General features: G+C 41.8%; 10 protein-coding genes, 1 long non-coding RNA gene and 3 pseudogenes across 14 annotated transcripts; 5 read left to right on the top strand and 9 right to left on the bottom strand.

Moving 5' to 3' along the window:
- Window positions 1-3,991: 3,991 nt before the first annotated feature.
- Window positions 3,992-9,329, top strand: LOC110990985 (insulin-like peptide 02). 3 transcript variants are annotated; one of them, XM_087142188.1, is made up of 4 exons: window positions 3,993-4,186; window positions 6,074-6,126; window positions 7,219-7,303; window positions 7,922-9,329. In XM_087142188.1, exons 1-4 carry the CDS (start codon window positions 4,144-4,146, stop codon window positions 8,041-8,043), a joined length of 303 nt encoding a protein of 100 aa, XP_086998314.1. In that variant the 5' UTR covers window positions 3,993-4,143; the 3' UTR covers window positions 8,044-9,329. The 3 variants fall into 3 exon arrangements, 2 of the variants coding, with proteins under 2 accessions (XP_086998315.1, XP_086998314.1); XR_015426681.1 differs by having other exon boundaries at window positions 4,007-4,186; window positions 6,074-6,125; window positions 7,139-7,303; XM_087142189.1 differs by lacking the exon at window positions 7,219-7,303 and having other exon boundaries at window positions 3,992-4,186; window positions 6,074-6,125.
- Window positions 9,330-18,299: 8,970 nt separating this feature from the next.
- On the bottom strand, window positions 18,300-20,223 carry LOC147797761 (uncharacterized). Its single transcript, XR_015426690.1, has 2 exons — window positions 19,462-20,223; window positions 18,300-18,860 (listed from the first exon to the last, which is right to left on the bottom strand). It is a non-coding gene; the product is annotated as an uncharacterized LOC147797761 (long non-coding RNA).
- Window positions 20,224-24,625: 4,402 nt separating this feature from the next.
- On the bottom strand, window positions 24,626-26,075 carry LOC147797760 (paraneoplastic antigen Ma2 homolog; annotated as a pseudogene).
- A 257-nt stretch (window positions 26,076-26,332) lies between these two features.
- Window positions 26,333-129,405, bottom strand: LOC147797757 (uncharacterized). 2 transcript variants are annotated; one of them, XR_015426679.1, is made up of 8 exons: window positions 129,086-129,405; window positions 128,207-128,482; window positions 30,828-31,132; window positions 30,233-30,556; window positions 28,870-29,134; window positions 28,446-28,466; window positions 27,496-28,209; window positions 26,333-26,894 (listed from the first exon to the last, which is right to left on the bottom strand). XR_015426679.1 is itself a non-coding variant. In XM_087142179.1 (7 exons), the coding sequence occupies exons 4-7, from the start codon at window positions 30,450-30,452 to the stop codon at window positions 28,002-28,004; spliced, it is 714 nt and encodes a 237-aa protein (XP_086998305.1). In that variant the 5' UTR covers window positions 30,453-30,556; window positions 30,828-31,132; window positions 128,207-128,482; window positions 129,086-129,405; the 3' UTR covers window positions 26,915-28,001. The 2 variants fall into 2 exon arrangements, 1 of the variants encoding a protein (XP_086998305.1); XM_087142179.1 differs by lacking the exon at window positions 26,333-26,894 and having other exon boundaries at window positions 26,915-28,209.
- Window positions 78,239-99,499, top strand: LOC147797758 (uncharacterized). The gene is made up of 2 exons (XM_087142181.1): window positions 78,239-78,973; window positions 99,330-99,499. The coding sequence occupies exon 1, from the start codon at window positions 78,279-78,281 to the stop codon at window positions 78,810-78,812; it is 534 nt and encodes a 177-aa protein (XP_086998307.1). The 5' UTR covers window positions 78,239-78,278; the 3' UTR covers window positions 78,813-78,973; window positions 99,330-99,499.
- Window positions 80,809-82,526, bottom strand: LOC147797759 (uncharacterized). Its single transcript, XM_087142487.1, has 3 exons — window positions 82,520-82,526; window positions 81,146-82,180; window positions 80,809-80,813 (listed from the first exon to the last, which is right to left on the bottom strand). The coding sequence occupies exons 1-3, from the start codon at window positions 82,524-82,526 to the stop codon at window positions 80,809-80,811; spliced, it is 1,047 nt and encodes a 348-aa protein (XP_086998613.1).
- LOC147797756 (uncharacterized) lies at window positions 129,346-132,342 on the bottom strand. Its single transcript, XM_087142486.1, has one exon. It carries the CDS (start codon window positions 132,340-132,342, stop codon window positions 129,346-129,348), a length of 2,997 nt encoding a protein of 998 aa, XP_086998612.1.
- A 5,717-nt stretch (window positions 132,343-138,059) lies between these two features.
- LOC147797755 (uncharacterized) lies at window positions 138,060-141,281 on the bottom strand (annotated as a pseudogene).
- Window positions 141,282-145,382: 4,101 nt separating this feature from the next.
- LOC147797754 (uncharacterized) lies at window positions 145,383-150,624 on the bottom strand. Its single transcript, XM_087142485.1, has 3 exons — window positions 147,319-150,624; window positions 145,862-146,989; window positions 145,383-145,406 (listed from the first exon to the last, which is right to left on the bottom strand). The coding sequence occupies exons 1-3, from the start codon at window positions 150,622-150,624 to the stop codon at window positions 145,383-145,385; spliced, it is 4,458 nt and encodes a 1,485-aa protein (XP_086998611.1).
- Window positions 150,625-152,250: 1,626 nt separating this feature from the next.
- Window positions 152,251-153,351, top strand: LOC110990338 (uncharacterized; annotated as a pseudogene).
- A 4,148-nt stretch (window positions 153,352-157,499) lies between these two features.
- On the top strand, window positions 157,500-180,735 carry LOC110990823 (insulin-like peptide 02). Its single transcript, XM_087142621.1, has 6 exons — window positions 157,500-157,936; window positions 173,303-173,377; window positions 175,544-175,615; window positions 177,699-177,750; window positions 179,134-179,219; window positions 179,868-180,735. The coding sequence occupies exons 3-6, from the start codon at window positions 175,573-175,575 to the stop codon at window positions 179,987-179,989; spliced, it is 303 nt and encodes a 100-aa protein (XP_086998747.1). The 5' UTR covers window positions 157,500-157,936; window positions 173,303-173,377; window positions 175,544-175,572; the 3' UTR covers window positions 179,990-180,735.
- Window positions 158,555-168,294, bottom strand: LOC147797753 (uncharacterized). The gene is made up of 8 exons (XM_087142484.1): window positions 168,185-168,294; window positions 164,947-165,069; window positions 163,877-164,122; window positions 162,791-162,887; window positions 161,794-162,192; window positions 161,080-161,257; window positions 160,687-160,763; window positions 158,555-160,361 (listed from the first exon to the last, which is right to left on the bottom strand). The coding sequence occupies exons 1-8, from the start codon at window positions 168,292-168,294 to the stop codon at window positions 160,053-160,055; spliced, it is 1,539 nt and encodes a 512-aa protein (XP_086998610.1). The 3' UTR covers window positions 158,555-160,052.
- Window positions 180,736-189,697: 8,962 nt separating the features above from the next.
- Window positions 189,698-194,633, top strand: LOC110991242 (insulin-like peptide 01). Its single transcript, XM_022256539.2, has 4 exons — window positions 189,698-189,869; window positions 191,368-191,419; window positions 192,498-192,583; window positions 193,212-194,633. The coding sequence occupies exons 1-4, from the start codon at window positions 189,827-189,829 to the stop codon at window positions 193,331-193,333; spliced, it is 303 nt and encodes a 100-aa protein (XP_022112231.1). The 5' UTR covers window positions 189,698-189,826; the 3' UTR covers window positions 193,334-194,633.
- A 3,545-nt stretch (window positions 194,634-198,178) lies between these two features.
- LOC110989279 (tyrosine-protein phosphatase Lar-like) lies at window positions 198,179-207,250 on the bottom strand. The gene is made up of 10 exons (XM_022253553.2): window positions 207,146-207,250; window positions 205,061-205,366; window positions 204,465-204,788; window positions 203,079-203,366; window positions 202,649-202,669; window positions 201,709-201,960; window positions 200,529-200,705; window positions 200,007-200,040; window positions 199,542-199,600; window positions 198,179-199,168 (listed from the first exon to the last, which is right to left on the bottom strand). The coding sequence occupies exons 1-10, from the start codon at window positions 207,201-207,203 to the stop codon at window positions 199,062-199,064; spliced, it is 1,626 nt and encodes a 541-aa protein (XP_022109245.1). The 5' UTR covers window positions 207,204-207,250; the 3' UTR covers window positions 198,179-199,061.
- Between the last annotated feature and the right edge of the window lie 6,883 nt (window positions 207,251-214,133).

The raw sequence follows: 214,133 nt of genomic DNA, 5'->3' as shown, positions 1-214,133 counted from the left end.
AAGAAAACTTGTTGCGTATGTACTGCGTCCTGACCCACTCTTGTGTCTTTCAACCTACGGTCATGGGTGCAAGCACTTCTGCTCCCCGTGGGTTCGTGCTCCGGAACTCATTGCCTATACCCACACCATAATATATTCACAGTACAGATTGGCCACGAACATAAATACCTATCAGATCCGCATGTTAAATTAGCAAGCACCTAATAATGATTGATGCATTATTCTTAGAATGGATTTACAAAATTTACAGAATTAGAGCAGGAAAAGCTAAAATATTGTTGTGGCTGACTTAACTGTTATTTATTTCCTGGAGACAACGCTCTTTCTAATTACATTTGATATAAAAATCCCAAACAACAAAAAAAAAGCCTTTTCTTCAACAACTCACTCGTCACGAAAACACAATATAAGGAAGGATGCATGAAAAGAACGATACATTTTTAATGCCTGCTCCCTGTAGCATGTACTATGCAAGCACAACGGATGGAAATAAAAGAAATAGTATAGGCGCCCTCTCTAAACACTATGAAGCAAAGCACGACAGCACACGACGCGTTGTCGCGTTGTGGGTTGTGTCGTGCGTCGCGTTGTGCTTCATGCGACGTAATACCCAACGCAACGCAAGATGTACTGGATCACATAACTACCTCCTCGTTTAGGTTTTTGCACGAACAGATGGAAGAACGCGTGGGGTTTCAAGAGTGGCTGTGTTTGGTATTAAGCAGAATGGCCGGTTTGAAGGAATCTGCGGGCAGTGCGGTTGCCGACAAGGGGTAGGTTAAGGCTTTTAAATCGCTCGACCAAGTCGACAAATCGGCTTGCTTGCCATTTGTAGCATGCAAGGGTTGCGCTGCTAGTTGCTCAGCTCAAATGTCGGACATGAAAACAGGGTCTCGCTTGTGACAAATAAAACATCTGAGGAATACTGTGGCGAGGCAACTGACATCTGTTGTGGCGGACCCAGTAGACCGGCCTGATCGGAGATGGAATTGACCTGGCCTGACCCCAAAAATATATTTCTTAATATAACCGCCTGCTTTCCAAGAGTCGCGTGCAGTAAAATAGTAAGTAGCGCCCTCTAGCGATAAAAAGCTCACCCTGCCGTTCACTGCTTATTAATGTTGGTTATCGCTGAAAGTTGTGTTCAAGTTTAATCCTCAGACATCGTGTCAAAAAATATTTTTGCTCCAAGCATCGACGGATAGGTGTTTAAAATAAAATCCGTTTGTGCTGCTCAGCATACTGTTGGCTCTCAGGTTTGTGATCATCATGTTGTTTAGGAGGGATTAAGTTCATGACTTTTCATGCTGCATAAACTCTAGTACTTTTAGTCTACTCTAGTACAGTTGAGACGCAAGTGTATTACATGATCTTGATTGCCAACATTGATTAGAAAAATATGCAGAGTAACAGTCTTAACATCAGTACCTTTTTTATTATATGTCATTTTGCCTTTAAACAAAGGATATAAACCTCATTGATTTATGCTTCACACGATTAATGCTTCAACGTTTGATATAACCAGAGTGAGTTAGAGTTAGTTCACCTTTGTATGCACGTTGGTGCACACATGCACATGTGTAGTAGGTAAACGGGAATAATGAGATATGCTGCTTACCAAAATGCCGGTACATACGATTAAAGTGATTGGGTGTTAGTTAAAAAGAAGTTAAAATGCTAAAGATGTACTACATGTGTTTAAAGAATGTGATGCATGGATAATGCAATTCAAACTGTACTTGTTAATACATATTCCCGTGGATGAATATTGGCATGCTGGACAAGTTGACCTTGTGGGAGTTTTCAGCCCAGTCTGCAGTAGAGAGGTGGAGATCCAGACAAGATCTCAGTCTCCAAAGACTGTCTGAATATAGATTGTTTTGCTTTGCCGGCCGGCCATGTTGTTTGCGCAAACTGAAATAAGGCCCTATTGTGGTGTATTCCTTGACTGACCAGCTGGATCATATCCTTTTAAATTTTAAACTGTGACTGTAGACTAATTGAATTGTTTGGCCAAACAAAATTATTGTTAAACAATAAAAGCTGATCAACAACAACAACAATTATTTATTTATATTTCTCTGTGTCCTGCTCTAGACGGTTACATTAACCTTTTGCAAGGATGAGCGGTTACCCTGACACAAGTGGTGATATCAGCTAACGAACGGCAGGCTAAGCCTAGGAGCAGTTCGTTTGGTGGTAAATTCCCAGCAAAATTTCAAGTCCCCATGCTTAAAAGCACCCTTTTAAATTCTGTGGTTGTCATTTCCGACCTAAACTATTTTTTTGGTTTTTTTTTCTACTGACCTTGATGACAGGACCTTAGCTATAAAAATAGCAGATTGTGTTGACCCGTACAAAGCAGCTCTGAAAATTTGCATGTGCGATATGATTTTGCCCAAACACAATGCAACGGCAGTCGAAATCCTCGGTACAGCATTGCTATCAGACCGAGAAGTGCTCGTGTCGTTCCCTGTGTACAATATGTACGGAGCGCTATAGGAAAAAAACCGAGATGTTTTATACCCTTGTATGTACAGTGCATACACGAACAACGTACGGTGTCTTGACAGTGACTCCAACGAAGTTTTGTGTTGTATACCAACAAAATATTCTTTGTACTCAGCAAGAAAGTAAAACACTGATGATACTCAATCAATCTAAAAACAAGCGACAAGTACCCAAGTGCACTTTGCCTGGTTTATTCAGTCATTATGGCAGCAGCATGGATTTTTTTAAAGGAAGTTTATTTATGTTTTGTTTTGACTGACCGACCCTCCCCTCAAATCAGAAAAGATCTGAGAACAACAGAATGTAAAAATGTGCCCTAAATAGGGTCCAAGAAATAAATCGTCACTGAGACGTGCAGACTTCAAATTCGAATCTCCTAAAGTATCCACGAGTCACAATAATTCGCGCTCTATAAACTTTCATGCGTGTATATATCCAATTGGGTTAAAACCTTGCATGTAGCTAGAGAGGCACGTGTTATAGTCACACATTGACAAGATGTCGTGATGACGTCAACAAGTGACAAGTTAAGTGGCATTAAAGGTGCATTCATATCTTCTGAAGTACATGTCCGACTGGGTGGAAACCTTGCAAGTAGCTGGAGAGGGAAATGTTATAGACAAAAAAATTGTAATCGTGTGATTGTCACCTCATCCACTCACAAGGCATGTGACCTTAAAAGTTACCGTTCAAAGCTCTATCTCAAATTGAGTTGAAACCCAAGCATCTAGCAACTGAAAGTTATATAAACGAAAACCGCCATGATGTGACAGATGACGTCTTCAGGTGACAAGTCATGCAACTTTATACACCCACACTTCAAAGCAACTTCATGTACATGTCTGATCGGGTTGAAATCTTGCAGATCCCCTGAAAGGGAACTGTCAGAGGAACATTTACACATGATGATGGAGTAATTAAAAGACAAAGCAGCATAACAACAAAAGTCTCCCCTTTAAAGCACTAGTGTCGTCATCATGACCTATTCATGTAATTTATGAATTCTTAATGGATACATCGTTTTTCGTCTGGCATTTCCATTCTCATGGATTTTTCAACCCCCAAACCAGTTACTGTAAACACAAAATGCAATTAAATGGCAAAAGTTCCCAACTTCAATGCTGAAGTATAATTATTTTGAACGAATTCAATGACATAGAAACCTAATCATGTGTAATGAATTCCTTTTCTAGGGGGTGAGACATTTTGTTCTGCTGGTAGTTTTACCTAGGTAAACACAGTCTAGACTTGCCATGATTAAAATTAAAAAGCGGTCAAGGCCTTAATTACTTTTTGACATAGTGGTAATTGGAAGCCTGAAATTAAATGAGAAAAAAGCTTTAGCATCTTTTGTTATACAAAACTGTGTTAAGATCTTTCCAATTAATATAGAGTTCAGGTTTCCCAATACTGTTACCCAGTTGGACAATAAATGTCGCAAGACTATCCCTTTGAAATGGGGCAAAGATTTTTCCTGGTACATTTATTTCGACCTAGATAACTTGGGAATGGGCCCAAATTGCTTATAAAGACACGATCTTTAATACTGAGGCTTGGTGTTTACTTCTGCTTCTAGTGCCACCTTTGTTGTTAATACCCTTAGTTCAAAAGCTTGCAAGAACCACCATCATCATGAATCGATTCATCGTTTCGCTGCTGCTTTGCGCCATTGCAGGTGAGTTAATTATTCAAGTAGGCCTGTTGGTGTCGTCTCATGATTTTGCGTCCATAAATCGTATCTCGGTTCTATATTACCGTCTGACGTATGGTGTCCTTGCTCACAGCTGCCTAACTGGTCCCTGAGCGCACGGACGACGACAAAAACCTTTCCTCCCATGTTCGCCTGCCGACACGACATAGCTCATGCACCTTACAGGTTACCTGCCATTCCAACCCTCATGGGTACTCTCCCGTGAACAAGACTAACAAATTACGTGTCTGTAAGACATTTAGAGAATGCATACCAACAAATCTGAGACTTCAATGCCGCGTCGAGCTGGTCACGGGACGAGAGCTTGCGCACATCGGGTACATCTAGAAAGCGGTTAATGAATTTTATTTATTTTTTTGGATGTGTGTTTTTATGAATGTGTACCTAAGCACGTAACAGCAAGATGAGAGTCAATACTCAGGACATGCTAGGGCCAACCTGAATGACTGTGACTTAAGATTTCGCTTGTTATATAGTGCATTTATCAGCCCTGTGCTCTCCAGTTATTGAAATAACCGTGAGTTTTAATACTACAGGCCATTAATATTTTAAAATTTTTCAATTTCGATTTTTTTTTTCGTTTTGGAAGACCCTTATATTTCGTTCAGTGCTACAAATCACGCTCTGACATCCATGCCATGGCGGGACATTTTAAATATCGCACCATGATTGTACGCGGCAGTAAATTCCCATTACAACATTCCCTCATCTCCCTGGCTGATATCACCCTGATGAAGCTAAGGATAATTTTCCTTTAAGCGTTTTCTGTTGCATTATTTTTTTGATACAAGTTCAAAATACCAATCCCCAGCCACATTGCTGTGAAAAATTCGAAAGCAGAGTTTGCAAATTATTAGTTGACCTTAACTCCCTAGGATGTGAGTGAAATTATATTTAAATCGGAGGATTTCGGACTGTTAGGTCTATGACGGCCGTTTGACTTGACTTCAGCCAGTCTTACTTACATAAGTATCTATGGTACAAATTCATACACTTTTAAATGACGTGTGATTATGTCTTTTAAAAAAATGTTGTGTAAAGACTCAGAAAATACTATGCCTATCCGCTGTCCACGCCTGGCATCCACGTTCACTGAAAAAGTTCCGTTGTTGGTTCACAAATCCATAATGTACAGGTTATACTGCTTGTACGTAAAGGGGACCAAACTGCTGAAAAAAAGACCGCACATTGGAGCGCCAGCGCAGTGCGTGGCTCAGACAAGCCAAAATATCGTTTTCTTTTGTTTTGGGTGTATTTGTTAATTTTAATGAAAGCCGATTTTTGATACAATAATTTAGCTGGAACCAAAAACCAATGCATCCACCTATCAACCCAGCCACCAACCCAACCACCCACTTACCCATTCTGGTTTTTATGTATATTTTTTATTGCATTTATTCATATTTTTTGCTGTATACTATTCAGGTTAGGGGTGTTAGTAATCAAACAAATGAAATGTTGGCCCAGTACAATTGTTTGGGACTTTCACCTCAGTTTTTTTTTTACTATCACTTATTCTTTATAACTTTTTCAAGATTTTTTTTTTTTTTTTGCGTTGGGGAGATGTTAATTATAAAGAACGGGTTTGCCCTTACCCAACGTATATTAATAAACACTGTGTGCTCAGTGCTTGTCCGAGAGCTTGCAAAAAAAACCTCACAAGCTTACTCGGGTGGAACTCGAACCCACGACCTCCTGCTTACTAGTGCAGACGTCTTACCCCAAAACAAAAGAAAACGATATTTTGGCTTGTCTGAGCCACGCACTGCGCTGGCGCTCCAATGTGCAATTTTTTTTTTCCCCCAAAAAAATACATCTTAAAAATCACTTATTCTGCTGCTTTCTTCACAGTACAACAAATCAATGGCCTCCTGGACCTGCACGCTAAAGAGGGAGGGATATTGTGAGTAAAGTTACCTTGTAGTCTGCTTGAAAAGAAAAATTTAAAAATCCACTTTTGCGACGCCATTGTACATTAACAAGGAAAAGTACACAACTCTGTTTTATTAAAGACCGTAGGGGCTTTGGAATCTGATGAGGACCCTAGAATATAGCACTTGGCAATTAGAGCGTCATTCTTACAAGATTCATGAATGTATGAAATACTGCTTTAAAAATCGTCCTAAGTATTTGCATATAAGGTTCACTGCCTCACTATTTCATATGTCATATATTTTATATGTTCACGGGGCAATATCCCTGTCGACTGCCATTCTGACTAAAATGGCCTTATTGTCGTTGGTTACCAGCAAGAAAAATGGAAAACACCTCACATGCGTTCACTCGTCAATATTTTTTTTCAATAATAACAAAAGCAACAGTTCTACAAGAATATGCAACCGAATCGTTTCTGACTATTTTGAAATTGATCAGTGAGTGACTTCGATATTTTGGGTAATTTGTCAGCCAGGAGGTATACACGGAAGAGCTTGCTCACACCCTTGACATCAACTTTGCTAATCTTGTCAAGAAATTTATCGTCACTGCTCCTTTTGGCAGTTTCATACTTTAAAAATGGTTTCTAACAAAATGATTTTCATACCCAAGCTTTCTCTGGAACATTTTGCTTCTATAATTAATTCAAAGAAGACACCTTTGACAATTGTGAGAGACGCAAGAATAGATTGGAAAAATCAGTCGATATTTAATAAACAGATTCAGGTTTTTTTGTGGCGTAAAATGAAATTCACTTCAACAGCTTAAAATGTAACAGTTCTCTGAACTGATTTTTCCATTAGCTTCACAACCCAACCACATTTGAAATATTAGCTTTTTTTATCTGAATGCATTTCGAAATTACCACGGCTCCTCATGAACCTATTGGGGTTTGCCTTATAAGACTTTGACGTGTTAGTTTCATGGCTGGTACTGCCTATTGCTATTTTGTCAACCGCATAATTCATTTTCTCTCAACAGTGCATAACGATCATGGTAAACACAACCTTTGATAATATAGAAGGTGACATAATGGCTATCTTGGACGTATTTCATGCTGGGTTCGCTATCCCCACTACTGCAATCCAATTCTTCAAATAAAATACAATCAGCTGTGCCATCCGCAACCCGACGTCTCCGACCAAGGTAGTAAAATCAAAGTCAAATTGAACTTCTGTTTCCAACCAGTGGTGTAGTGAAGAGAGGCAAGAGTCAACTGCTCCCTTCGGCAACGCTTGCTTCTGTCTTTCCTCTCTCAGAAGAACCCGGCTACTGTTTCTCACGAACTTTTTGTTGAGCAAAAGAAACAGAAGACGAATCGAATTTGCGCCCCTCCCTTTTTACACAAATGCTTTTCCGAAAGAAAAATAATTAATTATCTGAGAACGTGCAAACAAAGCACTACTTGTCCCAATATTGCCATAAAAACATATTCTTTCCAAAGATTGCAGAAACTGAAAACTGAAATCAAGAAAATTTGTGTTTTTCTTCCCGATTCATTTGTTCCCCTCTATTATTTGCGTATTTACTTCCTTTAATTTTTCAGGGAAGAGGGTAGGCCCCACCCTTCCATATATGTATGTCTCCGTCAACAATCAGTTAACGAGAGGCTAGAAGGGCCCTCTCGATTTCCCAGGCTCATTTGATAAGCGAAAGAGTAGATTGTGTTTTTCAAAGTGGGGCTGATGGTAAAACACAAAAGACCAAGTTATCTGCAAACAGCATCGACGTGCCATTTTTGTTTTCTCCCCACCTTTGCTGCAGATTTTCTGGATTCAAAGGAAGCCAACACATTCTTGTTCAAACAAGGAATCGGAAAGATATGCCTTATCGAAGAATGCTGCTTTGAGGGATGCACCAAGGAGGAAATTTATGAAGTCTGCTAAATTAATGAGACACCAATGCGGATTAAGCTGACTTCTTACCGTCGGCATATTCAACCTTACAAAATATATTGGTTCCCTCGTATATCGAGATATAATAAAAATAACAAGAAATTTTTATTTAAATGGCGCTTTCCATATAAAGAGTTATATCAAAGCGCTTTACAGAACGAAATACTATTACTACAAGAAGAACCCCCCCCCAAAAAAAGAAAAAGAAACTTAACCAAAAAGAAGAAATCTCCTGCTGGAATTCTCTCCAAACAAATTACTCATTGTAGAAAAACATATAAACAAACCAAACTAGAAAAATTCAAGACATTTTTTTCAAGAAAGTTAGCTTTCAAATGTTTTTGAAAGGTATCAAAAAAGGGTTCAGAACGCAAAGAGACTGGATGACAATTCCATAAGTGAGGAGCACTACTAGAAAAGGTTTTGTCACCATAAGCCTTCGTTTTGCTTCTCTTAACTTGCAGAACGTTTTGAGAGGTGGAGCTAAGGAATCTGGTTGGTACATAAGGAGAAATAAGGTCAGACAAGTATATACAAGATATAATTAGTGGTGGTTTTCGTCTTTGAAATAAATATCAAGTATTATGCCATTTGCTTCCTATTTAGATTCGTGAACATTCGAAATGGAGCTCCTAGTTTTTATCTATTTTTAGTTCCTATTGTTTTTGGAAGGGACTCAGTACCGAAGCCTCTAATGTATCAAAACAATCTGGATCTTGATTCGCACAACAAAAATACATCTGCAAAGTTTTGGTCCAACCAAATGAATCCAGCCCCCCCCCTGCGGGGACCGAAATAGAACCTCAGTGCTTAGAACATTCCTGTTGGGTACTTGAAGGTTGAAAGAGATTACTGCAAGACACAACAGCTTACCTTTCAAACTAATACAACTTTCCTATTAAAACAACTCTGTTTGCTTGATTGCTTATACGTTGACGGCTGCTCTGTAATTTGAGGGAAAGTGTTATGTAAGACTAAACATTTCAAAAACAAGAATGACCTCTCCCTGTAATGCAAAGATGTGAATTCTTGAACATGTGACAAAGCAGCAAACAATAGAAAAATACGTTTCCGTGCTACAACCGTGTTTATACATTATTCGCAGCTCTTCTTTTGAGAGAAATGCCTTAATTAAAATTAGCCAGACCAATAACAAAAGATCTATTTTAAAATTACCCCACCCTTTCGTTAATTCTTCATTTTCTCTCTATTTTATCTTTCCTAAGAAAAACTGTGATTTGAATCTGTATGAAAGATTAAAGTTCACTTGCAAACCAGTCAGTTTGTGAACTGTGATGTGGTGATTTTCAGAGACATTTAGTTTGGACAATGCTGGACTTCAAATTGATATGTAAGATTGTCTCTCCGCGACAAAGTTTAATTGCTTTGCTGAAGACTAGACAATCTATAGCCAAAGTTGTCAAAGCGTAATGATAAAAAGTAAAAAAGTCTCCTACAGTTTGTTATTGGTCTAGTTAATAATAGGCTCACACATCTGGTTTTGAAATTGCAGCATATTGCCCTGAATCTTCACTCTTTGCAATGCCCGTGTCTTACAAAGAATAAAATACCTCCAAGACAAGACAAATGCACGACTTCAGTTCCTAACGTAAACCCCAACTTTCCCTTTGTGTCATATCGAGGCTCTGGATGTCTTTGACGGCAAAGCTTGCGTATAACAAACTTTAAACACAAATCACTGAGTGTAGGTTCTTCAAGCTGTCAGTGTTGACTTGTGAAAACATTTTCTCAAGGCCGTTCATACTTCACAATCCACTGAGTCTACTGTTGTCGTATAACTTTCTACACACACCTGATAGTTAGGCATACCATGGAAAAATACTTCTGGGTCAGCACCGTGCTTGGGAATAGGTCTCTCAGTTCGCCAACATGGGTTCAACCGCTTCTGCTCCATCGTGGGTTCGTACTCCCGCCCTCTGCCGGTACTGACACCATCATTGGCATGACTTCAGACTAGACAAGGAGTTAACATGGGCGATTCACAATGCACTGTACTACCAAGAGCTCTTCTTTGCAGTGCAAAACGGAATTGATCGACAAAAATCTCTTCCCAAACTGGTAGTTACATAATACCAATACGAAAACATCAAATGACGCAAATGTATGTTATAAAATAGATTGGATTCATTCATTTCCCTCCTGAACTTACAAAATATTAACAGAATCGGTTTACCGCCTGGCCCGCAGCACACCACTTGCAGCAGTTTCAGCCCCGACGAATGGGGACAGTAACAACGGGGCAGATACAGTTCATACGAGGCCACACTTCTTTATTCACAAAATAAAAAAAATTCCAGAGACTGTGAATAACTGATTAATTCAAGATTCGAAATGAACAATCATAAAAACTTACTAATGTTCAGTGCGACAATGTGATTAGCGATCAGTAAGGTGATTCATATCTCGATTATTTACATTACTAAGCCAAACTCACACTTGAGTAGAGTGCGTCTTCCCACCTGGTGGTTAACCTTAGCAGACAAGTATTCCTGACAAAATGGTTGTGTGTAAGCGTTATTGACTCCGAAGGAAGTGAAACACAGAAACAGAGTTGCCAGTCCACTCGGTTGGCCACCACCATGCCGAGTTTTATTTCCAATCCTTTCCTCAACAAGCACAACATTTTAATGCCTTAATAAGCAGAAACAGTGAACAAGGTCAACTAACTGCATGCAGTTTGGTTGTAACTCAATAACCCAATGCACATATAATAAGCATCAAACTGTTACAACTCTTAACAAGGTTAAAGGTCATTTTGATCATTAGAATAAGTGATTAAGTGTAAATCAATGCCTACAGGCCCAATCCTGGGGTATCCTAGTGGCAGGAATGCCACCAGCCCGAGCGGGACCGCAAGGGCCCTTTCCCCGTTAGGAGGTTAAAGGTCACTACCAATATCAATTAAGTAATCACAGGTAAATCAATGCCAAAAGACCCCTCCTGGAGTTTCCTAGTGGCAGGAGTGCCACCAGCCCGAGTGGGACCGCAAGGGCCCTTTCCCCGTTAAAAGGTTAAAGGTCACTGCCCTACTCAAATAAGTAATCACAGGTAAATCAATGCCAACAAAACCCGTCCTGGGGTTTTCAAGTGGCAGGAGTGCCACCAGCCCGAGCGGGACCGCAAGGGCCCTTTCCCCCTGATCATTTTCCAGTCCTGGGAGGTGTCCCAAGGCCATAATTTCTTCCTTTTATTTACTATTTGGAATTTTTCCACCAAACAAGTTCCTATTTCAGGAACTTGCCCCACCCCACACCCCCCTTTTTCCTCATCGATTATTTGTTTCATATGAGTGTGCGCGGCACTATGGATTCTCAAGGCTTTGAGGGATAAAGGAGGGCCTCGCCAAACAGCACAAAAAAGGCTATGGCATTGAACACGTTCTCTTGGAAAAGCAAGTTGCCCGCCGACGACAGATGAATGCCGTCACGGTAGTACAGAGTGTGCTGAGACGGCTTAATGTTGTGTGAATGGACAATTGCATGAGCGTTACCTATATTTTTGCATACTTTGTGACCATGCTTGCTTAGATTCTTCACACACTTTTTTCCCCTGCCCCACTTTTGTTCCCCATAATAGAACAATCTAGGTAGGATGTCCGACCAGATGATTGTCGCGTTAGGCAACAGACTGCGGGTTTTCTGGAGGCCCTCCTCAATTTTTTCCCGGATTTCGTTTATTGGTGAGGAGAACAGATCATTTGTGCCTAGATGAATGACGAGGGCGTGAGGTGCAGGCCCAGATTTTAATAACCTATTGAGAGTGGGGATTAACTCTGCCAAACGAGCTCCTCGGATGCCGAACCATTGGATGTGGTGTGATGGAGAGCCCCTGGACACGGCCTTCCCTGCCCAGTACACTATGCTGTCACCTATCACCCAAGTCCTTACCACCCCTGTATTGGATAAATAAAAGAAACACAACCAGCAACCAGTATGGTAGTTGTAATTAATAGGGAGAGCCCTACTTTTGGCATATCACGGATATGGATCAAACTTTATCTGGCCGAATGTAACTATTTACTGCTGCTGCTCTCCACCGGCCCGCAGATTGGATGTCAGGAATTGACATGCCCTCTAAGGCTGCCGAAGTGGCAGCCCCAATGCGGAAACTGTGGCCACTAAAACCACAAGTGGGCACTCCCAAGATTTCCAGACACTTTTTGAGCATGTGGCGAAATTGGTATGCCGTTAAGGGGGTGCCGTCTGCATGCACAAACAGGCAGTGGCCCAAGGGCGGGCGCAATGTTAAGTAGTGAGTTACCGAGCGCACTGGACAAATTTGCACGTTTGTGTGGGGGCAAAATTTTAATGTCACCGAGCTACCTTGTTGGTCAGTTTTCGAATACCTGAGTCTGACCAGCATCACCGGCTGGTCATGCCCCACAAACCACACATCGCCCGCTCCCAAGATCTGTGAGCAATCTGTCTGCATGCTAGCCGCAGTCAGTTCCCCCACTCGGAAAACCCAAAAAAGGCCAGCACAAATGCTGCGCGAAACAGGGAAGCCTCCAAATTCGATTTCGCAATTGACCCTGTGACATGACACATTTTTTCTAACAAATCTAGAGTGATGGGGCGTCTAGTGTCAGACTGTTGATTCCGCCTGCGGCAACCTTCTCTGAGTTTCTGTACTATAAAATTTTGGGAGGGATCTGCCCATCCCTTCAACTTGTGAACAAATGCCACTGCCGAAATATAAGAAGTAATTGTGGGTGGTGCCATTCCTTTTCAGGAAAGAAACGCAATGAAAGCAGCCACATGCTCACTTGGAGCAGGTCATGATGGTTGTAACCCAACTTCAAGGCAAAAGTGCTGAAACATGGTCACCCGTATATCGTAGCTCACCCAGGTGCTCCTAGATAGAGATGCCCCTAGGAGTTGCTCGGCCTCAGCATTCAAAGCTGCCAGAGAAAACTGGGTATTTCCAACCCTGCGTGAGCCGCAGAAGGGACCAGCTGTCTGAACCTTGCCATCTGTGAACGGGACAGTGCATCTGCGATGTTATTCTGAACGCCAGGAATGTGCTTAGCTTTGATGGTGACATTGTTCCACAGGCATACGAGAACAAAGTAGCGCAACAATTTCATTATTAAGGGGCATTTTGATGTTTGCTTATTGATTATGTCTACGACTGCCCTGTTGTCGGATCGAATCCAAATGCGCCTACCGGACAAGGACTTGCCCCAGAGAGTGATCGCTACCACTACCGGGAAGAATTCGAGCCACGCTATGGACCGTGCATTGCGGAGAATAGACTGGTGCCACTTATCCTGGAACCACTGACCAGCAAAATAGCCCCCAAAGCCAATACTTGCGCTTGCATCCGTGAATAGTTGTAAGTCCGAGTCCAATACCCAAAACTGATCTGGGATAATTGTTTTCCCATTGAAGCTTTCCAGGAATACCATCCACATGTTCAGGTCAGCCCTTGCTCCCTTCGCAAGCCAAATTTCGTGCCATGGTTTCTGAATACCTTTCGTTAAGCCGATCAGGCGGCGTAGAAATGCACGACCGGGGGTCACCGCTCGACAAATGAATGACAGTGAGCCTATGAGAGATTGAAGCGTTTTCAAAGTGACTTTTTCCCCATGGAGTACACTAGTGATCTTCCCAGAGATGGCTATAATTTTGTCATTTGGGACTGATACGGTTTGAGTAATTGAATTTATCTCCAGCTCAAGGAATGTCAAACATGTGGTTGGCCCAATTGTTTTCTCTTCTGCAAGTGGGACACCCAAATTCTTACACACTGCTCTGAAACAATCCAGGACTTTTTTACATGACCCACCGACTGAATTAGCCCCCCCCCCACAAACAGAAAATCATCTGCATAATGGCAAATGTTATCAGAGCCTGTTTTCGCACCGCCCATTCCAAAAAGGTGGAGAAATTCTCAAACATTGCAGGCGCACATGCCGTCTGCATTTGCAGGGCCTTGTCCACGTAATAATGGTCATCCATCTGAATACCCAAAAGACAAAAATCATCCGGATGTATGGGGAGTAGGCGGAAGGCTGATTTTATATCCGTCTTGGCCAGCAACGCCTCTTTTCCCGCACTGACTACGAGGCGGACAGCCTCATCAAAGTTAGTATAATGAACTCTGCATGCCTCTCTGTCAATACCATCATTTATGGAATTCTGCTCAGGGTATGACAAATTGTGAATCAGTCTGAATGTGCCTGGCACTGATTTGGGGATCAAACCTATTGGGGAAACTCTTAGGTTCGCAATTGGTAGCCTAGTAAATGGACCTGCCATCCTACCAAGTTCAACCTCTTCGGTTAGTTTCTTTAGTGCAATGTCCCGATTTTGCTTAACAGACTTTGGTTTGGGGGCTGAAGACCGTGCCCTGACTCCAGAGTAATTTAACTTGAAACCTTGAGTGAACCCGACCCGCAATATTTGTGCCTTATCTCCTGCTGGATATTGGTCAAGAAGGGGCAACAAAACCTGCACGTTTATCGGGGAGTGTGCAAGACAGCAAAGACATTGATTTCCCTTGGGGCATGGCTTCTTTGAACCGGAGGATTGACTAGCGGCGTTGCCCACCGGGCTTGTGTGGTCCTTTGCAAGCAGCTGCCCCGTGATCATTGGAGTAGCACCCTGCACATTTGTGTATGAATCTGCACTGAGCGTTCGAACATCCCTGCGTTCGGTTGAATGCAAAGCACAGACCGCTGGTACGATTGATGTTGAACATGTGGGAGTGGGCACTTTGTATGGATGTATGGAATTTTCCCCCCTTTTTTACTCCCGAGGCTGTGCTGAGACGCTCCAGCAATTGAGAGGTACATTGCCCACAATTCCCCATCAATTAGAGCCCAAGATCTATGGGGATGAAGGTGCTGACGTAGACGGAACTGCCTGTCATATTTCAGCCAACCCCGCCCGGGCATACGTGCTGCCGCCATTCTAATGTTGTGCATGTACTTGAGTAGTTCCAATGCCCTCCCCGGATGAGCACTAACAAAGATGGAGGAGTACACTAGAAATGCGTCTGTCCAGCCTAATATGGAAGTGATTTGTGGCCTTTTCTTCCCATCTTGTAACCACAAATGCCCCGAGTTATCCAGGCTTAGAGTGTAACTGGATAGGGAAGGGGGGATATGACGCTCCAGCAATAGATCTAATTCAATGAACTCACTTTTGACTATTTTTTCTCTGATGTTGGAAGGCACTGTGGCTCCCAGGGGATCGCAAAAAGAAACCAGAGGGCCCTCACATGCCCCAGACCCTAGTGAGACATTGGGGCTACCCAAGCACATCCCTACTAGGCTGTTGTTATCTGTGCTGCCCGACCTTCCGCTGCCCTCTGCCTGTGTTCCGTAGACCCCGCTGCCTGGGTTGCAAAGCCACTCGGCTGGCATGGCAGCGAGCTGACATCGGGTGCGGCTGGGCCAGGGACTGTAGCCGTCGCTGGCACGGTCGAGGGGACACACACAACTGGGGGCGAAGTGTCAAGACCGCCCGTATTAGCGCTCGCGATACCGCCCGCCGTGGAGGATGCTGGCATCGGATTCAAAGGTCCAACTGTTGCAGTATCTGTCAAACTCGCCGTCAAAGTCGATCCAGTCGAAGGTTGCAGTTGCTGAACGCAAGCGTTTCCAGAGCATGAGACCGGCGGCTGTTGTCTCACCGAAGGAGGGCGCTATGCAACCCCGCTGCTGTCCGCAAGAACTTGAGGGCCGAGAAGTGTCTGAATTGCACGCGCCTGAGCGCGAGTGTGTCGCGGAGCTGCCGAGCTACCAGCCCCACACATGACGGAAATTTACGTCGTTGACGGTCTCCTGGAGGCCTCTGGCGCTCTCCGCTTCTTCCCTCTCCCTCGCGGCATCCTAAGAAACGACTAGCCGTCACTAGGCTCAGGAACAGCAGATTTATTACGACTTTCCAGCGAGTAACCGTAAGCTCTTTTTTCTACGTGCGGCAATGGTGGTGCACCCGAAGGAAAGGTGACATTTTTGCGCGCAAACTGGCCTGCGCAGGAAACATTCATGTGCATAATGCAACCCTTGATTGGTTAATTGTGCGTGCAGCGCGCCGGTCTGATTCATTCACCATACTCACTCCCCCTATATTACAGGGACTGCTAGGCTAAACCAGTACATTGGAATAATTAAAAAACCCTGACATAGCTAGTAGCAGGGAACCAACGATGATAAACTTAAAAACCGAAAAACTGGTATAGATGCTGCATTTGCGTAATACAATACTTTAGGGTTTGAGTGGTACTGTTTTTACAAACCAACGGTATATCTTGGAAAAAATTGTTTGAAGTTTTCTGGAAATATTTTTTTATAACTTATGAATTGCGATATTAGTTGACTGAGAATAAATCTGCAGTTTAATACACTTCAACGTTATAATATTGTTCATGTGTTGAGTTACTAAGTATATAAGAAACTGAGTTTTTAACTTAAAAACTTAACCATAATACTTGGAACAATTATTATATAAACCCGAAAAACAGGTAACCCCAAGTTGCTCTGAACAGAATATCTGTGCCCTTTAATCATAGAATTTAGTAAAATTTACCCGATCACTTTTACTGGGTTATGAGGTAAAGTTACGTACCTGTTTTGGAAGTAAAATTTTACCACATTTTTCTGAACAAACTTACCCAACACCTGTTTTGTACTAAAGTTACTTTACTATTGGCAGATCCGTATGGCACATTGTAGTTGTGTAAAATTTCATACAACCTGTGTATTGTTATGCGTCTGTGAGCCAATCGGATTTACAGTCTCTATGTTATCTGGGTGTATGATGAAATGAAGGGCCTGTAGATTTCTTTGGAGTAAGAGATCAGACTTTTTTAACTGCCCATCACAAATATTGTGACGTCACGCCCCTTCGGCGGCGATGAGGGCACCCTCCTCATCAGAGCGTGGATGAGACGGCACGCACCGGAGGGTTCCTGATTGGCTAGAGACGAGATGACTCGGATGAAAATATAGCGTCCCCAAGAAAGTTCAATGGTCCCTGGTCTTTGTTGTGAAAAACACCCAACCTGACTGGCTCAACGCTATGAGATAACACGGACAATAATGACTTCGAAATAAAGGACCTCTGATACCTGTAATCTGTTTACAACTCGAAATTGGTTTCCTTTACACTTCTCAAGCCGAAAATGAAAGAGGGCGCTAATTATTAGTAACTTATGACAGGAGGACTTAGTGAGGTGACCAGTTTAGTTCACGCAAACTAACTTATAACGTGGACCGAATGATGGATCGTGGGAGGCGGTAAGGACCGCCACCCATTCAGGGAGCAGGGCCACTTTCGATCGCACGCAGCACAGCTCAAAACTCTGGACCCGTAGCCGCGGCGAAACAACGTCCAAGAAAGGGGCAGTGCGGTAAGTGGCACCACGTGCAAGCTCCTACATACAGAACTCTGAAACCAACTTGGTACAAACCACCAGTGGCCCCTAGCACCAACTTACAAGGTTTATGAAGCCTTACCACACGCCCATTCAGTTACTTACTCTGCCTTAACCACAGCTCTGGGTTTGTTATAACAGGAGCTGTCGCAACTACACCTGCGCGCACACTTCTTGTGACTAAGCAGTGACAAACATTCCCAAATAGCCTGCGAGCAAGGCGGAGCCTAAGCGCCGCGCCCACTTGACACTAGTCCTGGGCCAAGACGGCAGAACGCGATCGAGTACAGTATATTCCGCGGGTGCCGATTTCTATTGCGCCCTCTCTTGACTTCATTTCACCCATCGACAGCTCGCTCTACAGTCTTGAAAATCTTCTACAACCGAGGCCTGGCCTTCGTAAGAAAAATAGTTGTTTGATATAAATATTCACAATTGACCCTAGGATACCAAATTGGATATAAGACAGACCGTGGGAGCGTTGGAGCGGGTTCGCATCAATAACGTCAGCTAGTAATTTTTTCAGTTTTGTTGAAGGAAGTCTTTTACAGGCTTACGTCTTCGCTCCTTGTTCCGCGGCAATTATCAACGGTGACAGTACTGGTACTTGAACTTCAGTAGTACGTTTAGCGTCCCGTTATAGTGCTTGTACATGTACACATTATATCGCGTAATAGGCCGTGTGATCCATGTTCATCACATGCAGGTTCAACTGGAATTTCCTGGCCGATGATTGGTTCCTCCGAAAATCCGGAGGAAAACTGAAAAAAAAAGTTTAACAGTTTGTAGGAGATTTCCAAGACGACATGTAGCCCACACAATCCAAACAACCAGGACAAGTATTTCTCAGATTAAACTTCACACTTTAATTCAACCTTGATTTCCTCTGGCAACAGTAAATCACTTATAATTATGCAGATTTGGAATTAACACTTGTAAATGTATAACAATACAAAGCAAAGGTCAAACAGTAGTAAAACCGATGACAATGATAACAATGACAACAAGATAACAATGAGCGCTCGATACACACACACAAGATATAGAATATGTAGATCTACACAGTTTTCACCAAGATCTTGGATTTCAACCACAAATGGTCAGTTCTCTTAAATTTCAAAAGGATCCTGGCTGGTCCAACACCAGCACTGCAACTGTTCAGTTCCCTGATCAGGTAGGGCCAGTATGCAGAGCACAGATGTCTGAAGCCTACGTTCAGAGTTGAAGATGCAATAGACGTCTTTGGAGGAAGAAGTCCACACTGGGCTGATCACGGAACTCTCCAATCAGGTCAAAAACTCCCGAGTGCACAATCCCACGGTACTGTCTGGCACACCTGGGCTCAGGAAGAGGAGCTGAATGTGGGAGTTGTCCAATACTTCTCTCGGGTCAGCGCACTGGGCCTGAGAGTAAACAAATTTGAACCTAATATACATGTAACATTTATACATGTAACATTTTCTGGTGGCTCAATTACATATCCTGTCACATGCAACATGTGAAGCTTGTTCACAAACACTAGACACTTCTAGATTCCACTGGTAATCATATTTACTTTAATAGTAAATCAGCTTGGGAATTATTACCTCTTGGCATTTTCCACAAATTTCCAAAGAGATATGTTCCTCACAACATTCTTAATTTGAGAAACAAGTATTACGTTATGCAAATTATAGATCTTGCCGGTATGGTATCCCTTTAATGCACAATATTCACCCATGAGTTACGTATGTCCCCATGTATATGCAAAATATCCCCCACAAACATTATTGGTTTTCTCATCCAGATAGTTAAGTCCCATAAGTAGGCTTACAAATATTAAATTCCCCCCTGTTACAGACCTATATTGTTCGCAAATATGATGGTTTTACTTTCAGATTTCAATTACAGGCTTATTGACAAAATCCCCCTAGGTTGAGTAATGTATGCATAGCACTGAACTGTTATGGTACAAGCACATGGCTCCCAAACGACTATTTTTCTATCATCAAAGTTTGGCCTTACCTGAGAGCCAGTAGCTACTCGCAGTATCCCTGGAAGCAATGATTATTAAACTCAGGAATGCGTAATATAGGAAGTGATTTTGGCCATTAAATTACAATTTTAGGCCCCTTTTGTTTTCCTGCCGGTCGCTTTCCGAAGGAAAAAGATGGCTGCATCCATGAGCTTTTTCTGCCTCTCTCTCAGTGGTCGCTTGAGGGCGCTATGTATATTTTGGGCTGGGCTACACCCTCCCCTTCTAGACATGCTGGATCGTCCCGATCCTGTCCCTTCTCCCAGTTCCAAAAATAGTGTCATAAAGTGTTGGGACTAGATTCCCAAAGGTAGAAGATGTCACTACATAAGTTCGGGTAGGTTGACCCAGTGTATCATATGTGAACCTCTGTGGTGGTTTTCGCTCTCTAGATGGACGTGCACTTTCCATATTCTCACGACTCAAAGGATGTGTATCTGTGTTAGGGCTAGGCCCTGATACAACAGGCATATTGCCAACATCATTTTCGGTTGAGCCACTCTCTGTGTTTGAGCAAAGAGAGCCATCCGCATTAGAGGCCACACCAGAGCCAACCACAGGTCTGAGAGAACAAAGATCATGCTCAGCAGGTTGAGCTGAGGCATCTGGTTTTGCACTACCATCGTCTGAGATGTCATCTTTGTTAGACAAGCTTTCCTCTACCACAGGACCTAACTGTTCTGACTCCTGACGTTGACCATCAGATGACAGCTCATTCTCCTGTGTAGCCTCCTTGTGGACTTCATCACAAGGGTTTTTGTTCAGGGTTTTGACATAGGACTCGTTCCAGGGAACGTGTCTGAAGGAACAACATTAACACATGGTTTGTCTCCACTCTCCTGGTCACGGGAATCCCCAGACTGCTCGACAAACTCTTGGTCAGATTCACCCTGCTGTTCACTTGGCTCTGCCTCAGACTCCGAGGACTCTCTCACTAGCGGAGCACTACAGGGTTGATCATCTGGTGATGGCAAGGCAGATCCCATCAAGTCACATGCATTCTCATTAAGGTCCAAAGAAAAGGTTTGAGGAACAAACTCCTCAGCATACGGACTCAGAGCTGAATCAGAAGTAGTCTCCTGGGTGCCTTGCTCTCTGGGTGTGTCTGGTTCAAAACCTATCAGATCTTCTCCCAAGTTGGTAAGTGGCTGAGGCTGGTGAACAATTGTGGTTGCCTCATCCTCCTTTGGCCAAACAGTAATTACTTCAGGCTCGTCAGACTCAGAGTCAGACGGGTCGGCCTCCTTGGAAGAAATCAGAGATGGCTCATTCATTCCCAACTGCCGTGTGCGTGGCCGGTCTGCCTTCCTTGGAACAGGGGTGGGACTCATCTCTCCCGTAAGCAGGCCAATAGGAAGAATCATGTTTCTGTGGATTGTCTTGATTGGTCCAGAACCAATCTCTGGTTTAAGCTGATAGACTGGGATACTGTCATTGTGACGACCAACAACAACATAAACCTGCTTACCCCATTTGTCAGCAAGCTTGTGAGTGCCCTTAAGGCCAACATTCCGTATGAGAGCTCTATCTCCCTTGTGGAGCTCATTACCTCTCACTTTTGCATCATATCGACGCTTGTTGGCTGCTGCTGTCTTAGCAGACTCCTCGGATACTAGTCTATAGGCACTCTCCAAATTTTGTCGCAACTGTTGTACATACTTGGAGTGATCGCTATTAGCAACACCATCAGGGGATGTGCCAAAACAAAGGTCTATGGGGAGGCGAGCCTCCCTGCCAAACATAATGTAGTACGGGGAAAATCCTGTACTATCATTGCGGGTACAGTTATAGGCATGTACCAGAGAGCTTACATACCTACTCCAGTTTGGCTTGTCCTCAGTTGGCAGAGTACCCAACATGCTAAGTAAGGTACGGTTAAATCTTTCTGGCTGGGGGTCCCCTTGCGGGTGGTAAGGTGTCGTTCTTGATTTCTGCACACCAAGGAGGCTTGTGAGCTCTTTAATGAGTCTATTATCGAACTCACGTCCCTGGTCTGAATGAAGTCGTGTTGGCAGGCCATAATGTAGGAAGTACTTCTCCCACAGCAATTTTGCCACAGTTCGGGAAGACTTATCCCGAGTTGGGAATGCTTGCGCATAGCGCGAAAAGTGGTCAGTTATGACCAGGATGTATTCAGCTCCACTGCGATCCTTCTCAAGCTTGAGGAAATCCAAACACACCAACTCTAACGGGTAAGTAGTTGAGATATTCACAAGAGGAGCTGAAACCTTGGGAGCAGTTTTGTGCGCTACACACCTGGCACAACACCGAATCCACTCCTCTATGTGGGATGCCATCCTGGGCCAATAGAATCTGGGTCTTGCCAGAGCAACTGCTCTCTCCATCCCCAAGTGACCTACATCATTGTGGACCCCTCTCATAGCCTGTTCTCGGAATTTCTGCGGCACCACTAACTGAAACAATCTAGATCCAGATGGGCCAACACAGCTTCGGTACAATACACCATCTTTCAGCACAAACCTGCTGAACTGTCCACACATGGCTTTCAACTCTTTGGAAAAGTTGGTTGACACCTTGGGTTTGGATTTCTGCTTGACAAACTGGATGACTTGACTAATGTCCTCATCAGCTGTTTGTGCTTCTCTCCAGTCAACGGATTCCAACCCACACACTTTCAAGTCAGCGCCCGGGCTGGAATAGTCATTTGGGACTGCATCTGCACTCATTGCCATGCAATACACCAAAGACTCACCATCGGTAGGGTCAGAGATAGAAGACCGCTGTCTGGCCTCTGAGTTAGTCAGATGTTGGGCTGAAATGGCATTGATTTCCTCACGATTGCAGGTCTGATCAATGTCCTTGCTTTCTCCTCGCAGGCGTGCTTCAAGATCCCGAATTTTCTCCTGCTGATCAAATTCTTTGGTCCCACCACCACCTACAGCTGGTCTTCGAGACAAAGCATCAGCATCTTGGTTCGCACGTCCGGGTCTGTAGTGTATGGTGAAATCAAAGGTAGTAAGGGCAGCTAACCACCTGTGACCTGTTGCGTCAAGTTTTGCTGAGGTCAATATGTATGTCAATGGGTTGTTATCTGTGAACACTTGGGTACCCTTTGCCGCATATAAATAGTCTCGGAATTTTTCCGTTATAGACCACTTCAGGGCAAGGTACTCCAGCTTATGAGCTGGGTAGTTTTTCTCAGCCCGGCTCAGGCTCCGACTCGCATAAGCGATGGGACGAAGTCTTCCATCAGCCTCTTGGCAGAGCACGGCCCCCAGTCCTTCACGGCATGCGTCAACATGAAGAACAAAAGGGCGAGACATGTCGGCAAAGGCTAACACTGGAGCTGTGCAGAGTCTTACTTTCAATGTCTGAAATGCCTTTTCACAATCAGGCGTCCATCTGGTCTCAAAGGGGGTTCTGTGATCAACAAACCCATCGCCCTTCCCAGCCACTGCTGTTTTCTTTCGAGCACCTCCAGTCAGTTGGAACAGTGGTTTGGCTATGGCAGAAAACCCTTCAATAAATCTGCGATAATAGCTTGAAAATCCTAAAAAGGATCGAAGCTGACTGACGTTTTCGGGGCGGGGCCAAGTTTTCAGTGCCTCCAACTTGGCAGGGTCTGTCTGAACTCCCTCCTTCGAGACAATATGGCCAAGGTATTTTACGGATGTACAACAAAGTTGGCACTTCTCCGGGGATACCTTTAGGCCGTACTGGGCAAGACGGTCAAAAACTTTGCCAAGTCGTTCTTCCATCTGGACCAAACTTGAGGAGAACACAATTATGTCGTCCATATAGACCAACACTTCCGCCATGTTGAGGCCAGCCATGCACCGCTCCATTAATCTCTGGAACGTCGCTGGTGCACCTTTTACACCCTGTGGCATCCTCTCGAATTGGTAAAAACCGACTGGGCAAGTGAAAGCCGTCTTGTCCTTGTCACTGGGATGCATGGGTATTTGATAGTATCCCGACTTAAGATCTATTACGGAAAACCAGCTGCATCCATGTAAGGAGTCAAGAGCCTCCTGTACCAACGGCACAGTATACTGGTCAGGTATGGTTCTGGCATTTAACGTGCGGTAGTCAATACAGAGTCTTATCTGGCCGTTCTTCTTTCTTACTATCACAATTGGTGAAGCGTATTTGCTCTTGGACTCTGTGATTACTCCGATGTCCATCAAGTGCTGAAGGTGTTCCCGTAGATCCCTCAGATCCCAGGGGCAACTCGACGTGATCTTTCACGAAATGGCTCATCGTTTGTCAGGCGGATCTCATGGTAGATCTCTTTCGTAGAGCCAATGTCCCATTCATGCAGAGGAAAAGATTTCTGATTCTCTGGTAGGCAATTTTGAGGACTCGCTCTTTCTCTTCTGCGCTGACTGGGCCCCAAACAAATGGCAATTTGTAAATTCCTTCTCTGAAAGTGAAGGTCTCTGGTCTCCCCTCACCTCAGTGGGGCTTGTCGCTGCAACCCTTAGGAACTCAGCGGAGGTGCAAGGTTTGTCTTCCACTTTGCCAGTCCTTCCAGCCACCCATGAGGTAAGGTAGGCCCCTGCCAGAACGCATTTCTTGGGCAGGAATATGTCACGGTCAGTTTGATTCAAAAGACACACTTTGACCTTCCCAAAGCCTTGAGCGATGTTGATAAGGGTACATGAAACTGTTAACCCTCCTGGCAGTCGACTGGGGACAGTGGAGGTCCAGTAACCCGTTCACGGCTCTTCCAAGCCTGTTCCTTATCTGCCCAACAACATACTGTGTAGATCCTGCTGGGACAATCATGCGTGCAGCAGCTCTGGATTTCACATAGCCTATCAACCCCTCCGATCCAATTCTCTGCAGACCACGGATTTCTTTATAAATACCTTCGCAGACTCTGTCTATTGGTACCCTTTGCGGCCCACCCTGAAGGGAGGAATAGCACTCGCGAAATACTCCACTGTTTGTCCCCACAATCAACTTGTAGTTGGCTGTATTCTTGCTATTTGGGACAACCAAGGCCAAGGTAGGGAAGGCCCGGTCCGTCCCACAAAAAGTGGCATCAAATCCAAGGTTAATCTCTGTCCACCCAAGATAGGGCATTTTTCCATCACCACCATGCAGCAACACAAGATCCTGCAGTGGACGGAGTGGCAGACCAAGACTTTCAAAGAAGTCTCGATATATGAGGGTCACCTGTGAAACCACTATCCAGTAGTGCCTCGGTCCTCATGCCATCCACGTAGCAGGGTCTTGTATGGAGATCCCCCACCAACCCCTCTGGAATGTCTGTGTTGGGTTGATAGATGACGGGTCGACTGTTAGGTGGCCTCAATTTTTGGGCGCCGAATCGGCCTTCTTCTGACGCCCCCGTTCGTTTCCCTGCAGGTAGAAGCTAACAACCGCTCGTTCACTTTCTCTGGGTCAGGTGGTTATCACATCTGGTGCGATAGTGACCGTCCTGGCCACACTTAAGCAGAAATTTGGGCGTTGGGTGCGTTGATTCTTTGGTGTTTGTTCTTTTCGACTCTCCCTGACTCAGTTTTCCATGCTTGGCCGTCTTGATAGGCTGAGGGCACCGGCTTAGGCTCTCGCCGGGACACCTTTTCTGCCTGCTCAGCCTCCTCTCGTCGGACCATCTTGAGTAGTGCCAGGTAAGTAGGTGGAGTCCTCATCTTGTCTTTCAGCTGAAGATTAACCAAGAGCATCTCGTTGTACAGTGTCCCCTTCATGAACTGGGTAAGTAGCATTTTATTTGTCTTGTCAGCCGGGGCACCACCTTTTCGTGTAAGTTTCCGAAGGATGCCCTGCAAACGTGTCAGAAACTCGGAGGGTTTCTCTCCCTGCTTCTGATGGAGAGAATGGAACTTGATACCTCAACTCATCTGCAGTATGAGTGTCTCCAAATGCTAGCTCAAGTGCCTGGAGATAATCCTCTGATGTGGCTTGGGGATTTTCACGCCTCAGGTCTGTGATGATGTTGGCCGCAGGGGCCCGGAGGGCCTCCCGGATACGCCTCTTCTTCTCAGCCTCCTCATCCTCTTCATCCAATTGTCCCTGTGCCACTTCCACCCAAGCATCAAAGGTTTCCCTGTAGCAACACCTGAAAATGGAGCAAGTCTCCTTGAACTAGCTATCTTGCACTTGGAGAGAGCTGCTTGTAATGCCACAGTGGGTCCTTCCACTCCTGCAGGCTGTGCACTCTCATCCTTATCAGTAGACGACAGCAAACCCCTGGCCTTGAGGTCTGCTACTGTGACTTTGTCACTTCGAACTCTGGTAAGTCGATGAACAGCAAACACAACTTCTCGCCCAGACAATGTCACCTTCAATTCACCACTTGGCGGAAGAACCACATCTGACGTATTTTGGTCAAACTCAAGAAGAAGGAGAGTCTTACCCGATTCTTCGCGTCGGGAGACACCAGTTAGATGTTGGATGACATCACAGAGTGCAACCAATATGGAGTCAGTTGAGATAGCGATGGGATTTGAAACTAGCAGAAGGGAATGGGAGGGACGTACATCGTCTTTCTTGCACCATGCAAGTCCGATCGGTTGAAACTCGCTGCCGGCCGCCATCGCTGAACGCTTGTCCAAAGTTAATGAAAGTCGCGCTACCAACTATCTCAAATATCACATGGGAGAGGAAAATTTAGTACATGTTGGTAGTGTGGATACGGCAATTACATAACTACTGGCTCTCAAGAAAAACTTTACGATGAATGACAAAAAGCAACTTCACTCCAAATTACATGGATCCAATTTGGAGGAATCTGATGTGTGGAAATTGTGGGAAGAATCAAAGTCAAGTTCAATCTGCTAGTCTGAATTTGGAAATGTGGTTTGGTTTAATAGGTCCTGGGCAAGGTCGCCAAAAATGTAGCCCACACAATCCAAACAACCAGGACAAGTATTTCTCAGATTAAACTTCACACTTTAATTCAACCTTGATTTCCTCTGGCAACAGTAAATCACTTATAATTATGCAGATTTGGAATTAACACTTGTAAATGTATAACAATACAAAGCAAAGGTCAAACAGTAGTAAAACCGATGACAATGATAACAATGACAACAAGATAACAATGAGCGCTCGATACACACACACAAGATATAGAATATGTAGATCTACACAGTTTTTCACCAAGATCTTGGATTTCAACCACAAATGGTCAGTTCTCTTAAATTTCAAAAGGATCCTGGCTGGTCCAACACCAGCACTGCAACTGTTCAGTTCCCTGATCAGGTAGGGCCAGTATGCAGAGCACAGATGTCTGAAGCCTACGTTCAGAGTTGAAGATGCAATAGACGTCTTTGGAGGAAGAAGTCCACACTGGGCTGATCACGGAACTCTCCAATCAGGTCAAAAACTCCCGAGTGCACAATCCCACGGTACTGTCTGGCACACCTAGGCTCAGGAAGAGGAGCTGAATGTGGGAGTTGTCCAATACTTCTCTCGGGTCAGCGCACTGGGCCTGAGAGTAAACAAATTTGAACCTAATATACATGTACCATTTATACATGTAACATTTTCTGGTGGCTCAATTACATATCCTGTCACATGCAACATGTGAAGCTTGTTCACAAACACTAGACACTTCTAGATTCCACTGGTAATCATATTTACTTTAATAGTAAATCAGCTTGGGAATTATTACCTCTTGGCATTTTCCACAAATTTCCAAAGAGATATGTTCCTCACAACATTCTTAATTTGAGAAACAAGTATTACGTTATGCAAATTATAGATCTTGCCGGTATGGTATCCCTTTAATGCACAATATTCACCTATGAGTTACGTATGTCCCCATGTATATGCAAAATATCCCCCACAAACATTATTGGTTTTCTCATCCAGATAGTTAAGTCCCATAAGTAGGCTTACAAATATTAAATTCCCCCCTGTTACAGACCTATATTGTTCGCAAATATGATGGTTTTACTTTCAGATTTCAATTACAGGCTTATTGACAAAATCCCCCTAGGTTGAGTAATGTATGCATAGCACTGAACTGTTATGGTACAAGCACATGGCTCCCAAACGACTATTTTTCTATCATCAAAGTTTGGCCTTACCTGAGAGCCAGTAGCTACTCGCAGTATCCCTGGAAGCAATGATTATTAAACTCAGGAATGCGTAATATAGGAAGTGATTTTGGCCATTAAATTACAATTTTAGGCCCCTTTTGTTTTCCTGCCGGTCGCTTTCCGAAGGAAAAAGATGGCTGCATCCATGAGCTTTTTCTGCCTCTCTCTCAGTGGTCGCTTGAGGGCGCTATGTATATTTTGGGCTGGGCTACAGACAGAATGAGCCGTCGATTGGTGAAATGAAGTTGGGAGAGGGCGCAATGGAATTAAGCCCGCGCGGCATCTTTTTATGCCCGATCGAGTCCGCTATCGAGTTCTGCCGTCTTGGCCCAAGACAAGCTTGACATGTGCCTATGCATGCACGCACTTCTTTCTTGTTGCTACGCAGAGCGCCATCGCCAACGTTGTCTTTCGCCCAGCACCCTCTGTCGCGTCACAATATCAAACATATAGGCTAGCCTTGAGGACCGCAATGTGCGTTTTCAATGTACTTCCTAACACCGGGCACAGAGAGTAGAGACTCCCTCCAAATTGCAGAGTGTAACCAAGGATGTGTAACCAAGGACAAACTTGAACACTTTATCCACAGAGGGGTTGGCTAAGTAGAGTTGACGCTCTAACTCCGTAGCTTTATCTTCTGTCATTTCCAAACTCTTCATCATGCCCATCTTCATCTGACTGAGCACTTTCTTCAGGGACTCTCTGATCAGAAAAAATGACGGTTAAGGCCTTTGTACATGAAGTTTGGGGAAAAATCCTGACCTCGTTGCTTTTATTTGCTGGTGTTGTTTTCTTATGGTTTTCGTGCTAATATTACTTTCTTTCCTACTCGCCTATGGAGTATTCTTTCTGAACAAAATATGTTAAGGGGGCATGTTGCCCCCTGCCAACCCCCCCCCCCCGCTGAATACACCTCTGATTAAAGTAGGCCTACTTACCCAGCAATAACGGTGAATTGGCTGAAACGCCACCAAAATGGAAAAGAAAAGAAGCGCAGAAAACTGTTAGACTGTTTATTATCAATTCGAAAATTTTCACTGGTTTTTTGGTTGTTTGTTAGGTTTCTCTACATTGCTTATAGGTGGCTGATATTTCTAAAATGGATTCAAAGAACAATATAGAAAATACACGTTTGTCTAAATTCAAAACATAAACGTGAATACTATTTGGTAACTTTGGTTTGTTTAGCTCTCACGGGTTGCCCTATAGATCGTGTACGGACTTGGAGGCAGTGTCTTGCAGTCGTTTAGCACGCAGTATTAGAAATAGGCAAAATATGCAACCGATAATGTATCTCGGTTAGCGGACGATTTGCACAGTCACATACCAATAGCACAAATTAGAGTGACAGACGACACTTACGTTTCGTGTGTTTGTCCACCGTTGCGCAAGGACCTGAACCATGTCTGTTTTGGGCATACACGGCTACCTGATAGGGCGTGACCACGGGGCCAGTCTGGGTTGAGTTCATTCCAGCCCAGAGGGTCGAAATCTCGGGGAATGACGCGAATGTTGATGTAATAGAACTCCACAGTCTCGCCACCGTCGTAACCTGGTGCCCAAACCACCCGCATATCATTCTCTGTAACGTAATATGCTCGAAGATTTTTCGGTGCATCAGGCTTTCCTGAAAAGAAATTTTAAAAAATTACATATGTAGAAACCAAACGAGTAGAATATGTATGAACCGTAACGCTACAGATAAAAAGAGGTACCTGAGTTTACCTAAACATAATGAAAACATGTAATACTTAGTAAGTTTTAGGAGTGCCCTCATGCACCTCAACCTGCTATTTGAAACGTGCCTAGTAGGGTTATAAGGACTGCATTCGTGAAACATACGTCGCAGGTTCCCGGTCCGTTCTGAAGACCAATTCGCATTCGTTGCCAAACAGTCCTTTGTGATTGAGACATCACTGGTATCCAAGTAAAGAAATATCTTAGCTGCATTCAATGGCGTGATGCGTCCGTCGATGTGAGCCATACCCGCATAACTTCGCTGCTAAATCTTTGAGACAGGTGAGATTTGCAGAGTACCAAGATCGCCCACCTTGGAGGTGTTACGTATGGGGCGCATGCACAAATCAAGATGGCGAATAATAATTTGAGGGCATTGCGGAATTTACCGAGCGCTGAAAAAGACTGAAGCTACGCGCTGACACATGAATGATTGAAATGAGCGGAGGGAGCCAGTCCCATTTACTTTGTCACTCCATAATTCAAAAGTGTTTCGATGAACCCCCCCGACTTTTTGGACAGGGGTGGGGGACTGTCTTACAGTGTAAAAAAAGTTGGTCAAAAAAGTGTTGGGCATTGTTATTTGCCCCACCTTTGTTAAAGCTACCACATTGTTGATCAATTTTCCGTCAACGTTGGTCAACATTGACCAAATAATGGGAAGAATTCACCCAAAGGTTGCCAAGTTGATATTTTTACTAACATTTGGCAAACTATCAATCCAAAATCGACCAACCCTTTTACAGTGTATTATTGGGTGAGGCTTAATGGATGTACTTATGGATGACTGATGCCTGATGATCTATCAACTGGCCCTCCCACTTTGAAAATCATTGAAAATCATGTTAAGCCTAACATGGAGCGCAGTGACTTCTATATACTTCTACCTACCTATGGCCCAGTCCAGTTTTGTTTACATGGAGATCATTGCATTACATATGAGCGTCATAACAACAGAGAGGGAAACAAAGCCATGTACTAAATTTACCTGTTTTATTCAAATGTATTTCATGTTCATCATACAAACTGATGTTGTTGGCAGCTCTACATCTGTATATTCCGTAGTCGGTGCTCCGCACTGTGAAGATGGTCAAGTGACTCTCGATTAAAAATCCCGTAATTTCATCTCCAGATATGGTATCTTCCAGGTAAACTCGACCAGGATCGGTGTCGTTAGTTATTGCAGTACCTTTGGCACTGTACCACATGACCGTAGGAAGGGGATTACCCACGATGACGCACTCTAAAGTAGCTGGGTGGTTCTCATCAGCGCCAATTCACGTCCTGTCTTTATTCGTAATTTCAGGGCGATCTAGCGTCGGAGACAAATAGGAATGAATTTGTTCTGTGAACCTTGCGAAGTCTTCAGAACCGCTTTGGATCCCATAAATAATGTGGATTGGGGGGGATTTCTTTCGTTTTAAAAATTTGCGGCTGTGATGACGGACGCATATCATAAACAGCTGAGATTTAATAACAACTTTGCTTCATTAAGCATGCTATAGGCCAACTGATTTGGAAACTGCGAGTAAAAAGGTTTTGTATGCGTTGCTTTCACTTTGTTGGAAGCTAAATCTACTTACAAAAGATCTTAACAGCCGTCCACTTCGAGAATGCTCTTGGCTTCCAATTAGACGAAGGCATTAATCTGCTCCCAGCGCATCGGTACCAGCCAGACTGGTTTCTGTGCACCTCACCTAGAGTCAAATTCGTGTAGATTACTTGGTACGTCGGTTCAGTGAGATCAGTTGAGGATATCCGATCAAGGTTGAACTGCCACTGAATCCACCGCCAGAGTGGATCGCTGCTCGATGATGCAGGTGCTTAAGACATCAGTGCCCTTGACAACAGGGCCCCGTGGAGACCGTGGTCATGGCAAGGTCCCAATCTGTCCGGGTAACCAAACGGAAACAAAACCCAAGTTGTCGAAATGTGCGTGTAAGCTGAATGCACGCCAAGCCCCCTACCCTCAATCCTATAAGGGCAAGGGGCATAACATCTAGACATTTTGCTTAGAAATAATCGCGACGCACTCTGTAATACATTGCCCGAAAGTAAAGGTCAACCAGGAAGCTTCCAGAACCCTAGCTAAGGGGATTTTACATGTTCGGGGCCGTCCTATAACATTTGATAAGTTCTGGAAAAATTATTCCTGCCTGACTTCACCCTGAAACACTCATGTTGGAATTTTGCTTTGTGTTCTTCCACCAATATTGTTGAAAAGTCAACTTGAGATTAGTAAAAACAAATTACATCAACGGCGTTTCATTTCCGTCAATCTTGTTCTTAAGTCTCCTTGTTCACTGACGTTTGTTTTTGAGGTTGTATAACGTTACAAATATTTATGTACCTACAGTTTGGAGTTCACGCAGACGCTGTTTCCATAGGTCAAGAATGACAGAAACAATGGAAAGGAACCCAAAGAAAAAGGCAACCATTCACATGAAAATAACTGAGACGATTTGTCACTGGCTACGTACGCCGAATGATATGCAACCAACAGCTGTATGTGAGCGTCGATCGGAATTCACACAAAATAGTTGAACACAGTGTGTGTGGCTGTATTTCGCGTGCACATTGTTAAAACCCTTCTATAAACCACCGAAATAAAAGACGCCTACCTGTCGCCTCATTTTTAAAATAACTTTTGTTGTTTGTTTTTTGTGGAATTAAGCTGAAGATTTTTGTAATTCTCGACCTACAAATGTCCTTTAAGACTGCCAAGTCCTTTCAACCCAGCTGAAACCGTTGTAGAGTACGGCCTGATGAAAGACCAGTATTCCTTAGGCTTCCCACCCATAGGATCTCTCGCAGTAAGTGGGTCTCTCTGTTGACGGACATGTGCCGACAGGTTACGGCTGTTTGGGTTGTGACTGGTATTTATTGTACTTTCGCAGCACTAAATGGATTGCAGACAGAGAGGGGAGCTCGTGGGTGTATTAGCAGCCACAAAACTGTCGTACATGTTCATCGGGGTACCGAGCTACAGCCATAACCGGGAAATGACCTGGATATTTTTTTATCCACGTCGCTACCCCCATGTAATTTTGTGGGCGTGGCTACTCGCGGGGAAAGCAGTTGACTACATAGTGGTGTAACCGCGGGCCCGAACATGTCCAGTAATGATGACACGTTGCCACATTTTACACATCATACATCAAACATTTCTGATGACTCCTGAAATGCACATTATTCAAGTGAAAACTGTAATCTTTGGCATACAAGAATCGTGGACGGGGGGGTTCACAAATGATCAGAGAGAGGCTATTTCAATCCATAAACGCGTAAAAAGCCCTCACATTTTGCCTTAACCTAACTATAAACATACGTTTCTTTTATTAAATAAAAAAGTGTTTTTAGCATATAAATATGTTGTATGTGTTAATTTATCAACGTGTCAAAATGTTTAAAAAGTGTTACAGATTTGCGTTTCATTTGTGCTTAGAAGACGCTAGGGTTTAACGGTGAGAGAATGCGTCTTCGTGACAGCATAGGGGCAAGCAGTACGTTGCTTTCACGTTCTTGGATTATGAAATCTCTTCTTTTGGAAAAGCCTTGGTGAAAAAGTGGAATTTCGATTACACCTATCCACCTTTTTTTGCTCGCCAAAAGGTTAGTGAGACACAGTGGCGTAGCCCGTAGCCAGGCGCTTCTAAGAGAGGGCAAGAGGGGAAGCAACCGTTCCTACAGGGCCCAGTTGGCCCTTGCCCATCCTTGCTTTGCCACTGGTGGGAGAATTTGATTTCGACTTCACTTACCTTCGTTGAAGACTCCACGGAACGCATTGCAAATCTCACAATATTTTTCTTGAAGACTATTGGTTGTTTCAATAACTGGAGAGCACATGCTTGTCACGTGGTACTTAGCAAGCAAAATCTCAACTAACACGCGGTACATGATTTCAGGTTTGCCTTAGTATGTCCTGGTATAGAGAGTAGTTAGGAGAATCTGTCGTGCTGCGTCAGCGTTTCGTAGGCTCTCCCATGGAGACTTAATCTTAGGTTAACACCCCCAACAGAGATGGTGGTCTTCAGTGCTGTTTGTGTGTCCTTCCCCTTGTATGGCTGCAAGGCCTGGACTCCTTATGGATCGCATATTCACACCCTGACGACTACAACGGTTGCTTGCGCTAATACTGGAGTTGCAATGGTGGCAACGGGTCACAAAAACCGAAGTACAACAACGTCTAGCCGTGCCCCCACTAGAAGTCCTGTTACTCCGCCATCTGCGATGTCTGAATATTATTACCTTTACTTTATTACTTTAATCCTGCAAATGGTCGACTTTTTATGGTAAAAAGTACCACATTGCGGTGACTTTTTAAAAAGGGCGACTTTTTGCTGTCACCCTATTATTTGAAGTAATTTTTTCCTCTACAGGAAAGAAATTCGATCTTGATAATGCACCTAATGCATACCCTGACACCTAAACATTGTTAATTATGCTTACTGGGTGCATTTGAGACGTTATGCATATTAATATGACAATTTGAAAAAAACAAAGGTTATGTCAGGAGTGGTTAAAATTGCAGTATCGGGGCGACAATGGTGTTTTTGTGAAAATTGTAATAAATTCAAATGCTGTTTCCGTAAAATTTTCAGGAGTAAATGGTAGATACATTAATGGGACATTGATTTTGTCCAATCTAGATTTAACGTTAGACAAAAAATAAGTAATTTTGAGAATCTGTGCACAAGGGAATAGACAACATTAAAATGCAATAACGCCCTCACTAGATGAAATCGGGTGAACTAATTACATCATGCTTAACACGCTAATCATTTATTTTTGCTTTAAAAGCCATTCAGAGGCAAATTTCAGCACTGTTTAACAGTTAGCGTAAAAGCTGTGCTGACTACAGCAGACAATCATCCTGGGGGGGGGGGCAACAGAAAACAGACTGCGTGGGTTTACCCAGTTTACCCACCATGTCGATCCGAAACACCTGGGACTGTGCTTCTACATAAATGAAAATTTCCCTATCCCCAGAGCCACGTTTTCCTATTTTCCTGCCGATTTCCTTATAGTAATAGCACAGTTTCGTATTAGCCAAAATATTTACTGAAAAAATAGATTCCCGGAAATGAGACTGGGCGCCGCCATTTTGAAAGTTTCGGACAAATCAAACTTCGGTGCAGCGGCGCAATGTACATTAGCGCCGTACATGGCCCAATTTCATAGCTCTGCTCAACTGCCGATTTTTCGCTTAACCTCGATAGAGGAAGCAGCCTCATTTGGCAAGTCCGTTGGAGCTAATTAACATTTTTTTAAGTCCAAATTCCACGACTACTTATCATATCCTACCCCTGAACATGCTGAAAAACCTGGTTTAGTCATTTTACAGCCAGGGCCTCCCCTAGCCAGAAAAAATGCAAAAATCCAGACGGCCTTGAGCCAGCCTCCAGGCAATTCCCATAGGACTGTGCGCTAAGTGGTCCCTTGTGCACAATCTAATGGGTTGTTAACAAAACGGTGCCTGGGGCAGGCAGTGGAATGTTCTTTATCAGTGACAGCTGTCTAGAACTTGTCAGAGGCCTCTTTCGGCTGTCTTTAAAGTGTTATTTTTGTTGGGGGTGTTGTGGTGGTGGTGGTATGGCTTGGCTGGCGCGTGGCGAGGCCCCCCCCCCGTCAAATCCGGATAGCCTGGGAAAATAGCCCCCCACGGTACTGTGATGTAATTTTGGTGGGTTTTGGTGGTTTGTAAGATCTGTAGAGGCTAGGGGACAACCACTGAAGCATTAATGTCCCTTTAGGACGGACTCAGGGCTCTGCAAACCTGAAAAAATAAACGGACTCAACGGAATAGTCCGCTCCCGGAACCGTGTGAGTTTAAATTCGGAACGCGTCCCATGGTTGCTTGTGAAGGTGAGTTTGCGCATGCGCCAAAAATTTTGAAAATGGCGCCCCTCATTATTGCTTATGAATTTTAATTTTTAATCCCTCGGGAGCTAAACTTGAGACGTCTCTCCAATTACATCCCCTCTTTCCAGTGACGACATCGTATCTGGCGGTTTGTAGTCACCCCAGTTGCTTAGATGGATTCATCAAAATTATAAATATTTTTTAGATGATACAAAATATTCCATTCCAAAGTAAAATTATGCGAGGTCAAATTTTCGACATATTTTTGAATAAAATCATACATTTTTGAGTATTTGTCAGAAAAAGTAAGGATATTTTTAAAACCGCATTTTTTACAGAAATCTACCTCCTTCAATTTGGTGAACGGGGGTCCAGTGTTCATTATTTTCACTGCAGGAAGACAGCTAAAATTTATTTTAGTCATGAAAACTCACCCTTGAATATCATATTTTGGTGACATTTCGATTTGAAATTGCTCGTGATTCACTGTGTACCATGTCGTGAAAAGTTGGAGAATTCTCTAGTTTGGAGTTAATGCTGCATGTTTCGTGAAAATGTGAAATTATGGGCTTGTTTGTTTCTGTCGGAGATCAGAAACGTCTGAATCACTCCATGGCTACCACGCTTGGCAAGCCATCTAGCATGCCTGGAAGCTAACACCCGTGGGAAGAAAGCTGACACGGGCCCCAGTCGCGAAACCGCGGCCGGCCGCCTTGTGGTTGGCTGCCGTTGAGCCGAGCTTGGGGCCCGCACCCACTGCAGTGACTGACTGATTCCTACATGTCGTGACCGTAGAAGCCCCACTTTCACAGCTCTGTATATGCTGAAGACCACATTTTATTACCTTGGCAGTCGTGGCACTACTTCAGTACTTGGTCCAGGATGATATCGTGTCGCATTGTGCTAGGCAAATGATGTTTGGAAATATTTAAAGGTGGGCCTAGGCTTAAACCAAAAGTTTTTTTGTCAATCTCGGTTGGCTGAAAAATAAGACCCTGCGAAAAATGGACATGACGGATCATTTTTGTATGTGTGTGGTGAACTTTATACCGGCAAACATCTGTAATTTATTTGCATGGCCTGGCTTGTCTCGGGGTCAACAGGTGATTGTTAGTTACATTTTTTGGCAGGAATTTGTTGCAGTTGATAAAGGCAGCATTTACACTTTACGTTAAACACAACAACAATCATAAGAAACATCTTTTCTTATTTAATTTGAATCGAAGTGATTCTGACACAAGATGAGGAATGCCATTGGAAATCTATAAATATGGAGAAAACTGCCAATCATTATTTTTACAACCATTTCATAGTACATGTATGTTCACATTATTTTTTTTTCCAGTTGGAGCAATTACACAGATACCGTGATGCCTGAGCTGATGATTTGGAATTTCAAGCATTTCAAGGATGACTCTGATGACTGCAAGGAAAGAATTAAAAATTAGTCAAAAGAAGTTGAAGCGTACAATGATGAATGACATTTTATTAAGCGGGAAATATTTATTGAAAATTGTCAAATTATTTGATATAAAGTGTAAGACTAGAAAATAGTATTTTGGATGGAAATCTTCAAAGCATATATGCTGTCCAAGACTCCATGTAGGTATTGTGCATGTATCTGCGTTGCTGAAGTGAATATACAGAAAACTGTGAAAAAAATAGGTGTTTCAAAAAGATTTTTTTGGCAGAAAGGAATTGTTTTGAACTCAGAATGTACCCCCGAGGTTTTGTTCATGTAATAGAACTCACAGTAAAGTTTCATTTTTATGTACACATTTTTTACCCTCATTAAATGCGGTTGAGCAACAAAGCCATTACACAATTTCATAATTCAGGCGTTCTATCCATACAATTGTTGTTGAGGTCTTTGAAAATTACTACAAACGCAGGAAATCTGGACCGTTTAAAGAGGTAAAGGCAGCTTAAAGAAAGAATGAGATGTGTAAAGTTTCTGTACTGATTTGTGATTGACATTTTCAATAAACCAACAAAACACTGAATTTTGCTTGCAGTCTAAGCTCCCTTGTTTCCTTGTAAATTAATATCTAGTGGTTTTGTATTGTCATCATTGACAGTTTAAGACATTATTAATTTATTCTCTTATCTAAGTGTACTTATTTCCAAGACTTTTAAGACTTTCAAAACTTAATGTTCACTGGTAACTGCTGTCTAGAAACAATCTGTCATTGGTCTTAAGAGATTGGCAAAGCTGAAGCTACCCAAGCGACATATGCGAAGTTGCAGTTGGAGTTGCAAAAAAGGAGAAAAAATAGAGGTGCGAAACAAGTGAAACACCTTTAAACAATTGGAAAGTCTTTTTGGAATGTTTTGAGTGCAGACGGGTTGATCTATTTGAGTGATGCATTATTTTAAAGTCTCCCAACAAACTGAAATATTTGCTTTATCACGAAACCGGTAAAGCGTACGTGAATGTGGTTATTCTTCCACGCACCAGTAAGTTCCTATCCAATTACACCAAAACTTGATCTTCTAAATCCGAAATAGGCGGACGAGATCGGGCAATCTTTCTCACCAAAAGATTTTAGCTTGATAGTGACAATATTGAAAAATTACATCAACTCTTGAACTACAGCAAGAAACCAACAAAGTCTCCGTAAAAAATGCGGTTTGTAAATGCGAAAATTGTACTTTGAAGTTCGTTTTTTTACGCGCGGAAATGTCTACGTGCATTAACATAGTGAAGTCACAGTTGCGGACGAATCATATCTTCTCGCGTGGTTTCAGGTTACAAAAACCTAATTACAAGTACGCATATTCAAACCGGATTGTCACGCGCGCCATTAATCACTATCGTTTGTATATAGCCTGTAGTAGTCCGATTATGTTACTGTATAAGTTGTTGGCCGCCCTCTGTAGTTGAAGTAAAAACACGCCGGAGAGTGCCCCTTGTAAAATGGCCGCCATTGTAGTGTGACTCTTTGCCTTGTAAGATGTACCTACTCCAGAAAGATATGACAAATTCTGGCGACGAGGATGAGATATCCTAACCTGTGGGTAGCCGAGTCAAAACTTAGTTACTACCAACAATGTTGTAGACTCCATCTGGAAGGTAGGATGGCAGCAATAATCGGAAAAGTGGACGAGTTCGATGAAGGAAAGGAGACCTTCAGGCTTCACGTTTTACTTAGAGCGGGTGGAACAGTTCTTCATCGCTAATGACATCAGAGACGCAAACGCAGTGAGTGTTTTTCTGACCATTATTGGACCGAAATCATACTCGTTTTTGAAGTCCATGGTGTCACCAGACAAAGTGAGTGATAAATCACTGGATGAACTGAAAAACTTGCTGAAAGATCTCTACTCACCACAACCGCTGACAATTGCAGAGCACTTCAAATTCCACAAGAGACACCAGAAACCAGGGGAATCTGTGAATCAGTATGTAGTCGAACTGAAACACCTGGCAACTACTTGTAAGTTTGGGAATTTCCCGAAAGATGTCCTTCGCGATAGATCAGTGTGTGGGCTAATCAACACTACCAAAAGAAGCTACTGACGGAGAAAGAACTGTCTTTTGAAAAGGCACTGCAACTTGCGATTGCATTTGAAATGGCAAACAAGCAAGCCCAGGAGCTGCAACCCAAAGCCAATATAGAAGTAAAAAAGGTGACTACTTCAAATCCCAAACCGAGCTTCAGTCATCAGAAGAAGCCGGCAACCACTGGAAGTCATGCAAGTGGTGGTTCAAAATTAGTGCAGAACCAGGATAGTGGGAACTGCTACCGATGCTTGGGTCAACACTCCCCAAGAGAATGCCCCTTCAAGCAGGCAACTTGTTACTGCTGCAACAAAGTGAGTCATATCTCAAAGGCATACAGAAAAAACAGTATCAGAATCCGTCTTCTAAGGAGGGTAAAACCACCAAACCTTTGAAGCACCTAGCCACTCACCTCCAACAAGCTCTCTTTGACACGGTCAATCTGGCGAGGCAATTTGCATCCCTTTCTCAGCCCACTTGCATCCCCTTTTTCATCGGCAACAATGTTTCAACACAATTAAACGGAAAATGTGACTTTAAAACTGTCCACACTTAAACGAAGCCTTTATTTTCGTAAATTGGGGACTTGGTCAACTGAGTCCTATTTCAAATATATAATTCGGAATATTGTTTTGCAAGAAAAATCCCATATAGATTCCATAAATAAGGTCTTTGGAATAAATGGAAACCGAATATCAGGTGTTGTACAATATGGAAAACCATGCGATGAATGAGAGCTTGAGATGTCAAAATGTAACAAATTTGACTGCCAGTTTTAGTCCAAGTCCTTTGCAATTACGGTCTTCAATCGTCATAGCAAGATCCTAATGGAATGATTTTTTTGTAGGTCTGTGAATAAAATAAGTCCCTCTTAATTCAGAGCACTTTTAAATTGAAGCTTACTTGATAAAATTTTGGACCCTTCATTAAAACCTTTGACTATATAAATACATAGTTGGGGGACAAATAACTGAGGCCCAGACAGGTTTATAGAATTTATATCCCCAGCGGATTTCAAATATTTGGGTATGGCAGAAACAGACCCTCTATAGACGGCCTTTTGCGGCTTTTGGATAATTGATACAAGAAAAATTCCACTTATATTCCAATCCACGAGACATGTGGGTTTGATTCTCTTTGTGCAATGTACCGGTAGATAGAAGGTTATTTAAAAGTCTGTTTCCTGGCGAATTTTACTTTCTTTGTTTGTTTAAACTAATTTCTTTCTTTGCGTAGTAATTTTGTGATAACAATGTATCACATGTACAACCCACCAACACAAGAAACGTGTTTTGTAATTAATGAACAAAATTAATGCCAGTCACAATTGTATCATCGTCCAGTCATCCAAGGCTAATTAGTTAATCTGTTCTTGTATCATTATGATTGTTGATGTTTGGTATTAAACGGCTGCCAAAGACAAAAGGGAAATCAGTGTATACAGGAAAAGTGACCATGTCTTGAAAAGATTATATATTATAAATCAATGCCACACCATGTACTATGTTCATGATAAACATTGTACATAAAATCGTCAAACTCAAATTGCATATTAAAATCATTTTACAAATCAATTTTTTTGCTTATCACAAAAAATCCCCCTCAGGATTGGTGTAAATGAGAAAAATAAATTATCGGCAACAGTACTTTCCAACATTACTTTAGTCTAAGGCCCGTCAATAAGTATGCGTCAACACTATGGAGGTGACTTTACAACATTCAGTGTTGACCGGTCACTGCTGCTATACCCATTTCACTTCGTCAACCAATCAACTGTGGCGATTACCTGACCGCAAATAACGTGGGCTACTACCCGTGACAGCCTGCAATCCAACCCCCAGCTCTCGTTTCTTATGACAAAACCGCAAAACCCATTATAAAGAGTAAGATAGTGCAGGATTAAGATACCAACTTTTACGACAGCGTGCTGGTAATGTTAGGCCAGAGGCTGGGGCACACTTCACTGGGGGAGCATGCTTCATTTAAGCTCGTATTATCATCCACCAAGGATTTTGTTTTAAGGTGAAATTGTTCATTCACAGTCATTGTTCTAAGTATCCAGCTAAGGCATGTTACTAAGACTTTCCTTTCTTGAGTTATGTGACTTTAACTACATCCTGTTTCTAACCGTATATAAGTCCTGCATCATTGTACAGCTCCTCAGTATCCGTTATTCAGTATCCATTATCCCGTATTCAATATCCAGTATACAGTATCCAGTATGCTATATTAGTCTGCTTTTCAATTCTCCAATTCAGTCAACAGTTAGCTTACAATTCTATCGCAACATTCTTGGTCGTTCTTGCGAATAAAGACTTTAAAGTTGGTAACAACGCTGAATCAATACTGACTCTCATCACGACCCTGTAGATTCATTGTACTGTGCGTTATTTTTTTGTCACACAATAAGTTTGGAAAATTGCAGTTAGGCACTGTATGCTGCAATAATTCCTTTTACCCAATTCAGGGGTAAAACGTCTTGTATACTCAGTGAGCGTTTTTTGCATGGCCCGATGCCATATCCTCTGTAGTGCATTTGGCGATTTAGAGATTGCTATCAAACGCTGCTGGCGAGTGAAGTAAGTCATCTGGTCAACGAACCCTTGCATGGTTGATTTATGGGCCAGGGCAATTTTGATGCCGTATAAAGGTTAATTGTGTATAGGTGAAAGTTCAGGAGCATGCAAGTGGGTTAGCAGAATGCTTAGCCATGCAAATTCTCTGCGTGAGTATCATGATGCTGGGCGCTCGGCAGGTGGTACTCGCATTTTGTCACAGCCATTCAGAGCGTGTACTGGCCAAACATTTTGTTCTCCGATTTTCAGTTGTTTTTCCGTTGTTCCACTGGAAATATTATCATTTCTTTCCACAGTCACCAGTCGTTTGGTCGAGTGTCATTTTGTTGGACTGGGAATTAGTTTGCCAACTTCCAGTGATCGTTGCCTCATGACTCAGGACGGCTTCGATCGGCCTATTCGGTCACCGCCCGTGGCCGTGGAGCGTCCAACCCCAGCCGAACACCCATTCTTTCCCCTTCTGTCATGTCTGCCTGCTCATCGTCGGCCCACGACGTTCTTTCGCAGGAGTGTTCTCGGCTGCCTGGAACCCCCATGGACAACATCGTGTCTATCTGTCGTCATCATAAGACTAGGCCTAACCCCCGCGTTTGGAGTTTGGATTGGTTGGGATTCATCATACGTAGGCCTTGGGCCTACCATGGAGGAAGGAGGTCTAACGTTACATCAGGTGCGGCCACTGTCATAGTGTCACTGCCAGTTGATGGCAAACGGAAACGCACGCCAGCGCAATAGCCTGCCCTCCCCCCACCACCACCACCAGGCTGACCATGGCCTGCGCCGAGCTTGGGATGTGCTTGTGAACTCCGGACTACCCTACAGGATTGTCAACGCCTTTGCATGAACCAGGCCATCAAGGAATGACATGATCAACATAAAACTATTCCGGGTGAGAGGTTTCTAGTTATACTGTAAGTCGTTTGGGGGCTAGTTTCGGAGTTGGCTTGCAAGCCGTAGGATGGTAGGAGTTTTAAGTTTTGGTTTAGTTGATTCATCTAACGTGAGACATTAGTCTTGGTTCCAGGACCATTGGCGCCCGCACGCCAATAGAGCCTGAAAGTTGACCCCTCGTTGCGCGCTTCCAGAACCCTCGAATAGGAGAAATCAACTTTCCGAACATTTTCAATTAAATTGTACAATTGAGAGCTCAAGCAATTAAAGTGACTGAAATAACCTCCTGTAAATAGCCTTCAAATTTTCAATTTATCAAAATAATAAATCATTCAAGTGGGAAGGAGTAATATCGTTAAAATGTTTGACATTTCACTTCCGCCATGTCTAAACAACATGCAGTAGAAGATTCACGCGTTGAGCGTTGCGTGTTTGACATTCCACAAACGTGGGTCTTGTTGCAGAAGTGGCTGCACGACGGTTCATCATTAACGTACCTGCTAAAAGGTGAAACGACGCAGCCGGGTTCATCGTTCTCACGTGAGCTGGCAACACATAAAGAATAGGGCAAGCCTGGGAACGAGTATAAGGTCACGAGAGAAAGACACTTTCCCACCGTTTTCGCAGTATTTTTCCACAATGTTACTTTATAAATAACAAGATTAAATTCTGAGGTTTTTATTTTATGGAGTCTGGACGTTTGTGTCAACGTCTGTGAAAATTAATAGACAGTGGATTGTCAAGCCTGTGTAAAATCCCCACAGGCTCGCTGCGCGAGGGTTCCGGAAGCGAGCTGCGTGACCTTTTACTTGCACGCTCTATCGATCCACTGACGTCGTGTGTTTTCCAAATCCCGGCTTTGATTCCGTTCATCATGCGCGCATATACAAAATGCTACTGGTCCCCCCATTTGCGCCGGAACCGGTGTTTTACAAACGTGCAGAATTTTTAATCGCCACAAGCCTAGGGGTCGTCCATAAAGTACATACGCACGAAATTAGGGGTGTGCATTTGCGGGTATTTTTAGAACCGGGTACCCGTTTTTTGTTAACAACGGGTACCCGGAAAAGAGATCGCCTAATAACAAATGGCATTGCGCGCGACCCGATGGATCATGTATCCGAAACACGGTTCTTTTTGGTACATAGGAAGCAAGCAGAACATTGTTCTAAACGTCGGAGTTAATCTCTCCTACCTTTTTATCAAACCAAATTGTTACCTTCAGTTTGCAAATTTTTTGTGGGTGTATGAAACAGAAAAACAAATCTTCACGGGGAACGTCAGAAAAGAAACAGAGCTGCAAACCACCTACGTGAAACACGCACATGCAAACGCTCAAAGGAAATGTCCCGGATGCTGCTTGACCACGTACACGCGGAACGCACGTGGCGTGCACAAATGGTGAGCGCTGGTCGTGTCACGTGCGGACCAGATCAGTGCTATGTACGTCACGGGTTAAAAGGCTTAAAGTTTTATGTACAAAAATACCACCGTAACTCAAACAATGCCCACACCATTATATCCACTTATTTTGAAGTTTCTGATTCAAAAAACCGCCACCAAAATGCTTCAAACGGCGTTAAAGGTATAGGAAGTCTATATAGGGTTAGGAGTCATCCCAAGTTCATCTCTTTTCTGACGAGGACCAGCACGTTGCATAATTATAAATCAACGTAGCTGCAACTGTGTAATCCTGGCTTTCAAGACGCTGAAACTAACCTGATTACAACGCGGGCCCAATTGTAGTGCCCTTCAGGCAGTCATATCGCTGACACTGCAGCGGCCATGTGACCGTAAAAAGAAAGGTCATGTGACCACACATAGGGAGGCCCAAGTGAAAAAAATAGCAGCGCTTCACGTTGTTAAATGACTAAGCGCTACGAAAGTTTTGCCACACGAAGGTACGTACCACGATGAAGTGGTTTTGTTAAATAAATATTTTTTCAGGATAACTCCATTACCCTGAGGTTCAGTTGTCGAGATTTTAATGTATAAGTAAAAGTCACTTCGACAAGTGACACTTGATTGGCCGACTGTATTATGACTTGCACCTCTCAACATTTCCTTTTTTTCGAGTGGAAAAAAAATACTTGGATTTGAAATGCTTTAGTACATGTACATACAAAAAACATCATTCCTGCTCTTTTGGTCAATTCCTCATCTATAGTTTCGCTGAATCACTGATAAAATTCAAGTTGCTTTAATTTAAAAATGATTTGGAAACAGAATATTTCTTGGTATAAAACTTAACTAAACTGGTTCTCTGACTTTTTGGGTTTGTAGCGCACATTTAATGCTTTAATTATCAAAAGAGGCCGATCAATCGCACAATTTGTGCGTGATCACTACTTACCGCACGCCATGTGGAGTCCCAGTACCGCTGGAATATAACACAGTCCGCTCTCGCTTCATCATCAATCCCGACATAAAGTAATTTTCATTCATATTGTTTTATTTGACAAAAATACTCTTAATTCAAACAGTAAGCACTACTTGCACCTCTCAACATTTCCTTTTTTTCGAGTGGAAAAAAATACTTGGATTTGAAATGCTTTAGTACATGTACATACAGAAAACATCATTCCTGCTCTTTTGGTCAATTCCTCATCTATAGTTTCGCTGAATCACTGATGAAATTCAAGTTGCTTTAATTTAAAAATGATTTGGAAACAGAATATTTCTTGGTATAAAACTTAACTAAACTGGTTCTCTGACTCTTTGGGTTTGTAGCGCACATTTAATGCTTTAATTATCAAAAGAGGCCGATCAATCGCACAAGTTGTGCGTGATCACTACTTACCGCACGCCATGTGGAGTCCCAGTACCGCTGGAATATAACACAGTCCGCTCTCGCTTCATCATCAATCCCGACATAAAGTAATTCTCATTCATATTGTTTTATTTGACAAAAATACTCTTAATTCAAACAGTAAGCACTACTTATTCCGCACAAAAGTCATTTAGGTCGACAGTGTTTGATAGTTACAAATACAGTCATGCAAGTGTACATCAACAGCGCTACCCCCTCATAAGACAAAACTCCTTCGGTCTCTTGTTTATATGGGTTTGGTACGGTCATTTTCCGAGTTCCGGATTGCGAAAATTATTCACTAAGACTGCAGCTAAAAATCCTCAAATTCGATTGAAATATGGTCAAAAGTCAACATTGTGTTTTGGATATACTTCTTTTTTTTTAAATCTAAGCTTTTATATTTGGACTCACAGGATCGATCGACGAAAGTGACGATGATACCTTTCCTAGTTCTGGATCGGTTTTGGATCGAGATAAAAACGTCTTCCCAAAAAAAAAATAACCGTACGAAAAATCCATTTTCAGGCAAAACCATTGTAAAAAATTGTTCTCTAATAGAGAATCTTTTAGTTTTGAAAAAAATAGATGAAAAATAAGAAATCCAATGAATTAAAAAGGTAGAAACTGCGTAAGGTTTGACTCGACTATTCAACTGTACAGTGAGCTATCAACGTTACCCTTCCCGCGCCGCACAGTTGACGAACACATTACGTCACGTACATTTCTGCTGCGCCCGTGTAGTTGAGTTCGCAACGACTTTGCGTGGTAACGCCGCGCGATCCGAGAGTAGGGGAAAAGCTTGCAGTTTTCGGTAAATTACAAAAACGGAAACTCTAAAAAAGTCATTTTGATTAAGCAGACATTAGATGCAAAGGTTTATATGACTATTCAATTTAAAGAAATATTTAAAATCACACGTAGCGAGTGACCTATTGCCCGTGAATTTTAGTGGTTTTTTCGCTCTTGTGAACTAGGAAATTCCGGAACTAGGAAAACGACTTGCGGTACAATGGGCGGAGTGGGTAACAAAATTAGCTGTCGATCTCCGAATTCAAGTTTCATGTATGACCGCGGGACCGGGTTTTCATCGGCACGGTGGTTTTTCATGAAGTCTGTCCTTCAGTAAGAAATTTCACAGACATTTTACGCATGAATGTTTGTTCCTAATTTATTTACTTTTTTACGGGTACCCGGAAGGAAAAATGGAACCGGGTTTTGAAATCGACGGGCGGGTACCCGGCACAGGCCTACAAAAAAAGCCGTTTGTTGTGTCTACCGTTTCACAGTACGACTTCAGAACGTTCACGGAGTAGTTAATCAACTGTTTTGTCCTTTGCGAGTCCTTGCCAAGAATTTTCTCTTCAATTTCTTCCCCAGTTAGAAGGGTAAATCGAGGGTAATTCGTTTCATTATTTTCCGATACGTCCGTTGCCATGTTGAGCCAGCTGGGTAAATGATAATGGCAACCGCTAGAGGGCAAACTGGTACTATCAATCCATTTTGACGTTGTCCAGGGATCACTGCACTGTTTGACGTCCTCTCGGGCTATAGCCCATGTTAGTGACTCCCGTTACAGTGTTTTAGCCAATCGGAACAAAGAACAAGCAAGAGGTGTGTTTTAAAGTAATATGTTGTTTCATGTGTTGGAAAAAAGGCCTCTCTTTCCAGAATATGGTCTTGATCTGCTGCCGGAACTGCTATTTAAAAAGTGCTAAGAAAAAATTGGGTACCTGGGTACCCGGTGTTGTCATGGAAAGGTTACTCGGTTCCTAAAAATCCTCAAAAAAATGTAAATCCTATCCCTAATATATATATGTAGGGCAGTGTTGTTTCATGTGCACTGTGTTTTTGCCATTTTTTTCTTTTCACTGGCGGAAGCATTTCTGAAAAATTGTAAATCATTCATATTGTTTGTTGCACTTTCAGGAAAAAAGAGAAAACCAAAGAGACCATGTGTTTTCTGTGGGATTTTTCAATCCAGACTGAATCGCCATATATTGTGCTGCCATAAAGAGGAAGATGACGTCAAACGACTAAAGAGGTTTCCTCAGAGAGAGAGAGAGAGAGACAGGGCCATCAAAAAGATGAGATTACAAGGAATATTCGAATTCAATAGAGAACAATTAATGAAAACTGATGATTGCCGACAAGAGTGATAATTCAAAGGTCCCAGAAAAATAAGACGGACATAGTGCTGTGTGAAAACTGTAATGGCTTCTTCAGTAGGCACTATTTTTGGAGCCACAAAATGCACTGTTCCAAGGAGTCAGCCATTTCTCCAACAGCACTACCAACTAATATCCTCAGACCATATTCTTTTGCAGTTGCTGAGGATTTCAAGCAGAACATTCTGTCGAGATTTCATGGTGACACTGTCGGAAAAATATGCCAGAGTGATTCTGCAATCGTTCTTGTAGGTCAACGGCTGTACGAGAAACTAGAAAGGAAAAAGGATAAAGAGGTGGAAGTCAAAAAGTCTGTGATGGCGGACATGAGACGTCTTGGAGGACTTTACTTGGTCTTCCAATCAACTGACTACAGCAACTCCGACACAAAATCAGCTGCTGATATGATCGACAGGGCAAATTTTTTATCACTGCAAGAGGCCACCAGTATTTTTACTGCAAAAAGTCAAGACACAATCAAAGCAGGGCTAAAGTGTGCAATGTTCTATCTCCTGAAGAACATGGCAAAGATCCTGCAAGGCACCTACCTGATTCAAGGAGAAGATAATAAAGCATCAGAGGTCCAGAAATTCGTTGAAGTCTTAAACTTGAATCATGATTTCGTATTTGGAGATGCTACCTACTTCTTGAACAGAAATCGACGAACAAAGCTCAGCAAGCGAGACAACTTACCCCTTGAGAACGGTGTGAAAAAGCTGAGGGACTTCATTATTCAAGAAATTGACCAGCAGCAGAATTTCCTCAGTTCAGGAATATGTTAAACTGCGGAATTTGACGGCGAGTAGGATAACCTTGTTTAACGGAAGAAGGGGAGGTGAGTCTGCAAGACTGCTACTGATAGAGTGGGAAGATGTGGTAAATGATGCTTGGCTCAACACAGAATATCAAGAGGAGACACTCAGTGAAGCAGAGAGGAGGGTTTTTGTTGATAACAAACTAACTTTCCAGTCGGGTAAAGGTAATAATCACCTTGTACCTGTAATAGTACCCAAAGACAGCATCAGAGCAATGAAGGTACTGACAGACCAGAAATCAAGAAAAGTAGCCACTGTCAAAGAAGACAATCCCTGTGTCTTCCCTTGCACGCAAAACAGTGACAGTCACATAAATGGCTGGTATGCCATACAGAATATTTGCTCCTTGTTGGACCAACTAGAGGCTCCAGAACAGTTGACGGCAACTAAAATGAGACATCGAGAAAGTGCACTCTATGGATATACCAGAGGGGGAACGACATTTGTTTTACAAACATTTGGGACACTCCAGCCTGGTTAATTCTAACATTTACCAGGCACCTCTTGCAGAGCAAGAAATGACAAAAATCGGGGAACGACTGCATCAAATGGACAAAGGTACGTTAATATAATTCAGCTGAATAACCTTCATTTACAAACTAGATATTTATATTGTTTGTCTGCATTAGTACCGGTAATCTCCATTCTCCTCTCCCCAAATCAATCACCGGATCTATCTTGTAGAGCTTTGGTATATGTAGTTATGCTTGACTGAGCACCTTGAATAGCAATTCTATGGTTACTAACATTTCATTCTTTACGTATTTAAAAAACAAATTTCATTCCTGAATACCCAAGACAGTTTGTCAGTTTCTATTAATCAAGGGCCCATCATGTAGGGAGTTTTAAAATAACTTTAAAGCTGGCCCTTATTCCCTTGACCCCTTTACCTTAGTGTGATTACTTAAGAATTATACCCTAATGCTGGTGAGTATGCTAAAAACTGTCTGTTCAGTTTGATTGTCCAGTACCAATTTAAACAGATTCCAATCAAACGTACCATTGGGTTTTGATGGGCTTAGTGCCGTTACAGTTTGAAACTGTCCTAATTAACTGTTTTCCCTTGACAGGCACGAAATGTTCTTTATTTTTCAATTTTAAATTTTTTTTCACAGGACCATTATAAATACAAAGTGCTGGATTTAGTCTGAAACAGAAAGTAATCCAAGCTTTTAAAAAAGGCTTTGGGTTGCATCCATGTTCTTCATGCTTCAGACCACTCCAGCTCTTTGTATTTGTGATGGTCCTGTGGTAAACAAAACAAAAACAACTGAAGTTGAAAAAAAACCTGAAAATTCTCATACCTGCTTACATCAGAGACAGTAAATACAGTACATGTAGTTAATAGAGGCTGTCCATAATGTACGTATGCATGGAGGAAGGGGAGTTGGGGACCTTGCGTACGTTATGCGTACACGGGGTGTTCAAGCCAATGCGTACCGTAAGCAAACCCAAAATGTGCTTGTAATAATTTTGCCATAAAATCCACACATTTTCTCAAAATTGATAGCTATTGAGTCCAGCTTTTACGGATTAGAAACCTTCAATATGTTCTCTTCGGAGATAGGAAAAGTCTTTAGAGTGTATTACCGTCTTTCCTCAATCGCTTTAATGCTGTAACTGCATGTACAAGAAAATTTACGGTAATCAGTATTGAGTGTAATTCACATCTCTGCGGGCCTTGTGCGGAAATTAAAGTATTTCTGTTGTTACATTTGAACAGATTTCATTGCTCTAGCAAATTGTTGCATATCATTAAACGTTGGCACTGTGAATTCCACACAGTTTTCATATCAATGCATTGTTCTCTCACCTAATGCATACTGTGTTCAAATTGAAAGAAACCACCGGTCTACTGAAATCATTCTCGTCACTGGGTGAGTTATTACTGATAGATGACAGCATCATCGGGAAACAGCAAGGAATTTGAGACCAGGTTATTGGATCACTGATGAAGATGTTGAAGAGTAGAGGTCCAAGAACACTAGCTGCCCTGGGAAACTATGGAAGTGACAGGGGCCCAGTCGGAAAATGAACCCATATACAAAACTCGCTGCTTCCTGTTCAGAAGAAATGACTTCAACCAGGTCTGTCCAGGTCTGTCCAGGAATATTACACAGACGAGCCAGTTTATCAAGGAGGATGTGATGATTAGGCATTACATTAAACGCCTTGCTGAAATCCAAAAAGATTACATCAATGCGGGGCGGATATGATGCATCCAAAATGCTTGCCCAGTTGTGAATGGCGTTTGTCAATTGCGTGACACAGGATTCACGCGAAGTCAAGCCAAGCTGGTTTGGGTTACTAAGACAGAGGGATGACATTTTTTCATTGATGTTACCAACCACGGCCCTTTCCCAAACTTTACAAATGATGGATGTTAGGGCCACTGGATGATAATTTGTAATGTTGCAGCGTTTCCCGGACTTGAACACAGGAGTAATCTGGGAAAGCTTCTAGTCTGTTGATAGGCACGGTTAGCGAGAGACCAATTCATCACTCGTAGAAGGGGCAGAGCCAATGAGCAAGCTGTAGCACGAAGTGATGTCGGTGAGATGCCATCTGGGCCAGGGGGCCTTCTGAGTTAGGGTCAGCAAGGTTTTCTGGAGCCATCCAAGACTGATTTGAACTTGGGGAAGTTCTGGGATTGGGTATTGGCAAGGGGGTAGGGTTTCTGGGGGCAAAGCTGGTGGAGAATGGACTGAGATGAAGTGTTCATTGAATGCTTGGCAGATGTCTGCATGTTTATGGAGGAATGTTTGATCTTTCTGGAACGATGCTGGGCACTGAGATTTTTTCTGTTCTCGAACAAAGCGCCAGAAACTTTGCTTGCTGTCGGGTGTAGTGAAAAGTTTACTGACATATTTCCAGTAGGCCAATTTCGAAGCGTTTTTCATTTATTGCGTACATGTTTGAACTCTTGCCACGGTTCACTGGAACTGGATGACTTGACCTTGGAAAAGAGAAAATGTTTGCGACGAGTGAGCCGTTTCAACTCATCGGTGATGCAGGGGGACTTTAGTCGACGGCTTTGCTTTCTTGTTATGCAGTCCCGAATTGTCGCATCTAAAATGTCCAAGAAACCTTCCCATGATGCCTCAGGGTTACTTACAACTAGAAATGCTGACCAAGGAGTGAGGTGTAATAAAGTCTCCATATGCTTGAAATCGGCAATTTTGCATCTGAGGTAAGCTTGGATGTTGTTAGGTTGTGGTGGAGATTTAATGCCAGATGTGGAGAAGTGCACTGCATGATGGTCTCTGCTCAAAGGATTTGCTATGTCTTCAACAGAGTGGCTTACGAGCGAAACAGCGTGAGAGTGAAGGAGCAGCACTACCGATACGTTCAAGTGAGTCCATTGACACATAGATAAATATACACGACCCGATTTCCTGTTACATTTGTATCTCTTTTTCGATTCGGAGTATACTGGATCTGAATACATGAGCGGAAATAGTCAAATAAATCTACGTAGATGAAGCTGGTTTCAGCCTCACCAAGGGACAACAACGAGGCCGTAATGTCGGACAGCGGGGCATCGTAAATGTACCTGGTCAACATGGGGGAAATATCACCATGTGTGCGGCAATTTCTAGAAATGGCGTCATCGCCCATAATGGTGCACTAGGTCTATACAACTCAAAAAGACTGATCGCCCTCTTGGACAGCTTGCAAGATACTCTGATACTGCTAGAAGAGAGAGGTCTTGACAATCAAGGGCCTCCGTTTGCCATTGTGTGGGACAATGTCAGATTCCACCTTGTGGCCATTGTGTTTGAATGGTTTGAAACTCATGCCCGATTCACCATGATTTTTCTGCCACTGTATACTCCTTTCCTTAACCCAGTCGAGGAGTTTTTTCCACCTGGCACTGAAAGGTATATGATTGCAGCCCATATGTGAGAGTCGCTCTTCTCCAAGCTATGGAGGAAGCATGCAAAGACGTGGACAAAGAGGCATGTCAGTCCTGGATCCACCATGCGGGATGCTTTTTCAACAAGTGCCTAGCCAGAGAAAACATTATCTTTGACGTTGATGAACTGTTGTGGCCCGATAGAAATCACCACATGGATGCTCCATAAGTAGTTGTGAAAACTACTTTTCTATTTTCAAACCCTTGTCCCTCAGAAATAAAATTGGGTTGAGAGTGTTTGACTATTTTTGTGTTTTTGTTGTTGGAATGAAATTGAATACAAGAGAAGATGCGTGAAACATGTACGTTGTCATATTTTCTTCCGTTTCTTATTATTGGTCATTGGGAGTTAGTGATTTGTTGAAAGCGTGTATTATTAAAAGGTAGTGAATGCGTTTGCACAATATTTCCTTCTGGCATGAATATTTGGTTATAGGAATCGGTCAATTTATTTGATATATAGATATAAGGTCGCCGTAATCGTGTTAAAACGATTAAGAAAAACTGTAAACTGCATGGCCGCAATGACAAAATGGTTCCATTGTGACAATGGACACACGCATGTGTTTGGGGTGAATAAAGAATAAATGATAAAGGGAGACTTCAATTTAACTCTCATGACAACTTTATCTGAAAGTTTCTAGAGTGGCTAGATTTTTCAACACGTCCTAGGGTTCTTTTTTCCTTCCAAACAACTTTCGTATTCAAGATGACGATCGATATTTTATTTGCCGCGTGTGATTTTCTTGCTGTTTAACAGTTCATGCGATCATAGAAATCATTATGCGTTGCCAGTGCGTCGCTGTGATCATACTTGTTGCTTGTTATTATTTACCGCAAATTTATATTCCGAAATGTTGCGAACTAGTTCGTATACACAATCGCCCATAACACATAATAAAATTCTGCTTAAAAAAATATACATATTATATGTGCAATGCTTCATTCTATTCTTAATATTCTAACGTACAATTTAACATGATACATGTACAGGTACGTACAGGCCTATTGTGCATGTATAGCATGTACAATACATAATTTGTATATACATTGTATCTGAGTGCGTATGCGTATAAGGGGGGGGACTTAGCCCATGCATATGCAGTACATACAAAGGGTTGGGGCGGGATCTAAAAAGTTGGTATTTCCTGCTTACGTACTTTATGGATGGCCCCATAATATCAAAGCTAATGAAGCTTTTTACATTATTAGGGAGAATGGATGTGTCATTATAAATGAACTAATCAGATTTTAGTAAATAGGAACAGCAACAACGCACATTTTTCAGAGCTTTTTACTTATGACATTTTGTTGCATATCTACAGGAAAGTTTGGGATTTGGCTTATCGAACTTTGAAGAGATTCATACAATTTTATGAACTGTACAGAATTGTGGGTAAAGGATATCCTTCAAGGGTATGGATTTTTACAACAGTGTGATGTGAGAGCAGACATTCCCTTACATGGGATGCACTACAGGTACATGGCATGGGAAATGTCAAAAATCAAACAAAGAGTACAAAGAGGGGAGTAATTTCTTACAGCAGTAAAATCAGTACTCTTACAGATCAATGAAAGCCTTGAATCGAGTCTAGGGGTGAGATTTCTCCAGATTTCCGGATTTTTAAAAAATGCTGAGTTGGTTGGCGAAAAGTACATAAACGTGTGTTACTACCTCACTGCAACCCTAAAAAACAACGGGCATACATTGGAAGTAGTAGTATTGAAAGTAATGGCAGAATGGGAAGTATTAAGTATTTGTACCCATGAACGGGAATGCGTGCAACAGTCCAGAATGTATGTATGAAAGAAAAAACCAACACTGACACGCGCACGTGTTCATGCTGTCGCTTGTGTCAAGTTGGGGTCGATTCGTAAGACGTTAGGCAGTACGTTACTCTTAATAATTTGGCATAATTAACAGATAATTGACTAAGATGGGGATCTTTTGATTGATGAGGTGCCAAATATCTGTGGAGATTTTCATGGCTAGAAAACCCAAAAAGTGGAAACGGAGATCGTAAAGTGATCATTTTCCAGGTAACAGTTAGTCCTACGCTGCGGCCGCACCGTCGCTAGTCCAGATCGGGAGGAATTTTTTTCGTTGAGTCTGGTGATATCGATGATTATTGATGATAAAAAGTATTTTTCTTCATTCCATTATGGATTAAATGGGGGAGCTAATGTAAAAGGGAGAGCTGCAAGAAACTAATACTCCATGTGGTTAATCTGGCTATTTGTATACACAACCACCCGTAAAACATCCAAGCTGACTTTTTCATAGTTGGCCATATATAAAGAATTTTCAAAAAAGTTATGCACTGCTACAATATGTATTCTACTGTATAAAGTAACACAAACAAATGCCGAAAGTCACTCTTTCAAATGGAAACATGAGCACTCATTTTTGCAGTGCTATTGAGTTGGTGCTTAAACACAGTTTTTTTCTTTTTAACCAATACTTCCTCCAACAGTCTTTGGAGTTTTCCTTGGCCAATGTAAGTTCCCCCCCCCAAAAAAATGAAAGCAAGAATTTCAAGCTGTTGTTTATTTTCTTTTTTTTTGGATACTGGTAGGTACATTTTGGTTCAGTGCCTGAAAAATGCTGGAAACTCAAACAATATCTAGCACAGCTAGAAAACTTATTTACAAATGGTACAACAAGGCACTACAAGTCCAGGACCTACGAGATCAGGAACCAAGAGTTCATGATAAAGTCAGTCATGAGGACACAGTTTGACTTGGTCCATGTGTGCGATGATCTCTGTTGATGGGTTGATTAGGTCCAAAAGCTTGAGGTTAACTGGTGTAGGAGTGTCTGTCACTGCATAAGGTCCAGTCCAGCGGGGAGCCAACTTCGCACACAAATGGCTCTGGGCATCCGAGATCGGCCGCGATCTGATCGTCACATGGTCACTGACTTGGATGTTAGGCTGGCGACGTCTCCTATTGTACTGTTTCTCATTCCTTGCGAGCAGCTTCCATCTGCTCAGTCACCTTGCGATGGATTGATCATTGTCTTTGGCAGCTAGGTCCAGGATTTACGTGTCCCATTTGTTTGAGAGTGGTGACTTCAAGGCACGTCCCATTATTAGTCGAGAGGGGGCTACTCCAGTAGTCTCGTGCTCTGCGGTGTTCAGGGCAAAGGCAAATTTGCTCACATGGATGTCCCATGTGCAATGGTCATATGTCGTGTGTGCCTGAAGCATGCTCTTAATGTTTCTATTGACACGTTCGACCCAGTTGGTCTGTGGATGGTATGGTGTAATGAAGGACTGTGAAACACCCCATTCAGCACAAACTACGGCAAGAGATCTGCTGATTAACTGTGGACTGTTATCCGACAGCAAGCATCGAGGCACGCCATATCGACTAAATAGTTGTCGTACAAGGATGTAGGCAACATTCTTTCCAGTCACCTTCTTCATGGGGAAGATTTCGACCCACTTGCTATAGTAATCGACTGCCACCAACAAATACTCATGTCCTGCGTGGCTCTTTGGAAGAGGTCCTATCACATCCACTCCTAGGACTTCCCAGGGTTCTGAGGAACTTGTTGATAGCATGAAACTGGCTGGTTTACGGAAGACTGGCTTAGTCATTTGGCACTGTCTGCAACTGCGAATGAAGCTACGGACGTCCTTCAACATTCCTCTCTACCAAAGATGGATGTCTCTCAACCGACGCAGTGTCTTTGTCCGTAACTGGTGGCCAGCTGCTGGTTTTAAGTGACACTCTAACAGAACGTCACGACATAAAGATTTTGGCACTACGATGCACCACTAGTTGTCGGTGTAGTGCAACAAGTTGCCATTTGTGTCCAGTCGGAACTCTGACGACAGCTGCTGGACTGTTTTTTGCTGTTTCCTGTCATTTGGCAGTGTGCCATCTTGTAAGTAAGACGCCAGCATGACACAATCTGAATCAAGATGTTGGGCATCATACAAACTCTGTCTTGTGAATGCAGTTTGGGGAGATCTCTCTGGGACTGTTTTGGTTTGCCACTGAACATCCTTCTGGTTTTCTCTACGCTTCTTTCGACAAGTTGGGCATGAATATCGTTGGATTTGTTGTGCATGTTTCTTGCTTATGTATTCGCACTTCTGATGGTACCATTGGGTACAATCGTCACACTACACCCAATCTGTAATGTTGTCAGTAGGACAGAAACAAGACTGGGTAGCACAGGGGGTCTCCTCAGGGGGTGGTGGGGTGTCATGTGCAGTTTGGCATAGAGTATCAACAACTCCGACGACATGGAGGACCCCAGGTATCCTCGACAGTGCATCGGGAACTTTATGTTGTGTGCCAGGGCGATACACTACATCGAATGCAAAATCTTGCAAGCGAAGGACCCAACGTGCCAAGCATCCTGTCAATTTTGACTTTCGGAACAGCCAGCACAGTGCCTGGTGGTCCGTCACCACACAGAATTTCCTTCCTTCAAGGTGGGGTCACCACTTCTCCTGTGCCCACATGACTGCCAGACACTCTTTTTCAGTGGCACTGTAGTTCTCTGCCTCATTGAGAGAACGACTGATATAGGCAATTACATTCTTTACCGAGCCACAGGATTGAAGGAGCATGGCACCTAGACCCACATCACTAGCATCAGTATGTACCACGAATGGCTGATCTCTGGTTGGGTAGGCAAGGATCGGTCGGCTGGTTAGCAGGTGTTTTAGGCAGTCAAACAAAGTCTGGCATTCCTCTGTCCAGTGCCAAGTTTGCTTCTTTCTGCGGAGCTTATGAAGAGTCTCGGCAACTGTTGCATGATTGGGGAACTTGTGAAACCACTAAATCATTCCTAAGAAGCGTTCTAGCTGCTTAACTGTGGTAGGCACTGGGTAGGCTAGAATCGCGGACACCTTCTCTGGGTTCGGTCTCACACCATCTGGGCTAATGATGTGTCCTAGGTAGGGTATCTCCTGAACTGCAAAACTTCACTTCTCTTCGTTTACAGTTGGACCAGCATCTCGGAGCATGGTCAACACTTCACAGAGGTCGGCTAGGTGCTGCACTACTTCAGGGGAATATAAAACAATGTCGTCCAGGTACACATAACACATGCGTCCAATCAGGGGTCCAAGGACTCTGTACATAAGCCGTTGGAAACTGGCAGGTCCATTCACTACTCCAAAAGGGAGTACTCCGAATTGGTAGGGACCCTCGTCACAAACGAAGGTAGTCTTTTCAACATCTGCTGGAGCCACACTCATCTGCCAATATCCTGATCTGAGATCGAGGGAGCTAAACACTTGGGCTCCATGTAGCGATTCCAAGATGGAGTCGATGGTCAGTATGAGGTATACATCAAGCTTAGTAACCGAGTTCAGACTCGATGATAGTCGATGCACAGACGATAACTTCTAGGTTTTTAGGCACTATCACAACCGGGGCAGCCCAGGCAGAAGAGGATGGCTCAATCTTCCCTGTTACCAGCAAGTTGTCAAGCTCTTTGCTTAGAGCTTGCTGACGATCCGCAGACAATTTGTAAGGACGCAATCTAACAGGAGTCGCATCTCCAGTGTCAATGCGATGTTGTTCTAGATCAGTGTGACCAGGGTTGTTAGACATCACATCAGGGAACAAACTGAGTAGGTTGTCTATCTGGGTCCTCTCTGGGTCTGTCAAGGTTGCAGTTGTTCCACGTGACGGTGTCAGGTTAACACATGCCTCATCATCAGTTTCTGCAGGCGAGGGTTCAGGCTGAGGCATTCCCAGGATAGGGAACTCTATATGAGGGCCTGGTCCATCAGCCCAGAAGCAGTTTTGTCCAAAGTCGAGAGTTAAGTTGGCATCTTGAATAAAGTCCATGCCAAGGAGAATGGCGGAGGGGAGTTGACGAACGCAGTGAAACACGACATATCGCTTAACTCCACCAACCTCAACAGGCAACGTTACTTGCCCAGGGTGGCCACTGTTGTGCCATCAAGCATCATCAATGGGCTTGAGTTATGCACTTGAGGTGGGGATGCTAAGATTTTACTGCAGAGTTCGTCAGTCATCAATGACAGGGTAGACCCTGTATCTACCAAGGCCATGACCTGCTTATCACCATCCAAAGCTCCAACAATGGGCCTTTGGTGGGTCTCACCGGGCTGGATTGGCTGAAATTCACCTGGTTTGATTTAACTTCCTTCGTCTGGACCTGCAGGGGGTTTCGGAGACTGCCGGGTGTAGTCTAGCTTTTGGGGGGCAGGCTGGGTACACTCGGACTCCTTATGTCCCAGTTGACGGCACCGGTAACACACTACATTAAAGGTGCTACGGCATGGCTGTTCTTGTGGCTTCTTCGTACTAGTCCGCACGTTTCAGTCTGAATGAGTGGTACATGTAGTCAGAAGTGTGGGTGAGGGCCTAACAGGTGATAACAGGCTTATCAGGTCAGAAACTGGGTTTGGTAACTGCCGGTATCTGATTTGAGCGGCAATGAAGGACAAATTCATCTGCAGCCTTGGCAGCCGCCTTAATAAGCAACCCAAACTTTTTCTCTCATAACTTCAACCTGATCTGATTGTCTCCGACTCCAGAAAGGAATTGTTCCATCACTACGAGGTTAAATGCTCACTTAGTGTCCTCATCCTTAAACTTGTCATCAGGAATCTGGATCCACTTGAAGAAATTCCACTCCAACCAGTGTGTGAATTCCTCCAAACTTTTGTCAGTTTTCTTGGAGTCAGTTTTATACTTCTGCCGGTTGGCTACGGGGGTCAGAAAATAACGTTGGTGGATAACTTTGACCACCAGGCCGTAGTTCTGCTTGTCAGTGTCATTGAGGGAGTGGAAAGCCTTTTGGGCACGGCCAGTCAAGTAGGGCTCAAGCAGTCTTGGCCAGTCCTCTTCAGGTTTCTTCGCAGCGGTGGCGAGACGCTCGAATGTATTGAGGTATTGTCGTCGTCAGATCCTAACTTGTGAAAGTCAGAGAGTTTGGGCCCAACATTAACCCTAACACTCCTCAATCCTCCAACAGGTGAAGGATCGAGGAGGGTTAGGGTTAACTATCGGGGGAGTCTTGGCAGACTCAGCTACTGTTCGACAAGGTTTCTCTGTCTCTTTGCGTCGGCTTGCCTCTAGCTCCTGCACAAGATTTAGTAGGTCAATGGCCTCAACGTTTGGTTTTGACGAAGGTGGCGTCTCTCTCACTAGGTTACGAAGATCAGAAAGGCATGTGACACGCTCTTGTTTAGTTTTTATGGCTGTGGCATCAATGTGGTTCAACTCACAAATCCTAGTGATATGTTCAGCGGTAAACCGGTTTAGGTACGTGGCTCGATCCATTGTCAAAAGTCAATTGTCAGGCATCTATAAAAACGGGAGTCAAGGATAGCATTAGCAATGTAAATCTACATTACACAACAGTACTGGCTAATGCAGACAATTTTCCTTTTCAGGCACAGAAAAAACAGAACAATGTAGACTCACTAAATGACGAATACAAGCAACGATTGTCGCCAATCTAAAGTTTTCAATACAATCACACCACCAGTTATGTGAATCTACTTTCGGTATTCCGACCTCGATATCCTGTCGACTACGCCAAATTGTAACGGGCTGGTTATCCCAGGTTACGATTAGATCCCGAGACAACGGAAATACTAAAAAGATTGACGAGATTGGGGCAGATTATAATGGAAACGATGTGACCTGTTTTCGTGCGTCTCCTCGACGTTCAGCCATTGTCACAGAGTGATATTAAATCGGAATTACTTTTAAATTAATAATACCGTATAATTTTGGCCCTGATTGTTGAAAAGATAAACGTGGTATTTAGTGGTAAAACAAAATTTTATTTTCCTGAGCCGCCACACCCAAACATTCCTGAAGTCAGTCAACCTTACCAGAATGATGGGCTGAGTGCCAGTTGAGTTATTATTGGTAGATGTAGCCACTCATGCATTAATTTGAATAATAAATATTTATGAAGGGTACTGTACACAAAACATTTTGAGTTCTTTGGAATAAGGCGTGGTAGTGCTAGAATTTTTCTTTCGGGTTTAAAAGAAAAGATATGGGGGTGATGTGATCAGTTCATTGCTGAATTCCGAGGAGAGGGCAGCGGCCAGCCTCGATGACTTTTAGTCGTGAGTCGAGTTAGTCTGGAGATGAATAATTTCTACTTATGGAAGTAGAATAAACTACATTTAGACTGTTCTGAGAAACGGAAAGCCAGGAAACGACCAGTTCCTGTAAGTTAGCCATGTATGAATATGATATATTGGATATTTATTTCATACATTTACTCCTTGCAAAACCAGACCTTGAGCCAGTGAAAATGAGATTTGCCGAGATATTGCATAAAATCCTTATTGATTTAAGTAATTTAAGTTGAGGTTGTTGCGGCACTGAAACAGTTATCTTGAAAGTTGACACACATTCATTAATGAATATTTTGCGTTAAATGTAACTTGGCCAGACAAACCAGAAACATGGGAATATGGTGGTAATTTTCAGGGTTTTTACGTTGAGAGGAAGGAGGCGGTTGACCGGTGGTGACAGAAGGGTTGGACCGCGGCGGCGGGACGCAGAATCTTTCCGAGTCAGCCACAGGCCTCAGAAGCCGACTACACCGCAAGAAACAGAAGCAACATGGTGGCGGGACATTGAGGTGCTCATCACCACATTTAAATTGTAATCAATAACAATGTTAATGTAAGGAACAATCTTCATTTTGTGTTCTTTTATAAATAAATGTAAATATTGTACAGGCAAAACAAATTTCCAGCAACAGGTGTGTATATATTCGTGTCTCAGTTATCAAAGGTCTGTCCCTAAGAGTAGGACAACTCGAGGGGTGTGACAGCCATCTTGGAAAAAAACATAAACATAATATGACCTCTAGCCTTTCCTAGCATTCTATGGAAACATGTACGTGCAAGCTACTACAGTGCTCCTAAAGTGCCGTCTGGGGTATGACCGTCCGCTACAGGATGTACAAAGCCGACACCGCATGATCCACTACGCGGCGCAGACATGTAGGCCCAGTCTGTTGAAGCCCCTTTTGGACTCAATACGCCAGTCATTTTCTGATTTTTGGGGGCATATGCCAGTTGCATCTATGATTTATTAATCAGCATCTACATGTAGTATCTGTTTTGTAGTCAGTTTGTATGTATGTGTTCATAAACAGTCTAATACATGTAGGCCTAGGCCTAATTTGAATTTCTTGACTCCTTACTTGTGCATGGTGGGCATGTACACATGCATCGAGTATAAGATACATAAAACTTTCATTGTATGCGATGGTACATGCACACCTACACATACATATGCCTGTATTACATACATATATACATGCTATATACATTTATACATGTATGTACTATACGTGAGCATGTCTTAATGCGGCGAAACGTGATTACCATAAATGTGCTTACACATGCGGGCCAACCAAGGCTCGTGGATTTTTGTTATGGTCCGGTCTTACCCCTCATGGGTGTTGTTCTGAACCGAACCGTGAAATACTCACATTATGCAGGATTACATTGATTTCATTGCAGAAAAGGAAGAGAAAATTGAGCTCATAGAAAGTAACCAACCCGATGAAAGAGAGAAGGGGGTACAGGGAAAATCTCAGATATAGATATGCTAAAGACAGGCATGCAACGTTTTTTTGGATCAGCTGATTTCCTTTTTTTCTACTTGTGCCATTGAAAATTGAAAAAAAAACACTGTACAAAGTCTTGTAAAGATTGGATTTTACAATCATGGCTGTATGCCTGTTAAAAAGAGATACTGGACTCAAAAGCACATCTGATTTCAAGATTTGAATGCAGAACTTACCAGTGTGGTGATATCATATTCATGATTAGGTTCGCACGAAATAGTAGTGGTAGTAGTGCATTATGAATTCCCTGTCAATGTTTGGCGTCTTGTCAACTTCACCATGAACTCACCACAAAGTAAATTGCATTGTTTCACTTTTCCTGAATGTTGCTATCTTTGACAGCCAGTTTTCTTTTAATTGTTACCTGAATAGGGTCAGGATACAGTGACATGCCACCAGATGATGCTACCTCCAGCTTGATGCCTCAAGGTAATGTAACCAATTTTCTGCTTAATTCTCAAATGCTTTGTACAGAGATTAGCTTTGTTCAACGTTGTCGACTTGTTCCGGGCCGGCCGCAATCAGTGCAATAACAGCCAGTTTACAAATACAGTGGCCACAGCAATGGAGGCCGTCGACAGCCTTGTTCCCTCCGTAGCAGGCCTTGTTTTTAGCCAATTACAGTATTACGAATGAGGCAACAGGAAGCATTCTCTCATTGGTGAATCGTACAGTGCACATTGCGTACACAATGTACATGTACGTGGGCCATGGTCCAACCTCCAAATGGAGGTTGATGATTGGTTACTTCATAGAATACTCAGTTTATGAATATTTATACACGCTTTTACATAAAAATCGTCGCTGCAAATCCAGCGACAGTGTAAAGAAAAACAAAACATCAGTCAGCTACGGAGAGAAAAAGGCTGTCAGGCTGGTGGAATCCGTAGGCAAGTTACTGTAAGCCGCGTGGTTGTCGCTGTTCCCATAGGTTCTGTGAACATGTGTTTTTACACTTGCTGCACAGCCCAACCAGTCGACACTGTTGGACAAGGCAATACAGAGATACAGGGTGTACCGTAGACTTAATCCTGTGGGAAGCCACCATTTTGGATTTACACTGATGGACCACCATAATATTTTCCATTGTCACTTTTATTGTGCGTAACCCCATGCTTTTCACCCAAACACCAGCTGGTGTTTTTCAGGATGTCAAAGCCATGAAAGGCATGATTGATTGCAGTAAAACCTAGACATCTTGGGTCCGTGGAGCAGATAGCAATAAACGTTTTCAAAGTGGTCTGTGCCAATTAGCCAGTCTTAAAACCCTCGCTGTCAGACGATCTCTAAATTAGACCATTGCAATAGCAGGGTTTAATTGGTAAGACAGTCTTAACTTAGTTAGCCTGCCTATGTTGAGCTGGATTAAACAGTCTATAGTTGGTCTTTAAGTGCCTCACCTTTCGTATCAGTCTGTCGTTCATAATATCAACATCTTTTTAATTTTGAATTTCAAACTTGGGCCTACAGCAACACCGAAGAATGGAATTTAAAGTTAAGTTAATTTTAATTAATAATTTTATGGTTGAAACCTATATTAAGAAAAACACGAGAGGAATTTTAGCACAGCCTGTGGATATTCAATTTTTGCCGAAAAATTGAAGAGTTGAACGAGACTTACCTTGGAAGTCGATCTTTAACTGTTATTCTACACTGCTCTCTGGCCAGCTCAAAGGAATTACATGGGATACGATCGCGCATGCGCAAAACCAGACTTTAAAGACAACTACATGGGACAGTTCCAGCTAAAACTGCCTCTAGACCAATAGTGGCAAATACTACGCTACATAAAAAAACTGTGATAGTGAAGGGTGGGAGGGAGAGGATGTAATTCCCTTGATCCGGCCAGAGAGTGGTATAGAATCACAGTTAAACATCGACTTCCAAGGTAAGTCTCGTTCAACTCTTCCATTCTATACCGCCCTCTGTCAGATCAGGAATTCCATGGGACTTTAAAGTAACTGGTACTGACCCATGCTACCCTCCCATTAATAAAAATAAAATGACAAAGCAATACATTATGTACATGCAACAACCCTGAAACTTGGTTTATTGCCTTCACATGGTAACCTTAAAGGACAAACTGTTGCATACTCAAGCAACCATCTGGATAACACCTCCATAATATATGTGTACGGTTAATCTGAGAATAGATTGAAACAGTGCCAATGGATATTAAGCAGCACAGTCTGTGAGATAATTTGAACCATGTAGCATTATTGCCCTTTGAAAAATCATCCATTAGATTTACTCTGGGAGAATGTAGCCGTCATGTTTAACACTTAAGACAAAGACTACATATGTCTTGATGAAGCAGCAGTTACCACTCGCTCGCCCATGGTTTCCTGGGGTTTAATGGCCTCATTGTAGTATTTGGCAAATGTCTTGGCACTGCTTTGACCTGCTGTTTTGAGGATCTGCTCAAGATATGCCCCAGATGACAATGCCTTTGATGTGGATGCTGATCGAACACTGAGGGGTTTGTATCTGGAAATATCGATCCCCGCCTTGGAAATAGAGGTTTTGATCCAATTGCTGATTGTTGCTGTTACTTTTTTGTGAGGCTTCATGTAGCTGACAAAAACAATTTTGACTCCTCTTTCCTAAGAGTGTGGGTTCTTTCAATGTACTCTGAGAGTGCAGTGTAGATACAAAGGCCTTGATCAACTGGGCATGCTTTGAACTCAAGGACAGGATGGGTATATCCTTGCCTACTTTGCTTAAGATCTGACATACTCACCAGAAAGGTGAATTTGGATGCTTCTTTGTCATGTTTGTCAGATCAAGTACATTGAGGGTTTGAGCCCTAGCCGCTACTAAAAGCGATGCTAATGTCACTGTTTTCAGAGTTAACATTTTTAATGTTAATTTCGCTAATGGCGATAGCAATCTCAAATACTTGAGGAGGACGGATGCATCCCAGGTATCATGATGACGAGGCACAGGAGGCCTGAGGTTGTACACCTCTCTAATAAACTTGATCACCCATGGATGAGATCCAGTAGTAACACCCCCTTTGCATATTACAAACTGTGAAAGTGCACTGCGAGCCGTATTAATGGCACTATACCTAAGACCTTCAAACAATTGGGTTAAGAAATCAATTACTTCATTGACAGATGTTGAAATACTATCGCTTTGCCCTTGCAAACAAAACGCATTCCATATCTGGATGTAAAGTGAGTATTGTTTGTGAGTTCCACATTTCCAGGCATTGAGGATGATTGGGGTAGCTCGCTCTGAAAATGCTGACTCTCTTGAGGCTTTCCTGATATGCGACCTGCTATCAGAATCAACTTCTTTCTCAGTGGATGAAGACTGCTGCTGAATTTGAGAGTCAGTAGCTTGTCCATTGGGGTTAACAGTGAAAGTTGCTCTGTCAGCATCTTCAGAAAGACAGGGAACCACGGTTGGGTGGGCCAACATGGTACAATCATCAGAGCCATCCCTTGGTCTGTTCTTGGCTTCTGCAGCACTCGCTCAATTAGGCTGAAAGGAGGCAAAATATGTGCATAAAAGTCACACCAGTACTTTGAGAAAGCGTCAATAAACAGTGCTTCGGGGTCCTGCCATGCAACATAATGACTGCATTTTGCATTGAACCTTGAAGTTAATGCGAAAAGGTCATGCTCTGGACTACCAAAAAATAATACTAGTCTGTTGAAAACCTCGTCATGCAGTGACCTCTCACACCCATCGCTGAAATTGCCTGCTCTCGAAATCAGCCTGGTCATTCTTTGTTCCAGGCAAACGGGAGGCAGAAAGACAAATACCTTTGGACAAGCACCACTCCCATATCTTTCTGGCCAGATTATTGAGTTCGGGTTTCCTACCACCCATGTGATTTAAGTAAGCAATGGCTGTTGTGTCCAGCAACAACGACACAGCTTTTCCACTGATGTTATGTGTACAAGTCTTCAGAACAAAGAAGGCCCCAACAATTCAAGGTAATTTATGTGCGATAGTTTCTCTGCATCATTCCATCTGTCCCCAAAGTGCTCATCCCCACATGTACCACCCCATCCTTCCAATGAGGCGTCTGAGGCGTAAGCGTTATATCGGCATTGCATCTTACGATAGGACTTGCTTGACAAGGTAAATTATCTGCCCACCAATGTAATTCTGCTTTAATGGCTTCAGAGACAGTCATTTGAGAGTCAAAATCCCCTGCACTCAGTCTCAATGCTTCATCTTTGGCTTGTTCCAAATCTCTGTATTTAAGTGGGCCCACCTGCACAGCAGGAAAGGAGGCAACAAGGCTACCTATTACTTTAGCCACACTCCTAAAAGAATCCTTCTGTTTGTCGGCCAAGTCCTTGCATAGGGTGACTACATGTTTAAGTTTGTCAGTGGGCAATGTAACATTCATTGAATCTGAGTTGATTACAAATCCCAGCTGGGTTATTTGTTTGCATGGCCTCATGACTGATTTGTCCCAGTTTATCACAAAGTCCAGTTCCAGTAGGGTTCTCAAAACAAATGTTACAGAGGAAAGCAAGTCTGCTTCAGTGCCTGCTACTATTAGCATGTCATCAAGAAAACCTGTGACACTATGTCCCATTTGTAAGAAGGCATACACTGGTTTCATCAATTTTGTATACTTTCGAGGCGCACAAAAAAGTCCATTAAGTAGGCAAGTAAACTGGAGCAGGGAGTCTCTCCAGACAAATTTAAGGAATTTCCTGAAATGTCTCTGCGCTGGAACACCATAGTATGCATCTTTCAAGTGAATCGATGCCATATAGCATCCTTTAAAGATCAACTTTAGAGCAATATCAAATGTCTCCATCTTAAAATGGTGATACTCAACATTGGTGTTGAACTGCTTCAAATCCAGAAAAGGCCTATGCGTGCCATTTTTCTTGGGCACTAGAAAAATGCTGGATAAAAATTCACCATTTTCATGGACAGACTTTTCCAGGACACCTTTGTTAATTTGGTTCTGGATTTCTTCATCTACAATCTGACTTTGCTGCTGATTAAAGTTAGAAATTGGCGCAGTATCCTGAATCGGCAGATATCCATCTGTAAATTCAATTGTGCAGCCTGAAACAGTCTGCAAAATGTCACTATCCAAAGTAATATTACTCCATTTGTGAATGAACTGGCCAAATCTACCAGCACGAAATGGAATAGATTTGTGCTCAGATTTAATTGATGCATGCCACATTATCTGGCAAAGGAGAAGCAACATTTGGGCGGGGCTTGAGATGCAGTGAAAGCTGGACGTGCACCTTTAGATTGCCCACCTCCAGATTGTCTACCACCACTGGCAACGCTACTTGTAGGATATGATGGGTTTGGAGTGTATGGCCGACCACCTCTACTCCTACGGATAGGACCAGGGCCATAGTGCCTGCGAGGAAAAAATCCTCCCCTGTAGTAGTGGGGGGTAGCGATAGGCTCCTCAGGTATATGTATAGGAAGATTTGCCTGGCCGCAGCTGGCTAACTGTCTTGTGGGATTCCCCAATGTCCTTTATCTGCTTTTCCATATTCTGGTTTCCACCATATAAGTAGGCATTGTGCTCTACATCAGATGAGAACAGATTATCATAACACCAAGACAGTTCTGGTTTCTGCAGCTCCCTGTGGCGCCGCGTAGGCAAATGTTGTGGAAACTGTGACCCAACATGGAGGGTCTTGTTATGCCAATTGCGGTTAACTCATTGACGATGCTGGCACTTAGAACTGCACTGCTGTCCTCCTTTTTTATATCGACATGTTTTTCAGGCAGCAGTCAGCTTTGGACACCGAAGTTTGGATAATTTCATCCTTTCGTCGAATCTTTTGGTTTGGTGTTTCAGCAACTTGTGCACAAGATCACCAGTTTCAACCTGGCACACGGTACAATTCTCAGGGCGCTTGATTTCCACTGATTTCTTGTGAAAAAGCTCGAAGTCCAAACCTTTCTGAAACATCTTGTTCACGCCCTTGGCTAATGACGCAGATACAGCTTCACACGTCTCTTCCTTTGGAGTCACAAACTCCGCCAGATATTCATCAAATTTGCTTACAACCGGATCCAAGTCGGGGGCAGTGCCAGAGCCACGATCTGTTGTGTCAGTGACACTGTGATCGTTGTCAGCCATGTTGTTTACGGCGCTAGTGCTCGTGTCCTTTGACCCTCCGTCATGGTCACCCGATCGCAGTGCCTCCACCGCGTATTCCTCCACTGGATAAACAGCACCGCCATATTCCCATTCCATGTCGTGGGGCGGATAAAAATAGTCCGGATGAGGTAACGCAGAATGAGGGAGATCATGCTCATTTTCCAATTCCTGTTGAGTTTGTTTAATGGGACACACCTCAACTTTCAGGTCCAGCATGGTTTTGGCCAGCTGGCTCAATGCTTTGACGAGTTCTGTGTTGCCCGGACCAGATTTGGATGACTGGTGGCTGGTTGCCGCCAATTGTTTACGTGTGGACGAGTGCGTCATCTTTCTGCTGGTCATATTCTCTTTCGACCCGGGATTAACCTTGTCTTCCCCCACTTTCGTCGAATCTTGTTTTTGTGCGTCATTGGCAGCACTGTGGTCACTATTGTTCTTCACCATACGTGAAGCAGGATTAATTCCAATCCCTGCAGAAAAACGGTAAGTTTTCGGTACTTTTGTGGAGCAATGTATTTTGCTGCTGTCTGGTTCTGCGAGTGTACGTTTGCTACTGGTTTGCGCATGCGCGATCGTATCCCATGGGATTTCTGATCTGACAGAGGGCGGTATAGAATGACATGGTGCCCACCTAATTTGTCGTAGCTCTGCCACGCACTTGCGCTAGAGCAAATAATTTGTCACCCGTGGGGCACACACGCGTAAATCCTATGTAAATCCTTTTTTGTGTTTCCCAGGCTGTAAATGCCATTGTGAGACAATGGTTCCCGACGGTCAAGCAGTAGCTCATCTCTAGCAATAAAAAATGATCTTTTATTGTGGAATTCTGTCTGAATATAGATAATCGGATAAAATTTGTTACTAGCCGCATGTTTGAAGTGGGATAACTCTGCTTTGGTTAAGCATAATACACTTTAACAAACTGGAGTACAGAGGTTATCATCATATTGACATACCTGGTCCATTGTTGCCATATTAACATCTTCAAGAAAAGGCGTTTGAAAGTCACGAGTTGTGTCTGTGTGAAGCCACCGTAGAAGTGGATTTGGGCAGTTTTCTCCAGTTTGTGAACTTAGACTGCATTGCTATAGTAACATATTGGTCTAAGAGAGCATTTCTACACTTGTGGGTGACATCCATCACAGATGCAGTCCATCAATCTATGTCTACGGTGGCCTCACAAAGACACCAGCTGTATACAAAACCTGGACTGCATGATCGTTTGATTTTTCGGTGTATGGCCCGCGCCTGCGACGTCACATCAGTTTTTTTCACGAGCATTTTAATCTGCCTAAAATTATTTATTTCTCCCGTCTCTGAATTATTTTTTATCAAAAACCCTGGACCACGTTGTTATACGGTTGGCCGGACAGTGTCGGACTATTAGTTTTTACTTGTGTCCGACCCTCCCAAAAATATTTATTATTTTAATTATGTAAATTAATTATATAAAATTATTATTACAAATTATTATTAAAAAAAAAATTATTTCTAGTGGGGACCTCGGGGAGCTAAATTCAAAACCTTGACCGCATGATCGTTGGATCTTTATTTATTTTTCTTTGGCCCGCCCATACCGTCATATTTTTTTTCCACGAGCATTTAACCCGCCAAATACATTTTTTCTCACATTTCCGCATTTGTTTATCCAAAAGCTTGACCACGTTGTTATTAATTTTGCCTGGCAGCGTCGGACTATTTATTTTTCAATGCAGCAATTGTCATTTGACGTCACCTCAGTCAAACAATAATTGTGCAACAATCCGGAACCGTACCAAGATGTAATTGGTATCAAAATGAAGCTGATGCTCTGACAAATCTAGCAATAACTAATTTTATATGGTGTGATATTAGGTTCCTCCACAAACAGGATTTTACTAACTGTTGCGTTTTTTTCTTGGACACCCTGTAGTAATAGACCGATCCATTAAGCCACACATACTATAGCAACGGCCAGGTGACACGCGTGCAATCGATGTCTCACGCACATGCTTGGCATTTTTGCTCTGTGCTCAGTGGGGGTAGTACAGTGTCCAGTGTAAAATACAGTGCTGTTCACGATACGCACTGTATACATTTTCACACAACGCAGGTTTCAAAACGAAGATGCATGGCGAAAAGTGACAACATTCATGCCTAGATAGCCTAACTGCAAGTCTTTAATGGAAGTCAAAATAACTATTAAAGGCGGCAAAGGAGATGGGGTAGGCCCATTTGTTTTCCGTTTGTTTTTGTGAACACACGTTGCTTTGCAACAGCCGCACGCCGGCAGCCACCGGAAACACTTTTCCCTGTCCGTCTTTGGCTTAGAAAGTTTTTCCCAAACCACCTTTCCTCTTTTCTCAGGACATCGGGAACCCGATATGCAATTAGCATACGAACACCGCTTGACCGAGACTGTGGTGAAAACTTGGGGCATTTTTCATCACAGTGTACAAGCAAAGCAAGTGTAAAATCAACAAAAAGTGTGCGGTAAAGTATAGGAAATTGAAGAGAGTTTGTCGGACAAAATGGCGACTAAATGTCGGACCTCAAATTACGTGCTGTGATTGGTCAATGTGTCAGGGGGTGTGGCTTACTAGATCGGTCTATTTAATATACATGTAGCTCTATGATGTGCCTTTAGACAAGGCACTTTTTCACACATTGTCTTTCTCCACCCAGGTGTAAATGGGCACCTGTGAGGGCTATGATGGTTACTGTGATTGAATTAGCCCCTTTGCGCCTATTAGGCAGCATGGAGCTGTATAAATGGTACATGTATTTGGAATGTTTCATTGGGCCCACTGAGCAGGGATAATAACAGTAAGCATCATGAGCATCTACCCATGATGGATACCGGTGCAATATAAATGTCCATTATTGTTATTATTATTAGCCAAGGCGACATTTAAGAATAAATTCAGTTGTCTAGTTGACTAGCAGCACATACTGAGTGTCTCCCATCCCACACAGGTACCCAGTACCCCTGAAACATTTTACTAGCATTTCTAATGTTTGGGAATTAAAACACCAAATCTCAGCATCAGCATTTTTTGATTGAGAATACAAAAAGTGGAGCGTAATTGATTGAAATAAAGAAATCTAAAATGTGTCCGGCTCTGCAAAAATGGGTATTGAGTCAGAAAAAAATCAAAATTGCATGATGCATATAGATAGAAAGGCTGTATCGTAAGCTTCAATTTAGTGTATGTTGGAGCTCTATACCACCTTGCATTCCAAAGATAATCACAGTTTGCATACATATCATTTACATGAAAATGTCTTACGGAGAAACTGCTGCTTAAACTTTTGGGCAGCAATGGACACACATGAAAACAATAGACACAAAAACATGTTTCTGTAATCTTTATTAGTCAAAACCATCATTCCTGATGACGATTTTTGAGAGTGGAGATATCAATGGTATGTAAAACATACCAAAACAATCCACATAAAATAACCCATTAGATGAAACAAAAAATTCCAACTTCATACCCTTTCTTGCAGAGCCGGTCACAAATGGAAGTTTTTGGCGTTTTTCTTTGAATAATTGTCTGTTTGACAGACATGCATGAGTCGCCCCTTTAAAATGCACTGTCACCATGGATATACAGTTGTCTCTTAACACCACGTCGGTATACTTAAGACCTTCGTCATTACTTTTCCAATACCCATACTCTAAGTCTGGTGGTAATCAGTTGCAGTGAATCAACCATCAGCAGTCCCTGTAAAATGTACTGTCGGCATGGATATTCAGTTGCCTAGCAACATCATGTCGTGGAAAGTATGCAGGCCTACGTACTCATTGTCCTTGCCGTACCAGTACAGTAAGTGTACTCAAAGCCCCGTGGTAATCTGATGCCTTGAATCCATCCATTGGTCGTCCTTTAAAATGCAATGTCGCCTTGGATATTCAATTGCCTAGCAACATCATGTCAGTGGAAAGTTTTTAGGCCTGCCTCGTTGCCCTTGCAATACCATACTGTACATGTACTCAAAGCCCTGTGGTAATCTGATGCCTTGAAGCGTAGCACATACACATTTACATTTTACCCTTGTAACAAATGTGTCATCCTGGAAAATCGGAAAAGCCTTGAGTTCTGTTCAAACAGATGCAAACCGCTAGTTTCATTTGTTTTTTATTTACTCGGATGAAACTTGACAGTAGTGATGATCAGTGTTGGAGTCCCCGATTGCCGGCCTCGGCCTCAAGGCCGGCCTCGAGGTAGATTTTCATGGCCTTGGCCTTAGCCTCGGAGGGCAAAGCCTTGGCCTTGGAGACCTCCTAATTTGTCGAGGCTGGCTTGTGGTTGCCCAATTTTTCCTACAATTCAACATGCTTTTTCAATCAAAAGTGTGTTTTTTTAATCATTTTTACAGTTACCAACCTTCATTAAGATGATACATTAACATAAAAGCAGTGTCTAGTTGCAGCATTCTTTTCTTGGGTTCCTTGAGTGTTTTCATTCCTCCTCGGTGAAATAAAATATCATAATAAAATATCACAATAAAATATCACACGTCAAAGTTGATTTTTAAAACCTTTGCTTTCGCTTTGCCTCCTACATGTACATGTACTTCTGAGTTCTGAGCCACTGAGAGGCAAGCTATAAACGGCAATATTCCAACTTGTGTCTTCATATCATCAACAGGATTAAATTTTATTAAAGCAAAAAGTAGGCACCAAAACATAGCTGGGAATGGAATTGGGACGTATAGGTTGATAGGCATTGCAGTGTTGCACATAACTCAGTCTGCAATGCACATTGGGCATCTTGTTCGAGAACCAGTTTAACTCCCACCATAGCCTGGTTTCTGTCATGTGAACGACATGAGCTACACGTTGAATAAAGAAAAGGGCTCCAAGATGGCAGCCCGCTAGTCACAGTTTGACAGTTATACACGCGGTGAGTTCGTTCCATTATTTCTATGGTTTACGCTACCTAAGATATAACATGGTGGCAGCGCGGGATTTCCGATATACCCGCGGATATTTTGGGCACATTTTTCTATAGTCACTCGATATTTTTAGCCACGTAGAGCGGGCTTTTCTGTCGTAAAATTCACCGCACGAGCGACGCTCTCGCACAATGTCACATTCTCCACAACAGCAGGGGGCGCAGTCTCGCGCACCGCTGATCGGTCGCCTTGATCGCTACGATGAGGTGGAAGATATTCGCAACTAAATTGAGCGACTTAACTTGTATTTCCTGGCTAATGACATTGCTGAACAGAAAAAGGCTCCAGTGCTGCTGAGTTCAGTAGGCCCTACAGTTTATAAAACTGCCAAAAGTCTGGCAGAACCTACACCACTTACTGAGAAAACCTACTCATAACTATGTGAACTGTTGATTGCCCACTATGGACCGAAACGTCTAGTTGTGTCAGAGAGATTCCGCTTCTATAAAAAGGATCAACAGCCAACAGAGACCATTGCACAGTAGGCCATGACACTTCAGAATTTGGCCAGTACATGTAATTTTGGCCAGTTTCTCGATGAGGCTCTGCAAGACAGGTTTGTGTGCGGTCTGAGCAGCAATAACATCCAGAAACATCTTTTGACAAAGGATGGACTTACCTTCAAAGCCGCAGTAGACATGGCCAAAACCCTTGAGACAGCTGTTAAGGACTTGCGTGATTTTAAGAGCCCTTCTGCTGACACAGCATCAGTTCACGCATTAAACAGGAATGCCCAGCAGTCATACAGAAAGCCAGCTGTAACGCCACGCTCCAAACCTCCACCTCACAAAGGAGGGAAGAGATGCAGTAGATGTGGCAGAGATTCAAGCCACCAGTCCTGCCCAGCTAATGGCCAAAAATGTAACTACTGCCCAAAACTTGGTCACTTCTCAGTTGTGTGTCGGGCTAAACCGAAGAGGTTACATGCAGTACACCATGACCCAAGTGACACTGAAGAGGGGGACAATGACACCAATGATTTCTTTGTTGGAGCACTACATCATGCCCGTCATGACACGTTAAATAGTGACGCGTGGAAGCAGGATATCAAAGTGCAGGGCCAGATCATACAGTTCCTGCTAGACACAGGCTCAGAAGTCAACATTCTACCTGCTGATGTATACAACTCGCTGAAGCTCAGTGACAGAGCATTGCAACCAACGACACTTCGGTTGCATGGCTATTTTGGTGGCAAGGTCAAATCCCTTGGACAGAAGAAATTGTCTTGTGAAGTGAAGGATCGTCAGTATTTACTGATGTTCCATATTCTTGCCAGTGGTGAGCCTGTTATTTGCAAGACAGCATGCGAAGCATTGGGCCTGATACAGCGGGTGTACACCATGATGAACAGAGATGTGTTTGAAGGCACTGGGTGTCTTGAAAGCCAGCCAGTTAACATAAAGTTGGCTGAATCGGCAACACCACACTGCGTCACCACTCCTCGCAGAATCCCCTTGCCCCTACTTCCCCAGTTGAAGCAAGAGCTGGAAAGAATGGAAAGCCAAGGCATCGTGAAGCGCATCAATGAGCCAACAGAGTGGTGTGCTCCCATTGTGATAGCACCCAAGAAAAACAGATTCGACTCTGTGTGGATCTGCGCCAACTGAATAAAGCTGTACAGAGAGAGCATTTCACTATTCCCAGCTTGGAGGAGGTTCTGGGAAAGATTGCAGGTGCACAAGTTTTCTCCCTGCTTGATGCAAAGCACGGATTTTGGCAGATACCCCTAGCCAGCGATAGTCAGGAAGTGACAACATTCATAAATCCATTCGGGCGTTTCTGTTTTACACGCCTCCCTTTCGGCATTACATCAGCACCAGAGTTGTATCAACGTATTATGTGCGACCGTCTTGTGAATCTTGATGGAGTTGTTGTGTACATGGATGACATCCTCATTACCGGCCAAACACAGGCAGAGCACGATCTACGAGTGCGTCATGTCATCCAAATCCTGCAGAAAGCTGGCCTGCGATTGAATAAGGAGAAATCAAAGATTTTCCAAGAAAGAGTCACCTTCCTTGGTCTTCAGCTTGACAAGAATGGTGTACATGCTGATCCTACAAAAATCACAGCAATCGTTGACATGCCCCCACAAGCATGAAGGATGAAGTTAAGAGGCTTATGGGCATGGTCAATTGGTTGTCCCGCTTCATCCCAAATGCAGCATCGGTCGCAGCCCCGATCACTGACCTTCTAAAAGATAACGTTGTGTTGATGTGGGGGGCACAACAAAAGACTGCATTTCGGCAACTGAAGACACTCCTCACCAGATCGCCAACACTGGCCTTCTATGATCCCACTAAAACCACCATGGTCAGTGCGGATGCCAGTAAATACGGGCTCGGGTGGATGCTTGCTGCAGCAGCAAGAAGATGAGACGTGGAAACCAGTGGCGTACTGTTCTCGTACCCTAAATCCTGCTGAAAGGAAATATGCCCAAATCGAGAAAGAGTTGTTAGCTAGCGTTTGGGCCTGTGAAAGATTCTACGTCTACATCAGAGGGCTTCATGTGACACTACAAACCGATCACAAACCCATTATTTCTATGGTTTACGCTACCTAAGATATAACAGTTTCCTGTCTGCCAAAGTTAGCCATGAATGAGTCACAAGGAACTAAAGCACACACGTGTGGCGCCATACGTGCGTTTTTTTCTTGATGTTGCCTTACGAAATGAGTCTCGTATGTTTAGGCACAATAAAAACAAACCAGGTTAAGCAAAGGAAGGAGGAGGCCTTTTTTAACGGGTTGGCCTATTTTTTAAGATGGCTGCCAGCTTACTTTTTTTAAATGGACCCCAGTTGGACTCAGGATTTGACATCAGCTTTTTAAAGGTTGAAATGCCATCTTTTCCTACCGATTTTGGAAAAGGATCGGGTTTTTTTTCTTTGGTTTTTAACTTTTTTTAAAATTCTTTAAAAAGGATATAGCCTCCAAAAAGGAAGCGGCGGGCAGGGACGCTAATGCATGTATTTTTTTTTACTTTGCCTTACATTGGTTTCAGTTCCTTGCTCTTTCTATGCTCTAAGTACATGTACTTCCGTGTAGTTTATGTCATCAAATTTGCAAAAATGTCTGCGAATTCTCCTCGGGGCTGTGGCCTCTGGCCTTGGCTTCGGAGGTTGTCGCCTTGACTACAACACTTGGCTGATGATGATAACATGTACTATCCTTCATCGGAATGTGTTGACGAGTGCATGCTTATGTTACTAAATCGTTTCCTGCAAAAACTCATGAAGTGCCAAGATGATTGTGCAAGAAAAGTATTTTTTCAGGTAAACAGGTAGTTTGTGGCCTTCCACTGGGCCCTGCGTGAAAGAATAATAAAATTAAAGTAAAACTATAGTAAAACTAGTAAAAACAAGGTAAAAAACTCATACTTTCTAAGATACGATATAAATTCTGGTGCATTATAATAAAAGGACCAAAAGTAGAAAAATAAGTAATACTAATAATTAAAATTAATTAAATTCAGTTAATTAAGAGTAAAACTAAAATTAATAATGAATGATATAAACAAAATAAATCAAATGAAAATGACATTAAAAGCTAGATTACTAAACATGCTAAAAAGATGTTAAAAGACTTTCTTTCTCTCTTTTTAAAATGCTGGAGCAAAGGCGAAGTTCTAGTAAATGAGCTTATGTTATTCCAGATAGTAACAACTGATACAAGAGGGCTGTGTTTGTAGCAGTCAGTTTTGTATTTAGGTACAACTACATGTAAGTGTTCAAATGCTTACAGTTTAGTACCATACCTACGTGTATGCATCTCTTCAACTGTGACACAATATTCAGTAAGATACGTTGGAGCAATGTTGTGAGTACATTTGCACAGGAACACTGCTGTCAAATATAGAAATCGCTATGATAATGGAAGCACGTTATTTTTCTTCAAATAATTTGCTTGGTTGTGGTCATACCCTTTATTTAGAATTATCCTGGCAGCATATTTCTGAAGTTTGTATTAAGTTCTCCGTATGTGAAGACAATATTTCCAACCAAATTTGAGAGCAGTATTAAAAATGCGGCAGAATAAATGCATTAAAAAGCAACTTGAGGGAGTTGACAGGTAAATATGGTTTAACCCGCCTAAGCATCCCTTGCCTTTACTGTACCCATGATTTTGTCAAAGTGGACTCAATTTCATTCTCGATCAACAACTACTCTGAGACAGTTAATTTTTATTAACATCTTTAAGTACATGACCATTTACTTCCACCTTAAAGTTTTGGATACTGTTCAACTGATGTCTGATGCTATAATCATTACATTTATTTTCTCGTAATTCAACACTAGATGATGTTCATATAGCCAATTAGTTTGTTCTTGAAGTGCAGAAGAAATTTCCTTTCAATATAAACACTCGTTTTATCATTAACCGTAAGTATTGTTTTGACTGCATACATGTATATCCACAATAACATCTTTAATAGAGTTCGTCATTAAATTAACATATACAGAAAACAACAGCAGCCCCAAAATGGACCCCTGTGGGCTGTGGCATTCGACTAGCAATACAAAGTGGGTTGGAAAATTCCTTATTAACACAAAATCATCTCCGCTTAGATAAGTAACTCGTAAACCAATTAAGTGCAATTTCAGAACATCCAAGTGACTTCAATTTATAAAGTAAAATGTATTATGAGTTAAATGCGTGCAAATTACCATCCAGGTGAAAAGAATAAACAATATTACTGCAAGTAAGTGACCACTACTACTTAATGGATGTGGGCAAATCTGTAATGTCCGTAACACTACAAATGTAATGTCTGTCACAATCATGGCTCCGGAGGGTGTATGTTTGTAAACTTACAGTCATTTCAATGAATGTAAAGGCATGCAAAAAGTGGTGTCCCAAACTGTAATGTCTGTAACAGCTAACATAAGATGCAGTAAAAAGCTTTTACACGGTTTTTACTTTAGGGTCACTTGTTTATGATTCCATTTTAGGAGTTGGGAATAAAACAGCTGTGCTATCCTAATGACCTTTCGAAGTTGCAAAATTTTCTGAAATATAATAGGACACTCTCCTGGTTACTCACAGGCCCAAGGGGCACATAGTCGTTTACTAATGACTAAATTATGCCAGTCCCTATGTGTTTAGTAGCACACCTCTGTCCAAAAATAGAGAAATTAAACTTTTCAGTGTAGTTAATTGTGAATCTTTCCCAAGAACTATTTTCCCGATTTCTTCCTCGGTAACAAGGGTAAATCGAGATTTTCGTGGCAGCAGTATCATGATCCGCGTTAGACGCCATTACTTTAAGTTGGATAATGAGATATTTACAATCTGGTAAGATGGTGTCATTACCAGTTAAAATTGTTTGAACATTACGCTTGTGCTGTCTTGACACGCATTCCAATTGGAATCTATACTTGGAACATTACGCGTGGGCGCTGTCTTGACGCACAAATTACTTTTATTACATGAGATACCCCCATCTCTACCCTTTCAAATGTTGGGGGTTGTGAATGGATGTGAACACATGTAACTGCCCCTTTTTGAAATATCAGTTTGTTCTGAATAGAAACAACTGGACAGCTGGTCTCAGAATTTTGTAGGGGAAGGGCATAAACAAATCTAAATATAACCTCCCCTTTGAGAATTTAAAGGCAGTTGAATAAAAAAGGTGACATATCCCTCCCTTTTTCAAGAGGGTTGTGAAAAGATCCAAATACAGGGGGACCCCATTTCTGCATTTTAGGAGTAGTGAGTGGATCTAAATACATGTGAACCTCCCCTTTCTGAATTTTAGATGGTTATGAGCAGCAGCTGAGGAAGTCAAAGCCGGCAAGGCAGCCAAAGCAGGTAAGAAAGTCGGAGCAGACAAGGATGTCTGAGCAGACAAGGGGCTTGCAGCAGCCGAGGAAGTCAAAGTGGGCAAGGGAGCTGGAGCAGGCAAGTGCGTCAGAGCAGGAGATGGAGTTGGGACACTCGAGGGGGTCACCGCAGCATGCAAGAGGGTCACAGCAGCTGAGGAAGTTGAGGGAGTCAAAGCCAGCTAGGGAGTCAAAACGGGCGAGGAAGTCTGAGCAGGCGAGTGAGTTGGAGCAGGAAAGGGAGTTGGAGAAGGCAAGTGCGTCAGAGCAGGAGATGGAGTTGGGACAGGCGAGGGGGTCACTGCAGCATGCAAGGGGGTCACAGCAGCTGAGGAAGTTAAGGCAGGCAAGGGAGTCAAAGCCAGCAAGGGAGTCAAAACGGGCAAGGAAGTCTGAGCAGGCAAGTGAGTCGGAGCAGGAAATGGAGTTGGAGCAGGCGAAGGGGCCACAGCAGCTGAGGAAGTCAAAGCAGGCGAGGAAGTTTAATGCATCAAGGGAGTCAAAACAGGCAAGGAAGTCTGAGCAGGCGAAGGAGTTGAAGCGTTAAGCAGGCGAATGGGTTGGAGCAGGAGATGGAGTTTGAGGAGACAAGTGGGCCGGAGCAGGCGAGAGGGTCGCAGCAGCTGAGGAAGTCAAAGCAAGCGTTACATGTAGAGCAAGCAAAGCACTCAAAGCTGCCAAGGAACACCAGCGATCTCAGAAAACATGGTAAGTCCCAGTTACCCCTTCAGTGTCAGGGCTTGTGACAAACGATAATAGAACAAAGAAAAAAGAACGGAACTAAAGATGTGTTTTTTCATTAGACAAACATGCTGTTTCAAAACATCATTTATTGCAGATGTACATGTAGGTAACACTATATGAACTTTAACCCCTTCGGTTTGGGAGGGATTTTCCATGACCATGATGACCTGCCACTTTCACGGTATTAAGTACCAGACGATTCACACACAGAGAGCACCCATGCGACATGGCAGAGTAGATTGCGAGTGCATACTGAACTCTGATATGCATATACATGTACACACAATATATGTTAGTACACGTACGTACATTTATACATACAGTACTCGCCACAGTAAATAGTTCCCGGTATACTATAAAACCATGGTTACCTATAATCTGCCTGATACTTATCGACACTCAATATTATGCAGACTCCATAAAGACTAATGAAAGCCATGTTTGATTCAATATTTCGTTCTTTATTCAGAACATCTTCAGGAATGAGATAAACCATGCAGTTGTAACCTTATAACATGTCTCAGAGGGGGAGTGATTGGCCAATCAGAGAGTCTAAACAGTAAACAAAAAATTGAATGGCTCACAGACAGCATCATCTTGTAAACCAGTGGTAACAAGGTGTTAGGAGGCCAGCAGTAAGGTACATGTAACAAAGGAGAAGTGAGGTGAATCATCCCATAAATGGAAATAAACAGAATTAGCCAAACAAAGCAAGCTCTTTGGAGGCCCTTAATCCAGTGTTTAGAGATGGCTTGTAGCGACTGATGGCTAAAGCTTCCTTAAATAACAATTCCAGCCAATGTGTAGAATAACCAATAACGATAGTGTTGCTAAGTATCAATGACTGGTAGGTGGAAAATTGAAAATTGTCTTGTTTGCCCGTATCCAGAAGAATAGGAAGATTAAGTATCCCCAGGATGTGGTGAAAGCCTTCACATGATGATATATGGTCAAAAATTACACTGTTGGGCCCGGTTGAGTCTTCCTTGATTCTGTTGGTTAGACATCTGTCAGTTTTACCAATGTAATCGTTGTTGCAACCTGGACATTTAAAGTGATATACAACAGAACTACGGTACTCTTTAGGAGTCAAGTCCTTAGTTGGCAGCATATTCATCACTTTCTTAGATTTCCAAATAATAATGATTTTGACATTCTTAGTGAGGTGTCGATTAATCTTGTTGATGTATCTATGGACTATGTTTTGGCCTACCTTTCCAGTGAAAGGTAGCCATAACCAGACTTTGGCTATGTCCGCATCCTCATTTATTCGGGGTGAATCGGCTTTAGACAGGTTTTGGTGTAGCTTCTTAAAGATGCGGTTGACTGTATGCATCGGAAACCCATTCCAGGACATGTATCGTTTAAGTGTATTCAGTTCATGTTGAAGACGAGGTCCAGGAGTGCAGATCTTATGGGCTCTAGAAAATAAACTACGTATCCAGGAGATTTTTTGCTTCCAGGGGGTGAAGCTATCAAAGTGAACATACTGCCCAGTGTGTGTTTTCCTACGATAAATGCCCATTTCACAGGAGTTAAATTCAAGATCAAGGAAATGAACAGTGCTAGTTCCTTCAAATGATTCAAATGTAAATTGTAAATTCCGATGAAATGAATTCAGTGCTTTCAGGATTCTGTCAAAGTTTACAGGCTTAGCAAGGATAAGTGTGTCATCAACAAAGCGTGTGTAAAACTTGATAATACCTTCATCTTCAAGCTTAGGGATAATTGTTTCCTCTAGTTCGGTCATAAATATATTGGCTAAGACTGGTCCTAGTGGTGATCCCATGGAAACGCCATCAGTCTGTTGGTACAATTCATTAATACAGGAGAATACGGTTTTGGTGCAAGTGTCCCTCAGTAGCTTGCGAAGGGTGTTCTTCTTTAAATCAGTGGATATCAGGTTTTTGTCATAGACTCGATGAAGGATTATGTCTATAGCCTTAGTGATAGGTACATTTGTGAACAATGAAACAACATCAAAGGAAACAAATTTAAATCCATCAGTATGCAAGTGAGAAGGGATGTTCCTAATACGCTGAGCAGCATCGAAGGAATCTTTCAACACATAATCATTGGTAGTGAGTGGATTAAGAAGGTTGGCTAGAAATTTGGCAACAGAATAATATGCAGTACCATTAGTGTCCATAATTGGTCTTAGTGGTGGGATGTCATCAAAGTCTTTGTGGGTTTTAGGAAGTCCGTGGGCTCGTGCTGGCATGGTTGAGACGGGTCGAAGGGCTTTGTATTCCTCATCGCTGATTTCTTTCCTGTTGTGAAGAGTTCGTAGGTATGACTGTAGAGTCTGAAGCTGGGTAGTTATTGAACCGTTATACTTCTTGAACTTCCTAGGGTCCGAGAATAAATGGCACAGAGCATCAATGTAGTCACTGGATTTCATTAGGACAACACTACATCCTTTGTCAGGTTTTAAAATAGCAAATCTTTTTCTCAGTTCCTTAAGAATGCGGACACGCTTAGCATCGGTAGCAAGCTGGCGGCTGTCAAAGTCCAAAATATTGCAGGGCATCGCTCGGATAGCGTTCTTGATCTTTTGGCGCTTGATGAAGGACGGTGGTAAAACATTCTTGCTCATGAGTAGTTCCCACATGCATTCGGCCTGAACAATGACATCAGATTCCTTCGGCGAAGTTGCCAACCCGTGTTTAAGTCCAAAAAGCAGGATAGATTCCTCCTCCTTTGACAGCTTTTCACCGGTGAGATTTGTGATGACTTGGTTGGGATTGGTGGTAGAACCAGTGATGATGGCATAATCTCTCAGTAGGCATTTCATTTTCTTGTTGTGGCGAATGCTGACCTTAGAAATCTCCTTCTCAACTGTGTTCTTGACATGGAGTTTAATGACGGTTGCACGGATCCAAGTGGTAGATTTCATAAGGTCTTGTTCAAGCACCTGGATATTTTGCTCAGTGGTCTTGAGACTTGCCAGTTTTTGCCTGATTTCATCACGGAGAATCGTGCGGTGGTACTTGTTACGTAGTCGAGGCCGAGTAGATTTGAGATTCTTCCAGCGGACGAATTTTGGGTAGACATTGTTCTCCCTGCAGTTGGTAAGGAATCGTATGTCCAGCTGGGTTTTCCGTAGTTTCTTGTAGCACTTCTGGTATGTGGTCGTCACTGCATGGACATCAGGCTCAGTGGTACGGAGCTCTTTCCAAAAACCAGTAGGTGATCCACTGATAATATTCAGACAACTTCAATATTATGCAGACTCCATAAAGACTAATGAAAGCCATGTTTGATTCAATATTTCGTTCTTTATTCAGAACATCTTCATCTTCTTATCGACACGTTGAAACGAAAAACGTAAGCTTCTTATCTGAATAGTAAACAGTCTGCGGTCAGGCTTTGGTCATAAACTCCTTCCTTTCGTTCACCGTAGTCATAGAAAACGACAAACAAGGTGTCTGATCTAACCGACCCCAAATTTTGTCTTTCAGTGTCCCACTACCCAGGCTTGTAGGTCGTAAATTCCCAGTCATCGATTACCTGCCATTGTGTATGCAACAATAATGAGCATGGCCTGTGTATTCACGCGCCAATACCCCAAGGAGTCAGCAAAGTCGGATATAAAATCGGCAAGAATGATGCATGGTCGAAAACATTGTTTTGGGGGTTTTTTTAAGGAAAGAAGGTCCAAGAGCTTCATCGGTTTAGATCGAATTCTGTGTTATATATAGCCTTGGTTCCAAGACTTTATTGGCGTTATTTGCGCAACACGCTCCCGGTCTGTGACTTTCAGCACTCCAGAGGGCGCTATTTGACACCCTACCAGCTGCTAGCTAGACCGGTGCCAAAAGTCTTGGCGATTCTGGCAGGCGGTGTTTAACTTTTTCTTTGCATTTCGGCAAAATCTCTCCCGGCTTTCCTGGGGAACCAATCACCGAGCTCATTTCATATTCGCAATGACGTAATCGTGCGTGCAGCACGTTAGAAGCTAGCCATTAGCATTAGCCTTTTCACCGTGCGTAGGTCACGTTCTGTGAGACAGCGGCAACGCAACTGTGTTTCAGTAGCACTTCAGTAGGCGACAGTAGCGGCGATAGGCATGGGGTTGACGGGTCGCGCTGTATACGGCCGGTGTGGACAGCCTCATCGAGCTGCTTGACTACTTCGCTTTTGGCAGGGCGTCAGCTTTTGCGAGCGGTCCTGCTTTGGCAACATGTTAATAACGTGCAAACCAGCTTAGGAAATTTCAATTTTTTTAAGTATTATTGGCCTACGACTTTATACCGAGATAGATAAAAACGAATTATGCGACATCTGTCACCGTCAAGTACAAATTTACAGTCACTGTCAGCTACAAATGAGCTACAACAAGAAATCAACTCAACAAGAAATATTTGGAACGAACATGTTACCACGCCACGGTCAGCTCACTGACAGCCAGTATATCAGACCAAACTCGGCTGCGTGATGGCTAGATTGACCGGCTATGTATTTGCATACTGTACCGGCATTCTTTGCTTATGCGAACGATCAGTACGCGATTACCATATTTCTGCTACGCCCCCGCTTGTCAAATTAGCAAGGACGTTACTTCTAGGTTCATCTGTTCTACAAACGGCCTAGCACCAGCACCCTCTGTTGATTAAAGAAAGTGTATACTATACCAGTACACAAACGCAAATTGTAGTAACGTCTTGGAACAAAGACTATGTTGTATAATGTTCCGATTTTTCCTACATGTACAGTAGTTACGATCACTTCAAACACCAAGTAAGAGCAAATTTTCTGAATTGGTCTTTTCTCTCCATGCTTTCCCGAATGAAGTGTATATTGGAGACTTTCTTTTGCGAAATAGGCATCATGTTTAAATTCCTTTTACCATTATTTAGCTTGGTCGATTCAGTGTCATTTGTTTTGCTCAGGTTAATAAATACCTCTGCTATGATTTTCAGGCAGTTCTCCCAAAGAATTAAAGATTGAATAAATAAAACAAATTGTCGTCTGAACAACCCTTTTGCGTAAAATTGCTTGTATTTTTTGCTACCTACAAACTTACTTTCGCTATTTTTGTACATTTAATAATTTGCAGAACTTGATCTCTGTAGTCTGTGTATGTATATGTGCTTTTTTCAGGTATGTAAATTTTACTTAAACGTAAAAACGAGGTCTATGACTTTATTTTTATCCCAAACCTAGACCACGTGGCTACTATTTTTGACTGACTTCGTTGGACCATTTGGTTTCCCCCCCCAGCGTCTGACCCTCCAAAATATGAACTTCTCTTGTCTCTGCATATGCTCATTTCATTATCCCAAACATGGAGCAAGTGGTTAAGGTTAATATTTCGCAATGGATTTTTTTAGTGGGACTTTGGGTGAATTTTATTCAAAACTTGGACCGTGTGATCGTTTAATTTTGTTCTTTGTGTGTTGGGGGGGGCCGCGATGGCACATTTTATTCTCAAGCAGTTAACCTTCCGAAAATATTTTATTCCACCCGTCTCCGCAATTTTTTTTTATCCCAAACATGGACCACGTGCAAGGTTATTAATTCTGCCGGACAGCGTTGGACTATTACTTTTTTTTATCTGCGCCCTACCCTCCAAAACCATTTATTCCCCTGTCTCCGCATTTCTTTATCCAAATGCTGGACCACGTGGCTATACTATTTTTGCCCGACATCGTCAGTGTTTATTTTTGCAAATATTTTGCTAACAGAATTAAGGTGTACTAAATTTAGAAAATCTTCATTGCCAACAAATTATTTCTACTGATTTCCTTAGAATGAAAGATATTTCTTGTTTAGGTAAATCGTGTTACATGGCTGAAGTGCCTAACTCTTTGTGTGATGATGAAATTTTTTGGAAGGTGGTGTCAAAATTTCCTCTTGGGAGATTGAAGTAAACCCAATTTGCTTCTCTAAACAGATTGAAAAAAGTGCTAGGCATATTTTCACCATTTAAGAAATTTAAATTCAAATTTAGTTAAGCATGTATTTTAGCAGTTTTGATGAATACAAAAAGTCTCAGTAGTTTTTTAGCTGTATTTTGCAAAATATTCCAACAATTGATGTAATTCTTCTACTTCCTTTAACTTCAGCGTATGGGTAAAACATAATTACTAACATTGTTGCAGTGTGATGAATGTGGAGATCTGGGGCATAGTATATTAACATAATTTATGAAGGCGACGTCATCGTGGCCTACGTGCCGAAACGCGCACGCGGAGTAAGTCTTTTTGCATTCTGAAGATCATGGCTGTCGCTTCCGCCAAGCAGTCGACGTGGAAACAAACCAAGTTTTGATGCTAAAACCCCGGAAAACCTAGAGTTTCCAGTTTGGGTGGGAACCCATATTTCAATAGATTATCCCTGAACAGTCAAGGTGGGTTTCATAAAGGATTTAGTGATAACTTTTCAGAAAACTTTATATACGATATGTCAAACACTTGAACCTGCATGAATAACGTTAATGTATGTACATGTACTTAAGGACAATAGCCTTTACATGATTAAAGACGTCCGTTATTCTTTCAATTGTACAGGGTTTCTTTTATACTTGTAACCTTTCGTCACTTGGGATTTTCGACTGGGGCTTAACCTGTCCTTTCCACTACTACTTTGGGACTGGTCAGCTGGTGTGATCACTGTGATGGAATAAATAGATGCACCAATACTTGTAAAGACGAGAAGTGTCAGGTCGAGTTATTTCAGCATGTTCAATCTCCCTTCATCATCCTCCCTCACCGGTGGACGAATCACCCCCTGATAGTTTAAGGCAGGGCTGGACCACTACAGAGAAATAATGGCGTCGTAGACAGGATGAAGGGGCTTTCTACGTGACTGACTGAAGGGACCTGAAATAATTGATTATGTAAAACCTTTACTGTATTCTTTATTGTTACATTTAGGCATATGTACATCAAACTAGTCTATGACATGTAACTATTATTTTATGCGCCTCCTCTTCTGAAGTGTGTAGGGCTTTTAAAGTTGGTTCCCAAACACTCTCTTCGTGTGCTTACACGTTTGCTGGGAATTTTTGGACTATTTACATACATGTACATCCCCAAGTGGGGTGTTGCAGCTTTATTCCTGGGGGGCCACGTGTAACAGCTTTGCCCGCCATGGTGAATTGTAGTTAGCACGTATGCTTTTGAATAGTGCTTGAGTATGTGACTGTTTCTGCGTCAGTGCCTTTTGTATGCACACACTTTTGGGCTTGCACATATGTATGCAACAAGTGATTAGTCCTTAGTTATATGTGGCAGTGCTTAGTGCTTATTAAGCAGGGAACTTTCGTGTATTTGTTCTGCTGTGCCTGATCTTTTTCTCCCTTCGCCCCCGCCGACGCTGTTGAGTTAAAGCCTTGCCTGAAGGGGTTGCAAAGGCAATCCTACAGTCCAACCAAGCTCTTTCAAATACACTAGCTGGAGCTTTCCAAAACTTGAAGTATCAGCGAGTGACTACTGTGAGACTGTCTAAGTTCTATGGCCATCCTAAGAAGTCGGGTGACCAAACCTTAGGTGAATAGTTGGCTGATTTAGATACCTACGCTAGACAAGTGGGGCTCAGTGATGCAGAAAGATTGAGCAAAGCACTCGACTTTTTTGGGTGGCTCTGCTAAGGAAGATGTGCTTTGTACACTGGCTAATGACCGAGATGATTTCCTTAAGCTTAAAACCCTGTTGGCAAAAAGATTTGGACCCCCTGAAACTGTCCAATCATTGACACGAGCTCTGTATTCCCGTAACCAGTTACCTGGTGAAAGTTCGTCGGATTTCAGTCGATCACTAATTAGGCTTCATGATCTCATTGAGGCGGCCGCTGCAGATGTGCAGGGGAGAAACGCCTTGGCACAGCTGGCCTTAGAGTTGTTCCCGGATAATGAGCAAAGTGAAACTGAGCACAGTGCCCCTGAACTGGAATCAGCCACAGCATATAAAGTAACAGCTAAGGCAAATCCGAATAACCAGATTTCTTAGTTACTTGAAGGTCAAAGAAAATTGATAGACTCTGTGCAGAAACTGGTCGTACAACAAGCTGAAATGTGCACAAAGATGACTGCCATGTCTGAGAGCATGGAAAACCTACTGACAGAGCAGCGCTCTGGTAGAAGAGATAGGAGTGCACTTAAGTGTTCTTTCTGCAAAAAGTCAGGGCACTTGGTGGAAAACTGTTTCAAACGCCAGACATTGGAATCCAAAAAGACTGAGGGAGAGACTGAGAAAAGTCATGATCAGTCAAATCGGGAAATGTGTGACCTCCGTCACAGAGGGCAATGTGACGGGGGAGGAGTCTGTAGAATTGCGCAGTGTTCAAATACCTGTGAATGCTAGTACTATGGAGTGTCATGCCTTAAGGGATGGGTCGTCTTTAGGTGACAGACACCTCTCTCCAAATGAGATACGCCGGAAACTTGTTGCTAAGTGCCCAACTACGAAGGTTGTAGTGAATGGGAATCCTGTTAGATGCTTACTGGACACGGGCTGAAGCGTCTTTGCTCTCTGCCAAATTCTACCGTGAGCATATAAAGGGAGCGAAAGAACAACTTAAACCGGTGGGTAAACTTCTCAAGTTAATGGGGGCAAATGACCTTGAGATCCCTATATAGGGCTATATAGATACCACATTAGAGGTGTTTGGCAGAGAGTTCAGGGCAGGTTTTCTCGTGTCAAAAGAGACTCCTCAGTCCAAGTTGTTCTGCTCAATCAGATTATTGTCCAGTAATATTGGGTTGCAACATTTAGCGGCAAATAGCACACAGTGTAAGTGGTGCTCGTTCTGTATGTGTTGACCCTGATTGGGAATTGGCCCTTCAGTGGGTGCGAAACTCTCATGCCGTATCTGGTGATGCCAATCCAGATTGATGTGCAAACCCAATTTGTGTGGACATTTTCGTGAGGGGGCGTAGTGTAGTTCCCCCAATACTGTTTCTAGGATACATTGTGAGTTGGGAAGTGTTATTAATTCGTTGGAGGAGACAGACTTCTTGGTTCAGTCAGTTCCACTTCGCTTGGCAAATACTGGAAGCATCAAGGAAATTGAGGCTGGTGTACAAGAGGATTCAAATGTCATGTTCCATGTGCTAGAGGGCATGGGTGAAGTAGGTGGTGCTTTTACTGACATATATGTGTCAAACACTAGTCAGGAACTCGTAGTTATTCCTCCAGGTACTCAGATAGCAAACTTGCTAGCTGTTGCTCCTAAAGAGCACATATTTCTTGAGCAAAATGAGGATGGGTATGATGTTTTTGTGCACCGTGTAGTTGCTGAAGAAGCAACTGTGATTACCAGGCCTAATAGTACTGAGAGCGAGCCTCTCCAGAATGCCAGTGACTCAAGGGAAGTTTTGGAGGAGTAGGACTCGAGTCATGAGTCATTCACATGCCCAGATGGGTCAGTTTTCTCATTGCCCCCTGGTTTGACACTTAAACACCTGAGTGGTGATGAGGCAGTAGCAGCCGCTGAATTAGTCAAAAAGCATGTAAACGTGTTTCCTAGTGGCTCGTATGACCTAGGGTTTTGTGACCTTATTCCCCATGAGATTAGGTTGAGCGATGACGCTCCTGTTAATCTTCCCTATCGCCGTGTAATTCCAACTCAGGTAGATGAGGTCAAGCAGTTGCTTCAGGATCTTCTTGATCGTGGCATTATTCACCGCTCATGTAGTCCATATGCTAGCCCCATTGTTTTGGTGCGAAAGAAAAATGGCCAATTGAGACTCTGCATCGATTAAAGGTGCCTTAATGCGAAGACCACAATGGACTCATTTCCTTCGCCAAGGATTGAGGAGACACTTGAAGCTCTTGGTGGTGCAAGATTGTTTTCCTCATTAGATATGGCCCATGGCTACTTTCAAGTTGCCATGCATAGTGACTCTATTGAAAAGACAGCATTTAGGGTTCCCGGGGTCTTTATGAGTTTCTTAGGCTACCGCAGGGCTTAATCAATAGCCCTAGCACCTTCCAACGCCTCATGGAGTTAATCTTTGGGGATCTCAATCTATCTGAGTTGATGTTATACCTTGATGATTTGTTGGTCTATTCTGCAGACTTCGATGGTCATCTCCAAAGGCTTGACAAGGTATTTAGTCGCCTTAGGCAGCATGGTCTCAAGTTGAATGGGACGAAGTGCCAGTTGTTTAGGTCTTCTGTGACATATTTAGGGCATGAAGTCAGCCACGAGGGAGTGACCGTCGATCCTGGGAAGACAGACCGAGTGTGCTCTTGGCCCATTCCTACTAGTGCTGGTCAGTTACGATCCTTTTTAGGATTAGCGTCTTATTATAGACGTTTTATTCGCAACTTTGCCAAAATTGCAGAGCCTCTGCATACTCTGGTTGCTAAGGCACAAGCAAACGCAGGGAAGGTGAACTGCCCATTCACTTGGTCCCCTGCTGCAGATCAGGCATTTAATGCATTGAAGAAAGCTCTGTGCGAGGCTCCAGTGTTAGCCTACCCCTGCTTTGATCACGATTTTGTCCTTGAAACTGATGCATCTGCAAAGGGTCTGGGGGCCTGTCGTAGCCAAAGTGATGATTCTGGCAAGCTCCACCCTGTAGCTTATGCTAGTCGGGGTTTGTGTGGTGCGGAAAGGAATTACACTAAAATGTCTAGCTTTAAGCTTGAGCTGTAAGCCCTTAAATGGGCAGTCTCTGGAAAATTCGGGAATACTTGTTGGGTCACCATACAATCATTTGGACAGATCATAATCCATTAGCTCACCTACAAACCGCCAAGCTCGGGGCAACAGAGCAACGTTGGATGGCACAGCTTGCACCATTTGACCTGGAGATCGGGTACCGGTCAGGCAAATCAAACAAATATGCCGATGCCCTGAGCAGGCATCCCGGGAATACTGAAATCTCTGAGACACAGGATGTGGATTTGGGTGAGCCAGAGCCTATTGTAGTGGGTGCTGAGGTTCCCGTGGTACTTCGGGGTATACACAATGAAGGGGCCTTTTCAAGCAAAGGTAAAGGTGAGTTACCTGATGACTCTAAATGTTCTTCCCCTGCCATTTTTCCGTCCTTCTCCCACGCCGAGTTGGCATTACTTCAGCAAGAGGACGAGGAGTTGAAAGTGGTTTGGAAGTATTGGCTGCAGAGATGGACACCTGGTCAGCCGGTGTCAGATTCTGACTCTTGTGCAGAAGTCCGGAGTTGGATGAACGAGTGGTCACGACTCACTGAGCGTAATGGCGTCCTCTATCGCACATAACAGATCCTGGGGTTGCTGATGTCCTCCAACTCCTGACACCCAAGAAACTGCGCTAAATGATTTTTGAAGCTGCACACGATCAGTGGGGCCACCAGGGAGTCAATCGCACTCTGTTGTTTCTGAGGAAACGTTGCTTTTGGCCAGGCATAGCAAGCACAGTTCGTGCTCACATTAATGACTGCTTTCATTGTGTTGTTTCTAAAGCTCCAACCCCTACTGTCCGTCCGCCCATGCGTCACTTGTTGGCATTTCAGCCTCTAGAGCGCCTTGCCATTGATTTTCTGAAGTTAGATATTGGGAACGGTAAGGTAGAAGACATGTTGTTAATGACGGATTCATTCACCAAGTTCTCTATTGCGGTTCCTTGCAGAGACCAGACTGTGCCCACTGTGGCACGGGTCCTTAGGGATCATTGGTTTTGCTGCTATGGCATTCCTGCAGAAATTCACTCAGATCGTGGCCAAAACTTTGAGAGTCGACTTGTTATAGAGCTTTGTAGGCTGTATGGTATTAAGAAAGCCAAAACCACAGCTTACTACCCACAGGGCAATGGCCAATCAGAGAGATTCAATCGAACTCTTTGTGGCCTGATAAAGTCTCTGGATGGTAAAAGCCGGCACCTTCGGCCAGACATGCTTCCACATTTGGTGTACATCTACAATAACACTCCTCATACAGTAACAGGTTACACCCCATACACTCTCATGTTTGGGCATGATCCGGCAGTTGCATTAGACCATCTTCTGCACAACACAACCAGTAATTGGAGTGAACAAGCTGTTGAGAAACAGGCCCAAATCATGAGACAGACTCATCAGATGGTAAAAGATAGACTGAGTAGGGCTGCAGCGGTGAATAAACGGAATTATGATAAGCGCTCCAGAGCAAGTCCCATTTGCGTTGGTGATCGTGTACTGGTCAAACAGACGGCACACAAAGGTAGGCACAAGCTGGCTAACATATTCCAGGAGCGGCCGTATGTAGTCACTCAGACCAATCAAGCACAGGATCTATTCCTCGTTAGACCTGTTGGGGGTGGTGATGCCAAGTGGCTGAACCGTAGGATGCTAGTGATTGACCCTCGCAAAGAGCCCATTCTGCAAGATTCTGGGGATCCTCTTTGTGGTTTGCCAGAAGTCAATGACAACTTGGACTCAATGATCCCAGAAACTTTGTTTGAAAATGATGCAGACTGGGTCATCACATGTAATCTCACGGAAAGCTGTAAGAATCCTCAAATGCCAAGCACAAAAATATCAGGCAGGTCAGGTAGAGATGCACTTCCGGAAACTGGCACTCAGGGTGTTTACCTGGAGGAAGGCTCTAACCCTGAACAGAAAGAGTCTGGGTTGCGGAAATCCAAGCGCCTTCAGGAAAAGCCAGCAGAAGGGTGGCTTAACCCTATCACTTAGCAAACTATAGTCCAGTATTTTCTACCAAAGAGTTTTCTGCAAGTGTATGTAGGAAGCATTTAAGTCATAGACAACCTTGTTATTCATTGAGAAGTATATTGATTCTTTTGGTATTTCCTCATGTTTATTCTTTTGTTTATTGACCAGTTAAGGAGAGCAGAGAGCCGCACCTAATGATAGGTCTACCCATTGTGTTGGCGAATCACTGAAAACACGCTGTTTGGAAAAGTCGCCTTGGTGTTAGCGATGCCTTTGCTGCAAGCTCCCTGAGCTCCGTGTGTATATTCACTATTAAGGTGAGGCTGCCTGCTTTGCAGGATCTGGCATAAGCCGCCTCAATCCCGTTCACAATTACATTTACAAGTAGTTTTGTACTTGCTCTTCTCTCTTTTAACGTTTCATTCATTTCATTTGGACATGTCCGAGCGACCACTTTTGTTTGTGTTTGGACATTCCTTCCCAGCCAGATTATTGAGGAAGGCACGTCGAAACCACCAGTCCCCAGCAGAATATATTGGAGTGGGTGATGAATGTGATGTGTATATAGAGGGCCTTCCAGGCCTAACATATGAGAGACTTCTCTCAAATATGGGGCACTACACTCATAAAATGAAGTGTAAGACCATTGATACACTTTGTTTAGACATGGGAACTAATGACCTGTGTAGTTTGGAGGTCACGCCTCAGAGACTAGTTGATCAGACAGTTCAGTTTTTGGATTCTTTGGGTGCCCGTGCATTTCACCGAGGTGTATTGTGCTCTTTTCAGTTATTCGGAAGTCAAGTATTACGCGACCAAATCAAGTGCCTCTTTCTACATTTAACCACAGAGTAAAACGTTACAATGCACTCATTGCTCGCCGGATGCAAGAGTGTCCTAAGGTGCGTATGTATCCTCAAAAACGTGTGAATTATTCGAAGTATCTCGCTGATGGTTGTCATCTTACCCCCGATGGCATGACCAAGTACTGCAAGGGCATAAGGGATGCATTCTTAGGTAGTAAAGCACGTTGATTGGTAACATTCCTATTCCTTTGCTAATTTTGCTACAGATCCTTGAAAAAGTAAAGGATCGAGTCTAAATGCTTTTGTTAATTCTACATGTAACAGGGATCTTATCTTAATTTTTTTTGTATCTAGTGTCCTCTGATTTGTGTCACTGAAGCTATCTTTTTAATGGTGTTGCGATAGCCAGAGTCTTTGTGGGCTCTATCTGCAAGCCTTGAAGATTTACTGGTGTTTCTCCCTGCGCGTGCGTATGTAGTAGTATTTAGATCTTTTCAAGTATTAACAAAAAACAATTTTCCTATTAGTAATCATAAGCCATCATTTTATGTGATCATTTAAATGGCATATATGGTATAAAGGCTATAAATGGTGCTGCTGGCTAAAATCTATTTGAATATCGTATTTTACATTATTGTTGTGACTTTTCATGTTTTCAGGTGTGCCAGCGAAATTTTGTAAAAAAAAAAGTAATTTTTATAACTGCGTAAGTTTGTGTGTTGGTGAGGACTCTTTGGGGTTCTCTTTTATACAAAGTTTTGTATCTTGTGGTACATTGTTGTACTGTTTCCAGATTCAGTTATACGGGGAGTGGCTGGAGGCATTTGCTCACTTGTGAGTCCGGGTCCGCCCTTGCCATTGCACCATTCTTTGTTGGCTGAATGGGAATACCATGTTGTATATTCTATATATACATGTCAGTTTGCTTACTTATTGTGGATTCTTGTGGATAACCCTAGTGTCCCCAATCTTTTTTTGGACTTAAGGAAAGTAAAAAAGTAACCATTTTCGTCTCCTGTTTTGGATTGTGAAGTGATTTATTGTTTGATTTTTATTGTAATCACCATTCGGGACACATGGTGTCCAAGCAGGGAACTTGTGGAGATCTGGGGCATAGTATATTAACATAATTTATGAAGGCGACGTCATCGTGGCCTACGTGCCGAAACGCGCACGCGGAGTAAGTCTTTTTGCATTCTGAAGATCATGGCTGTCGCTTCCGCCGAGCAGTCGACGTGGAAACTAACCAAGTTTTGATGCTAAAACCCCGGAAAACCTAGAGTTTCCAGTTTGGGTGGGAACCCATATTTCAATAGATTATCCCTGAACAGTCAAGGTGGGTTTCATAAAGGATTTAGTGATAACTTTTCAGAAAACTTTATATACGATATGTCAAACACTTGAACCTGCATGAATAACGTTACATGTATGTACATGTACTTAAGGACAATAGCCTTTACATGACTAAAGACGTCCGTTATTCTTTCAATTGTACAGGGTTTCTTTTATACTTCTAACCTTTCGTCACTTGGGATTTTCGACTGGGGCTTAACCTGTCCTTTCCACTACTACTTTGGGACTGGTCAGCTGGTGTGATCACTGTGATGGAATAAATAGATGCACCAATACTTGTAAAGACGAGAAGTTTCGGGTCGAGTTATTTCAGCATGTTCAATCTCCCTTCATCATCCTCCCTCACCGGTGGACAAATCACCCCCTGATAGTTTAAGGCAGGGCTGGACCACTACATGAACTTGAAATTTTACTGTCATGTCTACCTTGCCATGGAATTGCTCTTCTACAGTTTTCTGCTTCTTCAATGATCTATGCAATATAGGGAAATCTGTTGCAATGATAACGAGTACGATTTTCATGGAGGAGGACTGGCTTGCCGCGTAACACACAAGAATTGCCCAATAGGCATTTCGAACGAATAGACGCTGACAAACGCAAAAGAAAGCTTGTTCTGCGGGCATGCTAGGTTTGATGCTGCACATGCATATTGTAACGTGTTCGACGCGGCCTAAGGTTTCACTGGATTAGGTACGGTGCAGATTGTAGACAGACAGGACGGGACTGAGATGGCACGTATAACTGAAGAAATAATTACCAACACACAATTCTACGGGTGTGAATGATTTATTGTGTCTCTGCTTCTTGGGAACTTACAACTTTCTCAGCCAATTTGGGGGCGGCGGTGTAGGTCGGACACGGACGTGAGAGCAGTCCTGCTTCGTCGAGAGCCAGCCAGAGAGTGTTTTACACAGCTTATTTCGCGCCGCACCGGTGCACCACGACCAGTTCGCGCGCCAGTTGCATGGCAACCCGCGGTAAACAAGGGGGTGATCACGCGGTGCTCGCTACAATATTAACAACATCTGGTGGATCATGGTTAAATTTGTGTCGGAGGTCAATTACATGACGCCCTCGTGAGATTTTGGGAGGACATGCCCCATTAAAGTTTCTGTGAGCCGCGAATGTAACGTGCGAATGCACGGAAGAATTACTGCTGTGGAATGTTAACTACTGCACACAGTATCTTTTGACAATTTTAAGTCCAGTGCGAACGCGGCTTTAGTCAGCTGGTAAACCAGCAATCCGACAGGCCTGCTTTACCGCTGACTAAACAAGCTGAAAGGGAAATGCAGGAGCAAATAAGGAGTAAATCTGAGAATTAAACATGTACATGTATGAGGTGACCCAAACAGTAGAAGGCTCCAAATGTATGTTGCAGAATAAATTTCTTGAAACAAAATATCATTTCAAGCAGAAGGATGGACTTTTTGCTACACTGTCAATTTGTAGTTGTCTACTATGGTTTTGTGTGAATTAACAGCCAGTCCAAATAGTTACAATATGATGGGATTGGACTGGAGGACTGTTCACTTGTGGAGGAGTATGAGCACTTACACAGGGGCTCCCCTCAATTCCTGGGTGTTGCTCTCTCGACTCTGCTACGAGTGGGGGATATTTGCACTTATTGCGATGGATTTAGAGCAAATATTTCTTCGCAAACGGTGCATCCGAAACGAATGCCTACAAAGTTAAGGAGTTTGTAAAGTCTTGCGAAATATGGTGAGAAACGCTTCTCAGTGTGCCAGTATTCGTGAGAGTTGAATGTGCCATTCGCGAACGCTTTGCGTGTAATGACGACAAATTTCTGTTTGTATCCGGCCACCATGGATACTCTGCGTCGCTATATAATGATGCCGACATTTCCTCATGACATTATTGCAAACACTTTGTGAATTGTTAGGCCCATTGAGTATTGTATTGCTGATCATTTTTGTCTTTAACTTTGCAGAAGTCTCCTGCTTGCAAATGTGCAGCGTACACTTCGCGAACGCTTCTTGCCGGAAATTTCATACTCCTAACAGCCCATGTCGGGGACATGACATGCATGGCCATTTGCTCGGAATTAACGCGATAATTGGCAACCTATTTTATAGAAATAAAATCATCAAAAATGATCTTTGAGTTTGGAATGTTGTCTGAATATAGATATTCAGATAAAATTTGTTACTAGCCGCATATTTGAAGTGGGATAACTTAACTTTCATTAAGCATACACACTTTAACAAGTGGAGGTAGAAAGGGTAGCAGCTTATTGGCACACCTGACAAATTGTTGCCATAGTAACCAGTGATTCTTCAAGGCAGAGTGTTTAGAAAGTCAGAAGTGGTGGCTATGTGAGGCCACCGTAGAAGTAGACTGTTGCACTTTATCTGTGATGGATGCCACCCACAAATCTGGGAATGCTGTCTTATAGGAATTCCAAATTAAAAAAAAGTGGGGATGAACTCCACGAATCTACGGTGCCCTCACGCAGACTCCATACTCCCACTTGTTAAAGTGTGTAATGCTTAATCAGGGCGAAGTTTTCACACTTAAAACGTGCGGCTATAATGATTGTGTACGAATTCAGAGAAAATTCTAAAGTCTGATTCATTTTTTATTGCAAGAGGAAAGCTGCTTCTCAGTTGTCAACAAAATTCAACACATAATGGAAGTTAAAAAGAAACCCCCAAAAATTACTTTTTAAAATTTTCGACGGATTTTGTTTCTGTGCAGGGAGCTACATACCTGTTTTTTCTCTGCCAGAAGCGTAATGGTAAAGGCGCATTTTGGAATATGGCCGTCATTAGTGACCAGGGCTAAACCTGTGATGTCCCTGTATCCAGATGCGTTTCTATTGACGTGTAGATGAGTGTGTACCAAGTTTCATGTTTTTATCAAAAAGTGCACAAGTCTTCCCTATATTGCACCTATCTGCTGGGTTATTTAGATTTATTGACGACACTAATGGTGTGAAAAAGAATTGTTGGGAACTTAGTAAATTTTATTGCTTTAAACGAAACTATGCAAGCAAAATGGCTTGTTCTAAACATTGACACAAACCAATGTGTCTATCTTGACAAACTCACATTTGACTTTCATGCCGTCTTCAGTGTGCCAGAGTCTTCCTGTGAATTTGGGTTTAGGTCAAAAACTATTCTCTGGTTTCTGGTTATCACTAGTTGGATCCAAAAGTGACACGGGACAAGGCTTCTTTCCTCACTTTTAGTTGACCATGTCACCATGTTTTGTGGCATCACGTCACGTTAAAATACGCAGAATCAAGATTCCAGCTCAAGTTTGGCAGGTTTTGGGCACCATTTTACATCGAATTAAAAAAACTTATTTCGGTAATGCATATACACGTTCATGTCTAGGACGCACTGACCAGAAATCAGAGAGTTTGGGGGGGGGGCTTATGTAGTTTTGTTTATATTTATCCTTTTGTTGGTTTCATTTTACCCTTCTTGTTATTTACTACGACGGCAAAAGAATTAACACGCTGTACATTACTTTACTATAAACCTCAGAGGTCATTATTACATGTAATTTCAGTACGCCTATCACAAAATTTGTCCAAAATGGGTGGTCAGGCGAGTCAAACATAAATACTTGAAATTTTGAAAAAGCCATATATTTCGATTTTAATTTGGAAAACATGTAGTAAAGGATATTGTGTAACATATTTGACATTTGCAATTTTTTTCAAAAAAAGGATGTTTTTAATGTAAAGTTTACCTTTCTCTACCAGAAATCCATTGATAACTTTTTTTCCGTCGACCATGTGGCGGCCATCTTGGATTTCAAAATGGCCACTATTTTTAACCTAATTTTTACCATAACTTTGGACCTGATTGTCATATGAATTCCATTTTGGTGGCAAACCCCATTTTTTTCTACACCCAAGAACCCAAAGAAATCACTGTTGACCTGTTAACCACTTCTTTCCGGGTGACTCGTTTTCGAGCAGTGAGGCTTTATACACGAAGCTGGGACTCCGAAACTGGACAAAAGACCAGGTTGCTTGGAATTACTGACATTTTTTCACTATCAATAGTAGAGAAAATCCAGCCTTGTTTTGAAACCATGTTCCAAGGTTTGGGTGCATTTAGAGCGAGCGGATTATTACCGGGGACAAAAGCTCTTTACCACCGCAGTGACAGCCAAACAGCGCCGCTGCACGCTAATCTGGTTCCCATTGAATAGAGGTCAGCAGTTCACTGCTAACGGTTTCGTGAACAAAAAAAAATATGTAACACCACACAATCTGGGCTGTTTTTACAAGGCTGCAGGCCTGGCTGAAATACTCGGGCATTGAAGGTCAGCTGTCAATTTTGAGTAGTGCCTAAAGATTTCCGCCCGTGGGTGTAAACGTCCGTTATTAAAATGATGAATTTTTAAAGAATTTTGAAAACAGAAAAAATGATAATTGTCCCAGCACAGCATCATCAACATTTATAATGAAACCGGCAGCAAGTGGTTAATCAAATGGATGGCAGCTGTCATGGATTTTCCAAAATGGCTGCTATTTTGAATTTCTTTTAACATTTAATAATTACAATTACACCTGAATGCCAAATCAAGTCAATTTCTTGGGCATGCCTTTGATATGAGGACATCCAAATTTATTATAAAATATATTATTTTCAACCTATTAATCCTTAATATATTATAAATATTCTATTAATCCATGTTGTCGGCTGCCATCTTGGACCTTTCAAAATGACCTCCATTACCTTACATGTAATAATTTCGTAATAATCCATAATTTCGGTCCTCATTGGTACATCAAGTCAGTTTGGAGGTGAACCCCATGTTCATTATCCAACTAGGAATGCAAATAAATCATTGCTGACCTGTTAATCCTAGATCTTGGATTTTTTTAAATTACCACCAGCTGGGATAACATCACACTTACATGTTTTGCAACATTTGTCCTTATCCGAGCTTAAGGGGATAATTATTAATACCCGATCTGTAGGCAAGACGGGATTAGTGTTCATACTGGTAGCAGGCTATGGGCTGTAATTGTGGCACAGGTGCAGTCTATGTTTGCAGGTTCGGTTTGGGTCCAAGAAGTTCTCAGAGAATTGGCAGGGATTTTTCTGAACTGATATTATTCTGAAAGTCTATATGCTGGCGGGGTTCACATTAGGAGAATAAAATTCCCTGATTTTTCCCCGGTGAATTTCAGGCTGCCATCCACTGGGTGTAGCTGCTCAACATAGGGTTTGCCACCAAAATGGACTTCATATGACAATCAGATCCAAAGTTACATGTATGGTGCAAATTAGTATAAAATGGCAGCCATTTTGAAATCCAAAATGTCCGCCACACGGTAGATGGAAAAAAATGTTACCAATGGATTCCTAGCTTTAGGAAGGTAAAATCCATTGAACTATAACAAAAAAATTCTTCTTTATCAAAAACAAAAATGCAAATTACATAACCGCCTATACTACGTGTGGTATGGCCTAGTTTGGGCCCAACAAGACCCCCCCCAAAGAAAGACATCCCTTCTGGTACAATTTTACAACCTTTCCAAAGAATGCTGTGGGTTTACATGGTAAATCATGGCCTTTAATTTGTCTTTTTTCAGGTGCTTGTCAACTGGAGAAAAAGCGCATGGTGTGGTCAAAAGAGGATTCATGTACAGTGGTCAATTATTTCAAAGAGTGGGTTCAAGGTGAAGGCCTACCTCGTAAGTATAAGCATGAGTATAATTAAATCACCGAGTAACAAATTATTAAAGGGAGGTGGAACTCAGTCCTGGTGGTATTCATGCTTTTCATTTGTATGCATAACACAATGTGGAGGCACAGATTTGCAACTACATATTTATTTCAGTATAAGCAAGTTCAGTATTCCAAATGCTTATGTACACATATGCACCAAGTTGATGACATTTGTTTGAAACCAAATGTGGCAGATAATTAAATACAAGTCTGTTATGGAGGTGATCACATATGAATTCCGTGCAGTTTTTCATGCTATGTAAAAAGATGATAGAGACTTGCTTGGACAAAAGTTTGGCCACACAAGACAGGTGAAAACAACTTAAACCATCTAAATGTTTAGTTCAGTATAGAGCACTGATGCAAGTAAAAGGCCACACAGCGAGCTTCCGGAACCTTCGCACGGCCGCACTATGGGCAATTCCATAAAGTGGACATAACCCCCCAAATTACGAATTCATAATTGGAAGCAATTATCCATCAAACATGTCAAATGTTGATGCATATATAGTTCAAAATTTGTGGAACAAATACATATCACTGAATTGTTGCAGAGTTTTTGGAGAAGCTATCATATGAAGTGGAAGATTTTTATTTGTTTCATTTCAATCAGACCGTCCATGTCTATGATTGTCAATCGTGTACAAAACATATGGGAGGCCTTCCAAAAAAGTTGAAGTACAAACAAAAGAGGACAATAGGAACGTCCATGATTGCCCAAAAAACATGTTTGCGTGCGCGTGCGTTTGTTGCAAACATCTTGTCAGCACGATAACTTTGAAAATACTTGATGTATGCACTTCAGATTTGGTTTTTGAGTTCCCCTTGGTGGTCTGAAGAAGCCTGTTGATTTTGGACCCCAAAGGTCAAGGTCACAATGGCTTAAACAATAGAAATCATGTCAGCACAATATCTTGAGGAATACTTGATGCATGAACTTCAAATTTAGTTTGTGAGTATCTAGTTTCATGAATTGAAATTAGTGCTGGGTGAGTAGCTGTAGTGAGAAGTAGTCACTCGAGTACTCGCAGAGAAACTACGCGCAAGTAAGTTGTTTCACAAATACACACAATGAGATGAAACATGATGTTTTTGTGTTGGGGTGATATTTGCCCTACACCAATCAGAATTAACATTGTATGCTCAGTGCTTCACCACCCAAGCAAACGCTGGAAAAAAATCACTCGGGTGGGACTCCAACCCATGACCTCCTGCTTACTCGTGCAGACGTCTTAACCAGTCAACCACCGAGCTAATGGTGTCGGCTGGCTAGTTCGGACCCCTGGCTGGTTTAAATCGGGATTCAACGTCTGCACTAAGACTGCACTAAGGGTTAAGAGGTCTGCACTAGTAAGCAGGAGGTCATGGGTTCGAGTCCCACCTGAGTGATCTTTTCCAGCTTTCACTGGGGTGGTGAAGCACCTATCATACAGTGTTAATTCCTATTGACATGAAACATGACAAACATTAAATGACAATACAGCAATGGATGTACTGCTGTTAAGCACCCTGTAATTCTCATCAGTCCGTTTAAAGCTTGCACAAATCTTCTAGATTGTCATTTGATATTTCTAAATTCCTATTTTTAACATATTGTAAAGAAAATATTTTAATAAAAGAAAATTCTGGGTGTTTTGAAGTAATGTCATTCATCCTTTGAAAGATAAATTTTTACATACTGTACGAATTCTATAATCACATCATTAATCACTTTGGGGTTATCAAGTTCACGTACCTTGGGTACAATTTAACACAGTATAATGAGACACCAATTTACATCAAAAGTGGGTTTTAAATTTGTTTCATCATGTAGCCCTGGAGTATTATGACCTATTTATCATTTGTGCTTGGGCTTAAGTACCGCATGAAAGGGTGACTTTCCTGGAAGTGAAACATCACCAGCGGCACTAGAGCTATAGGAATAATGACTGGGGCACTCACGAACTCCTGCACATAGGAGAGCTTCATGTATTGTACCTCGGGAGGGGGGACCGGCGGGACAAGCCGAAGGCTTGCTGAGGCATTCTGAAAGAATTTTGGGCTAACGAGAAAGGCAATTTGTATTTTTAATTTTTTTTTCTATTTTTGGCTCGCCACATTTTTGGCAGCCCAAGGGAGGGCTTTTTACCGGGAGGGGGAGGATTCTGGAGCACTATTTTGGTGCTAAAACGAGAAGGCAATTTTGTTGCAAATAGTTTTCTGTTTTGTTTGGCTTGTCCCAAAATTTGTTTGGCCGCCTAAGGTTGCACAAGGGAGTAAACCCCTTCCTACAGATCCGCCACTGGGAACCTTTTCGGCATAGCATTTCCCACAATGAGCCTTTCCCATGAAATATTTGACACGGTGCGCCTGCGCTTTACTGAGTTGGTTGGCTGTGTGAGTTGTGAATTCACACAGCTTGCCTTGAAGGAGCTTAGTCTCCGAAAGCTTGGCGCAATCCAATTGCCTTGAGTGTTGTATGATACTATATGTATATTGCTTGTATACATATAAGCATTTAAAACACTTTGCATATTTGTAACGACTCTCGACCAATCATAATTTTGTCAAAGGTCAAGATTGACATCTTCTATACTAAGGTTGCACTACTCCAAATACGCGCCCATACAAAACAGTGCAAAATCGGACCAAAATAGTGTCGCCTGTTGACTCTCGTGAAGAGGTTGGCCTCCGTTTTTTCACTGGAAATTCAATATTATGGCCAGGAGATCACTTTTCGTTTCAATTTCATGGGGGTTAGCCACAAAAAAATTTTTATTCGCCTTTGAATGAAGATACGCCAAAAATAGCGATAAAACTAAGTGTTCATTTCTGAATGTAGCCTCCCTCCTCTATCCAACATAGGTTGGCAAATTCGGGCTTTTTGTGAAAGAAATACCCTGAACTGGAAACTGTCAGTCTTAAATTCGAGATTTATAGAAATATTTCTATGCTGCCTCCTGATTATGGCCTGCCTTATTGTGAAAACCCCGTGGGATCACAAAATATTAATGAGCTCGCACGCAGAAATACAACCATTTGGTGGAAGGCACCCCTAAAGACCGTAACCGTGCCATCTTGGATTTGATCAGCGCCATCTTGACGTAAGATTGTATAGCGCCGTGCAGCGGCGCAAGATGGGGAACTGACCATCTCGCACGTGTTAATTTCATGGAGGTCACATTCCGCCATTTGGTGTGCAAATGGCGAGCTGTTTGTACATGTGACATGGTGACGGGAGGCTCTATCCACAAAAAAAGGTCAGTAAGGTAAATATTTACCCTCAATTAAGATTGAAACTTATATTTATCATAAATAGAAATGTGTAACATCACAACGTAAAACCGTTGGAGATGAAATCGGAGAATTTTGGTGTGTTCTGTGTGGTTACACTCTCTGTGTTGCGGCCTAGGCCCTATGTGTACATACATGTTTCTCGTGCGTAGGCCGCCTGGGCGCAGATATCCCACGGCACGTTTCATCACAACTTAAGTCACTCACTCCCCCAAAATGTTGACTAAATTACCCTACAAAAGTGGAGTTCTTTTATTTCATGACACCTCTGAACCAAAATGATGTCTTGAATATCAGAAGGTTAAAGTTTCTAGAAAGAGATAAAACTTTAATTTAAAAGAACAGCTGTGTTCTTAAATAATAAAATATTTCATGGCTGCCACAGTAATATAATGTTAAATGAAGATGGACCGTAACCCTTTTTTTAACCACAGCTCCTGATCTTTTGGCTTGTGTACATCTTTCATTTTTTTCTTGGCAAACAGTAGTTATTCACACATGAATATTCACATAGGATTAGGCCTAATAATTAATACAAAAATGCTGTAGAGCCTATATACATGTACATGATGTATACCAGAATTTGAATTTGTACCTTTAACGTTACGTGGCCACTGCCAACTTCTATCATGCATGTCCATCAGCAGTAAAGTACTGTATATTCACGTAAATATTTTTAGAGTAGAATTTGTCTAGAGAAAAAATCTTCCACTTTCCAGTTTTACACCCTGCACTGAAGGGTTAACATGCACATAAGAATTTAGTTTGTAGGTGTACCATTTCTGTGTTTGCTTTTTTCATTCAAAAAATTTCTCATCTGTTAAATACAACTTTGCAGAAGATCATTGATCAGTCTACAAACAACAACAGGTATGTAATTAGTTTTCTTGAAAGATTTGTATTACTCTCTGTAGAGATGTTGTGGCTTCAAATAAATCATTCGAAAAAGATCCATTTAAAGATTTCAATTGATACAAACGCCATATTCAGTGTTTTGCTCAAATGTTACCAAAAGGTGCCTAAGCCAAAAATATTTACCCTAAAATTGCAAAAGGAGTTGTCCTGAGGAAATCCTGCCAAATAATGAAAATTTATGCTCTTCTGAAAATGGCAGCCTGAACTACAAAAAAAGCAAAGTAAAATATGAATACTGTTGCGCACCCACAAATCTTGGAATTCTAGCGCCCCCTAGTTTTACTCGTTCTCGGTCCTTGCATTTCTCAGGGTCTCTTATTTAGCTCAGCTATGCATTATAGACATGTAGCAGAGACGCTAATTTTGCATTAAGTTATTCATGCTGTACTCTGGCGTGATCGCGTGTTCCTTCACTCCTTTATTCTTGTGTTTTCTCTGCTTAGTTTTGGCATGTCGAAATTCCCCTCCATGTGGCTGCGTGGTTGGGCGTGGTAAGGTTCCCTGAAATGCTAATGTCCAGAAACCTCGGACTTTATAACTGTCAATCATTCGCCACAGATGACCGGGTAAGCACTTTAACGCACCCGGCTGTACACTTTGTACACGTGACTTCTTATTCTGTATTTTACATTGCTACACACGACACTGAGATTCTTGCATACGACTCTAGCAGGAAGTCATGTGACCCTTTGAGATCGAAGATTTTCATTGGTTGAGCTGTTCAGCGACGCTCAAATTTTATTAATTCCTAGGCCTATAAATAGAGCAGATTTTCCTAAGCTCGTCGGTCAAGTGCTGCGGACCAAACCCGTATTGCGAGAGCGGAACCCAACGTAGTGCGGCGGTTGGACCCTCACCGAGAGAAGTGCAATAGTGACCATTTTTATGGCGAAGAAATGTAACCATATGACTGGCCAGCTAGCTCAGCCTGGACCGATGCGAAAGCTGTACGAATTAGCCGTAGCGGCCCGTCACCGCTACGTCCGAACCGATTGCCGGGCGAGACACCCCCGGGTCCCTGGCCACCCATGTCCTGCTAACTAGCCCGGTCCTCCCCGTCTCTACGCTGAGCCAATGGTACACAGTGCGGCGATCTTATCATTGCGCTCACCTCATTGCAGTCTGAGCGGCAGTGCGGTCGGTACATACCGGCGCTGGCCCCGTCCAGCCCTTGCTAGTCACCGTGGTGGCCCGGCCCGATGAGTGTAGCCTAGTTGTGCGATGCTACACACACGTACCGTAACCCACTCCGTCTGACTTGCATTTCCAATGGTCCTGCCAAACCGTAATTTAGTTACACTCATGTACACTTCGCCTCTCTATAACTTTGCCTTTTGTGTGTTGTACTATGCTAAGCTACACCTGTCTTCAAACCCACATTGAACTTTGATGAAGAGAAGTGAGAGCAATAAACCAACCATACACTTTGACTGTCACCCAAACCCCTTGTTTCACGTCCACCCTTTAATAAATTGTTGACCCCAAATATCACATCCCGTAGACACTAATGAAGTTCATGCTACCATCGACTTGATATTTAGGGAACGCAACAATGCAATGAGGGAATGAGTTAACTTAATCCACACCCAGTATTGATACAATGAGGGAACATTTCTGTCGATAACATGGCAAGAAGGTTATTCACTTAACTTCTTAAGCACCAAGATAACCTGCGTTGTCAGATCTGTTCAGAAAATATGTTTGAAGGAAAAGTTATATTAATCAGTATTTAAATCATTTGTGTTAAATTTTGTTTTCTGGTCAGAAAATTGCTTTCCAAAAATCAGTGCAGATATGTTCTGACCTTTACACGTGTGCTTCAGGAAGCCACAGGGTAATTCATGTGAAGTACTACCATACCTCCAAAATAGGCGTAGGATACTGTACTTTTACTTGTACCATTTTTGCTTTTTTGTTCACCCACTTGACATAGAAATCTTTTAATTCCCTGCATTTAAATTTTAGGGCATACTGTATTCGCATGCTAACAAATCTTGCTACAGTGGGAGCATAGACATTGTTAGTCTGTAGCGTTTTCCCCCCTTGGAAAAATAAGAACACTTGCATCTACAGTAGACTCCATGTACATTTTTCCCAGCAGTAGATTAGGAGCCTTAAACTTTTGACCCTGTAATGTCAAGCCTCCTAATTGATTTAAGAGCACTCCTACACAAGGACCCACTTTTACTGCTTTGGCCTTCTTACCACATTCCTCTGGCAGACATCTGGTCTAGGATTTATTACTTCGTAATTAGATTTTAGTTAGATTTACCCTTGTTCTTCTGGCCTGTGTGCCCAACCATATTTTTACCATTTGGTCATTTTTAGCCAGTCTCATCACAACTACTCTCCAAGCAACATCTCTGCATGCAGTACTCCCACTCTCTCTCGTACAAGCTGTAAATAGTTTAGAATAAAAGTTCCTTTCTCAAAAGTTAGTACCTGTTGTCGGCATTGTTCCTTTTTATACAACACTACTAAAAGTCCACACATTCAGATTGCTGTAATTGTAGTCTGCTGGCAAATTGCACTGGTTATTCTGTGGAAGATCTGTTTCTGTTCTGAATACCTGTTCACAGAGAGTACAGAAGTCAACAAAGGAATGTGACAGCACCATAAGTGACACATAAGTGGGTTCATAATAATTGGAACACAGGCAGAAGTTTGTGTAGAGACACCATTGGGTTCTCTTCAGAAGATCCTTCCTGTGGGTGTTTTGAACAAAGAATTGGCATCTGTAATCTAATGGAAAAATCGAATAAATGTAAGCACATAGTGAAATTCAGGTTTTTTCTTAAGTGCAAAAAGTCTGAATTTACAAACTGTACAGTTTCTGCACTTTTGTTTTTTAACTGTCCATTCTGTCTGAAATAAAGAATGCTTGATGAAACTCTTAAAGAAGGTGGTGCAGTTTTCATCCTATATGCCAGTAAATATTTGCAGCATATGCCTAGGTGTTTAGTAGAATGTTAAGCCTATTACAATGTACATGCATTCACGGGTCAGAGGTTTGTTACAAATATGAACGTCATTAATTTAGGGGCTCAATCTAGCTTAGATTGTGTTGATTTTTGGCGCGATTGTCTGCCTATTTTAAATTACTACTCGCCTTTCTTTGTTCTTGGGAAAACGTAAGAATTATAGTTCCCCGCTTTTCTTGAACCTGCTTTTGCTGTCGATGCATAGACCTGGTGGAGAAGAAAATGGTTGATGGCTATGCACGTCGACGACATTGTGCTTTACGACCCATGCGTACACGGAGCGCCGCCCGAAAACGTTCAGTATGCATGTACATTTTTTGTACTTGGCGCGCATTATACTGTGGCGCATATTACACCAAAATGGCGCCCGTGGCGATTACGCGTTTCAATTCAGTGGAGAGTTGCCCAGCGGCGCTATACAATCTTTGATCTTGACCCACAACATCGTCCCCCGGCGCCTGGCAGTCTACAGTGAAAGCGGGTGCGTGGTGTGGGGAACATGGCCATATCGAATAATTGTGTAACATTTTAGGCAAAGTAAGCTGACGGCCATCTTCAAAAACAGGCTGGCCGGGCTGATGTCACATCTTGAGTCCAAGTTGGGCTCAATTTAAAAAAGCAAAAGCTTGAAAAAATGCGCCGTCCTGGTGTGGTGAAAAAACAATCTATGATTATGTTTTTCCCAGAGATTGAAAGGAAAAGATCACATTTCATGCAACCCTTAAAAATTAAGTAAAAAACCATGTTTACGTCCGCTTCCTTTTATGAGGCCAGTCTTTTTTTTCCATGGGGGGGTTTAAAAAATGGGGAATCCTAAGACTGAAAACGAAACAGGAAAAGATCACATTTAAAAGAAAACCTGATGTCACATCCTGTTCATGAAACCTACATGGAATTTACAAAGAAACGATGATCCAACATGTCCAGTTTTAATAGTTCCTCGACTATTACCCTTACAAAGCTGTGCAGAGTCCCTCATCTGTTCTCCGTCCCTTACCCATTAATACCTCAATTTTGCTTCCATTTCTTCTGGGGTTCTATACACAGTACAAATTTACAATGTCTACAGCTCAACTATAGTCTAATTAAACCAGCCCTTTGCGTGGCACCCGCTAGTTCCATTGAAGGGTGTGCAACGCGAATGCAGTAAACAGTCACGATGCGCACAACGAACATTTGCGCCTGGCAAACTTTGAACTATAGAGGGCGCTGTTTTAAACGTGTGGTGTACACATGTATGCATGACATGTCCTGGAGCCGTTCTGTCAGATACAAAGTTAAAGTTATCTTGAAGCTGTTTTCAATACCTGGAAATATATACAGTTGAAGAGAAAGTGGTATTTTGGTTTTTTGGGGGGACAATACTTCTTATCATTCTGCTGACTGTGTTTGTGGTTCTGAGGTGCCATAGATATCAGGCCAAACTAGATGAAATAAGAAGGGTCTTGAAAAACGTATTTGTTCAGTTTCAAGAAGTGCAGATGGAGAGGCAGCCTCAGCAAGTGCAGATTGAGAGGCAGCCTCAGCAAGTAGAGATGGAGAGGCAGCCTCAGCACGTGCAGATAGAGAGGCAGCCTCAGCAAGTAGAGATGGAGAGGCAGCCTCAGCACGTGCAGATGGAGAGGCAGCCTCGGCACGTGCAGATTGAGAGGCAGCCTCAGCGAGTTAGGCCTACATGTATCAGACATTTACCATACATCAATGTCGACCCCCATGAGAACGAATTCATCTAGACTCAGTAAGTAACATTTCCACTATAACAATCACCGTCTGAAATATGTCCTGTAGCTTAGTATCCTACACCATTGGTAATCATGGTAACGTTAATGGCAAAGTACATAGGTATGTGAACAGGCGATGTCGCTTGTCCCTGTTTATGTCGCTTAATCAAGCGGTGATGTCGTCATCTTGAAGTCGTCACGTGATTATGCCGTCACTTTCCTCGCAAGAGTTTAAAAATAACGAAATTTGACGGCTGTACAGCCGGTGCCGCTAGACTCGGCGACAATGAACTCACGGTCATCGACCAGTTGTTTTCATTGGAGGATTGTACCTCCATAATTTTCATACCTTGATTTGGCTATTTGGCAAATGTAAAAACAGTGACTAATGTTTTAAAAACGTCGACATAGTTTGTCTCTGCGAGAAAAATGAGTGAAGGAAACCAAGAACACAGAGGTCAAAAGCCTCCACAAAGGTATGTTTTATGTTTCAGTTTCATCAGGTCATTGTCCTTGCACACTTGTTTCACAGTGTGGCAAGTCGTATAGCTCCATGGGCGAGTTGAGCTAGTTTGGCTGGTTTATGTCGTTCGTTCCCCTGTTTATTTCATCCATTTTATTATAAGCACTGTGACGGACCATATCAATTATTTTTGGTTCATTTCCTGAAGATTGAAAACTGCTGGATTTTTGTCGGTTGGAAATAAATTCACCTTTTTCCAAGTTTGTTTATTTGTTTGGTTTTTTGGAAGGCCCCCGAATTTTTTTTCTTTTCTCTCTCCTTTTTTTTGATTTGCAAGCTTAGGGTGGAGTTACAATTTGCTTGGCATCATGGGGGGATAATACAAACAGCAATACAAACTAATTTTTTATATTTGTAACAAGTATAAACCTTTTAGTTTAATCCTTACAACATGCACACGGATAGATATTGTCTAAATACAGTATCGAACTGTTTCTGTTTAAAATTTTCTAAAAAAGTATTGTATATTTTCATTATTGCAGCTGTGTGAACTAACAACAACACAGGGGACCAGTTTCCCATGAATATGAGCCGGATCCCAAAAAGAGGAGACAGCGAAAATGTCATGCCAAAAAAGGACTCCTCCTGAAAGCAACACATATGTGTACAATGGTCGATGGGTCCATGTTCATCAAGTTTCAGGACAACTTTCAGGACAAATATTTCCTTTAATGCACAGGGCTCAAAATTACAATTGATTTGATTACACATGTACATGTTAAGTAATTTTTTTTATAAATATCACACAAGTCTTCTGTCATTAGAGATTAAGTTACAATTTTGAATTATTGTCTAGTTGCTTTTATAAAAAAAAGATGGTACATGTATACACTACATGTACATGTATATGCATACACTTCTGATCATATTTCCCTTCCAATGAATGTCACATTTGATTTACCAAGACAAAAATGCAGGGTCTCTTTTGTTGAACTTTCTAAATGATGTTACATGTATACATACTTTGTTCTCAAATAGTATCATGTAAAAATCAAAAAGGTTGCTTTATACACACTGAAGAAAACTAACTTAATCAGAATGGTGATAAAGTATCATATTTGGATATCACTTCAAGTCATTCATTTAGATCTTAAGAAATCAAAACCAGATATATTTCAAACCAGGGTATTTTGCTTACTACTGATGATACATGTGTAAAAAAAGTTTCTGAAATACTTGTCAAAAGTTCATCATCAAAAAAAGTATTTTTTCTTTGATTAAAATGTGTGCACTTTGGTATTGAAAACGATTAATTGTATCATACAAAATGGCTGTTATTTAGACCCACTCATTACCAGCTGTGAAACTCAATAAGACACGAGAAAAGAAATTCTAGCCACAGCTTCACATTGTACAGATATATCAGACACTGTCAAATCTTTTGGATTATATGACTCAAAATCACATCGAGGATAATTATTAGAGATACACTGTATAATGTCCAGCATCGAAAGTACCATCAAAACAGTACAAGCATATTTTGTTTACATGAAGCCATTTCCATGATTTGCTTGTTTCTTAGTTTAGTCTTAATAATAATTGCTCTTCAAATTTTCACCATTTTTATAAAGGAACCAACAAATGCTTATTCATGAGTGCCTTTGTCATGACAGCGGCAAACTGGACTTTATTACGTTTATTCACATTAAAAAACATGACGATGCTGATGAATTTCCTTCAACTTGATTTGAACAACCTAATCGAGAATGTTTTCTTGTACATTTAAATCCTCGGATCCAATGTCCCCATCATGGGAATGTACATCTTCTTGAGCCAAATACAGGGTGATTTCTTCATAAAAGTCAACACAGTAAGACTTCAGAGCACTTTGCTTAATATCTTCATGATATACATGTACTGCAAGAAATGTGGCTTGCATTTTTTTCATCTTGAATATCCGATATACTGGACTCCATTTTGGCTTTTATTTCCACAACTGTTTTGCTGTGGGTCGCAGAAGCATTAAGTTTTTCGCACTCTGTTACACATAGCTTTTGTTCCTTGAAATATGCTCTTTTAGGTTCTTTCAGCGGAACATCCACTTCAGATTTCAACATAAAGTCAATGTATCGACAGGATGAGTGGGATATCGAAGGAAAGGCATACGCCAGAAGGCCTGACCAGTCGAACTGTAGGGCACCTGTCGCCCATGTCCATGTTTGATAGCCAAAGATGAAAATTCTGAGTTTATTCACTCTGCAGGTCCATCCCTTGATTTTTTTACCCTTTATAATAGTTGCCCTTAACACTAATGGTCCACATAATTTTGCCATTATTATAAATCAACATTAAACCTTTTTAAAGAAATCAGGGAAAATCGAAAGCTATTCACCGAAACACCCAAAGTGACAATTGTTGACATGGTTTGTTGCTAAGCGATTTGACTCCAAAATCGGCACCTTGATTGGTCCATGAAAATGTTGGGGTGTTCCAGACATTGCAACTGGCCAATCTACACCTGGAGCAAGACCCAAGACTTGTTGATCGCCTTTTGTAAAGATTTTGTGGTTTCCTTGATCATCGTTTAGTTTTTACCCGAGACCCCAGTGCTAAATGGCAGATAGTGCAGAACGGGTCCTCTTTATGGTAAGCGTTCTGTTTAGTAAGTCCAAAACTGTGGAAGGGTGCTCTACAAAAATAATCTCTGAAGCTTGGAACTGAGACTGATATCCTGACAGCCGCGTGCCCGCTTGAAGTTCACACGCTTTTTCCTCTGGCAATGTCCCAATTCTGCTATAAATGACTGCTTGCTGAGTACAGGTTGAACATATAAAAGCAAAATGGAGCCCAAAAATCGGTTTTAAAAGGGATTCGTTACGTAGTATTGTCGTACTCCTCTGTACCTTTTTGTGCTTCAAACAAACCGCCAAACCTAACCAAAAAATCATCGAACATAGCACTTTCAAACCAAACCAAACTTGATTAAAGAAAAAGCAACACACCACGAAGACTAGATAACAAGTTTGATGAATTTGAAACCCCAAACCTTGGCACACGTGAGTGTTCGGACATACGATGCCCACATCAAATGATTGTTGGAAACACACGTGGTGAGAATTCACTAACGATTAACGGAGAAGATGCAACGTAAGGCATTTCCGCGGCTCAACAATGCTATATTCTCACTACATCCGATTATGCTTTTGTATATTCAGACAACATCATGCACGTCAATTTCTCTGCTTTCACGTTCCATATAAGGCCAATGATATCATAAATAGCCGTAAAAAACGATGTTTGATTGGATGCATACTGATCATAGTAGGGTTCGTGCTTGATTTTAAGGTATCCCCGGAGAGAAGCCAATTCTGCCGGGCGACCAGCGCTCACGACTAGATTTTGTGGGCGAGGTGGCCTTTAAACTTGTCTTTCGTTCAGTCAAGTTGTTGTACGTATACATTGTAATAGCATTTTCAAGATTCCTAGTAGTTGTTCCAAAATCTCAGATACCAAAATGCCATTATTCGTAAATTGCCCCTTTGGCTACATGCACGTACATGCACATGTGAGCGTATACATGTGTATACTATCACCATGTTACAATAGCACATGTTGTATGTATTGCTACCTAAGTTCAATGCACGGATTGACCTTCAACAGTAGAACCGCTTTCCAAGTAATGAGCCTCACTTAAGGAATGACTAGTTGAACCACAAGGCCCTTGGGGAGGAAAGCAGGGCTGGACCGGATGGGTCATGAGGCAGCCCACTGGCCTTACAAGGAAAAGTCAGTGTTCATTAATTTGACTAACCCTACCCTCAAATCCAAATGAACCAAACATATTCATGCACGCTGTATTAATATTCAAAGAATAGTAGCTAATACCTAATAAGGCAAGGAAATTTGTATGATGGATGAAAAATGGAATGTCCAGCAAATGTATAAAATCCCTATGAGTTCTGGCAATTGGGCAGAGAGCCCCACATCGAGCCAGCCGAATAAACCACATCAACTACAGTACAACTTTGTCTCAAGTCATCCTCTTGTGTCGATTCATATAACCTGTCGGGTTATATTTGGTGGAGAATCCGGGTAGCTCTCTCTGCGTCAAGTCTTTCATGATCACACGATCGAAGTCCAAGCAACAGCTTTCATCAGCCATGGCATGTACAGCTCATATCGAATTTATCCTCCCAAAATTTACTGGGTATGACTCGGAGGATCCCGAGCTTTGGCTTGACCGGTACGAGAGATATGGTCTTCAAAAGACTTGGACTGCAGCACAACAAGCCAGCAATTTTCCTCTCTATCTTTCAAGTGCCGCTAGCTACTGGTATAGAGATCTCCCTGGGGAGACTAAGGCCGCCTTTGCAACACTCAAGCAGGCGTTTCTCAAAAAGTATCAGCCCCACGAAGGCATGCGATGGGTTAGACTCTCAGAGCTCGCCGACCGAAAGTAACAGACGAACGAAACGGTCGAGAAATACCTGGTGGACATAGAAAAGCTGTGCTGTCAACTGAAGAAGTCACCGGAGGAAAGAATGGAGGCCTTCATCAGAGGACTGCGCCCCAACATTCGAGCATACGTCATCAAGGCTCACCCAAAGACCGTGGACGAGGCGGTGACTCAAGCGCGGATAGCGCAATCAACGTACACACAAGACGAAACACCTTCCACCGAAGTCAACTCGGCGATTAAACATTTAACAGCCCAGATAACCGCCCTGAAAGATCAGCTTACAACCATCTCTGCCACCCAGCCAACGCCCCAACAACTACCAAACGCAGGACAGAATCAGCTCCGCCCCCAGCGATCCCAAGTTTTCCTGCGCCAACAGCAAGGCCGAGGACAGCAGCAAGCACAACCGACCAGGCCTCCGATGATGATGTACCCGTGCCGTGGATGTGGAGGTGAGTGTACAAGTAGGCAAACATGTCCGGCCTGGGGTATTGAATGTAACTATTGTCGTAAGTTTGGTCATTTTGCTAGAGTGTGTTTCCAACGTAACCGATCTAACACCGTCAATGATATCCACCTGTCAAATCAATGACTAGAAAATCAGACATCTCCGGTTCCACACCTGACCAATGTTTCTGCCATATCAGGCGGAAGCAATCTAGTTCAGGTAAAAATTGGCTCCGATAAACGATTCGCGTTACTCGATACGGGTGCGTTAATATTATGCATGACTAGAAATACATACGCGCAGTGTTTTCCTCGAGATCAGTTCCCTTTGGGCCATTCAGATGTGTCCTTAATTTCAGGTGTTGCTGGTCATGTAACTAAAGTTATGGGCAAGGTTGTTCTGCCGCTTTCTATTGGAGAGCAGAATTTTGAACATCCATTCAATATCCTGGAATCTATGAACCACGAAATCATTCTTGGTGTAGACTTCTTGATCTTGAAAGCGCATAAGGCCAAGATATCATTTGAGGAAAATCATGTAGTGTTCCCCGATTCCCCTTCTATTTCATTAGTAAGTAAAGAGGCAAAGAAGGTAACTGTCCAGGCAGTGTGTAATGTATCATTGGCACCCAGAACACAGACTGTACTTCCTGTTCAATGTAGAAATATTCAGGCCCAATACGGCATTATTGAACCTGTTCCAACCTTGTATGATGACACACAGTTAGTTGGCGCCAATCTGTATATCAGCTCATGAATCCTTCTGACAATTCTGTGCAGATAAAACGTAACCAAGTGGTTGGCTATTGGGAGCCACTCTCTGATGATATGTACATTGAAAGCTTTGAGGTCGGCGGAAAAGATACCGCTACGGTTAACTCTAAACAAACAGATGCGACACACAAACACACTGTAACCGTGACCGAAAGTGTTGGGCACCCTGACATTGTAGAGGAACTTGCTATCACTATGGAGGATTCTGATTTAACATCAGATGAAAAGCAACAACTTAACTTATTTTTGGCTCGGAACAAGGAGGTTTTCGCGAAAGATGTAACTGATTTGCGTACCACTAATATTCATCACCACAGAATAGACACGGGTGACGCAAAACCAATCCACCAACGTTTCTATCGCACTTCCCCTGTTCACAAAGCAGAAATTGACAAGCAAATCCAAGATATGCTCAACGCTGACATAATTGAACCATCAACCTCACCCTGGGCTAGCCCGGTTGTTCTTGTGAAAAAGAAGAATGGCGAATTCCGCTTTGCTATCGATTACCGTCGCCTCAATCGTGTCACAAAACCCATGTCTTTCCCTCTACCACGACCTGATGATGTATATGACACCATAGGTGAATCCCATGCTACGATATTCACTGTACTCGATCTTGCGTCAGGATTTTGGCAAATACCTCTGGATGAAGATAGCTCCGCGAAAACGGCTTTCACATCTCATAGTGGCAATTACCAGTTCAAGAAACTTCCATTTGGTCTCATGAATGCACCAGTTTCCTTCCAAATGGTTATGACCCAAGTCTTGCGTGGGCAGACTTGGAAATTTGCACTCGTGTATGTGGATGACATTATCATTTTCTCACCTGATTTTGACACACATCTGAAACACTTGCTGGCAGCCTTTGACCGGCTTTGTTGTGCAAACTTGAAATTGAAACCACAAAAATGCCACTTTGCTGCCAAACAGGTTACCTATCTTGGGCACATCTTATCGTAGCAGGGGATTAAGACTGATCCCGCCAAAACATCAGCGGTTACTACTTCCCCTATCCCTAAAGACCCATCAGAAGTTCGTTCATTTCTAGGACTCTGTAACTACTATCGTAGGTTTGTGAAAGGTTATGCCAACATAGCCGCACCCCTTAACAGACTCCTACAGAAAGACGTGTCATTTGTATGGACGGCAGATTGTGATCGTGCTTTTCACCAGCTAAACAAGCACTTATCTCCCCACCAGTTCTCGGCTATCCCAATTTTGATCGTGAGTTCATTCTCGCTACTGGTGCTAGTGGCTTTGCAATAAGTTACATCCACTCTCAAACCGACGACAAAGGTAAGGAGATTGCGATTCAGTACGGTGGGAGAGCACTCACAAAAGCTGAACAAAGGTGGTCTATAACTGAAAGGGAGGGGCTAGCTGTTGTCGAAGGTATTCAGTTTTATCGGGAGTATCTAGCTAACAGACGTTTCCGTGTCCATACAGATCACGTTTCTCTGCAGTGGCTCAGATCTATACACAATGCAATGGGTCGATTAGGCCGCTGGTCCATCTTGCTGCAGGGGTATGATTTTGAAATTGTTCACAAATCTGGCACATCCCATGGTAATGCCGATGCCCTTTCCCGTCGACAATATTCCATCAGCGCCTCTCAAGTTCGAACCCCTAAGGCAGATTCACTCCCGGTAGACACTGTGCATCAGATCCACACGCTCAGTCAATCACGGAAGGAGGAAACATACGAATACACATTGACGTACGCTGCTGGGTCAGAGAAACCGTATGTTCTATCGATAACCCAGACAGTTTGATGGACTCATCCATTGATATCAAAGCTCGCCAGCGACGTTATATTTCCCTACGTCAGTACATTGAGTATTTAGAGGATGGTAGTTTGCCGCCCGATGCTCATGTTGCTCGACGAATAGTCGCTGAAGTTCAGGATTATGTCGCACAGGACGGTGTATTGTTTCATTACTATTATCCCAGGGGCAAAGGTCACAGAGTTGACAGACAAATCAAACAGTTAGTCGTTCCTCAATGCTTACACCTGACGTACTCCTTGCCTATCACGACTCAGTCCTGGGAGGACACCAGGGAATCGATCGCACATACAACAGTATTCGCCAGAAATATTTTTGGCCCCGAATGTTTTCTCAGATTGGAGCCTATGTTAAGTCATGTACCACCTGCCAACGCATAAAGGTTAACCATCACGCTCAGCACGCGCCCCTCCGACCACTGCCTGTAGGGGAGGTATTCTCCAGGTTACACATTGACATACTTGGCCCTTTGAAGCCATCTCCTGAGGGGTACAAGTACATTCTTTTGAATGTCGACTCGTTCTCAAAATGGTGCGAAGCTTTCCCCCTCAAGACGCAGGATGCCGAGGAAGTAGCCAAAATACTGTACAATGAAATAATATGCCGATACGGTGCTCCTTCCTCCCTCCTCTCTGACAGAGGAACGCAGTTCATGTCTAAACTTATCAAGCAGTTGTGCAACATCTTTCAGATCACCAAAGTTCAGACCAGTAGCTACCATCCACAAACGAATGCAACTTGTGAGCGCATGAACAGTTTCATTTGGCAGTCCTTTCGCGCTTATTGCACGCCAGACCAATCAAACTGGGTGGAGTTACTTCCCAGTGTCATGTTCGCTTATCGAAGCACACCAGCCACTGAATCCACACAACTTAGCCCGTTCATGATTCTATTTGGTCGTGAATGTCATCTGCCGATTGATACCGCATTGCTCCCCCAAGCGCAGGCCGGTGCCCGGTCAAATCCTACACTTGAGCGTATCATGCAAAACCTCGACACCGCGCGCAAAATTGCCGCAGAAAACACGAAAACGTCAAAAGCAAAATACAAAGCCCAGTTTGACAAGAAATCTAAAACCCCAGCTTATCAAGAAGGACAAAAAGTATGGTTGTACTGTTCGAAACGTCAAGTTGGCTTATCGCCCAAAATGTGTCATAAATGGCTAGGTCCCTACTATATTTGCAAGGCTCGTGACAACTTCACCTACAAACTTCGCAAGTGCAGCGATAACAAACTTATGTTGTCCCCAGTCCACGCGAATCGGCTGAAGCAATACCATGATCCTCAGGACAGACCAGTTCACATTCCTGATGGCTTAAACAGCCACACTGAGCTGGGTGCTGAGGAGTTTGGGGGTAATGACACTTTAAGTGACCTTGCGCAGGACCCACCTAATTCTACACCCACTCAGTCTGACAACGCACACGAATCACACCTCCCACCCGTTGTCTTGGGCAGTCCCACACAACCCTCTGGCGATACACCACCAGCCGATAATGACCAAGGTCGCAGTGATTGGTTTATCGTTCATAGTCTCAGACGCTCTGCAATTATTGACGGCAAGCGTCATTACCAGGTAAAGTGGAAAGGGTACGACAAAACAACTTGGGAACCCGAAGAAAATATTCCTGCCGAATTGATCCAAGACTTCCACACACGAAAAACCAAACAATCTAAGGCACATTATCGCAGAAGATGAACGTAATTGTATTCGGGCCTCAGTACTTGTTGATAGTCTAGCTTTTTGATAACGTCCTAATATGAACTTTCACCGTAGTTATGTAATGTACCTTCTAATCTTTAATGGCTATTTGTTCATTCTTAAGGTATTTGTCAGTTTGTTACCTTCTTTGCTTCGTATTATATGCCGGCCATGGACATGATTGCAGTGCCTGTACACTCATTCTCTTATATTTCTGTGGTTTCATGAAGTTATGGATTGTTTTTATTTCTCGACTTTTGTTAATGTAGTATTGTTGCTAATTTTTGGGCACATATCACCATGTTACAATAGCACATGTTGTATGTATTGCTACCTAAGTTCAATGCACGGATTGACCTTCAACAGTAGAACCGCTTTCCAAGTAATGAGCCTCACTTAAGGAATGACTAGTTGAACCACAAGGCCCTTGGGGAGGAAAGCAGGGCTGGACCGGATGGGTCATGAGGCAGCCCACTGGCCTTATAAGGAAAAGTCAGTGTTCATTAATTTGACTAACCCTACCCTCAAATCCAAATGAACCAAACATATTCATGCACGCTGTATTAATATTCAAAGAATAGTAGCTAATACCTAATAAGGCAAGGAAATTTGTATGATGGATGAAAAATGGAATGTCCAGCAAATGTATAAAATCCCTATGAGTTCTGGCAATTGGGCAGAGAGCCCCACATCGAGCCAGCCGAATAAACCACATCAACTACAGTACAACTTTGTCTCAAGTCATCCTCTTGTGTCGATTCATATAACCTGTCGGGTTATAATACATATTTTACAGTGAGCTGAACCAAATCAAACATGGGCGCTCGAAGCATTGGTAAATTTCCACCTCCTCTTTGTTGAGAGGCAGAATCCTTGTGTCTGTTTGATTTTTAAATCATAAAATTTCCTATCAAAGTCAAATGGTACGGTCTTTATTTTTAAAGTATAACTTCATGGGATATCGATGATGAATTCTGAATGCTTGTGTTAGAGTGAGAAGATACGATCGACACGGATAGTGTGCATTATCTCACTCAGGTTCTTTATTATGGTGTCGCCACAAGAAAAACCCCTGGAAAGATACAATAAGTAATTTCCATGTAAATACAATGCCTTGGAGAATTCCAATTAAACAATGTAAATTACGAAGAAAGTTATCATAACTGCAAAATATTCAAAATCATCAAAGAACAGAAAATGAAGTCGTGCAGTTCACCAATCTAGAATTAAGTAGAGTTACATTCCAGTCTAAAAATACAAGGCATGCGTATGCTTTAACTCGCAGTCAAGAAAGGAATTAACTTCGAGAAGTGCAACAACTTCCACTGTCTAAGCCACAAAAACTTAAATCTGTCCACTCAGCATTATAACTATAACCTTAGGATCCATGAAGAACTGACTTAGGATATAACTTATCTCAACAAGTCAAAGCAACGGTGATACTGTACTAGCATATTATTAAGCTCAAAGAAAAAGAACACATAATTTTATAATAATAAGAACACATGTCTGCACCACCATCTAGTATTAGCAGAACCTTAGGGGCTAGTATGCAAGTCTACTAAAGCAACTGCAATGTAGTGGCATTATACCTCCATTGTACACACACCAATAAACAATGTGGTCAGTGAAGTCTATAGAGGGCAATGAACCTTGTGGCTCACATCCTGTCTCCCTGTACTAACGCATGGGCAAATTCCAAGAAAATGTGTGCTTCTCATTATATATGCAGCAAACTAAGGGACTAAGGGCTGCAATGTGGCACTATGCTCTGATACACTGCACTGTCTATGGACACTAATGCAGAACAAAGAAACTAAAAATTTATACACTAAACTTTCTGAATTTCCGAGAGTAAAGAACACACTTATCATAACAAAGATACACTTGTCTAAAATACTGTGGCGGCGACACTCGCCGTCGCCCACCGGTCGACGAACACCGAAGTACCCACCAACAGCGGGCGGGGCAATCCCACAAAATTATTTAATAAACCTCACATGCACATGAGCGGCTATGTACACACAAGGGGGGATTATGTCACGAACGGAGGACTCTAGGCCTGTCCATTTGTTGGAAATATACCAACCCTAAAGGAATTACAATCAACGTGGCTACCAATCTACCAAGTCAGGTAAATCTCAATAAACCTCAGTACACATAGTGTCTTAGAGAGCAACAACAACAACTGTTTTATTGACCCAAGTCAGCCTCACAGTACATGTATAAGCTTCAACTGTGCATCCAGGTCTGTGACTAATAAACCTCAACACAGTAATCAATTTATGCAAGTGATCATGGAACATAAGCATAAAGACTGTGTAATAACCCTCGTGTATTACCACAAGTAACCCACAGCGACAATAACCCTCACTGTGGCACCTAGTATGATCAACAGTAACAATGTCATGCAACTGCACACACTAGCCCAATAAACATAAGAGTAACCTCGTAGCAAACCCCAAGACGTGCAAGCTTCGGCTTAGGTTACGGAGCTCTGAGTGAACCTCAGTGTGACCACATGCGACCAGGTCGACAGGCTTCCAGCAACCCAATCCCACGTAGTGAGAACACTGTTGCACAAGCCACACAGGCCTAAACGTCTCACACCACTCTTGCTCAACCTACAGCCACCAAACTGACACTCAATCCCACTTATTATAAGTGATAGCTTGCTAACAAATATTCTGAGGTCTCACCGTTCGCTGCCCTCGACAGATCGCCGAACACCGCGCTGCACAACCCGCCAGCTGTGTGTGAGGCTGAATTAGCGTTTCGCTCTATCTGCACTGCGATGCTTCTACCACGACGTCTGGAGACGAACTAACTACCAAATTACTGACTACGCGCCAATGGATGCGCCGCGCGTCAGGGAACCAGACATGTATTACTAAACTTGCGTCAGTCCACAAACTGTTTCGCCACAAGACACTTAACAAAGGTAATACATGTAATTGAGCTTCAACTAACTCTGGAAAACCACAATAACTTTCTGAAAATACAAAAGTGTAAAAATCTAGAAACTACTACACCGAGAACAAAATGGACTAACCCTAGCCCAGTCAATCTAGAGCTAACACGAGGTGTAAAGGCTATTAATTAAACTTCTGCCAGCAACTAACATGAGGTAGATCTTGGACTACTGTGGTGTTGTCTGTACCTGCGCTGTGGGGTCAATGACTCACTGAACAAAGAGCTGGCAATAAACAAATGCTGCCTACCGTTATGCATAGTCAACCTCGTGTCCCGAAAAACCATCGCGTATGTTTTGTACATGAACCCATACATAGTAATGCGCAAGCGTGCACATGTACACGCAGTGCATGTGACTGGTGCCTGCAGCGCAACGTTTTGCGGAGTGTGCACCTCTGGAAGAACTGTGACATGCCTGATCGGCCCCCATGCTCTGCTCTGATGGAGGGGTTGCTTCATTTTTATGATGTGAGCTGGAAATTGTAAACTTATATTTGCCTGAACATATTTTTTTCTTTTTTATTCAAGGGTGCATTTTGAGGCTTGTTTTTACTCTGCCTTCTCACAGTCAACTGATCATTGAGAAAACCGCATGCTCTGTGCATCTGAAGCATGTCTCGAGTCATTAACATGACTAAGGTTCTGCTAAAAATGCTCCGGAAATTAAAATAATTTCGTCATCAAATCTTTCGATCAAGAAATTCCTCCTGAAGAATATCCTAGCCAATAATTCACGTTGTAAATGCAATCAGATTTCGGGCCAAATTACAGACGAAAGTGGACTGGAAATTGCCCAAGAATGGACCACAGAGCATTTAAAATCCAAAATTTTCAGGGGCCCTTAAGTGGGCCCCGGGCCCCACGCCGTAAGGGGCTTTGCGTTCTGCCCTCGCAATTTTGTCTACCGCTCTGCCAAAATTTTCGGCCGTGGAGAACACTGTATATGTATGCATGATATTGAATATGTACACTTACATGTACAACATTACTAAGGCCAGAGTTCCATGTTTTTTGCCTTAAAAGTTTAAGAGAGATTAGGACACCCCAAGTAGTTTGCAGCAGTTGTGTATTTGTTCCATCATGTCCATACTTCAATTCAAAGTATTAGCCTACTTGTTGTTCATGAACACTCACAACATACTATATCCTTTAGGCCTCCAACACTATACTAGTACAAGCATCTGCAGTGCCCAAACCTATCAATTTTTCAGAGGAAATCTCTGTACTATATCACCTCCCCTTCACCATGATGGCATGTTCACAATCCATCTTCGTCTCCAAGCTCCAAGGATAAGAATCTCCACGAATTTCTGGCCCCATTTTCAACAGATAGGCCCTCATCTCGGTCAATTATTTGATATACCATTTTGTCAAAATATCAAGAATCATGTATATCCTGTGAAAATCACAAAAAACAACACATTTTCTATAAAAAGCAATACGGAATCCACCACATAAATATGTACATGTGTACACAACTCAACATGGCATTCATGGTTTGCTGCTCGAGTAACATGTGCACAACAAAACCAGTAATTACTGGTTTGTTTCACAATTATGTTCTGGCCTACTGTACACATTCCTGTAGACAAGTGGGAATACATCATACACCCCATTCTGCCATTACTTTTACTATTACCCCATCTATATGCAATCTGCATACCAGAAGTTTGTGTACTTCTTGATTGCCTGTACTAAACTTTACCAAGTCTCACATGAATCTTATTTTGCAAATACTACCACCAAAAGTGTTCGACCAGAAAAATCAGCAAAACCAACACCAGATTTTTGAAAAATTAGGAAATCCAGAAAATTCGGAGGAATCTTACCCCTGATCAAATTATTAGGCCTTGCAAAAATTTACCCACATTAAAATTCTTTCTCAAACAAATTCGACTTCCCAAAGAAGAAGGATATGTTTGTCGGGTCAAATGCAAAAAAAGACATTTTAAAGACAAAGAATGCCACTGATTCCCCTTGTTGGAGTTTAACAACCGAACATTATCTGCTTACCTAGCATGTGGCAAATACCTCCAGAGAAAGCTACCTCTTGACAGTCCTGTACTCAAGGCATTGTCAAGTATAGATCCAGCAGCACATGGCCACCATATGTCCTGTAAACTGTTAAAAGAGCTACATGTACTTCCCCTCTTGCCATCTTCAGTCCTCAGTGATGCTGAAAGAGACAGCTGGGACCTTGAAGTTCATAGGTAAAGTATTGTATGACTCAAAAGTAGTATACAAGGGCACTGTTTTTATTTCAAAAATTAAAATCTGTGAAGCTTATCATTAAATCAATTTTTAAGATGATTTTGCTTTGTAAATATTGCCTCTTTATGTACATGTAGGTACATGGTGGATCATCACCTCCCCCCAAAGCCAGACGGGATGCAGACCGATGAGTGGTGGACAAATATCCTGAAGAGTGGCTCATATCCTTCTTTGTGCAAAGTTCTGACAGTTTGTTCCATCTTCTAAAGCCCAACGATGAGTACATGTACATCTACCTGAACATGCCTATAGAGTAACAAAGTTCGATGTCACTGTGAACCATAAAGTGCAGAGGAAACAAATGGAGTACGTACGCTTGTTGGTTCACGTGCTGGTTTTCGTGCTAATGCCTTTTACATACTATTTGTGCACGTGACGTATTCACTTCGGTACTCTATGGTGTTACAAAATTGTTTAGTAAAGACTAAAGGTTTTTCATAAGCTGTTACAGGTTGGTTATTTTCTACATTGGGAGTTTAATCAAAATAACTACATTTCTATTTTGCACTGACAAGTTGAATCTTCCTTCAATACTATGGGTGATGTGATGAGATGTAAAAGTAGTACGATGAAGAAGGATACATATGGGGCCATTCAATGTGTCACGTATGCTGTAAGGGCAAGGTGGACAATAGCGATCAAGCTCTTTGGGAAGGACCCAGCTGACAGAACCCTGTGCAGGAACATTAGGAATTCAAGTTCTGTTTATTGTCAGAAATTAAAACTTTTAAGAGACAAGAGGGAAAACAGAGGATTATGGAAATTAAGAAAGCTTTGAAACCATTGTTGCACACTGAAGCGCACGGATTGAGGCTGGATGATAAATTATCGAATTCGAACGCAAGCTTCTACTGATGTTTGACACATTGGTACGTGGATGTACGCATACGACGATGTGAACCGTACTAATCCTGCCAACGTGTGCACCAACACCGAGAACTTGTCTCTTTGGGAGAAGCCTGCAGCCAACGGAGCATGCGTGTGTTGCCATCGTTCTCATGTGTGTGAAGTCAAATCGTGTGCGCACGGTTCACACAGTGGTGTGCGTACGTACGACACAGCTGGGCTCGATACGAGCACCGGGTTTCACATTTACTCATATATAATGCACCCGAAATACCAGTCTCGTAAAACCTCGTTCTCAGGTATGAGGACGTGTGAGTACAAAAGTGTACAGTAATGTATACTGCACACGTACATGTACATTGCATTACATGTACACTATGTACATGTACATCTGAAAATATAACGCAGATATTAACAGAGTTTATTCTTCCATTGATTTTGGTATAAATGGGAATAAAAAATATAAATTACAATATTGTAATCCCCCCATTTTCTCAACAGATTTATGCAATTCACGAGGATCGACTTTTGAGGCCCAAAAACCCGAAATTCCAGACACAAAAATGAGAAATCACAGTCTGACTAGACCTGGATGATTATATAAGCAGTGCATGTGTGAGTTAGATGAATGGTGCATAATTAAAATTCCTTTGAATTAAAAGTACACTTCTGCACTTTGTATCCTCCCCATCATCCTATCCATTTCCAAATCTACCCCCTCCCCACCATCCTATCCATCCTCTGCCCCCTCCCCATTATCCTATCCATCTCTTACTCTACCCCTCACCATCATCCTATCCATCTCTTACTCCGCCCCTCTCCATCATCCCATTCATCTCTTACCCCACCCCTCCCCACCATCCTATCCATCTCCTACTCCGCTCCCTCCTATTATCCTATCCATCTCTACTCCGCTCCCACCCCATCATCCTATCCATCTCCTACTCTGCCTCGCAAGTTTACACCTGTATGCATCTGCTACAGACAAGTATAATAATGAGTGATGGAATGCATATCATAAAACACAATAACCAACAATTATTTAAAATATCATGTACATCAATATGCAGTTTCACTTATCGAATACTGAAAAAAAAAACAACTCAGGATCCGCAGTTAACATCTGAGCCTCCAAAGCCCACATGTAGCAACAGTGCAGTAAAACACAAGCTGCTAGTGACATAATTGCTGCTCTTCCAACCACACGTCTTTGAACTGGACCACGTACTAGTACTCCAAATCTGTCATTAAATACATGATCAAGGAATTGCCACGGACAAGACCTCTTTGAGCAGGATTTGGACACCCTTGCCCAGGCGAGATTCAACAGGATTTAAGGTTAATATTAATTTAATTTAAACAACAAAATAAGAATTCATCCAAATCAACAAAAGTGGTATCTCCAAAGACAACGTACATGGAATGAAAATTACTTTAGCTCACTTTCAAATATATAACGTGTAGTGACATTGATGCAAAATACTAATCTGCTTCAACGTAGTTCAGATCATAGAACATGTAAGAACACGTAAACAAAAACCCACAGTACACCAGAAAATCACCAAGCCAAGGCATCTCATTTCAAAATGCCTGACGGTTAATCAATTTATTAAAAGAGAAATAGCAGTAAACAAAAATTGCACAAAAATAGAAACAGAGTTTCTTCCCAAAGTAGCCCTACCCATTTCCATATCTGGAAAGTCTAATTTAGCAGTAAAATTGTTGAAACATTTTCAGAGGTAGCCTACTTAGAATTTCAGACTAGGTGCAGTAGGCCTAGCCCTTGGACCTAATCCATTCCCATTGACAGACAGGACCCTTGTGTCAAGTATTGTCTGTACTCATTTAAAACTCCTTTTGTGAATGGACGTGTGTACAAAAATGGCCCTACTTCGATGAAATTTTGTGAAAGTCTCAATTTTTCAGTTGGGGATTTGAGCAAAAAATCTAAACGTCCTGCACAATTTTTACACGTACGTGACGCATCCACTAGCCTCTGCCTCATGAAATGTGGTCTATTTTGGCCTCTTTTAAGATTTAAATGTACACCTGAATAAAACCAGCCCTTGTGTTGGTTTCTGAAAAGTTTGGTTTTGTTTGAAGTGCTGTAACAACATTACAATATTACCCAAAGTAGTCATATTTGTTTCTGAAAAGTTTGCTTTTGTTTGAAGTGCTGTAACAACATTACAATATTACCCAAAGTAGTCATATTTGGTATGAAAATAATGGGCATGATGTCAACTCTCGACGTACCTCACCATTTTGATTGGGCCAGTGCCACACCCGGGTATTTTTCTATGTTCTCTGTAGTCTCGAATGCAGTCTCGTGCAAACCACGGCGCACTTGCAAGCGTGACCCCGGACAAGAAACAGCAGTCAAACAGGGCCTGCTCGTGACACGGCAACTGACTGTTTGTGTATTTTGTGAGCTACTGAATTCCAAGATGAAAAATCTATTAAAAATTTGGATCTGCGTCACCTTGATGTACATGTACATCACGCGACTTGTCACTTGATGACGAATGCCATGTATATTGATGAAAGATATTAACCTCTGATAAATAAAATTTTCAAACATTTTGAAAATGTAGCAAAGGCTTAGCAAGTGCTTTCCTCGCCTAAGGGAGTCAGATCATCCCAACCAGGGGCCTTCCCAGAAGGAATTTGCTTCAGCAACATCCTTTCTGTGTAATACATGTAAGTGTGAAAAACAGCAAGTTTGAGTTTCATGATGGCAGGTGGTGAAGCTGTTGCCAAATATCCAAATACCCGAATATTCAATCGATTAACGAGTATTCAAACATTATTTTCGGGCTTTAAATATTTGAATGCACAATTCTCGAAAAGTAACAGGGAATTTCCTCGGTTTTACACGTAAATAAGAAAAATTGCATAATGGAGGCTTGTTTCAAGCAGATTCAAATGAAAAATGATTTAAAATGTAAATAATTTATTACACAATTTAAAAGGAAAAGAAATTCTTAATAGGGCAATGAGTATTGTTTGTTTCTTAATTAATATAGCTAAATCATGGCTGGAGATACTCCTGGATGTGAGAAGCTATTGTAGTGATCATAATGTACAATTGTGTGCATTATCGAGATTGATTTTGTATATGGTTTGTTCCTGCCCTAGCAGGTGGAAGGTCGCTGAAAAGTTTACTTCCAATATTGGCAAAGTAATTATTAAACACCTTGGTAATGTTTCACATTGTTTGTGTCCTTTCAGTAAGGAATTAATCATTTTCTGGGTTCCCTGAATATTACCAGCGACATTGTGAAACATGTTGTGAAGATAGTCTTTCTTAGCAACCTTGATCAGGGAATAAGGTTTATTTCTATATAGAGTATAAATAGATTTGTTGCTTTCGGTTGGGTTTCTGAAAAGGTTCCAATACAGATGGGTTTTGTGTCTTATAGAGTTGTAGATACATGAACAGTGTACATGCACATGTACATGTACTGGTGGCAACAGTTAACCGGGGGGATCTACTTTTGTCATAACAACATTTACTATCTTGCAAGGAAAGTTCTTATCCTGTTTATTGGATTTGTAGTAAAAACGAGTCATAATGTACATACTGTGTTTGTCATACGTTAATGCTGCACTCTATTAATACATGTATATTGACAACATGAGGTGCAGCATCTTCATTTGAGCCTAGGGTATGCACAAGTATCAAACACTGGTCAAGGTTCTTCACTACTGCCTCTTTTGATCAAAATTCAAAGCCGCAGTCGCAGGACCTGATTATGGCTACATATATGTGTACACTGTAACCCTGTCATGCGCCACCCCATACAATCCCATGTATTTACTAAATTGATACACCGATGGTGATGGGTGAACATACGAGAACTGTACATATATGTGTGTAAACCGAACTGTCATTTCAAGCAAATTACATCATGAAGCCCTGTGAGTTGTGTAATTCATTTTAGAAAAAGTGTAGATATCGCACAGCAAAATGTGATGCGATACAGTGGAAATCAAAGTTTGATTAGAGGCAGAAAGCTATTAGATTATAAACACAGAAAAATTGCAGCAAGACATGTTATATGTACAATATAGTTGAGCTGTATTATCTGGTTGTGATTTTTTTTTGCATAAAGAAAGTCACACGTACCTTTGTATCCTTGCAGTTCTGTACATGAATATCCTCTTATAGTTGAGACCAGGCTCCTACTTATATGCACTTCGACCCAGTCACTGTGATTGGTTTCAATGGAAATTAGTCAGATACTGCTGACCAGCAGGAACAAAAAGAAGGCCTCAGGTATCATGCTGGTTTGTTAGTCTGTTAGATGCTCATAGCCAATTGCACAAGAGCAGGTGATGCTGGGAGAAAAGTAGAAGCAGAGGTGGCTGTAGCCACGGTTGTTTAGACAGCTTGGGTTGTGAACTGGGTAGAACAAGAAAACATGACAAATTGTTATGGATGGATAAAAGAGGGATTGATAATGGTGTTTGATCAAAGTGACAGTTATTTGAAAAAAGTTGAATCGAACTGAGTGTAGCTTAGTACATGGGAAATATGTCCAAACTCAATCTGAACTCGCTGACTTTATTCACTCTCAAACCTTTACATGTGGCTCCTTATTTGCTTAGGCCTATACAGCCTTTATAGTATAAAATAACTGTGCACATGTAGCCGTGTGTGGTAAGTCTAGCCTTGCTGTTGTGACTGTGGTTACGACGGTATACGGTTGCGGTATAGTAGCGGTATAGTAGCGGTTCACTAGAAACCAAAAACAACAAATAACAATGAATAATAAATGAGAAATAGCGTGGTCCAAGATTTTAACTTAAAACGTCTGCTTGAACCCTCTATAAAATGTACATAATAACTGGTATCCCGGCGAATGATTAAAATAAGCCCAAGTTTATGCCCCCAAATCCTCCCAGATTTTCACCTTTAAACCCTTTAGAATGGCCCAAGTTTACTTCGTTTAACTCCTTAATGCTTATAATTTACATCTAATAACAATTTAGACCAAATACATACCGATTGTGTAGAGTCTGGGGCAATTATTAGCGTAAGTTTCTGGGGTTTTACGTTACTTGCGTTCGGAAATTACATGTCATGTGTGAACCTTGACCTAAACCCAAAAAATAGAATGAGGGCGCCCTACAATTTTATGAGACACAAAAGTTTCTCGGTCGGCAACTATGCAGACGTTATATTCCCAGCCCCAAATGAATCAGCTTAAAGGATGTTCATTTCCAAATTTGTATAACGTCCTGTCGCAGCCCAAGTGTTGTCGACTAGTTCTTGGCACTCTCCACAAGACACAGTTCGGTGATAGGTCGTTTCAGCTCGCTGGTACCGGTCTTGGCATCCACCTGTCGAACATTGCCCTCGTGATCTGGATAGGTGCGACTGATCCTTCCCAAAGGCCAACGCCCACGAGATAGATTCTCATCCGCTACCAGGACTAGATCTCCAACTTGAAGATTCTGCTCTCGTTGGGTCCACTTTTGACGAAGTTGCAGCATAGGTAGGTATTCGTGCACCCAGCGTCTCCAAAATTGATCTGCGAGATACTGAGCCTGACGCCAACGTCGACGACCATATGAATCCTCCTTCTGGAACATACCGGGAGGCAAACTGGGACTACTTCTCAACAGCAGCAAATGATTCGGTGTCAGAGGTTCGTCTTCACCTGGATCGAAGCTCAGTGGGGTGAGCGGTCTTGCATTAAGAATCGCTTCTACTTCTGCCATCAAGGTTACCAAAACTTCATCCGTCACAACTTGCTCTTTTAGCAGACATTTCAATATCTTGCGCACGGACCGTATCATTCTCTCCCATACGCCACCCATATGGCTTGCCGTTGGAGGGTTAAATTGCCACTTGATACCCTGTTGCAACAGAAAGTCGCCTATCTTTCGCTGATTTAGATCATCAAGACTCTCACGTAGTTCTCGTTCTCCCCCAATGAAGTTCGTCCCATTGTCACTCATGATGATCTTTGGCCTGCCTCTTCTTGCTATAAATCGGCGATAGGCGTTGATGAAACTGTCGGTATCGAGAGAATGGGCTACTTCGAGGTGAACTGCACGCATCGACAAACATGTGAAAATACTCCCGTACCGCTTAACATGACTTCGGCCCTGCTTAACTAAGATAGGACCAAAGTAGTCGACACCTACTGATGTAAACGGTGGATCATCTGGTGTTACTCTAGCTGCCGGTAAGTCAGCCATGAACTGCTTTCTTAATGGAGCATTTCTCCTCTTGCACTCGAAACAGTTGCCAATGATACGTCTAACAGTTGCATCACCTCTAACGACCCAGAACTTCTCCCTCAACGACGACCATGTCATTCCGACACCAGAGTGACCAACCTGTAAGTGATGGTGTATGATGATGAGATCTGTGACCTTGTGATTACTGGGAAGAATAATTGGATGTTTCATCTCCTCGTCGATTGGTGCATTTCGAAGGCGGCCACCTACTCGTAAGATGCCATCCATCAAGACAGGATTAAGCTTCTGAAATGAAGAAACTCGTCTTCTGGCCTTCCTTCCGTTGGACACACTGGTTTGGCTTTGTGAGAGAAGAGCTTCTATCTCTTCGGAAAATTCTTGTTGCTGCATGTACCGTATGATTTGTCTCTCTGCAGTCTTGCACTCTTCAAGAGTCAGAGTTCCCTGCTTCAGGACTTCATCCTTTCCTTTCCCCTTGCAGCGTAGGTGCAGGTTGTGGACAAACCCCAAAAGCCAAGCAACTCCTCTCTTCAGTCGATTCCATGACGAATACTTGGCCAAGAGATCATCAATCTTTGACTTTCCCTGACCTAAGGTTGTCTGTGTCACCACTCTCTTGACTTCGGGATCCCCTTCAAGACCATCGTTTACTGGCAAGATGTCAGGATCTGGTGCTGTGCCCAGCAGGACAACAGGAGGAATGGGCCAATTTTCCTCGCTCATCAGGAGAAACTGTGGCCCTTTTAGCCATCGGCCATCTGTAATCATCGTATCAGCACCACACCCCCTTGACCCTTCATCTGCCGGGTTGGATTCGGAATCTACATACCGCCACTGGGACTCCTTAGTTGCATCTTGGATCCTTGCAACCCGATTTGCCACAAAGGTACGGAAGCGTCTACTTTCATTCCGTATGTATTGCAGAACTGAAGTCGAGTCAGTCCAGAAAACGACATCGGTAATGGGCAATCTAAGCTCGTCTTGCACCATCTTGCTCAGCTGAACAGAGAGAACAGCCGCTGTCAACTCCAATCGTGGTATGGATGTGGACTTCTTGGGACACAGCCTTGCCTTCCCAACAATGAAAGAGCAGTTGATCTTTCCTGAATCATCAACTGTCCTCAAATAGGATGCAGCTGCATACCCACGTTCGGAGGCATCTGAAAAGAAGTGTAACTGACTGACTTCTACTTGGTCTACCCCTCTTGGCTTCAGACATCTGTCAATGGTAAGAGCCTCCAATTTCGGCAAATCGTCTAACCAGTGATGCTCCTCAACCCTTTCATCCCATCCTAGCCCCCCACTGCAGACATCCTGAAGCAATATCTTGGCTGTTAGGATAAATGGGGCTAGAAAACCCAAAGGATCAAACAGTGAGCTCACAGTCGACAAGATACCCCTTCTGGTAGTAGGCCTATCCTTCAGAGTGGTCATGAACTGAAAGGTGTCAGCCTCTGCATTCCAGTGTATGCCAAGAGTACGCCCATAGGGCAAGTGATCCAAATCCAGATCAAACACAGACGGTGCCCTTTCATCAGCTGGGATAGCTGTCAGAACCTCTCGGCTATTGCTGAGCCATTTCCTGAGTCTAAATCCACCCTTGTTCAGCAGATCGATGAGCTGACAGGCAAGATTAATGCCGGCTTCTGCGTTGCTCACCGACACCAGAAGGTCATCAACATAGAAGTTGTCATGTACTGCTCTGGTAGCAACCTCTCCATGAACAGCACCATAGTCCTTGGCTGTTTTCCTCAGGGCAAACCCTGCACAACTGGGAGACGACGTGGCTCCAAACAAGTGAACCCGCATCTGAAAGTCAGTGGGATCCTTTGACAAGTCATGATCTGGCCACCAAAGGAATCGTAAAGCATTGCAGTCTCTCGGAGGCACCCGCACTTGATGAAACATAGCCTCTATGTCAGCTACCAATGCAACAGTCTCCTGACGGAACCGTGTAAGCACACCAACTAGGCTGTTGGTGAAATCTGGGCCCTGCAGGAGATTATCGTTGAGTGATGTACCCTTGAATCTTGCAGTGCAGTCAAATACCATCCTCATTTTGCCAGGCTTCTGAGGATGAAACACCGGGTAATGAGGCAAATACCACCTTTTCCCCATCTCAGCATTTGGTACATCTTCTGTCACCGGCCTAGCATACCCTTTCTGGATGTAACCATTAATGGTCTCCTTGTATTGCTGACACAGCTCTCCATCCTTCTGCAGGCGCTTCTTGAGGGAGCCAAGTCTCGTCTCAGCAAGAGCCCTGTTGTCTGGCAACTTGACATTCTCGCCTCTTCATGGCAGACCTATCTCATAGTGGCCATCAACCAACTTTACTGAATCTTCCATAATAGCTCTTGCCTCGCTTGGTGTCCATGATAGACCCACCAAAGTCTACCTCCCAAAACCTCTGAACCTGCTGAAGCAGCCGATCATGGGCACGAGACGTCGTTATGACGTCTTAAAGACGTCTAATATTGACGTCTTATTAATGTCTTTTTTGAGTCGTATATGCAAAGCCAAAAGACGTCAGCACCCTGACAAGTAAACGACGTCAGTGGTCTGACTGGAAAAAGACGTCAGCGTTTTGGCGAGTAAAAGACGTCAACATTGCGACTAGTAAAAGACGTCAACGTAGCGACTAGTAAAAGACGTCAGTATTGCGACTAGTAGAAGACGTCAACATTATGACTAGTAAAAGACGTCAGCATTGTGACTAGTAAAAGACGTCAGCATCGTGACTAGTAAAAGACGTCAGCATTGTGACTAGTAAAAGACGTCAACATTGCGACTAGTAAAAGACGTTGACATTGCGACTAGTAAACGACGTCAACATTGAGACTAGTAAAAGACGTCAGCATATTGAGCAGTAAAAGACGTCGGCATTAAGACGTCTTTTATCCTTGAAATATCAAGGAAAAAAGACGTCTGCATTGGACGAGTCAAATTTTTTTTGTTTTTCAAACTTACTTACGATAAAAAGACGTTCACATGACTTAACACGCTGCCTGGCTGTAAAATAAATTTTGACAAGAGCGACTGATTACAACGAATTATGATTTTTTTATTTATCTAACATTCGTTCTTTACAAATAACCCGTTAGCACACTTTACTGAAAACGAAAGTCTACCCAAATATTATGTACCAATATTTCTGTTATATTCAATGGCTTTGGACGCACCATTGCAATTGCCCCAGCACAATCAACGTGAAAATGAAACTAGGTACATGTACACTTAGCCGCATAATGTACAATTTACCTGTGTAACATCAATTAACATATATTTGCATATTGTCTTTGGTGCCCAAAACCACTTTCGTAAAGGTGATATATATTTTGCCATTTTGCTCGTGTTTCTTACTAGTGCGAGTAAAAGGTAATGTTTTTGTGGAGAATTTTATTCTGAGTCACCTTGTGTGCCAAAAAGTAAGAATTGCTAAAATAAATATGGTTTCAACCTGCCATCCCGCCAACTGTGACCAAATTGGAAAGAAAAAGCGATGCACATAAGCAAGCTGCGTGCCATTATAGATCAGTCTTGCTGCAACTGTGATCCTAGCGCATCAATCAGGGGAGGAAATGTGTCTTAGCACATAAAAAGAAACCAAACGCGCCAATGTCATCATCGACGAAACGCGTAGGTACCCAACCTCAACCTAGTAAGAAACCTCTTTGAACATCGTCTCCGTTGCTTTTAGTCAGAAGGCAACGTCTTCATGAATCCACAGGTAAAAATTTGTTCATGTACAAAATGAGCCTCTGTACATTAGCATGACATTTGTAATCGCAATTGGCATAAAATTCTCTGTTAATGTACAGAAAAATTTGTAACAGTGCAGTTCAAAGGTTTAAAATTGTACGTTTACGGACAAGGCAAGAATGGGAAATATTAATCACACAAATACTACAATAAGCCAAAACCGAATATTTGGCAAAACAAAACATTTCCAACCAGGTAAGACTTAGTAAAATACGTTTTAGATGTACATGTAATGGCATTTATGAGAGGTAGAAAAACAGACATCAGTTGATGAAAAGTTGCATGCTTGAACATGTACTAATAGCAAAATTCAAATCGAGTTGGCTTAGAATTTTAAAATAAAATGGAAAAATGGAACACGTTTTTGAGAAAATTTTGTCTCACAAAGTGGTTTGTCAAAGCTTTTGGAAAACAGACCTTCCTTTGAACAGCCCCAACAACGATCTGGTCATTTGCAATGCCGAAAAATATTTTACCCATGCCCCTCCCCCCAAAAAAAACAATCAGACTTGCTAGTTTGTTACTTCGTAAAAATCTCCGAAAGTAAACAGCCAGGAAACAGGTTATATGATTCACTAGATTGGCTGCAGTCTACCTTCATAAACCTGACAAAATAAAGCCGAGGAAACAATGTACATATACACACATCTATTTTACTTGCAATATAAGACCCAATAAGACTCAATGCCTGTGTGCATGCCTGTTGAATTATGCAGAGCTCTTGCAAAGTCTCTGATAAGAGTACTTCAAGTACTTGGCAATCCGCTGTCTTACTTCAGACACCGTTGTATTGTGTGAAGCAACGACGCTTTCTGCAAATGTTACACAAGAAGAAAATGACAACTTATTTTCGGAGAAAACTGTAAGGACTTTGGTGGCAGCAAATAAACTGGTCCTTTACTGTAGATAAAAAAGAAATTTTTTTGCCACCAAGTGTCTCTAAAATCTTTCGTTGAGTGGCCAATATTGTGTATTGCATCACATACTGCCAATGAATGTATCCTAATAGCAACAACTAATTGTTACTGCGCAAAACAACTTTAGTACTGCTAAAATAATAACAAGGTCAATTGATTGATCTGTTAGTAGCTTTTCTAGCTGTGCTTGAACAATACATATATATTACTTTTTTTACCTTCGATTACTGCACATAATGCAGTTTTTCCAAATGCCATCTTACTCTTGTTCAGTCCCTTCATGTTGAACTCACTCTGAAGGGAAGGGGCCATCATCCTGCAAAACAATCAATAATACGAAACTCTGAAGACAATTAGTGGCAGCAAACCAGTCATTTTTCACTGTCTCTACCACAATGGGTATATGTGCACCTTGGCTTAGCCGTACTGTTGCCACAAGTGTCTCCAAAAGATAGAAACAGGACCATGTGTTTCAATGCACGAAGAAAGTTAGTAATAGATACATATATGGCACATGATAAATTAGTTTAAAAATCTTTCAAAACTTAAGGTGTATTGATTTTGTCTTTTTGACTTCATAGGGAATACCAAAAGTGACTGCAAATATGTATCAATTCGCATAAACTATGTCCTGTTGTTGAGCAATGGACCTGACACAGATTTGTCCTTTGGTCACAAACCCCTGACATAACCTGCACAACTTATTTTACCTTTTACAGAAAAGCAAATATAGACATACATGTACAGGTAGTTACATTTACTGACCTGTTCAACACATTCCGAACCATATCCCTCATGTCACTTCCACCAACTCGTCTACAGTAAGCAACCTAAAAGAGAAAAAGTTGAGAAAAAAACTAAGTAAATAGGACAATCACAATGCTGCTTAATTTTAAAGTCAAAGGCTAAATTGAATACAAAATAATGTGACAGAAGAACCATATGATATACTACATCCCTTTTGGATGATAACGTATATGTTTGCTAAAGCACAGTTGATGAGTAAATGTGGAGGGTAGGAAGCACATGCAGATAAACTGTGTTAATGACAAGCCAAGTCCTGTACATGGACATTTTGTTGCTCTCCTTTACGTGTAAACGTTGTTATCATGTAATTCTAGGATATATGATATAGAAAAATGCATTATACAGAATGAGGAAAAGTTATTGGAGCCACACTTGCTATGGATTAACATAATAAAAATATGATCACTATAAAAACTGTCATTCAGATTCATACCAAAGCAGAGCGGTAGGTGACATCCAGGAGTTTCTTCTCAAGATCCAGAAACTCCTCTTTTGTCTTGACAGGGTCCTGGGCGATTTTCTCTTCATCTCCTAACATACAACCTTCAGATTGGCGCAGTAGTTTACTTAGAAGTTCTTTCACCTCGACAAGCTGATGTAAAACCCTCCTTTGAAATCCTTTGAACAAGCAGGTGGAAACTATATGTAAACATCTACAACACTGTTCAATGTGCTCTTCGAGCTACTCCTGAACAGCTAATACGTGTCCATAATTGTTCTTAATTTTATTTTAAACTAACATAAGATATATTGGCGGACTTTGTATTCAGTAACATAATGAAATTAAACCTACTTGCGTCAGACATGGGAAAAGAAGCACTGCAAGACTCGGAGGACAAACTGCCACTGCCAGGTTTCGGTGATGACTTGTCATGGGCAGATTTTGAAGACACTGATTTGCCGCTGGCGGGTCTTGATGACACTGAAAAATTGCAGCTGCGAGACTTTCTCAATGATGTTAGCTTCCCGCTGCCACAAGGTGACGACAACTTGGCATTGTAAGACTTTGACGCCAGTGACATTTTGCTGCTTTTGGACTTGGGCGACGATGGCTTGCCACTGACAGACTTCAACGATGTTGGTTTGCGGCTAACAGGCTTTGACGATGAGAGCTTGCTGTTGCCAGAGTTTGGCGACGATGGCTTGCTGCTGCCAGATATTGGCAGCTTATCACCATGTTTAGAGGACAACCCGCCAAACAAGGTGATGGGAGTTGAAGTAGATGCAGGGGAGGAAGGAGATGAGATGGACATGAGTGAACCAACAGATGAGGTGGACGCAGGTGAGTTGGGAGGTGTAACTGATCTGGGCGATTCGCAAGATGAGATCGATCCCGTTGATCCTGTGCCCAAGGTGGAGTTGGGATGTGAAGTTGATCCAGGTGAGACAGTCAGTCTGTATTTCTTTGGTTCAGAGGACAAACTGAAGGGATCTGTAGACAAAAAAAACCTTATTGCAATTGTCTTCATTTCAAAGTTTGAGTTTTTGTAGTTTTACAGAACTCAAAAATATATTGATTCCATGCTTTGCAAACCATTCACCCACACATTTGCCTAGACAATATTGAAGTTTACTGCACATGTGTGTATGTACATTACAAACAAAATGTGTTGACGGAGTTATGGCACTATCAAATTGTACTAGATAACACTTCATCGTTCGTGACTTGTTACACTTTTGAGTACAGAACGATATGGTCTTGCCTAGTTGTGTCCAGTGAGGGACATAATCCATTGAAGTTTTCATGGGTTAATTTCTGGTAAAACTACGTCATCTCACGCAGAAAAATTATGATAGTTGATATCAATTTTTAATGATTGAGTGGAACAGTAAGTAGAAGCAAGACTAATTTATGCACAGGGACTGGTTTGGATTTAGATTGTTGAAATTAGTAGGGTTCTTGTGGAATATTAAAGTAGTGTAATAAATGTACAGAATTGTATGTATTTGGGTAACTTACCTTGAGGGGAGCCACCACTCACTTTAACCACGTTTTGCTCCTCATTTTCAGGAAACACATCTGCAAAGAAGATACTTTTGTGGATAATGAGCTTTAACTAAGGTCTTGTGATTTGAATGCATGTATCTGCACACACTACAGTGTGTGCAGTAATTTTTTTGTTGTGTGCCGCAACATATATTTTTGAGAAAGTTGAGTAATGCCCGCCATTTGTAGCCTACAGAATATGAGTTGTTTTTGTATTAATTATTACCGGTTTCAAAGTCTTCCCCAAATGTCTTCCTCTTTCTGGATCGTTTTTCTTCAGTTTCTTCTTCACTGTCCTCAGCTGTTGTTGTGTCATCATAACTGTCACATGTTTTGGGGTCATCTTAACAAGAACAGCAGAAACACATTTAGAATATCCGGGAGAATATAAATAAGGGTTCATGCAAATTTTACAATAAACATTCACACTTTGGTTTGTCACATAATTGCTACAAGCAAGAAACCTTTGTATGACAGCAGTGTAAAGTTTATTTACAATTTCCCGAAAAAAATCTTTATGATTTTGCAAACACCCCAGGAAGGTACATGTACATGTAGAGTTGAAAAATATTATCATTTTCGTCAAACATGTACATTCCGGTAATTACCTGTTATGCTTAACTGCAGGCACTTGCCAAACCCCAAATCTGTATTTTGTCAATAGCACAGAACTGATCATACTTGTACATTAAAGGATGCATAGGCCTACCTGCGGAAAGCTTAAGTTTAACCAGGGGAAACTGTCGCCAGTTGTCACGGGGCTCTTGTCGCGATTCATATGCCTTGATAGCATTCGGACCTGGCGGCCAAAACAACATGCGGTTTCTGATCCAGTTGGACGGGACCGTGCCTTCCTCCTCTCTCTTTTCCTCCCTCCAAACTGCTCTTGAATACATCCTGAAAAACATAAATCATCCCTACATGTATGGTAGTTGATGTATGCATGTATGGTAATTCAGATGAAAAAAATTGGACTGCTCCAAAACAAACACTGACATTACAGGGACACCCCCCCAAAAAAATTAAATGAAACTTTAAATGATCCATATTGTCGACTGAACGTCAAATTCACATTTCACAAAGCATGTCTTGTTTCCACCTTCATGAAAACAAGAAAAAAATTGGGACCTACAAGTACATCCCCATGTGTACGTTGTATGAGGTTCCCCAGGATCTTATGTGAGTGTTAGGCAAGAACACTTTTAAATAAAATATGTATTAACTTCAGTAAAATGAATCAAATTTATAGAAACATTCTTACAGTGCAACATGTTATCGTCTTTCTTGACCATGCAGCATTGGCATCAACACAAAACCATTATTGTATTCCAGACAAATGCCCTTGTGGTACAGTTCATCTTCATGAAGAATCTGTGTCCTACAATTCCCGATGTTATCGTTTGTAATGAATGCAATGTTAAACAGCATGGACTGACAAGGCCGGGTAAACAAATTTTGTAGATGTCGTTTTCTTGTGATATCACAAACCCAGTGTCCATCATTGCGTTTTTCTTTAACGAAAGCAAATTGTTCTGTTCTTAACAAAAAACAGCTGTCCTTTCTCTTGACAGAAATGTGTAGGTGGTTTCGATGAACTGCTTTATCTGCCCCAGCTTCTTCTGATTCCATCATTCGTTTTGTGGCCTGTGCAATAGGATTGTGTGCATTTCTCACTAGTTTTTTGACAATGTTCAATTTGCTCTCAAATGGAAATGCAGACAGTTCGTTAAGGGAGCACTGGAAATGATCAACATCCTCACACAAGTGGGTCAGACTGTGCACATTGTAGACGTTGAATGTAGGCCCATAGATGTGTTGGCAGTTTTCAACAAAGTAGTTTAGCAACTGTCGAGCATAGGGAAGATACTCATTTCGCTTATCATGATGAGTATCCAAACAGATAGAAATGGCAACTGTGAGAGTGAGAAAATGTACGTACAAATTGTCATCTACAATTCCGTTTAACACAAGAGGACCGGTATACAAAACAAATTGGCGGAATTCTGTGGCTGTCCATCGTTCTAAATCGTCCAGTGAGCGAGGTTGCCTTGCGAACTCCGAGGGTAGTTGTCCGTTGAGAAAAGACAACTTTTCTGATATTCTGTTCAGAAGCTGTTGGGACAGTTTGCATTTCCGGGGTCCCTTTTTCAAGTAAATCAAGATTCTTCGAACGACCCCAAGGCATACCAGGTGCATGTAATCCAGCACGAAGGACGTTACACATGGGAATCCTATCTCAATCAACGGTGATCGTTGAAGTTGGTGATCTGGTGAATAGGCCATTTCAAGGAACTGGTCATTAGTCCTTGAAGCAGTTTCTTCAACTGTGTCATAGGTGATTCTTCCACCAACATGGGCCCCTTTCACTGTACATCTTTCACAGGCATGGTATCCAGAATGCCCTTTCGTGCATTTCAAAAATGATCTCGCAGGGGCGTCACACATGAAAGCCTCGACATGTACCGCAAACTTTTTATCATCATAAGTGATGCCTTCATCAACAAGAGTTGAATATTCATGAATGAAATCTTGTAGGAAATGCTCGACAGGTTCTGGCTTGGTTTTGCCACGGAACAGCGCAACAACACCTGGATGAAAATTGCCAAATGATGCAAGTATGGGCCAAAATTGGTCTTTCGATGACTTGTACAATGGTATTCCATCAATGTTGATCTTTAGAGATATCAAGTTCCTTTCCTCAACAAAGTTCTCTTGCTTTACCAAAGTTTTAGTTATGTGTGTTTCCACTCCATAATAAGCATATTCTCCTCCGCATTTCTCCGCAACAACAACATTTCTTGGCGTTTTGAGAAGTGTGCGTGCATCTTTTGGAAGCCTGAGTCCTTCATGCCTTAAAATTACAAGCAGTCCATTTACACATGCACGAGTGAGATTATTTTCAGTTGCCCATTTTCGGAGTTTTTTCATCTAATGTGGGTGTGTCGTTTGTATCTATTTCGATATCAGACTCTCCTGACGAGTCATACATGTAATCTTCCAAATCTGAGTCTAAATCAGATTCTAGCGTTGTTGAAGAGTCACCACTTCTATTATCAGAACTGTTTGCCTGTACTGGCTGTGGTAAAGCATCGTTAAAATCTTCGTGTTCATCTCCACTGGGGTATTGGGATGCTGTAAAGATGGGCTGGTTGTCCTCATCACCACTACTGTTTGCAGCTAGAGTAAGGACTTCAGCCCGACATCTGCGCCAGGTCTTGTAATAAGCCATTGCCCGAGTAACCTATATTGAATTCACAGCAAACTCATTTTATGACTCTGATGAAATTATTTGACGTCGTAAAGCTCAATGATTAAGACAGTAGTCCCGTGATTCTTAATTAAAACCTTCTGGACGACTTCCAGGCGGACGTGGGTAAAAAAGTTTTTACGTACAGTGGTTGCGTACCCGAGGTTGCAATTCACAAACTGGCATTATGAAACAATGATGAAATAGTCAGACAGTGTGCTCCAGAAATGATCATTATTCCCAACTCCTTACTCTGAAATTCTTCCCTTTTTGAAAGACCATAGTGGGGCATTCATTTATTTTTTTTGGAAAGACCTTGCGTGGGGCTACATCAATACATGGGTCAATCCTCTCATTTCGAAAACGTGACAACAAAACTTTTGTGCCCTTGCGTAAAGCTGGCATGTCTGGAAGCAAATTCAGTTTTCTGATACATTCATTTAGTCTCACCATAGTATACAGTACTGGTCAGCCGACATGCTAAACACGATCATTGAACCTTACAGGCCCAGTGCACGCTTTTCATCGTGAATTGCTTTTTGTTAGCATAAGATGAATTTCAAACCCCCGTTTTGTCGTGTTTAAGTTCCTCCGATTGCACCCATAGGCCAATTCAGTTGCCACTCGAAAATGCAAACAGTAAACACCTTTGGGGGATTTTGATCAGGATATTACTCCCCATAATTGCGCTGATCCATTCCCTATAATGCGTTAAAATCGGAAGGAAGTAGACGTTTGAGATGAACACAACTTGAATGAGGCCTTCTTATTACGATAAGCACAAGGTATAGACTCTCCAGGTGTTAGGCAATTTTAAAATAGGCTACCCGTTTCAGAAATGGTCCCATGATGGTCTTTAATTAAAGCCTCTGTCCAATTTTCAATTTTAAATTGTCACGTGCAATTTGCTTCCTATTCATGTCCATCGCTGACACATCCGTAGACCTTTTCAAATTTTGCTCAGCGTATTTCGTAATAGCCTACGTGAGCTGGACGAAATACTATTCTGTACGTGCTGTTGGTACTTGCTAAGTCATTTTCTGGACAAGGTCTCCCGTGCTTTTTTCTTCCTTTTTTAACATCATGTTTTTGTGTCCTTTGGCAACGTTTAACAGTGCATCTGGATAGGGCAAAGACAGAAGAAGACCGAATTGAGGATGTCTGGTTACTTTGGCTTATATATACTCGTATGAAAGTCGTTTTAATCAAAGATGCAAACAGAAAAGAATATTTGTTGATTTTCTGCAGCCATATGCATCAAATCAGTATAGCCATTACACCGAGACTTAATGACAAACACCAACTGGTGGCCAGCCCAATATACCCTGAATGTATAACCTCAAGGGGTACATAACTTTGTAACCTCTTGCCCCTAGCTGCCCCAACTCCAATCTACATGTAGTCCATGGGTCACATTCCACTGGCTGACCAACTCATTATGCGGCAAATTTCCACTATTTGGATTAATATACTATTCCCACGGCACTTGACCGTGCCCTCCTTCAGCTTGTCTCTGTGCAGGAACTGGCCATAATGGAAATATTAGCCTCAAAACGAAACTTTCAATCACTATATTATTTAATCTAGCACTGCAATTTACTCAAACATACCGAACTGGTATACACCGTCAATCGTTCTGAGAATCACGAATTTGCCCTATGTGTTCTTGAACTTCCCGGAACTTTGCAGCGAAACCCACATAACCCTTGCAGTGCGAAGGTTCATGAGTAAAAGTACTTTCCATGAATTAAGAGCGTATTTCAGAGACAAAATATCATGTCCGATATATGCAAAAGCTATTTAAAATATTACATTCAATATTAAAATCCCTAAACAAAACAGTCATGTCAGTCTATAATAGTAATAATATTTCATTAATTAATTTCACTCAATTATCAGTACATTTATAACTTGAGAGAAGAGAATGATAAAATTGTATTAATTCAGCCACTTATCAACTGAGATAAAGCTGCCCTGATGGGACAAAGACAGAAGGCCATATAGGATGTCTGATTAAAAATAATTATGGCAAAATAATGAAAGTAACCAGGCACAATTAAGGGCCCTCCCTGCTGTCTTTGGCATGTTGCAGTTTTGGGGGGGTGTTTTCTGTAGCAATTTCCCTCTGGAGGGGCTATATGCCACGAACGTTAAATTTCACCAACACATTTTTAAACGCTTTGTGTACAGCATTGAAGTCATTCTTGAGAACTCACTAGGGGAAGATTAAATTTTTTTGTAAGTCCAATGTGGGTCCTAGGGAGCGGCTACGCGGATACAGGGTATACGAAGTGCATGGGCCTTGTGCGTCATGCAACGCAGAGTGAGAGAAGAATTTTCAAACTGAGTCCATTGTGGGTCCCAGGGAGCGGCTACGCGGATACCAAGAGGGCCTTACGCGTCCTGCATGTAACACAGAGTGAATGGAGATGGCGGAAGAATTTTTCAAAATGTGGGTCCTAGTACTACGTACGCTTGCATGTGGATGGAAGCGTGACACCGTATCCGCAGTATCCGCAGCTACGAGGTGCATGGGCAAGGTGAGTGGCAGGGTATTCTGCAAATATGCCTCTTTGAGGCAATGGCAAGGATCTTTATATACAGATATAAAAATGTCAGCAGACCAGTTGAGACACGTCCAAAAATAACAAAATCATTAAACATGTCCGAAATCTACGGTCTAAATTAAATGAAGTATGGAAACAAAACAAAAAAGTCAACAAAAAAGGGAAGGGCCGAATTAAGAGAGCAAAAGGGCCATACCATTACCAAGTAACAAAATAAAAGAATTCTAAGAGTAAACGTAAAAAGCGAAGAAAAAAATTAAAATGATAGATGGCAAGCCAATAAGCACAACTTGCAATGATGCCTTTTAGCTCTGCTAAGTGGAGCGTTATTATTCCTCTTCAAGTTTACGATTTTGGAGGGGATTGTCCACTAACGATCCCGTCCAAATCGTAAAAGAGAAATACTAATGCTCAACTTAGTGGAGCTAGATGCTTTTTATAAAAGCTGACCAAAACTCGAAGGTTCGAATACTTTTGATCCTGTCAGTAGCTAATTTCCAAATGCCAGGTGGGTGAAAGTACTAGAGTAGCACTTTTATAAGCACTTACCTTGTAAAAGTAAGGAAGGGCCTAACCTGTCGTACTCTTCTTTGGGAACTTCTTTGGAAGACACTTGCTGCTTGTGTAGCAATACTCGAAACGGCGAACTAATTTCGATTTTATTCAAATCATTGTCGACTCAAAGCATGAAGTAGTCTGGTTCCCTGACCTGAAGATCCTTACTCCATTGGAAATTTGTGTAGACGCCAAAGGCAACAGACCTAACCGTAGTTCCAGAAGCCCGTTTTGGACATAGCCTCAGTCTTTGCCATCGCTGGTTCCAGTCGGCTTGCTCGGAGTCTCATCGAAAGGCTGGAACCAGCTAAGACTAGGCCAGAGCCATATAGCGCGGTTCGCATGCTAAGGTTTTATAAGCCATTCGCTGCGAGCATATGCATGAAAATCGTTCGTTCTAAATGTAGGGGTAATGTAATGTTCTGTCATTTTAAATCGGAGGAGGGGGTTAAGGGTCGTTGCACTCAATATAATCATAATGCACATGCATGTGCAATGAAGCACACTCACGATTCCTGTTACGTTAAAATTTCACTGTAAAATGGACATTTGCTGCAGTACTATCTCAAAAAACCCCTCTTTACAAATAGATGCGGCAAACAGAACAGTTACCTGCAGGCGGGATTTGGCAATATGCCAGTTTGATTTCTGGCGGGAATTGACATTTTGCGGGAAAAACCTAGTGGGAACGTGCAACATCCGAGACTTTCGTAAGGTTATCTGGGGGGGGGGCGGCTGGCAAACGGCGATAGGTCAATTAAACACACGATGCGGACCAAATCGTTTGTCGGCCTGAATATATTCACGGTTGCGGCATCATGAAGATTAGCCTACATCGGTTTGGGTTGGTGAAGATAAAACTTAAAAGGCGTGTTTAAGACGTTGTTTTTGTTTTTTTCTGCTATACGTATTTACAATTTGACAAAGACTATAAATTAGCGTCGTAAAGACGTCGTGTGTTTCATGTATTGCTTGTTGAAGATAATATTTCAAACAGAGGAAAAAAGACGTCATTGAGACGTCATTTTATCCTTTCACTGTATGTGTATCACCTATGGTTTGACAACGACGGCAAAACGACGTCATAAAGACGTCTTAAATTTCGTGGTCATTTATCGTTGAAGCAATGTTTCTAACAGAGGAAAAAAGACGTCATTGAGACGTCATTTTATCCTTTCACTGTATGTGTATCACCTATGGTTTGACAACGACGGCAAAACGACGTCATAAAGACGTCTTAAATTTCGTGGTCATTTATCGTTGAAGCAATGTTTCTAACAGAGGAAAAAAGACGTCATTGAGACGTCATTTTATCCTTTCACTGTATGTGTATCACCTATGGTTTGACAACGACGGCAAAACGACGTCATAAAGACGTCTTAATTTTCGTGGTCATTTATCGTTGAAGCAATGTTTCTAACAGAGGAAAAAAGACGTCATTGAGACGTCACTTTATCCTTTCACTGTATGTGTATCACCTATGGTTTGACAACGACGGCAAAACGACGTCATAAAGACGTCTTAATTTTTGTGGTCATTTATCGTTGAAGCAATGTTTCTAACAGAGGAAAAAAGACGTCTTTATGACGTCGTTTTTTGGGCCACGACCACTTTACGACGCACGACCACATAACGACCACAAAAAGACGTCTTTCACGGGTCGTGTGCCCACTGGGACATGACTTCGGCCCTGCTTAACTAAGATAGGACCAAAGTAGTCGACACCTACTGATGTAAACGGTGGATCATCTGGTGTTACTCTAGCTGCCGGTAAGTCAGCCATGAACTGCTTTCTTAATGGAGCATTTCTCCTCTTGCACTCGAAACAGTTGCCAATGATACGTCTAACAGTTGCATCACCTCTAACGACCCAGAACTTCTCCCTCAACGACGACCATGTCATTCCGACACCAGAGTGACCAACCTGTAAGTGATGGTGTATGATGATGAGATCTGTGACCTTGTGATTACTGGGAAGAATAATTGGATGTTTCATCTCCTCGTCGATTGGTGCATTTCGAAGGCGGCCACCTACTCGTAAGATGCCATCCATCAAGACAGGATTAAGCTTCTGAAATGAAGAAACTCGTCTTCTGGCCTTCCTTCTGTTGGACACACTGGTTTGGCTTTGTGAGAGAAGAGCTTCTATCTCTTCGGAAAATTCTTGTTGCTGCATGTACCGTATGATTTGTCTCTCTGCAGTCTTGCACTCTTCAAGAGTCAGAGTTCCCTGCTTCAGGACTTCATCCTTTCCTTTCCCCTTGCAGCGTAGGTGCAGGTTGTGGACAAACCCCAAAAGCCAAGCAACTCCTCTCTTCAGTCGATTCCATGACGAATACTTGGCCAAGAGATCATCAATCTTTGACTTTCCCTGACCTAAGGTTGTCTGTGTCACCACTCTCTTGACTTCGGGATCCCCTTCAAGACCATCGTTTACTGGCAAGATGTCAGGATCTGGTGCTGTGCCCAGCAGGACAACAGGAGGAATGGGCCAATTTTCCTCGCTCATCAGGAGAAACTGTGGCCCTTTTAGCCATCGGCCATCTGTAATCATCGTGTCAGCACCACACCCCCTTGACCCTTCATCTGCCGGGTTGGATTCGGAATCTACATACCGCCACTGGGACTCCTTAGTTGCATCTTGGATCCTTGCAACCCGATTTGCCACAAAGGTACGGAAGCGTCTACTTTCATTCCGTATGTATTGCAGAACTGAAGTCGAGTCAGTCCAGAAAACGACATCGGTAATGGGCAATCTAAGCTCGTCTTGCACCATCTTGCTCAGCTGAACAGAGAGAACAGCCGCTGTCAACTCCAATCGTGGTATGGATGTGGACTTCTTGGGACACAGCCTTGCCTTCCCAACAATGAAAGAGCAGTTGATCTTTCCTGAACCATCAACTGTCCTCAAATAGGATGCAGCTGCATACCCACGTTCAGAGGCATCTGAAAAGAAGTGTAACTGACTGATTTCTACTTGGTCTACCCCTCTTGGCTTCAGACATCTGTCAATGGTAAGAGCCTCCAATTTCGGCAAATCGTCTAACCAGTGTCTCCATCTGAGCAACTAATGCTCCTCAACCCTTTCATCCCATCCTAGCCCCCTCTGCAGACATCCTGAAGCAATATCTTGGCTGTTAGGATAAATGGGGCTAGAAAACCCAAAGGATCAAACAGTGAGCTCACAGTCGACAAGATACCCCTTCTGGTAGTAGGCCTATCCTTCAGAGTTGTCATGAACTGAAAGGTGTCAGCCTCTGCATTCCAGTGTATGCCAAGAGTACGCCCATAGGGCAAGTGATCCAAATCCAGATCAAACACAGACGGTGCCCTTTCATCAGCTGGGATAGCTGTCAGAACCTCTCGGCTATTGCTGAGCCATTTCCTGAGTCTAAATCCACCCTTGTTCAGCAGATCGATGAGCTGACAGGCAAGATTAATGCCGGCTTCTGCGTTGCTCACCGACACCAGAAGGTCATCAACATAGAAGTTGTCATGTACTGCTCTGGTAGCAACCTCTCCATGAACAGCACCATAGTCCTTGGCTGTTTTCCTCAGGGCAAACCCTGCACAACTGGGAGACGACGTGGCTCCAAACAAGTGAACCCGCATCTGAAAGTCAGTGGGATCCTTTGACAAGTCATGATCTGGCCACCAAAGGAATCGTAAAGCATTGCAGTCTCTCGGAGGCACCCGCACTTGATGAAACATAGCCTCTATGTCAGCTACCAATGCAACAGTCTCCTGACGGAACCGTGTAAGCACACCAACTAGGCTGTTGGTGAAATCTGGGCCCTGCAGGAGATTATCGTTGAGTGATGTACCCTTGAATCTTGCAGTGCAGTCAAATACCATCCTCATTTTGCCAGGCTTCTGAGGATGAAACACCGGGTAATGAGGCAAATACCACCTTTTCCCCATCTCAGCATTTGGTACATCTTCTGTCACCGGCCTAGCATACCCTTTCTGGATGTAACCATTAATGGTCTCCTTGTATTGCTGACACAGCTCTCCATCCTTCTGCAGGCGCTTCTTGAGGGAGCCAAGTCTCGTCTCAGCAAGAGCCCTGTTGTCTGGCAACTTGACATTCTCGCCTCTCCATGGCAGACCTATCTCATAGTGGCCATCAACCAACTTTACTGAATCTTCCATAATAGCTCTTGCCCTCTTGTCCTCAACCGAGTCGCCTCGCTTGGTGTCCATGATAGACCCACCAAAGTCTACCTCCCAAAACCTCTGAACCTGCTGAAGCAGCTGATCATCTTGCAAATTGGCATGATGACTATTGAGGCCTCCTGCCTGTTTCTTAAGTGAGGTCGATGTAGGGCCAACAAGCGTCCATCCCAGAAGGGATCGCACAGCGTAAGGTTCTTTGCGTCCTCCTCGCCTCTCATCCATGACCCAAAATGCTTCCGGAACATCTCCGCCAATCAGGATCTGAACTGGCCTGCCTTTAGTATGGGGAAATTCAATTCCATCCAGATGCCTCCATTTTCTTACATCTCTCTCGCTTGGAAAGATACTTCTGGATATCGGCAAGGTTTGCACTGTCCTCACCCTTGGCAGGTCCATCTCCTCCTCACCTTCAGTGGACCTCACTGTTAGGCTGACTTCCATTCCATCGTACTTCCTTTCTCCGGCAACAGTGTTCAGGGAGAATGTGAACCTCTTACTGTTGACTCCAAGCTCTTCAGCCAACCCTTCATCACATAGCGATACGTCACTGCCTTCGTCGAGTAGAGCACAAGTCTCAACCTCATGGCCATTATGCATGACCCTCACTGGAAGAACTCGTAAAGCTACGTGTCTAGATGTCACTGAATGACATGCTCCAGGCTCTTCCCCTTCACCTTCTATCACCTGCTCCCCAGCCCCGGTCGAGGTACACGTTTTGGCAGATTTCGGCTCCGCTTGGGTGTTGCTGTCTTCCTTCTCCTCAGAATTTGCAACCGGTGCCTTTGGGGGATGCAAGAGTGTGTGATGCTTCCATGTGCAGCCAGCAACTTCACACCGACTGCTAAATTTGCATTGTCTTGCAACATGCCACTGAATGAAGCAGTTGTCACACAGCTTATTATCCCTGACAAACTTACGACGCTCATCGTAAAACTTCAGTGTGAAATTCTTGCAATCTGCCAGTTTGTGAGATAGAGAACAGCATGGACACTTGACCTGTTTGTCCTTCCTTTTTGTGTCTGGACGGCTGTCGGCAACAGAATTGGTTGACAGCGTGGTCATCTTGGCCTTCGGAGTTGAGCGTGGAGATGGGCTGGATCCCTTTGGACTAACAGCCTTGCTGATGTTTTGTCCATACATATTGCTGGCAGTCTTTGCCTTTTGTTCCACAAACTCTGTCATCTGCACAAAGCTTAGTTCTTGTCTGGACTCTATGGTAGCCTGTGCCTTCTTTGCCCAGTCTGCTTGAAGGTGCAATGGCAGGAGACGCTGAACTTTAAGTAAGTTCCCTGAGCTGTTCATGTCTGCATTGTATCCCAGTTGGGACAACGTTATTTGGCACTTTCTCATGTCTCTTGCTAGATGCCAAAGGGCATTGCCATCGTTTGGTCGTATCTGCCCTCTGCTGGTGACCTTGTGTAGCAGAGCATGCATTATCAGGTGTGGTTGACCAAACTGCTCTCGCAAAATTTCAAGTGCCTTCTTGTAACCCGCCGCTGGTTCCATCAATATGCAGTTTTCGATGCTCTCCTTTGCTTTACCACGGCAGTACTGCACCAGATACGTCAATCTTGTTCGAGCATCAGTCACCTTTGAGCCAATGTTTGTCTCAAATCCCGTCACAAATGCCCAATATTCGGCTGGATCTCCACTGAAGGACTTGATGTCAGGCTTCGGTATATTCATGGTAATCATCAAGGCCTGACACAACTGTTCAACGCTTGTTTGCTCACGTGCTGGAACAGGGTGAAAGCCAGCTACGTGTGTTGTGGCATTCTTATTTTGTGCTGGAGTGGACTGTGAGGGCGCTGCAAATGTTAGGGCTATCTCTTGATCATTACTATTTGAAGGAAATGTTACAATGCCACTTACATCTTTCATGTCAGCCTGCGCTGGGTCATGATTGACAGCTGGAGCACTGCTTGTGACTTCTTCACTTACGTCAATTGCTTGTGTGACACCTGGTCTGTCTCCTGTGGCTTCATCTTCTGCTTCCATTTCCTCCTCCCAAAGTTGTGCCTCTAACTGTGCTTGCTCCTCTTCATCCTCCACATTTTGAAGTTCCGACTTCATCTCCAGCATCATTTTCTGTTGTTCCAGCTCCTGCTTTCGCTTCAGCTGCTCTCTACGCAATTTTGCAATCTCCAGCCTTGTCTTGGCCTCTCGATACTTCTGATTGAATGATCTGCTTGATCTCTCAGATCCATGTTCACTACCATTGTCCTCTGGAGGAGGGGGATTCGATGTTGGAGCCTTCTCTCCACCTTTACTAGTGGTTTCCTCTGGCGAAGGCGTTGACTTAGCTTCATCTGCCATGATCTTTGTCTTGACTTGATACGTAGTGTGCACTTATATTTCAGCCAAGAAAACTAATCGTAAACTTTCATGTAGCTTAGTACATGGGAAATATGTCCAAACTCAATCTGAACTCGCTGACTTTATTCACTCTCAAACCTTTACATGTGGCTCCTTATTTGCTTAGGCCTATACAGCCTTTATAGTATAAAATAACTGTGCAAATGTAGCCGTGTGTGGTAAGTCTAGCCTTGCTGTTGTGACTGTGGTTACGACGGTATACGGTTGCAGTATAGTAGCGGTATAGTAGCGGTTCACTAGAAACCAAAAACAACAAATAACAATGAATAATAAATGAGAAATAGCGTGGTCCAAGATTTTAACTTAAAACGTCTGCTTGAACCCTCTATGAAATGTACATAATAACTGGTATCCCGGCGAATGATTAAAATAAGCCCAAGTTTATACCCCCAAATCCTCCCAGATTTTCACCTTTAAACCCTTTAGAATGGCCCAAGTTTACTTCGTTTAACTCCTTAATGCTTATAATTTACATCTAATAACAATTTAGACCAAATACATACCGATTGTGTAGAGTCTGGGGCAATTATTAGCGTAAGTTTCTGGGGTTTTACGTTACTTGCGTTAGGAAATTACATGTCATGTGTGAACCTTGAACTAAACCCAAAAAATAGAATGAGGGCGCCCTACAATTTTATGAGACACAAAAGTTTCTCGGTCGGCAACTATGCAGACGTTATACTGAGTACTGACTGGTTGTTAAAGGTTAGCAATTCGTGAAAAATATCGATTCCTTGTTACATTTACATCTACTACTGTACATGTACATCTCTTTTTGCAAGGGGACTAGATGCTGTTGATGGTATGAGGATTTCCTGCATCATTAATAAAAAGCTACATGGAACAAAGAAAAAGTTCGTGAGAAGTAACAAACAAAGCTACATGTAATTGATCATAGGCCCCTAACGTTGAAGTTGTCCAACACTACTCGCTGCCAGCCCGTATCATATGATGTATGGGTCATTCCATGAAGTTGGATAACAAAGTATGACAGATGAGTTGAAATTTCAAAAATTCACTTATGTGTCATTTTTCCCATGTTGGAACCACACATTATTTATTCATTCATTCATAATGGTATTTAAAACATTCAAACCTCGCAGCAGTAGGCTGAATTGCATTTGAACTGACATAACAGTGGACACATTTAGTATTATACATGTGTGACAGGTCATTTACATATAGCCCTTGCGCAGCGCCCTCGTTTGATAGCTAAGCTTGTTCAACATTAGTTTATTGCCAGCTCTTTGTTCAAAGAGTCATTCACCCCACAGCGCTGATACAGACAACACCACAGTAGTCCAAGATCTACCTCATGTTAGTTGCTGGCAGAAGTTTTATTAATAGCCTTTACACCTCGTGTTAGCTCTAGATTGACTGGGCTAGGGGTTTTTTCTTGTGGTGACACCATAATAAAGAACTTGAGTTATAATGCACACTATCCGTGTCGATCGTATCTTCTCACTGTTACATTTGGCGTCGTAGACAGAATGGTGTGCTCAACGCTACAGCCCCTAGCCTAGTGAGGTGGGCTACGAGTTTCATCATCTCTGGTTGACAAGCCGAGCTATAACTGAGGCAGCAAGTTCACTGGAGGAAGATGGAGTTGGAGGAGCTGCGTAAGGAGCTGGAGGCCGTGAAGGCAGCACTGCAGGCCCACGAGAAGAGTGCAGTTGGCAGTTCATCCACCCGTCATCCACCCCATCATCTACGGCGCCCAAGCAGATCTATGTCGCCTCAGGACGGAGATTGGAGCGTTTCCGGAATGCCCCAGAGAAGTCCGGAGACCCGTCCATCCGGGAGTGGGTGAGCGATGTCAGGGGACAACTGGCATCCAGGCAGCTGACCACTGAAGAGGGTGCTTCGTTCATCCTCGACCACCTTGCTTGGAAAGCCCGTCAGGAGGTACTAGGGTGAGGAGACGAGGTGGCAGCCAAGCCCGAGGAAATCTTCAGGGTACTACTAAAGGTCTTTGGGGATGGCGACACACTCCCACATTTGCAGCAGAAATTTTTCTTATACCGCCAGGTACCACAGGAAGACCTATTCACTTGTTCGCTTGAGCTGGTGGAGCTCTTCACCAGGATGGCGAAACTAGATGAGGCTTGTGAGGCGTCTAGAGAAAGGACACTCAAGGGCCGACTCGAGGAGGCAGTTCGCGATGAGGGCCTACAGCGGGAGCTACGCAGGCTCAATATGGAAGCTCCCACCCTGTCCTTCTTTGATGTGAGGGATCGGGCTATCGAGTAGCTGGGTCGGCGACAAGGAAATCCCCAAAAGGAGGCTGCAGTGCAGGAAGTAAAGGCTGCAGATAGTACATGTGATATGAAGGCTTTACCTGAGAAGCAGGGGCAACAGCTGCAGCACCAACAGCAGCAAATAGATGCCCTCATCAAGGCCCTCAGTGAGAGACCACGGGGATGGAGTCAGCTGCAACCCCGCAGGTGCTACACTTGTCAGTCAACAGGGCATTTGAAGCGTAACTGCCCTCACCGCCCACGTGGTAATGGATCTCCTTCAGAGCAAGCCCTACGAAGTATGTTCAATCCCGTGCTCAACAGTTTACTCTAGAGCAGTCTGTTCCCCAGCAGTCTACCCAGCCGCAGTTTGTTCCCCAGCATCCTTCCTCCCAACAGCCATTAAACTAAGTCGGCCTGCCATTGTGAGCCAAACGACAGGCCACCAAGTTTTGCAAGACAGAGGCTCGATTATCCAGAAAATAGTAGGGGACTGCCCAGTTGCGCAAGTAAAGCTTGGAGGCACCGAGGTGATATGCCTACTTAACACCGGAGCGCAGGTATCCACACTAACTGAATCCTGCTTTAGAGAGAACTTCTCCACGGAAGAGTTGGTTGATATACGCGACTTACTCCACATCTCTGGTGCCCAGGGTGCTGCAATCCCCTATCTGGGTTACATTGAGCTGTCACTTCAGGCATTGGGACAAACGTTTGACAAAGTACGTTTCCTGGTGGTGAAGGACCCAGTTGGCACAGCAATGTCTGAAAGGAAACAAGAAGTCCCTGGAGTCATCGGCTCGAACATTTTCAGAGACATGAGAGACGCACTGCAAAAGACAATCGGACCCAGATTCCTGCGCAGCCTGGAAGACGGTTCCGGCAGAACCGAGTGGGCTAATGTCCTAGCTCTCTATGAGGAGATAAGGAGTGCCTCCCATCGATAAGACAAACCCGGGAATGTCCGCATTTCTGGTCAGAAGCCGATTCTAGTACCAGCGATGTCTCTGCATGTTGTACAGTGCTCTGTCAGGCCTGGCAATGATGTCTACCAAGCAATGGTGGAAGAACTTGATGTGCACACGGAGCATCTTCCAAAAGGTCTGATGATTGCACCAACCCTTGTCAGTGTTGATAAGGCCGGCAGAGTCCCCGTTCAAGTTGCTAATTTCAGTGACAGTGACTTGTACCTTCAGCCGAAGACCCCAGTTGCAGTACTCTCTCGTGCATTCTCTGAGTACCCCTGCCCTCGAACAGTTGCATCCGACTGTGAGGTTTTTGCCCATCAAACCCCTGAGAGTGATGATCTTGTATCCGATCTGATGACGCAGTTGACGATCAGTGAGGGCATCAGCGACGAGCAGCGCTGCAGTTTGAGAGGACTGATTTCTAGATACAGTGATGTCTTCAGCAAAGATGAAGATGACATCGGTTTCTGCAATAAGATAGAGCATCAGATCATCACTACTGATGATATACCTGTCAAGGTGCCCCAAAGACGTATTCCCCCACATTTATGGCCAGAAGCTAGAGACCACATTTATCGACGGGCTACTCCCCATACTACTTATTATTTGGGCGTGAACCAAGGCTGCCAATCGACCACCTGCTAGGTACAGACCACCAACCGGAAGATAACGACGACGGGTTGAATCAGTGGGTTGACCACCACGCATGGATGAGCCTGGCATTTCACTTGGCTTCAAGGAAAACTGAGGAAGAGGCTTCGCAAAGGCAGAAGAGGCACAATGAAACAGCCAAGAATGAAGATCTGGACATTGGTACCAGAGAGTTCCTCCGTAACCGCAACATCGAGGGCAGAAATAAAATCCAAGATGCGTGGAACAGCAAACCCTTCAAGGTGATAGGGAGACCTGATCCCACTGGGCACGTCTACACCGTTTCTCCACTCGATGGGGAGGGGAAGGAAAAGACGCTACACCGGAGAGAGCTGCTGCGTGGGACCACCTTGCTGCTGGATGGGAATAAGACACCGGAACCTGGATACCGTCAAGACGCTCCGGGCTTCGTGGTGCAAGCTGACGAGGATGAGGATACAGACGATGAGCTTCTCATTATACAGCGGCAGGGTACGACACCAGAGGTGCCAGCAGACATACAGGAGCCAGAGGGACAACCTGCTGCTTCTAAAAAAGCAGGGAAGCATCACCTCAGTGGCCATGCCCAGCCAGCGCCAAATCCTGAAGTGGAGCACACCCATTCAGAGCATGCTCCCACTGAGGAACATCCTACAGATTTGCTAGCTTGCCATACCAATGCCACTCCGGATGATTCTACTCCCGGTGACGACGACTTCAGCAGCAACCCAGACGAGCAGCCAGTACCAGTTCGCCGGACAAGCCGCACAGGGGCAGTTCAGCATGCCAACCCTCATCACCTGCCAAGATCTGCTGTCCAGTGCGAGATACCTGCAGCACCTGTCACAGCACCAAGTGTCGACCCCCAAGTCCTGGCAGACATTAGTCGTACACAGCTACTGCTAGCGCAGATGTTGGCCGGAGTCCAACCAAGATGATTTGGGACTCTATGACGTATTCTTCCTTGTATATTTTTCTGCTAAACTTAAGGCTCGTTACGACGTATAATTACAAGAGGTTGTCGAGGCGCCAACCTTTTAAGCAGGGGAGTATGTGACAGGCATTTACATATAGCCCTTGCGCAGCGCCCTTGTTTGATAGCTAAGCTTGTTCAACATTAGTTTATTGCCAGCTCTTTGTTCAGTGTGTCATTCACCCCACAGCGCCGGTACAGACAACACCCACAGTAGTCCAAGATCTACCTCATGTTAGTTGCTGGCAGAAGTTTCATTAATAGCCTTTACACCTCGTGTTAGCTCTAGATTGACTGGGCTAGGGGGGTTTTCTTGTGGCGACACCATAATAAAGAACTTGAGTGAGATAATGTACACTATCTGTGTCGATCGTATATTCTCACTGTTACACATGTATGTATAAAAAATATAAACATAAATCATTTGTCGCATTAAAACTGCAGGAGGTTGTTCTATCTACTTACACAATATAGAACATTTAAGATTAGGGAAACTTCTAAAATTGCCTTTAAAATTACAAGACCAGAAGTATGAAAGCTTATAAAAATTGCATACAATTTTTAAAAAATCAAAAAAATATATATTAACTGTGTTTCTCATAACTATGGTACAGCTACATCTAGAAATACTTTTCCAATGACTTTAAAAAGGGAACAAGGAAATACTCAGGTATTACATGTATCCATCATGCAGCATGTTGTGGAGTTAATACGGATCGAAACCACAATGAGTTTCAGCAAAGTTCTAGCACTAAAGATAAAGATTCAATTGCTCTGTTCTTAACTGATTGTATATGTATCCCAACAAACAAAAAGCAACAAAGAAGGGAATATACCACCAGAACAAACGGTAGGTATAATGTCCATGTACTCATTTTGGGAGAATTTTCCAGACCAGGTACCTGTATAGTCAGGCTGATTTTCTGTGTTCAGTCATCAAGTGGGGTCAGAACAAAGTGCCATCTTTGTAGACACTCATGTACAGGTACTGTATATGTACAGTACATGCATGCCTGGATGGATGGCAATATTTGAATTTGTCTTTACCAAATGTATCCCTGACTTGTAAATCCCTGAGACGGTCTTCCTATTCAACAACATTAATATTTGATAATGCCCACTGCATAAAAAATGCTTCTCGCACCTGGATTTGATACACTTTACCCTTATTGGTTAAGAGTCTGTGTACGACACAGCATGCAGAACATGCCACGCACACGTACATGTACACTGTACGTGTACATGTACATACATCAGGAGATGAAGTCGGACAACTTGCAGAAAGAATACATGTACATTATAAAATACACAGAGAAATTCAAGAAAATGAAAGGGAAATTATAGAATATTATATATAGAATATATATCGTGTGATATTCATCATTTTGTTCATTTTATATAGGTGTTTATGAATAGGAATAATATATGCTTAGCCAGTCTTAAACTAACGTTTAAAACCTTGCTCAGGAGAAAACTGCTGATGCAATTTGGCTGCAAGAGTTGATCACTTCAAATCAAAGTAAAAGTATGAATTTTAATATAAGGATTTTGATTGTTCAAAAGGAACCAGGAAATGAATTTTTGTGTATGTCTGTACTTTTTTTCCATCTATCTTTTGCATTTTTCATACATTAAAAATTGACCAAGCATTTCTGGACAAGTGACGGCACTTTTGCTTTGATGTAAATCCAAGAAGACATGGTTCAGGTTGCATGTTTTCATGTTCAAATTTTGAACCCCAATTTGCTATCTGGGAACATTTCTTTGAAAAGGATTTATGCTGGATTATAGAGCAATAAATTACCAAAGAAAATAAAATCTGCCATAGCAGTGGTTTAAAAAATCTACACATTTTCTGTGCACAAATCAGTGCATGAACATTGATATTCAGCGCTTAAGTGCTTTTAAAATTGCATAATGTGCATTAGCAAAAAAACCAACAAAGCATCAAAATCTGGGTTAAAATTGCAAAACCAAGGTTAATTGAAACCTGAAAAATGCTATTTCAAGGGTCTTTAGTAAAATTTATGTAAGGGGACGGACTTTTTCAGTGTACTCTTTTGTCTGTGTAGTTAATTACAAGGGGAGCATACTTGTACAAGTCTATTATTTACCATTTTGTTACCCTTGGCAACATACATTATTCATGATGTCAACGTCATAACAAGCAAATCACCTTATTCCTTACCGCATTTTGATCGATTAGTTATTATGAGAATTTATTGCTGTGAAGCATTAATCGAGTCTTTGTACACGTAGTTAGTGGTATTACGTGGAGTCGATCCGCCTCCTGTGAGAATCGTTCAAGTATCGATAAAACGCGGCATGGTTGAGAGAAAGTGGCTTCTCGAAGTTAGATGTGAAGGTTGGATGAGCAAAGATAATTTTTGTGTTGTGTTTGGCCGCTTTCGTCTTTTAAAACCCCTTCGGCAGAGCACTGTCAGGTAAACCATTCATTCTAGCATCAGAATACTGTGCATTTAAAACAATAGCATGTTTCCTTGCAGTTAATTTTGAGTAGAATAATGACCAAAATCATGTTGGAGTGTGTGGCATGTTGTACTACACGTAGTATACCCGTACATATATGTGTGTTTATATGACAACGCGTCATGATGAACGGAGTACGTATAGTGCATTGTGTGTCATGCAGCCGGTGCCACGCTCTGCGTGCCCCCGCTCATGCTTACATGTAAATCGGTGCCCGTTCGCACTGAAAATTTTATTTAGTCAATTGACTAATAAAAAATAGTCATGGGTACTGTCTTATTTGACCAATAAATAAGTAGTCATGTACCAGCATTTTGACTAATTATAATTAGTCATGAAAAAGTGTCTTATTTGACTAATTTCTGAAATGATTAGTAATGACAAAAAAATAATTAGTAATGCACGAAAATTAATTAGTAATGCACAAAAATTAATTGGTAATGCACAAAAATTAATTAGTAATGCAAAAGAATTAATTTGTCTTCTGACTAATTGAACTATGCTGAAACTATGTTGGTTGGTCACACTGAACGCAATTCCAGAAATGAAAACAAACAACACAGGACTCAATATTTCAATTGAAGTCTGGAAGTTGACATCACACTTTAATAATACAGTATATTAACATTGTTCAAATTTGAAATACATTTCAAAATTTCAAACTTGTTTCTTATATGTACACTGGAATAACATGTATATGTACATTTATTTACATGTATTAACATGTCAAGTGCAATGACAACAATATACATTTATGTTGAGGTTTAAATAAAATATCACAGTTTATGTCCATAACCATAACATTTAAAAATTCTTTTCTCTTGAGCCAGTGAACTATCTCTGAATTTATGTGGTGCCCATTCCCTTAAAACCAAGTTCCACTCATTTGTGAAATAGCGTCTACAATCTTTCTCCTGTATTAGCTACATACAAAACAAATGAATGGATTAATAGCATCCCCCCCAAAAAAAGTCTCTATTATCTCAAAATTAATGAGGTTTGAATATATCTTTCCCACTTTTTTACATCTCAATAAAACATCAACCCATACTATCATATGCTAGAAATGCATTTTGATAAGGCAAAATGAACTTGTATAATATTCCAGTACATATATTATGGTAGAGGACTTTACATCAAAATGCAATGTACATGATGTATGTAATATTCTGCAAACCTCAAGTGCTACACGTGTTCATTAAAAGACCTTCGGTTGGAGAATCCTTATGAAATGGTTTGCGTGTGTGGCCCATGAGCCGATATCCCTGGTGGTGGTTATGCTTAACCTTTTTGACCGAAGGACGAATGATTTAATAATTTTTTTTTAAATAAGGATTTGACATTCAAGGTAAAATCAATCACACTGAAAGTTAGAGACTAAGTAAATATCAAAAGCTGGTAATTTGTCATGTGGATGAAGTTGCAAGCATGTACAGGCCATTCTGCCTTGTGGTGTCAGCAAGCCCCCCCCCTTTTTCAAGTTGAAGTCATTTCCAAACAACACCCTATTCCCCAAACCCCATACCCCCCATCACAGTCCCCAACAAGGATCTCCGCCACATGTCACATAATTTTAAAACTTGTTTTAATGACAGTTCTTTAGTTGCTCTATTAATAAACTCTTAGACATCTTAATTCACATCATAATCAAACACAAGACTGTACATGTATGTATGCAATGAAGTTATGCATGGTGGAGGTACTGAACTAGGATAGGTTTGTGGTAACGCCATGTACAAGGAAGAATCACGATGTTCCGAACCGTATGATACTGTTTGTAACGTCAAGTGTTCACCACTAGTTCTTCGCAGAACCACACACTCAAGGAGAGATTCTTCCTTGTACATGGTGTTACCGAAAACCTTACCTAGTTCACATTTAATATCATTGTCCAAACCTGAAGTACTACACATGTCCATTAACAGAACCCTATACCCCCAGTTCCCGACATAGATCTCTGCCGCGCCACCCAATTTTAAAACTTGTATTTAAATCTTACAAACATTAAAACTTGTTTTTAACAAGTAACAACAATAAACAAGTTGACTCTGGTCACTGGGTTGGGGCATCTTAATCCTCTTTCTTTTGTGTGAACTTGTTCAACCTTGAGATCAAAGTGAGTACCGTTTTCTGAACTGGACATTTGTCCTTAATACCCAGTAAGGCGATCTGCGTGAATTCCAGTGTTTTGATGTGTGTTACAGGGTACTTCAAATGAAAGACGTAGAAAGCACTCACAAAGCACGCGAAAGCTGTTACAATATCGCCACAGCAGCACACTTGTTCCCGTTCGACCATCAACTTGAATGATGTTGATGTGAGTAGACTTTTCTCATCCATGATGACACACACTGCTGGTCTGCACTTGCCATCATCATTCTGGTGAAAAAGTGACAGCAAATGTTTCCATGGCATATTTTAATGAAGGAAAAATGTGACAAAGACAGTAATATTTTAAAGGAAAATTCCACCATAGCAATATCTAAACCGCTCATTCTCGGTAAATGGCCCTGCGTGCCCTGCACGCTTCCTTTTACACGGTGAAAAGGCTCATTTTCGGTGGCATGCGGCTCTATGCACTCTTCCACATTCCTTCCACATAAAACTGTGAAATCTCAGTTTTCACGTCGGCTTTTGCCATCTCCAGTCAGCGATGGGTTAAGTATCATGTAAAATCCATCATCATTACATTCATTACATTTACCTGATCATCCTGGTAGGCGAATATGTCTTCCGTCAGGAGCTTTGGAACTGCTAAAGTAGCAGCTCTCTCTAGGGCATCTGTAGTTTACAAGAAATTATTAGAAAAAAAACCATGGTGAGGTGAAGTGAAAAGGCCGTTTGAACTGTGTGTTTAGACAACAGGTATTTTATCACAGAAATCATAAAATGGCAATCAAGAACATGTTGAAAGGCACATTCATGAGGAACTACAGGAAACCAAGTGTGTAAAACTCAACTCAATTTTGTTAGAAAAATGAAAAAGAAATCAACTGAAGTTTTAAATGACCACAGATATGTTAATCACAGAAAGAAAAAAAATCATCTTCATTTTGTCATTCCAAAGGAAAGGAAACCATAAACAATGTTCCTTTACCTCTGTCTCCATTTGAATCACTGATGTTTGTTGAGAGCTCCTCATCTTCTCCATCCTTCTGTTGACAGCGCCGGCCCTGATAGAGCTTCAGTATCCCGTCTCCATACTTGTTTAGGCCCTGACGAATCAGCTCGACTGCCCGTGATGTGCCATGAAGGCGCTGGAACTCAGAAAGAAACTGAAACAAAATGACAAATTTAGCTTGGAAAATTCAAAGCACTATGTCCAGCAAAAAGGAAGGAACTTAAATTCTTCAATTGACTTTGGATGGAAATACCTATAGACTCCTCAAAATCAGGCAAAACAGGCAGATGATTTGCCGTGCTGTCACAGATATGATCCCGCAAGCATGGTTTTGTGTCAAAGCAAATGGTCGCCATGTGGAGGACTAAGTCACACTTTTGAAATAAACTTGCCAGAAATGTTTTAAAGTTTTTCAGAATTAATTCTGTTGTCTGTTTTATCTAAAGCCCTGATCATTTAGCGCACGTCAGATTTCACCTAAACGTTTTAATTGTCTCTTGTGCAATCACGCATGAAACCTAATAAAGTGAAACTGGTGCCAAGAGAAGGAAGAGTTGTCAAAGTACATGTGAAAAAATATTGTATATATTGCTGCACCATAAAACAATGGGGCTTTAAAAATGTGTAGTTTTTTTACTCACTCTGTCTACTCAAGCAACACACACTGATTAAACTCATATATGGACGCACCTCATCTCCTTCATCCCGGAAGAGCCATGGGTAGGTCTCTTTCAGTGTCTGTGTACTGTACTTGCTGTTAATGATGGCTGAGCGTCTATCAGCATATGTTAACATCATACGCTGAGTCACTTCCTTGTAGTTTGGCCTCTTCTTAGTGCTTTCGACCTTCAACCATTCCGTGTGACGGTGTACTGAATTGTCATCTTCTGATGATTCCCTGGGTGGGCAGTAGTTTTCCAAGCCAAAGGCAGGTGGAAACTTTGATGACTTAGAAGGAATTTTTGCTGGGTGTCTGGCTGCTGGGGTCTGTCTTCGCTTCCTATCCACAACTTGAAGTGATGCCCTGATGTCCTTGTCTCTTTTTCGGGCATTCTGGAATTTATATTTCAACTTGGTGATCCACAAGGTCTAAGAAGCAAAAAACAGAAACATACATGCAATGAAAATTTCAAAAGACCACATGAAAGAGTTTATTTTTGTCAGACATCACTCATAATATTGTTGTATGCTCATCCTACACTCAACTAGGCTGGTTTGATAATCTAGTCCGTTTAAAACATTACCTCTTCGTCATGTTTGTACAAAAAATTGAAAACACTAACAGCCAAACTAAACATGCCAGCAACTAGATAGTTTTGTTCATAGTGGCTTTGGCAGACAAAAGGATCCAAGTACGCAAGTCACATTTGATGAAAATCATGTAGTTCTTAAAAACAAGCAATCATAACCAAGTGTAAAGTTGCTGTGGGGAAAATGGGGAATATAATCAACATGGTCAACTGCTGAGCCAATATCAAACAACTACACATCTTGGCATTATTGTTTGTCTGAAGCCTCAAACTCAAAATGAAATGTACAAAACATAATTAATGTTCCCTCTAATGTACACAGCATAGTAAAACAAATGGATTTTTGATGCATAACCCACAATCTTCTGCAAAGAAAGCTTTCCAACAACCTCATCTTGATGTTACTTCAATGTGAATCCTCTCTACTGAAGACAAACCTTTCTGTTTGCTGTATCCAATTCAGAAGAAAGGTTCGGAAACTTTGTCAAAAGCTGTTCAGCAACTCCTCCATACTGCTCTGAAGTAAGGTAGTACCTGCATGCATGAGAAATGTTGAAACTTGGCTTTATTCAATGATTGGCGATTTCAAGATCAAAGACATAAATCTAGAGTCCACTCCATCCTTGCATATCAGACTTTAACTCCCTTTGACATGTTGATTTGAACTGCTCAAATGGGTATTATGTCTAACAAGCACAACCGTCATCAAGCCAGACAATGTGTACATGCATAAGAACTGTTATTTTATTACTTTTTTTAGTTGCGTTCAGCATTGCACAGTCACAAGCGAGGCAGAATATTTAGAAAAATCTTTGAAGCCCTCAGCACTGTCGCTAGTTAACAGAAAAATCCATATTATTAAACTCACACTTTGTCGGCCTTCAGTGACTCTAAAATGATATCCAGAATTGCTGACTCGTTGGAGGCAGTAAGAGGCAGTCCAGAATTAACCTTCTGGGTTAATGCATCCGGGAAAAGAGGGAGCTTGTAGATACCAGCCAGCTTTGGAAGTTGCAGCAGCTACACTCACAGATGCTGCCATGTCATTCACAGGGCCCTGACATGCCTGATGTGGTTCCAATACGTCAGCTGATGCGCAACTCGCAGAAATACAGCCAGTGCTCTCTGGTAGAGATGGGGCACTGAGTAAGTGAAAAACTTATTAATGATAAGACTGTTTTCTATCGCTTGATCAGCAAGCTGTAGCACACTGTGGCTGATATGAGTTCTCGACGTCCGTCACGATTGTGCAAAATTTCTATGCTGATAAGGTACATTTACCTCACACATGTCACACGGGGGCAGGGCATTTTGTAAATAAATCTTTATAATTTTTTCTCACATGTATCAATTAAACAATACTGCTTTTTACAGGAAATCCGTTTAGACAAATAATCTTCCAGTTGCACTAATAAAAAACACATTGCATAGGCCCTTTAATCATGTTAATTCAAGTAAACAAAACCTACTTGAAATGTTTTATTTCAGGTAGATCTTTATTAGTAGTAGAAAACATGGCTCACCTGACAACCAATTGCACTGGCAGAACATCCACAACATTTATTCTTAGTGGGCCTGGAAGCAGATCCTGCTCCTCCACGTCAACAAACTCCTCAAAATCAGCATCCCAAGCTTGCAAATGGACATTCACCCCACCGAACTCCTTAGCAACTGCCCCATATAACTCTTTGCTAGTAGCCCCATTTTCACTGCTTGTAGCAATCTCAACTTTCTTCTTTTTCAGTCCATATATCAACAAAAACCTATGCCTGATAATAAAAAGAGATTTCTTGTGAATATTTTGCAGAGGCTACTATTCTGTACATGTACTTGTAGTAGTAAGAAGATAGTCTGTAAGATTTACAAAATATGGTGTCGCAGCACAACAATCTGTGAATAAGCTGTGTTGTATATGGCAAGGGGCAGATAGTCGGCAAGATCAGATATTCTGACGAGTCGTAACTCGTTTGTGTCAGAGACAGCATATGCATGAATGTGATGAATGTAGTCTTTTGTTTGAAGAACTCTGCATGCCAGAAGTAAAACCCCAGCAATGATGAAACTAGTGTCAACTTTTGCAAATGTGTACCCCCTATCTGTACTCTCAAGAACAACAGCAGAATCATGTGTGTACCATATCCCATTTGATGCTACCTTTGAGACCACATACACAAATTCAGATTTGCCCACTCGAGGCAAAATCAAGGAATGCATTTCCTTGGACAATGTTCTGACATGTACAAGATTTCCACCACTGTGTTCAACAACATCTTGCGTAAGAAAATCTGCCTTCCCTGATCTTAGCCATGCTTGATGGTATTCGTGTCTCTCTGCCAACGTCTTGCAGAGATTCTTGCGGTTCTTAGTTCTCCACGACACTTCCTTAAAAAAGAAATGTTTTCCCTCAAATCGCAGAGTCCAGCAAAACACAAGAGGACCAAACTCAAGCATTTGCTGTGGGTAATTTAACAGATAGTGAGCTTTTGGCTTCATTGTCACCTCGTGCTGTTCATAGTAGCTGGACAGAAACATTTCAATTAGGAATGTCAGGAACTCAGCTGTCACCCTAGTCACTCTTGGTGCCATTATGTACTCAACCACATCAAGAAATAATAACAGCACCCGCCATTTCTTGTCATCGTATGGCACTGTGTGACCAATCATCAATGGCAGAAGTCTAAGTAAACACCATGCTTGCGAAGCAGTTTGTCTAACCCTGAATGTTGCAGTTTCAGATGACATAGCACTTGGTTTGCTCCTAATGTCGCTCTCTCCATATTTGAAGGTTTTGATGGTGGCATTCAAATACTGCAGAGAAAAATATCCACTTCGAACACAGTGTTTGACTGTTACTTCAATCACTTTAGGAATAACACCCTCAAACAAATCATGGGCAATGTCATGAGGCAATCCAGTCATTATGTGGAAGTAGTTTAACTGATTGAACACTGATTCACATTTTAAGCCATACAAGTTCCACATTCCAGGATTTTCACGTATTATCTGCAGTTGATGATCAAATGCCTCCTTTGTTCGTGATTGCAGACTTTTTGAACACAGATGGTTCTTCAAAGTTTCTGTTGTAACATTGCATCCCCTACAGATACGACCACAGTGAAAACTAGAGAAACGTGTTTGTAAACAAACACAGAGCTGGTTCGGGACTGTTTTACCAACAAGATAAGTATTGTTGATCAAAGCTCTCAAACTAACCCAAATGCTGGGTTGAAAACGTGTACAAAGTCAAGGGGCTGAAATAAATATTGAAAAAACAAGAGTAAATCACATGACGACGTCATCATGACGTCATTTATATACAATAATTTCTGTATCAAGATTTTTGTTGGCTGTCACTTTGAAAACGAGCAAACATTCGAAAGGGTTCAAAATTGTGCCTTGGAAAGGTGTACAAAGTTAACGGGCAAAAAACCCCATTTGGAGAAACACTGCTCTTTTAAGTTCGTGTCACGTGATTTGCGCTTAAACTGAACAATTTTATGAAATATTACTTCATATTCGGACCCTTAGGCATATTACAAATAAAACAACACAGCGTAAAGTACCCGATTTCTCCTTTGTTCTTATAGTAATCTTGCGCCAAAGTTAAAGACTACTTGTTCACTTTTATTAAGTAGAAAAACGTGTACAAAACGTACGAGCAAATATTCAGGTCATCGTGACGTCATCCCTTTGAAATAAGTCGTGCATCAGGGTCTTTGTTGGCTATTACTTTGGGAACGATCAGAGACTGCAAAGTTACCGAAATTGTCGCTGAAAAACGTGTACAAAGTCAATGGGCTATAAACTTGTTTGCAGAAACACTGCTCCTTTAAGTTCGTGTCACGTGATTTGCGCTTAACCTGAACAATTTTTATGAAATATTACTTCATATTCGGACTCTTAGGCATATTTCAAATAAAATAACAGAGCGTAAAGTACCCGATTTCTCCTTTGTTCTGATAGTAATCTTGCGCCGAAGTTAAAGACTACTTGTTCACTTGTGTTAAGTAGAAAAACGTGTACAAAACCTATGGGGAAAAATGAAATATTCAAAAATGAATATAAAATAAGGGGATGATGTCATCATGACGTCATCCCTTTGCAATAAATCTTGCATCGGGGTCTTTGTTGGCTATAACTTTGGGAACGATCAAAGACTGCAAAGTTACCGAAATTGTCGCTCAAAAGCGTGTACAAAGTCAATGGGCTATAAACTTGTTTGCAGAAACACTGCTTCTTTAAGTTCGTGTCACGTGATTTGCGCCTAAACTGAACAGTTTTTATGAAATATTACTTCATATTCGGACTCTCAGGCATATTTCAAATAAAATAACAGAGCGTAAAGTACCCAATTTCTCCTTTGTTCTGATAGTAATCTTGCGCCGAAGTTAAAGACTACTTGTTCACTTGTGTTAAGTAGAAAAACGTGTACAAAACCCATGGGGAAAAATTAAATATTCAAAAATGAATATAAAATAAGGGGATGATGTCATCATGACGTCATCCCTTTGAAATAAATCTTGCATCGGCATCTTCGTTGGCTATCACTTTGGGAACGATCAAAGACTGCAAAGTTACCAAAATTGTCGCTCAAAAACGTGTACAAAGTCAATGGGCTATAAACTTGTTTGCAGAAACACTGCTTCTTTAAGTTCGTGTCACGTGATTTCCGCTTAAACTGGACAATTTTTACGAAATATTACTTCATATTCGGACTCTTAGGCATATTTCAAATAAAATAACAGGGCGTAAAGTACCCGATTTTGCCTTTGTTCTTATAGTAATCTTGCGCCGAAGTTAAAGACTACTTGTTCACTTGTGTCAAGTCGAAAAACGTGTACAAAACCTATGGGGAAAAATGAAATATTCAAAAATAAATATAAAATAAGGTGATGATGTCATCATGACGTCATCCCTTTGCAATAAATCTTGCATCGGGGTCTTCGTTGGCTATCACTTTGGGAACGATGAAAGACTGCAAAGTTACCAAAATTGTCGCTCAAAAACGTGTACAAAGTCAATGGGCTAGAAACACGTGTGTAGGAAAACTGCTCCTTTAATTTCATGTCACGTGATTTTTGTCTAAACTGGGAAAAACTTATGAAATATTATTTAATATTTGGACACTTGGGTATATTTGCGATCGAACGGAAGGGAAAATTTAGTCTGATTTCTTCTTCGTTCTGGTAGTAATTCTCCGTCGAAGTTGAGGACCGCTCACGCATTATGCGGGACAATGTGTGTACAAACCCTATGTTGTGCAACAACGCCATACATGGTTCAATATGGGACAGTTTCTTGAAAATTGAAAGCCCAGGCAGGTGTGACCGGAATTCTGCAATAGCGCCCTCATAGCCTGATATACGACAGTCCGAAAACTGTGTGCAATCTGTGTACAAAGTCTATGGGGGAAAATTAATTCTTCAAAAATCAATAATAAATAAACTACTTAAGTTATCACTGTGAATTTCTTCTAGGACCGTCCTTGGATGATCACACAACTATCCTCCAAGTTTGAAATTCTTCTGATTTTCCTAGGTGCCAAAGTGTAGGGGTAGAAAAACTTGGCTGAAGAAGAAGAAAAAAAAAAAAAAAAGGAAAGAAAAAAAAAAAAAACAGAACGATTTCAATACCTGGTTCGGCTGAACTGCCGAACCAGCTAATGAGTTTGAAACCCACCTACAGTATGAGCACCAAGGTTGTCAGCACTGATGAAAGATACTGTTCCAAAAAATGTATGATCAATATTATCTTTCTTTATACAGACACCTTCTGTTTCAAGTATTTGAATATCTCGTAACAGTGGTGCCATGATTGCATTCATGTCATACTTTTTCATGTGGCTAGCCAAGCACAACACTGCAAGCTGAATGACGTTCAGTTTAGAACGATATTTTGGTGAGATGTTCCCTAAAACAAAATATAAGCTACCAAACTTCATTTTCTGGATTCTATTTCACAGAGGGTTAGCAACATTGAACTCGTCATGGTAAAGCTGGACCTGCAGAGCTGTTCTATGAGCAGAAAACAACGCATTCCTCTTGAAATGAAGCCCATCACAGTAGTCTTCCAACACATCGTTTTGCGAGAAATGACCGCTATATACTTCTGCGAATACATCCTCTTTCTCTAACAATGCTCTTATAGTGTCTAAAATAGGAACATATTGAAATGTTTCATCAACACCATTTTCATCCTTTCCCAGTACATATTCGACTGGTGCAACAAAATTGAAGTGTTGTGATACATATCCCTCCAGTGCTTGCTTGGAGGAGAACTCTGTAAGTGCCTTTTCATACTGAGATTCTGTTAGTATATCTGAAAGCCCTAACTGGTTGAGTTCGTCCACATCAACACCAGCTCTCTCCAAAGTGGTAACAACTCCTTGAGACAAATCCTTACGGGAAGTTTGAAGTATTTCTGAAACACTCCTAGCCATGTAAGTGCATGCAGCACTTGATGTCTTATGTTCTTCTCTTAGTCCAAGTATTAAAGAGACAACATCATGATTTACATCAATGGGAACATCAGCTTCACCATTATCCTGGATAGCCTCTCTGTCACAAACACTCTCTTCACTGAGGGCCTCATCTTGGTCACTAATTTCATCATCTAGCTCATTTTGGATGACACGCTTGGTACAGTGTTCCATCCAGAAGTTGTGATGCTTTGATTTTATATGAAGCCGAAACTGCCTACTTTGTTTTTGTATTCGCTGGCAACCATCAATGCCACAATGAACTGGGTTGTCATTGTGAGCATGCTTATAATGCTTCAGAAGTTTTAAAAATGTTTGAGTACTGAAAACACAAGAACTGCAGGTAAAAACCATGCTTTGAGTGTAAAAGTGTACTGGTGAGTCCTCATCAACTGAGTACTTGTACATATACAAAAAATTTAGTCCTCTGCAATGTAATCACAAATCCAAAACCTCTCGCAGTTTTTGTATGCTTTTAGCTTAAACAAATTTTTTGTGAGGGGTTTTACCTGAAATACAAATGAAAGAAAAAAAGATGCATTATAAGCCATGGGTCTCACATGTACACGTATGATCAACAGGCTCACGACTCACGAGCATGCTTACATGTACGTTTACATGTACCAGGGGTGGATCCAGCAAGAAAGGAAGATTTGATATACATGTATATCATCTAGAGTGAGCAGGCTAAAGTTGGCAAAAACGCTTTTTAAAATGATGTTTGTGTCCTCGTCAGGGACTGTACCATTTCTGCAATTGTTGCATTTAATTTTCATGTCCCCCCCGGAAAATCCTCTATCTACCTCTGCATGCAGTATATATACAGTTCACATGACAAAAGAATGCTTCTTTAATTGGTCCCTTTGGGAATTTACTTAACATGCTCAGCAACAGGACTATAGTTTACATAATACTTATTTATTTTGTGACAGAACTCCAAACTGAACAAAACTAGCCTTTATACACATGAGGCATGCAACTAGGACATGACGAAAACCCAGGAAATTCAATCTATTCACGATTTTGTACTGTGTTTTTCAATTTTTGGTGATACAACTGAAGCAAAAAATGAGGCAATCAGCTGATGCGAGGAAAAGTTGCAAGCCTGACATGTATAGTCTTGAGAATATTACTGCAAAATGCAGGAAGTGAATTGCGCACCAATGTTTTAATGTCCAAAGAAAATCTGCTCAATGTGCATTGAATTTTTCTCCAGAACGTTTGCCAAAAGTCCCAAACAGCGGCCATCTTGATATAAAATAAAAAGTCTGCGTCCTTTTTTTGAAAAGCCCGGACAAAAACATTTATTCTTTTTTAATTGGCCTTGAAATTACTCATCTAGCACCATCTTAAAGACACAATCTTTCTGTGTGCAAAAGACTCTCAGACTACTTGAAGGCTGTTTCTGCACAATGAAAATGGCCTGATTAGGTCACATCAGACAGCGTACCGCATACTTACTGAACACTGTGGGTCATCCGTGGGCAAGTGTGCGATAGGCTGTCTGAGGTGATCTTCAAGCAGAGTCTTTTGCACATGATGAGACTGCATCTTTAATTACAGATTCCGCATACGATGCGCACCAGCATAATTAACACCCCCCCCCCCATTACTTTCGACATCAGTTGACCCCCCAAAAAACTAAAAAATTGGTAGGAATAAAAATTCATTGTAATGTTGTTCAATGTACATGTAGCAGATACTGAAACAGCCTACAAGCAAATTTGGAATTTGTTCCCAAGAAAATCCAAATAAAGTTACCTCAAAAAGTACTAAAATAGCAAATACAAATTTATCACTACTCACCTATATTCAGCCATTGTGTTGGTGGAGATGGCTACAACTATGCATTCACCGCAGCCTATGATGTGAATCACAACTGTAAATGAGAAAGGATCAGGTTCATTTTTTACAATGAAATAGGCCACTTGATATGAATCTAATAGGGAATATTACTGCATCTGTAGTGAATGATTTCATGCATGACCCACATGTCAACAGACCTTTCCTTACTCGGCTGCTTGTTGACGACCTATGACGTCATGTAAAATGTTACGTGTAGTTGAATGCTTTCCAAAACTCAACAACATAATTATATCCAACATTATTACTGCCTTTTGTGTAATAATGTACTCAGTATATCCTGACATAAAGCAGCCATCAAAAAGTCTGCGGAACCATGTGATGTTCGGAGCAACCTCATTCTAATGGTGATTATTAGCGGCTGTGTTACACACCGCGAAGTAGACCATAGGATGAGGTTAAAATGGCTACTGGTGCTCATTGACATTTTGGCCTATAAAATAGTGAAATTTTGGCTTTATTTCTCGCGTTGCGACTCTGCCATTTGTTAGACCTACTGCAGTGATGCACTCCTCAGAAAATGAATTTCACACGCCAGCGCACTTAGATGTTCACCTCTATTTTTTGCGTTTGTTTGCGTTACAAAAGGTGGGTCACGCAGTGCAGTGTTGAAACCTCGCCCATCCTGCTTTTTGTTATTCGCAAGAGCCACTGAAGGCGTCAATGAACATTGAAGTGCACTTGCGTGTGGACTTAATTTTCAAAGGAGTGCATCACTGCAGTAACGAATGACAGAGTCACGACACAAGAAATAGAGGCCAAGGAAAGGCTGCTCATGCTGATGGGCTCCCAAAATTGTGGATTTCTGATTTCCTTTGGTGAGTATATGCCCCCGAGAGATAGTGGGTTCATAGGAAGCGTCTTTATACGTTTTTTTCTATAGACCTGAGTAGGGCCAAGGAAGAATACGAAGGGAGTCCAGTAAGAGTGATCGTTACTTTTAGCACCCGGTTCCTATAATAAAGAAACAAAGTCCACTTTTACAAAATAACTCACCTAGATAAGTTGGCAATGATGTCCGCTTTGATATTGTGGTTGTGATAAGAAGTCAGGGCAAACATTGCAACACAGACAGCAAGACGGGCTAGGCCTACAGCAGACTCGAACGTGATAAAATTATCGAGGAATATAACGTTAGTCTGGTGCCATGACCGTTGATGAATAGTAACTAACGTTAGCAGTCCCTGGGTCTAGTTGCCAAACTAGAAAATGGCGTGACTCGATAGACCGGTCGTTTTCAAGTTTGCCAGAGGCGGCCGAGAAAATTGTATTTTCATCCTGAAATGTCAGTGAAATTTTTCTAAAGCAGATATGTTAGGATTGAAGAATGACTAACGTTACTAGGCCTACTAGAGTTCAAAATCTCATTTATTTTGTAGAAGTGGACTTTGTTGTCTTATTATGGGAACCGGGCACTAAAAGTAACTGGCCCTAGGGAAAGAATTCCATATACGAAGTTCACTCATTTGTCCCTAAAATGATTAATCAACCCCCAGAAAGCAATTACACGTCATAGAAGTCAATTTCAGGAGTGAGAAAATACAAGCATTTTCATAGTCGACACAATTTCTCAGACCAGTTTCATAGGGTTTGTACACAAGGTGTCAAGTGAACTTCGTAGGCCTATATGGAACTCTTTCCGGCCCCTACATGCCCTAGGCCTATACCATGTAGGCCTAGGCTATACTCCTTCCTCCATGGTGTAACGTCAGGCCTCCATGCATGACCGGGCCTGTCATGCCTACCCGCGCCCGCTTCACTTTTACCAAGCCTTACCTTCACTGCAGATAAGAAGGTCCGGCCATATCATAAAGTAGAATTTCCTACATGTTAGACCTATTTGTTTTTTACTTTACATTTGATATGTGCTACATGTATATTTATACCCACCTTCACGTATCTCTGGGGCACAGCTTGACCCAGCCCAGCTCAGTCAATTTGGCAATGCAATATGGCGAAGAGACGTCGTAAACGTTCGCCGCATACAGTTCGTGTATATGGTGTGATACACTGCCCCAGAAGTCCCTACTGTTTGATATTATTATGCGTGCAACCACCGAGAAAGGTTGTGAAACCCGGTAAGTTCAAATTGTCAAAATTGACCAAAGTTGTCGCACAATTTTCGCGCTCTATCGCTGTGGTTAGTTCTGAGTGAAAACGTTTGTCAGCAACTTCGTCGTGCAAAAAATAATTCGTCAGGTAATACTTTCATGACGATGTACGTTAGTCAATTCACGTCTGGTAAAATAGTCCATCAAGCAGATTGGTCTTTCACAAATTTTAATTTGTCCAGCTATTTTAAGGATTGGTCTTACAGCTTTTTTAATTCGTCAGTCTCCTGCTCAAGATAGTCAATTGACTAAATGCTTGCATGACTAATATTTTCCCCCCTATTTGACGATTATTTCACCCCGATTGACTAATTAAACTTTTCAGTGCGTGCTAAGTTATTTTGCCTTCGCTCCGTAGCATGACTCTCTTTGGGTGGTCATTGAACATGTTAAAATTGCATTCAGTGTATAACATCGGCCTAATAGGATGTATGTAAATGCACTTGCACGTAAAGAAATGGATGCTCATTTTTGGAAATATTTCATTGAATTCATAGTCTATAGTGTGCCGTACGTACCGGTGTGTCGCTCCTGTGCACTTTGACTTACAAGTTCAGTGGTCGTCACCGTGGGTGAGGAAACTATACATTAATTATTGCCCTGTTTGAGATGTCAAAGGACATGAAACTATTTTTGTGTGTGCCATTACATATGTATCAATAGTGGAATTTTATTTTATTAATTTATTTATGGAATAGTCAAAGTGATTTTATTTTTCTAGTTTGTACCATTGTAGGGTTTTTTTCCCCTTGGGAATTCCTGGTCAGCGAATAAAATTCTGATGTAACATATCAAGTGTGTGACTGTCGGGTCCCTTTGATGCTGTAGACCTGAATCCCTTTTAAGGAGGGGTTCGACCCGGGGCATCCCCGATCGGCGTGCCGCTTCATAAGCAAACTATGAGATAACTTTAACAGGTGGAAAGGCTTCCGGTAGCACCATGCAAAAGAATATGTCTCTCTTGTGAGTACGTGTGGTTCTAAAAATATTTCCAAATAGGTCACTTGGGAGACATTTTGTAGTAAATTTTTCAACATTAAGGAGACATTAGTCATTAGGGAGACATTTCAATGTGTCCCTAATGCTCCAACTACCAAAAGAAGGAACATTTCTACCGTCCACATTTTGACAGATGATAGATAGGGTCTGAAAAGGAAAACATGCAAAGTTCGGTTCAGATCGGATTAGGGAATATTGAATTATTGGACGGTAAAGTTTGAAATATTTTGTGCACGTTCCTATAGGAACGTCTCCCAAGTGACCTATTTTTGGTAATAACAAGAACCGGCGGTATACTTAACGTTTCGGACTGCGCACGCAGTCCTTCACTACGAATTGCCTGAAATTCCACTGAGATAACTTTACTTACAATCTCCCTCCATCTTTAGCATCTGCGTCCAGGTGGCCATTGATTTGTTGTACTATAAAGAAAGGAACAGAAAAAATAATAATAAAAAAAGAGCTAAAAGTCACGAACAAATTGAATGACGGTTTTGCCCAATTTCATCCAAGTTATTATAAATTTGAATTTCTACTCAAGGAACACCCCCCTTTTATGTAGCTAATCCAGATGGTGTAGAGCAAAGGGTTGATATGGACATTATAAAACCTCATGTCACGCACACGCGTAATCGTTTACACTGTACGTGCTCTGAAGCCAATTTGTCTACTCCACAGGCTACATGTCGTACATGTATACGAATGATACGCACTCACATGCGTGTGTGTAAGTGCACGCACGGGTCCACACACGGGTGGCTTGTTTGCCGTGTGGATTCCGTGCGTGAGGCTAAATTATCCCTCCGGAAAAAAGCCCCTTGGACAATGCTACGTGCAGACTGAAAAGCTCGCAACAATGCCCATTCTCTGTGGAGTGTAAACGATTACGCGTGTGAGTGACATGAGGTTTTACTACATGTATGTCTAGATCGGCCCTTTGCTCTACACCATCTATATAAGATATAGATATTATAGATGAAAATTGACATCATTTGACAAGTCAAGTGATAGTGATTGTTATTTTAATCTATTTGTGTATTTTTTATGAATTTTCAACTTGCAAAAAAATTGCCTAACCTCATCACTGAAGTATACTTGACATCCTTTATGGATTTGTAAACCCCCAAAAACAGCTCAGCGATTTTTCACCACAATTGCAAAACTCTCGTTTCGATTTAAATAAATGTAAACATAAAATAAATTAACTGACAAAAATTGCCCAACTTCATCACTGAAGTATAATTATTTTTGAACAAATTCAAGTACATAGTAACTAAGCTAAAGTCTTTTCAATTAAGTGGCACATTTAGTTCTGCTGGTATTTTTCACAGTAAACACAGTGTTGGTGTTGAACGTTCTTGACTTTGACTATGACATCGAAAATTCAATATTTGTCAGGGCCACAATTGCCTTTCGTTATAACGGTAATTGAAAGCCGGATATTAAATGAAAAGAGGGGAAATACCTCGTTTGATTCGAGACTGTGCAAACTAATATTTTTTGTTTTTATCGAGTAGAAATTCTCATTAATGATAACTTGGATGCACTTGGACAAAACTGTCATTCAAGTATCCTCTTGAAATGGAGCAAAGATTTTTCCTGGTACATTTATTTTGACCTAGATGACTTTGTATTTGGCCCTAATTGCTTATAAAGACACGATCTTGCCTCACTTTTGCATACTGAGGCTTGGCGTGTACTGCTGCTTTAAGTGCAACCTTTGTGTTCAATACCGTTAGTTCAACAGTTTGCAAGAGCCACCATCATCATGAATCGATTCATCGTTTTGCTGCTGCTTTGCGCCATTGCAGGTGAGTTGATCATTGTGTAGACTCCGTTGGTGTCGTGTCGATTTTGTGGTTGTATGTCAGTTTATCATATCTTAGTGTTCCGTAATGCAGTCTTCAGAATATTCACCTTGCTCTAATCCGCTCAATGGGTCCCTGAGCGAACAAACGACGATAATGTAAAGCTTTACACACTTGTTCGCCTGCACCCCCGACATAGCGCATGCAGTGCACCTCACAGGCTAGGTATCTTTCAGACCCTCGTGTGTACTCCCCGTGAACAATGGAAACTAAAAACATGTATATTTGACAATTAGAGAATGCATACGCAATCTGAGATTCCCATTCAGCAGCGAGCCGGTCACGTGACCAGACTTTCCTCACATTCCGTACAATCCCACTCACTGTGTACAACTGGAGAGCAGTTAATGAATGTTCATTTTTGTTCAGAATATGCACATATGTACATACAACAAGGGCGGCAGTAAACACTAGTGACATACTTAGGCAAACCTGAAAGCAAGTAAGTTACTTAAGATTTTACCGGGTAAATTTTACCAATCCTGTGCGAGTTATCCTTTAAACACGATACACTGAACTCGACACATACAGTATTTTGGTAACGTTACTTGACGCTGTGCCTTGGTTGTCTTTACTACAGATCACGCGACCACCACATTAACTCCTTTAACAAAGCCAGATCTATTAATTATCTTAATATTGTAAGGATAGTATCGGTCCCAATCATAACAGAATCGTACTGTATGTAATTGACAGTGAATAAACTCGTTGTTCTGTTGGTTGCCAGATATCAAAACCCAAGGGGGAAAAACGAAACGTATACCTGACCTAAGCGAACCAACTGCGGTCAGGCTAGCAAACAACAAGGTTGAACAGATCCTTAAAATCAACGCAATTTGGGATAGAGGTCACAGGGGCGTGCAACCGTGAAGGCCTCAACCATACCAGACCAAATCTTTATTATACCCTCTCTTGACCGCTCGACCGTTACTATAAAAGGATATACAAGGATAAATTCACTTCATTCTAATTCACTTCGGCGCTCAACCGAACGAATACACATTACTCCGGATTTTGAAATAACTTTGAGTGTTAACATTTCAATTAATATTTAGGGGCCACTAAAAATGTATTTTTAAAATTTTTCTTCTTATTTCAAAGGCCTGGTTTTTCCTTCGGCGCTACAGTTCATGCCGTGACATCAATGGCATGTTGAGGCATGTTAAATATCATACCACGATGGTAGGCGACAGTAATTTCCCGTTACAGCGCTTCCTAATGCTCTTCCAGAGTTCTCCCACTGATTAGGCCTACACTCTTGGCCATCACTCTCGGTGTAGAAGCTACTGACAGTCCAACAAGAAAATCAAGCTTCACTCGAACATGGCAAATACACGTAATGAGACCTGAAATGAATACAAAAATGGAAATTACTGATGCATCAAGAGAAATCTAATTCTTAGGGAAATCAGCTGAGTATTTCTGAATGTTTTTCTGTTTCACGGTTTTTGGTTGATGAATTCGTCAAGTATTGGTGTTGCGGGGATCCAGAAGCAGTAACTCACTCATCTTATCCATATATAAACCAGGGGCGTAGCCACAGAGATGGACATGGGGGAACGTCCCCCCCCCGCACCCACACAAATGTACACACACACAAATTCCACGTGCTGCCCAGGGGCCCCCCAATTAAAAAAAACCAAAAACAGGTTAAATGGATACTGAATAGGGTTTAGTAACAAAAGCTTGCCCCCAAAACGATATCACTGAAAGCTGGTGCCCCAAAAGATACTTGTGCCCCCCACTAGTAAAATCATAGCTACGCCACTACCATTAGCGCACCCATTTGGGTTTTAACTCATCTAAAATATTGCGTCAGGGAAAAGCGGAACATTTTACCAGAACAAAAAAATCCATATCTGGGAAAAATCTGATGAAATGCTCTTAGATTTTTTTCTGAAATTGTATGTTATGAGGTTGGTGCCGTCGTGTTCTTTCAAATTCAACGTTGGCTCGGTAGAACAATTTTTTGGTGACTTTTACGTCGGTTTTCTTTCATATTTTTTTTCTGTTTTTTTCTTTATAGTACAACAAATCAATGGCCACCCGGACGCAGACGCTAAACATGGAGGGAATTTGTAAGTAAAGTTATCTCTTAGAATAAATATTTAGAAAGACATTCGTACCTCTCTCTAACATTAATAAGGGAACAAACATTTGCTTGGCCGGACTTCTGCAACTATGTTTAAGACCACAGGGGCTTTGAAATCTGATGACTTTTCCGAACATATAGCAGGGGCCATTATACAAGCTTGATTGTTATCGGATTCACGAATGAAGTCAATAAATACCTTATTATTCGTATATATACACTTCATGGACTCGCAATTTTGTAGGGCCTTTACCTATCCATGTTCACGGGCCACTGTCAAATGACTGTTTCTGCCTTTATAACTCTACATGCCAACAAGAACTGGACCATCTACTTAACTACGATGGCTTTATATTGCCAGTGGTGATCTGCAAGAAAAATAGAAAAAAGTTTAAATGTGTTAACTCGGATATGTTGTTTTGTCAATAACATCAAAAGCGACACCTCAAAATGAATATGCACTCGAATTTGACAATTTTAATTTGATAAGAAAATTACTTCGCTTTTTGGGGGTAATTTATTTGTCAACCCAGAAGTTCACTGAAGAGCGTACGATATACGTTGATATAAAATTTTGTGGTCGTTTCAAGAAGTTTACCGTCACTGCTCTTTTTTGGCAGTTTTATACTTTGAATGTGTTTTCAACAAAATGGTTCTCATACCACTAAAATTCCCAAAGAAAATTTTGATTCTTTGAATAAAAGATACCCTTCAACATTGTGACACCAAAAAAGATTGGTGAAGCAATTAATGTTTGTATCTACGTTTGACACTTAGGCAAACAGATTAAGTTCTTATGGGTTTAAATTATTTAATATCTTTATTAGTTTACTGAAATTCTTTAACAATCAGGCACTATTGTTTAATGCTTCGACCTCAGCAAACCATACATGTAGTTCACGCACATAGTGATATACTGTGCCATTAATTAAGCAGTACCAACTACACGTGTAGAATTGATTTGGTCTAACTTGACATGTGCATCAGAAAGCAGCAATCTTGTCCGTGTCTTATTGCATTTAAAGTCAGATTATAGCAAAGCATAGGACACTATAAATTACTAATAATCGTTTCAGCAGTTTAAAATGTAATTGCTCTTTGACCCTACATTCCCTTGGCTACACAACCCACTCACCATTGAGGAATTGATTTAGCTTTTTTAACGTAAATACATTTAAAAATTGCCACAGCGCCTCTTGAACCTAGTGCAATATAGCGTATAAGACTTTGACATAATCTTTGTTCACACTGGTGCTAGCTGTTATTTTGTTAACCGTGGAGTGCAGTTTGTTGAGCAGTGTATGACACTGGTAAGCACAAAACGTTTACGTTATAGAAGGTGTTATAATCTTGGACGTATTTTATGCAGGGCTTACCGTGCCAATTATTGTGGCGCGACTCTCTACGAGAAAGTACGTGAGACTTGCCATGCCTTCCGTGGAGTCTCCAACCAAGGTAGTGAAGTCAAAATCAACTTGAAATACTGTCACTCACCAGTGGCGTAGCCAAGCGAGACAAGGTTCAGCTAGGCCCTGTGGGAACGTGTGCTTTCCCTCTTGCCTAGCTATACCACTGTGTCTCACTAACCTTTTCTCGAGCAAAAACACCCAAGCTAATAGAATATGAGTATTGAAGCTGCCCCTCCACTTTCTCAGGAAGGGTATTCCAAAAGAAGAGATTTCATTTTCTAAGAACGTGAAAGCAAAGCACTTTTAACCGATGCTGTCATAAAAACTCATTCTCTCCAGAAATTGCAGAAACTGAAAACTGAAATCAAGAAAAGTGTTCTTTCAATTCCCTCTCTTTTTGGTTTCCCTTTTATGTTTCGCTTCTTTTCTTCCCCATAATTTTTGGGGGGGTCTCACCTTGATCCCCTTGATATATGCATGTCTCCATCAACAAACTGTACACGTCATGCAGAAGCAGGCTGCAGAAGGACGTTGTCTTTATGTAAATAAGTCTCCTGTTTCTTCCCGCTCTGTTTATTCGTGGAAGAGTCGATTTTTTAAGGTAGGGCTGATGGTAACATACAAAAGACAGAGTTATTTTGGGTGAAAACAAAATCATCATGGCACTTCTGTTTTCTCGTCACCTGTGATGCAGAGTTTCTGGATTCAAAGGACGCCAGCACATTCTTGTTTGGACGTGGTATTGGAAAGCGAGGTTTGCACCATGAATGCTGCACTGAAGGATGCAGCATCGAGGAGATTTATGAATCCTGCTAAAGGAGACACCAACACCGACCGAGCTAAACTTCTTGCCGAAATAAATATCAAGTAAATGGCATTTCCTTCCCTTTATGACAGTTTGCGAACATTGAATGGGCAGGTCCTAGTTTAAAACCTTTTACCTCCCATTGCTTGGGGAATAGATTATACCCTGGAAGCCTCAGCTGTCTCGAAATAAATTTTGACCTCTTAATTGTATTGCAAAAAACACTTTACAAAAAAACATTTTCGAAGTCTCGATCCAACCAAATCGATCCAACTTTTCTCCTTGCGCAGAACTGAACAGATCAACAGATCAGGTCCCTCACAGTAGAAATGAAGTATATTACAAGACACAACAGCTTACTTCTCAAACTAAGACAACCTTCTTGTTAAGACAACTGTGTTCGTTTGTTTGAACATCGACAATTGCTCGATATTTTATAGGAAGTGTTATGTTTAACAAAGCATTTTAAAAACGAAGAATGACTCCTCTTTGCAGTGAGCGTATGGGCTATATATGAAACCCGGATAGTGTTTTAAAGCACAAAGAAAAATACATTTTCGTACCATATCCACGCTTACGCATTGTTTAGTGTTCTTCCTTCGGTAAATACATCTTTATAAAAAGGCCGACTATGCAGGGCCTATTATAAGATTGCCCGGTTCTTGGTTTTCTTTCTTCTCTTACTGTTCCGTTTTTTTTTTCAACAAGATTTTAACCTGCAAGCATGAAGGATTAAAGTTTACCTGCAAAACAGTCAGTTTGTAAACTGCGTGATGATTTTTAAAATGTGTAGGGGCTATCTTCTGCATGATTCAGAACTTCGAACTGATATGTAAGATAACGGTCCGAGACATAATTCTATAGTTAATGTGGTGAAGACTACATTTATCTATATAACCAAAGTTTTCGAAGCAAAAGGAGTAACTTAGAGAAAAGTCTCCTACAATTGTCATTGATCCAGCTAATTATAGGGCCATTAGTTGTAGGATTCAAGGACACCTTTTTGTAGTTTCTTGGGCGCTAGGTTCTTATGGGGAACTTTTCTCTAATGTGACTGTTCTATTATTACACTCCATACATACCCTCTATTTACTATGCATGGAGTAGTAGGCGTAGGACAATTCTGGACCAGCCCCCCTTTCACCTTTTTCACCAAACCCTCGATGACCTCATCGACTAAACCCCCCTATACCTCATGGACGGTTTATTCGTGACTCACCGGGACTCCCCCTGTTACTTGTGACTTCTCCGGGACTTTCCTAATTCTCAGAAAAATTCACTCTCCCTTGAAGCTTTGAGAAAAAATGAAATATTATTTTAAAGACCTTTATATATAAAAAGAGACAATGAACACTGAAACGAACCCCGTCTCATTGGGATTTAATATATTTAACAGTATTTTTATCCGACTTTGTCAAACTACATGACATTCAATTACCACCGGCAAAACGCTGACAACACACCAAGCCCGAATTAGTAAGGCAATTCGAGCGAGTCAACAACAGTTTAAAAGTCTTCCACGACAATCATATCGTGAACTCTTACAGACAGCACAAGACAACAACATTTCATTTAAAGCCACGGGCACCAAGGGCAATGCACTACGAAAAGACCTAATCACCGCGATTAAAGCTTACATTAAACTGGAACGATTGAAGAGGTAAATATTCGAAGAATCCAGCATTTTAAAGGCGGCTATAGACATTGGGAACTGATACCTACTTTCCTTGCCAACGATTTGCTGCTGTCTTTGAATTTCACAAAAGGTACATCAAAGACAAAGCGTTGGCCGAATTTAATGATGTTGGTTCTTACAAGTTGCAGATGGCTTTAAGATTAAAGTTTAACATTTAGTTTAAAATTGAGAAGCCCAGTGCCGAAACTAAACTCGGTGTTTTCACATTTACAAGCAAAAACAATGCGGTCATTTCTAAACAACAAGTCAAAGACGTGTTTAACCAACAAATTGTCAAGCATTTAGAAGACGTCGAAGCACACGAACAGAGGGGCTCCTTCTGGGTGTTTTATAAAGTTGTCGCGTTTTACATTAACGTGGTTAAGTTTAACCCGGTTAGGGCAACGTACATCTCATTGCCCAAAAAACTAAAAACCTAGAAAGTAATCATCAACTTCCAAAACGAACAAGACCAACAGTGCATTCATTGGGCGTTGAGAGCTGCTTTAAAATTATATTCAGACAACATCAAAAATCAGTTGGAAACTAATCCAGATTACAAAATACACGAGGAGCGTACATAAACTTTTCAAACGTGGCCTTTCTAACACCCATTTCATAAATTCAACGTATTTGGTTACATGGGCAAGGACGGCATCTACATGTACACACTTTAGAAAACCAAACGCCCATTAATTTACTATATTTTACCTAAGGAGTCCGGCGATCCGATTATCTTACTCTATTTTACTCGAGGTGAAAAAGCTCATTACTGTTAGATTGAGAACTTTTCTCGATTGATGGGTGACATTAACAACACGACGGCAAATCACACTGGTGTTTCAATTGCTTGTCTCACTGTCCAACGAAAGAAAGGCTTGGAAAACATCTAAAAGATTGCCAGAAATGGACACGGCGCCTTGCAAAGTGGTGCTTTCCGACAAAGGCAATAATATTCTCAAGTTTGAAAATTACAAAAATAAATAGTACGCTCCGTTTGTCATTTACACAGATTTTGAATCTGTTTTAGAGCGTTTCCCAGCAGAATCATTAAACACGGTTAAAACACAAATTCACAAGCCCTGCGGTTATTCACACGCAGTCGTACGATGTGACGGCCTGTGTACTAGTCACGAAACGTACAGAGGTCAAGACACAGCCGTCCATTTGTACAATCGCTGTCTAGAAAAGTTCGCACGATTAAAAGCATGAGTCGGAGCATGTACAAGGAGCCACATTGTGCTTTAATTGTGGTAAATATGGGTCAGGGAAGACTCAGTGGCTGCTGGATCTATTAGGACGTGAGTACAAGTTTGCATACGAAGCAGTCATGATAATTTGTCCAACCTTGTTTAAAAATAAGACTTATTTGGAGCGGCTACGGATATGCATCGATGACAATGTTTATGTGATTTTGAAAAGGAGAAACTTGAATTACACGAAACAGAAACAAATGCTAATTGTGCAGGGATCCTGTTGACGATACAATCCGTCAGTGGATTTATGATTGTCGCAAGAACGACAGGAAGTACAAAGATTCGACCCTAACCATTCATTGATATCGATTTCTGCTGTGGATTAAATGAAGATAATGAGTACTGTTTTTATAAAGACTGTAAAATTAAAATGCAATTTTTGGAAAGAAAACCTAACCAGTGTACAATCGAGCGATAAGACAACTCATTGGCCACATCAAACCAAATTGCGTTTTATGTTGTAACGTCAAGAATCTGAAAAGCTAGTTAACAACGAACCTTAATCATCTGGCGTGTCAGAATAAACACTTATCATTTGCTTTGTAATGCTACAGTTGGGTTAATGGAGCTCAATTGTAGCATTCTTTAAATTTATTACAAATAAATATCAACAATTACAATTAATTCAAGTACTTGTCTAACTAGTTATCGCAATTAACTTCACCTATTACACCTACGAATACATAACTGCCAAAATAGCGTTTAACAAATTTAAAATCCACATATTAATATTGTAGCGAAATAGTGGGGTGGTTAGAGCGCCCTCTTTAATTATTTGCAGTTAAGCATTTACATCCCATAATCATAACCCGCGCATGGGTATATAAGGAGTGCGCGCGAGCTACTCGCGGTCTTTCCTGTCTTTCTGTTGTTCGGTCATATTTGTGCGTGACGAGTTCGTACTGCTGCTTGGTTTGGCTGTCAGAGCAGAACGCTGTGCTGGAGAGTGATTACTGGGCACTAGGTTAGTGCGACTTCATTCAGTTATTCCCCCAAGACCAGACCCGTGGGTGCAACTTGATAGGCTTCGGCGCCTGGCGGTAGACTGCCTCCAAACGGACCTGCCCCCCTGGTCGCCTCTACAGCCGCTCGTCGGGTCGACCAAAGGCACGCCCGAGGCTCCGTTGCTGGAGACCGCTACAATATGGAAGACATCAAAAGTATACTCACCGATTCAAAAGTCGTTGCAAAAAGCCCGAGTTTGAGCCCGACGTCAAAGATCTTTTATATTCAGTCATAGCATCAGGCGAATCACAAAAAAATATATGGGCTAAGAATATTCCATTAAAGACAATGAGGCGCTTACTCCGGCAGAACATGAAAAGTTGTTTAATCTATACGAAGTTAAATTCGACAAAGGAATTGTTTCAAATTTGGGCAACTCAATTTTGAGTTTATACGCCAGACTTTTAGGAATAGTTACCCCAGTCGAATTTCTTGGTTTCAAAGTTAATTTGAAATCGGGAGACGATCTGACCAAAAATATAAACACCGATCCCATCATTAGTCAAACATTGGGTCACTTACTCAGCTAGCTGTAGACGGGGTGTACTCATCACTACTCATAGCCACGTTAAATACCACCAAATATTTGGACATCAACAAAAATCAGCCTATTATAAAAAGAAGATGGAATCAGAGAAGGAACATACTGCTTAAGCGACAGCACCTATCCCAGCCAACAGTCTGGTGAAAACACAGATGCAAACGTTGACCAAAGTTAAAAATCCTAAACGCGTTGAATTTTAGACATGGAGTATTTTTAAAGGTAAGTTAAAAAGGTAATTTAAAAAACTGTTATATAATAAGACTGAGTAACGCAAAATCGATAGACGTAAACGGGCTCGCCAACACGATCTACCGCGGTGCTGTTATCAGTGGTATTTCCATGGGTTATGCCATGCTAAGTAAAAGGCTGTTGAAAATTAAACCGCCAGATTTGGATCGGTTGTTGGTGAAAGACGTGGCCAAAATAACCGCTCTGGCAAGCCACGCATTGACCACACAGGGTTGGCTCGTTGCATAGGGTATCTTGCCAGCCAGTTTACCAACGGGTTGAAAAACGGTTTTTTTTTTAATCAGCTTATTATAAAGTTAACGTAAGATGGCAGAGTGAGGATCTGATGACATTGAAATGTGTGGTTTGGAAGATCAAGAAGAACAACAAGACGCACAGACCGATCAAGAAGAATAAGAATTAACTAGGGATGATAGCTTTAATCCAACACAAGAAGAAATGACGTTTACAGAGGGGCAAAGACTAGACAGGTCAAATCTTAGAATGGCGTTAATAGAAGATAAAATCAATGATCTTTATGACGCAATGGAAGTAGAAACCAGAAATGAACCGACACTAAAATACCCAAACATTGTTAACCTTGATAGTAAAAAAACCGCCTTTATGTCAATTTTGAAGGTCAAAAAGTAGACCTTTGACTCGAGAAAATAATAATAATTTATTTCTTAGTCTAACAACAATTAGGCAAAAGACAAAAGTAGATTTTATAAGACGTGTTTTAAGTTTTAGTGACTACGTTACTGGTAAAACGAAAAAAGAAGCGCAAGAAATAGCTCGTGTACTTTCACATACAATTAAAACATACAATTAAGATAACTCCTTCGGGAAGCCAATCGAGTCTGTAACATTGTAGAAGACCTCACTCAAAGTGTAGATGTCCAAACTGAAGGGCTAAACTACCGAGAACTCGTCGCTTTAGACAAATCGTTGCAAACGGTCAAAGAAGCGCTGATATTAAACCAGGGCAAGTTGGACAAATTGGACGCAAAGTTCCAACAAGTTAAAAATGAATTAGAGGAAGCGCAACCGACCGAAGAACGTGCAACAATTCAACAACAATTGGACGATTTCCAATTAAAAAGACGTGGCTGGTTAGAAGTCATTAACAGAAATACTGATCACCTTCGTACTCAAATCAATCGCATCTAAGAAACTACTGAAGCGGTAATGGACGGTGATTTAACTTTACGCGAAAAGATTCGAACTTTGTTTAGAGAACAGGGCGTCACGATTGTGAGTTTTCTGACGGATTTTGCTGGCTGTGAGTACGATTGTAAGTTCTATCTTAGCTAGTGTCAGAGCTGCTAGAACTCCTTCGCCGGTTCCTGCGCCAGAATTTAGTCCTGCACTTACATCAAAACCGCTATCTAAAGGAGGAGTTACAGACTGTATCAAACGCCAACTACAAAACATGGCAAACGTGTTGAAGAAACTCGGTTGGAAGGCCCTTGGAGCATTTTCCGTGTAATCGGTAGCGTTTTAAGTTGGGTTTTTAACGTAGCCAGTAAAGCGGTTAGTTGGATTTTGTTTAAGCGGTAGGTTACTTAATTTTGACTGATGTACAGAGAACGTACATAACCGGTCGCTTTGTTGCGTTGTGGGTTGTGTCGTGCGTCGCGTTGTGCTTCATGCGACGTAATACCCAACGCAACGCAAGATGTACTGAATCCCATAACTACCTCCTCGTTTAGGTTTTTGCACGAACAGATGGAAGAACGCATGGGGTTTCAAAAGTGGCTGTGTTTGGTAATAAGCAGAATGGCCGGTTTGAAGGAATCTGCGAACAGTGCAGTTGCCGACAAGGGGTAGGTTAATGCTTTTAAATCGCTCGACCAAGTCGACAAATCGGCTTGCTTGCCATTTGTAGCATGCAAGGGTTGCGCTGCTAGTTGCTCAGCTCAAATGTCGGACATGAAAACAGGGTCTCACTTGTGACAAATAAAACATCTGAGAAATATTGTGGCGAGGCAACTGACATCTGTTGTGGCGGACCCAGTGAACCGGCCTGATCGGAGATGGAATTGACCTGGCCTGACCCCACCAATATATTTTTTAATATAAGCCTAACCGCCTGCTTTCCAAGAGTCGCGTACAGTAAAATAGTAAATAGCGCCCTCTAGCGAAAAAAGCTCAACCTGCCGTTCACTGCTTATTAATGTTGGTTATCGCTGAAAGTTGTGTTCAAGTAAATCCTTAGACATCGTGTCAAAAAATATTTTTGCTCCAAGCATCGACGGATAGGTGTTTAAATTAAAATCCATTTGTGCTGCTCAGCATACTGTTGGCTCTCAGGTTTATGATCATCATGTTGTTTAGGAGGGATTAAGTTCATGACTTTTCATGCTGCATAAACTCTAGTACTTTTAGTCTGCTCTAGTATATTTGAGACGCAAGTGCATTACATGATCTTGATTGCCAACATTGATTAGAAAAATATGCAGAGTAACAGTCTTAACATCAGTACCTTTTTTATTATATGTCATTTTGTCTTTAAACAAAGGATATAAACCTCAATGATTTATGCTTCACAGGCAACGTTTGATATAACCAGAGTGAGTTAGAGTTAGTTCACCTTTGTATGCACGTTGGTGCACACATGCACATGTGTAGTAGGTAAGCGGGAATAATGAGATATGCTACTTACCAAAATGCCGGTACATACGATTAAAGTGATTGTGTGTTAGTTAAAAAGAAGTTAAAATGCTAAAGATGTACTACATGTATTTAAAGAATGTAATGCATGGATAATGCAATTCAAACTGTACTTGTTAATACATGTTCATGTGGAATGAATATTGGCATGCTGGACAAGTTGACCTTGTGGGAGTTTTCAGCCCAGTCTGCAGTAGAGAACTGGAGATCCAGACGAGATCTCAGTCTCCAAAGACTGTCTGAACATAGATTGTTTTGCTTTGCCGGCCGGCCATGTTGTTTGCGCAAACTTAAATTAGGCCCTATTGTGGTGTATTCCTTGACTGACCAGTTGGATCATATCCTTTTAAATTTTAAACTGTGACTGTAGACTAATTGAATTGTTTGGCCAAACACTGTTTGGCCAAGCTGATCAACAACAACAATTATTTATTTGTATTTCTCTGTGTCCTGCTCTAGACGGTTACATGAACCTTTTGCAATTATGAGCGGTTACCCTGACACAAGTGGTGATATCAGCTAACGAACGGCAGGCTAAGCCTAGGAGCAGTTCGTTTGGTGGTAAAGTCCCAGCAAAATTCCTCCAGCTTAAAAGCACCCTTTTAAATTCTGTGGTTGTCATTTCCGACCTAAACTATTTTTTGGTCTCCCAGCCTCGGAATTTTTTTCATACTGACCTTGCTGACAGGACCTTAGCTTTAAAAAAAAATAGCAGATTGTGATGACCCGTACAAAGCAACTCTGAAAATTTGCATGTGCGATATGATTTTGCCCAAACACAACGTAACGGCAGTCGAAATCCTCGGTACAGCATTGCTATCCGACCGAGAGGTGCTCGTGTCGTTCCCTGTGTACAACATGTACGGAGCGCTATAGGAAAAAAAACCCGAGATGTTCATGTACCCTTGTATGTACAGTGCATACACGAATAACGCACGGTGTCTTGACAGTGACTCCAACGAAGTGTTGTGTACCAACAAAATATTCTTTGTACTCATCAAGAAAGTAAAACATTGATGGTACTCAATCAATCTAAAAACAAGCGACAAGTACCCAAGTGCACTTTGCCTGGTTTATTCAGTCATTATGACAGCAGCATGGATTTTTTAAAGGAAGTTTATTTATGTTTTGTTTTGACTGACCGACCCTCCCCTCAAGTCAGAAAAGATCTGAGAACCACAGAATGTAAAAATGTGCCCTCACTGCCGACTTCAAATTAGAATCTCCTAAAATATCCACGAGTAACAATAATTCGCGCACTATAGACTTTCATGCGTGTATATATCCAATATCCAATCTAGCTAGAAAGGCACGTGTTATAGGCACGCATTTACAAGATGTCGTGATGACGTCAACAAGTGACAAGTTCAGTGGCATTAAAGGTGCATTCATATCTTCTGAAGTACATGTCCGATTTGGTGGAAACCTTGCAAGTAGCTGGAGAGGGAAATCTTATAGACAAAAAATTGTAATCGTGTGATGGTCACCTCATCCCCTCACAAGGCATGTGACCTTAAAAGTTACCGTTCAAAGCTCTATCTCAAATTGAGTTGAAACCTAAGCATCTAGTAACTGAAAGTTATATAAACAAAAACCGCCATGATGTGACAAATGACGTCTTCAGGTGACAAGTCATGCAACTTTATACATCCACACTTCAAAGCAACTTCATGTACATGTCTGATTGGGTTGAAATCTTGCAGATCCCCAGAAAGGGAACTGTCAGAGGAAAATTTACACATGATGATGGAGTAATTAAAAGACAAAGCAGCATAACAACAAAAGTGTCCCCTTTAAAGCACTTTTGTCGTCATCATGACCTACTCATGTAATTTATGAATTCTTAATGGATACATCGTTCTTCGTCTGGCATTTCCATTCCCATGGATTTTTCAACCCCAAAACCAGTTATTGTAAACACAAAATGCAATTAAATGGGAAAAGTTCCCAACTTGACTGCTGAAGTATAATTATTTTGAACGAATTCAATTCTGAAACCTAACCGTGTGTAATGAATTCCTTTTCAAGGGGGTGAAACATTTTGTTCTGCTGGTATTTTTACCTAGGTAAACACAGTCTAGACTTGCAATGATTAAAATTAAAAAGCGGTCAAGGCCTAAATTACTTTTTGACATAGCGGTAATTGGAAGCCGGAAATTAAATAAGAAAAACGCTTTAGCATTTTGTATTATACGAAACTGTGTTAAGATCTTTCCAATTAATATAGAGTTCAGGTTTCTCAATACTGTTACCCAGTTGGACAATAAATGTCGCAAGACTATCCCCTTGAAATGGGGCAAAGATTTTTCCTGGTACATTTATTTCGACCTAGATAACTTGGGATTGGGCCCAAATTGCTTATAAAGACACGATCTTCAATACCGAGGCTTTGCGTTTACTTCTGCTTCTAGTGCAACCCTTGTCGTTATTACCGTTTGTTCAAAAGCTTGCAAGAACCACCATCATCATGAATCGATTCATCGTTTCGCTGCTGCTTTGCGCCATTGCAGGTGAGTTAATTATTCAAGTAGGCCTGTTGGTGTCGTCTCATGATTTTGCGTCCATAAATCGTATCTTGGTTCTATCTTGCCGTCTTACGTATGATGTCCTTCCTCACAGCTGCCTAACTGGTCCCTGAGCGCACGGACGATGACAAAAACCTTTCCTCCCATGTTCGCCTGCAGAAACGACATAGCTCATGCACTTTACAGGTTACCTGCCATTCCAACTCTTATGTGTACTCTCCCGTGAACAAGCCTAACTAATTACGTGTCTGTAAGACATTTATTGAATGCTTACCAACAAATCTGAGACTTCAATGCCGCGTCGAGCTGTTCACGGGACGAGAGCTTGCGCACATCGGGTACATCTAGAAAGCGGTTAATAAATGTTATTGTTTTTTTGGATGTGTGTTTTATGGATGTGTACCTAAGCACGTAACAGCAAGATGAGAGTCAATACTCAGGACATGCTGAGGCCAACCTGAATGACTGTGACTTAAGATTTCGCTTGTTATATAGTGCATTTATCAGCCCTGTGATCTCCAGTTATTGAAATAACCGTGACTTTTAATACTACAGGCCATTAATATTTTGAAATTTTTCAATTTCGATTTTTTTGCATTTGGAAGACCCTGATATTTCGTTCAGTGCTACAAATCACGCTCTGACATCCATGCCATGGCGGGGCATTTTAAATATCGCACCTCAATCGTACGCGACAGTAAATTCCCATTACAACATTCCCTCATCTCCCCGGCTGATCTCACCCTGATGAAGCTACGGATAATTTTCCTTTAAGCGTTTTCTGTTGCATTGTTTTTTTATACAAGTTCAAAATACCAATCCCCAGCCACTTTGCTGTGAAAAATTCGAAAGCATAGTTTGCAAATTATTAGTTGACCTTAACTCCCTAGGATGTGAGTGAAATTATATTTAAATCGGAGGATTTCGAACTGTAAGGTATATGACGGCCGTTTGACTTGACTTCAGCCAGTCTCACCTACATAAGGACTCAGAAAATACTATGCCGATCCGCTCTCCGCGCCTGGCATCCACGTTCACTGAAAAAGTTCCGTTGTTGGTTCACAAATCCATAATGTACAGGTTATACTGCTTGTACGTAAAGGGGACCAAACTGCTGAAAAAAAGACCGCACATTGGAGCGCCAGCGCAGTGCGTGGCTCAGAAAAGCCAAAATATCGTTTTCTTTTGTTTTATGGGTATTTTTGTAATTTTAATGAAAGCCGATTTTTGATACAATAATTTAGCTGGAACCAAAAACCAACGCAGCCACCTATCAACCCAGCCACCCACCCAACCACCCACTTACCCATTTTGGTTTTTATTTATATTTTTATTGCATTTATTCATATTTTTTGTTGTATACTATTCAGGTTTGGGGTGTTAATAATCCAACAAATGAAACGTTGGCCCAGTACAAATGTTTGGGACTTTTACCTCAGTTTTTTTTTTTTTACTATCACTTATTCTGTTGCTTTCTTCACAGTACGACAAATCAATGGCCTCCTGGACCTGCATGCTAAAGAGGGAAGGATATTGTAAGTAAAGTAACCTTGTAGTCTGCTTGAAAAAAAAATTATAAAAATCCACTTTTGTGACGTCATTGTACATTAATAAGGGGAAAAGTACACAACTCTGTTTTATGAAAGACCGTAGGGGCTTTGGAATCTGATGAGGACCCTAGAATATAGCACTTGGCAATTAGAGCGTCATTCATGAATGTATGAAACACGGCTTTAAAAATCCTGCTAAGTATTTGCATATAAGGTTCACTGACTCACTATTTCATATGCCATATATTTCATATGTTCACGGGGCAATATCTCTGTCGACTGCCATTCTGACTAAAATGGCCTTATTGTCGTTGGTTACCAGCAAGAAAAATGGAAAACAGCTCGCATGCGTTCAATCGTCAATATTTTTGTCAATAATAACAAAAGCAACAGTTCTACATGAATATGCAACCGAATCGTTTCTGACTATTTTGAAATTGATCAGTGAGTGACTTCGATATTTTGGGTAATTTGTCAGCCAGGAGGTATACACGGAAGAGCTTGCTCACACCCTTGACATCAACTTTGCTGATCTTGTCAAGAAATTTATCGTCACTGCTCCTTTTGGCAGTTTTTACTTTAAAAATGGTTTCTAACAAAATGATTTTCATACCCAAGCTTTTTCTGGAACATTTCGCTTCTATAATTGATTAAAAGAAGACACCTTTGACAATTGTGAGAGACGCAAGAATAGATTGGAAAAATCAGTCGATATTTAATAAACAGATTCAGTTTTTTGTGGTTAAAATGAAATTCACTTCAACAGCTTAAAATGTAACAGTTCTTTTACCTGATTTTTTCATTAGCTTCACAACCCAACCACATTTGAGATATTAGCTTTTTTTATCTGAATGCATTTCGAAATTACCAAAGCTCCTCATGAACCTATTGGAGTTTGCCTTTTAAGACATTGACGTGTTAATTTCCAGGCTGGTACTGCCTATTGCTATTTTGTCAACCACATAATTCATTTTCTTTCAACAGTGCAAACCTATCATAGTAAATACAACCTTTGATTATATAGAAGGTGACATAATGGCTATCTTGGACGTATTTCATGCAGGGTTCGCTATCCCCACTACTGCAATGGAATTCTTCAAATAAAATACAATCAGCTGTGCCATCCTCAACCCGAAGTCTTCGACCAAGGTAGTGAAATCAAAGTCAATCTGAACTTCTGTTTCCAGCCAGTGGCGTAGTGAAGAGAGGCAAGAGTTAACTGCTCCCTTCGGGAACGCTTGCTTCCGTCTTTCCTCTCTCAGAAGAGCCCGGCCACTGTTACTCACGAACTTTTTCTTGAGCAAAAGAAACACACGACGAGTCAAATTTGAGCATGAAAACCGCCCCTCCCTTTTTACACAAAGGCTTTTTCCAAAAGAAAAAACTAATTATCTGAGAACGTGCAAACAAAGCACTGCTTGTCCCAATATTGCCATAAAAACATATTCTTTCCAAAGATTGCAGAAACTGAAAACTGAAATCAAGAAAATTAGTGGTTTTCTTCCCGATTCATTTGTTCCCCTCTATTATTTGCGTATTTACTTCCTTTAATTTTTCAGGGAAGAGGGTAGGCCCCACCCTTCCATGTATGTAATGTCTCCGTCAACGAACAGTTAACGTGAGGCTAGAAGGGCCCTCTCGATTTCCCGGCTCATTTGATAAGCGAAAGAGTAGATTGTGTTTTTCAAAGTGGGGCTGATGGTAAAACACAAAAGACCAAGTTATCTGCAAACAACATCGACGTGCCACTTTTGTTTTCTCCCCACCCGTGCTGCAGATTTTCTGGATTCAAAGGAAGCCAACACATTCTTGTTCAAACAAAGAATCGGAAAGAGAAGCCTTATCGAAGAATGCTGCTTTGAGGGATGCACCAACGAGGAAATTTATGAAGTCTGCTAAATTAATGAGACACCAATGCGGATTAAGCTGACTTCTTACCATCGGCATATTCAACCTTACAAAATATATTGGTTTCCTCTTATATCGAGATATAATAAAAATAACAAGAATATTTTTATTTAAATGGCGCTTTCCATAACAGGAGTTATATCAAAGCGCTTCACAGAACGAAATACTATTACTACAAGAAGACCCTCCCCCCAAAAAAGAAAAAGCAACTTAACCAAAAAGAAGAAATCTCCTGCTTGAATTCTCTCCAAACAAATTACTCATTGTAGAAAAACAAATATAAACAAACCAAACTAGAAAAATTCAAGAATTTTTTTTCCAGAAAGTTAGCTTTCAGATGTTTTTGAAAGGTATCAAAAAAGGGTTCAGAACGCAAAGAGACTGGATGACAATTCCAAAGTGAGGAGCACTACGAGAAAAGATTTTGTCACCATAAGCCTTCGTTTTGCTTCTCTTAACTTGCAGAACGAACGTTTTGAGAGGCGGAGCTGAGGAATCTGGTAGGTACATAAGGACAAATAACGTCAGACAAGTATATGACAAGTATATACGAGATATAATTAGTGGTGGTTTTCGTCTTTGAAATAAATATCAAGTATTATGCCATTTGCTTCCCATTTAGATTCGTGAAAATTCGATATGGAGCTCCTAGTTTTTATCTATTTTTAGTTCCTATTGTTTTTGGAAGGGATTCTGTACCGAAGCCTCAGATGTCTCAAAACAATCTGGATCTTGATTCGCACAACAAAAATACATCTGCAAAGTTTTGGCCCAACCAAATGAATCCAGCCCCCCCCCGCGGGGAACGAAATAGAACCTCAGCGCTTAGAGCATTCCTGTTGGGCACTTAAAGGTTAAAAGAGATTACTGCAAGACACAACAGCTTACCTTTCAAACTAATACAACTTTCCTGTTAAAACAACTCTGTTTGCTTGATTGCTTATACGCTGACGGCTGCTCTGTAATTTGAGGGAAAGTGTTATGTAAGACTAAACATTTCAAAAACAAGAATGACCTCTCCCTGTAATGCACAGATGTGAAATCTTAAAAATGTGACAAAGCAGCAAACAATAGAAAAATACGTTTCCGTACTACAACCGTGTTTATGCATTATTCGCAGCTCTTCTTTTGAGAGAAATGCCTTAATTGAAATTAGCCGAACCATTACGAAAGACCTATTTTAAAATTACCCCACCCTTTCGTTAATTCTTCCTTTTCTCTCTATTTTATCTTTCCTAAGAAAAACTGTGATTTGAATCTGTATGAAAGATTAAAGTTTACTTGCAAACCAGTCAGTTTTTGAACTCTGATGTGGTGATTTTCAGAGACATTTAGCTTGGACAATGCTGGACTTCAAACTGATATGTAAGATTGTCTCTCCGGGACAAAGTTTGATTGCTTTGCTGAAGACTAGACAATCTATAGCCAAAGTTGTCAAAGCGTAATGATAAAAAAGTAAAAAGTCTCCTACATTTTGTTATTGATCCAGTTAATAATAGGCTCACACATCTGGTTTTGAAATTGCAGCATATTGCCCTGAATCTTCACTCTTTGCAATGCCCGTGTCTTACAAAGAATAAAATACCGACAAGACAAGACAAATGCACGACTTCAGTTCCTAACGTAAACCCCAACTTTCCCTTTGTGTCATATCGAGGCTCTGGGTGTCTTTGACGGCAAAGCTTGCGTGTAACAAACTTTAAACACAACTCACGGAGTGCAGGTTCTTCAGGCTGTCAGTGTTGACTCGTGAAAACATTTTCTCAAGGCCGTTCATACTTCACAATCCACTGAGTCTACTGTTGTCGTATAACTTTCTACACCCACCTGATAGTTAGGCATACCATGGAAAAAATACTTCTGGGTCAGCACCGTGCTTGGAAATAGGTCTCTCAGTTCGCCAACATGGGTTCAACCGCTTCTGCTCCATAGTGGGTTCGTACTCCCGCCGTCTGCCGGTACCGACACCATCATTGGCATGACTTCAGACTAAACAAAGAGTTAACATGGGCGATTTACAATGCACTGTACTACCAAGAGCTCTTCTTTGCAGTGCAATACGGAATTGATCGACAAAAATCTCTTCTCAAACTGGTAGTTACATAATACCAATACGAAAACATCAAATGACGCAAATGTATGTAATAAAATAGATTGGATTCATTCATTTCCCTCCTGAACTTACAAAATATTAACAGAATCGGTTTACCGCCTGGCCCGCAGCACACCACTTGCGGCAACCACACCCAAGCGCCAGTTTCAGCCCCGACGAATGGGGACAGTAAAAACGGGGCAGATACAGTTCATACGGGGCCACACTTCTTTATCCACAAATTAAAAAAAAATTGCAGAGACTGTGAATTACTGATTAATTCAAGATTCGAAATGAACAATCATAAAAACTTACTAATGTTCAGTGCGACAATGTGATTAGCGATCAGTAAGGTGACTCATATCTCGATTATTTACATTACTATGCCAAACTCACACTTCAGTAGAGTGCTTCTTTCCCGCGCTTACGCACAACCATTATGTCAGGAATACTTGTCTGCTAAGGTTAACCACCAAGTGGGAAGACAGGGTGACTCACGCCTGCTGCGCGTTATTATAGGGACTGCTAGGCTAAACTAGTATATTGGAATAAATAAAAAAAACTGACATACCTAGTAGAAGGGAACCAACGATGATAAACTTAAAATCCGAAAAACCGGTATAGATGCTGCATTTGCGTAATACAATACTTCAGGGTTTGAGTGGCACTGTTTTTACAAACCAACGGTATATCGCGGAAAAAATTGTGTTTGAAGTTTTATGGAAATATTTTGTAATAACTTAAGAATTGCGATATTTGTTGACTGAGAATAAATCAACAGATAAATACACTTCAGCGTTATAATATTGTTCATGTGTTGAGTTACTAAGTATATAAGAAACTGAGTTTTTAACTTAAAGACTTAACCATAAAACTTGGAACAATTATTACATAAGCCCGAAAAACAGGTAACCCCAAGTTGCTCTGAACAGAATATCTGTGCCCTTTAATCATAGAATTTAGTAAAATTTACCCGATCACTTTTACTAGGTTATGAGGTAAAGTTACGTACCTGTTTTGGAAGTAACATTTTACCACATTTTCTGAACAAACTTACCCAACACCTGTTTTGTACTAAAGTTACTTTACTATTTGCAGATCCGTATGGCACATACAATCTGTGTATTGTTATGCGTCTGTGAGCCAATCAGATTTACAGTCTCTATGTTATCTGGGTATATGATGAAATGAAGGGCCTGTAGATTTCTTTGGAGTAAGATATCAGACTTTTTTTAACTGCCCGTCACAAATATTGTGACGTCACGCCCCTTCGGCGGCGATGAGGGTGCCTTCCTCATCAGAGCGTGGACGGGACGGCACGCACCGGAGGGTTCCTGATTGGCTAGAGACGAGACGACTCGGATGAAAATATAGCGTCCCCAAAAAAGTTCGATGATCCCAGGTCTTTGTTGTGAAAAACACCCAACCTGACTGGCTCAACGCTATGAGATAACACGGACAATAATGACTTCGAAATAAAGGACCTCTGATACCTGTAATCTGTTTACAACTCGAAATTGGTTTCCTTTACACTTCTCAAGCCAAAAATGAAAGAGGGCGCTAATTGTTAGTAACTTATGACAGGAGGACTTAGTGAGGTGACCAGTTTAGTTCACGCAAACTAACATATAACGTGGACCGAATGATGGATCGTGGGAGGCGGTAAGGACCGCCAACCATTCAGGGAGCAGGGCCACCTTCGATCGCGCGCAGCACAGCTCAAAACTCTGGACCCGTAGCCGCGGCGAAACAACGTCCAAGAAAGGGGCAGTACGGTAAGTGGCACTACGTGCGAGCTCCTACATACAGAACTCTGAAACCAACTCGGTACAAACCACCAATGGCCCCTAGCACCAACTTACAAGGTTTATGAAGCCTTACCACACGCCCATTCTGTTACTTGCTCTGCCTTAACCACAGCTCTGGGTTTGTTATAACAGGAGCTGTCGCGACTGCACCTGCGCGAACACTACCTGTGACCAAGCAGTGACAAACATTCCCAAATAGCCTGCGCGCAAGGCGGAGCCTAAGCGCCGCGCCCACTTGACACTAGTTCTCGGCCAAGACGGCGGAACTCGATCGAGTATAGTATAATCCGCGGGTGCCGATTTCTATTGCGCCCTCTCTTGACTTAATTTCACCCATCGACAGCTCGTTCTACAGTCTCGAAAATCTTCTACAACCGAGGCCTGGCCTTCGTAAGCAAAATAGTTGTTTGATATGAATATTCACAATTGACCCTAGGATGCCAAATTGGATATAAGACAGACCGTGGGAGCGTTGGAGCGGGTTCGCATGACTGATTACAAATATCAACACATGGCACAGTTAAACCTAGATTCGCCCATCTATTATTCCTATCCCCTGGGCAAAGTTCCAACAAGGCTCAGTTGTATTGATCAAGCGAGATGCTGAAATATTGATGCACGTTATAGGCACGAACCTGTGTAAGAAATGATTAATAAAACTCCAAACGGTCCGATTTCTCTACATTTGCAGCCTGCAACAGCCAACAAACGTCCGATGGGGTGGAGAGCGGAGAGAGATCGAAGTGCGCATGCTTGGGCGTGAACATGCAGCACATGCGCCCAGTCGTGTCTGCAACATTGGGTGGTATAACCGAACGTATTGTCTAAACACATTGTTTAGTGTTTCGCTGTGATAATCAAGTGATAACCCACTATGCGTCTACGCAGTATATATACACGTTAAATCAGCTTAAATCAATCACATACAACAAAGGATTTGAATTTCATCGGCACTAGCCGCTATAAATAGGCGTTTAATGTCTAAAATACACACACAATATTAAACACGTGTACGTCTAAACACACCCAATGTGTTCAAATGTTTAATTGGTTTTAGTTTATTTACGCATTAATTAAACGTTCTTGTGTTTACAGTGCAATGATACAGCAAAATCTTGGCAAGATGGAATTGATCAGCCAGATAGAATAGTTTAGCTAAATATATGTACAACTACATTTTGTTATCTACACTTGTTTGTAATTTGTCCGTATAAAATTTGTTTACTGTATTCTTAGTATTTCAGTGACAAGCACTTATTATCTGAGTACATAGGCAAACATACCTGCAAAACTGAAGTACTTTATAGATGTAGGCCTTTTACTACATACTGTACATGTAACTACTGGCAGTATTTGAACTCTTAACTAGCAATCAAAGTAGAAATACTGCTCTTCAAAGGTTTATTCATTACGAGTAATAATTGACATCAATTCTGTGTCCGTACGACTATCATATTATTGTACCTAAAAAAATCTTTAAACGAGGACATGGAAAACTTTCCAAGTTATGGTACTTCAGTAACTGTCACACAAAGGTATGATTAAATGTAAGATCTTTCATAAGAGTGTTCTTCTATAACAGTTCAACCTTTTAGCTTGGAAGCACAGATTTTCCTGAAATGTGCCAAATTTAGGCAAAGAATTCCCGAAGAAATATTAAAGTCAACTTACGGCATAAGACATAAAGTTTAAAAATGACTATTTTATATTCAGATAAGATTTCCCCACCCCCTATCCCAGATTCATAAAAATATCCACACTTTCATTAACCATATGCCTTCTTTCGCTGAGACCACAGTCCACAAGATCCCTAGAAATGCTATTCCTCTCCCTCCTCAGCCTGCTGCTGGAGGCTGTACGATAATACATAATCATACCTCGGTGGGGGATTATCATAATCGTCGACAATGATGCGACAACGCATTCCTATACAAAACGGAAAAGACGAAGCTTAGGTGAAACTTTGATGGAAAATATGATGCCTAGTTTTTGCAGTAATTTTGCCGATTTTGCTGTTGGTGACATGTCTTTAGTCACTGTGTCAGTGTTATGGCTTTATCTCCTTGCTTTCATTTTGTTATAAACTGTTTGTTGTTGCCGCAGTTCCTGTTTTGCAATCCACTTGCCACTGCGGCTGCACTGTACCGGTGGGTGTTTGGGGTTAGTTTCAATATTTCTGTAGCAGGTGGGTTTTGTTGTTGCTGCTACTGTTAACGTTCCCTATTATTGTTGTTGTTCGTTGTGTTGTTGTGGGCTGTTTTGTTGCTTGTGATAGTTTACTCGCATTTCATACTCTTACCAATTGCTTCTAAGTAACTTGGAGGGGCATCGCTTGAGTTGTGTTCCACCCCTATGGTGCTGAAAATGATAGAAATTAAACGAGAGAAAAACGCCAGTAAAATTAACCCCTAAATTATAAACGATGCTGGAAAACAGTACAATTGCTTGTTTCATATATTCAGCATTTTCATGTGCTTATATATGAAAGAATTTGAACATGCCGGGCGAGGTATAGAAATAATATTAATAACGTGGCAGAAAAAAGGCGTAATGGTCGGTATTCTGGTCATCTGTGTGAAATAATCGTATCTATTTCTTGTAGTCAAATGCGTATGAAACATTTAAAAAGTGCAATCACACTGTTGGTTTCAGCAAGGTTTCCAATTACGCAAAGGCTATTGTACATGAGCTAGTACAAATTACATTTTCCCAACTATTTTCGTAGAAATGGGACCCTCTAATTAGGGGTTATTTTGGTACTTACGTGTTTGGCTGGGCACCATTTCCTGCACACTCTTCTAAAATAAAATGAAAGAAGATATACACATTTTCGCCATGGCTGAGTGTATGACAGTTGGCGTTTTGATTTTGTTTTAGTTTTTGTGAAAGTTTAATGAGCCACGTTCCACCCCGTAACTAAACCTACTTCTTGGCATAATCACGGAGGAAAAGCTTTTTATTCCTCCATGGCGTGATAGACTTCCACACATTTCCATTTCACTGCATCTCTATAAGACAATTTTAATTAAGCAGGCCAGGAATGAATTGGCAGGCAAATAATCGTCACTGCTGCAAAATTCTATGGGAACATTTCAATGTCCTCTGAGTAAATTCACTCAATATTAAGGAATACGTCAGATGGTTTAGCCTTTCTTACTGGTCGATAGTCTGTCACGTAGCTGGTCTTCGACGGAAAATAAAACACCGACTGTCCATGACCGGGGGGGGGGGAATTCACCTCTAGGACGACCTCTAGGTCAAAAGCCCTTTGGGGTACCGGCCTTACCTGAAGAGGTGGTTTTAACACAGCCACGCAACTTGCGGCGGTACCAGAACGCAAGGAAGGCCAACAGGAGTAGGAAGACGCCAAACACGGCCATTATAAACACAGTTGCGTCCCTGTTTCTGCCATTCTGCCACGTTGGCAGAGGTGGCCGGGGGCCTGGAGCAGTGGACAAGTACTCTGTTTTGAGGGGAAAATAGACATTTATTCCACACTGCAAACTGTGCTCAGCATTTAAACACAATCTTGCAACCACTGGTAATTATAGGCTGGATATGATCAACTCTAAACAGCATCGATAAGTTGATGAACATTGTCCGTTGATATCCGAAACGTGTTTCGAATATAAACATAATTTAAAACCCACAGCAAGAAAGTGCTTTTTTTTCACCATGACTCTTCATGGGCGAGGCATCGGTGGAAGTGTAGCCTTCAGAAACAATGCAGGCTTACCCAACGGAGTGACAAAAATGTTTCACATTTCTGTTTGCTCTTATATCTGAATTAACTCTTGAGTCCTTTGAACGACAAACAATGAGCAGGCCTACCAAATTATGGAGACTGCAGTGGCCGTTGAAAAAATTATACAGTAACATTTTCTATTTTCTTTGACAATTCTGCAACAGAATGTGGTAAACTAATGTTTAACCTTTTTACCCAAAGTGGGCATGTTAATGTTGACGCATTGCCTATTTGTCCCGCAAACTGTAAAAGTGGGTATATGCACGTCATAACATATAAATCAATTCGAATAAATAAATATTCGAATATTCGACTTAACAGTTGATCAAATATTCGAAAAGCTTGTTCCACGTCATTCTCACGAATGCAGGTACAAAATATGCATGCTTGTGAGGTGCTCACATCCGTGACATTTAGGCCGGGGGAAAATAATGTTTTGGCCTTCTTGTTGGTCATCTATGCCTCAGCTACCTTGACGTTTAGTCGACACACCTTAAAATACGTCTGTAGAATACAGTTATTTCAGCAAATAACTCATTTTCCCCGTTTCAATGTCATTGCTTTTACTTTTTAATATTGAATTTCGAAAATAACCATTCAAAAATCGATAATCGATCAGAATATTTAGCAGAGCTTAGAGACTTAATATATTTAAAACTCGCTTTTGTTTTGCCTGCCACAGTATAAGCAGGTGCTAACATTGTCACGAGTTGAAGCTTACCCTCCGTTATATGGGATTCTTTGCCGCACACCCCGTCCCTGCAGTACCGGCAATGCATATGACCGGCATGCGGCCCAGAGTACTGAAATTCGCCGTCATGCTGAATGCAGTCCAGGTCTGGCCTCAGACTCACCCACTCGTTGTGTTCAACGTCATAGCCCGTCAACTGCAAGCAGGTCCCGGCATTGTCGCCCTTCGGCATGCCGGCGACAAAGAGCGTCGTTTGTGCCACGCGGTATGACACACGGATACCTGTCCGGGGATTGACAGTAGTGATAAAAATGTGAAACGAGTGGCACAGACCCCCCCCCGAAAAGTAGAGGAAACAAAAAGGCTGTTCAGTAATCCTAATTTCATTTTCTGTCAAAGTCATCAGTGTATTTCAAAAGTTGCCCTACAGTGTAAGTTTGCCGGCATAGGAAATTGCGCCAAGAAAACGCTATAAGCCTATATCGTATTTTTCTGTCACGTTTAAAGCTCAAATGCGAGGAGAGAAAAAAATTGTTGGCTTTTCTGGTTTCTTTAATAGGTTGTATATTTCTCTTAAAAACTAAAATTTATTGGGAATTAAAAGACCACAGGTACCAAATCAAATGGTGCAGACTAAAAACATGGGAATTTGATTTTTCTTTTATGTGATTAGAGTGGAAACGTTTTGGCACCAGGATCGAAGTCAGTGGCGTGTCCACCTGTGTGTGTGTGTGGGGGGGGAACAAATTCATAAGCGAATGTGGCTTCATGCTTAATATTCAACATGAAGTTTGGGGGAAAATCCTGACTTCGTTGTTCTTATTTGCTGGTGTTGTTTTCTTATGATTTTAGTGCTAATATTACTTTCTTTCCTACTCGCCTATGGAGTATTCTTTCTGAACAAAATATGTTGCCCCCTGCCAACCCCCCCCCTGCTGAATACACCTGTGACTGAAGTAGGCCTACTTACCCAGCAATAACGGTGAATTGGCTGAAACACCACCAAAATGGAAAAGAAAAGAAGCGCAGAAAACTGTTAGACTGTTTATTATCAATTTATAGGTTTGAAAATTTTCACTGTTTCTTCGTTGTTTGTTTAATAGGTTTCTCTATATTGCTTATAGGTGGCTGATATTTCTAAAATGGATTCAAAGAACAATATAGAAAATATTCAAAATTCAAAACAAAAAACGTGAATACTATTTGGTAACTTGGGTTTGTTTTAGCTCTCACGGGTTGCCCAGTAGATCGTGTACGGACTTGGAGGCAGTGTCTTGCAGTCGTTTAGCACGCAGTATTAGAAATAGGCATAATATGCAACCGATAATGTATCTCGGTTAGCGGACGATTTGCGCTGTCACATACCAATAGCACAAGTTAGAGTGACAGACGACACTTACGTTTCGTGCGTTTGTCCACCGTTGCGCAAGGACCTGAACCATGTCTGTTTTGGGCGTACACGGCTACCTGATAGGGCGTGTCCTGTTTGAGGTCACTGAAATGACCACGGGGCCAGTCTGGGTTGAGTTCATTCCAGCCCAGAGGGTCGAAATCTCGGGGAATGACGCGAATGTTGATGTAATAGAACTCCACCGTCTCGCCACCGTCGTAACCTGGTGCCCAAACCACCCGCATATCATTCTCTGTAACGTAATATGCTCGAAGATTTTTTGGTGCATCAGGCTTTCCTGAAAGAAATTTAAAAAAATTACACATGTAGAAACCAAACGAGTAGAATAATGTATGAACCGTAACGCTACAGAAAAAAAGAGGTACCTGAGTTTACCTTAACATAATGAAAACATGTAATACTTAGTAAGTTTTAGGAGTGCCCTCATGCACCTCAACATGCTATTTGAAACTTGCCTAGTAGGGTTATAAGGACTGCATTCGTGAAACATACGTCCCAGGTTCCCGGTCCGTTCTGAAGACCTATTCGCATTCGTTGCCCAACAGTCCTTCGTGATTGAGGCATCACTGGTATCCAAGTAAAGAAAAATCTTAGCTGCATTCAATGGCGCGATGCTTACGTCGATGTGAGCCATACCCGCATAACTTCGCTGCTAAATGTTTGAGACAGGTGAGATTTGCAGAGTACCAAGATCGCCTACCTTAGAGGTATTATGCATGGGACGCATGCACAAATCAAGATGGCGAATAGTAATTTGAGGACAGCGTGGAATTTACCGAGCGCTGAAAAAGACTGAAGTTACGCGCTGACATATGAATGATTGAAAGAGCGGAGGGAGCCAGTCCCATTTACTTTGTCACTCCATAAATCAAAAGTGTTTTGGTGACCCCCCCCCACTTTTTCGACAGGATTGGGGAACTGTCTTACAGTGTAAAAAACGTTGGTCAAAACAGTGTTGGGCATTGTTATTTGCCCAACCTTTGTTAAAGCTACCACATTGTTGATCAATTTTCCGTCACTGTTGGTCAAACATTGACCAAATAGTGGGAAAAATTCACCCAAAGGTTGCTAAGTTGATATTTTTACCAACATTTGGCAAACTATCAATCCAAAATCGACCAACCCTTTTACAGTGTATAATTGGGTAAGGCTTAATGGATCTACTTATGGATGACTGATGCCTGATGATCTATCAACTGGCCCTCCCATTTTGAAAATCATTGAAAATCATGTTAAGCCTAACATGGAGCGCAGTGACTTCTATATACTTCTAACTACCTATCGCCAGTCCAGTTTTGTTTACATGGAGATCATTGCATTACATATGAGCGTCATAACAACAGAGAGGGGGAACAAAGCCATGTACTAAATTTACCTGTATTATTCAAATGTATTTCATGTTCATCATACAAACTGATGTTGTTGGCAGCTCTACATCTGTATATTCCGTAGTCGGTGCTCCGCACTGTGAAGATGGTCAATTGACTCTCGATTAAAAATCCCGTAATTTCATCTCCAGATATGGTATCTTTCAGGTAAACTCGACCAGGATCAGTGTCGTTAGTTATTGCAGTGTCTTTGGTACTGTACCACATGACCGTAGGAAGGGGATTACCCACGATGACGCACTCTAAAGTAGCTGGGTGGTTCTCGTCAGCGCCAATCCACGTCCTGTCTTTATTCGTAATTTCAGGGCGATCTAGCGTCGGAGACAAATAGGAATGAACTTGTTCTGTGAACCTTGCGAAAGTCTTCAGAACCGCTTTGGATCTCATAAATAATGTGGCTTGGGGGGATTTCTTTCGTTTTTAAAAATTTGCGGCTGTGATGACAGACGCATATCATGAACAGCTGAGATTTAATAACAACTTTGCTTCATTAAGCATGCTATAGGCCAACTGATTTGGAAACTGCGAGTAAAAAGGTTTTGTATGCGTTGCTTTCACTTTGTTGGAAGCTAAATCTACTTACAAAAGATCTTAACAGCCGTCCACTTCGAGAATGCTCTTGGCTTCCAATTAGACGAAGGCATTAATCTGCTCCCAGCGCATCGGTACCAGCCAGATTGGTTTCCGTGCACCTCACCTAGAGTCAGGTTCGTGTAGATTACTTGATACGTCGGTTCAGTGAGATCAGTTGAGAATATCTGATCAAGGCTGAACTGCCACTGAATCCACCCGCCAGAGGGTGGATCGCTGTCGATGATGCAGGTGCATAAGACATCAGTGCCCTCGACGACAGGGCCCCGTGGAGACGTGGTCATGGCAAGGTCCCAATCTGTACGGGTAACCAAACGGGAAAAAAACCCAAGTTGTCGAAATGTGCGTGTAGGCTGAATGCACGGCAAGCCCCCTACCCTCAATCCTATAAGGGCCAGGGGCATAACATCTAGACATTTTGCTTAGAAATAATCGTGACGCACTCTGTAATACATTGCCCGAAAGTAAAGGCCAACCAGGAAGCTTCCAGAACCCTAGCTACGGGGATTTTACATGTACGGGGCCGTCCTATAACAGTTGATAAGTTCTGGACAAATGATTCCTGCCTGACATCACCCTGAAACACTCATGTTGGAATTTTGCTTTGTGTTCTTTCACCAATATCTTTTGAAAAGTCGACTTGAGATTAGTAAAAACAAAAAAAACAAAAACAACGGCGTTTCATTTCCGTCAATCTTGTTCTTAAGTCTCCTTGTTCACTGACGTTTGTTTTTGAGATTGTATAACGTTGCAAATATTTATGTACCTACAGTTTGGAGTTCACGCAGACGCTGTTTCCATAGGTCAAGAATGACAGAAACAATGAAAAGGAACCCAAAGAAAAAGGCAACCATTCAATTGAAAATAACCGAGACGATGTGTCACTGGTTACGTACGCCAAATGATATGCAACCAACAGCTGTATGTGAGCGTCGATCGGAATTCACACCAAAAAGTTGAACACAGTGTGTGTGGCTGTATTTCGCGTGCACATTGTTAAAACCCTTCTATAAACCACCGAGATAAAAGACGCGTACCTGTCGCCTCATTTTTAAATAACTTTTGTTGTTTGTTTTTTGTGGAATTAAGCTGAAGATTTTTGTAATTCTCGACCTACAAGTGTCCTTTAAGACTGCCAAGTCCTTTCAACCCAGCTGTAACCGTTGTAGAGAACGGCCTAATGAAATACCAGTATTCCTTAGGCTTCCAACCATACGATCTCTCGCAGTAAGTGGGTCTCTCTGTTGACGGACATGTGCCAACAGGTTACGGCTGTTTGGGTTGTGACTGGTATTTACTGTACTTTCGCAGCACTAAACGGATTGCAGATAGAGATGGGAGCTCATGGATGTATTAGCAGCCACAAAACTGTCGTACATGTTCATCGGGGTACCGAGCTACAGCCATAACCGGGAAATGACCTGGATATTTTTTATCCACGTCGCTACCCCGTGTAATTTTGTGGGCGTGGCTACTCGCGGGGAAAGCAGTTGACTACATAGTAGTGTAACCGCGGGCCCGAACATGTCCAGTAATGATGACACGTTTCCCCATTTTACACATCATACATTAAACATTTCTGATGACTCCTGAAATGCACATTATTCAAGTGAAAACTGTAATCTTTGGCATACAAGAATTGTGGACGGGGGGGGCAAAGGCCCATAATCTCGGGGGGGGGTTCACAAATGATGAGAGAGAGGCTATTTCAATCCATAAATGCGTAAAAAGCCCTCACATTTTGCCTTAACCCGACAGGCCATCATGGAAATAGTAAAAAGAAATTTACATTCTAGGCTACCCAGCAAAAAATGTCATTTGCTCCTGGGCCAAATTCAGACAAGCCCATATCCTTTATCAACTGGAATCTATGCCATTGATTCGCATTTACCTACATTTATCACAAATATGCACACAAAATTCTAATTTGTCACCACAGGACGATGTGGAGCACGATGTGGTCGGTGACTCGGAAATTCCCAACTAAATACATGTGGTGGTTATCACTCTTTTACGGCTGGCTACATGTTTAGCAGTAAACGGCGTTTTTCGTTTGCATGGCTGTCGCAAAACTTACACTGTGATGACGCGTGAACCAATGCCATTACAACAGCTACGTGCCTGACGTACGCCATCTTTTCGAGAGTTGCCTTGGGTTGTGTCTATACACATAACATTATTTACAGCAGTAGTGTGTGGAGTTTGGACTCAATTTTTGACCCTAGTCGTATTTGCTGTACTCCTTCACTAGAGGGCAGTGCGAACGCAGACAAGCCAATGCCATGCTATTATTGGCCTAACGATCTATACACGTACTCCTTTGTAACGTACAGAGGAAGGTAGTCAGTTCTTTTACATGAAGTGTGGTCCCAAAGGGGCAATACTATCTTGATAATTTCTGTCTAAATTCAGTGCTACTGATTTCAATGATCAACCAGTTGTGATTGGAAGCATACCCAGTCTAGTCGGTGGAACCTAAAAGGCCAAACGCAGTATGCCACGTGTTGGCTAAAAGATGCTGGATTGAATAAGCCTGGCTTCTTTTTATTTGCAGTTTTCGATGTCTGCACAGAACCCTGTAAAGGTCACCCGAATGTTATCCTGAAGACTGAACTTTTTACATGGGATATTTAGTTCTGGGAACAACACATTGTGTCTTCAAGACACGCAGTTGTCCTTTTTGATTTGTCAGTTTCTTCAAACTGAGACATTTTGCAAGACGCTTTTGTTCTGTATTCAGAAATGTTCACATTACAAAAATGCCTATACCGATTCGAGTCGCTCCGCTCCTCCCACAAAATGTAACTGTCGAATTTACTCTACCAGGGATAATAGACCAAATGTAACAGCAAACGAATGCCCCCCCCCGAAAAAAATAATTCTGCCGTGACAAATCGAAAAAGAGAAAGGTAGGAGGAGTTTTCAAACCACAAAATGATTTCAAAGCTTACAATCTGTACAACATAAAAGTGAATAAAATATTAGGTACGGCATTGAAAAGAAAAAAACCTTCTCGTTTCTCCTGTTGGTGTCAAGAGTGATAAAAATGACAATTTCCTATGAGGCCCCTAGCTAACCAAACGAGGGCACAATTTTTCTGCAACAGGGGCTCTTTGGGCGAAACTGCATCTCGCTCGGTTGCAAACGACTATGAAATGCACCAACCAACCTGGTTCCATTCAACCGATAAGGAGTACTTCTACAAAAGGAAATTTGAGTTTACAGAGCTCTAAAGGTGGTGTCAGAGTTCTGATTATAATTAAACCTGGATGGGGGCGAAGGCATCCAAAAGTGAGAAAAAAAAAGGACGAAGTAGTGACTTTTGCCTTTGCCATATAAATACCAAGTTGTTACAGACGCAAAAAATTTCAGGCCAATGAAGCTGGGTGTCTGGCTTTACACAAGAGGCCTACAGAATGCCAGTCGGCGAACTTCTTTCTGTTTCAAAGTCTTCTTTATGTAAAGTATACAACTCGACAAGATAATAGCCCATAGAACACATCTCACGGATGAAAATAAGGAGCAGTTATTATTAAGAATTTAAGTAAATTGTGGAAAACATGTCTCCTTCAGTTAAACGCTAAAAGCCGGCGAAAATGCACGTTAGTCTAAGAACTAATGTTAGCTTTCAACAGACAAAAAACGTGTATAAGTTCGATGAAATCCAAAATGGGCGGCAAAGACACTGTCACGGCAATGTTTTTAATTTCTGCTGGCTGTTGTTAGTTGCAAAATGAAATTGGACTTATCAGAGTTGCATTTACTCGTTTCTTATAAATATTCGTTCATATAACTGGCATAGATATCTCAGGATCTCGGATGGGTGATAATGTTCTGAAAAATAAGGTTTGTCAATATTAGTTCAATCATGTGTGTTCCCGTGTTAAAGCTGTAGCAGTTGGCTTGCCACTCTTCACGTCACTGCTAATATATATCACTTGAACACGTGTATATGTCATTGTTACCCAATAATAGGCAACCACTATTTGTCAAATTGTATAAAACGTGGCTTGAAGTTTAGGCGTTTAAGTAATAACCTCACAGGCGGTTTTATAATTTAAACTTTTCAAAACCGAACATGTGCAAATCACATCCATAGACTTAACTATAAACATACGTTTCTTTTATTAAATAAAAAGTGTTTTTAGCATATAGATATGTCATATGTGTTAATTTATCGACGTGTAAAAATGTTTAAAAAGTGCTACAGATTTGCGTTTCATTTGTGTTTAGAAGACACTAGGGTTTAACGGTGAGAGAATGCGTCTTCGTGACAGCATAGGGACAAGCAGTGCGTTGCTTTCACGTTCTTGGATTCTGAAATCTCTTCTTTTAGAAAAGCCTTGGTGAAAAAGTGGAATTTCGATAACACCTATCCACCTTTTTTTGCTCGCCAAAAGGTTAGTGAGACACAGTGGCGTAGCCCGTAGCCAGGCTCTTCTAAGAGAAGGTAAGAGGGGAAGCAACCGTTCCTACAGGGCCCAGTTGGCCCTCGCCCATCCTTGCTTTGCCACTGGTGGGAGAATTTGATTTCGACTTCACTCACCTTCGTTGAAGACTTCACGGAACGCATTGCAAATCTCACAATATTTCTCTTGAAGACTATCGGTTGTTTCAATAACTGGAGAGCACAGGCTTGTCACGTGGTACTTAGCAAGCAAAATCTCAACTAACATGCGGTACATGATTTCAGGTTTGCCTTAGTATGTCCTGGTATAGAGAGTAGTTAGGACAATCTGTTGTGCTGCGTCAGCGTTTCGTAGGCTCTCCCATGGAGACTTAATCTTAGGTTAACACCCCCAACAGAGATGGTGGTCTTCAGTGCTGTTTGTGTGTCCTTCCCCTTGTATGGCTGCAAGGCCTGGACTCCTTATGGATCGCAGATTCACACCCTGGAGACTACAACGGTTGCTTGCGCTAATACTGGGATTGCAATGGTGGCAACGGCTCACAAACACCGAAGTACAACCACGTCTAGCCGTGCCCCCACTAGAAGTCCTGTTACTCCGCCATCTGCGATGTCTTAATATTATAACTAGTGCGGAGAAGCCCCAAGGATTGCAACGTATTGAAGTAACGGGACCACTTCGTATAAAGCTTCAGTTTTATTGCACACCACATAAATACCAATTTGTATGCCTATAAAGAAACGTTTCTTAATTGAACAACGCTTGGTGTATTGTTTATTTAGATAGCAACAACTTTGAGTTAAATGTGCGGTGAATACATTCCGTTTTGAAGAAATCAGCCCCACTAATATTGCTGCCTTCCTTTGTGCAATATTAAATCCTGACGTGTAAGGGATGCCGAAAATTAATTTTTGTAGCCTTTAACGTATACCCTGGTACATGTTGTCTATCTAATCGCTTGGCTTAATCATGAGTGCTAATGAACATGGGTGGAATGGTTTACAACATTGTTCGCTCAGGGATAGGCAGCTTTGAGCAAGGCCATTATTCGGAAGACTAATAATTTCCATTATTTTTCAATGCAGTTGAGGCCTTAATGTAAGTCTTGAACGTTCTACATGTGTTTACCTAGGTAAAATACCAGAAGTAAAAAATGTTTGAGCCACTTGACAATGAATTTATCAAATATAGTTGGGTTATTGTGTCCTTGAGTGGTTCAAACTAATTGTAAAGACAAATAACAAAGCAAAAGGAACTATGTAAAATGCTGAAAAATCATAAAAGAAAAGACATGATTAAGTCATGATGAAAACAAAAGTTAATTAAGGTGGCATTTTTATAGTCGCATGCATGGCTCCTCATTTAACGACGTCACCAACAAATCCTGTCAATTTCCTGCATAACAATTTCCTTTCTAGGAACCTGCAAGATTTCAACTGATATTAGATATTAGATATGAGCTTCAAGGTTCTTTGAAGGGTGGATGTTTATTGTCCTGTTACTGTCCACCGATGGCGTTATAATTATGTCAATTATCTATATTATTTACTTACCTTGCTGGATACTTTTGCACCTTTAATATCATATTAAAGGTGCAAACGTTACATGACATATTAATGATATTAATATTATTAATATGTCATGTAATATTATTAATCGACTCGCCAAGAGTCGATGAATGCTGACAAAAAATTGTACATGTATTACGTTTGCAGGGGAGAATCGAGAGAGCATGAGTCACCTTGGTATATCTTGCTAACATGCATGTAATATACTCTACTGTGAAGTAAGGCAGCGCGAAATATCGAGAGAAATCAAAGCAGCGGTTAAATGACAGAGTTAAGGTTACAGCTGAGGTCACACTTTGTAGACTGCCTATGAGTCCGTATTGGAGCAGCAATGAAGGTACCGTTTCGGGGTCACGACCATTCTAACTATCTCGACTGTGCCTGTGTACGATCATTGCATTTAGGGTCATAAACCTTATAATACACACTTAAGCAATGCGGAAAGACGGTGCAGTAGCGGGAATCTGTGCTGCCTGGAAAAGGGGGGGGGGGGCTAGGTTGAAAGTGAGGGTGACTTGCCCAGCTATTTGCAAACCGGGGAGGGGGGTTGACACCATGTTCAGGTTCAGGTTTATTTGTCATTCTAAAAGCGTTGGAATACATTTGGGGAAATCTAAATAGTATTTTTAAATACAGTATAGGGAGGTCAGAAAAGAAGCTGAAGGTCGTACTGGGTCTGCCATAGGACAAAAAAAGACAAAATCATAACACTGCAGAGGGGCTATGGCCATTAAACAGATGTACACCTTTAATATGTAATACATTCCTACAGAATATTTCATAAGAACATTTTCTTTTTATATTGAATACATTTGGGTTGTCGGCAATTCAGAAAAATACTTCACAATCCCCCTATTCTTTTTTCTTACCACAAAAGAACAGGGACGAAGGTAATTCAATACACCGTCCCCCTTGTAAAATAAAATAGGGAAAGACCCCCAATGCCCCTAGGATTTACGCCCATGACTGTGAGCTTGGACGCCAGAGAAAGTAAAATGGTGTATACTCGAGATACTATGTATAATACGAATCGACTTGAAGCACAAATTGTTGAGCCCGGTCAAATACTCGTTACAAACGCCGATGGTACGAAAGAGGAGAAGACAAAAACAGCGGCATAACAGTTTTCCTCATTTCACCAAAAAGGAACAAAGTGGCACTCGATACACCGAAAAATGCACATAAATCGTCTTTTCATAGATGGCAAAACCGCATCTTGAAGCCAAACAGCTTTGGACTTTGATAGATTTTCATTAATGTCAGCTTTTTTGTTAACAATTGGGGCAGCATTTTTTTTATTTCTTAACGCGTCGTGCTTAGTTGGTTCAAAACGCAATTGTAAGGCTGAAGAATTTGCGGTAAAAATACGCCCTTGCAGCTTTTTTGGGAAAGAAAATCCTACGTTAATTAACTGGTCATCAACTGGTCCTCCAACACAACAATGTTCATAACAGTACGTTTCAGAGATAAGAGTCCTTACGTTTGTCCTCGACCCACTGAAAAGTTGGGGGAAAAAAAGTTGCATCCTGCATCTGCGTCAACGATTTTTTATAGAGTCTGTGTGGATGACAGAAAAATTTGAAGGTACTTTCAAATCAACAACTTGAATTTTGGGTTAGGTCCAAATTTATGTTTTCTCAGCATTTCTGAAACAAACGACCTTTTAGAGATAAGAATCCTGTGATACGAACAAGTGGTAGCAAAATACAACATTCTTTCAGAAAAATGTAGGATCCAACCCTACTTTAAATTCAGGAAAACAGCTGAGTGTTTCCAATCCACCTTGAGAACAAGCATCCCCCATAGGTTGAAAAAGAGCTATATGGGGTTGGGAGTGGGTTTTTTTGTTGGTAACCACGTGACCGAAACGCACGTATTTCATATCCTTTTGAGAATCAGCGAAGAGCAGTTCCTACAATGAGCCTCCAAGTCCCTCGCAGGGAGAAACTGCGCCTGCTTTGAGTTGAGCTCAGGGCTCAATTTGTACTTGACGTCTAGGTATGGAACTTTTTCCCTTGAATATGTGGAAAAGTCACTGTTGTACGAGTACACCGTTGGAGTGATTCACAGTTGGCCTCACATGTTTTGATATCTTCTGTTACGTGGATCATAAATGAAAAAGGGAAAAACTCACAAGGAAAAACGTCTGCAAATGCCGTGCTCGCTAAGTTGAGTGACCCAAAATCAAATTTACAAGGCCTTACTATGAGGGATGCCAGTGCGCCCTCACTTGACAGGGGCATTTTCCAGCGCACGCAGAACTGTCAGTCTTCAAGCAAGAATTAAGTGAATCATTTTATCCGGCACGATCAAGAGCATCTAAGATCATAAGTTGTCGATTTTATATGATTTTTGTGCAAAAAGCTTGGTTCTATTTGCTTGGAATTCAGGTCGCGAGCATTACTGTACTCAACGTGCATCAAGTGCACACAGGGACTGTGAACATTGTACTTGTATTTACGTGTGTTTTGTGTGTTTGTGTGAATCAAAAGTCACACAAAAAGACACTCTCTACCAAGCCAAAATGATCCATGAATGGACAACATTTTAAAACAACCAATGACCAAGTGAACACCTGTTTTGTCAAATGATGTGCATGAGTGGTTTCTGCATAGGGATGCCATCCTTACTGACTCTGCATACACATTATTGAAAAGTAATGATTGCGACTTCTTTATTTCGTCATGTGACATTGATTTCTGCGTAAAACTGAAGGCTCATTCTGTGACCTTTGATTCAGTAACGAGGTTGCTGTGCATGTCAATTTCTTCTTTGTTATTAAATTATTCACAGGCTTTTGGGCATGTGATTAGTAAGGGGTATTGCAGCATACCTGTGTACAAAAATTGTTTATTTCTATGGAGTGAAGTTTTATGTGTGGCCTTTGATAGAAAAGTTGTGTCCTTGGCTGAATCACTGCTGCAAGTCTGTCTCCTAGACGTGAACCAGACCAGGATTCATCTCCCATCACATTGCGTTTTGGACTGAAGGAAAATATTTATATCAAAGGCTTTAATTTGGTTGATGTTGACCATTTCTTTTAATACATGTGAGTAGTCTTAATCTTAACACTGTGTTGGTCGTTACT

The sequence above is a fragment of the Acanthaster planci genome, linkage group LG10 (assembly GCF_054643075.1).
Source record: "Acanthaster planci isolate LZ-2023a linkage group LG10, COTS_SCS, whole genome shotgun sequence".
Lineage (NCBI taxonomy): Eukaryota > Metazoa > Echinodermata > Asteroidea > Valvatida > Acanthasteridae > Acanthaster > Acanthaster planci.
This window is presented reverse-complemented; position numbering and strand designations above follow the sequence as displayed.

What these genes read in the sequence shown, in the direction of transcription:
- LOC147797754 (XM_087142485.1), bottom strand. Translation starts at nt 150,624, where the DNA reads ATGGCAGATGAAGCTAAGTCAACGCCTTCGCCAGAGGAAACCACTAGT. An exon ending in GAAGGGGTATCTTGTCGACT is followed by an intron (nt 146,990 to 147,318) that starts GTGAGCTCACTG and finishes ATTGTTGGGAAG; the next exon opens with GCAAGGCTGTGTCCCAAGAA. An exon ending in ATGATCCACCGTTTACATCA is followed by an intron (nt 145,407 to 145,861) that starts GTAGGTGTCGAC and finishes TTCCTCTGTTAG; the next exon opens with AAACATTGCTTCAACGATAA.
- LOC110989279 (XM_022253553.2), bottom strand. Translation starts at nt 207,203, where the DNA reads ATGGCGTACGTCAGGCACGTAGCTGTTGTAATGGCATTGGTTCACGCG. An exon ending in AATACATTTGAATAATACAG is followed by an intron (nt 203,367 to 204,464) that starts GTAAATTTAGTA and finishes AATTTCTTTCAG; the next exon opens with GAAAGCCTGATGCACCAAAA. An exon ending in AGAATCCCATATAACGGAGG is followed by an intron (nt 200,706 to 201,708) that starts GTAAGCTTCAAC and finishes CCCTCAAAACAG; the next exon opens with AGTACTTGTCCACTGCTCCA.
- LOC110990823 (XM_087142621.1), top strand. Translation starts at nt 175,573, where the DNA reads ATGAATCGATTCATCGTTTTGCTGCTGCTTTGCGCCATTGCAG. An exon ending in GCTGCTTTGCGCCATTGCAG is followed by an intron (nt 175,616 to 177,698) that starts GTGAGTTGATCA and finishes TTTTCTTTATAG; the next exon opens with TACAACAAATCAATGGCCAC. An exon ending in GCTAAACATGGAGGGAATTT is followed by an intron (nt 177,751 to 179,133) that starts GTAAGTAAAGTT and finishes TATTTTATGCAG; the next exon opens with GGCTTACCGTGCCAATTATT.
- LOC147797756 (XM_087142486.1), bottom strand. Translation starts at nt 132,342, where the DNA reads ATGGTATTTGACTGCACTGCAAGATTCAAGGGTACATCACTCAACGAT.
- LOC110991242 (XM_022256539.2), top strand. Translation starts at nt 189,827, where the DNA reads ATGAATCGATTCATCGTTTCGCTGCTGCTTTGCGCCATTGCAG. An exon ending in GCTAAAGAGGGAAGGATATT is followed by an intron (nt 191,420 to 192,497) that starts GTAAGTAAAGTA and finishes TATTTCATGCAG; the next exon opens with GGTTCGCTATCCCCACTACT. An exon ending in ACCCGAAGTCTTCGACCAAG is followed by an intron (nt 192,584 to 193,211) that starts GTAGTGAAATCA and finishes CCCGTGCTGCAG; the next exon opens with ATTTTCTGGATTCAAAGGAA.
- LOC147797753 (XM_087142484.1), bottom strand. Translation starts at nt 168,294, where the DNA reads ATGAAGTTTGGTAGCTTATATTTTGTTTTAGGGAACATCTCACCAAAA. An exon ending in TTGGCTAGCCACATGAAAAA is followed by an intron (nt 165,070 to 168,184) that starts GTATGACATGAA and finishes TGCAACATTCAG; the next exon opens with GGTTAGACAAACTGCTTCGC. An exon ending in TGATTCAAATGGAGACAGAG is followed by an intron (nt 160,764 to 161,079) that starts GTAAAGGAACAT and finishes TGTAAACTACAG; the next exon opens with ATGCCCTAGAGAGAGCTGCT.
- LOC147797758 (XM_087142181.1), top strand. Translation starts at nt 78,279, where the DNA reads ATGTCTGAGCAGACAAGGGGCTTGCAGCAGCCGAGGAAGTCAAAGTGG.
- LOC110990985 (XM_087142188.1), top strand. Translation starts at nt 4,144, where the DNA reads ATGAATCGATTCATCGTTTCGCTGCTGCTTTGCGCCATTGCAG. An exon ending in GCTGCTTTGCGCCATTGCAG is followed by an intron (nt 4,187 to 6,073) that starts GTGAGTTAATTA and finishes CTTTCTTCACAG; the next exon opens with TACAACAAATCAATGGCCTC. An exon ending in ACCCGACGTCTCCGACCAAG is followed by an intron (nt 7,304 to 7,921) that starts GTAGTAAAATCA and finishes CCTTTGCTGCAG; the next exon opens with ATTTTCTGGATTCAAAGGAA.
- LOC147797757 (XM_087142179.1), bottom strand. Translation starts at nt 30,452, where the DNA reads ATGTGGTACAGTGCCAAAGGTACTGCAATAACTAACGACACCGATCCT. An exon ending in AATACATTTGAATAAAACAG is followed by an intron (nt 29,135 to 30,232) that starts GTAAATTTAGTA and finishes ATTTCTTTTCAG; the next exon opens with GAAAGCCTGATGCACCGAAA. An exon ending in GGTGGACAAACACACGAAAC is followed by an intron (nt 28,467 to 28,869) that starts GTAAGTGTCGTC and finishes GTGGCGTTTCAG; the next exon opens with CCAATTCACCGTTATTGCTG.